We start from the raw sequence: 288,358 nt of genomic DNA on the forward strand, positions 1-288,358 counted from the left end.
CGTCATGGTCCAGGAGGAGGCTGGCACTGCTGTGTGCCTGGGCAGCCACATGACATCGTGGTCAGCCCCCAAGGGGGGGCATGGCTGACTGTCCAAAAATAGTCCTCCTCCAGCCTACCTAAATCTTTGGTTTATCTTTAAATGCCTTCCCTAAGAAGGAGAAGCACATAAATCACTCCCCGTCGCTGGGCTGGATCCTATGAGAAAGTAGGCACCCTATAGGTATTTGTCTGGAGACCGAAAAAATGAAGGAATGCTCCAGATAAACTCCAGGTGAATGTTTAACTGGACTGGGGTGGGGATGGAGTGGGATGAGAAAGGAGAGAAGCATGAGGATGAGTGTTGGGAGGACTCAAAGAGGGGAAGTACCGAATCAGGACTGATTTGGGCTCTTCAGGGATGAGCCTGGAAGGAGTCTGGTTTTGAGTCATCTGTCAATGACCTTTAGAAGAGTGTGGGCAAGCTTACTTAGGAAAGAAGCTGAAAAAGTATAAATACTGAGTGCTTCACTCCCATGTATTCATGGCTTGGATTCTGAGATCTGCTTACCCCAAACAGCCTCACTCTGGCCTGCAGCAGTGAAGACTCTTCGGGACAATTCACTTCAACCATTCTAGAAATTCCACGACTTTGTGGAGCCGAGTCTGCCATTGACTCACTGGGATGGACCCAGCTCCATCTCCTTCTGTCTCTTAAGCAGATGAATGAATGAATGAATGAATGAATGAATGGTGACTGAGATTTATCTTGGCAGGATAAATAACACCTGGCCCCAACGACGAGCATAGCATAAAGAGAACAGATTTGGGAGTCAGGCAGCCCAGTTTGCTGCCACCACTTTCTAGCTGTGACCTTCAGCAAATGACAACCTCTGGGAGCCCCCATTCCCTCAGCAGCCAAATGGTTATTAGCAAGAACTGAAGAGAAATATGTAAAGTTCCTAACACCTAACAGGTACTTAATTCCAGGAGTTTCCTTCCTCATCCCTCCATCCTCTACTTCCCCCCTCCTTTATTCCTTTCTTCTTTTTCTTTTTCGGTATGCGGGCCTCTCACTGTTGTGGCCTCTCCCGTTGCGGAGCACATGCTCCGGACGCGCAGGCCCAGCGGCCGTGGCTCACGGGCCCAGCTGCTCCACGGCATGTGGGATCTTCCTGGACGGGGGCACGAACCTGTGTCCCCTGCATCGGCAGGCGGACTCTCAACCACTGTGCCACCAGGGAAGCCCAATAACTAACATTTAAGGTACACCCACTAACTGCTAGGCCCCGTGTGCTAAGGGCTTTCTTATACGTCATCTCATTTAATCTCATCCTTACAGGTTAACTATCCTCCTGTATTAGTTTGCTAGGGCTGCCACTGTAACAAAGTATTACCAACTGGGTAACTTAAATAACAGAAAATTATTTACTGTTAAATAAATTTTAACAGTATCATAGGGAAATCAAATTCTGGAGGCTAGAAGTCCAAGATCAAGGTATGGGCAGGGTTGGTCCCTTCTGAGGATTGTGAGGGAGAATCTGTCCCAAGCCCCTCTCCTAGCTTCTGGGGGTTTGCTGGCATTCTTTGGTGCTCCTTGGCTTGTAGAAGCATCACCCCATTGCTGCCTTCATCTTTACACAGCATTCTCCCCCTCTGTGTCTGTCTCTGTGTCCAAATTTCCCATTTTTATAAGGACACTAGTCATATTGGATTAAAGCCCACCCTAATGACCTCATCTTAACTTGATCACCAGCATAGACCCTATTTCCAAATAAGGTCACATTCACAACACTGTCCTTCATTCACAGGTACTGGGCATTAGTACTGCAACATCTTTTGAGGAGACGCAATTCAACCTACTCACCTCCCAAGTATGGCCAGCAAGTATAGAACTGGGACTCACACCCCTATCCTCTGTCTCTCTGCCTTTCTCCCAGAAGCTGGCTTTGTTTAACGTTCATGCCAAAGTTCAGGAGAAAGGAAGTGTGAACACTCCAATCACAAAAGGAGATTCTTATGGCATGTTCGATCGGAAAGAGATCCGTTTTATAAATGAGGATGCTGAGGTCCAAAGAGGGGCAATGATTGACCCAAGGTCACACTGCTGGATAGAAGGAGTCCAGGTCCAGAACTCAGATCACAACGCACCTGCAGACCTTCTCCTCTCCTCCACAGACAATCCTCCATCAGCCCTGCAGCAGGGACTTGCTAGCAACCACATAACGCTCTCCGAGAATGTCGATAAAAGATGTCTCTTAAACGTAAATTTGAATAAAAGCTTGATCACTCAGTTGCAGTAAAACACTGCAGCAGGCAAGGTGTCCATCTTAAGCCAGATGAAGGGACTATTATTATTATCATTATTATTATTCTAATATTATATTATATTATATTATTCTAATATTCAAGTCAAAATTACCAGTAAGTCCAAGAAAGCCACTTTCCTCCCATGTCCACTTTCAAGAAAACAACCCACAGAAACTGAATCAGTTTCAGCTAAATACATATTTAATTCCTTATGTATTTTTTATATTTTGTTTTGTACAGAACTGTTTACCTAGTTAATGATGAAGTGAAATCTATTGTCACCAAGTTGCTGGGGTTTTTTCCTTACTCAGTCTTAAAGTGCCCCCTAGTGAAATGTTTTTGTATTTAAGAAGCAGAGAAATAAGCTGAAGAGAAGCTTTTCAGAGAGCTGAAGAGAATTTTAGAAAGACATGGGGGCAACAGTGGGGCTGAGGGGAATTGCTCCCTCGTTTCAAGGGGATTTGAACATGATTCTTTTAAAATCTATTTGGAAGCCTTTTTCTATATGCTCACTCAAGCAGAGTGCCTGACAGTTTCATCCGTGAGACCGCAAGGTTTCACCCACAGAGCATCCACCAGAGAAATCCTGCAAGCCTGCGTGCAGCCAGGCAGAAGGAACAGCCAGCCCAGCCTGCTTCTACGGCCACAGAGAAGCCAGGGATTCACTCAAGCAGCTGCCGTGAAACCTCTGCCAACACTAGGTTTGTGCCCAAGTGATTTTAGGGAGCGTCTTTCCAGGAAAGGAAATCGAGTGCTGTCCTTTGGTTATTTCAAGTCGTGCACTTTTCTATTAAAAACAGCATTTGATGGGGCTGTGCATCTGTGGAGGCAGGGGTATATGGGAACTCTCTGTAGTAAAAAATAAAGTTTATTAGTTAAATTAAAAGAAAAACAATTTTAACCCACAGCACTTGATAAAGCAAAGAAATCACTCAAAGGAACTAAACATCAGAGAGTCAACTAAACGGCTTCATCCAATTGGCACTTTGCAACCCGGCCCCTGCATCAGAGTCACCTATAGGGTTTTTTAAAAATATTCATTCCCTATCGCCACCCTCAGAGGTTTGCATTGATTGGTTTGGGGTGGTGCAGTCATTAGTATTCTTTCAAAAGTCCCCCCAAAGCAGGACAATGTGCAATCAGGGCTGAGGAATACTGACCGAGATGATGGCCGTCGCTCAGACTCTAGATCTCACCAAGGCACCTTCTGGCTGGTGATCTGGGTTCCCTCGGAGTCCTCCTATGGGCAGGTAGGAGAGACTAGTCACGCAGAAGGGATGGGAATGCAGGTTTCATGTGTGCCCTGTCCCCAGGACCCTGTGGCAAATCAGTAAAGTGGCACCTGCTTATAGATTGGCTTCCCAGATGAGCAGCTCACAGGGCAACTCAGATCCCCAGGTCAACTCAAATTATCAGGGTGACTTGATTAACTGCTCCCTGAGTTATTCAGATGTGTTTCTAGGTATGAGAGAGGGGCCCGAGTTTTAATTCAGACAGATCTGAGCTCAAGCCCCAGTTCTGCAATTTACAAGCTGTGTGGCAGAGCATAAGTTGTTCGACCTCTCTGAGCCTCAGTTTCTCTATCTGTCAAAGACATATACATTCCCTCATAGAGTTGGGGTGAGGCTTAAATTTAAGAGTGTTGTGCAGGTGCCTGGCCCTACGTGCAGCGGGGCTCAATCAACAGCAACGTACAGTGTTAAGCTTCAGCCCTGACCAAGCTTCCAGTAATTCAGAATAAGGCTCTAGACCCACTCACTTGGGGAAAGCTACTTAACTTCTCTGAAGCTGTTTTCTCATCATAAAAAGGGGGTAATAATAATAATGATAAACGATATAGTTCTTTTGAGGATTAAATGAGTCAATTTGTGGAGAGCAAAGCTCTTAGTACTCCCCTGGCATATAGTCAGTGCTCAGCAAATGTTGGCTCTTTTTATTATGTCCAGCTTCTGTATCTTTGCTCATTTCATTAACCCAGTTTTTAAGGCCTCATGAACATCCCACCTCCTCTGATCCCAGTCAGCCATCAAATGCAGTGGGATAACCAGAGCCTCTGGAAGCCAGTGGTCCTGGGGGTCACAGGGCTGCCTGGCATCATCCAACAGCCCCATGTGAATACACAAACCCCTTCCAATAGCCCAAGGAAATGTGAACCTAAAGGTTGAGGGGCAGAGCCATCCAGCTGGGAGATGGGGTTGCAGGCAGCTGCCTCGCCTGTTGCAGAGCAAACCTAACGCCTCTCTGAGTGGCCTCTTTTAGGGGTTAGTGACACCCCTCCTTATGTCTGAGACCAGATCTTCTTGCCCCATTGGACAGGGACAAGCAACACTGTCCTCAGACAGCTTGACCCTCGTGTCCCCTTTGCCCAGCCCACAAGAGCTCCACCAGAGCCTGGGCACTGTTTGGAGGAGGTCATGAGCACTCCCAGGAAGGCACTGCTGCTCTGGGAAAAGGCGTTCGCTCCCATTAGACGCTGTTAAAGCCTATAAGACTGTATAGCACGCTGACCCTAATGTAAAATATGGACTTTAGTTGGTAACGATTTATCAATATTGGTTCACCAATTGTAACAAAGGCACCACATCAATGCAAGAAGTTAATAATAGGAGAAACTGGCAGGGGTGGAGTGGGGAGCGGAGTCTGTGAGAACTCACTGTACTTTCCACACAATATTTCTACCAACTTAAAACTGCTCTAAGAAATAAAGTCTATTAATTAAAAAAAAAAAAAAAAAAAAAAGACACTCACCCTGTGAACCTCCCTTGGAATGAGAGTAAGTATGGCCTTTACCCATCACAGTGAGAACAGTTCAAATGTCAGCCTGGCAAGTCTAATCACGCCTGTACCTCCCAGGCCCCAGCATGGTCGTCCCATAACCAGACCACCAGCCCCAAGTACAAAGTCCCCAAGGTGGAGCTGCCAGCACTCCGCTCCTGCCGTCAGAGAGCCTGGGGCCCCTCCTCAATCGCAGTGAGCTTGCTACCCTCCCTAAAAGCTCATATTCAAGTGTAAATGACCCAGGTCAGTGGAGATCCCTGGTGGGGGCTTGGATTTTACATCCTAGCGGCTCCCGGGCTGGGAATTATTTCCTCACAAAGGTGAATTCTTTCTCCTGAGCTGCTTCCACCAGCAACCTTCCCCATGCCTGGTGAATGGTGAATGTGTGCAGAGGACCACAGGCAGAAATTTTGCACGCCCCATTGGGCGAGCTACCAGGAAATCTATCCAGGGCTGATGAGAGCTACATCTGCCCACCGCAACTTAGCCAATTTGTCTACTCAGAAAAAGAAAAAAATTACATTGAAAAGAGTGCCCAATTTTAAGGCAGAGGTTTTTTTTTTTTCATTATTGTGAAACATTTAGTATAAAGGAGTATTTATCACCCTTTGCTGACTGCATTCCATTCTGGTTGCTAAAAATAAGAAGCACAGTGTTCCCATTATCCTGAAGGTGGTTAAACTTGTGTTAGCAAAGCTGCCAGGGGACTGGGTAGCACCCAATAGTGTACCAGGAGCACCACCAGGCGAAATGTTTATACAGTGCCCCCCGCCCCCCCGTGGGCACCTTAACAACAACAACAACAAAAAGAAAAACAACCATAGATCACGGTAATGAAGGAGGAAGGAAGATACTGGTGGTTTTTAAAAAATAAAAGCATCTTAGTGGAAAAATTTCCCTCTGTGCAGGACAACAAAAGGAATATTTCCAGGAAGTTGAACCTCCTCTTTTAACCTTTGGATTTTCCCCTTGCCTGCTCCTTTCCCTCTGCTGCCCACACAATCCTGATGGGCATAGGATTCTCCACTTTCTCTGCTCGATACGTTTCTTGACAAGAGAATTCCAACGACGCACTTACTACCACTTCCTCTCCCCAACCACGTCCGGGAGGAGCATTGCACCCAGCTCAGAGCCTGGCCTGAATGGGTATCACTGGCCCTATTCATGGAGAACAAGGAGAGACCAGAGAAAGAGACAACCACTCCAGACTAGTAGATGGCAGTTTTAATTAGCAAGGGGACTTATATACGGTACTTGTCTTGGGTGCCACAAGATGAATAGATCTTGCGCCCTCCAGTCAGAATCTTAAAAGTTTATCTAGAGGCCTTAACAGGGTTCAGTCACGTGTACCATAAAGGTGGTCTCAACACCACTTTTCTCTCTCAAGGCTGTGTCTTTGCAAAGGGCTTCCACTGTGGGAACGGTGGGCAGAAAGTACCTTCCAAGGACGGGTCCAGCTAATGGGGTCAACCTGCAGTTATGTTCTCCCGATGACCTCCTCCAACACTCCATAAGTGATCCAGCTGTGGTAACAAGACGGGAAAGTGACAAAAGAGATGGATAAACCAAGAACACTGATCTGGCTCTCCATCCCATGATCCCTGCCACAGCATGGCTCTGCTATTTCTGGCAGGTGGCTTCACAGTGCAATAACCCAGCTATTGGCTGATGCATGGAGATGAGCCTAGACTAGCAGACAACCTCTAACCTGTGCTTAAACAGGCCTTCAGTCCTGTTTCAATTCCTTGGATGCATATATCAAAGGAAAGTTTCTCAGTTTTCAAGAAACAGCACAACTGGGAAACAGTGTTGATGCTTACACACTGTGAATGTAAAAGTGCTGCTCATTGTACACTTTAGTTAAAATGCTAAATTTTCTGTTATGTATATTTTGCCACAATTTTTCTTTGTTTAAAAAAAAACATGACAAGTATTAACTTCTAACAGCTTTTGATTCCCTTCCAAGTTCCTTTTTGCCCCGTAATTCTTCCCCAGTCTCCTGCTTTGCCTGAGAAGAGGTATTTCTGAAGAAGCAGTTGGCTTCTTACCCAGATGGCTTCTACACTATTCTAAGAAGTCATCAAGCCTCTAGAAGGAGTGGTGAATGGATAAGTGATCATTACAGGAGCCCCCCAACTTTCTTTTAAAAATATTTGTAGGGCTTCCCTCGTGGGCGCAGTGGTTAAGAATCCACCTGCCAATGCAGGGGACACGGGTTCGAGCCCCAGTCCAGGAAGATCCCACATGCTGCGGAGCAACTAAGTCCATGCACCACAACTACTGAGCCTGCGCTCTAGAGCCCTTGAGCCACAACTACTGAGCCTGCATGCCACAACTACAGAAGCCCATGTGCCTGGAGCCCATGCTCCGCAACAAGAGAAGCCACCACAATGGGAAGCCCGCGCATGGCAACTAAGAGTAGCCCCTGCTCACCGCAACTAGAGAAAGCCCACACGTAGCAATGAACACCCAACACAGCCAAAGATAAAAACAAATAAATAAATTTACCAAAAAAATAAATTAAAATATATGCAACCTGCTTCTTCCTTTAATATACCATGAACATTTTTCCTATCCCTTCAGTATGATCTTCAAAATCTGCATAATATTCCATTTCTGGCTGGTTCACCTTCATAAAAGCACTGCAGTGAACCTCATCATAGGTACACCTCTGTGTCCTCCTCTAAATATTTTCAAGATTTTTTTTCAGAGTTCACAGAGAGAGCCACCTCCTTTGTCCCCACCATTCTGTCCCCAAGCTCTGCCCTCCAAGGCTCCCAGGAGCTCACCTTGGCTCACTCTACCCAGCAGAAGATCCTGAGAGATCTCCCCAGAATTTCCCCTCAACCTGACTGGATCTTCATTGGCAAATATATTCATATCTTTAGAGGGCATTGACGGATCTTCATTTGCAACTTTAAGCATTTGTTCAAAAAGCATTTACAGACATTGTTCTAGGACATGGGCACTGAACCTAGGGCATGAGCAAGGAAGGTAAACCCAAAATTTAATCAAAGAAAAAAGGGGATAGCACCTCAGAAGAAGCTCTCTGAGCACGCTGGACAGTTCTTTCCTTTGCAATAAATGCATCCGAGAATTGTACTTAGCCCGAGCCATTTTTAAAGCTCATTCTCTTTTAAAAAGAAAACAGTAAGGGACGTGTGTTTCATGCCATGAGATAGCTGCAGAAGGTTTGTGTTTCATTTTGCTCAGTATTAATCTCCACATTCAAGTCGACACTGCTTTCGCTGAGTCAGCGCTGTTCCTTTAAGTGACCTGATTCTGTAACTCCATTATTAATATTATGAAAATGGCTGTCCTCTACACTATTTTGTGCTATCGATGGAAAACCACAGTTCCAAAATGCATTAGCCGTTGCCGGCTCCGGCAGGATTATTTGCATCAATATAAACCGAGTTAATCATCTGCCTATTTGAATAATCAGTCACTGGCGCCCGAGCGCCTCGCCCGCCCCGAGCCGCGGAATTTCTTTTGGGTCCCACGTTCTCCTAAGCACTGCAGATTTTTCTGCTCGCTGTCCCGTCAACTTCTTGCCATTTACTTTGCCATTTCTCCTCTCCTTCCCGGACAGTGATGTAAGCCCGTGTCCAGCCCCTTAATTAGCAGGTGAATGGCATGTGTTAAAACCGATAAGTGGAAGGAGAGAAAGAAACTTTCATTAGGAAGAAATAACGAGCCCTGTAATAATAAATGTCAGAACAGAAAAGACGCCTCTTATTTTTCACAATATTAAACTGCCTTTGGTATCTTAAGCCTTGAGGTAATACTTTACTGACTTACAATTTGCAAAACCAAAATTAAGGCAGATGGGGATGGGGGGTGCAAATTTGATTCCGATAAGGGGCTTTTGATGTGTTCCAACCTATGCACTTTCCCTCTCCTAAGCCTACGGGGACTGTCATGGATTTCCCGCCAATGATGTTGTTGGCCATCAGCAGAAAATTAGGGAGTTGGAGGCTGGGGAGAGAAAAGGAAGGAACCAAGAAATCTCTTTAAAATGCAAATCAGATCACTTTCTTCCAGGTCAAACCACAAGGCAGCCCTGGGGCTGTGCCATCAGAACCCTCCAGCCTCTCCAGGCTATTGCCCACTCTCTGCCCATCCGTCCCCCACCGCCCCCTCCCCCGACCCAGTACCTCTCCTTTCTTCCCTGGGAAGCACCTCCTCCCTTAGCTCTCCCTCTTCCTTCCTTTGTAAGGCTCCACCTCTATAACGCTCTTGCTCTCCCTTCCAGTTTCAGATGATGTCAGCTTCCTCTGAAAAGCCTTCCCTGATCCCTCCAAGAAGAAATCATTGCACCATCTTCTTTGTAACATGCTACGTGCTCCCAACATTTCTTCACCATCTGTAGTGGGTTGAATGGTGGCCCCAAAAAAGATATGTTCACGTCCTAACCTCTGGGACCTGTGAATGTGACCTTATTTAGAAGAAGGGTCTTTGCAGGTTTAATTAAGTTAAGGAACTGGAGATAAGGTCATCCTGGATTATCCATACGGGCCCTAAACCCAATGGCAAGTGTCCTTAGAAGAGACACCCAGAAGAGAGACACAGGGAGAAGAAGAGAGGCCATGCGCAGTCAGAGGCAGAGGGATGCGGCCATAATCCAAGGAACGTCTGGAGCCCCAGAAGCTGGAAACAGCCAGGAAGGACCCTCTCTAGGGCCTCTGGAGGGACTGCGGCCCTGACAACCTTTTTTTGAACTTCTAGCCTCTGGAACTGTCAAAGGATAAACTTCTGTCGTTTTAAGTGACCTTGTTTGTAGCAATTTGTTACAACAGCCACAGGGACAGCCGGTGAGCTCCATGAGGTCACAGGTCAGGCACTCTATCTGCACTGCACACCAGTCCCGCCAGAGCGCATACCACAGCGCCCAGCACATGGTAGAGCTCAATATATGCTGATTAGGGACCTCCCTGGTGGTCCAGTAGGTAAGACTCCACGCTCCCAATGCAGGGCGCCCGGGTTGGGTCCCTGGTCAGGGAACTAGATCCCACGTGCATGCCACAGCTAAGAAGTCTGCAGGCCGCAACTAAGAGTCCCCATGCCGCAACTAAAAGATCCCGTATGCTGCAACGAAGATCCTGTGTGCCGCAACGAAGACCCGGCACATCCAAAAATAGATAAATAAAATAAAATTTTTTTAATATGCTTATTAAATGATTGAATGAATGAATCAATGAGTGAATGAATGAATTAATGGACAAGTGATGAAGGACATGATAGTATAGGAAGAAATGTTTTTCTTCAATATGAGCCTCCAGCTTATACCTATCTAAGTACCCTATTGGAAAGGGCTCCTTTGTTAGTGATGGAGACTAACCAAAGCCATGTGGCCGTATCTGAAGGACAGAAATGTGGCCAGGCCCCAGAGGATGCAGGAGGAGGAACCGGGAAATCGTCATCACCATTTCTCACCACAGCCCCATCCACACAGCTGCTTCCTCCTTCTCCCCTGTAGCACAGTTTTCTCTGTTTCTGCCTGGAGAAATCCACCCAGCCCACATCTACCTTAAAGAGTGATCTCTTTCTCCACCCTAACTCTATATTCTCAGGGAAGACTCTCTAATGAGCCAACCTTGAATCAAATGCCCACCTTTGTCAGTCAGAGGCAGGGGGCAAACATGGCTGTAAAGAGTCACCTACTTTTGCAGTTCTTAAAGCAGAGGGCTGAGCAGCTAACCCAGGAGGTAGCCCCTACAGCCACCCTGAGCTTGTCCTACACTGTCTAAAGCACCTGAGTGACCCAGCATCTCCGGAGCCACCACATCCTCACGGGCTGCCAGCCTTGTGAATGGACAGCCAGTCAGTGCACGAGGGTGGACTTTGAAGGTTTGCCCTGCTCAGTCCTAATGCACCCAGATTTATATGTGTTCCCTTGAAAATTCCTAAGAGTGTAGTCAGTCCCATGAGTACATGCCAGAGACTCAGGCTCTCGCTGATATGATTATACCACAGGGAAAAATCACATTTAAAAAAAAAAAATCCCACAATAAGAACAAAACTACTTAGAGGCACTTATCATAATGAAGCTGCATTAAATTACAACAAATAATTGAAGGAACTTCTGCCGATTAAAAGCTCTCATTGGTAGAGGAAGGCCAGGAATGTCAGCACTGAAAGAAGTATCAGTCGTCTAATTTAACCGGCTCACTTGACTGATGGTGAACCAGCCTCCAGGGGAGAAGGGGCTTGCCTCCCTCTCACTACTAGCCAGAGAGAAAGCCCTGGTTAGAATTAGCCCTCCCAAGTCCCTAGCCAATAGCGCCACTATTGTCTCCTCTCTCCTCCTGCAACAGCAAGTAAAGCCAAGAGAGGGGGTAATTAAAGCAGGTCAGGGAAAAGAAAAGACAGAACAAAGGAAAAGGCAAACAAACCCAACCAAGCAAATCAGAATGTTGTAGTGAAGGAATAACACCACTGTTGTCTCTGAAACCAGCCTGGTATATAGTAAGCGCTCAGTGAATCGCCGTTAACCAATTGCTAATTGCGGGTATGCAGCCAAGCTCATCATTTACAAACAGTAAAGTCTCTCTCGAAAGGACAATAGCCAGTTACAAGAATATCTCATAAGGTTATTTTCTCACTGCTTCTTTCACAAAACAGTTGTGTTCTTTTGTGTATGAAGACGAAGATTAACCAACTCTTGATGGGGTGAGAGGTGAGGTTTTTATTCCGAATCCCCATACAGTTCTGGAATCCATAGTGATTTAGGAAAATTACTTGTGGGAAGTTTATGATCTCTTTGCCAAGATCTCCAGTCTTCAACATGCAGGCCCTGAGGGGCCTGGGGAGAGGAGTTCCTGAGTCTTCCTCCCCAGACCCTGAAACTTGAATTTTGGTGACTATGATATGGTGATTTTTTTTTTTAATGAGAAATATGTATTTGGCCTATGTCCTTGTTCCTGGCACAGAGCTCCCAAAACCCTTGGAATTTCCTACGATGAGAGAAATAAAGGTGTCTTATTATTTAAATGAGGTGACTGGAAATCAACGAGACTGGTGGCTGGCTGTCAGAGGGACCAACCACTAATTAGAGGGCTGGAACTTTCAGTCCCACCCAGACCTCTGGGGCGGGCAGAGGGGCTGGCAAATGAGTTCAATCACAAGTGGCCAGTAATTTAAACAGTCATGCCTACGTAATGAATCCTCCATAAAAGCCCAAATGGATGGGGTTCAGAGAGCTCCTGGGTTGGTGAACACGTGACGATCTGGGGAGAGTGGCACACCTGGAAAGGGCATGAAACCTCAGCACCTTCTCCCCATGCCTTGCCCTGGGCATCTATTCCAACTGGCTGTTCTCAAGTTCCTTTTATAATAAAATGGTGATTTAGCAAGTAAGATGTTTCTCTGAGTTCTCTGAGCTGCTCTAGAAAATTAATTAATTAACCCAAGGAGGGGCTCATGAGAACCTCCATCTATATCTGGACGTCAGAAGGACAGGTGACACTGGCATCTGTGGGGGGGGGCATGCAGTCTTGTGGGACTGAGCCCTTAACCTGTGGGATCTGATGCGATCTCTTCATAGTGAGTGTTAGAATTTAGTTGAATTGTAGGACACCCAGCTGGTATCTGAGAATTGCTTGATCAAAAAAAAAAAGAAAGAAAGAAAAAAGCACACACTGGAATTGGGGATAGAACTGTGGTGACCTTCCCAGAGAAGCTTCGGCAGGGTCAGCAGTGCAGAGGGACAGCTGCTCCACTTTAGCTGAATTAAAATAGAGACAAATCCCCAAGCCTGTTCCAGCTGGTTGATGCCACTGGAATCATGGGTTGTTCAGTCAAGGTGAGCTAATTGATGAGCTGAACTGGCCAGAGCTAGACATGAACTAGAAAATATGTCCATGAAATTTAATATAGTCGACCTCTGTATCTGCATGGTCTGATCAGCAGATGGGGAACCTATGGATAAAGGGTGGGGACATGGGGCAACAGTACTACGCCTTTTTATTGAAGGGTCTTGAGTGTCCAAAGATTTTATTATCAGTGGGAGGAGGTCGGGGGCCTGGAATCAATGCCCCCACTGGATACTAAGAGACTGTATATCCTTTTTTTCCAATAAGAAGAAATGTCAACTAAATCCTTTTGGTACACACAAATTCCACTGTCCTCTAACCAACCTTCCTTCGCTTCTCTTCCTATTAACTTCCACTGGGGGAAGCTTGGTGCGGGTAGAATATCAGAAACTCAGTTTCTCTCCAAAACCTAAACAGGATACAGGCTAAGCTCTCATGCCCAATCACCGCATTTTGCATGTCTGGGGACCAAGTCTGCAAGTGCGGCGATGACAAGGAGGATCACACCATTGGGCCCTGTCCTGTCTCATTGTGCAGAGACATTTAGCACAGTTGGGCTTTAAGCGCACAAAAGAGGAAGTTGCAGTCAGCGTTTTGTCAGGCGCCCTGGAAAGAGCCTTCTCACTCTGATATCTTGCCTCTGACTTCCTGGGTCCCATCCCACTGACAACTTCTTTTAATTAAAGCACTGAAGCATAGTAGAAAAGTCCTTAACACTGAAAGACAGAGGACCCCGAGGGAAAACAGCTGTATCTTGATGGGCAAAGAGAAGAAGGGCCAGAGAAAGGAGGCCAGCAGCCACGGGAGGGTGAGCCCACGAAGAGTGGGAGAAGACAGGGCTGAGGGGGTGATGTCATGAGTCCACCCAAGGCAGATGGAAGAGTGTGGGTGCCAGGAGTCCCCTTCTATGCAGTGTTCATCACATCTGGCAACCCTGGAAGGACCACTCCCAGCAGAAGAAATATATACAGTATGAGAATTACTAGAAACCTCTGACTCTCCACAGCCTCGGTGACAGGGAACCATGGCAGAAGCCAACTGTGCTTGGTGATTTCCATACATTCCCTCAGTCTGTTTTTTCCTGCAATCCAGTGAGAGGGCTACTGTCAGCCCCACTTTAGAGACTGAAAATAGTATCAGAAGAGCTTTATAGTTTGCAATCTCATTGATTCCAGGTGCTCAAGGGAGAAGCACTTTCTCTTTCTTGCCATCCGCAATAAGAAGACAGGAGATGCTTCTAAGTTCCATAAAAACTCTAGACCAAGTTCCAGCAGCCACAATCCAGGACCACGATGCCAGCCTCTTTCTTTCTGACCGTGCGCCAGGCCAGCCCAGCTCATTTGTCCCAGATCTCCAGTCTGATGGTAAATCTTTCAAGGACTCTGTTGGCCCTCACCGCCCCAGCCTTGGTTGGAATTGCCCTGTCCTAATGTCAACCTCTGTGCCTCAGGGGGTGAGGCATGGGTTCTTTCATGCCCTGAATGCTCCTGGGCCCCTATTCACACTGGTCCCCTCCCTTTAGAACTCAAAGGGAGAGGCAACATTTGCTGAAGCCATCAAACAAGAGTTATACACTCTTCCCAGGAAAATGGGAAGCTCCTTGTTTTACTGGTTCTGTGATTTCCTGGACAAGTTTTCTAAGTCTCTTTTCTGCAAAATGAAAATAATAATAGTATCAAACTCATATAATTTTTATTAATTTAAATAAGATAATGCATGTAAAGCACTAAGCAGGCACATGCTAGATAAATAAGTATTATGTTAAACGTTGCTATCATTATCATTCACCCACATTTGCAAAAATAACGTTTTTCAAGTGACCCTCTGCAGACTGAAGATCTGCATAAAAAGTCTTTGTCTCAGTCGACTCCTGTTGCAGCTAGAATCTTCTTTCAGCCAAGCCTGCTCTCTTCTACACAGGTACCAATTAATGGTCCCAGCGCCCTGGCTACATAAAGAGCTAATGCCAACCTTTCAGTGCATTGAAGTCTCAAGTTTATTCTGCATATTGATGCTCCTTGTCTTTCATTTCTCTCTGACTCCCCTCCACATTCACACATACACACCAGCTACTTAAAAAAGAAAAAGGCTTTCAGAAGACAGTAAGAAATATTTAATGTAATCCCTGTTCTAGTCTCATGATTACTGATACAGAGAAGTGTACCGGAGCAAATGTTTAAACCCATTAAAATTAAATAATGCATTGCCTGTGTCTCTGTATTGCCTAGCACACAGGAGTCTCTCAAAAAGGTTGCCCACACTTTCGTAGTTCAAGTCCTGGTATAACAATCCCTTCGTAAGTGCCCAGCATCCCCTGTGCATTCATTTATCTCCTAGAAAATAAGTCCCTAGCAATTGTCACTTAAACCTGATTAGGATGGGGAGATGAAAGGAAACCAGGATTTTAATAGGCTGGTGAGCTTAAATGTGATTCTATCGAACACACAAAATCATTAGCAGATGTGAATGTGACTGATGGAATATTGCATCAAGAGCTGTTAAGAAAAGGGCTCGCTGTGTTCATTTCTGGAAAAGCCGTTTAAACTCCTCTTTCCCCACGCCTCTCCTCCTCAGTTACCCAATTCAGTACTTGATTTGTTTTCCCACTAAGATATAGATACAGGCAGAATCATTCATTCTACCCAGCTTCTACTGTGTCCCTATGCTGTACCCGGAACTGTGTCAACCACTGGAGACATAGTGATGAAGATGCCATGGTCCTGCCTTAAAGGGACTCGTGGTGGAATGCACGGCCACACAAGGTAAGGGCTGTAACACAGAGCGAGGGGATGTGGGTGCCGACCGAGAAGGAAGAGTGCTGTTGACTTGGGCTCGCTGGGAAAGCATTACAGACAATGCGTTTCAGAAGAGCTTTTAGAGCTGAGGAGTTCACCAGGACATAAGGGGTCTTGTACATGGAAAAAGAGTAGAGATTTGAAAGACAGAAAGTGCTTAGTGTTTTCATAGAATGGCAAGCCCAACAATAAAGTTAAAAGGAAAATGATTTGTTGGGTTTTGTATCAGGAAGATTTTTCCACAAGTAACAAAGTCAGACCACCAGTAGCTTGAGCCATGAAGACAATTATTGTTTACTTCACAAAAATCTATGGGTTCTGGATGGTTCCAGGGGTCATTCCATGGCTTGGTTACATCATCAGATACTCCGGCTCTGACCATTCTTCTCTTCTCCCATCCTCAGAGCACTGGCCTCCCGCCGTGGTGCTTGTCACCCCACGATGGTGGCTGCCACAGTAGCAAACATAACATCCTCATCTGGTGTCCCAAGAAGGAAAGAAGAGGCAGGAGCCAAAAGGATTCTTTTATCAGAAAATAAAAGCTTTCCAGAACCAAATCCCCCAGCTCACTTCATCTTAGCTCTGAAAATAGGTTATGTGCCCAATCCCATACATAAGGGAGAATCTGAGGATTTAGGAAAAAGTCTCTGGTAAAGGAAAATGGAATGGCCATGCCAGGATTAGATCAATCCTGATTCATCTCTGAGGAAGGACACATGGTCGGGTCAGTAACTAACAGGGCTACACCTTTTTATTATTAATGCTTGAGACACACAAAAAAAACAGCATAAAGAATAACAACTCAGGCTTCCCTGGTGGCGCAGTGGTTGAGAATCTGCCTGCCAATGCAGGGGACACGGGTTCGAGCCCTGGTCTGGGAAGATCCCACATGCTGCGGAGCAACTGGGCCCGTGCGCCACAACTACTGAGCCTGAGCGTCTGGAGTTTGTGCTCCGCAACATGAGAGGCCACGACAGTGAGAGGCCTGCGCACCGCGATGAAGAGTGGCCCCCGCTCGCCGCAACTAGAGAAAGCCCTCGCATAGAAACGAAGACCCAACACAGCCAAAAATAAATAAATAAATAAAATTAAAAAAAAAAAAAAAAAAGAATAACAACTCATCACCCAGCTTTAAAAAATAACTCATTGTCAACATACAGTGTCTTCCAAGGTTCCTTCTCTTTCTTATTTCTATCCAGGATGGAACTGTCCAGATTTTGCAGGTTTTTCATTTATTTGCATTTCTTTTTTCTTTCCATATATATTTCTCCCTGTTCAATTAATAAAACTGTTGTCTGTATTGAACTTTCTTGTAGATATCATACTGCAAAAATTCATTTGCAAATTGCTTTCTTTTGATCAATATTATGTTTGTGGAATTAATCCATATTGATTCATGTAGCTCTAGTTCATTCCTTTTCACTGCTATGTGAATTCCATTAGAGATATGACAATTTATTTCTCCTCTGGATTGATGCTGGGAAGTTGCCAATATTTTACTATTATAAACAATACTTCTATGACTATTATTTTTCATGTCTCCTATCATATATATGTGTGTGCATACATAGGTATACATGTGTATATGTGCATATACATGCCTGCATATGTGTGTACATATGTGTGTACATATGTGTGTATGTGTGTACATGTGTGTGTGTGCATGTATTTGTGTATATATTAATTCATCTAGGATATATATCTAGCGGTATATTTCTGAGCAATAGTGTATACGTTATCTTCAACTTTACTGTTGACAATTTCCAACAGCAGTAGATAAGAGGTCCTATCACTCCACACCCTAACAAAACTCGGTCCTGTCAGACTTTTCATTTTTGCCAATCTGATGGTGTGAAACAGCATCTAATTTTAGTTTAATTTGCATCTCCCTTATTAATAATTAAGTTAAGCATCTTTTCATGTGTTTATTAGCAATTGATGTTTCCACTTTAGTAAATTATATCTTAACTCTTTTGCCTGTTTTTACTAACCTGTTTGTCTTTTTCTCTTTGATGTAGAGAAGTTCTTTATGTATTCTGGCGATTAATTCTTTACTTCTTCCTAACTTTTTTTAAAGTTATCTTTTGATGGACAAAAAAATTTTTTGTTTTAATGCAAATTGAATTTTTCAATTTTTGCTATGGTTTGTGAGTTTGGAACATTATGAAATTCTTTTTTCCATCAAGTTCATAAAGATGTTTTATTTTCTTGTAAAAGCTTTTAGATTTTTATATTTCAGTCTTTCTACAAATAGAGTTTTAACCTATATGATGCTAGGGATGTCATTGTATTTTTCTCAATAGTAATAACCAATTGCCAATAAATAAATAATGTTGATTGAATAGTGTCATTTTTTTCCTTGAGCTGCAGCGCCAGCCAGTTATGCATGTAGTGTGTCTGGGCTCTCCATCCTTTGCCAGTGATCTACTTGCCTGTGCCAATACCACACTGTCCTCACCATAGCTTCGTGATCTGTCTCGAGAGCTGGCAGGGAGAGTCCCCCACCTCGTTCTTCCCTCTCAGAGGTCTGTTAGCAGAGCATGACATGTGGGACGCCCCATTCCCATCCAGCTCCCTCCAGCCCGTCTACGCAACACTGGCTTCTTGCTTGACTCCGTAACCCACTAACAGCCTCTCTTCCCTTTCAGTTTGCACATTCAGCTATGGGTGGGATGTTCTGTACTCCTTCGAATGGAAAGACTCGCTTCCCATTTGAAGCCGCATCTGAAGACAGACACCCCATTAGCAGACTTGCATTTGGAGGACAATTCCAGTGTCGTAACTAAACACTGCCTGACCACGTTAGTGAGCACAGGGAGGAAAAGGAAGGGCTGGTCTGCTCGACTGCTGCACACATCCGCTGGGGAAAGTGTCAGCCACACCAGAGCCAAGGAAAGCCAGTGTGCATGGGCTCCGGGAAAGCTGATGTCAGAGAAACAGCCAGAAGGGCCGGGGCTTGGAATACAGGTGTTTTAACCTGACTTCTGTTTCCTCCTCCTCTCTTCATAGACCACCCCCAAGCCCACTTGCACTCCCTACCCACGCACACCCACCTCCTTCTTTCACCTGACAGGGTGAGAGAGAACTTTTGACTCTACCTCTTCCAGGCCTCCTGGGCTGTCCAAACTCTCAGAATCGAATTTAATATTCAGTTTTTCTCTTTCCAGTTTCCCACCACTGATCTCAAATCTCTTACGGAATTCCTAATTTTTGTTTAGGTATTTCTAAGTGCATTTATATTTGTAAGAACCTTCAAAAATGTTTTAGGGAAAGGTGAAATCTAAATATATGTCCTATTTTACAGAGAAGGAGTTGCACCTCAGGGAGATGAAGCAATGTGCTCAAGAATTTGCGGTATATCTGGGCTAGAAGTCATCGTACTCCTAATGTCCACGCCAACATCCTTCTCTTCTTCAGTCTCCCCCCACTCTCCCGGGGGCCTTCCGGCTCATAGAACAAAATCTCCAGTGGCCAGTCGGGCTGACGAGGACTTACTTGCTAAGGGATTTCCAGGAAACCACAATGAAGCAGAACCTAGCTTCAAGGAACTTGATACCCAGGCTGTGTGTGTGTGTGTGTGTGTGTGTGTGTGTGTGTGCTGTGTATACCCACTTTAATAAAGTGTGTATCTGAAACTCTGCAGGAATGGTGGCCCCGTCGTGCCAATTCCTTTTTAATGCCTAAACCCTCAGCACTCCCCCTAAGGTACAAAGTTTTAAAAGCTGCTCAGGAAAAGGGGGAAAAAATCTTGACACCATCTTAAAAGCTCTATTCGCTCAGCAAGAACCATCATTTTTCTATCAGCACAGAGACTTTGCCTAACAAGCAGGGGCAGAGGCCCTGTCCAGAAGGCAGAAGAAGGAATTTCAGCAAATTGTGAGTTTCTTAGCGCAGGTGAGGACAGGCCAAAGGACCGGCTCAAGGAACTTGGAAGCCGCAGGAAGACTCTGCAGGAGGGCAAGAGGGTCAGGCCTGATTGGGACCAAGGCCTGGGTGGGCCTTTCTCACTCACATGTGCAGATGCCCAGGAGGCCCTACTCACAGGCTCTGCCCTGGCAGCTCTCACACTTGAGCGAGCATCAGAACCACCTGGGGGAATTCCCTGGCAGTCCAGAGGTTAAGGCTCCGCACTTCCAGTGCAACTCGTTAAAGCAGATTGTGGCGCCGACCCCAGAGTCCCTGGTTCAGTGGGCTTGGGGTGGGGCCTGGGAATTTGCATTCCTAATGTGTTCCCAAGAAAGTGATGCTTCTGGAACAGGAACCACACGTGAGAACCATGGCTCCACTCAATTCAGTTACACATGGAAAGACTCTCAAATACATCATAGGCGCCGGACGCTGTGGGGACAGTGAAATAAGGTGGTGTTTCTAAAACCCAGTTATTCAAAAAAAGAAAAAAACAAACAAAAACACCCAGGAAGCTTGAAAACATACAGACTCCTGGGCTCCTCCTAGAAAATACGGAATTAGTACGTCTCTGATGGGATCAAGGAATCTGCATTTTTCAACAAGCTCCCCAGGTATTTCTTATGATCATGAAAGTTTAAGACAGACTTGACTTAAGGCCTGGTTTTCCAAAAAGCCCAGAACTTCTACCACAAAAAAGGTCTCAGAGTAACCCACTAGTGTTCCCACTTCTGTTATCTATTATCCGGCACAAATTATTCTAAAATGAACTGGCTCTTTCCCGTAAAAGATCTCGAATAAAGAGCCCTGGAATAACAAGGGAGAAGATAAAAAAAGGAGTGAGACCAAGGACAGGTGAAGTTTAGCAGGCCTGGATGGAAGGCATGAGATGCTGAGAGGGGTCCGGGGGGAATGGGGTAAATTGCAAAATGGCCACAATACTTTATAGCTCCTTCCACAGAGAGGTAGAAACTATTTCTTCTCCACTTCTTGAATCTGAGCTGGACTGTGACCCGCTTTGATCAACAAAATGAGGCAGACTCATTCTAGAATGCGTCTAGAATGTGGCATGACACGGTCAAAAGCTACTCTAACCCTTCACAAGCCAGCAAGCCCCAGCTGCAGACCACAAATGCCTGAACAAGATGGGCTGGACCAGAACCGTCCCGCCAAGCCCCATCCAAATTCCCTGCAGAATCCTGAGTCGAATGAATGGTGTTATGTTAAGGCACTAAGTTTGGGGTGGTTTGTTACCGAGCAAAAGTTAACTGAGACAGGAAATATCCAGGGAACCCTAAAAATCAATTCCATCATTGGAGCATTTTGCCTTAGGCCAGATCTAAGTATTGTGCCCCTGCTGTATGATAAGGCCACCTTCTGGTTTCCTCACTCCCCAGCCCCTCCGCTCAAAATTCAAAGCTTTTCACTGAGCAGTGAACAGGGAAATTCAGATCCTTCTAACATCTCAGCTTTGCTCACTGTCCCATTGCCCTGAACTCCGTTTAGATGGGAAACAGCTGCCATTTCACCACTTGCCTCCGTTGCCATCTAAGAAGGTAAAGCGAGTCAGTCCCCTCTCCACACACATCTAAGGAGCGTCCTGCCACATCCTGGGGATAACTGAACCCAAGAGAACCCTCTGTGCTCCAGGCATTCACACTGAGCTAACTCTTAGCAAACAGGTAGCTGAGAAGCAGGTAGCCAGGTGATGGATGGAAAACAGTAAACAATGGCCCAGGGGCCTGGCAATGGGCCTCCAGCCCTGCCTGTTCTCATTGGGAATCTTGGGTAAGCACTTACCTCCTTGCATTCCAGGAATTCAGTGGCTGGATATGATCACCAACAAGTTGCTAATGATCTGGAGAACAGGGGATGAAGCTCAGGTAAGAGATCTGGGTCACAGTTCGGAGAGAGCTGGCTTTGTAGAGGTGCAACCTATATGGTCCACAGGGCCCTAGGTTCAAACAGCCCTATGCTTGGTTTAATACTCAACTGTTGCCATCTTTAGATGCTTAATAATTTTCTCTTTGAACCTGGGTTCTGTAAGTGAAGGAGGATGGGACAATGGAACATGCACGTGAGCAGAGGAGATAAGCACACTATGTGTGTCAGCCCCTCTGTCCCCTGTTGCCACATCCCCAGACAGTGTTCATGGCTCCCCATGAGCACAGAAAGCTGGTGGCCCATGATGAGGGGACTTTAGCAAGACTCACATCTATGACTGATTGGGGGGTCGCTGCCAGCCCCAAGAGGTCATGCTTTCTGTTCAAACTAGAACTTGCTCCAAATGAGGCAATGAGCTCTAAGAAACATGAACAACCAAGGAACCTGCTATGGGTTGAACTGTGTACCTGCCCCCCAAATTCATGTGCTGGAGTCCTAACCCCCGGACCTCAGAATGTGACCTTATTGGGAAGTAGGGTCATGGCAGCTGTAATTAGCTACAATAGGGTCATACTGGTGTAGGGTGGGCTCTAATCCAATATGACTGGTATCTTTATATAAAGAGGAAATTTGGACACTGACAGGTACACAGGGAGGACGGCATGTGAAGATTGGAGTTATGCTGCCACAAGCCAAGGGACCACCAGAAGCTGGAGAGGGATCTGGAAAAGCCTTGTCTAGAGCCTTCAGAGGGAGATGGCCCTGCCAACACCTTGATCTCAGACTTCTCCCTCCAGAGCTGTGAGACGATACATTTCCGTTGTTTAAGCCCCTCTGTTTGTGGTACTTCGTTACAGCAGCCCTAGCAAAGTAAATCAGAACCCTGCTATATCCTCTCTTCCTCCTGCTACTTCCCTTTGTTAGTCAACCACAGATGCTGAAAATGATGACACAGAAGGAAAGGGAAAGAGAGGCAACTCATAATCCCTTTTCCTTTCCGTCCTTCCTGACTGATTGTCAGCCAGAGATAGAGAGTGTTGGTGGAATGTGCATGTACCAAGAAGTGAAATTTAAAACAGCTTTAAAACAGCTGGGTTCATTTTGTGCAGCACTTCTACTGTCCCAGTAAGAAAAAATATATATATATGTATGTATTTTATATATATATGCACGTATAAGCTGCAAAATGTTTTTGAGTTATGTAATTTGGGTGATTATATTAGTTAAATACTCTTATGTTTACATTTAAAAGAGGCTTTGCAAAATATAAAGAGGAACAGTAAAAGTGCTATTAATAATTAAATTTTTAATTTTTCTTTACTTGGAACAACACTAAAGAGCAAATGTAAAACACCATCACAAGTTGAAAAAGAGACCATAGAAGAAAGGAAAAAGTTTCATATTGTACCACCTTTAACAGCACTTTTTTCCTGCCTTTTGAAGAAAAGGACCTGCATTTTCATTTTGCACTGGGCCCTGCAAATGACGTAGCTGGCCCAATTCTAGAATTAGCCAGGAACGGCAGGCAATGATATTTCTACTCAGGTGCTCTGAACTTTGGGCTTTTCCCCAACTCCAAAATCTGGATCTCTCTGATATTATTTCTTATAGCGATTTATATGCACATAGCACACACAGATTTTACATAGTCATAGTGCTTGGGTGTGCAAAAACGTCACCTTTTTCATTTCTCCATAACTGATACAAACTTAGTTCTTGAGACTCCATTTACCACTGATGGAGGAAAAAAAAATTGCCAATTCAAGGAAACTCAGTGACTTTGGGGTTTGAGTTCAATCAATTCAGGATACAGTCCCTGTAAACTCACACACACACACACACACACACACACACACACACACACACACACCCCTCCCCAGGGAGGGATTAAAATCTGGGAAGAAATTCCTGGCTCCTTACTAGCAGTCATCCAGCCGACTGAGAGGTACGGTTCGCTTTGATCTTTCCCTTTCGGTCCTCACCCACCTACAGATGTAGTTGAAATGCGGGGCGCTCTCCACCCTCCCGTCCACACAGCTCCTTCTGCATCTCTTCATGCTCGCAGAGAAGCCCTTCCAGGTCCAGGAGGAGGCTGCCTGCTTTCACTCTAAAGGACAGAGTTAAGACTTCATGACAGAGAATGAACAGCCCACAACCAAAAATACTTATTATCTGACTCTTTACAGAAAAAGTTTGCCAAACCCTGGCCTAGACACACTGGCTGTTACTTCTACTTTCTGTTATTTCAATGCAGCAGATATTCTTTTCTCCTGTAGTAAGTTTGCTGCCTCCCCAGGAAGCAAGGCTTAATTCCTCTCTACTTTGCAGAACCCCTCAAACTTACCCAGGGTTTCCATCCACCCCTCTAGGAGGACAGGGCATTTGTCCATGTCCCCAGCTGGAAATCCATCATTGTCTTAACCCTGGTGACAATTCTCTCTGATCACCCTTTCCCACCAACAAGCCATCAGATCTTTATTACCTCTGGAAGAAAAACTGATTTTATACCATCATGCATTGGCCACATATATTAGTTATCTACTGCTGTATAACAAATGATCCCAAAATTTAACAGCTCAGCAGAACAAACATTGATGATCTCATGGTTTCTATGGGTCAGGAAACTGGACGTGATTAAAATGAGTGTCTCTGCCTCAAGGTCTCTCCTAAGATTGCAGTCAATCTGTCATTGGCCTGGCTGCAGTCATCTCAAGGCTGGACTGGGGGAGGATTTGCTTCCAAGCTCCCTCACGTGATGTGGCAGGCCTCAAAAATCCTGCTTCCAGGTCACTTACGTGGGCCTCTCCACAAGGCTGCCTCACGACGTGGCAGCTGGCTTCCCCGAGAGCCAGCATACCGAGAGAGAGTGAGGGACAGCTCCCAAGATGAAAGCCACTGTCCTCGAAGTGACATCTCATCACTTCTGCCATATTCTATTCTATTCAATCTAATGTGCTGTATTCCATTTAAAGATGTGGCCTTAAACCTACCACATCACTCTAAGGCTTACGACAAACTCTGGCTGCAAAATACCTTTGTCAAAAATAAAACCAAAAAACAAAGCTCTTGATAGCCTGGGCTATCAAGACAATTGTGTCCACCACTATCCCTCAAATTCCATTCAGATACTTGTTTGAAAGCCATTCAGAGATGCCTTAATGATCCCCTTCATCCCACTCCTCCCCTGGGGGCAATAAATACTTTGTGACCAAAAAGGAGAGGAAAAAAAAGAAAGAAAGAAAATAGTGAAAACCAGAAAAGGAACCAGGAGGTAAAACCTTGGTTTTTATCTTCCGATTTTGTCCTACCATATTTACTTGACAAGGCATTTTGAGTGTCTGAAATCCATCTGTTCAGGCAAAGAAATCAAGCAAATAAGAGGAACCAAATGAATGGGGATAGGCAGCTCAATGTGCCATAAATACTCCAAGGTCCCGAGCACAGGACTATGTGAATAAACATTTAGATCCACATAAATATAAGCAAGTCTTTCAGGAACAGATCATTGGCAACCACCAGCTGAAGGAAATCAAAGTCGCTCTTCAAATAGAGCCCATTCTTTACCTATGTTGTACTTCCTTCTCTCTGGCTGGTCCAGGCTCCTTAATCCCACATCTGCAAAAGTTTCACAACGTCCACTGTGAGATCTCAGCCTTAATGAAGACTAAAGTTAAGTGATCTTCCAGCAATCAAGAAGATGAGAAAAATTTCTTCATTTTCCTCCTTCTAAGAGTAAGTAACAATTGTATGGAGGTTCCTTAAAAAACGAAAAATAGAGTTACCATATAATCCAGCAATCCCACTCCTGAGCATATATCCAGAAAAGATGAAGCTCTAATTTGAAAAGATACACACACCCCAATGATCACAGTGGCACTATTTACAATAGCCAAGACATGGAAACAACCTAAGTGTCCATCAACAGATAAATGGACAAAGAAGATGTGGCATATATATATATATGATGGAATGTTGCTCAGCCATAAAAAGGAATGAAATAATGCCATTTGCAGCAACATGGATGGACCTAGGGATTATCATACTAAGTGAAGTAAGTCAGACAGAGAAAGACAAATATTATACAATATCACTTATACATGGAATGTAAAAAATAGTACAAATGAACTTATTTACAAAACAGAAACAGACTCACAGACATAGAAAACAAACTTATGGTTACCAAAGGGGAAGTGGAGGGAGGATGAATTGGGAGTATGGGATTAACAGATGCACACTACTATATGTGAAATAGATAAACAACAAGGATTTACTGTAGAGTACAGGGAACTATATTCAATATCTTGTAATAAACTATAATGGAAAAGAAATGAAAAAAATTATATATATATGACCGAATCACTTTGCTGTACACCTGAAACTAACACAATACTGTAATTCTGTTTCCTGTGCACATGTTATCACTTACTTTGTTAGACACTTTACATGCATTATCTCATTTCTTATCCTCACAACAACCCTGCCAAAGAAATATTGTTATCTCTTTTTTTTTGGATGAGATAAATGTTTCAGAAAAATTAACTCATTTTCCACAGGTCACACAGCTATAAAATGGGGAGTCCAGAATTCAAACCCATATCTGTCTGAGTCTGACTGCATTCTCTTTACAGTATTACCATTCAAGGGGTAAACCCAGTACACACATCTTCCTGGAGCATCCGTTATCTACAGAGATTTAGGGGGAATATAACTTTCATATTAAAATAAATTATTACATATAGGAAAAATTAATATGCATTGTAAAGATCAAATAAATGCCATGCTTTTTGGTCTGTGGGTTTGGACCACACGTGGAGATCTCTGGGGAGATGGGTTTCCTCTTAGCTGCACTTGAAGTTTCCTCCATAAGAAAGTTCAAGAAGCCCAGCACTCACCCCTGCCTCCCTACAAGTAAGCAAACAAAAAGCTAAGCACAGCAAGACATCAGATAAAGTTTTTTGGGTTTTTTGTTTTCAATACAGTCTTGATTCCTTGTGGAACTCTCTCAACACAGCAACTACTGTACCAGTGAAAATGGACGGTTGCTTTTCTCATTCCTGTTCCGCCCCACCTTGCCTTTGAGTTCTGATACAATCCTGTTGAGATCCTTACAGGGGAATGAGATGTTTTGATTTGTTTGCTGATTTCAAAGGCAAATCCCTGGGAAATACCACAGCAATTGTGTTCTAATTCACCTGAGTGATTGTTTTGACTTATTAGAAAACAATCTTTGCAACAGGAGCAAGCTGTGCAAAAGACGTAGAGATCAGGGAGCCGAGGGGCCATATAGAGACGCCCGGGAAGTTAGTGATGTACTTCCCTTGAGATGTACTAATGTGTCTTATTTTAAGAGAAAACTGAAGGGAGCAACATGGGGCCATTTGGAAGAGCACAACTCAGTAATTAGGTTCCATTCATTGAAAATCTGGACCTAGCCTGAACTAACAGACAACTGCCATTCAGAGAACGATTATGTGCCACAAATCTATGCATGTGGACCACATCTATTCCTCACAACAACTCTTTGGGGTAAAAACTGTCATTCCCATTTTACACTTGAGTAAAATGAGGCAAAATGTCCAGGAAGGTCCCTCAGTCACTGAGGTAAAAAGGAATAACAGAGCTTCCAGGTTGGTGAACACACCCCGGTGCTGGGAGGGTGGCATGCCCAGGGAGCTCCTGGAGACACCCTCTTCCCATATACACCTCTCCCACCTGGCCATTCCTGAGTGCAATCCTTTATAATACATTAGCAAACATTTAGTTTTAAAAGGTAGCAGAGTAAAGCTTTCAACTGGAGCCTGGCTCTTCATGGCCATCAGTCACAGTCACGTGCTATACCCTAGAAATTCCCTTATAACAGTCATCACATTCTAATTTCTGATGTAATTGGAAATCTCCCCCATCAGAGGTTTCCACACCCTTGGAAGGTCTGGGGAAGCAACTGACTGAGTTCATAAACCCAGAAGTTCCAGGGCCATGGGGGTGATTCCTAGGAGCTCACCCAGAAGCTGTTACAAACTTCACACCAGCATCTGCCCACACTTCTGCCCACAATTACCCAAGGACGATAGCTTCGTCTTCTCTTTCACTTTCCAAATCTCACTCAAGTGACTCTGACTGGCTGAATAGAACCCAGAACAATATGAGGACAGGAACTGTGAGGTAAGTCCCTGCTTCTTCCCCAAAGCACAGACGAAAATGGACAAAGCAGCAGCAAGGATGCTGAGCTGATCACAGCCAATCCAGCCAAATGCTAAATCGTCTATGCATCACCAATTTGTAACTCCAATTTATACTCCTGGGACGATTAAGAGAGTTTTTTAATGCATGCCATTATTGTACTATGAATCTATTGCTGCATACAAACCACCCAAAACTTAGTGGTTTAAAACAACAACCATTTATCTGGCTCACAAGTCTCTGGGTCAACAAGCTGGGCTGTGTGCAGCTGGTCGCTCTCACGTGTCTGTGGTCAGCCTCCTTCCAATAAGTCAGATGGCTCTGGTTGTTGGCTGGTGGTCGTCTGGGGCCACATCTCTCTCATCCTTCAGCAGACTGGCCTGGGCTCATTCCTATGGAGACTGGCAGGGTTCCACCAGTGAGAATAGAAGCTGCAAAACCTCTTGATGCTCAGGCTCAGAACTGATACAACGTCATCCTATTGACCACAACACGTCACTAAGCCTGCCCACGCTCAAAGGTATGGAAACAGCCCCATCCACTGATGAGAGAAACCTCAAAGTCACGTTGAAATCAGGGATGCACACAGAGTGGAATGTGCAATTTCTGCAAACATCTCCAGGACTTTATCCCATAATTTTGGGAGTGAGGTAAATAAAGTTCAACACGTTCTCATAAACCCCTTGCAGGTCACTAATGCACTAAAGTGCATTATGTGTGGTATCCCGACAAAGCCCTTTGGGTTTTGTGTGTCACGTGGGCTTGGTGAGCTGAGAATCGACCTTGGGAAACACCACTCTCCCAGCCAGAATCCAGGAAGGTATCTGTTTTCATAGTTTAGAGGATAAAATGCAATAATAGGGCAGACATTTTTGTGGGGAAGAATGTCTTGTTTTATAGTAGGGTTAATAGGGGAAATAAAGCCCCATATAGTCCCTCAACTTTCGGTTTCTAAACTGGAAAGACCACAGTGTGTGTTCCAGCAGCCTCCCTGAAGTCATTAGTGCTTCAGAGCCAGCTGAATTGTTGGATAATAATGATTCTTTGCACTTACAGAATGCATTTCCTCTGAGGAGTACCAAGTAATTTACAATCACTTATTAATTAATCCTCAGCCCCCACGAGATGAGGATGGGTTATTATGTGTCTCTGACAGATGTGTGAAGTGGCCAGGGGGAGACCAAGTGACACTAAGCTTCTGCCCAAGGTCACTGCGTTGTCAGACTCACTGGACACCGTCACAGCTCCGCCAGCCTCACCATTCATTCTGCAAGCCTCTCCCAGAAGCACTGGAATTCCTCGGGGCTGGTTCCAGCTATTTCAGAAAAGTCTGAGTTTTTCAGATCAAACGTGAGGATTTTGCTGTTCCATTTTGTGTGTTTCGGGGGGAGGGGGAGGGTTCATTTTTTTACTGTTCTGTTTTTGGTTTTGGTGTTGATGGGCACAGTTTTAGGCCTACCACTTAGGTGTCCAGGAAGAGTTGGTTCTAAGTGCATTACTTTTGCATTTTGTTCAGACACGTCACTTACGCAGGGAGAGCGTGCATTCTCCCAACTGAAAGGGGAAGCATAACAGCTCACAGAGTGTGAAAGGAGGCCTGAGAGAGGAGGGGAGAAGCGAGCGTTGCCTCTACCAGAGCCTCGTATTTTCGCAGCAACGTGCAGTTAGGAGATAAAGGCAGATTTGCTTTTCTAAACAGACTGCACTTACACCAACTCTCAGAAAACTAGAGCCCATTTCCATTAGCAGATGAACATATCCACAGAAAAAGCTACGAGCTACAGAAGAGTCTTTGAGTTTACTTTCAGACATCCTTTGCAGTTTATTTTCAAACAGATCTCTTACCTGAATATGTGTTTTTCCACACATACAAACGAAACCAGCCAGAGTGGGTTTGTTTTTGTACAGGGAAGCAAGAACCAGTCACATCTAAAGAAGAGCTACACTGTACGTCAAAAACTCAGAAACTGTGAGCCAAACACCCCAATGTTGAGGCCACGAAAGCCATGGCCAGCCTTCTGAGCCTTCTAAGACCAGCTGTAGTCATTGCTGGCACATGAGAAGAGACAGCTTGGATGACATAAAATCCCAGGGGCCACGAAGGAGTAATTAAGCATGGTGACTTCCAGGGTCAGTTCCATGGAAGAAAACATTGTAATGTCTGGAACTTTGAGGAATACTCTTTGGACAGGATACAGTCAAATTTAGGCCAACTGATGGAACTCCTTCCTTCCTCCCTCCCTCCCTCCCTCCTTCCTTCCTACATCAAATGTTTGTTGAGCATTTCCTTTGTTGAAAGCCCTGTTCTGGGACTCTGGAGGCATGTACCCAAAGCCAGCAGTCTCAGTAGAACATTCAATGACCTAATTTTCTTGAACTCTTTCCCACTCCCCTTCAGGCCTGCGTGCCCTTTTGCTCTGCCTGGGTGTGAGTCCCATTCCTGGAAGATTAGGACGTAAAGCAGAACTCTGTCTGAGGAAACAATTGAATAAGGCTTCCAGAAAGACCCAAATTCTCCAGGTCTCAAAGGAAGGGGACCATGAGGGTAGAGTCCCAGTTAGCAGGGTTGCCCTTTGTGGGAGAGAGAAGTGGTGTTACCCACGCATCCAGGTCGTGGTAGGATCACCTCAGCTGCCCGGGTCGCAAGCAGAGCGGGGCACAGGACGAGGGGACGTGCCATCGCGTCAGGCGCCTGGCCTGCACTTGCAGCTCTGGGCTCCTATCAAGAGGTTCCTGCTGGACAACCCCAGCACACGCTCATACTTGCTCATTTCTCTCTTCTTTTTTGTCCCTGGGTTCTGAGGTTGATCTTGTGTATCTGTGTATGACAGGTGACTATAAGTCCTTACATGTGTTTTCACTCAGTAACTGCTCATTACTGAATGAAATTTATTATCTTCAATCCATCCTTTTCCCTCCCATCTGCCCTCACCTACTAAATTCTCTTGATTATATTCCAAAGCCATGTTTGACTGGTTCTGTTCTCATCTCTACCGCTGCATGGCCCTGGGTTAAAGATTTAGCTTCTGAGTCTGGTGCCTTGCATCTGATACCTGTTTTACAGGGTCACTGTGAGAAAGAAACAAAATAACTTAGGTAAAGCACTTGCCACAGAGTTGACAGCAAGTAAATGTTCATTCTTTTTACTTCGCCTTCCAACCTCTTCCCTTGTCCCAGGCAGTTTGCTCAGACAACTATATTTGACTTAGGGGATGGGCTGCTTTGTATAAAAGTTAGTGACAGGGCTCCCCTGGTGGCACAGTGGTTGAGAGTCTGCCTGCCGATGCAGGGGACACAGGTTCATGCCCCGGTCCAGGAGGATCCCACATGCAGGGGAGCGGCTGGGCCCATGAGCCATGGCCGCTGAGTCTGCGTGTCAGGAGCCTGTGCTCCTCAACGGGAGAGGCCACAGCAGTGAGAGGCTCGCGTACCGCAAAAAAAAGTTAGTGACAACTAGCCCTTTAAACTGATGATGCATAATTTAAAGAAAATGGAAGTAGACTCAACATTGACTAACAAAGGTAATAAAGACAGAAACAAGAGGCACAGCCTTGGGGGGCCGGGGAAGTGGGGATAAGACAGGAATCATAACTGATCTGCATATGCACACCAGGAAGTCAGAAACCGTCATTATTTATTATCAAACTCTATAATTTATAAAATTTGTTTTATAAAAATACTTATAAAACATTGATCAAATCAACACAACCATATTTTAGAAGGTAATCTTCCAGAAATTTACCAAGCAAGAAAGTCACTCTATATTTAAGGAGACAAAAGGAAATGACAGATGATGATAAAACAAGTTGCTACCAAAAGGGGATACAAATGTGATACAAAAGAACCCAAGAGAATAAACATGTGATGTTGGTAAAGGATTTGCTTGCTTTGAGTAGATCCTTGAGTAACTGCCAACATCCATCTATGTGCAAACTAATAAAATATGTACCACATAAAGGGCAAAGTTTGGCAGACATCTGTGAAATAGCAGCTAGTGGATAATGAGTTAACACATGCTCTGGAGAAAACGCCATTTTTTCTGACCTATTTGTAAATGAAGGATACAGAAGAAGATCCTATAAGAAGCAAAGAAAAATTCTAGCTCTTTACCAGAATAGTCTATATCACGACCAGGCACCTAAGCCACCAAAGCCCCAGAGAAGGACTAGCCAGCCCCTAAATTGTCCATCACCCCCTCCCTGGGACCAGCTGGAGTAAAACCAGAAGCAAATCTTCAAATATCCTCCAGCTTTGAGCCCTGCTCAGCACAACAATATTCCCATAATTCCATGCTCTTAGGGAAAGAAATTACATTCACCTGCGTTTTATTTTGAGCCAAATACCCTTTGGGCAAATCAAAAAGAGATGAGTATTCACTGCTCCCCTCGTCCCTCAGCAATGTCTTATGGCTTAATTAAGACAGTAATGACTCTGGGGACAGAAAACATGTTCGAATTCTAAGCCAGCCCCAGCCTAGCACATTCCCTCACCAGACAGGAATCAGGAAAAACTGAGAGCAAGGCCAGCTGAAGGTCACCACACCAGGGGGAAGGTGACTCCTCTCCAATTTTAAAAAGAGGAGGAAAAAGCATGAGGCAGCAGCCGTTGGTCCACAGAGCTGTGTTCGTATTTGACCAAGGAGTCAGGGCCACGCAGATTACAAATGTATGCACACAAGCAATACACTAGGTAGGCAGTGGGAACCAAAATGGGATGTCCTTTTTGGTGTGATGATTGGGACACAAAGACACACACACACACACTCATCAGAAAATATTTTCTTTAAAGCAAAGTCCACAAATGAAAAACTATGATTTTTCTCAGCAAATCCAAACCTTTCTAACCTTCTGCATTAAAGACATCGTGTGACAAATCAGACCAAGCCCACCCCGTCCCACTAAGAGGTGCGCGCCAACTTCTGGTGAGAAGACCTTCAAGCTTCCCAGAATGATAGATGGTGGCGGGGTTACGGCTCTAGTTATCAGGCCCAGTGTCAGGATCCACAGAAGCCCCCAAACGCCCCTCTTCATCGATCATTGACTACAACGTAGTAAGACAAACAGAACAGATTTCATTCAAATCAACTGCACGGCTGGGAGACAGTTTTCAATTTTATTCCATAACGAGGGTGGCTTTATTGTTGTAGCTACTGAAGGAATACAAAGTGGCCAGATTTCTGGTCCATAAAAAGGCCAGTGTTAGAGTCTGGAGGAATGTGAAGTTGAGAAGAGGAACTCTTCTGTAGATTTATGCGTAGGTAAAGTTAAAGCGCAAATCAGGGAGACTGGACGCTTTAATACGGCTCTTCTTTAGCGATATTTATACAAGCCTTTGAACTGAGCCCAACCATTCAGAGCTGATCCCGTGCAGTGTTCTCAAAAACTTACCAAATATTAAAAACCCTATTTTGCAGAAAAACAACACTTCGCATGTGGGAGAGACAAAGTCATAGTTAAGAAAACTTCCCTTTGTTTTCCACCAAGAGAAACTCAAGCTTTTTTTTTTTCACCTTTTACATTGGATGAAAGAAGATCTTTTCCTTTGTTGCAGAATCAGTAAGAAACTGGCAACCTGGAAATGTGTATTGCATTCATCCTGCACTCCCCCTACAGGATGGCAGTGTCTGAGCACTTAGGGAGCACAGTCCTGGGGACTGGGTCAGCTATAGAAAAGGCTGAAACAGGTCTTCCGGTCTCCAGAGGCTGCCAGTCTCCTGAGGCTTCTGGTCTCCAGGGGCTTCCAGTCTCACTCTGTAGGAATGAGACAGGCAACCACAGTGAACGTCTCTGTGGTCTGAGATTATCGGAGAAAGATTTCTGAAGAAGGCAGGAATTTAGCTGAGCCTTGAAGCAAAGGGAGCAGGTAGATAACTGTTTCCTATTTCCACTTCTCTGCATCTACTATTCCCTCTACCTGGAACTCACCCGTCATCTCATCTTCTCTGAAAACACTATTTTTCCTTGAAGAATCCCAAAGTCTAAAGTCAGGGCATCTTCCCACCAGCCCCACCTCTCAGCCCACCTCTTTCCTTCCTGTTCCCTCAAGTCATTTAGTCTTTGCAAATTCCGTCAGTTACGCAGTAAGCATTTTGACAGAGAGCTGGGTTGAACACAGGACTTTCAGACCTGGGGGCAAGATGAGATTGTCCCAAGGTGGAGATGCAGACCTCATGCTTCCTGTAACAAGATCCCATCAGCCAAAGGCTAATGGTGTCGAAAATACATGCTACGTATAAAAAGTAACTTGCCTTGAAATTTTTCTTGAAACTAGAAAGGTTGTCATAAATGCTCCAGAGAAGGTGGATTTTATGTGCTCTAATTCAGATTCCGTTTACCCAGGGGTTAGAGCCACTGAAAACCTTGACAAAAAGATAGTCAGGCCGCATACCTCTCTCTGAGGACTCTTTCAAACTCCCTCTAACAGGGTGGATTAAGGATCTGGAGGTATTCAGAGGGAGGGAAAATTCTATTGTGGAGACAGATGTGTCCAGGAAGGCTTAGTGAAAGACGTACAGTCTTAACTTAGGTCCCAAAGGACAGAAAAGGGAGAGAGAGGCGGACAGGGGTCAGGAAGGGTGTCTGGGAAGGGCAGGAATAGCCTAAGTTAGGATGCATCAGTGGTCAGGCAGGCAAGGAGCTGTACGTGAGGAGGTGGGGCTGCTGCTCAGACTTTGCAGGGTAGGACCCAGCTCATGCTAACAAGGGTGCTTTTCCTGAAAGCAAAGGCTACTGATGACCTTTTTTCTAGGCATCTTAGTCAGGTGCCACCAAGTCTGACCCAAAAGCCAGACTCCAAGCAGGATGTGGGAAGAGGGGTATGCCAAGTAGTAGAACAAAGGTGAAATCCAGCACTTGGATCTAAGGTTCAAGGCATTCAGTTCAGGGGTAAGGAGGAGTCTGGAGCCATAGAAGTAAGGGAGTCTCTCTCATAACAAGAGAGGTCACAGCAGCCTCTGCACACTGCATGTAGAACAAGCCTGGGAAGTCAGACGGGTTCCATCCCATAAGCCACTTCTGATGAAATCATAGTAACTGCCTGGAGGGCTGTGTTGCCAAGGACCCACACTCCTCACTGTGGCCTGCAGAACTCTCCCGGCGGCAGCCCTGTTCACCTGTCCACCTGCATTTCCTTCTTGCCTCTGCCCTCCCCTTGGCTCACTGTGAGGAAAAACGTCCCCAGAGTCACCTCTGTCCCTCAGTGGGACCAGTATTGACACGATGCTGCCTGAGACATTTCCACTCCTGAGGGAGCTCCTGAAGGGACTGGAGGACCTGTCTGTCAGGGAAATTGTAACCCTTGAACACTGGATGAGAGAAGCCCTCATGGAGTTCTTCCAACTCTAACCTTTTAGGATGTAATCAAGGTGATGACCAAACAGGTTGGTCCAAAGTGTAATTGACCAAGCTTTTACAAAAGGGAACTGCCAGGTCCCCGTGTCACACTCAGCTGTCAAGTGGATTAACCAGGACTAAAAAGATGGCACTTTGAAAACCCAAAGCACCAAAACCAAAGAATTAAATCAGTGAAATATTAGTGGGTGGTACTTGAAGATAAAATTAAATACTTAATATTTGTCTGTTGCATACCAAAGCAAATTACACAAAGTAACTCATAATGAAATATTTAATTAGCTGCTCTGAAATGAATTTGTTCTCAAACCATTAATCTAATTAGCACCCACAACTTCCCTTTCGCAGCACTTGCCTCGTTTATGTATGAGGCCGGCACACAGCTCTCGTTTGTCTACTTATGTATATGTATATCTCTAAGAGCCTCCTGCTTGTAGTACAGACTATTTCCTGCTCCCTTGCCTCCCGTATTTGTGGGTAACATTCATTATTCACAAAACAAAGAAATTGCTCCAAATGAGAAACATTTGATGTTTCAAAGTGCACAGAGAAGGGGCTATTTTTTCAACATGCATTGCAGATGTGGCAGCTGAATGCATGTGCACACACAAACTCTAAATGAACAGCCTGCATAATCGTGACAATTATATGTTGCAATATGTTCCGTTTCTGCTAATCAACTCAGGAAGCTCCAAAGAGGGGGCAAAAAAAGATTGTCGTTTTGTTCTTTTAAATATTGCAGCTTGTGGACTCTACCTGCTTACTGATAAATTTGACATTATTGAAAAAATACTGAAATAAATTTAGAGACAAAAATTATTCCCACTGAAAAATTAGATAATTAACATTTTGAAGGCAGCCGGAATGGGGAATAGCTGAGAGAATACCAGTACAATACTGCCATCTAGAGGCAACTATGGGAAGCTACAGCTTAAAAAAATTTTTTTTTTCAGATTGCTTTATTCCACAGATGTAAAATAAGCAAAATAAAAAGGTTTGCTGGTATATCCGATAAGGATAGGAAAAGGAGGCTTGGAATTTTAAAAACTAGATTCTTATTATTCTGACATGGCTTAAAGCGGAGCTCTCCAAACTTTTTTCACTTCTTTGGACCCTGGGGTGTTTGGGAGGCTGAAAAGGAGGGCAGGGTTGCTGATCTGGCAGAGAGGGCCGCGACCAGGCCTGCCAGGAAACTGAATACATGAGTGGGGCCAGGCTTAGTAATGCCTGTTCTTCCTTTTTTGTTTTTGCATTTGTTTAGGGCAATCTGAAAGTTTGTATGTGAAATCTCCGGATGTTTTAATTTGGCAACTTAAAAAAAAATTTAACTGTGCAGTGCGAATGAAACATGTCTGCGGGACAACTTTGGCTCAACGGCAACCGGTTTGTGACACTTGGAATGAAAGAAAAAATATTACTGGTGAATCCTGACCCAAGGAGAAAGGAAGAGAGAACCTAGGAAGTTGTTGCCAGCTTGGAAATGTATAAAGAGGGATTGGGGGCCACACCTAGAAAATCCAGCCCAGTCACATGGGAAGATAAGAGTCTAACATAACAGTAGCCTTAGCTCTCCAACTGTAATTCATGGACTTCTGTGAAAAGGACTTAAGGAAATGTGCACAATCTTCCAAGTGCAAACGCAGTAAGCTCTTTCCCCACCTCATCACACAGGGGAAAATCGTCCGTAACGCTGGTTTCTCCGAACCCTGGTTACAGCTGAGAAAGCTCGCCACAAGAATTGTGACCCAGGAAATGGGAGACACCCTGGCAAAGAAAGGAAGGAGAAGAAAGCTTACCGAAAAAATGCTAAAGGCAGAGAGAAACTGCCAAAGAAGAAAAACATGGGGCTTTCATTTTGATACTGTTTTCAATCATTGCAATGAACAAGTTAAAAGTCATAACTAACTATGGCCACAGTATCAAATAACTCAGAGTAAAACAAAAATGGTATACAAAGTGATGCCAAGCTCTGCATATGTCTCTATGGAGCAAATAAACGTTGGCAGGTAGAGAGTGAAGCATCAGGCAAGCTGGGATGTTGCAATTGATTTGCACTCTTCACTTATCCTGTACTGAGGTGCTCTGTGTGTTCTGTGTTTTCCCTCTGGATAAAATAATCACAGGTTTATACTGTCACAGAACAAAGAGAATCATGATGTATGTTTCATAATTAATATTTAGCTGATTCCACACACTTTTGCTAAACAGAGGAGTGAAGGAAGGACATTTCAGAAGTGTGTTCACAAGAACCCAGGAGGAAGCAGGGAGGCCAGGGGCACAGTGGTCCGTGTGGGTGAAGGTGGTGCATCTCCTCTCCAACTTTCCCTTCTCTCTCTTTACAGATTTTTTTTTTTTTTTTGGTCTTCTTGTTGCATCAATTTATGAAAACAAGGTGTTAAAATCTCCAATTATAACTGTGGATTTGTTCTGTGAGTTTTTCCTTCATGTATTTTAAAGCTGTATCGTGTGCATCCCCTATATATTTACGATTTCTGTGCCTTCCTGGTGAATTAAAATATCATTATGAAATGTCTCTACATGTAACAATAATCTCTGTCTGGAAGTCTGCTTTGTGTGAAATCGATATAAGCACAGCAGCTTTCTTGTGCTTATTATTCCATGGTATAGCATTTCCCCTCCTTTTTTCACATTCTAACTACATGTATACTTATACTTAAATTGCTTCATTTATAGGTAGCATCTTGTAGAGTCTGCATTTTTATGCAGGCAGTCTCTGCCTCTTAAATGAAGAGTTTAGTCAATTCATTTTAAGTAATTAATATGATTGGGTTTAATTCTACTACCTTGCTACGTGCTTTCTATTTTTTCAACCTTTGTTGTTTGTTCTTATTGTTCCTCTATTTCTCCTGGCTTATTCTCTTTTGAATTAATCAGATTTCAGTTGTAGAATTTCCATTTGGTTCTTTTTTAGAGTACCCAGTTCTCCACTGAGGTCTCCCATCTGCTGACTTATTGTGTCCATCTTTTTTTTTTTTAAGTCTTTGAACATTTTTATAATGGCAGGGTTTTTGGTTTATTTTTTTGCGGTACACAGGCCTCTCACTGTTGTGGCCTCTCCCGTTGCGGAGCACAGGCTCCGGATGCGCAGGCTCAGTGGCCATGGCTCACGGGCCTAGTCGCTCCACGGCATGTGGGATCCTCCCGGACCGGGGCACAAACCCGCGTCCCCCACATCGGCAGGCGGACTCCCAACCACTGCGCCACCAGGGAAGCCCTATAATGGCAGTTTTAAAGTCCTAATCTGCTAAGTACAATATTTGGGTCCTATCAAAGTCTATTTTCATTGACTGGTGTTTGTTCCCTTGATCACAGGTAATGAAGTCTAATTGCTCACATGTCTAACAACCTTTTATTGTATGTTGGACATTGTGGGTGATGTTTAAGGAGTCTGGATTATGTTATTTTCTCTAAGGAAGGCTGGTTTTGTTCTGCAAAGGAGCTAATTATTGGCAAATTTCCTTTCTCTGGCTTGATTTTATTCTTGTTAGGGTGGTTCTGTTTCATATTTGTTCTTAGTCCCAGGACATGGCTTTTACGTCTGTTGCAGGGGTTGGCAAATGTTGTCTGTAAAAGCCAGGTAGTAAATATTTTAGCTTTTGTGAGCAGTATATGGTCTCTATCTCCTTTTCCTTCTTCTCCTTCTTTTCCTCCTCCTCTTCTTCCAGCTCCTGCTGCTGCTGCTGCACTGCTGCTTTTGAACAATACTTTTTAAAAATGTAGTAATCATTCTTAGCTCACGGGCCACACAAAAACATGCCACAAGTGAGATTTGGCCATCGTTTCCTGACCCCTGCTCTAGAGCATGGTCCGTAATCCTAGCATGTAGCCTTTATGAGTTCTCAGCTGAACTCCTGCAGTGTTTATTGAAGACATTCCATTCAGGACTGGCCAAACTTCACTGTACACCAGCTAGCTCACTGCAGTCACTCTCTCCTAAGCCTCATGAAGCCTCACCCTGTGGAGGTACAGCCAAGCTCTCGGCTAAAGACCCAGAAGACACCTCTAAGCTCCACAACACACTGAGGTCCAAAAGGTGCTAAATGGAAAGAGCTGTGCAGGGGAAGCAGCAGCTCTGTCTTGCCTGAGTTAATTTTCTCTCTGAGGCTGTACATTTTCCAAATAGCCTGAAGAGCTGTCCATATCCTCACTGTCTGTGATATGTTCTTACCCTCAGGGGAAACACTGATCCAAATCTTATAAAATAGTTAAACAGTTACTCATGACATCATCCTTACAGATGATTTTGCTCTCCTCGTTCTAGTATCGTTGATTACTGTAAAAAAAAAAAGTCACTATCATTCGGACTTGTCATCAACTTCTGGCTTCCTTCTCATGCTTACCTAAAGATTCTGCTATAAGCTTCAGGTTAAAAAGTCAGTGCTTAACCAAGACAGACATCCTCAGAGCCTCAATGAAAAGGACAAGGCACTCTTACCTATTGATACTTTAAGTAATAGACTCATGAGTACAAACTGCCAAGCTGACACCACTTAGACAACTGCAGATTGCAGCAGGAGACTGAGTCAGGATCTCCAGGACTTTTTTTAGTCCAGAAGCAGCCACTTTGTGAAAGCAGATTGCAGACCCAACATCCAGTGCAACAAGTATTAGTTACGTGGAAGTGAATGAACTGATAAGGTGAATACAACTGTGGTTATTTGTATTGGGGTATTATTTATTTTCTTATTGTGTACTGGTATTATTTTTAATGTTCTATTTTCTTATGGACATATGATGAAGTCCTTTCTCTTTCTTCTTGATCAACGCCTAACCTTTATTTTAAACTAGGGATTAGAAAACGATGGTCCATGGGCCAAATCTAGCTCATCACAGGTCAAATCTAATCTATGAGCCCATTGTTTACACGTTGTCTATGGCTTCTTTTATGCTGCATTGGCAGATTTGACCACAAATCTTATAGTAGACCCATGGCCCGCAAAACTGAAAACATTTACTATCTCATCCTTTATAGAAAAAGTCTGCTGATCCTTGTTTTAGACTATGCCTTTGCAAACTGAAATGAACTATTGTTTACAACACTGTCAAATTCAGAGACAAATGTTTTTTGCTAAGTCTTTTGATTTTAAAACCAAGGTAGTGGACTTTCCTGGTGGCACAGTAGTTAAAAATCTGCCTGCCAATGCAGGGGTCATGGGTTCGCTCCATGGTCCGGGAACATCCCACATGCCATGGGGCAACTAAGCCCGTGTGCCACAACTATTGAGCCTGCGCTCTAGAGCCCGCGAGCCACAACTACTGAATCCCGTGCGCCTAAAGCCCGTGCTCCGCAACAAGATAATCCACCGCTTGCTGCAACTAGAGAGAGCCCACGCACAGCAACAAAGACCCAAGGCAGCCAAAAATAAATAAATAAATTTATTTTAAAAAAAACGAGGCAGTTTTTCAAGGGATCAATAAGTTTTGTTTGTTTGTTTAAGCAGGATATAGTTAGAAAAATCAATTGTGTAACCAAAGCTACGCATGAAGTATCAAATGAGAATAAATCTCATTTAATCAGGTATGATATGCCTCCCATTGAGAAACAGGAGTTGTACTTCATATGTGGAACAAAGGCTCACAAAGCCCTCCCAGGAGACCTGTCAAACACCTGTTTTGTGGATTTCTGGATCCTGGAATTTTAGATCATTTCCTGGCAGACCAGGTCCCTTAGTAGATTTGGAGAATTTCACAGTGAGAGAGAAATTCATTCACATTTACAGGTCCTCCAGGAAAAACTGATAGAAATGAATATCTTAGGTTTGGTTTTCTAGCTTCAAATCATGAGTGCAAATAAAAGCAACAAAAACTCTTCTGGCCTATTGAAAAGACACTAGTAGATTCCACGTAATTTCTCCAGACAGAGGTTAATATTTTGGCCTTAGTCATTCCTTAAGTCCACGTGGTGCTGGATTTGCTGACCATACTTCAAAGAAATTTATATTTAACTAACACTTTTTGCTGCACCAGTGTTAATGAATCAGAACAAGATAAAATAAAACTAGCTTTTGTGATCAAAAATAATCTTTAGGGGGCTTCCCTGGTGGCATAGTGGTTGAGAGTCCACCTGCCGATGCAGGGGACACGAGTTCGTGCCCCAGTCCGGGAAGATCCCACATGCTGTGGAGCGGCTGGGCCTGTGAGCCAGGGCCACTGAGCCTGCGCGTCCGGAGCCTGTGCTCCGCAACGGGAGAGACCACAGCAGTGAGAGGCCCGCATACCGCAAAAAAAAAAAAAAAAAAAAAAAATCTTTAGGAATTATGATCACAAGGATGGCTTTTAGAAAAAGTGTCCAAAATCTGGAAAAAAACAAAGGGGTTTCTGCCTGTGTTTCAGTGTTGTGTTGGGTGTAGTCTAACAACCCGCCCAGAGTTATTCTGATTCTCTAGGAGTGTGTGCCTCTGTATGACTTGCTATTTACTATTCAGGATATTTTTCGACTCTGTAAGGGTAGATGTTAACTCACAGAAAACAGAGATGTAAATTATTCTTGTCCAATAGGAATGAAAATGAAATTTATCTCTGGAGAGATGCAAATGGAAATATTATAACCCAAAAGTTATGGCTTATTTTATATATAACTTAGCAATCTGATTCCAGCATCCTTTCAATGACTTTATATACCTAAGTCTCTCATATTATCTTTGAACCAGCTTCACTATTCTGCTGAGTCTTCATTAATGAGTTTAATAAATTCTTGACACAGACTCACTTTTTAAAATTTTAGATATATAATCATTGACTACCTTTCTAGATGCTTGGGTAAAATATGAAAGCTAGAGAGAGTTAAGGATTTTTTTAAGATAATAAATATTTAAGTCTGTTTCCCAATGTAAAAAAAGGAAGCCGTGAAAAGAGGACTATTAAAGATTCAGTCAAGAGGAGACAATTAATGAGTCAAATCCCAGAAAAGGAGCACAAAATTCAAAACGTGAATGGCTGGATGACTCTTGATTAGAAAAATGACCAACTTTTCCTCTGATGGTGAAGAAAGGAAGTATAGTTGTATACATAGATAACTTTGTAAGTTAAGAAGCAAGAAGTTGAAGATGTTCATACCACATAAGCTGTCTGTTGCTGAGACTGAGGGTTTGGTGGTGTGGTAGGTAATGGGAAGGCATGGTAAGGGTTTGAATGGTCACTGGTAGAAATGAGAAAGGGGGCCAATTTGAAACAACCTTGCTGAGGTGAAAAGGGAATGTGTTGGCTGTACTAATCTCAATGTGGGATTTTTGGTGAGAATCAGGGATGTGTTGGAGGAAGTTCCAGACGATTGCAGTGATGTATTGTGGAATTCAGGGAGGAGAACACAAGAGAGAAAGCCAAGATGTGGCTGATGGATGTGGAGGAGGTGGACGGTATGCAGAGACTGGGCCCCATGACAAGGTTGGTGAGGCACAATAGAGCAAAGGAGTCAGCAGCAAAGAGGCACAGGGTGAGGTTGGGGATGGAGGCTGCAGGTGGACGGTTCCAGATGGTGACGAGGTTTCATCTACCTCGTGGCGGCTGATATTCACGTTAAGTATGGGTCTCGGTCAACCTTTCAGAAGACATTGGGGTAGGGTGTAGGGACAGGCTGGTACATATGACTTCACTGAAAAATATATAGGTGACACTAGGCTCTCGCACACTGGTAAAAGAGTAAGAAGTTCTTTTTTCATAGGGCAATGCTTGACCTCTTCCAGATATTCTGTGTGACCCAGAGCCTGAAGACCACAAGGAAGGGGAGAAGAGTAGAGTAGAGATACCCATTGGGTACCCAGCACTGCGGCGGGCCCTTCACACACACCATCTCATTCAATACAGTAATAGTGAAGGAGGCATATTAGCATCCCAACTTCTTAGATGAGCTAATAGGCTCTGGGAGGATAAGCTATTTGCCCAGTATCGCAGGTAGGAAATGTCAGGGCTCATACCCAGAGCTATCAAGAGGCCAAAGTCCATTTTCATAATTACTACAGCACAGTCTCCAGGAAAATAAGGAAATAAGGGAACAGGATTCAGGAAGGGGAGAGAAGTGGGAAAAGCTACTTAATAATTTCTCAAGATGTACATTCAGGCACCTTGTTTTTCCCAAAGGGGGAGGAAGCACTAGGTACCCCTAGAATTGCCCTATACAGCACAACTGTACCTATCACTGTCCATATGAAGCAATTAAGATAAAAAATATTGAGAATCCATAAAGCAAACATATACTGGAAGTACAGAGAAGAACCCAGGGACTTTGCATCTTTGTTCCTGGTTGCTCTGCCTCAGAGGCTCCTTTCAAGGTATTTACATACCAAGGTATTTACGTACCTCGCTTCCTTCATGTCATTACTCATAACCAGCTTCGTAACACTGGTCTTCCTAAGGATCCAGGTGAAAATTACAACCCACACCTCAACCCTCACTACTTGGACACTCTGTTCATCTAAGATATCACATATTTCATTTGTTTATTGTATCCTCCACTAGAACGTAAACACCATGAGAGGGGGACTTTGTCTTTTTTCTTTTTTCTTTTTTTTTTTTTTTTACTATTGCATTCCCAGCATCTAGAATGGTTCCTGGCACATGGTAGAAGCTCAAATATTTTAAAATTTATCTCAAGGTCAGGCAAGTGCCCGATGACCTGTGGCAGACCTTCCTAATTCTTTACTTAAAATCCCCCTTCTTTCTTATCAGTAGAATTGTGTTTGAGGGCAGCAGCAGCATACCAAAAATAAATAAATAAATGCTAAACCATTCTATTTCCCAGCTTCTCTAGTTGATGATGGCTGTGAGCCATCGTCCTGGCTAATGAGCTGGAAAAGGAGGTTCCTGGGCGAGGCTTCCGGAAAAGCTCTTTACAAGGCAGTGGCATCAGCCTGCACACACCATTTTGCTTTTGCCCTTCTTGTCTGGCATGTGATGCCAGAGGCAGCGCAGTTATCCTGGGCCATCAGGCAGCTCAGGATGGATAAAGTGGAAAGAGGGGAGGAGCCACTACCCTACCCTGGACCACCTTCCTCTGGACATCCAGTCCTATGAGAGAAAATAAAGCCCTAATTTTTTGAGCCATTGCTTGGCTGTGTTTTCTGTGACTTGCAGCTGAATGTAATCCTGTGTAAACCCCAGGGTCAGAATTGTGCTTCCCACTTTCCCCTCCTTCAAATCTAGTCCTTGCCATCCATGTGTGGGAAAGCTAGGTGTGACTGGCACCCACTCAGCCAGCTATATGGAGATTATGGCTTGTTTAACAGTCCAGTCCATCGTGGCAGGACAAATAACACTGAGCACAAGAGAGTGAAAGGCTGGCTGCTTTTCCTGTGCAGACCTAGCAAATGTTGGGTTCTCTCAAATTTCTCTAATCAGGAAAAAAAATCTAGAGAAAGTAGAAGAGAGGATGAAATGCTTCCTAAACATGGAGAAGTCCCTTCGTTTACAGGCTAAGAATAAAATGCAGAGATATAGTCAATATTCCCTGATACAATCAGGATCATCCCCGGCAGATATTTTTAAAATGTAGATTGAGTCCCTAGCCTAGAATTAAATGAAATAGAAACACCCAAGACAGGTCTCCTAAACATCAATTTTGAGAGAGCTCCCCTGGTGCTACTGATTTACATGCTGGTTGAGAACCACTGCTTCAGCGGTTTCACACTATCAAACCTGTTATGGATTGAACTGTGTCCCCTTGAAATTCATATGTTGAAGGTCTAACCCCCAATGTGACTGCATTTGGAGACAGAGCCTACAAGGAGGTAATTAAGGTTCAATGAAATCACACAGTGGGTTCCTCATCCGATAGGACCTGAGTGTTCCCCGTCTTCCCCTCCGTCTCTCTGCCATGTGACGACACAGCAAGAAGACGGCTAGCTGTCTGCAAGCCAGGAAGAGGGCTCTCACTAGAATCTGACCATGCTGCCACCTTGATCTTGAACTTCCAGCCTCCAGAACTGTGAGAAAATAAGCTTCTGAGTTGAAGCCCCCCAGTCTACGGTATTCTGCCACAGCAGCCACAGCTAATACAAGCCTGTAACCAAAGGAGGTGACCACCCTACTTCCCCATGTTCTCTCTAGGGTCCTTACTAGTCTCCCAAAGTAGCCTACTCATTCTCACCCTTATACTTGTCTCCCTCCATTTGGAAAACAAGTTGCTAAATATTTACTGAGTCTCTGATTTAGTGGCAGGTGCTAAGAGGGAACGTAAGGTTATATAAACAAACGTGTTTACCCCTCGAGCTATCTGGAAGCAACAGAACTGTAAAATAAATTTAAGAAGAATCATTTTCCCATCTACAAAACAGAAACAGACTCACAGACATAGAGATCAGACTTGTGGTTGCCACGGGGTTGGGGAGCGGAGGGAGAAGGATGGACTGGGAGTTTGGGGTTGGTAGATGCAAACTATTACATTTAGACTGGATGAACAACGAGGTCCTACTGCACAGCACAGGGAACTATGTCCATTCTCCTGGGAAAAACCATAATGGAAAAGAATATTAAAAAAAAAAAGAACATATCTATTTGTGTAACTGAGTAACTTGGCTGTACAGCAGAGATTCACACACATTGTAAATCAACTATACTTCAATAAATTAAAAAAAAGAATAATTTTCCTCACGCTTAACCCTTTCAGTGGTTTCCCACTGATCTCAGGACCGAGACGGCCTGCAAGGCCCTACACCACTGGGCCCCCTTTTCTCACTCCCTCCCTACAATCCAGCCTTCTTTCAGTTTCCTGAACCCACCGGATCCTTTTCCTCCTGGACTCTTTCTACACATGCTGTTACCACTGCCTGGGCCACTCAGAAACCTGCTCTCCTCCTCGTCTGTTTCCTACCAACTCTGCAGGGTTAAGCACAGATGTCACTTCCTCGGCAAGGCCCTTCCTGCCCTTCGAGTTAGATCTCCATTAAGCACTCGCAGAGCCGCCCCGTGACCTTTTTCTTCATAGCACTAATAACAGGCATGGTGATTTAAACAATTATTTACGGACTTGTTCAGCAAGTGAGGTAAGGACAATGTTTATCTTAGTTATAGTTCTGTGCCCAGCACTCAGCATATTATATCATATCCTTATTAAAAGAATAAGATCTAATAAGACAAGAAATCTCATTAATTACCAGATATGTAGAATAGTCATTAAAAGCTCAGGTCAGGAGAGGGTGTAGAGCAGCAGAGTGGATAGGCTAAGCCACTGCACAGAGCAAACACCTCAACAGAGTCTGAAAGGAAAGAATCCAATCAATCTGACGCCATTTCTGTTAGGCCTATTCAGACAGCACTCACCATTCAGAGTCCAGCTCTAAAAATACGTTTCACAAAGAAAACGGACTAGTTACTCCATGCCATCTTGATCTCTTCCTTCCTTGGAATCTATATTATAAGACAACAGAAACACAGCCATACAATGCTCATTTGTATTGGGTAATAGTCTTGAACTGTCTTCTGATCATTAAACTTGTGAATGCCCTTAACAGTCTGAAACTTGAAGGCAGCAATAACATGTTATTCATTTATTCATTCATCAGGCATGTAATGTATTCAGTGCCTGAAGTTCCAGTCCTCGGGACCTCAAACCAAGATAAGGCAGAGTCCCTGCTCTTAAGCAGTTCAGTTTATTGGGCCAACAAGTAAACAGGTCCTTGTAGTATGATGTGACAAGTGCTGTAATAAACACCAAGTTCTGGACATTCACAGAAGTGGTTTCTCACTCAGATCGGTGGCCTATATGGAAGGCTTCCTGGAGATACCTGATCTGAGTTAAAGGTTTAGAGTCTGTGGCCCAAGACTTGAGAAGATATTCCAGGCAAAAGGAGCAGCCTGGCTTCTTCAGAAACCTGTATGAAGTTCTGTGCAACTGGTTAGGTTATGTCCATAATGTGAAGCCATGAGGCTAGAGAAGTAAGCAGGCCCAGAACACCAAGGTCTTTTGCTAGTTTATGTTTATATTTTATCCTACAGGCAATGGAAAGGCATAGAAAGATTTTAATCAGAGAAAATCCATCCTATGGCTTAGAAAGCTCACCTACAAGTAGATGAAAGATGGTAAGGCTGGGTTCAGTTAGCTCTTTAAAGTTAATGAGAAATGGAGAAGGCAAGGCCCAAAGGCAGTAGAGGCATTAGCTGAGATGTTCAGGGATTAAATGGATAAGATTTGGTGATGTGACAACAAATGTGCCTTTTCCCTCCCCTCCCCTTTTCCCTCCATTACACATCAAAGGCAACCTCTGGTTCACTGTTACACCCAGGCTTCATCACCCCCACCACCATCCAGCCCCCCTTTCTTTTAATTTCTTGTCATTGTACTTTTTGACTGCAGATGCACACCTCAAGTGTTAACAGAAAACTTTTTAAAGGAGAAGCACTGAATTTGAATAGCCGGAATTTCAAAAACAAAAGAAAAAAGCCACATTCTTCTTCTAGAAACCTTTTCCAGTTCCTAAGTGGTGTTGCCCTTCAATCTCCCTCTGATCTGACGCCATCATATCCCAGGGACCAGAGGTCTGTGAGAGTATCTCAGAAGTTAACATTCTCACATGTGGGAAATCAGCCCACGTGGATATTTTAGAACTAAGATGCTGCAATTAAAGAGGCAGTACTTAAGGAATAGACACAAGGTATTCTTAACAGAACCACAATACTGGGATGGCTGCTATATTACACAACTATTTGAAACTAAAATGTGGCAGTCTGAAGCAAGAGATGAAGAACAAGTTTGACCCAGGTAAGACTTCTTAGAGGTCTGCCTTACAGGGAACTAGAACCTGCCAGGGCCAACTAGGCAAGATGTGGGAAGGGGAAGCAGCAGCTCTGCCTCTGCTTTAAGGACTGGGGATTTGGAGTGGCTGAGCCACTATGACCCCCACTCCCCCCATTGCCCCCACTCCACACACTGCAGAACCGCTCTCACCCAGTGGAGGCCAACTGCCAGCCTTACCTGGAGCTCCCGCTTGCTCTCTCACTTCTGGAGGCTGATGAAGACACTGAAACATAAGCAGTAAACACTAGATCATCAGGATAATGGAGACCCTGGCAGTCATAACTCTAGCTCATGAAGGGATCCTGGGCACTGCCTCAATCCTTTCTTGCTGATAGGAAATCAAGATCTGGACTGAGGCCTCCCTACAATGTCCTATCTGGGCCTACAACAAACATCGCCATGGAGAGGACCCTTTGAGGCCACTCCAGAGACCTGTAGATAAACCTCAGAAAAGCCCAATCATGGGACTGAGGCAATATCTGAAAATTGGCCTGAAGCCCACTTGACACCACTTGAGAAATGCAAATCAAAACTACAATCACACCAGCCAGAATGGCCATCATCAAAAAGTCTACAAATAACAAATGCTAGAGAGGGTGTGGAGAAAAGGGAACCCTCGTATACTGTTGGTGGGAAGGTAAATTGCTGCAGCTGCTACAGAGAACAGTATGGAGGTTCCTCAAAAACCTAAAAATAGAGTTGCCACAAGATCAGATCAGCCTTACCTGAGTAAATCTGAAGGAGAGTGTCTTTCATCCTTTCATCCTGAAACAGACCATCCTGTTTCAGGGCTGGAGACGTGGGGAGGGAGTCTTTTATCAGTACTATCAGGCCTTTGTGGGGTTGCTCAAACACTGTTTCTCTCTGGTAAACAATTTACCCCCGAATGAGCACCCTCACAGCTGTTACAAAGTGTTTTGCTGGAACTCAGTAACTGCAAGCTCACCTGCTGGAACTAGACTACTAGTTAGGTGCAACTTGCCCTTGGACCTGTATGTTTCACCACACCAAGTGCTCTGCACATCCTCAGGAAATTAGCATCATTAAATTATCCTTGATTTAATAGATACCTTTGAGTTACATAATCTCTCTCTCCAACATTTGGTTTACATTTCTATTACTGCACTTATTTGAAGGGTTTATGACCTGTCTGCCCTATTAGATACCAAGTTCCTTTAGGGCAGGTACCTGTCACATTAGTCTCTATACCTCCAGAGCTTATCGTGATGCTTGGTACGTGGTAAGCTATTTAATATTTGTTGAATGAATTAAGCAGATTCTGATTGTCTCTAACCTGTAATTGGGGGGCGGGGGGGGGGGCGGAAATCTACTCTCTCACTGAAGACCTAAAAACGGGAGAGCAGTAAGACTAAAATTTAAATGTAGGTTTTCTTCGGCTTACTTTTAAAAATAAACATGAAAAATACTATTTGATAAAAAATCAGTTTTAGTTAGTAAATGAAGAATACAAGAATAGCTACATTTGAAAGACTGTATGAAAGACTGAAAAATAACACTAGGACCTTAAGAACTTAACAGGCAAAGGACATGAAAAGACAATTCACAGAAATGAAAAATACATGGCATAAAAAAGAAACTTTCCAACCATACCAGACATTATTTACCAATTAAAAAATACTTACTAAAATAGCAAAGTTTTAACCAAATGGTAATTCAGAAATGATGGTCTGAGGCAGAAAGTCACTTGTACCCTCAGGTATTGAGGGGAATACAAACATAGCTACGTGGAGAAAGAACTTTAAAAACAAGGTATATATGTGAGACTTTGTGTGTATACATACAAACATATGTGCATATACATAAAAATCTTGATGCTTTTCTAAAAATATATATTCTAAGGAATGAGAATGTTCACTAGAATTTATGCAGTATGACTTAAAAGTTAGCATGGTTCTACCACTTATTAGCTATGTGATCTTCAGCAAATTATTAATTTTCTGGGCTCAGTTTCCTCATCAGTAAAATGGTGATTTTAAAAAAAGAAAAAAATACACCTACCTTACAAGGTTCAATGACAATATATAAAAAGTTTAGAACAGTGCCTGGTATATAGGGTGCTCAATAAATGCTAAATGCTATTATTCCTCATATTAGAAATTTGTAAACAGCCTAATGTTTAATAATAAAAGAATGATTAAAAAGATTATGGTTAATCAATACAATGGTATATCATAGAAACATTAAAATGTTGTTCATGAAGAGTTTTTAATAATGTTGGAGAAATGCTTATACTATATTAAGTGAAAAAGCATAATATAAAGCTATATAGTATGATTTCAATTATGTAAAATATATCAGTATATAGAAAATGATCTAGCAGAAAACATACCAAAATATTAAAAGTGATTACTGTGGGCAGTAGAATTTGATTGCTGTTGTTTCTCTTCTTCATACTTTTCTATCATGAATCGTTTTTTACAATAAGGAAGGTATTACTTTTAAAATCAGGAAAATACCATAGTTTTATAAGGTTAAAATAAGGTAAGAAATGGGTAATTTTAAAAATTTATATTAACGTCCAACTCTTCGTGTGTAAACGATGTGATACAGAAATTATTGTGGCTTTCCAAAACTCAATTATTTTCTGTTGAATTTACAAACACAGAGCATTATACTAATGCATGTAAATATTACAAGCAACATAAGGCAGCAAGTATCCCTTGGTTGAATTTGTTTATAACCATGTGAAATTTAGAACAAACAATGCATCCCCTGACTTAAGATGGCCCACATTTTACTCAGGACAGCCTCTCCCACTCCCAGGCACAAGTTCTAGCATCTAGGTGGTTCTGATCCAGGATCCCTTCTTACCCTGAACAAGTGGAAGCCTTGCTGGGCACTCCTAGAGATCCTCCTTCTCCCAGTCCCACTTCATGCTCTGTGGCTTTTACCTTCTCTATTCATCAAACTAAAAGGTTCTCATCCCTTTTGCAATTTTCAAAGGGAAGAACTCCTGCCTGGTTGTAAGAAGGAGAAAGAAGATTAGGTATTCCCTTCACTCTGAAGAAACTTTCCAGGGCGCTTTTCAATTCTTCATGCACAATTTTTCCCCTTCCTAAACAGCTTTAGGGTCTGTGTTCCTCAACTCTTGACCTTTCAGGTTAACTTACCTTATAATTAGTCCAAAACACTATGTTCATTTCAGTCAAACAATTTTTGCCCTCAAAGCACTGTCTATTAAATATATAAATATCTGCGTATATAAATACCATTCAAGACCTTAACAGTTTTTAACGACGGCACTGAAGTACACAAAATTTACAGGAAACTTTGGGAAACTGTTCAGATTCTTAGTAAAGTATTTCTTTGGAGCAAATCTTGAATGATGATTGTTTATCAATCAGCATTTTCATCTAAACAGGACTGAGTTGGACATTATATATTTCAGCCACAAAGCTGAAAAACCATTCTAGCTAATATGTATCAGTTGTTCACCTAAATGTCCATCCACATTGCATTAACCAGATCATTCTGACTGAATTTTTAAAAGAAGCAGTTTAAGCAGAAACTCCCCAGATGTTAATGTACTTTGTTACTCATGTGACAATCTTCACAGTAAAAGTTACCTTTATAATAAGCTATCAGTTTAACAAACCCCAAACTTTATAAATACAATACAATCTAAATGCACCATAAATTTATATTTGTTAATCTTGATATTAGAACATTTAAACATTTCAAACTACATAAAAATATGACAAACAATATAAAATAGAAAGAAATTTGTTGACAACTTACTTCCAAAACATCACTATTTCTTATATTGCAGTTAAGCAAGAAGACAGCTTACACAGCTCTCCAAAAAACATATAGTGTTCTTAGTGGAGTGTTATCAACAAAAATCAGCACAGTCCCACAAAATAATGTCTTCGATTTATTATCTTTTCCACAGTACAAGTTTTTCACAAACCATAAATCTTTGCAGTTATTGAGTCTGTAAACAAGTGCCTGAATCCCCACATCCTCCTAGTTTAGTATATGCTTGTGAATGTTTTAAGTCCTTCAATCAAGTTTTAACTCTTCCACTTTGTGTAAGGAATCAAGAGCCTCTCTCTTTAAATTATTTATATTTTATCATACACAGCCTGCAATGCAGAAAATCACAGTGAAAGCCCTGGGAAAAACAAAACAACATGGTCTTTACAGCAGGACTTGAAACTTTATAATGTTAAATGCATTTAAAGAAGCTTCCCATAATAAAAGCGTGGGTTTTCATTTCCAGAAATCAAGTTAATTAGAAACCCTATGTTCTACTTAAAAACCCATTTTGATCTAAAAGTGAAAACAGTCCCCTGTCCATAGTCATTTTATAAACTCTATACAGTTTCACTTGCAGAGATATTTTTCCAGTCTGAGAAACAGTAGTGCAATTAGTTTTACTCCTTTTAAGTTATTTTAGTCCAGGATGTAAATAGCTCTGTGGAAAGATAAGAAGATGCTCTGGTAAACAAGAAATTTTTGCAAGCCCATGCTGGCTTACTAGTCCATTAAAGCTTGTTAAGTCCATAGTGGCTCTCAACAAAATGTTGTATATATATCACTAATAACAAAGCAGAAATAAATAAGCAAAAATGACTGTAAACTGTCTCATCTCTTAATGATTTTTCAGTAATAACTGGCTTGACAAATTGATTATATAGTCATTTAAATAAGCAGACAGTAGACAGTTGCTCTTAAGGACATTCCACTATGGCATCCACTCTGGAAAGCCCCAATGGAGTTACATTCCTAAAATTAAAACAAAAAAAGAGGAGTGAAGGATGGGAGATAAAAGTTTAAAGATGCCACTTGAATGGAATTCCACCAAGTCAGCCAGTTCACTTAGATTTCTTCTTAAAAAGGCTTTTAATTTTTGATGGCTTTTTGCTTTTCTCTCCATTATGGCAAAGGTCATGTGGGATGCTGCTTATCCTGGCAACACCTGGGGCTTCCTGAACTGGTTTGCTGTCGTTGCCAGCTGAGGAACATGATGTGTGGCGAGGTTTAGGTACCGGGATGCCACTGGAAAGCTGGTTCATGCTACAGGATTTCTCCAAGATGCCATTGTACACTTTGCTTGCAGGACTGAAGATCATGCTCTTAGTTTCTGTCAGACCTACACAATCAGGAGAACCCCGGGAGATATCTGCAGCTATGGGCGAATCTCCTCTGGATGAATCCTCTAGAGAGAGCTCATCTCTTGATATTTTTCGTGGAGACAATGTTTGGTATATCTCAAGGCTTGAAGGAGGAGACTGTTTCCTTCCAATGGAAGAATTTAAGGAGTCACATTCTGAAGCTGTGTCTGGTACTTCCCTGGATGAGATAGAGGCAAAGGTAAAATTTTAAATCAATTTGTTTCTTAAGGGTACTGGCAGACATTCTAACTAATTCTAACCAAAACATCTTCCACTGTTTAAGCTATCAAAATATTAAAGGGAGAGATGTTAAAATTCTATACACATTTCAACAAAATTTAGAAAATTACTACTTTAAATAATATAACTTATCAAAATGTTTAATTTTTAACATAAACTATGATAATGATACCTGCCAATCTAGAAAATATTATAACTTAAAGTTACACCTTCTTCAATTGTCAGAGAAATGAAAATGTTTAAATTTTACAGGTTTTTATCATTTCAGCTACTTCTGTGTTTTGTTTCAACACTGAAAATTTTTCTTTCTAAATCACATAGTTGACATATAGTTGAAAAGATGAATTTTAGTCACCACCTTCTCCCTTTACTGTTTAGTCATTAAATTGATTAAATATAGCTTCCTAAGGAAGGAAGAAAAGAATATACTAAGCTAAAATATAAGCTCTCCCAAGTTTAAAACAGAAGGGAAGAGAGGTGAGATACACTGGGGTGGGGAGTGGATGGCAGGTAAAAGGTAATGATATTGAGCTATTTTTTTAAAGTAGACATTCAATAAATTATCACAAGTTTATTCCTTTGTGATTTTTCCCTCTTTTCCATAGTGGCAAGAGAAATAAAGAGGACTGGAAAAAATAAAGTTTACAACCCCAAAGCCAACGTACAGTAAATGCTATCAGCTATTCCTTCAAAATATACCTCAAACCCACCCTTTTCTTCCTGTCCCACTGCTATCATCCTTCTTCCTGCCCTACCAGTTACCTCAATGATAGCAATAGCTTCCTAATTCGTCTCCCTGCTTCCATTCTTGTTCTTCCCTCTGAGTTACTTCTCTGTACAGCCCTTAAAGTGGTTTTTAAAAACTCAATCAGAGCACAACAATCTCTTGCTCAAAACTTTCCAATGTTTCCTCACACACTTAGGCTAAACTCCAAAGTCCTTGCCAAAGGCCGCAAAGCCCTGCATGGTCAGGTCCATGGCTATCCCTCCAGCTGCACGGTGTACCATCTTCTGCCTCTTCCTTGTTCCTGCCACATGCCAATCTTGCGACTCCCTCAGGGCTGTTGCACTTGCTGTTCCCTCTGCCTCATCTTTTTTCCCCTCCATCTCCACATGACTCAAATGCTCTCTCTCCAGAGATGCTTCTCCTAACTACCCTATCCAAAGCAGCATTCTCTTTCCTTTTACCTGTCTTTGTTTAGCATCCCAGAACTTATCACTACCTAAAATATTTTATATTAACTTATTTATAGTCAGTTTCCCCAGAAGAAAGGAGACAATGAGGGCAGGAAGTCTTATTAACTTTTGTATTCTCTGGAATAGTGACAAGCTCATAGTGGATATTTAGTAAGTATGGAAGGGAGGGAGGGAGGGAGGGAAGGAGGAAGGGAAAGAGGGAGGGAAGGAAGAAAGGAAGGAGGGAGGGAGGGAGGGAAAAGAAAGGAAGGGAGGGAGGAAGGAAAAAGAGAAGAAAAGATAAGAAGAGAAGAAAGAGGGGAAGGAAGGGAGGGAGGGAGGAAAATGCCGAAGAATAGGGATAACAATTTATTCATTTTTGAATGTACCATACCTGAGATGAATAGTGTTCACTCTATGAACAGAATGATTATGAAATGAAAAGTAGAGTCAAGGTAAAAAGTAACTGGCAAAAGAAATAAGGTGAGAGAAGGAAGAGAGCTGAAGACAGAAAGGCAGGAACACATATGATCATCATCTACCAGCTGGAACTAGGCCAGGACCTTGTCTCACCTGTCTTGGCAGCTCAAGTTATTAGCAAGTACACGGCACACAGCAAGGACTAAATTCATATTTATAGAGTAAATGAATTGAATGCTCTCTCACCTTGGATGACCTATGATTACTATCATTATTCATGTTATGATAGGCATGTTTATTGATTTTGACATGTATTTTGTTAATACCACACTTCAGTTATATATTAGACTGCTAAATGTATTTAGTCTTTTCTATGAACTTTACTCACACACGTATGTGAAGACTGTCTTTATTACACTACAAGCTTTCAGAAGGTATAAAATCTCCTGGGCAAATAAAGACTTAAATAATGCTTTCATTTTATACAGTTACATGTACTGCATAATTTTTCAAATGCTCTTACAATTGATAATGGATAGTGCTAACAGAGGGCAAGGGGCAGTTCAGATAGGAAGAAATGACTCAGAAATCAATCACTGGTAGGGAGTTTTCTGCAAGGCTTCTTTTTGGAGTAGATGTCCATTAATCAAACAGCATATATCACTGTTCCCTGGAGCTGTTCACTGTTCCTTCAGCTTCCAGAGCCAGAAGCTGATCTAGTCGAAATTTTATGAATTTACTTTCTATTCTGTTATGTGGTTTGGCTGCTTTGTGTGTGAAATTCTAAACTAGGTTAAAAATATTTTAAAAACTAGCTTCTAAAATCTAAATAATGTGTGAAAAGAATACTGACCTAATTTAGGAGACCTAGATTCCTGTCCTGGTCCTGCCATTAATTAGCTGTACAATCTTGGGCAAATCAATTAATTTAATCAGATCTCAATTTTCTTGTCTAGGTAAGAGTATTTGATCAATCTCTAATACTACTTTTAGTTCTAATATCCTAATTCCAAAACAAATAATAATCTGAAGTGTTGCTTCTTCTGCATAACTAGTCAGACTTGGAATACAGGTCTAGTACACCTTAAAATCTCCCATTTTTCCCAGAGCATATATTCTTCAGAATGTTGAATTTAATTGTATGTACCATTTATGTCATTTTTCTACTTCTACTTTTTTCCCACAGTGACGTGTAGTTGAATTTATGTAAGTTTAATGCACGTATAACAAGACTTAACTCAAGGTAAGGTTTAAATGAGCGTATACGTGCAACAATGCATAGAACATGAAAGACTGGTAAATAGTAAATGTTTGTATTATTATTATTTTGTAAGGATTCTGGTGGTTCAACACTTAAAAGACTAAAATGGAGAGGAGGAAGTTGTCTGAATCCAAATTCTTCTCAAATTTTATGAGCTAGCTGTGAATTTCTGACAGTGCTCTTTGAAATGAGGGCTGAACATTTCCATCAGTGCAAAAAATTCTACTGGACAGCAGAGCTCTAGAGTTTTCCTACTAATTTCCATAAGCCACACAAAATTACTTTGTCAGTAAAGCCATCTTACTGGTGACTACAGTTATACTGCAAAGGTTAGACAACAAAGCTGGTCATAAAGTGCTAACCAAGCAAAGGTGCCTCAGATTCTCCAGTTGCAATGACAACACAAAACTTGTACTATCTCCTTAGGAATATGCTATAATAATCACTTTCTAATCATAAAATTTACTTTCACTAGCAGACGAAACAATTATGTGTGAAGAATCACATGACAGAGAGCCACCAGGGCTTATGGCGAGTGTCCAGCCCATTCCTTCTGGTTTTGTTTTTCTAACAAGAACAGTAAAGACTTCATGGCCACATGGCTACTAAATGGCAAACTCAGAAACCAATACCAGTTTTTCTGTCACTTAATACCATACTGCTCCAAAAGAGGAATACGGTTTAGAGAGATCCCCAACAGCAACCGGTCTCATTGGACTAGAATACACTGCTGCTATATCTACTTTATAGAAAAAAAAAAAAAAAGTGTTATGAATATAATTTCCTCCTTTAAGTTCCTGACATTTTCTTAAATCTTTTGCATCTGATACTGCTTGCTCGCTAGCAAGTACTAGCACATAACAGAACAAATCATTAATTGGCAACAAATATTTTTAAACCTCAGTCAGTCATATTTAATGTTTCCTTGTGCTCAAGTATATTTAAGCTCATGCCTCTATATTTTACATATGAAACTGTTCGTTAGACAAGTTTATATTCTGAGACTTGAGTCAATTGTGTGCAATAGCCTCTAAGCAGTTATATCTCAAAATATCCTATGTGTGTGGTGGTCAGAATTCTAAGATGGTCCCCCAATTCCCAGCTCTGGTGTGCACACATCTTCTCCCAGTTAGTTATTTAATCAAACACTAACATAGGTGCTGCTATGAAGGGATTTTGCAGGTGTAATTAAGGCCCAAACTAGTAGATCTTAATATATAGAGAGATTATTATCCAGGTAAGCCTTTTAAATTTGGGTATAGAGATCAGAGATAAAGGAAAGCAGAGATTCAAAGCAAAGGAGGGATTTGAAAGAAGGGAAATTCTCTGTTGCTGGCTTTGAAGATAGAGGCCACACATGGCAAGGAAGAGCAGGCAGCCTCTAGAATCTGAGAGCAGCCCCCAGCTGAGAGCAAGCACAGAAACCAGGACCATGGTACTGTAACCATGAGGAATTGAATTCTGCCACAACCAAGTGAGCTTTGATGAGGCCCCCTAGCCCCAGATAAGAATAAAGCCCAGCCAACACTTTGATTTTAGATTTGTGAGACCCTGAGCAGAAAACCTAGCCACACCAAGCTTGGACTTTGGCATACAGAACTGAAAGCTAATAAATGGGTGTTGTTAGAAGCCACTAAAGTTTGTTGTAACCTGTTACGCAGCAGTAGAAAATTAACACAACATACCACTCCTACCCACCCAGCCCAACACATACTGTATTTCATTCATTGCCAATACCATTGCTTTTCAGCAGAGAAGTAAATGGCCTCCTCCTCCTCTTCATTTCGATAAAGAGCAGGGCAACTTGACACTGAGAGGATATCTGGATCAGGGGAAGGCAAGGAGTGTTGTGTGTGCTGGGGGTGGTGGGGATGCCTGGGGTGTGCCGGGTGAGCATGTGCAGGAAGCTGAGCTCGCTGAGACTGTGGCGAGGACGGAACAATGCTGCGGCGGGAGCGACACAAGCTGCTGCTTCTGGCCAGTGATCCGGCAGGTTTAGCCATGGTCCCTGAAAGCCAAGTGGAAATAAATGAAAACATTCATAAAATCCAATGCTCCTTTCATGCACACTACAGAGACACACCAAAGAGAACTGATGTGATTAATCTACCTTTGTCACCATTGAATCTACCTTTGTTGAAGTAACTGTACAATTATTACCATCCTCTATCACCTGTAAAGCTGCTTCTCAGGAAAGTTAAGAAGTAAAAACAAATGTAACAAAAATAAAAACAGGTCTAAAAAATAAACAGAAGTAAACATATAAACACATGTGGTTTTAAATACAAAATCTGACATTACTAACCATAAAGGCTTAAACATTTACCCAAGATAACAAATTCTTATATTTAAAAATCAATAAAACATATTTAAAAGGAATCTGTACTTTATTGCAAATATTTTAATGAATTTTAACATTGAAAGACGAGAAAACTATTCAGTAAAACAGGTTGGATTTTTCAACAAATATCTCTTGAGACAGCACAACTTGTTTGAACTTTGAGAAATTTTAAATCAAGGATCATTTAAATACTGTATATATAGTCTCACTATTTTTTAGGCAAAGGTCAGATAAAAACTTGTTTTTTGAACACTGACTATTGTGGAACTAACCAGAAGTCTTAGATTACCTTGTTTCTGCTCCCAGTCTCAGTCTAGACCCACGCAGACAGTAGACAAACTTCCCCTATGTGCTTAAATCTTCATTGAATGGGCACTTCATTTCTTTGCCTTAATGGAAACATAGCTCTCCTAAGAATACTGATCTCAAGCTGAAGCCGTTCATTCTTCATACCTCACATGCTGCAGCATCAGAACAACAGATTGATGGCCTTCTCACTCCGCAATATTGTTGTAAACCCTCACCCCCTTTATAAAAACATGTTCCTTTGACACTCACACTATTAAGCCACGTGAATCTCTCATCTCCACTTCACTAGTCACTTCCTGCTTAGTCTCTCTCTTACCAGTCCATCCAACCTCTCACCAGCTTGAGCCATCTCATCTGTAAGATGAACACCTTAACCAATCATGTTTTTCATCTCTTCTCACAAGACATTCACCTCTACTCTACTCCACCACCCACTCTCATGCCTTGGTCTTGCCATCATTCAGAATTGCTTCATTTTTGAAATAATAAGCTTAAGACATCAGATAATTTAGATTCTAACATTCCTACCTTTCTAGTTCACACATTCTGTTCCTTCCACTATCTGTCCCATTCTCTACCCTAAACTCAAGGACCTTATCTACTGTTTATCCCTTTTGCTGCCTTTATTTTCATCTTCTCCTCTTCTATTTCCCAATGGCACTTAAAAATAAAAGTTAAAAAAACAAGGGGCTTCCCTGGTGGCGCAGTGGTTAAGAATCCGCCTGCCAATGCAGGGGACATGGGTTCGAGCCCTGGTCCGGGAAGATCCCACATGCTGCGGAGCAACTAAGCCTGTGTGCCACAACTACTGAGGCTGCGTGCCGCAACTACTGAAGCCCGTACACCTAGAGCCTGTGCTCTGCAACAAGAGAAGCCACCGCAATGAGAAGCCCACGCACCGCAAGGAAGAGTAGCTCCCGCTTGCCGCAACTAGAGAAAGTCCGTGTGCAGCAACGAAGACCCAACACAGCCAAAAATAAAAATAAAATGAAATAAAATAAATTTATTTTAAAAAAAGTTGAAAAAACCTGAGAAACAAACAGATAAACAACAAGAGCAACAAGAAAACCTCCTCTACCCTCAGACTGTTTTCAGCTGACATCTCTCTTCCCTTTTATGTAAATGATCTATGTTGCTTTTTCTACACTACTTTATCTTCACTCATTCATCAAAGAAATGGTAAAGTGCTTCCATACAATTTCCCTGCAACTATCATTAACAAAGTTATGATAAACTTCCTCATTGCTAAATTCAGTGAGTATCTCCATCCTTCCTTGACATTGGACCAGCACGTGACATTATTAGTTTATCCTTTCCTTGACCTCTTCCTTTACTGTCCCTTAATTGTTTGTCTCCGAAGTTCTGTTCTAGGCCTTGTTATTCTTGTTCCACTTATTCTTCTCAAGAAATTTCATCCACTCCCATTACTCCAATTACCCTTTGCAGTCTATAGACGTCCAAATCTGTGACTCCAGCTTTTAATCTTTTTCCTAAACTTTAGGACTTCACAATCAACTGCCTACTGGACATTTGGGTGTTCCACAGATACCCACACTGAATTCAACATTTTCCTCCCAAACCCACTCCTTCTTCTATGTTCCTTACACCTTGGTGTAAAAAAAAAAAAAAAAAAACACCACCACTCACTTAGTTATCTGAATTGGAAACGCAGACGTTCTTGACTCTTCTTCCTCCATCATAAACCACATCTAGTTAATCATAAAGTGTTTCCAGTTCTACCTCCTGGGTATCTCTCACATCTCTCCACTTCCCCCTCAACAAATCACTGCTGTATTATGCTGGACTACTGCACCAGAATAATAACTGATCTTTCTCCTCCAACTTATTCTCCATACTGCAACCTGCATGATCATTTTAAAATGGAAAAGGAATATGACATTTTATTGGTTAAAACCCTTAAGTTGCTCCCATTACTTCTAGGATTAGGATAAAGTCAAACTCCTTAACATGGCTTACAATGCCCTATTTATCTAGCCTCTAATTTGGAACTAGTGTCCCTCTTCTCTGTTACAGGAATACTAGGAACAATATACCTCACTCAGCTCCCAGAAGTATCAGAGTATCTCCATACCTTCTTTCCTCATCTCATCTCTCCCTTGACCTCCCATTTCACTTAAAGAGCAGTTCCTCCAGGAAGTTTCCCAACCCCTCCAAATTTAAGGTCAGTGTTTGCCCTCTTGTGCTCACATGGCAACACCAAAGTGTACTTCCCCATGACATAACTTAGTGCATTGCTCTTGTCTGTCCTCCATTAGACTGCATGTTTCATGAAGGAAATAACTGTGTACCATGTTCAACACTGAATCACAACTAGCACAATGCCAGACAAAAAGTAGATGTACAGGGACTTCCCTGGTGGCGCAGTGGTTAAGAATCCACCTGCCAATGCAGGGGATACAGGTTCGAGCCCTGGCCCAGGAAGATCCCACAAGCTGCAGAACAACTAAGCCCGTGCGCCACAACTACTGAGCCTGCGCTCTAGAGCCCGCAAGCCACAACTACTGAAGCCTGCGCACCTAGAGCCCGTGCTCCGCAATAAGAGAAGCCACTGCAATGAGAAGCCTATGCACCGCAACAAAGAGTAGCCCCCGCTCACCACAACTAGAGAAATCCCACACGCAGCAACTAAGACCCAACGCAGCCAAAAATAAAATACATAAATTTATTTTTTAAAAAAAGTAGATGTACAGTAAGTAGTTACTGAGTGAATTAACAAACAATTCAAACAGAAACAGCCACTGAAATAACTTGATGGACTGGGAAAAAAAAAAAAAGAAAATGGGTAAAATTAAAGGGAATATTTTCAGAATATTTGACTACCTCCATAAATACCATACAAGGCTTTTTCCAAACACAAATTATATAATATGAAACTATTTATAATTTAGTAGACAAACATTAGAATTTTCCCTTACTTATTTATAATGATTCATAGATTACAGAACTGAAGGAAACCCTGGAAATCTTTAGTCCGATGTTCTCACTTTGTCAAAGAAGAAACAATACCCTACAAATACTAAAAGAATGTGTCCAGACTGACACAGATGATTAAGTTCTACAACTCTTAGCATATAATGCAGCCATTCTCAGCAGTCACTGGTTACTTGGTATACACAGTAAAACATAGCCACATTCAGCCATGACTAGGTGTGATGCGAAGGGCTGAGAAGAATCAGGATTCCCTGCTTGGAAAAATTTTTTTTGTATTACTCACAAAGATGGAAAGATACCGCATGAAGAAGGTTTAAAAACAAAGCAAATAGTTTATATGAGGAAAATTCTAAGTAATCCAATAAAGAATATAACATAAAGATGAGACTCATAAATGGGTCACATCTAGAAAATGTTTACAACTCTACAATCCTTTCAAAAAATTTTCTTCTTACATATTGCCAACACCATAAAACTCAAGTAGGATTAAAAAGCAGTTCACTTTGACCTTGTAACAAGCTCTCCTATACAAAAGGTGAACATGTTTAATAGTACCTCCAGGCTATTATTAATTCTCAATGAAAGCCGACAGCCATCCCTACCTGTGATTTATAAGAGTAGCTAAATGAAACACTGAAGTTCACTGTACAGAAATTTATTTGAGGTGATTTTTCATTCTAATATCAATAATTATATACAGAAGCATAACAATTTAATAAGACACTATTTTGCAAACTGTATTTTCTTACGGCAAAGAAGATAAAATTTGGTTTTGAATAAGGGGGTCCCCCCCACCACCAACAACCAAAAATAATAAGTAATATAGGGACTTCTGGTTCTAGCAATATGGCAGTCAAAGATAACCTGACCACCATTTCCAACCCCCAACCACACACTTTAAATAGCCTCAAGTACTTCAATATGCTGAATAAAATATAACAACAGTTTTAAATGCATAGCTGAGTTTGCAAGGAAGAAGAGAAAATTCTCGGATGCCAAAACACAAAGACTAAAAGTCAGAGCTAGTAGGCCTGTGAGTGATGTTGGAACTGCTGTGGGAGGTTCTCGGTCTCAGTAATTTAAAGGTTTGCGCTTTAATTTGGGGATATAAATGACATCTTAAGCCCACAGAAGGTGAGGAATGGGAATTGTGAGTGTTCTGGATAAAAGACTGGGCCTAGATGGCTGCATTCCTCAGTGGGAGGGTGTACTGAAAAGACATCTGACCAATGAACAAGGGATGAATGTTCTCTGGATACTGGAATTTAAAAAGGTTCTTATGAAAAACTCAATATGCTGGGTGTTCAATACTCAAACTCAATACAAACTAACTCATATTACCCTGGAGTTCAAGTTTATACTACCAGAAGGGTCTGTGAAACCCAAATCCGAAAGGTTAACAAAAAAAAAAAAAAAAGATCGTCCTAAGTAGGTGAAGCCCTTGAAACTACTGCCAGAAGCAAGAGAAATCATATTGAGGAGCACTCCTACTCCTCACAAAGTGTTTCCCTGGAGGGAAGAAAAAAAAGAAGTTCCTTTAAGATAGTTCAGTAAAACACTATAAAACAGGAGAAGGCAATCTGCTCTGCAAACTCAAGAAACAGCTGCAATAATCAATCAAGAACATCAAATAATACAATTATCAAATAAAACTAAAATATAAGATGTTTAAGGGCATTAAATTATAAAATAAAAATGAAAAAAGGACAAGGCATTAAAAAACAAGTAGATTTTATGAAGAATCAAGGAGAACTAATAGAAATGAAAACAGTCGCTGAAATTAAAAATTCAAAGAATGGGTTAAACAAAATTGGAGCTGAAGAAAGAGTAAATAATCTCAAAGATGGATCTAAGGAAATTTTTCTGAATGCAGCACAATTAGATAAAAAGAAAGGTTAAGAGATGTGGAAGATAAAATAAGATCAAACATATAATTATAGGCTAATATTAGTCTTATATTTCTATACAACTAATATTCCAGTAGGAGTGAAGAGAGAAAAGAAAAACAACATTAAAAGAGAAAACAACTAATAATTTTTCTGTAATTGAAAAAAGATAATCATCTTCAGAGTCAAAAGCACACCAAGTATCAGGGAAAAAATTGTACACCTAATTATATTATAGTAAAAACGTGTAACAAAAGAAAATGATAACATTTTCTAAGTGATGAGAGAAACGAGAAATTACCTAAAAGGAAACTGGAACAATCTGCCTTACTAAAACTTCTCAACAGTAACAATAAGAGGCCTGAAAATAACAACAAATGTTTTCAAAATACTATGGGAAAAGTAATTGTTCATCTAGAATCTGATATCCAGTTAAACTATTATTCTCAAGTGAGAGTGAAAATAAAGACATTTTCAGGCAAAGACAGAGAATTTACTACTCCCAGTTGCTAACTGAAAGAATTTTTACCAAAGAACGTATTTTCAAGGAAGCAAAAAAAAAGGAAAGAGTAAAAAACAAAATACAATGATGAAGAGAGAAACACATAAGTCTTTCTGAACAACGACTGAATAAAACAATAAAAAATGACTTTTGCAGGGTATTCAAAACAAAATACTAGACAACATTAATATATAAGATGCAGAGGGTAGTGTCTAAAATTAAAGCATCTGAAGATCCTTTAGGAGAATGACAGAGAAGCTGAAAAGAGGTATAGAAAAGAGAAACCACAAAATAATATGCCAGAGAGAAATCCAAACGGATCAGCAAGCAGATTAAATGTAATTGGATTAAATTGGACTTTGCTGGCAACAGAGATCCTCAAATAGAAAGCAAAATAATAAGTTATTACTATTTCTTATACAGACATATCTAGAGCCTGATGATGGAAAAAATTTTAAGTAAAGAAAAAGTTACGCTGGCAAATATTAATCAAAAGAAAGCTCCTATAGCTATTTTAATATCAGATAATACAAACTTAAAGGCAGAAAGTACGGTTAGCTGTAAAGCAGTCTCCGCATAATCATAGAAGAATAGTTAATCTTTTAAAAAGATACATCTGGACTTATATTCACCGAATAACTTGGTTTAAACTGTATAAAATAGAAATGAGCAGAATTACAAGAAGAAATTGAGAGAGATCTGAACAAACTTCTTTCTGCAACTGACAGAAAAGTAGACCAAAATGTAGGTATATAGAGATTTTTCATAACTAATACATGATTTAACCAACAATATAGTATCCTATAACTAACAATTAAGAAAATGTACTTTTCAGATATGTGTGGAAATTTTTAAATATTCGATCAAATAAATACTAGGTCATGAAGCAAGTCTCAGAAGATACCAAAGAATAAATGTTATATAGATGCTATTCTCTAAGCATAATACAACTAGAAATTGATAAGTAAAGATATTCTTTAAAAACTAATGACCAAATAAACAACAAAACAAACATACTACATTTGGAAACTTAAACATATACTTCCAGATAATTCATATTTCAAGGAAGAGACATATTAAAAGTTGGAAACATTTTAAAACTAGATGATAATCAAACTATACGTATCCAAACTTTACGTAGATTCAGTTAAAGTCGTTCTTAGAGGGAAATTCGCAGCCATAAAAATCATACATTAAGGAAACAGGAGGACTGAAAATTCATGAGCTAGCTGTCTAAACATTAAAAACAAACAAATGAAGCAAATTCCAATAAAGGAAATAAAAGATAAGAGCAGAACTAAATGGAGAATATCAACAAAACCAACAGTTAGCTCTCTGAAGAATGACGGAGTGAAATAAAATAGACAAATCATGCCAGATTAATCAAGGAGGAGAAATGAAAAGAAAATTTAAAGATGTGAGATTTTTAAAATCATATAAAATACTATGGACAACTTTAAGCCACAAATTTTGTAACTCAGATAAAACAAACAATATTTTAGAAATATATAATTTAACAAATCTAGACTTATGGCCATTATAAGAAACTGAATCAATAATTTAAAAATCTGTCTCCTTCCCTTCTGCCAACATACACACAACCAAACTCAAACTGCCTATAGGCAATTTCTTCAAAATCTTCACAGAATCATCTGTATCTTATATTTCAGAATACAGAATAAAATTCAAAACATTTATTGAGGATTATTATGGGCCAGGGTATGTTCTAATTGTTTTACAAATATTATTTAGTTTAAATTACAAAATAATCTCATAGGGTAGGTTACATTTTACAGACAAGGAAGCTTAGAGTCAGAGAGAGTACCTCCCACAAAGTTACACAAATTAAAAATAATGTCTTGGGCTTCTCTGGTGGCGCAGTGGTTGAGAGTCCGCCTGCCGATGCAGGGGACACAGGTTCGTGCCCTGGTCCAGGAAGATCCCACATGCCACGGAGCGGCTGGGCCCGTGAGCCATGGCCACTGAGCCTGCGCCTGTGCTCCGCAACGGGAGAGGCCACAACAGTGAGAGGCCCGCGTACCACAAAAAAAAAAAATAATAATAATAATAATGTTTTGCGGGACATTCAAAACAAAACAAAATACTAGACAACATTACATACATATAAGTTAAATGGAGGAGTAAGGATTCAAACTCTAGCAATCTTGTTCTAGAAACCAAATTCTTAACTACTACTATAAGAGTAAAAAAAAAAATGAAATGAAAGAAAAAGAGGGTATTCTCTGCCTTATTTTATGATGCTAATATAATCTTGATACCAAAATCAGAGTGTCGAGAAGGAAAATTATTGACTAATCTATGATTAAAAATGTAAAAACCCTAAATAAAATAATATAGCAAACCAAATCTAATTATTATCAAAACAGAACATTGTGACTAAAACAGTTTCACTGACATTTAAAGGAATTTATTTAAACAGATTAAAATTCAATGGAATAAAGAAAAATAAAACAAGCAATTACCTCAAATTATGCAGAAAAATAATTTGGTAAAATTTAACATCCATTGATTTAAAAGAAACATCATTCTTAGCAAAATAGAAATAGAGATTAATTTCCTTAATTTAAAAATAATGCATCAGGGACTTCCCTGGCGGCCCAGCGGTTAAGACTCCGTGCTCCCAATGCAGGGGGTCGTGGGTTCAATGCCTGGTCAGAGAACTAAGATCCTACGTGTCTCGTGGCTCGGCCAAAAAAAAAAATGTAACCCATTGAACACAGAGGAAAAAACAAAACAAATAAACAAAAAAACACACTTCATGATGAAATAAGCATTCTCTTTAAAGTTAGAAATGGAGATCACTATTTGTCTGCAATCACTTTCGCACTTTTATTCAACATTTTACTGGAGGTCTTAGACTGCCTTGGGAAAAAAGCACAAGGAATGGAAAGCGGGGGAAAAAGTCATTATTATTGTCCACAAAACAAAATCCAGAACACTCTTATAGAAAAATTCAATGTTTCTATATACAAAATCAGCATACCAAAATCAACAGCTTTTCCCTACATATCAGCAACAAGCAATTTGAAGTATAACTTTTTAAAGAAAGGTAACACATATAACTATAAAAAAAAACAAGCTAAAAATTAATCTTTAAATTCAAAGAAATTCCAATAAAAGCCCCATGGAAGTTTTCATGGCGTTTCGTAAGCTAATCCTAAAATTCATAAGAATAACTTGCCAAGAGTAGCAATTCTGAATTTAATAGAGGAAGATTAAACCCATCAAACATTAATACTTACTATAAAGCTACATATAGCAACTAAAGCAAAATGGGATCAATGGAACAAAAATAAAGAGCCTGGAAGCATTTATGTATCTATGGAGAGAAGTTGTATTACAAACCAGCAAGGATAGAGCAGGAATGAGACTAGGACAACTGTTTATCCATACATCAAGAGATATCTTTAGATTCCACTCACAATAGGAACAAAAATAACTTCCAGGTAGATGAAAAGACTAAAGGATTAAAGTGAAAGTTAAAAACTTTTAGTAGAGCAAACAACAATCTATCGCCTTATGAAAAAGACATAAAAACACAAACCAGATTTGTAAATTTGTCATTAAAAATGTTTTTTGAAAAAAAACCATTTGATTAAAAAAAGAAAATAAGTAACATAGCACAGTAAAAAAGAAAAGCCAAGGCCTAGGAAAAGACATCTGCAACCCTCAAATAACCAGAAAATAATAATAATAATAAAAATTCTTCCAGATAAGTAAGGAATCTCGGAGGGAGATTCCACAGCTGGAACAAGCAACTCAGAGAGGAAAAAATCTGAATGACAAACACCAATAAATATGAAATGGTAGTAGTAGTCTTTTTAGTCTTTAAAGACAACCTCAGTAGTCTTTAAAGAAATTACAATTTTAATAACACTAAGGTATCATATCACACGCATTCAAGTTACAAAACAAACCAGATCATTCCTAGTATGGTGAGGATACAGGCAGACAGGCATTCTTATAAACACTGGGTATGTAAACAGATAGAACCACTTTGAAAGCAACTTGGCAACGACTAATAAGAGGTGCCTTCCCAATGACTTAGCAATCCATTTCTAGGTGTCCACCCAGAGAAACTCTCAAAGTTAGAAATAAGGAGATAGAGATAAGGATACTCATTTTTGCAAGGGCAAAAAAGTAGAAAGAACCTATCTCAGTAGAAAAATGGATAAACTGTGGTTTATTATTACAAAAGATAAATAGATATACTGTGGTTGACTCATATTAAACAGTTTTAGTGAATTTATCTGTATATAAACATGGAAATTTTCTAAAACATACTTTTGACCAAAAAGAGCTGCAAAATGATACCCACAGTTTGATACCATTTATGTACATTTTTAAAAAAACAACAATTGTATCTATTGTTTATAGATATAGCTGCATGTAATACAAGTAAAACAGGCTTTAGAAGATATACAACTTTAGTAGGAAGGGGAGGAGATGTGTTTTCTTTTTCAGAGAAAAAGAAAGATGAATAAAGCAAAATGTTAAAATCTGTTTATCTTTGTAGTAAATGAGCAATTTATTTTCAGTATTTTTAAGCATATCTGAAGAGCTTTATGATAAGAAATTTTAAATAAATTGCTACCACAATCCCACTATGAATATTTAGTAGATACTATAAAGGTACTGGGAAAACCCATACAGAGCTAACCTTTGATAATATTTTCTCTTTTTTATTTACACATAATTAAACATAGACAATATTATTCTGTATATGGTTTTATAATCTTTTACTTCGCTCTTAACATACCACAGGCAGGCTTCCTTGTCATTCCTTCACTCTTAGACAATTTACACATATCCATGGTGCAGATTTAAAACTGCTTAAAAGAGTATATAATGAAGAGCCTTCATCCTACCCTAGACCCTAGTACTACTGCCAAGAGTTTATTTGTCAGGTCCAGAAATTACGCTTTTATAACTAAACAGAGTGGAGTATTACTTTTGTGCCACTGGGTGGAGACAGAGCTCTCAAAGTGTAATCTTTGGCATAAGTTATTTTTCAGAGATAATAAATTTAAGCATTTCTAAAGCATCATACTGAATTTTAAAAAGTTCAAATTTCTCTGTGTATCACAATCACTAAAAAATTATTCACATTTAGTTATAAGTGTTTTAATGCACATGTGGATATCTTGCACCATCAAAAAATACTTTAAAAAAAAAGTAAAGAAAAAACTGGTTAATTTTAGGGAATACATATATGCACACTTCTGATATCGAATAATTATGGTTTCTAAGGAGGAACTGCAACTTTAAAAAGCTATCATTTTCAAACAAAATCATACACTTATGAATCAGTGCTGCATATATGGTAAGCTTAAGGGCACATAATTCAAATAAACTCAAGTTGACAGTATCCAAACAGCAGAGCTAGCCCATATCTAGATAAACCTTTTCAACCATCACTATCTTGCAGCATGGGGCAAGTGAAATGATTGAGGTCACATACTTCCCAGTATTCACTGCATTTACAATCTGTCCTCTCCCCCTTCCTCTTGTAAGAGTTTAGTGTCTCCCCAATCTGCTTGCATTATCTGTCTGCCGTTAAACCAGATAATTAAAATCACAGAAATGAACACAAGCACATAGTCACTAATTAATTATTTGCAAACTTAGGGCTTTATTTCATAAAATTGTTTTAACATTAGAACCCTTTCTAAATCATAACTTTAGGAAAGTTGTAACAATTGGACAGAAACTTTCAAACTGCAAAATGCTCATATATGATGATTTGTGTCTCAAAGACTCAAATTTCTGTGTGAGTTTTCAACTGATTAATGATTAAATTTTGCTCTCTATTCTTTGGAATCTTGTTCTAGCTATACTGTTTCAAAAAGGTTACAAAAATTGGGAAAATGAATCAGGCAAGCAGTAATAAGGATAAACAGTTTTTCAAATGATTTCTAATACAAGAAATACACCACTTTAAATTTACACTCTCTATAACTTTGCAAAAATTCCAAATATTTATTAATAAATTCTACAATTTATTAATAAAATCTAAAATAGTAAAATTTCACCTTCCTACCAAAATGTATTCTTTACACTGTAAACATCTTCAAAGAATACAGCATAACAAAGCAATTATAATGAAAACTGTACATGTTAAAACCAACTTTGGGGGCTTCCCTGGTGGCGCAATGGTTGAGAGTCCGCCTGCCAATGCAGGGGACACAGGTTCGTGCCCCGGTCCAAGAAGATCCCACATGCCGCGGAGCGGCTGGGCCCGTGAGCCATGGCCGCTGAGCCTGCGGGTCCGGAGCCTGTGCTCCGGGAGCACAGTGGGAGAGGCTACAACGGTGAGAGGCCCGGGTACCGCAAAAAAAACAACAACAACAACAACAACAAAAAACCACCTTTGGGAGAAGCTCCACTTTTTAGCAACAAAAAAATGTATGTTTTCTAAATATAAACACAATTTAATTTTGTGTAAAGGTGAGTGGATTTAATGCTTTATGAGTTAAATATTAATTAATACTCTTTCAATAAAAGGATAGAATTGGAAAAGCAAAACAAAATACTATGAAACATGCCTCCTGGGAAGGCAACTCAATTTAAAATAAATCGACTGGCTCAAAGTCACACAGTTGGTTAGTTAGTGGCAGAGCTAGGATTGCAACTCAGGTTTCCAAGGTCTTCCTCTAATTTTTAATTTCTACTATAGATTAAGCTTCCATATGAAAGGATGTTTTCCCTCAAAGCTCAGCACTTCATTCATACAGTGACTTAGCATGTATGTGTTATTATATATGTGTACATATATATATGTGTGTAACACACATAGCTCATATAGTATGTCAAACAGTAAACACAATGATCAAGAAAAAGAAAAAAGAGAAAATGAAGAATTAACACAAATTTTATCATAGATTTCAAAGTAAATGATTCATAAAAGGCATGGCAGAAAGTTACCTTTAAAACTGTACCAACTCTCTTTTTTGAACTCACCACTTACCGGGAAACTGTGACACTATTGGGGGTGTATCTTCATCTAAATCATCAACTCCTCCAGCAATGGGATAGGGTGGAATGGAGACTCTGGGCATCACCACCCAGCTGTGATCAGAATAAAGGGAAGAGGTGAGGCTGGGGAGTCCCGAGTTATGGGCTATCTGAAAGCCACAGATCTTCTCTATCTGTTGCCAGCGAAAAAGTCGTTCTCGTAAACAAGTTGTCAACTCAGAGAGAGCTTTCCTGGAAAAGCCAATATAGGAATTACTTGTTGCATCAAAGAGTCTTTAATACAGCACTGAAAAAAGTCAACTACATGAACAGACCAAGGCAATTAACCAATTTCAAGAAGAAATTACCCCTTTTCAGAATTAGTATAAATGATATAATAGTACATAATTAAATGACAAGTTAAAACATAAATTGCCTATAAATTACACATTTCAACACAATAAAAACAGACAGATAGTGACAGTAACATTCTTACTTTGCTTCCAGAATTTTGTGGTCCACCTCATCTAGGGAGGAGCTATGTGCAACATGCAGAGTCCCAAAGACTGTGCTTCTCTTCTTTTTAATTTTCTCTGCCTAGAAACCCAAAGAGAGAAAAATAAGGCTAGGTTTGGGATAAAATACACATATACGAATAAGGTTTATTTTATTTTGAATATATTAATAATTATAAAATCAATGGGGAGTTATTAGCCAAGATATAGCCCTATTTTCCAAAAAAGAAAACAAATGAGGGAGAAAGCATGCTTTCCTAAGCCAAACTTTGTCCTGGAGAATTTTTTCCCTTATTTCTATGGATCAGAAAGACCTGAATCTTCTATTTAAAACTAGGAGAATAACATAAACTATATATCCTACTGCAGTGGAGGTATAAGTGAGTGCACCGAGTTTTTTGTTGTTGTTGTTTCACTAGAAATCAGATTAAGACTCAGTAATTTCACACAATTATTAGGAGTCAGACATTAATTTCTAGTAACTACTAACCTGAATCAGATATGAAGCAGCAACCCAGAGGAGAAAAGCTCCGTATAAAACATTTATGATAATGATAGTAGGGATGATTTTTAAATGATACTAAGGTCATTCTGAAAGGTATGTACTTCTCTTAAATAAAGTAATTTCACTTTTATGAGAGTCAATCTATGCAATAAGTTCCAATTCATAAAAATAATCTGCAATACTAAAAATTTTATTCAGATCTTTGTATACCAACTGGTTAATCCCTTTAGAAGCGTAGTACGTTTTGCAATATAATAGAGTACCTCATCCTTAGCAATAGCTAACTGCATTTCAGCATTCTGTCTTTTAATATTGTAGTACTGTACTTCTACTTCATGCGTCAGCTGAAGCCATTTTTGAAGTGCATCTGGAACAGACCAGCTGCTTCTGAGTTCAAATTCTTTTTCAGCCTTTTTTAGAGCCATTCGAACCTGGGAGGGAGGTAGGAAAGAAAAGGAGAAGTGGGAGAGAAGGAGAGAGAGGGAGGGAGGGAGGGAGGGAGGGAGAAAGAGGGGTAGAGGAAGGTGGTAGAGGTTAGAGAGAGAAAGAGAAATTTCTCTTTTTAAAAGATATTTAAACTAAGATTTTTTAGTACCAAAATTAAGACAAAAGGCAATTTGAATTATGCTCTTTGTAAACTTCTTTTTAAATCACAGTCTAAAACAATATTTCTAACATTAAAACTAAAGCTGAAGTTTTTAAGTACCTCTTAAACTCACTAAGCAAGTTTGTAAAGCCAGAGGGTGAAAGGGAGCTTGCATATACCTTAGGCTGCAATACTGCATTTTTATATTTTATAATAGCCAGACTCACTGACAGACAAAAACCCAGGGCATGTACAAACTGAAATGGATTACATTTTTTGTATTTCTTTGTTTATGGACAGGATATGAAGAAGTATCCAAAATAGGGTGAATACCTGTTCTGCTACCCCTTCTAGTGTTCCCCAAAGACCCTGCTGTAGCTACCTAACTATACACCCATTTTTTTAAAGTAATTATACCATTTTTAAAAAGTTTTTCAGACATCTTTATGGCTAGTCATTTCTCATTGTTATGAGCATATCTGCCTATTATAGTCTGTTTTATCACCTCTATTTAATTTTTTCCTGCTTCTCACATACCAAAAAGTTGATAAATTAGCATATGCAGACCAAGTGTAAATTTTGAGAAAACAGATTCTGAGTGAGAGTCTTCTTGATTTTTCCATGGGAAACTATGAATAGCTTCAGTGTCAGAATGTGGAAGTTTTTCTTCTAGCCTCCCTTTAGGGGAGCCAGACAATAAACAGAAAACTAAAATGCTTAGTGTATGAGGTGGTATTACATGCTAAGGAAAAAACTCTTAAGGAAAGTCTCACTAAGAAAATGACACAGAATAAAGAGACAATCCATTGTAGGAATGATTCACTTAAAAACTAGCAAGAGCTCAAGCTAAGGATGTATAAAGATACATGATGGGGCTTCCCTGGTGGCGCAGTGGTTGAGAATCTGCCTGCTAATGCAGGGGACACGGGTTCGAGCCCTGGTCTGGGAGGATCCCACATGCCGCGGAGCAACTAGGCCCGTGAGCCACAACTACTGAGCCTGCGTGTCTGGAGCCTGTGCTCCGCAATAAGAGAGGCCGTGATAGTGAGAGGCCCGTGCACCGCAATGAAGAGTGGCCCCCACTTGCCACAACTAGAGAAAGCCCTCGCACAGAAACGAAGATGCAACACAGCAAAAATAAATAAATTAATTAATAAACTCCTACCCCCAACATCTTCTTAAAAAAAAAAGATACATGATGGAATTTATGAAATTACATACACACACTCAAGACCTTCAGACAAAGTGACAAATGAACCATGGGGCATCCTGCTTCTGGAGCACCATAACCACAAATTAATTTTCCCCACAGTTAAGTAAAGTAACTAAAACTTCATTCCTAAACTAATGTGCAGAAGAACGTTGGATCTGATCAAACCCAATTTATTTAAATAAACCTTATCATGTGCCAGAATAAACTAAATTAGAGTACTAGACACAAATTTCTGATAAAGAGAACAGCTGCCAGATACTACAGGAAAAAAATGTAGAAAGGTATTTTTTAAAACTCTAAAACTTCTAAAAAGTTTTCTAAAAACTTTTTTTAAAACTCTAAAACCATCAGACAGGAAGTAAACAATTCAAAATATTAACAGGAAGGGTAAAACAGGACTTACTCACTTGAGACAAATCGTAAGCAACACTTGCCTGACGCGACTCCCTGTGCAATGTGCTTGGGACAATACTGCACTTAATAAGACAGTTGGCAGAGCTGTGTGGCGTCCCTGCTAATCTCTCAAGAGAGAATTTGAACTCAGGTCCTGTGACATGGAGTTGTATATAACACTACAAAGTGTAGGTCACAGGCCCTTCTCACAGGATTTTTTTTTTTTTTTTTTTTTTTTTGCAGTACGCGGGCCTCTCACTGTTGTGGCCTCTCCCATTGTGGAGCACAGGCTCCGGACGCGCAGGCTCAGCGGCCATGGCTCACGGGGCCAGCCACTCCGCGGCACGTGGGATCTTCCAGGACCGGGGCACGAACCCATGTCCGCTGCATCAGCAGGTGGACTCTCAACCACTGCGCCACCAGGGAAGCCCTCACAAGATTTTAAAGCTAAAATTTCTATACAGTTTTCATTGACAAAGATGTATACAGAGAATCTGAACAAATTCACTCGTGTTTTTCTCTTTAACCATAAAGATTTTCCTTAATGTTATATCCATAAATGTGTTTCCCCAAAACAAGCGCAATAAACACATTTAACACAGAATTGATATAGTTCTAGTATAAACTGAGGCTGACCAATGTTTTGATTGACTGTCAAATAATGTCTCAAAATTTTGGAAATTCTGACCTTCCAATAACAGCAACTATTTTCTCTGCCATTATTCTTAAGCTTATCACTTGATCTGAATTCCAACCCTCAGTCTAAATTAGCATTGTTATTTACAGGGAAATAGATGCAGTGAAAATTGAGTAATTAATAGGCTTTACAAACGATGAATTATTAAGTTGTTTAAAAATACAATAATTATTTATGTAATTTTTGTGTCTTAGGAATAAAACAGCAACAAGTAAAAACATGACATCACAGAAGAAAGTCTAAATATCTGAAAACCTGGTTTCTGGACCAACTTTACGATTTATTACCTGTTTCCTTCAGTAAGTTCTTTACTTGCGGAGACTTACTGTTGCATGTACAACAGAGGTACTATGACTTGCCCTAACTTTAGGCTTCTTGAGACTTTAAAAACAAAATAATTTATGTGAAAAGTATTTAAACCACACAAAATACAAAGCAGTACTATTATTCAGCCAAAAGCTTTTGTTTAACAGAAAATAACATTATACAAAATATGTACCAGATCTTCCTGCCTTCTAACTTTGAGAAGTTGATTACCCACTCGACAAGATACAATAATACTTCAAACTATGTGGAACTGTGGATTATGTGACATATGTAAATTAATTTCCCAGTTAAACTTACTTTTATAAACAAAGCTTTTAATAGCAGTATGGGAAAACATGGACTTTGGAATAAAACACACATAATCTTGCCTTTGCCACATAATAGCTGTGTGACCTAAGGCAAGTTATTTAACCTGTACACATCTCATCTGTAAATGAGAATAATGTCTATGTATAGTGAGGATTAAAATTTTGCAATGATGTGCACAGCATAAAGTTCTGGCACAGAGTAAGCACTCATAAAATTGTGTTTCTTATTACTGTAATCATGTTGGACAGAGTTTTTTTAAATACCCAGTTCTCTCCTTTAAACCACCTCTTACTCAGGATCTCATTAGGATTATTATGTTTGTGCTGGGATGTAGTATCATAGTAATCTTAGGGTCTATTAAGGGATGCAAGGTCTCTATGTCCCAAACCCCAGACTAGAATATTTCTGATTTAGGGGTCCTCCTTTATATTGTGTCTTTTTCCCACACTGTGAGGCAGTTTCCTGTAAAATACTGCTACCAGTTTATATCTCTATAGAAGAATCCCCACTATTGCTTTCTGATTTGTTCTTTCTCATCTGCAAAGTTCAGGAAAACAGCTAACAAGCTTTTTAGTTTATTTAGTACTGGGAACAACCAAGAGTTGAAGTCTGGGTGGGAACAGGCACAGAGTTCTCACAGGAGAAAAGGACATAGTATCTAATTCTTGGACACAGTATAATTTGGCTATGCCTTTTTTGGTAATTGGGTACGCCTTTTTTGTTAACTCCCTGGTTCTTTACTACATTCTACATAGACAAGGTCTGTCAGGTAAATAGGACCAGACTGCAAAATAGGTCTAGGAGTCAACTTAAGAGAACAAACCCCTTACAGGGAAAAGACCCAAAAGACAGGTATCTGGGGTATGAGAGAAAGAACAGTTAACTGTTAACAAAAGAGATAGCTGCATTCAGTCAGACAGCTCCTACCAAAATGACAATCTTGAAGGAATTAGTAATGTACCCTGAACATTTCCTCATGAGTTGAAACTGAAACTCATCCATTACATAATTCTTACTTAGCACTTGATTGAGAAGACAACAGTGCATAAAGCAAAGTGGGAGGCAGAATACCTAGGTTCCTGGCCCTGCTTTACAACCGAGTCACTCTCTAAACTTGAACAAGTTTTCTCATCCTCATTTTGTTCCTCAACTTCTTTATCAGTAAAGAAAGGGTAAGAGTCAGAAGAAGGAGATGAGACCATGGAAGCAGAGGCTGGAGTGACATGCTTTGAAGATGAAGGAAGGGGCCATGAGCCAAGAAATGTAGGCAGCCTCTAGAAGTTGGACAAGGCAAGGAAACAGATCCTCCCCTAGAGCCTCCAGAAGGAATGCAGCCCTGCAGACCTATTTTAGACTCGGACTTCAGTAACTCTAAGGTAATAAATGTGTGTTGTTTTAAGCCCCTAAGTTTGTGGTAATTTTTAACAGCAGAATTATAAAACTAATACATCTGCCTATAATTAAATTCTCCCAGGACCTCCTCACCTTTTCTGAAGGACTGTGCAATGCCTGAACTCCATCCTGAGTAAATGCATAGTAGAAGCAGATATTGAAAAGGACACCTTTTGAACAACTTCAGAATTTGTAGCAGATTATGTTCTAAAACCATTTAACAGGATTCAAATGGATGTTTAATAGAGATTCTTAACATTTGCAGAGAACTTTAACAGTAGATATACTTTACTAGGTTACAGTCAGAAACTGAAATATACTACAGTTGTTAAATAAACATCTTAGATTCACTCAAGACAATTAACATGGCATGGGATAGGACTTCATGAATGAGTGAACATGAGGGTAACTTTTTCTTTTAGTTGGTACTTTGTTTTTTGCTAATGAACTTTGACCAATGCTAACAATATAGACAGATGACTCTTTTATTAACTAAGGAAGAGTATATGATGAAACTAAATGTAGGAGATTGAATGAAACCCAAAAAACTCCTCAGGGTAGCAATACAAATATCCTCACAAATACTTTTTTAAAACATAAATACCTGTTCCAATTCCTGCTCTGCATACTGACGTCTACTCAGTTCACATTCAGCTCCCTCCCTTAGCTCTCTCAGCCGACAAGCCTCTTCCTTTGCGTAATTGATTTCATCCATCATTTTGCGCTCTAGATTTTGCTTTTCTACAGCAACATTTCTGTTTTCTTCCTGTGCCTTTTCAAGCCTTACAGAACAATAAAAATGAAAATTCCTCACAAAAGTTTCCAAAATTTCATTATCTTAATGAACAATAAATACGTATCAAGCAATAAGATACATGTTTCAATCAGAATTCACAGCATTTTCTATTAATCTTAAATTTGGACAACAAAAACATCCGGTAACCTACTATATAGCTATTTTAATTTATATTGAGCTAAAAATACAAGATATAGAAGGGAAACACTCTTCAGGAAGAAGCTTTTAAGAAATTCATAATTATTTAAATCATGTTAAAAATAAAATTTAACTTCACTTATAATTCTACCTATATTTGATTTATTTCCACTGGTCTTCTGCCCATTTATTCCCTAGTGCATACCTTTATAATAAATTTGTAATTATGACAATATGATACTTTTCTAAAAACATGAAATGAACTCCTGATGTATGTACCAACCTAAATATAAATGGTAAGCACATGCCCATATTACATATTCACAAACTGTATCTTCCCACAGTTTTATAGTCTTTTTTACCTACTCACCTCTCTTGTAAGTCCATGAGACTTTGCTCTGCGGTTTGTAAACTCTCTAAGTCTTTCATCATTTTTGCAACATGTTCTTTTGATGTCCTATTCTGCGTGTAAGCAAACCAGCACCCGCCAACACCAATTACTATAGAAACTGTGAGGATAAAATCCTTCATCCAGTTATGAGGAGGGCCTACGAAGACAATTACAGATGGTTAAGTTAATCTTTGAGTATCATAGAATCTCAGTACACAGAGCCACTTATTTTAAAAAATAGTAGGTATCTAAAAACAAAACAAAATATGAAGATGTCCCTCCCATATACAAGTTCTCCTCAAATAATCAATGTGCTTATTATAACTACCTGATATACTAGACCTACAGGAGGGCAGTGATAAACCCACGTGGATGTACCATGCCCCCTGCTGCTACAGGAGCTAGTGACAGAATTCCTAGGGAGCTCTGAAGAAGCAACAGTATCTCCAATCACATAGAGAGGATGGTCCTCTGTGGGGTGAAAGGAGTCATGAAGAGTAACACCATTACCAGCTCCCCTCCTTCAGACAAGTTAGGCAGCGGTCATGCTTTGATACACAAACTGAAATCCTAATCATTCACCAAAAAGCAATTTCCCAAGCACACAGCCATGTAACGAGATTAATTAGTGATTCTCAACCAAGAGTGATATTCCCTCCAGCAGACATCTGAAAATTTTTGCTTGTCATAATTTGGAAGGTGGAAGTAAGGGTGTCTGTTATGGGTATCTAGTAGGTGGAGGCCAGGGATGTTCCCAAACATCCAATAATGCGTAACACAGTCTCTTTTCCTGCCCCCAGTCTGGCGGTAACAAAGAATCATCTAGGAATTATCCAGCCCGGAATGTCAATAGTGGCAAGATTGAGAAACCATGGGTTAAATGATCATAACTAGTAACGTTTTAGGTGGTTATCTGCCAGAGAGATCTGGGTTACTAGAGGGAAACATCGGGATCGCCTTCCCCTGTGGCACACCAAGCGTGACAGTAACCCCTGACATTTTTTCTGAAGTGAGGAGCCGGGAGCCAGGCCTACTGTCCTCAGTAATACAAACCACAGCAACCACTAGGCAAATAATTTCCTAGTTGATCTGAGTGTGGAGGCTCAGTGGGGGAAGACATGATAACTAATACAATATAATGTGTTATTTGTTGAAAAGAGATACAGTTTTTCAGTGAAAAACTGCCTAACTGCCCACACCTCCAGAAGTAAGGAGATACTCTGCATGTTTGATGAGATGAAGAGCTCTATAGAAATGAAAAGTTTTCATGCTTACAAGTCTAGCGTTCGTATACATTTACATTGTGTGATAAACAGCATGTTCTATGCCAGAGACTCTCAGTGTTTCATATTTCAAGAGTGCACGCCCTCACCTATAGTGAAAGAGATTCACTATTCACTCTTTGGCAGAAGGCTAAAGTCTCAAAAGGATTTATTTTTATTCTGCCTCAGACTGAGAGGTTCAGCTCAGGCTCTAGTCCAAATATAAGCCTTGTTTAGGCTGAACTATAATCACCAGGAATAACAATAAACAGATGGACAAGTCTCAAACTGTACAGTAAGTACCACAAACTGGAAAAGATTTCAGTGAAAACTCCTTTAAAATGTATTTCTGTTCACTTGACACTGCTAATTTTTTATAAATCTAATGTGGGTGTTCCAACTGTAGGGCTCATTCACTCAAATAATAATTCTAAGACAAACACATTAAAAAGGTAACGCATCATTAACTTCTAAACTGGTTTGTTATTAAAACATTTGTTTTCAACATTCTTTGAGACTAGTTTGGTTTCTTTTCAAATAATAATACTGTTTGGCTTAGAGAGTGGTTTGTTCTTGGATTAATAAAATATAAATATTCCTGACCAGTTTGTATATAGAGACAAATTCTATAGTCTAATTCCTATTTTCACCAATCATTCACATGAAAAAACTAGATCGAATCTCACAGAAGACAACCCCCAATAGATTCAGTTGAAAACTTAGGATAAGGAAAAGGTTAGAAAGGGTATCATCTTTATGGAATGCTTGGCATTTCAACAGTGTTCTATTTCATAGGGTTTGTAATTTCCACCAACTCTCACAAAGGAGAGTTCCAGCTGTTTCACCAGCTGCCCTTTTAGCCTGAGCCAAAAAAGAACCACCCGTAAAGTCATGGAATCCATCCAACCACTCCAGTAACCCTTTACTAGCAGGGGCACCCCCAACATGGTATTATAGAAACCTGCAAGTCTCTTAACTTCAAGAATTGAGGTAAAATTACCATTCGTCTCTTAATTTATAATTTGTGAAAGCCATTTTTCTTGGATTAATTTTGTTATCCCTTTTTAGCTTCTGAAAAATAAAATATAATTCCTCTAAAATGTGTACTCTTCAAACATTTTTCCCCCAAAGCTTTCTGAAATTTGAAATTAAATGAAGTAAACATATTAAACTTCCCTTCTGGGAAGAAAGTATTCCTCTCAAGGTAAAGAAGAACAAGGTTCACTTTCCTTACAAATACGACAAAGCGATTTCTTAAATGTTCTTCTTTAGAACAATCAAATAACATTCTCCACCTTGTACTTCTGCCAGAATAGTCTGTTACTTTGTACAGTTTCAAGCAGGCCTCTAGGGCCTCTGTTTTTGATCTGTATCTTAAAAATCCTTTTCCTGGTAATTAATAAAGTCAGGTTAGGATTTATTACTTCTTGTTATCAAGATGGTTAGATTGCAACTTTTTTTTAAGGACTCTTCAGTGAATATCCAGCTATAATAACATCAACATTAAAACTGCTGTAAAGAGCTTTAAATCTAGAAATTTGATTCTAAATCATCAACTAACATATAGTTTTTACAACTTTCTACATCAGTAACCAGCTTTGAAAATTCCACACTCCGTATTTCAATGACAGAAAATCTCACCCTATAAATCTTTTAAGATAGTATTACATTTCTTTCATAGCTAACAGAGGATTCTTCTTGGCCTACCACATTTCTTACTTTTTCCTTCTTTAAACAACAATGGATGATCTGATTATTCTTTCACACCATATTTTGTGAGAGAGAATACTAACGCGTTAGAGGTCCGAACAAAACCACATCCAGCGCCTTGAGCTGAAGTTTCTGTCTGTGACTCCGATCACTGATTTTCAACTGGGAGATCATAAATGAAGGTTCATGCACTGCTATCCTGTTCATTTAAAAAATACATATATATTAAAAATATTACTAGTATGTAAATTTAAATATTTCAGCAACATACTTAACACTTTACATATTAGTGATGATTAAGAGCTCATCCTGTGCAATTTAACACTTTATTACATGTATCGAAAACCTTTTCAGTGAAAACTCAGCAGTGCAAACACTCCTGTATGTTAATAATTTAGTTGCTATATTGATGTTTTTGTTTTCTATGGTTACTTTATGCTATAACAATATGATTTAGAAATTTATCAAATTCAAAATATTTTATAAGCATTAATTACCTCTGGCATTTTACTATCATTTCATAAACAACAAGAAAATTGTAAGTAATTTACTGAACATAGCAGACTTTCAAAAATCATCCTCAATTTAGATCATATTGCTTTTCTTTATAAATATCTTTTAAAACACCTATACCTTTACATTCTAATATTTAAACTATTTAAATGTTAAAGTCCACTGAAGTTATAAATGGAAAGTAAAAAGTCATCGCTGGCTGGGGGAGTAAACTGAGGGACTGATGCAGTAAGAAGTATTGAACCATTTCATTAGCAATGAAGAAAGTATGCAGGGTGCCGAAAGGCACAGGTGAAATAAGGAAATAAAATCACTCTGTTTTGGACTTCAAATCCAAGTATCCCAGTAGTTAAGATTTCTTATCAACCAACTATGATGCCAAGAAGAATCTTAGGTTACAAAGCGTAATAATAATAATAAAATTGTTAATAACAATGACGATTAAAACAAGCATGTACGGGCTTCCCTGGTGGCGCAGTGGTTAAGAGTCTGCCTGCAGATGCAGGGGACATGGGTTCGTGCCTGGTCTGGGAAGATCCCACATGCCACGGAGCGGCTGGGCCCGTGAGCCATGGCCGCTGAGCCTGCGCGTCCGGAGCTTGTGTTCCGCAATGGGAGAGGCCACAACAGTGAGAGGCCCGATTACAGCAAAAAAAAAAAAAAAAAAAAAAAAACAAGCATGTACTACGCGCTGGGTACTGTGCCAAGGGTTTTTAGAATTCAAAGAACCTATAATATGTGTAAAATTGCCATTTTATAGATGAGGAAACTAAGGTACTGCGAGGCTGAGTAACTTGCCCAAGGTTACTAATTAGTAAGAAGTAAAGCAGGGATTCAAACCCAAATGTGTATGATCCCAATGACTGTACTCTGAACCACTACATTTTATTTAGGAAGATTTCAGGTTACAGAAATCCTATGAGGTTTCTACAAAACTTTAGAGAGTAAAGAACTCTAACTTGCCCTATAGAAAATGCCTTCCCTCATCATCTCTGCAGGTAAACTTTTGTGTATGCTCCTGTTACATCTTCAATATGACACTTATCAAAGTGCTTGAAGGCAAACTATGCCTCATCTCTTTATCCCCAAACCTAGCATGGTGCTTGGCAAAAGTAGATGCTTGATAAATGTTTATATAACAGATGAATGAATGCATGGATGGATGCATGAATGAATAGCAATACTATCGGTAGACTAAATTTAAAACAGACAATGAGATGTAGTAAAAAGGAAACTATAAAACAGAATTTTATGCAAAGTTCTATATGAGCCCAGAGGTGGAAGCAATTCTACCTGAGTGGGTGAGGATGTCAGGAAAGTTCACACAGGTCTGAAAGGAATGAGGAGGCATGTGTCAGGTGAAGAGAGCCTTAATATAAGCTCTGGTAACAAGAATTACAGAATATAGAAAATACAATAAAAGGCTTAAAGATAACCATGACATAAAACTAACATAATTTTACCTACCTACTGCGGATGTAACAATATATTTTAATGCCACAGAAAGGAAACAAAATAATGAATTATTGTAGGTATGTGTACATCTGGAATATGTAATACATTTTCTTATACATTCTTATAAATAGCTCTTATATCTACAGTTACCCTACAAAAAAGTTTAAGTTTAAAAGTTGTGAAGTTAATTTCTATTACCATATAAAAGTTTTAAGCTTTTAAATGGACTCATCTAATTTCTATTACCATATGAAAGGGGCTTGATGAAGGCTATTCCAGTTTTCCTTTCCCCTCCATTCAAACAGCCTCCAGTGGGCTGACCTGAAAGCTGAACTTCCACATTTATAAGCTTTTCTTCTGTAGTAACGTGTTCACTATTTTTAAAAAAACTGATCTTTTGATTAAGTGTGTGATGTTATCTCAACAATTCTACCAGAATTTGAGGTAATCTCTGATAACCTTTACTTAAACAAAAGAAAAAAGTGGCTATAACATTTATGGTCAAAACATCAAGCAGCCTGGACTTCCCTGGTGGCGCAGTGGTTAAGAATCTGCCTGCTAATGCAGGGGGCATGGGTTCTATCCCTGGTCCGGGAAGGTCCCACATGCCACGGAGCAACTAAGCCTGTGCGCCACAACTACTGAGCCTGCACTCTAGAGCTCGCGAGCCACAACTGCTAAAGCCCACGAGCCACAACTGCTAAAGCCCGCGCACCTAGAGCCTGCGCTCCGTAACAAGAGAAGTCACCACAATGAGAAGCCCGCACACCTCAACGAAAAGTAGCCCCCGCTCGTCACAACTAGAGAAAGCCCGTGTGCAGCAACGAAGACCCAATGCAGCTCAAAAAAACAAAATCAAGCAGCCTATTTTATTTCATATTGTTGTTATATAAAGAAACTTCCCAAAAGACAGGATAAGAAAAATTCTATACGTTCCAGGGTAACACAAACAACTTGAAAAACCCTAATCCCATCAATGCTCTACTATCCTGTTTTAACTTAGAAACTTGTCTTATTTAAAAGCAAGAACTTTATTTTATTTTTTTCCCTTCTTTTCAGCATCTAGTTGCACCATGAACATAAAAGACACTCAATATGCACTTGCTGATTTGACTCTTAACTCCATAATTTCATCATTATAGTCATGTGCACAGTAAAATCAGAAATACTGATGTTGATTTTCAGAATACATTTAAGAAGATATGAAAACTTTCAACTTGATCCAAAATACAAACTTCAAAGCAACAAATGCCTCTTATTTAAATAGGATGTATAAGTAAATTGATTAGAAATATGATATGCATATAATAATTAGATAGCACTATGAGAGACTTTTTTGGTACAAGAAACAATCTAGGTTGGAATGGAACATAAGAATCTCGTAAGGGTCAATTTCCAGTGGAATTATGCAAATTTTAACATTTAAATCTTTAACAATTATTAGGTTAGCTAATGGAATTTTTAAAACATAATTTAGAAAAGTAGTGACAATTAATTCCAGACATCTAAGGAATAAATTGGCATCCTATACTTTGGTATCAGATCTATCTGTGTTCAAATGCTACCTTGGGCAAAATATTTAACTTCTCTCTGACTTGGTTTTTTCAATCTGTAAAATGGGGTAATAATACACTGTACTTCATTTTAACCATGAAGCTTATATGAGATAATATACAGTACCTCTATGTAATATACATTCAAAAATCGTTGTTATTACTTACAATTTATTAAACTTCATTTTTTTGAGGTTTAACATATGGTCACTAAAATTAAGAGTTGTTATTAAAAGAATACCAATTAAGACTAAGGATCTGTACATTAATCCATTCAAATAGGTCTTTTCATAAAGGTGGATCCATATCAAATGAATAAGCTTTTGTTACATTTACAACGGGGTCAGAGGTTGGTCCTTTGTTTTTTGGGGTTTTTTTGTTTTTTTTGGCTGCATTGGGTCTTCGTTGCTGTGCACAGGCTTTCTCTAGTTGCAGTGACTGGGGGCTACTCTTCGTTGCAGTGCACGGGCTTCTCATCGCGGTGGCTTCTCTTGTTGTGGAACACGGGCTCTAGATGTGTTGGCTTCAGTAGTTGCAGCACGCTGGCTCAGTAGTTGCAGATCGCAGGCTTAGCTGCTCCACAGAGGCTGGCCCTTTGATGTTATCTAAAAAAGATGTAGTTGACCTACCTTCTAATTTTCAAAATTACTTTCCTTAGGAATAATTTTTTTAGAAGGCCAGATTATTTAGGCAAGAAAAATTGGTTAAAGCTCGCAAATTCACACTGTACAGCTATCAAAGAATGGATATATTTATAATATTTTCTTTGAGCACTTAGCCACAGAAGTAACTTGTAGATTTTGCTTTGAAAAGTAACATTATTCTCCAGGAGTACAAAAAATACATTTGAATAATAAAGACCCACCTGGGAAGCGTTGTTCCTTTGACGTTATTGTCTCTAAAATTCTTCTCATATTGGGGTAGTTCAACAAATTCTATCAACCACTGAAGCGTGTCCTCAAGGGTCCAATTATGAACTGCAAAAGATGAAAAGAGAAGGAATATTTTAAACACATCTGCTTTCAGAATTTATATAAATTATATATATAAACTTATATACATACACATATGTATAACAATACTATAACTTCAGAGGAAATAAAGATGTTAGACTGAATTTTCAATTCAATTCAATCAATAATAAGTACTACAATAATATGTAGCATTCTATGGAAAGCTAAAGACAATGGAGACATACCTCCTACCCTTAAGGGCTTATAATCTAGAACAGAGAAGACACATAAAGGAAAAGATAAAATATTAGCATGGTTAATTCTAAAACAAGCATCTATGCAAAGTTTGAACAGGACGAAATAATCCACTATTTCCCTGGTTGTAAACTTACCAGATATATATTTATTCTTTCATTTAGCCATCCATCCATATAATATTGTAAACCTGAGTATCAGGTTCCATTCTAAGCACTGGGAATATGGCAATAAAGAAGATGGATAAAGTCGTTGCTCTCATAAAACAAATTCTTTTGGGAGTGGGGAGGGGCAATTAACAAAAGGAGGAAGAAAAGAGGAGGAAATTTCAGATAGTGATCAGCTATTAAGAAAGAAAAGATGTCAGGGTAAAGTCTCTCTGAGGAGCTGTTACCTGAATTAAGACCTAAAAATAGCAAGGAGTCAACATTGTGATGATCTAGGAGAAAAAATAATCCAAACACAGGAGAAAGCTGGTGTAAAAACCTTAAGATAAGGAATGAACTAGCTGTGTTTGAGAGAAAGAAAGTAGTCAGAGGGGACAGGTCAAAAAATACTTTCAAAAATTCTGGATATTTTTCTAATTTCAATAAGAAGAAGGAGACGTAAATAATCTATGTTTTTAAAATATCACTATCCAATGTGGAGAATGAATTGTGAGAGACAAGACTGAAAACAGAGAGGAATAAGGAGACCATTCCTTCCATAACTGTCCAAGCAAAAGGGGTTATATTCCCTTGGACTAAGGTGCTAGTAGAGGATATGGTGACAAGTGGTCAGATTCAGGACATATTCTGGGGAAAATGCTTTCAGATGTTCTGATGAAATGGATGGGGTCTGATAGCTAGAGGAAAGTCAAAAAAAGTACGAAGAGTGCTGCCACTAACTGGGATAGGAAAGAATGAGGAGGAACAAACTGGGGAGGCAAGTAGGGGCAGGTGATAGAGGTCGAAAGTTCTATTTTTAGACATGTTATGTTTGAAGTATGTATTAGATATTTAAGTGCAGATATACGTAGCAGTCAGATATACAAATCTTAAGCTTGGGGAAGAGTGAGGTAAGGAACAGAGATATAAATTAGAAGTCATGAGCATACAGATGGTCTTTAGACTAAATGAAATCACCCAGAAGATGTGAAGATAGCTGTTAATGGATTCTAGGAGATTGGTTCTAAATCATGAAGAAAAGAATAGCTAATGTTTCTTCTCCTAGACACTTTTTTTTTTTTAAAGAAGATGTTGGGGGTAGGAGTTTATTAATTGATTTATTTATTTTTGCTGTGTTGGGTCTTCGTTTCTGTGCGAGGGCTTTCTCTAGTTGTGGCAAGCGGGGGCCACTCTTGGTCGCGGTGCACGGGCCTCTCACTATTGAGGCCTCTCTTGTTGCGGACCACAGGCTCCAGACGCGCAGGCTCAGCAGTTGTGGCTCACGGGCCTAGTTGCTCCACGGCATGTGGGATCCTCCCAGACCAGGGCTCGAACCTGTGTCCCCTGCATTAGCAGGCAGATTCTCAACCACTGTGCCACCAGGGAAGCCCTAGACACTTATTTTGAGTTAAGCCCTTTATATGCATTTTTTCCTTTAAACCTTAAAAAAAAAAAAAAACTTATGAGGCACTAACATGATTATCTCCATTTTGGAGATAAGAAATTGAGAAGTTAATGGGACCAAGATAGCAGTAGCTGAACTGGATCTGAACCCAGGCCAACTGACCTCAGGACCTGATTCTACACTACTCTAAGAGCAATAATATTAAATAATAGTAGAGATATAAGCAAGCAGTTAAACACTGGAAGCAACTCAGACATTTCTGTTGATACTTGAAGAGTAGGAAGAACAATGATAAGTTTATCCAAAGGAAAGGATGCAAATGTGCTTAAAAAAAGAGCTCCATATTCGTCTGCATTTCATCTGAGGGTGTGGAGAAACAAAATGCTTATAGATCACAGAATAGGCCAAAGGAGAGTGAAGAAAACAAATGAGCAATAAAAGCAGAGATGGGAATCCATCTGTGATAAATCTGAGATAAGATCTTTCTGATTATGAATTAACTTTTGCAAGCAAAGCTTGGGTGTTAGCAATCTGCCTTTTTCATTAAGTGTTTTTTAGAGGAAAAGCTTAACTAAATCATAAACAAAAAATTAACAAAAATTAATTTTTAAATTACAGATGGTATTTGATAATTTTATACTGAGACAAAGCTTTGACTATATTTTTAATGATCTCTCTTTCATGTGTTCCTGCCATAAGCTTGGGCATGTGCCTGAGGTTGCTGTATCCATTTAGCCAAATAACTTAGAATAAATATCAGCCAAAGGTTCAGGCCCTGGGTGCTTTCCACTGAATTTAATACATGCAAAGTAGCCTTTTTATCTTAAGTTTCTTCCCATCCAAGATGAACTGCAGTGAGAATCGCCTTGCCTTGACTGCCAAGAAACCGACGGTGCAGCTGCACCTCACACACCCACACAAAAACCTCAGCCAAGAAAACAGGGTAAGATTCTCTCTGTCATTTCTATGGCTGTTCAGCTGATCAAAAGCAAAAGTCCCTGATCTAAACACTCCAGTACATCAATTCCCAATGAACCAAGATAGAAAATAAGAAAAATCAAATGAAAAATAATACATGTTTAAAGTACACAAATCCTAGTATTACTCCATCTAATAAACAGAATATTATAGTGGTTCTAAAGTAATTTTCTTTTCAATGAATCTGTAAAACTCCAAAATTCTAACACAGAGCACACATTTTATTTTGGTGGGGGGGGGGAGGTTTATTTCTTCTTCTTGTGCTATTTGGTTTCTTTGGTGATGCCTAGGAAATACCTTCACTTCTCATGAGCAGGAGCTGTATTTTATATTAGCTTTCTATGCTCCAATTACAGTAAATTGTCTTTCAATTCTTAGGACAGATAATATACTATGTCCTTCCTCAGAGCCTTTGCTATTTCCTCTTTCCTTTTCTCTATCCTTCTGACTCATCTTTGCCTACTTACTTTATGAAGCCTTCATATCTCAGTTAAAACTTTAATTCCTCAGGGGAGCCTCCTCAAACATTACTATATGATCATATATCACTCTGTACTTTTAGGCATAGCATTTAACTAATTATAATTATTTATTTGTATGATTATTGTTTCAACATCTGTTTATACCACTAAAGCATAAGTTTCTTGCTCACCATTCTAGCCCTAGCACTTGGTACACAAAAGGCACTAAACAAATTATCTATTGGATCCTCTTGAATAAACAAAGTAGAGCGTGTTTAATTGAGAAGTATTATGAAAATCTATTTTCATATTTTAGAAAGGAGATTCAAACAGAAATAAGAATCTGTATGATAAATTTTTGATGGCAAAGGAATTAATTATTCATTTAAGAATTATCCATAAATCAACTATACTTCAATTTAAAAAAGTAAATTTAAAAAACAGAATTATCCAGCTCCTTATTATCTGCCTCCCACTGCTCTTTCACGTGTGCTGTTGCTAAATACCATTCCCACCAGAGGGCAGGCAGAGAAGGATATGATACTCCTTTAAAAATACAGATTTTTTTAATCTATCTAAAGCTACAGAAATGTCAGTTTCTACATTGTTAACTTATATTGTTTCTGCTAGAAATTGTGGCCAGTGCCATAGGTTGGTGTCTTTGAGTGATTTTTGGCAATTTATTCCAAGACCAATAGAAAGAACTCTGGAATTCAAACAGACCTGATCCTAGTCCCAGATGTGTCACCAACTCATTGTGATATCATAGCCAGATTATTTAACTGTGACTCAGTTTCTCAACACACACACAAAATAATGAAATTGAGCTAGACCATCTTTAAAATTCATTTAAATTCTGTTTTTATGATTTTGTTATAATGAACAAGAGATAACGTTTAAAATATTGCTAAACTGTTAACCTAGAACAGTAGATTATAGAATACTGAGAGGGAAAAAGTAACTCTAAGAACTTTTAGGACAGCAACAAAACCGTTCCTAACATTTACTACATGTTTATTAAACACCAGGAGATTTGCAAAACTTATTTCAAACCACCATTGCAACAACCGTTTTGAAGTAGGTATTTTCATCATCATACTGAACCTATAAGTTCATGAAGGTGAAGTTTCTAATTAGATAAAACAGATTACTAAATGGTCAAACAAGGTTTCAGACCAAGTCCATTTCTAAAATTGTCTACCACTGTACAACATTACCTCTTTAGAGTTAGGTAAGTGGTCCTCATAATCAAATGAGGCACTACAAGTAGACGGTTTATGCTCCATACTTGAAACCATATATGCAGCTTTCTAAATCTGCCATATTCCCCCATGCCACTCCTTCAACCTGGAATGGCTTTCCCTTCTTCCTTCTTTGCCAGGCTTGCTCCTCCTTAGCCTTCAGATCAGGAAGTCACTCCCCCACGAAGCTTTCCCCATCTATCCATTTCCAGATTATAGTTGCTCTTCCTTGCGCCCCTGATCACATGTACCTATATCTGCCAAAGGATTTATCACATACTCTAATGTAACTGTCCGTGCTTGTGTGGGCAGGAACTTGTTCTTTTACCTAACACAGTGATTATTAACACCATAATGCCACATTCCTTTGATACAGGATTTTATATTTTACTACACATTTTCACGTACATTCTCATTTAACACCTCCAAACCACATCTGAGAGACAGCTGTTACCTCTACAGTCTATAGAGAGAACCTTAGCCAAGAGAGGCCATGTAATTACAATGTAGTTACACAGCTAGCATCTGAACTCAAATCTTCTGACTCCAAGTTCACTGCCAATATAGGTGGCTCCTGATTTAAAAGAAGAGCTCACTATTTAACGTTAAAATTCAAAACACATTTTCTCATAGAAAAAAAGCTTCCAGACGTACAGTACTAATAGTAATTCAAGAGTTAAACATTACATATGAGCAATCTGCTGTGGGTAATTGCGTTAATGGATTCAGGATTCCACTAAAGGCATTAAGTAAGCATCATGGCCTACTGAAGGCCTGGAGTAGGAACACAATAGCCCAATGGAGCTACACCAGTTCTTCGTCATGGGACTGACTCCTAGAACTTGAAAAGGGGGCTCTAATAGCCTGAAGGGTAAGATTTCAAAGAGTCAGGGGATTGAGAGCTGGAGCAGGGCTCTGGAGCCAAAGAAGTAGTGTGGGACAGGGGAGAGTGGGGACAGGATGGTGACTAGAACCAAATCTCCAGGAGATGAGGGGGTGTGGGAGAACACATTTATGGATTTTTCACAGGAACAGAGGCACTATGAGGACTCTCCTTTCCATGCTCCCTTTGCTGCTATCTAAAGGGCTCTTTCTGTAATAGGGAATGAGAATCCTGATTCTACACCAAAACAGTTCCTCTTTCTTGCCCTTCCTACTTGCTATTGTCAATGCCACCTCCATATAATTAGTTTGGACCAACACTTTGAAAAGATGAAAAACAGTAACTGGGCCTCAGAGGAGACAGCAGTAGAAGCTATAGTAATGGGGAGAATGAAGAGATAGTAAGGGGGCTTCCCTGATGGCGCAGTGGTTGAGAGTCCGCCTGCCGATGCAGGGGACACAGGTTCGTGCCCCGGTCCGGGAAGATCCCACATGCCGCAGAGCGGCTGGGCCCGTGAGCCATGGCCGCTGAGCCTGCGCATCTGGAGCCTGTGCTCCGCAACGGGAGAGGCCACAACACTGAGAGGCCCACGTACCGCAAAAAAAAAGAGATAGTAAGGGCTAGAAATACCCAGCAACAGAGAGGTAAAGAATCAAGCATTCCTGTGGCCACTCAGCAAAAGCAGCCTTCTAAGAGACTCATGAGTCATGCATAGGTACATGCTCAGTTGTACAAACTAGGTTATAAGTAGAAGAAACACTCCAACTGAAAGTGATCTCTCCCTCCCCTGAATTTCTATAGTACTTACTATTTCTACCAAATGGCATATCATATGTGCTGCCTTATTTTGTAACAGTTTGCTTAATTACATCTTATGTTCCTACCATACTGTAAGCTTCCAGCAGCCCAGCATAAAGTTGCCATTTAAGTATTAGCTGAATATAACTGACTTTTTTCTTCCTTAAAGAACCTGTTTTGTTTTTTGTGTCTACTTGCTATCCCATAGTGGAATGAAAGACAAACAATACTGTTTTCATGATATCCCATTTCAAAGAGAGAATCCCTGACTCCAAAAGAGGATCACAGAGACTTACAATGGAGGTTAAGGTGCTAGTTTTATTGCCATGTGTTTGACAGCTGGATGAGATGAGAATTTGTGTGTTTCCAGTCCATCTCTGCCTTAAACAAATGTGACAGACATGAACAGTGTAAAAGAGAAACTTCAGAAGATTTAAATATATGTATTTACTTGCTCATTTCATCTGCAGAAGGCAATCTTATAAAACCAATGCACCCAGTGCACTTAGTCATATACTTGTATTAAGTTACAGGCCTAAAAATACAAAACAGCTTAGTGAAGTACCACGATGTGAGTTTTCATCTGTTGTATTTAATATTAAGTACATGCTGTCCTAAAAGCCTTCAAAGATGATTTGTGAAATCACCTAAATACTGTGAGGGAGAAAACTAATTTCTAATTATAAAGCATTAGTGTGCATGTACAGACATGTTAATAAAATAGTACCTAACATTTTGTGAGCACTTGGCAAGTTCCAGGAACTGTGCTAAATGCTTTACATGAATTATCTCATGAAATCCTTTCAACAACCCTATGAACTAGGTTTTAGGAGTAATATTATAATCTTGGTTTACAGATCAGGAAGCTGAGTCTCAGAGAGTATGAGTAACTTGTCTAAATTCACACACCAAGTAAGCAGTGGAGATAGGATTCAAAGCTACATCGACTTCAAAGCCCCAACTCTTAACCATTATGCACTTCCTCCTCCCCTCCTCTGCATACTGAGAAAATTTCAAAGCCACCATCAGCTGTGTCACACCTTGCGTATAACAGACACACCATTTACATTTACTCTGCATTTCATTTCTTAATATCTCCTACTACTTTTTAAAAACTGCTATCTTCTAAATTTATGATAAAAACATTTGTAATGTTCTTTTTTTTTTTTTTTTTTGCAGTACACGGGCCTCTCCCTGCTGTGCCCCCCGCCCCCATCATGGAGCACAGGCCCAGCGGCCATGGCTCAGAGGCCCAGCCTCTCCGCGGCATGTGGGATCCTCCCGGACCGGGGCACGAACCCGCGTCCCCCACATCGGCAGGCAGACTCCCAACCACTGCGCCACCAGGGAAGCCCTGTAATGTTCTTAATGTTAGGAAAGCAACTAACATTGCTTTAACAGTTTCTTTTGGGAAACTAATGTATTTCAAAGAAATCAACTTGTGATATTTTAATACAGTACCATATAGCTACATACAGTACAGTTACTACACACTTACTACTTTCTATTAAAGTACGAAAACTTCTTTATAAGTAACAAAAGGTGTGGTAAGGGGGTCAGGAAGGAGAAAGAAGAAACATTGTTAACAAAAGTAACTATACTTAAAGTTGGCCATATGAAATGGTTAGTAAAACAAGTTCTATATTTTGAAGCTACTCTGATACACAAGCTAAAAATTATTTGTTGTTTGAAAAATATCTGAATTACTGGCATGTTTATGTGACGTTATAATTTCTAAAATATAGGTGCAGACCAGTATTCACAGCTTCTCTAAATTCAATTTCAACTAAGAAATTTAAGTTACAAAAGCCTCAGAAGTTCTTACAGTGACAGACAATTTATCTGGGGAAACTGCAACTAACCAAAGGTTCAACATAGCAGGACTTTGATGAAAAGCAATTTTATCTAAATGTAATATAAACATTAAAAAAATAACTTTTTAAAATATAAAAAATGAAAATGTTTAAAGCTTTCCACACTTAATCTCAACTCAGGCGGTTTATAGACTTTGTGGTATCCGTTCTGAGTGAGACTTCAGATGATCAGCTGCTCAGCATAATCAAGAGAGGCTTATCTTTAGAACAGAACCAGCACGTGAGCGCCTCGTCTGCACAGTGGTCAGTGGGGCATGTCTCTGTTAACAGGACTAAATTCCTGCACCATGCTATATCTGGACACCTAAAAGCCACACCCTGAACTTGGGAAGTCTAGATATTAGCAGATATTAGTAGGTGTATCAAAGAGAAATAAGTACACACTTTCTCTCATGAGCTCCTTACCTTTTACCATGCAAGAATTACACGTAAGTTTTAGACACTCTATATAAATATTGGTAAATGTCTGAATGTTCAGAACTCAAAAATTACCAGGTGTTCTCTCTCCAACAGTGGTATAATGGACACTAAGGGAAGGCTTTAATATTTTTCCTGTTGTAAACTGCACTCTTATCATTTAAATGGAGTATACCATCAACACCTAGTTTCGTGAAGATGATGAAAGATAACAAAGACATATCTAAAAAATAGAAACTGGAGAAACATTCAGTCTCAAAGTTGTATGACTGTTCTGAAGATTAACGAACAAAATGTATGTGGAAATAACTCTTAGGAATGGTAAAACTGTTCCACAAATGTCAATTATTATAATATAATAAATATTGTTACTTATAATAAATAAGTAAATTCAAGGAATTTGCTTTCTTTAAAAGTACGTCCACAAAATCAGTGGACTCAACAGCTATAAGGGAATTAAATGTTTAATTAAGTTTTCCTAAACATCTCATTACAATGTCATCGAAGACATTAGGGACTGAGTGGCTGAATCTCTGGTTATGCATCTTCCACTTTACACTCAGCCCTCAACCTTCTTTTTTTTTAAAACACTGAACTGAGACTACAAAGAGTAGTTCACATCAAATGAAAATAAGTTAAGGGCAGACAATATCTCTTATTCATTTGTATATTCCCAACATGTTATATACAATGCCAAAAATACAGCAGGCACTAAACAAATGTGGAATGGCAGTTGTTTCTTAGGAACTCAATTAATACTTGCTAGATGAGTGAATGAATTACAAAATGATTTATTAACCAAGGCTGCCAAGAAAATGTCACCTTTGCATTCACTTTTAAAAAGAGTGGCATTTCTAGATAAAGCAACCAACTTTTTCAAAAGTCCGGCTAAGCTTCATAAAAAAGAAAGGATGCTACTTTTCAAAGAATATGTTGAACAACAATTCTATAATTATAATTATTATATTTACAAATGTCTGCATTAATTTTCTATTAAGATTTCAAAAATGCTCAATTTTTTTTCTCTTGGAATTTGGGAGTTTCTTCAAAAGACTATCTGCACAGGTGACCTGGGATTCTTATATTCAACAAATATTTACTGAGTGCACAGTAATTACTCCCGGGCACTAAATAAAATAAACGTAAAACATCAGAGTCAAGAAATTATTACCAAGACTAACGTAAAGCTCAATGTAAGAAAATGTATTGACTTTAAGAGGAAGTTCAACAAAAATGAACACAAAGCCCAGTTAATAAATACCTTATTTCTAAAGGGTATTAAATCAAAGGCCAGTTAAAAGTGGAGCTTTCACAGCTTCTTGTCACACATCTCCAGGTAAGAAGAGACATCACATGCTAAATGTGTTAATCCTTATTTCTCCCAGAATAGAAAAATTCACCAATTCCAACGGTAAAAGCATTTTCAAGATAATATTACCTAGGAACTTTGATATGACTTTTTCTAGTACATGTAGCATTTAAAATTCTAACAGTTCACAAATGCTATTAGCTGCATTTACTTGGTATATAGCATTTTCCAACTTAGGTTTCAACTACTATATAGAGTAGTGGTTTAACTCATTACTATTAATGCCAAAACAATTTAGGAAAAGTTCACTTGTTTTCTGAGTACTACTGACACAATGATTGAAACATTAAAATACTAAATAGCCTTCCCATTCACAGGGGACCTTTGTCAATAGCTAGAGTTATGTGATGAAGGAAAAATGTGAATAATGTGCTTCAGTGATAAAAATAAATTCATAAAGATGAACTCCTTAATACAATGTCACTGTATAGTGCTCACTCGACTTCTCTCCAAAGTCTTTTTTAATTCTCAAATTGCCTAGCAGTAGCTGGGTTCCATGTGAGGATGGGAAGATAGGTAGTGGTGGGCAGAGTCTGCATAATGAGGACAATGGGAACACTAGGTCCCTACAAGGCAGGCTTCTGAGTGAGGGAGCAGCCCAAAGGTGTCAAGAGACTGAATATGTACAGGGGGACTCAGCAAATTAGAAAATATATTGAAGATAACAGAGCTAGGTGTTTCATAGTCAGTGAAATGAGATACAAATAGGGAAAGAAGTTAACTACAATTAACCAGCTAGAATTAATCCAGTAGTGTTAGACTGGTATCAATGTGAACCGGTATCAGGTATCAGTGAGAACTCGTGACTTTTAATATAGAGAGAGAAGTAAATAGAGATGTGTGTGTGTGTGTTTCTTAACTCTGTCCACTGAGAAGGCCTGGGAATAATACCTCAGTAGCAATGAGAACACCTAGTGTGCAAATCTTGGTTTCTAAATACCACCTCAACTAAAAGTAACCAGAACTCCTTGGAGAAATGGTTGTTTCCAGGGGTAGGGGTGAGAAATAACAAAATAAGCCTGGAACATCTTTTTGTGCCAGAATACAAGGAAAGCTCAAAAAATGATAGAGACATACATGTGAAAGAATAGAAAAGCCAGCCTGAAAGGCTTCCCACTAGCCATAGTTGGGACAATTTAAGCATTAAAATAATGAGAGCAACAAATCCAGGAGTCCATGCTGACATAAATGAATAAATGCAGAAGATCAATCTTCAGAACAGTCATAAGATTTTGAGATTCACTATTTCCCCAATTTCTATTTTCAAGATGTCTGTTATCTCCCACCATTTTCACAGGCCAAGATGTTGACAATACGCTGTTTAAATTTCTTCCTTAGAGTAAAATGCAACTAATAAATAGAAGGAATGATGGAATTTGAAAAATTACAATTTGGCAACCATCAGAGTAGTAAATAATTCAGGCAAGAAACATTCACAGATGCTGAAACTAGTGGGTGAAAGTGCTATGAGGAATGTGATGTTACAAAGTCTCCACACACACACACACACAAAAGGTATTAATTACAAAGGGGGAAAAAGTAACTTTACAGTTACAGAAACGGAGTAGACACTATCTTAATCAAGTGATCAAAGGTAACACTACATAAGACAAACTGACACCATGTGCCACTCAAAAGGATTTAATGAAAAGAATCATTTCTGTGACAGTCCAGCCCAAAATGCCTAACAGGGATCTAATCATATGAAAACATCAAACAAATCCTAATTTAGATACAATCTACAAAATGACACTTTTGACAATTACTGGCCAAAGACACGCAAGGCAAGGAAATACTATGGAATTGTTCCAGATTAAAAAAGACTACAAATTCAGGACAACTGGGTATAATGAACACTCTTGGATCCTTTGGCTATAAAGGTCATTATGAGGATAAAAGGCAAAATTGGAATGAGGGTCTCCGGACAAAGTGTATATGAGTTCTTTGTTCTGGTCCTGCAACTTTTCACTAAATTTGAAATTGCTTTCAATTAAAAAAACTGTATTAATAATCTTTCTTTTTCAATTATGCAGGCAGAAAGTTCTAATAATTGCTAACTTCTTCATTACTTTTGTATTTTATGGTTTTCTTCAAGAAAGTGTGGTAATCTTTTAACACTAACAATGATAATAGCAAATATTAGGCCCTTATTAGCTGTCAAGTATTGTTCTAAGCTCTATATATTGATTAACTCATTTAATCCTCAACACAATCCTCTAAGGTGGGTACTATTACTACCTACATTTTACAGATGGGGAAAGTTAAAGACAAAGATTAAGGTACTTGCACAAGGGGGAAAAAAAATATACTAAGTGTTACACAAATAATTGAATCTAAGAAGTCAAGCTCCACACTTTCTGTGGAATACTGTCTCTCTAGGAAAGGACAGCTGTACCTTGGAGTTTCTCAAGATACCAGTAACTAAAAGATGAGAGACCTCAGTGATTATAAAGCCTCAGAATCCATAAAACGTTTACTTGTTGTTCAACATTCATTTAGTAGCAGGTTGAAAAGATGTAAGATCCTAAGTTCATAATATTGGAAATTTCTAGTACAGATTTATGATGTTTATTTAGCAAAAAACTAATAATAAACTACTACAAAAATATTTATGATACTTATGGGCTTCCCTGGTGGCGCAGTAGTTGAGAGTCCGCCTGCCGATGCAGGGGACACGGGTTCGTGCCCCGGTCTGGGAAGATCCCACATGCTGCGGAGCGGCTGGGCCCGTGAGCCATGGCCGCTGGGCCTGCGCATCTGGAGCCTCTGCTCCGCAACGAGAGAGGCCACAACAGTGAGAGGCCCGCATATAGCAAAAAAAACTAAAAATTTAAAAAAATTAAAAAGTATATATTTATGACACTTTTGAAAACTAGACTTTAAAGAAGACCAATTCTTCTCTTAACTTTGGTTGCATTCAGGAATAACCTGAAATTTAAGTAGTTTTTTTTTTTTAGGAACATTGTGACTACATTGGTTTAAAACACTAAAACATTTAAACTTTACTATTTCGCTACTGTAAAAGTAGAGCTGGAGTTGAAATAACCTTTTTTTTTTTTTGCCTTTTCTAATTGTCTATTCAATAATTCCCAGTTATATTTCTTTGTTCTCTTGAATTGACTTATTTCCCAGATCCAGAAGCGCTTTCCTGCTTTAACTTTTTTCTTTTTTTTTCAGGCCCCAGCTGTGTCAATGGGGAAGAAAGTAATTCTGCTTACTTTGGTGAAACAGTGTTGGAGACAAAACAAGAAGTTATTTCCAAATAATTAAATTCAGAGTTGTTCTTAAATTATAAATTGCCCTCTTATTTCTAGTGAGTAATGATTATCTACTTTATTGTTTTTTTGTTTTTTGGGTTTTTTTGCGGTACGCAGGCCTCTCACTGTTGTGGCCTCTCCCGTTGCGGAGCACAGGCTCCGGACGCGCAGGCTCAGCGGCCATGGCTCACGGGCCCAGCCGCTCCACGGCATGTGGGATCTTCCCAGACCAGGGCACAAACCCGTGTCCTCTGCATCAGCAGGCGGACTCTCAACCACTGCACCACCAGGGAAGCCCCGATTATCTCTTTTAATGGAAGTGTTGACAAACCAAAAACCATAGAAGTGACCTCTAAGTCCTGCCTAGCCAATTTACTTGCAAAATAAACAAATTCTTACATTCCAGAAGACAAATACCATATCTATTCGTAATTTATCCATGTCTTCAGTCTACACAAATGCTACTAATAAAAATATTACACCAATTTGGTATTTCAGAAAATTCTGCTCCTTACTTCCTATTAAGAAAAATGAAAGACAATCACAATATCAAATTAATTTCTGAAAAAATATTATCCAAATTTTTCATTAAAAAATATAGAAGGTACTTCCCTGATGGTCCAGTGGTTAAGACTCCGCGCTCCCAGTGCGGGGGGCCCCGGGTTCGATCCCTGGTCAGGGAACTGGATCCCGCATGCATGCTGCAACTAAAAGGTCCTATGAGCCGCAACTAAGACCCAGGGTAGCCAAATAAATAAATAAATATTTTAAAATATATATATATATAGAAAATGAAGACAGCACCGTAAACTAAATAAAACTTCCATTTCTTATAGTAGTCTAAATCTCATAAAAGTATTGCTTTTCCTAGAACTGATAACAGCAAAGTACTGCCTATAGCTACTTATAATTTAATAACTCTTTTTATAATTTCATAAAAGCATATCTTCCTAGACAATTCTCTGGACGCCTTTAGAAACTTTATATTCATTGACTCTCTAATGTTATATTTGTTCTTTTCCCTACTGAGAAGACCTCACTTGGCAAAAATTCATGAGTAACTCAAAAGATAAGAACTCTAGGACATCATGAACACACAGCACTGCAAAAACCTTCTACATTCTTAGGCTCTTTATAGTAAAGTTACCGGTAGTTGCGGACAGTAGTTGGTATTCTTAGATATTACTTAAGTGTGATGAATACTATTTGCCTTTTGGGGGTGTTTAGGTCATGTGCCAAGAATCATATATTTCCTAAACTTAACATGTATATCTGGAGGGCATCACTTTCTCAAGATTTCCAAACTAACTCAGAATGACAGCACCTAGTTTTTGCCTCCTCGAATTCACTTCTTTGATCCTCCAATGATCCTTTTAAAAACACCTATGTTTCCTCTTGCACAGTACAGACATGTCTGGTGATCTAGGTGAACAAAGTCAGGGTTTCACCTTGTCAAAGTAAAAAGAGCTGTGCAGAGGTGAAAATTTGTAACAGCGAGGAAGATTTTTTTTTTTTTTTCGGTACGCGGGCCTCTCAGTGTTGTGGTCTCTCCCGTTGCAGAGCACAGGCTCCAGACACGCAGGCCCAGCGGCCATGGCTCACGGGCCCAGCCGCTCCGCAGCATGTGCGACCCTCCCGGACCGGGGCACGAACCCGTGTCCCCTGCATCGGCAGGTGGACTCCCAAGCACTGTGCCACCAGGGAAGCCAGCCCACAAGGAAGATTTTGGAAAGGGTAGAAGTAGAGCAAAATTTACTGATATAGTGTCCAGTGATGAGTTATATTAGCTCATTTAATTAAAATACCAAAATGGGATTTAATAAAGCATGTATATTTGGGAAATAATATACTCATCATAAAATTCAGAGTGGGGAAAAAAAGAGGTATATGAGAAAATCCATTTATAATCCAAAAATTTTGGCCTGAAAATGTCAAGAACATATCAGATTTTCTGAAGGAGTGGCTATATTTTACATCTTGGGACCCATGCTGCCAGACCCCACACACCTACTTCTGGATCCAGAATAACCTTCTAAGCTTTTCTTCTACCTACTCTTGTCAAAGTCTAGTTTCTCTTGCTCATCAATCTGTTATAGCTGTTTGTCAACTAGGTACTCCTTTTCTCTCTGTCGTCTTCTGAGACAAGACTCATGATCACCAGGGAAAGGGGGTCAGAAAAGGAAGTAATCAGAGAATATTGCCACATTACCTAAGTCAGTTACTTCCTTAACTTTTTCGAACTAGAGCAGGCAGGAAAGACTCCTTTCTCTTTGGTCAAGATCCTGGAAAAAGGTAAGTTTACAACTGCCCACAGCCACAGAGTTTAGCCCCTAGGAAATGCAGTAGGAGAAAATAAAAGCAAAATCCAGAAAGAAACAGAGAAATGCAGATAACCAGGGTGGATTAAGCCCCTGACTACATACCTACACTTTCCTTAAGTTAAATATAGTTTTTAATTAATATAGATTGATTTTCTCCTACATCAATTTTTTCTCAACTGGGTCATTCCATTAAAAAACACACTTTTATATATTTCCACCTTTTAAAAAATAAAAAAAACTGCCTTCATGTCATATTTATCTTCAGGTTATCACAGCCCCACTTCTCTTCTCCTTTTGAAAAGTCAACAGTATTTACTGTCTGCACTTCCTCTTTTATCCACTCCGATCCGACGTTCACTTCCACCACTACAGTGCAACTGCTTTGTCCAGATCACCAGCAACCTCAGCCTCTACTTTCCCGATCCAATGGTGGGTCTCTGTCGCGAGCTTACTCAAACTTCTGGAGCATCTGATACTGACTATGCCTTCTTTCTTAAAATATTTCCTTCATATACTTCAGCACTCTAGATTCTCCCGGTTCCCCTCATACCTCACTGGTCACGTCTTCTCTCTCTTCTTTCCAGGATCCTTCTCCTCTCAGCATTCAGTCCTTCACTTCTTTGCATCGTGATCTCCATGTTTCTCAACGTTTTTTTTTTTCTTCCCATTATTGATCAGGCCCAACTGAGCCTGTTTCAACTTCTTTTTCCCCTAATTACCTCCATCTCCAAGAAATTTTAATACCACAGATAATACATAAAACCTAGGCACCGTCCTTATTTCCTGTCCCCACCCCGATCAACTTCCTAAATCTAATCCAACAGCAAATCCTACCAGCTATTCCTTCAAACTATATCTCAAATCAGACCTCTCTGCTACCTCCCTCTACCAGTTCACCGCAAGACCCTCAACAGGCCTTTTACTTCTACTCCTGCCTCTTTTCTGCAGTCTAATATCCACGCAGTAACTACATAATCTTTTCAAAATATAGACCACACATCCTTACTTAGCTCGAAACTCCTAAATGGAGCTAGACTTTCAGTAAGTATACTGACATTATACTTAAAATAAATCCCACATTCTTTATTAGGCCCTTCAAGGCCTTATGAGATCTGGCCCCTGTTTATCCCAGTGACCTTGCTTGTCTCCTACCACTCTCCCCATTCCTAATGACCATCTAGCTACACCAGCCTTCTATAGTCCCCTAAATACTTTGAGGTCATTTCAGCCTCAGAGCCTTAGCCTGGTTGATCTCTAAACCTGGAATATACTTCATCCAGACCTTCCCGTGACTCACTCTCTCTCATCACTCAGGTCTATAATCAAATATCACTTCTTTGGGAAGTTCCTCATTGACTACGTTACTTAAATAGCCCCCACCCTACCTAGTCACAGACCATGTATTACCCTGCTTTACTTGTATCATATCACTAATCTGTTCCAGCAGTCCTGTGAGTGTGTATATATCTACACACACACACACACACACACACACACACGCAGATTTGTTCATTATCTGTCTTCCTAAAAGAGTTCTAACTTCATGAAGGTAGGATATCTATTTTGCTCAAGGCTCTAACCCCAAAACCCAGAATAATGCCAGTGAGTCACTTGCAATTAATAAAATCATTGATGACAGAGTATCCTTGCAACAAATTTCCCATTACTTGAAGTAATTTGAGTCTCTCTCTTTATCTTCTGCCACTAAAAAAAGACTTATTAAGACATACAAACTGCTCAGACTTTAAAATAAAGCTCTGTGGTAAAAAAAAAAAAAAAAGAAGACATAGTATACTGTAATTTCAAGCCAATCAACAAAGCATGTTGAACAATCAGTTATGCACAGTAACTTATTAAGTGTTTAGTTTTGTGATAAATTCAGCCTCCAGTACTTAATATAGTGCAGGTTCCATTAGAAACTAGAGTGATTACTTTTGGGGCATTACTGAAAAACACTCAAAGAATCTAGACACAGTCCTAAAACATATATCCACTAACTTAAAACTTAAGCTTCCCTTTTTTTTCAAAAGCTTCCAATAACACATCTAAAAGAGAATGCAGTGTAAAGTCACGGTCAGATTCATGCAATTGAGCATGCTCATTAAAAACAGATGAGAGAAATTTAAACAACTACCAAAGCAGATCAATCTTCAACTATCTCACACTGCAATCTGGGATATGCTTACCTTTGCTAAGGTCACAGGCTCTGGATCAGTGGGTATGCAGCTAGCACACAGAAACCTATTATTATTCATTGTAGTAGAGCTGTAGCACTATCGTTAAAATTCTGCCACAAAATATTTGGTACTGGTCAAAACATGGAAAATAAGGATGTTAGAATTCTATATTCTTACAATATATAATTCAGAAACCAAATAAGCATATGTAAAGGGTAAAGAATTTCTTGGGCCTCCCCTTTCTAATTACTCACCCTCCCATTTCCCCTTTTCCTAGGCCACCTCTATCCCCTTCCAAAAAGTTCAAGGCAAAGAACTGTCACTCAAGTTCTTCACGAGAAGTAAATTCTGCGAAGGATTTGAAAATGGCTAGTGATAGTGCCATCTAGCAATGAAGAATTATTCTGTCAACTAGTTTCTTGCCTGTCTTAGCTTAAATTCATTTTTTATTAACCTAACAATATCTTTTCAATCCATAACCAACATAATTATCCATAAAGAAAATAAATACTGACATTTATTACATTAAGATGTAATCCCAACTTCCAACTCTTATACATAGTGGTAGTACTTTTTGAACAAAATCCTTGCTGAAATGAAAATTTTTTTAAATGTTCAACTTTTTAAAATGTCAGTAGAGTACTTCCCTTTTTCTTTAAGCATAATCAGATCTACCAGTTCTTAAGAAAACCCTTTACTTGATCATACTACCTATTTGTAACTACCATTCAATTTCCTCCATTTTCTTGCCTACCCCTTAAATAGGGGGTTACCCATATATCTACTTCCTATCTACTCATTCTCTTAAATCATTTTTTATTGTGGCAAAATACGCATAACATAAAATTTACCATCTTAACCATTTTTAAGTGTATAGTTCAATGGTATTAAGTATTCATATTGTTGTGTAACCATCACCACCATCCAACTCTACAACTCTCTTCATCTTGCAAAATGGACACTCTGTACCAATTAACCAATAATTCCCCATTCCTCTCCCCCTAGCCCCCGGCAACCACTACTCTACTGTCTCTATGATTTTGACTATTCTAGGTATCTCATATAAGCAGAATCATACTGTATTTGCCTTTTTATGACTGACTTATTTCACTTAGCATAATGTCTTCAAGGTTCATCCATGTCGTAACATATGGCAGAACTTCCTTACTTTTTAAGACTGAATAATACTCCATTGTATACCACGTTTTGTTTATCCATTTATCTGTTGATGGACATGTGGGTTGCTTCCACTTAAATCTTTTTAAAGATTTATTCCGTGTGTATATGTGAGTCAATTCCCCATACCAATGTTTAAAGTGATATCCTGTAGGTCAATGATTTTCTTCTTGTCATATCTAATGGCTTTTTTCCAATACATTGTATTTCTCTATTTAGCACTACTGGCCACTTTTCATCTCTCCTCTCTCTATCCCCCAGTGAGAGAGACAGAGAGAGAGAAGAAATGACTTACAAAGATTCATATAATATAAAGAGAATTAAACATGAAGGATGTCAATGGACCAGAGAAATAAAATCAAACTAAAAGCATGCACAAAATATAAATGAGGTCCTTAATAAAAGCTACAAAAAGTAGACAAAGAAGGAAATAAAATCAGTCACAAATCATCCCCTCGGGAATACAACTATTCTTATTACAGAGAACTAAAAAAAGATTCTTCATGAGGGCTCTCAGCAGATACTTTGCAATATGGTGGACTACGCCCTCAACTATACAACCATCCGTCACTTCCTGAAAACTCTCCTCTACAGACTTTCAAGAAAGTGCACCTCCCTGATTCACCTCCCATGTCTCTGATGGCCATTATTTATTTCATTAGCTAATCCTTTGCTTTTGTCTTATTAGCAGTATTCCCAAGGGGCTATTCTCTTTCCTTTTCCTTCTCTTAGTGAACTCTTAATTCATATAACTCTAACTATGTTACCTTTATATGAGGGAATCACAACTCTATATTGTTATTTCTGTTTTAGAACATAGCCTTTAAGCAGCCATAAGTTCCTAGTGATAAACACCTGTTTTATACTTTTTTTTTTTTTAGCTATTACCTGGTAAGGAAAGAAAATTGATGATGGAAATAGAAACTTAATTTCCTTCAATGCAACTGACATTTGCTGTTTCATTTTGTTAGACTGATCTAGACTCTTAGTTTTAAACTAATAACTTAAGTAAGCAGCTGATTTTAAACACTTTGAATCAAAACTATCTAAATGTCCACCATTTTCAACACCTCGGAAGAACTCACACTGATGCAAAGCGAAAGAGAAACAGAAGACTGGCCAAATGTTAGAGGAATGCTTATTAAGGACCTCTTATTTAAGAGCACCTTAACCAGATGAGAAAGTTAGACAATAAACATTATTTGTACTTTGTACCCTATCTGAATACATAATCATCCACAGAGTGAAAAGATTTTTAAGACATAATATAAACACTATGTGATTTATCCTATGTTTTAATCATACATTCCCTCTGAGACATATTTATATACGTAATATAACAGATTATGTGTATACATATGTTTCAGAATTATAGAAATGAATTTTTAGAAATATGTCATATTCAAATCAAAATGGTTATCTAGTATCTGTGAAATCTTTATTTTCATTGTAATTTGCATTATTTCTATTACAGTTGCTTCTAAATTGCTAAGTAATATTCAGTGGAACTGAAAAAAAGACCCAAGTAAGTATAAAATTTGTTTGAAAAAAGATTTTTGTAAAACTGACCATCTTTGAAGAGGAAAATATTATTACCAACGAACAAGTTCTTCATCCAAAAGAGCAGGAACAAAATATTTGTTCCACCTAAAGCAGAATTTGATATAGTGAATCTCCCGCAATAACATATATTTTAACAACCAGAACTTGAACCAGAGTTCTCCTACCCACCCCCTTGCCAAACCAAGGATTGTAAAGCAAAATTTAACACACATCCATGTGGAACTGGTTCCCAGTTGGTGGGGTAAGGGAGGAAAGAACAATAAGATGTTCAAGAAAGCCTATTGTTTTCTAGATAGTCCATCACAGTGAAAAGTGGACAGCCCTCATTTTTACCTTCTGCAGAAGGTTCTGTTACTGTACTCCAAACTTGAGGTATCCCTTGAGTCTGTGAACACAGCAGAGGAGAAATGTAGAATAATTCAGGTATACAGAAAACCATAAGGCAAATTCACAATTTTAGAATAGTACTTCCTTAAATTATAAGAAAAGTGTCATCATATGATGAATATATAAAAATTGGGTTTTTGTTATTTGAGAAAAAATGAAGGCTCACAATGCATCTAATTCATGTGTCCACACAGAATAGAAATTGTCAAGTTTTCTAAAGCCCAAAGTACAGAGAGAGGTAATAGGCAATCGGTCGCTGCATCCTATTCTGAGAGGTGGTCTCTATTTCAGAACAAAACCAAGAAAGAACTATAAAGGAAGACAGAGCTATCTCAAAGTCAAGTATCTTCTATAGATTAAAAAGTCATAATTAACCCCAGAAAATCAGTACATGCAATGACCCTAAGTCTCCAAAAGTCAAGTATCCTGAAGTAAAACAGGAAGAGTGCCAACAATAAAAGAGAAGGAGAAAGAGAGAGAAAAGAAGACAACTAAACTAGTAAAAACCAAAACAGTCCTGACGAAGAGATCTGAAATTAAGGGTACAGAAAGACTGAAATACTAACATAGAATAAGATTAAGAAAGATTAGCAATTTATTGCGAGTGCTCTGAATTCATTTGGATAATTATATAATACAAAGAAAGCTATCTGATTAAAAGGAATAAAAACATACTTTATACAAAGTACAAAAATCAATCCTGATTAATATAAAGCAGTGTTTGCAAAATGATCAATTTACCAACTGATCAAGTAATATTTATGCTACTGTTATAGAAAAAAACCCATGTTAATACACTTAAATGTTGGTTGATAGAATAAATGAACAATACGTTCATGTCGACTACTCTCTACATAAAAGAAACTTTGACAACAAAAGACTTTTGTTAGTGGTGCAAATAATGACATCTGTCATTCTGAAACCAGACTCTACCTCAAGGACAGGCCTTCCCTTGTATAAACCACTTTCTGTGGACAATGAAAACCCAGCACCTCTATAGATGGCTAACAACTGCTTCTCCTAGAACTAAAAGTATTGTATAAAAGTTGAAAAGTGTTAAACATCTGGGCTAATAAAACAGCATAAGCATTTGAAGCATATTAAGTGCCTTGTGTTTTTAAAATGTGCTATATTAATTACAAATATCCTGAAAGCTATTAATCCAGTAGAGTCCTTCCCAGGGAAGGGTGACAAAAGGTGAAAGTAAATGTCCCTTTATACACAACTAACTCCTCTGGCCTTACCTGACTTCTGCAGGCAGACTAACATACTTCTTTTTCTATTAACCCACAGTGCCTACTACCTATCTTGATTACAGATAGTATCACATCCTTTAATTACTTGTCAACAGAACTTTCTCCAATGATAGACTACAGTCAGGTGGAGGACAGAAAACATATTCTTCAGCTGTGTATCTTCAGTATCTGTGTATTTTCATTCTTCCCACTCAAATCCACATTACATTAAACTCACAGCTGATTTTCCTGCCTATAGTGAATTCATCATCCTATAACTCTTCCATATTATATGACTTTCTAAAACAAGAAGCTGTAATAGCTCCTAATATTTAGTGCAAGGATGATAAAAATGTTAAAATACACTACACCACCTCTCACATACGTAGTAAATATTGCCAACCAGTCATTTCTACAGTAATATCCTTCTTTGCTACTGAGACCAGGCACAGATCAAGCATCCTTAATACAGTCCTCCAGGCAATCACTATCATTTGGTAAGCACTGGTGTATCAGTGGAATCTTACTTGTCATTCTTAAAGCAGTTCATCAGACTTAAACATCAAGGCTCACTAGTCTGGACTCCCTGTCTAACTAACCCTATTTTCTACTATTCCCCAACTCAGAAATATTAGTCTCCAACATCCCCACCATGTGCCACCTTCACACCTGCCTTACAAAAATAGTAACAACGGACAGTCATTGAGCACTTGCTATGTAGCAGGCACTAGTCTAAGCACTTTACATGTACAAATTCATGTCATCCTCAACACTTTGATGTAATAGATAACCTTTATACCTAACAGATGACAAAACCAAGACACAGAAAGGTTAAGCACTACATGTTAATAGCAAAAGACAAATATTAAAACAATGATTTATTCTTGTGTCGTACACTAAAAAATTACATTTCTGGGCTTCCCTGGTGGCACAGTGGTTGAGAGTCCGCCTGCCGATGCAGGGCACACGGGTTCGTGCCCCGGTTCGGGAAGATCCCACATGCCACGGAGCGGCTGGGCCCGTGAGCCATGGCCGCTGAGCCTGCGCGTCCGGAGCCTGCGCTCCGCAACAGGAGAGGCCACAACAGTGAGAGGCCCGCGTATGGCCAAAAAAAAAAACAAAAAAACAAAAAAAATTACATTTCTGACTTATAAACTGTGCTTATTTGAGGGATTTAGGACTAAAGTCTGGAATTACACCTATTCATTTACTCATTTTAATGTGCTAACCTGTATGTATATCCCTCTCTCTTTCTCACTTCTAAGAAAATTTTCTCTCTTTCAAAATCTTGCTGAAGATTCACCTCCCTAATGAAGACTTCCTCATAATAAATCTATTCATTCTCTTAAATTCCCACAATAGAACCACTGACCTAGTATTTAATCAAACCTTCCTGTACTGTTATTTAACATTTCATCTGTGCACATGTAACAATATCGTAAACTCCTGGAAAAACAAGGCCTTATCTTATACTTACTTGTATAAGTGAATATCAGTCACCATAGTGACTGCTATGCCTACTACTGTAAACATACAATATTGTGTTGATGGACGCCACAAAGATAATGGCTACCATATCTATAATGGTCTACATTTTGAGTTACTCTGCTGATAATGTCAAGCAATGTGCACTGATCCTTTTACATTTTTTTCATTCCAGTCTCATTGTAACCAACAACATACACATGAAAAAGCAGATAGATTTTATCAACATTTAGAGATCCATTTATACTTTCACACCCAGAAGAAAATCCTTATGAATATCAAGGATCTATACAAAGGAGATAGTTATAATCTTCCTTACTTTTAGAAATTTAACACCCATAGTCAGGAATTCTTTTCGTTTGTATTTCCTTTATGTAACATTTACATTTTTGCTTTCCTAAACAGAAAGAAAACACTCTTAGTCATTTATCTCTAGCTAGGCTTTATATACACTTCAAAACATCCATCATTAAAGGCCAACATCTTTCATTCTCTCAGACAATTTCAGTTCCTTTAAATTTCTAATCAATAAACAATAATAATAATAATAAAAAACCTTCAGCAAATTTTCCAGATGTCTATTCAATCTGTAAAGCCCAAAATTACACAATGACCTTAGGTAAGATAAGACCTGTGCTGAACAGGATGGAAAGATTACCTCATGAGTGTCACATGTTAAAATAACTATTTAACCTAATGAGTTATCATTTTTAAAAACAGTACATTACTTAATCAGTTTTTTAATCTACTATGGTCCCTAGATCTTATACATAACCAATAATTTTCTATCTATATTTTCCTTCATGAGGTAGCTGGCTACTATTTAACTGCTCATTCATTAATTTTAACAACTGATCCAGTTTATCAAAATCTGTCTGAAATCTAATACTAGTTTTCTAAATAGCTTTCATTTGTATTGGACTGTTGCCATGTGCAAATTAACCAAGCATTCTCTACACACACACACAAAAAGTACATTCAGGTCATGCTGAAATTTTTCTATATGAGATCAGTATCAATTTTTAAGGAACACAACTTTACTTTTTCCCCACTGACAATATTCCATAAAGATCTCAGGTACATTTTACCAACCAGAGAATTGCACACTACAATGGTGAGTATGTAGTCTAATATATCTATTCATTTTATTGATGAATATTAAGAGACTGAATCAAAAACCTTACAAAACTTTAAATAGAGCTGAACATTTTCGTTCGTTCAGCATTATTACAAAGGTAAGTAAGTCAACACTTACTTAGTGCCTATCGAGTGTTGCCAGGAATTATGCCAGGCACTTTTACTACACTACTCATTTAAATCACACAAGAATTGCATTTTACAAGTGAATTTTTAAATATGCCAAATGTCTTAATGTTCATAAACAGAAGGGCCAGGATTTAAATTTGTACAGCTTGAAAGTCCACACGTCTCCTTTAGTATGCTACCTACACTTCCATTTCTAGCAAATTTTCAGGTAACTGAAGGAGGAGCTATATGGGGGCTACCATTTATGGTCTACCTCATTATCCCCTTCCAGAACTCCTGGTCAACCCTCACAGCCTACCACAAACACCACCTTCTGTGTATAATCCTATCAGAGAGTTCATTAGTCCTTCCATACCAGAACGACAAAGCTATGAACATGATGTCTGCTCACCATTCCTTCTTCCTTTTAGCTCAATCTGGCCACAGGCTCTTAGAAATGCTTGTTGCTCAGTTCTCATCTTTGTGCACATTGCCCTTGTCTCCATAATTTAGCAACTTCAACCCTACCTAATACCTCCTTTTAATAAGTTATCTTTAATTATTTTTTAAGGTAAAGTCCTATATCTACTACAGTATTTACTGATTAGGGATTTAACACGCCTTTTTTACCTGTAGTTTTATTAGTACTGTTAGTGCTCTGATTACAACATTGCACAGGTTTTCAGTAGTCTGCTCCAACCCCGATTTTTCCCATAACTTCTAATTTTTAAGTTCATAATTTTGCAAAGCATAAGTTTTCCAGGAGTGCATATATTTCATTATGGCAGAAATGCCTGTACTCAAAGTATGAACTGAATTACTGAGAATGCAATGCTCATGGGGCACTATAAACTCATTCATTCAATTCATTAGACAAATCTTTACTGAAAATCAAAGTAAATAAGGCATTGCTCCAGGCACTGAAGACACAACAATGACGGGCAAAGTATGACTGTATGTTTGTGTGTGTATGCATGTGAGTACATATATGTGTGTATGTACCTATATTCATATTCAACTAAACAACCTTAAATTACATATAATTGCATTCTAATCTCTTTATCAACAATTTCCAAACCTTTTCAGAAGAATTACTTTTTGTTTCTCAAGAGAAATCTTAAACAGAAACAGAATATACCAGATAAAAGCAGAACTCTACCCATTTATCCCTGTCCCTGAGATACCTCCAGGAAACCCGGGGCTTGTCAGGCTATGATTTAAAAACCACTGATCTAACAACAATGCTCTGCCTTTTTACATGAAGCCTGTAATAAATTAAAAGACTATGACATGGTAAAATCAATTGAGAAAAATGACACTGAGAAAATCAATCAGGTCACCATAAAGCTTCTAGTAGAGGTTTATTTCACTCAACTCCTCTCTCTTCCCTCCCATGCAGCTGTTTTAGTAGGAGCCCTAAAATACTTCCTCCCAAGCCCTAATCCCCTAAGAAGGTTATGTGAGAGACTGGGGTTTGGAGAAAGGGAAGCATAAAGCAGATAATTTAGGCCAACTCTGAAGGCTTAGGGGGAAATCGTCTCATCACCATAATGGTAAAATCTTAGGGGGTGGAAATTAAGGTGAAAGCCTAGGAAAAAAGAGACTTAAGAAGCTATTTAACTTGAAAAGACCTTAAGCTGAAAACAAACATACATTTTCATAAATCACAAAAGATCCCACAAAACTCACCAGGGTGGGAAATCAAAATGGGGTTTAAGTACAGAATCCCCTTGAAATTTGGGACACAGTAATAAACAAAATAGACAAAGACCTCCCCCCACCCTGCTTTCTGAGGCTAACATTTTCAGGGGTAGGGGACAGAAGGGAGACAAACATAACAAATAAGTCAATTATATTATAACTTAGAAGCTGATTCCTGACATGGGGTAAAGAAAGTGTGAAGCTAAGTAAGAGGGATCAACAAGGGTGCCAAATGACCAAGAGGGGGGCAGGGGGACATGGTTTACAATTTGCAATTTTAAATAGAGTGGTCAGGGTAGGCCTCAAGGAGAGAAGAGCCCGAAAAAGAGATAACGAATTAGCCAGGAGGACATCTGCATTCCTGCAGCAAGGATTCCATCTGGGCAGAGCACATTGAGTGAGAGAAATGGAAAAGACAGAAAACGGAAGAGAGGAGGGTGCAGGAGAGGACAGATCATGTAGAGCCTTACAGATCTTTGTAAAGATTTTAACTTTTACTCTGAGCCATTACAGGGTATTGAGCAAATTTGATTTATATCTTAAATAGATTACTCCGCTAAGTGAAGAACAAATTTCAAAAGAGCACAAGTATACAGAAGGAGACCCTCAGGCAGCTACCACAATTATCCAGGAAAGGGATGAGGGCTGAACCAGGGTGGTAGCACAACAGGTGGTGAGAAGTGGTCAAATCTTTTTTTTTCCTTCATTCAAACGTAGTTAGTTTTGTGGGCTCCATTCAGCTTACCACAAACTCCAAATCTAGAATATACTAGTGGCAACAGACTCCATTGGATCTCCAAGTCCTTTACTAATATCTACATATTGCTGAGATATCTCATATAAATAGTCTTACTGAGTTTTTGACCATTCTAGCACTTTCCCCCATGAAACTTATACTCATTTATTTATTAAATAATTAAGTATATTATACTTATTAAATAAATAAGTATACTCATTATTTATTTCTATTCCTACCCAAGTTCATATTACTTTAAAATAATATGGGGAAAGGAAATGGAGACGGTTTTTTTAAGTCTATGTATCTTTCATTAAAGTCAGTGGTATTTTTTTCCTTCTTTCTTTTTCTTCTTCCCGGAGTATTTCATCAGATGCCTCTTTTAGAAAGTGAAAACAAAACCATAAGAACACCTTTTTTTAAAAAAATGTTTATTGAAGTATAGTTGATTTACAATGTTGCGTTAGTTTCACGTGTAGAGCAAAGTGAATCAGTTTTCATATACATATATCCACTCTTTTTTTGGATTCTTCTCCCATATAGGTCATTACAGAGTACTGAGTAGAGTTCCCTGTGCTATACAGTAGGTCCTTATTAGTTATCTATTTTATACATAGTAGTGTGTATATGTCAATCCCAATTTCCCAGTTTATCCCTCCCCTCCCATGCAAACCTTCTTCTATATTAATAATAATACTGAGTTGATGGAATAGTTTCCTGTATTTTCTCATTTCCAAATGTTACCACTGACAGTCTAGTAAACTTTGTTATTTTTTCATAACTCCTACTTGGTAATCTGTCCCACATTCTTTTTAATTTCATTTCGCTACTCAAACTGGCAGAGAAAAATATATGCTACAATATAATTGCTTGACTTTGACAAAAGAATAGAAACATTAGGAAAAAGACATTTTGTTTGACACTGTCACTAAAAAAAGAAAAAGAAAAAAAAAACAGACTTTTTTTTTTATGTAGCTTTCTACAATTGGGGATCAAGTTGAGGTTTTAGGCCATACACTTTTCCTGCCCTAAAAAATTACTATCCGTAAGACAGCTTGAGGACTTAAGGGTAGAAAAAGGAATAAAATATAAATTACACAACTGTATCATGCAGTCTTTATCATCAGCAGACTTTGCCTTCTAAAGACTTTAGGAACTGTTCTCCGTAATTAAAAAAAAACTTTGGTGGGGCCTCCTTGGTGGCACAATGGTTAAGAATCCGCCTGCCAATGCAGAGGACACGGGTTTGAGCCCTGGTCTGGGAAGATCCCACATGCCACAGAGCAACTAAGCCGTGCACCACAACTACTGAGCCCACGTGCCACAACTACTGAAGCCCGTGCGCCTAGAGCCCGTGCTCCACAACAAGAGAAACCACCGCAGTGAGAAGCCCGCACAGCACAACGAAGAGTAGCCCCTGCTTGCCGCAACTAGAAAAAGCCCACGCACAGCAACGAAGACCCAACACAGCCAAAAATAAATTAATTAAATAAATTTAAAAAAAAATTAAACTTTGGGATCCACATGTTTATTTGACAAACCTTTTCTAATAATGCCATTTAACAGATGAAACAATGCTCTACAACTTTAAGCTCTCAGACGTGCGTTACCTTATTTATTCTAGTATAAGGTATCAAATTATCTGAAAACAGGCTGACCTTTAATAAATCCGAAGAAAAATTAAAATCATATTTCAAAATAAAAAATGGAACAATTATTTACTAAAATATAAATATCCTCACAGAAATGTTATTTTGATTTGTTTGTAAATCATATGCAATTAGCTGAGAAAAGCAGCTCAGGGATTCAGATCACTAAAACAGTCTTACCTTCTGATGTTTTCCATCGTTTCCATAAATCCTCAACAGTTATATGCTTGTCTTCTCTGTGCAGATGGCTGTGTTTATTAGTAGCATCTTTATATTTCATATCTTCTCTGATAAACTATAAAAGAGAAAACACTAAGTTAAGTATACTTAAATTCATTATTTTATTCTCTACAAACAGAAGAAAGTAAAATGTGAAATACAGCAGCTGGTAATTTTCTGATCATAACTGGTGCATGTTTGGTATTTTATACGCACATTCTTAAATGTTTATAAAATTTATTTAATGAGATGTCTTCTAATCATAACAACAACAGCAGCAGTAAAAGTACTTATTTAACTCATTATTTATCAGGTCCTATTGCACATTATATAATAAATATGTCATATCTACACACACACACAGTCATTTAACTTCATGGCAGTTCTATAAGGAAAGTATTATGTATTGCCATTTTATAGATAAGAAAACCAAGGCCCAAAGAGGTTAAGTAATTTGCCTAAGGTTGAAAAAATAATGAATGTCAGAGCTGAGATTCCAACCCAAGCAGTTTGGTTACACTCAACAGCATAATGTACTGCCTCAATTATTATACATTTTTACCAAATACTTAATGACAGGGGTATTTCAGAACACACTAAATACTAACCTCAATTACTGCATCGTATTTCTGTTCTTCTACCTTTTAAGTCATTACTTATAGTTGAAAGACATGATTACAGTGTTTAGAACTAAAGAATTTTACAAAACTGAAGTAGATCCTCTATTAATCTTACTTTAAAGTATATACAGAGAGAAAACACTAAAAATTTTCTTTGCTAAAAACCAACCTACTCTGTATTGCTTCATTATATAAAATTCTCCAACTGCCCTTCACTGTCTAGCAAATAAAAAGCTAACTTTTTAAGAATTACATACCATTTCCCAATCTTGTCCCTGACAATCTTTTAGGCTTTAACTCTTGACACTTTCCCCAAATCAACCCAATACTCTAATTATATAAAACTAATAGTTTTTATAAATTATTATGCTTTTTCTACCTCAATATTTCTGATCTTTCTTGCTTTGGTATTGTTTTATTTGGTATCTTTATTAATTTTTTTTTTCTGATTCCAAAATTATAAGATCATACAAAAGCTTATTTCAGAAATCCATAATGCAGAAAGTAGAAATCTCTTAGAGCTCCAAACCCTAGAGGCATATTTTTCTGACTTTTATATACTGACAATGAACATCACCCTCAAACAAAAGACCAAATTTTACTTTTGAGTAGAGCTGTTCTCTACTGAAACTAAAAAAGAAAACTTTAATAGCTGTAGAGAAATATAGAGAAAATCATTTCACTTTTCTAAGCTAAATAACCTTGGGTACAAATGAAGAAACAAAGTTTTAGGAAAAACCACTACTCTGCATGTGGTCAGCAGACTAGTGTCAGTCAGCAAACTGACACTGGTGTAGAATATACACAGAAATGAAGAAATTTCAGAATTTAGAAACCTTTATAGCAATTAGACAATGCTTTCAAGGAATTTGACCCCAAGCATGAGGTAAATTTACTTGCCATGTAGGTCCTATCCATAATGAACTGGTAACAAAATATCTGGTTCTTCACCATAGAGGTAATCTGGAAAGCACTAATCTAGAAGGCCCACTTTAGCACTTGTATATTATATTGTTCTAAACAATGCCTTACTCTTTTTTTTCCTAAATGCCCCCCCTTTTTTTTAAATTTATTTATTTTTGGCTGTGTTGGGTCTTCGCTGCTGTGCACTGACTTTCTCTAGTTGCGGCGAGCGGGGGTTACTCTTCGCTGTGGTGCACAGGCTTCTCATTTCGGTGGCTTCTCTTGTTGTGAAGCACTGGCTCTAGGCGCACAGGCTTCAGTAGTTGTTGCTCGTGGGCTCTAGAGCGCAGGCTCAGCAGTTGTGGCGCACGGGCTTCGTTGCTCCGCAGCATGTGGGATCTCCCTGGACCAGTGCTCGAACCCGTGTCCCCTGCACTGGCAGGCAGATTCTCAACCACTGCGCCACCAGGGAAGCCCCTAAATGTCCTTTTTTAAAGTTATTTTTGAAGGGACCTGCCTCACTGCCTCCACTCCTCCTGTCTATTTCTATTTCCCATTTTCTATTTCCCTATTTCTGCCCATCCCTCTTCCTCTTCTGACTGACATTTTTTGAAACCTGTAGATATACCTGGAAAATATCTGCCACTGAGATGCTCAGAAATTGCCCCTATCTTGGAAGAGATCCAAGAGTTAGAGAGAAATTCTAGAATGAAAAACATGATGATTGACAGAGCAGAGAGGAAGCCTGTCTTGGAAATGGTCCAGTCAGTTGGAACAAATGGCAACTGTTTCATTTATGTGACACATTAAAAAAACAATGTCCTAGGAAATTCTTTTTACCACGTGAACACAAAGAGCCCAGAAGTAGAGTTCTGTGGCTTTAGGATCAACATATTTCAGAAAATAAAGCTAATTACCATATATAAACTAGGTGTGGCTTTCTAGCTACTGAATTACTCTAGAAAGCCTAGAATGAGTGTATAGATATCTATCAAAATATGTGCTTAACAAAATAATTAAAATATAAAAAAGACAATTTAAAAAGCTTATAAAGATATCTATAGTACATCTGCTATAAAAGAACTGACTCCTAAGAAAGTTGAGCGTAAACTGAATAAATACACTGAATTATGTTTTCTCTGGAATTATCATTCAAAAATTAATACATACTTCTGTTTTAAAATATGACCCTCGAGGGCTTCCCTGGTGGCGCAGTGGTTGAGAGTCCGCCTGCCGATGCAGGGGACACGGGTTTGTGCCCCAGTCTGGGAAGATCCCACATGCCGCAGAGTGGCTAGGCCCATGAGCCATGGCCGCTGAGCCTGCGCGTCCAGAGCCTGTGCTCCGCAACGGGAGAGGCCCCAACAGTGAGAGGCCCGCATAGCACAAAAAAAATAAATAAATAAAATAAAATAAAATATAACCCTCAAAATAAAACAAAAGTATATTCATATAACAAAAGTATACTCTATATCTAATATATCTTCAACATTTTGATCATAAAATATGACTAGAAAGCACCATAATTAGAATTACTTTATGTTGACACTGAGTTGGAAAATACTTAAACCAAATACAATACAAACCATTAGCTTCCATTAAACCATTTTCCCAATATCCTACAAAGGAGCAGACAATTCTGACTGCTCACAGTTTATAGCTTCACAGGAAATTGTAGATTTTAGAAATGGGGGAGGCTAGTAGAGAAATTTTAAAAAGAGTCACCAATAACTGAAAATGCATGAGCAAATTATAAATACTTCTTATTCATTAAAATCTGTGAATTAAGAAATCTGAAAATAGAATCTGAAATCCCATGAAGTAAATCTTCAAATAACGTACAGCAAACAATGTAGAGTTCCTTAGTAAACATATCCAATTATGCAAACCTACTGCAGGAAAGTCTGCACTGACAATACAAATAAAGGAATGCTCAATAAATGAATGACTATTGAATATTCTTTTCAAAAACATTTACCCAGAGGATTCTTTTATATAAATTCTTCTGGTACCATTAAAGAAATTACATATCCAGTTTAAAGAAGTTAGTTTTTTTTCTTTTTTACTTTTTATTTTGAAATATTTTCAAAGGTTGCAGAATAAACAAAAAGCTTTTTCCCCCCAGCTGAATCACTTGGGAATAAGTTGCAGGCATGTTGTCCCATTATCACTGAATAATTCAGCATGTTTTCCTATAAACATGATGTCATCCTATATAGTGATGGTATGACCACAAAAATTAGGAAATTAACACTGATACTCTATATTCCCTACTATTTAATCCACAGAACACATTCCGTATGTGCAGTTGCCCCAATGATATTCTTTGTAGCAAAAGGATTCAATCTAGGACCATGTGTTAAATTTAGTCCACATGTCCCTTTAGTCTCCTTCAATTGAGAACAGTTCATCAGTCTTTCCTTGACTGTCACAACCTTACAGGAAGTCACCTTTTGAAAGATTGATTTCAGTTCCTTGTACCTGTAACATATATATTATTTTGCATTTTATATTTGTATTTATATTTTGTATTTGTGCATTATTTTGTTGTGTTTACTTTTATTGTTTTATTTTTATGCTATTTATTGCATTTGTATTGATATTTGTATTGTGTATTTTTATGATACTGCTTAATAAAATCTGATACATATTAATATAGACATATTTTGGGACTCTATTCAGCCTCTACCTCTTTCCCTGAGAACTACCTACCAACATTAGTGTAGATCCCTGAATGTGTCCCCTCCCTCAACCTATCACCCCCGCCACAGCTATGTGACCAAAGGACAGACACTCGACCCAGAAGAAAATAATCCAGAGCCTGACCAGGATGACAAAATTCTATCTCAGAGGAAACTACAAATCAGATCATGAAAAGCTGCGTCACTTGGCCAAGGTTCTGGATTTTCAAGGTAGTAAAGACACTTGTGTTGAAGGTACCATTTTATGAGCAGTCAAGGTGGGCCAGGTGGTGAGGAGAATGGAGGAAGCCAATATGCAGAAAGAGAAAATAATAAAAGAGATAGGAGTGAGCACACAGAAAGATACAGCAACAGAACTGCCTCGGTTCCCAATGACTTTCCAGTCTCAGTTACTCCGGAGGCCTGGGCTATACAATTCTTGTCCTGATTGCCATGATGTAACAATGATAAATCTGTCTTTCCTCTTTTATTTTTAAATACACAATTTTAAGACCTCAAAACCCAGGAGAGGTGATTTATCATCACAGTTAAGCACTCAGACTCTGGAAGTGACAGACTGTATTCAAAATCTGACTTCACTACTTACGTTCTCTCTAGCCTCATATTTCTCCTCTGTACAGTGAGGAAAATAAAATTGCCCATTACATATGGTTATGAAAAAGTTTAAATTAAAAATGCGTTCATAGTGCACAGAAGTATTAGACAATAAAAATGTTTCGAACCAAAATAATTGGTTTTTATATATCAATGTTATTACTGCTGAAGTTTAAAACCTAAATAAATGAGTTTCACCCCAACTATATTGGTAGGTTTAATACACATTTTGGGGAACTTAGACATTTATGAAGAAAAGATTGCCCAATACTCTTAAAGTACCATTTCACACATTCTGAAACAAAATACGTAACACAGAGATGGAGAGGAAAACCACAGTCTTTTCACTGACAATGTAAGCAGAGACTTTCCCAAAGGACACCTGTCATCAAAACAACACCTATCATCCAAGGTCTGATATGTGAGTCAGTCAAAGCAGATGCGTTCCTTGAAAACAATTCCAGGGTCTTCCTGTCTTGAAAATAATACTAAAATAGCTTAGCATAATGCTTCAGAGGGGAAAGAATGCCTCACAAGAAAGGTAACTACTGTTAATCTCAACTTTTAAAAATGAAAAAGCTAACGCAATGAGAGGGTTAACAATTTATTCTATTTTGTATATAGCTATTTAGAAGACCTAATAGTGAAAGTAAATTCTAAATAATTCTAAAACGTAAGTTCTTCACCATCATCCTAACCTGGATATTCTGTAAAAATTGATTCCCAAACTCTCAGAAATGATAACATTAACAATTAAGCATGAGCTGCCTATGTTTCTCTCGTCATTCCAAAATTGTTAAAACAAACAGCACAGTGACTGAGAACACAGATCCAGTCTCCAGACCACACAGATATCCCAAATCTACTATTTGTCAAATGACCTTAAGTAAATTACTTTATGCTCTGTGCTCCTGTTTTCTCATCAGCAAAATGGTAATAAAAGTCAAACGTCAAAGGGTTGTGAAAATTAATTTATTTCATATGATGTGTAAAGAACAGTGCCCGGTATATAGTAAACACTCAAAAGTGTGAGCTACTTCTAGTATACTAACACATTCCTTGTTTTAATAACTTTGATCTTACCATCTAAGATGGATGATGACAAAAACACAAGAGAACACAGGCAAACTGGTATATGTTTTCACGAAAGTTAAGAATGAAAAAAAACAGTATAATTATTTAACATCTGAAAAAATTTTCTTCAGATCCTAAATTCAAACATCTAAATTATACGCTTAATGAAAAATTCAGGCTGATTTGGATAGTTTCTCCATTTTAATACAAGCATAACTTTACATTTCTGCTCCACCTCCCACCAGGGTAACTCCTTGCAGTGTTGCCATAGTACCATTTCAGCCCTTAATCCCATTCCCTGAGCTTCCAACATCAAAAAACCACCAGTCAATCCCCAGTTTACCTGCAATAATAAATCCAATGATGACCTCCTTAGGATCCTGTTCTCTGAACAGCTCAGGGTTCAACTGGTTCCACAATTACTGTCAACACCATTTAAGCTAGACCATAGCCTTTTTTAAGATAATTGTAGAACTTAACCATTATTTATGACACTGGTGCAATTGATGGATCAGTTAATAGACAGAGAGATGACCCATGGTCAGAGTCAAACAACTAATTTACAAAGAAACTTGTAAAACACAATGTTTTTATCAACTGAAGTCGGCCTGCCACTTGTTTTACAGAAACCAATGCATGACCTATATCATGGTTATTCTTCAAGATTATTATTGATCATAATCCAAAAATCTCTAACAAAATTACCCATGATTCCATCAGTCTGCCCACTAGTTTAAAAAAGAAAAATAGCACTGTACTGTCATTAAAAAGAACACAAAAGAGTCAAAATGACTTACCTTCTGTGTTCTCATTTGGAAAATAAAAGGTAAAAGATATCTCACAAAGTTATAATGATAAAAAAGAGAGCACAGCTTTACAAATATATGGTGAAAATACATACTTGAGTTAAAACAGGTAGGTACCGTGCCAACTAGAGATAGACCAAAGTCAAGTTTTGGCCTTAGTTTCCTCTGCCAAAACCTACCATTAGGATTTGGTCTCAGATTCCAGAACTCTGAACACCCAAATACCTACATACATGTCTTTCTGCTATCCATGAATTTGTGTGTGATCAATACTCGTAAGATCACATAAATTAAACTTATATCCAATCAGCATAACATCAGTAATATATATAAAGTAAGTCACTCAAATTTAACACAAATATGTGAATTTCACTTTAAGTAGTGATAAGCATTCAAGACATAACAAACAAAAAATCTCCTTCTGTTTTTTTTGGCGAAAATTTAGTAAGTCAGAACTTACATTTCCAGCCACAGATGAAATTATAGAGACCAGATGTACCATCCTCCCCCAAAACAACTGAAAACCCATACAAATGTAAGGAACACCAGCTTTCAAGACATTGAACACTAGGCAACAAATTACAGTGATCTCTGAGAGACAGGAAACAAACAAAGTATGCCCTATGGCTGCCCTAAATTAGTTCCTGGAGAGAACTTCCAGAACAAGGTGCAGGAAGAGAGAACCCAGGCAGAGACTGGCAGTCCTGAGTTGAAGAGATGGAACTGAAAGGCTGAGGAGACTAAGGGAGGGTAGAGAGTACAGGACTAAGTACCAGAGAAGAGTAAGCTGCACAGAGGGAGAAGCCTGGATATCTAGAAAGAGTGCCTTGAGTCTTTAGCTGACTACCGATCAGCTCATGCATGCAAGGAAGCTACAGCAAGCCAAAGAAAAAAGACATGCAAAAGAATTAGTGAAAATAATCCCTGAACATTTCACAGGACAGGGAATGGTGCTTATTCCTTCAAGACAGAGTAGAAAACCATAATTTGTGTGTCACCCGGTAGAACACTAAAAAGGGTTTTGCCTCAGTACTAGGGAATATTAACCTTAGACTAAGCTCCACATTGGTCTTGTCTAAAAAGCTTATAAGTACCAGCCAAAGGGATTAAACTGTTCCCAAGTAACTTAAACCTGTCCTAGAACAAAGCTTAAGAACATTTATAGGAATAACTAGGAATACCCACACCCAACAAGGTAAAATCTACGATGTCTGGCACCCGCTGAAAAATTACCAGACATGCAAAGATACAGAAAAATACAACCTCAAATTAGGATAAAAATCAATTAAAACCAGTCCAAAAATGGCACAGATGAGAGAATTAGTAAATAAACATATTAAAATAACTATTGCAATTATATTCTAGATATTTAAGTTAGGGTAAATATTAAGCATGTTAATTGAGACATGTTTAAAGTTCTTTTCTAAAGACCCAAATCAAAATTCTAAACATGAAAACTACAATGAATGAGATGAAAAATACACTAAATGAGATTAATGACAGATTAAACATGGCAGACTAATATTAGCAAACTTAAATACAATAAGCATTAGAAACTATCCAGGGACTTTCCTGGTGGCACAGTGGTTAAGAATCAGCCTGCCAATGCAGGGGACACTGGTTCAAACCCTGGTCCAGGAAGATCCCACACACCACAGAGCAACAAAGCCCGTGTGCCACAACTACTGAGCCTGCGCTCTAGAGCCAGTGAGACACAACTACTGAGCCCACATGTCACAACTACTGAAGCCCGCATGTCTAGAGCCTGTCCTCTGCAACAAGAGAAGCCACCACGATGAGAAGCCCACACACCATAACAAAGAGTAGCCCCTGCTCGCCACAATGAGAGAAAGCCTGCACACAGCAACGAAGACCCAACGCAGCCAAAAAACTCTATTTTAAAAAAAAAAAAACTATCCAAATTGGATAATGAGCCGTGGGTCTACTTCAAGCAGCCTAACACAGTTGTAATTGGAGTCCCTGAGGAACCAAGAAAGAGTGACAAAAAATCTTATTGGAAGAAATGATGGCTATAATTTTTCCAAATTTTATTAAAACTATGAACCCTATAGATTCCATAAGATCAATAAACCTCAAGACAAGAGACACAAACTACACCAATCTACATGACAGTCAAACAGCTTTAAATGAGGGATAAACAGAGTATCTTAAAAGCATCTAGAAGAGGGGAAAAAAGGCACATTAAGTATAGGGGAAAGAAAAGGAGGACAGCAGACTTTTCATCATATACAATACAACCCAAGGAATACTTCAGCAGCATATTTAAAGTATGGAAAAAAAAAAAAACAACTTGTTAACCTACAATTCTTACCTAGCAAAAGCACCTTTCAAAAATGAAGGCAAAATAAAAACTTTTTCATATATACAAACACCAGAAGAGTTTGTTCAGACAAGAAGTCCTGTACCACTAGAAATGTTTTTAAAGCCCTATAAGCAGGGCTTCCCTGGTGGCTCAGTGGTTGAGAGTCCGCCTGCCGACGCAGGGGACGTGGGTTCGTGCCCTGGTCCGGGAGGATCCCACATGCCGCGGAGCGGCTGGGCCCGTGGGCCATGACCACTGGGCCTGCGCATCCGGAGCCTGTGCTCCGCGACGGGAGAGCTCACAACAGTGAGAGGTCCGTGTACCGCAAAAAAAAAAACAAGCCCTATAAGCAGAAGAAAGATTGCTGGAAATGTAACTACATGGGAAAAATATATGCAATTTATTGTAAGTCAATTATACCTCAAGCTGGTGGAAAAAAACACAAAGCCTGTACAGGATGTGTAGGAAATGGCACATTCATACCTCTGTGGGAGTACAAACTAGCACAACACTTTTGGAGGATAATTTTAGCAAATCAATTAAAATGTTAAATGCTCATTGCTTTTACCTCAGAATTTCCACTTTTCAGAATTTATCCTACAGCAACACTCCCAAAACTATAAAAAAGGTCAAGAACTTTCATTGCAATATCGTTTAACCAACAATAAAAATTTGAGAACACCCAAACTGCCAATAATTAGGAGAATTATTAAACAAATTATGGGACTACCATGGTAAAATTTAAAATAAGGTCTATTTATCCTTAAAAAAAGAGCTTGCATTTAATAAATCTGATACTTAATAAAATTATGTTCACTGAGTATGATTACCTTGTATATTTTTTCATGCTGACTAGAAGTTCCGTTACATGCCTAATACATTAAAAAACAAAATTATAACAAATCAATCAGAGCTTCTGATGCACATTTTCATACTATCTGTTAACTCCTATCCTAATGCAGGAAGGTGTTAGCTAGATTCATCAAGGCACTGTCTGATAATTTCCAGGAACAACACAGAATTAAATCAGGCATTCCCAGAGCCTTAATGAGATTAAAATTCTCATATATGTTTACTAACCATCTGTATTTCTTTTATGAAATATTACATACTTAATTTACATCTGGGAATATGTGTTGGACTCCTCTCTGATAAAACAAAGAAAGAGAGACTGACATAAAGGCAAAACAACAGCCCTCCAATCTCCTCACTCTTGATGTTATCATGCGAGGATATACAAAACTTGGAGCTTTGTAGCATGAGCAGAAAGCCAAGAAAATGAAAAAAAGCTAACACAGAGTCTACACATCACTGAGCTTCTGAACTAACCTTGAAACCATTTGGTCACAGACTTACGGTAATTTCTTTTCAAATGCTAAACTCCTACTTGTAAAGCTACTTTAATTCAGATATTATATAACTTGCAGCCAAAATCATCCTAAAATATACAATCCTCAAGTAACAAAACTTCTGTAGCTTGCCAGTCCCCATCCGGCACTCATTACCCAAAGTCTACACTCATTTAATGACCAGTAATAAGCAAAGATGACTTTTGACATAGGGAAATAAAGCAAGAGAAAAATAGGGAATTAGAAATATAAGGAACCACAGAATCAAACTGGTAAATTGACTTTATAAACTAATTATCCAACTGCATATTATTGTCTATATATTCTTTTCATCAAAACTAAAGGATATGAAGCCATCCAAAATTTGTTTCAGCTTTGGGGGAACTCAAGGAAAGGCATACTTCCATATTAGAGTTAGATAAAGGAAAAAGAAGAGTACAGAGAAGTGCAAATACACAGAAGTGTGCGCGCGCACACACACACACACACACACACACACACACACACACGTTTGCCAGGCAATCACAGCAGTAAACAGTGAGAGACCTTCCTAAGGAGAGAAAAAATATCTAGAGATAAAAGCCAGAGCTATAATTGAACAGTTCCTTCCATCTGATATTCTTTTTGCCTTGCCAATATTAAGAACCAAGTTTTAATCAGACTAATTAAGGGAACTGACAGGTTCTTAGTCATAAGTTCTAGTAATTTTTAATAAGTATTCACCTATATTTTCTTTTAACTCCTGAATGGTTTCACTTTTATTAAATTTTTTAATCCGATTTATTTTTGATGTAAGGTGAAAGGTTAGAATCTAATTTTATTTTTCTCCAAATCTTAGTTATCCAAGTATTATTTATTGAAATAACTTTAAAATCTCCAATGATCTACAATACACCTTTATATAATTAAACATGGTCAAATATCAGTATTTTTACACTGTTCAACCTAATCATACACATAGACAGTTCAATTTACGGGATACTTGTTCTATTAAATGCATTTACTTGTTTCACTTTAATACTAATATTAGAAAAATGATTTTTGCATGTGCAACTTAAAATAATGACATCACAGACAAATACAACAATTTTATACATGGCTCCTGGCACAAAACTAAATGATATCACTGTAACTTTGTAAATCTGCCATGGATTCCAATTCAGATAGTATTAGTAGTACTAATAGTACTAAAATAGTACATGATTTTTTTTAGACTTTATTTTTTGGAACAGTTTTAGGTTCACAGGCAAATTTAGCAGAAAAGTAGAGTTCCCATATATCCTCTGCCCCCACAGTACATGCTTTTTTTCATTTAAACATTCTCCATACACTGTTAGATTTAAAATCTATACTGAGCCATATTCACAAACCAGTTCATATGTACACATATGCACAGACTTAACAGACACAGAGTTTGGGGAAATATTATTTGGGTAATCAATGAGAAAAACACATTCAGTGATTGTTAACTTACAAAGAATGTTCTGTTACTTTCATTAAGAAACTGTTTTCACTAGTTACTGGGAAAGATTATTACACAACAGTAAAAATAAACTTTAGAATACTAATTTGAGCTCTTCAGCATATTATCACTCTTAAATGAAGTATAAAGCAATGCATTCTATTTTTTTAACATCTTTATTGGAGTATAATTGCTTTACAATGTTGTGTTAGTTTCTGCTGTATAACAAAGTGAATCAGCTATATGTATATATATATATATCCCCATATTCCCTCCCTCTCACATCTCCCTCCAACCCTCCCTATCCCGCCCCTCTAGGTGGTCACAAAGCACTGAGCTCATCTCCCTGTGTGATGCAGCTGCTTCCCACTAGCTATCTATTTTACATTGGGTAGTGTATATATGTAAATGCTACTCTCTCACTTCATCCCAGATTACCCTTCCCCGTCCCCGTGTCCTCAAGTCCATTCTCTACATCTGCGTCTTTATTCCTGTCCTGCCCATAGGTTCGTCAGAACCTTTTTTTTTTTTTTTTAGATTCCATATATATGTGTTAGCATACAGTATTTGTTTCTCTCTTTCTGACTTACTTCACTCTGTATGACAGACTCTAGGTCCATCCACCTCACTACAAATAATTCAATTTCGTTTCTTTTTATGGCTGATTAATATTCCATTTGTATATACGTGCCACATCTTCTTTATCCATTCATCTGTCAATGGACACTTAGGTTGCTTCAATGTCCTGGCTATTGTAAAGTGGTGTAATGGACAGTGTGGTACATGACTCTTTTTGAATTATGGTTTTCTCGGGGTATATGCCCAGTAGTGGGATTGCTGGATCATGCAGTAGTTCTATTTTTAGTTTTTGAAGGAACCTCCATACTGTTCTCCATAGTGGCTGTATCACTTTACATTCCCACCAACAGTGCAAGAGGGTTCCCTTTTCTCCACACCCTCTCCAGCATTTACTGTTTGTAGATTTTTTGATGATGGCCATTCTGACCGGTGTGAGATGATACCTCATTGTAGTTTTGATTTGCATTTCTCTAATGATTAGTGATGTTGACCATCCCTTCATGTGTTTGTTGGCAATCTGTATATCTTCTTTGGAGAAATGTCTATTTAGGTCTTCTGCCCATTTTTGGATTGGGCCGTTTGCTTTTTAGATATTGAGCTGCATGACTTTCTTGTGTACTTTGGAGACTAACCCTGTGTCGGTTGCTTTGTTTGCAAATATTTTCTCCCATTCTGAGGGTTGTCTTTTCGTCTTATTTATGGTTTCCTTTGCTGTGCAAAAGCTTTTAAGTATCATTAGGTCCCATTTGTTTATTTTTGTTTTTATTTCCATTTCTCTAGGAAGTGGATCAAAAAGGATCTTGCGGGGCTTCCCTGGTGGCGCAGTGGTTGAGAGTCCGCCTGCCGATGAAGGGGACACGGGTTTGTGCCCCGGTCTAGGAAGATCCCACATGCCGCGGAGCGGCTAGGCCCGTGAGCCATGGCCTCTGAGCCTGCGCGTCCGGAGCCTGTGCTCCACAACGGGAGAGGTCACAACAGTGAGAGGCCCGCGTACCGCAAAAAAAAATTTTAAATAAATTTTAAAAATTTCAAAAAGGGGCTTCCCTGGTGGCGCAGTGGTTGAGAGTCCACCTGCCGATGCAGGGGACACGGGCTCGTGCCCTGGTCCGGGAAGATCCCACATGCTGCACAGCAGCTAGGCCCGTGAGCCATGGCCGCTGAGCCTGCGCATCCGGAGCCTGTGCTCCGCTGCGGGAGAGGCCACAGCAGTGAGAGGTCTGCGTACCGCAAAAAAAAAAAATTAAAAGAAAAATAAAAAGGATATTGCTGTGATTTATGTCATAGAATGTTCTGCCCATGTTTTCCTCTAAGAGTTTGATAGTGTCTGGTCTTACATTTAGGTCTTTAATCCATTTTGACTTTATTTTTGTATATGGTGTTAGGAAGTGTTCTAATTTCATTCTTTTACATGGAGCTATCTAGTTTTCCCAGCACCACTTATTGAAGAGGCTGTCTTTTCTCTGTTGTATATTCTTGCCTTCTTTCTCAAAGATAAGGTGACCATATGTGCATGGGTTTATCTCTGGGCTTTCTATCCTGTTCCATTGATCTATATTTCTGTTTTTGTGCCAGTACCATACTGGCTTGATTACTGTAGCTTTGTAAAATAGTCTGAAGTCAGGGGTCCTGATTCCTCCAGCTCCGTTTTTCTTTCTCAAGATTGCTTTGGCTATTCACGGTCTTTTGTGTTTCCACACAAATTGTGAACTTTTTTGTTCTAGTTCAGTGAAAAATGCCATTGGTAGTTTGACCGGGATTGCACTGAATCTGTAGATTGCTTTGGGTAGTATAGTCATTTTCACAATGTTGATTCTTCCAATCTAAGAACATGGTACATCTCTCCATCTGTTTGTATAATCTTTAATTTCTTTCATCAGTGTCTTATAGTTTTCTGCATACAGGTCTTCTGTCTCCTTAGGTAGGTTTATTCCTAGGTATTTTATTCTTTTTGTTGCAATGGTAAATGGGACTGTTTCCTTAATTTCTCTGTCAGATGTTTCATCATTAGTCTATAGGAATGCAAGAGATTTCTGTGCATTCATTTTGTATCCTGCTACTTTACCAAATTCATTGATTGGCTCTAGTAGTTTACTGGTAGCATCTTTAGGATTCTCTATGTATAGTATCACGTCATCTGCAAACAGTGACAGTTTTACTTCTTCTTTTCCAACTTGGATTCCTTTATTTCTTTTTCTTCTCTGATTGCCATGGCTAAACTTCCAAAACTATGCTGAATAATAGTGGTGAGAGTGGACATCCTTGTCTTGTTCCTGATCTTAGAGGAAATGGTTTCAATTTTTCACCACTGAGAATGATGTTGGCTGTGGGTTTGTCATATATGGCCTTAAGATATTATGTTGAGGTAAGTTCCTTGTATCCCTACTTTCTGGAGAGTTTTTATCATAAATGGGTGTTGAATTTTGTCGAAAGCTTTTTCTGCATCTATTGAGATTATCGTATGGTTTTTATCCTTCAATTTGTTAATATGGTGTATCACATTGATTGATTTGCATATACTGAAGAATCCTAATGCATTATATTTTAATAAACACAGAAATTTTAAATTGCATTAAGATAAAACACGATGAAAGCACAATGCACCAATTATTCATATAAATATTTAATGAGTATCTATTATGAACTAGACTTTGTTCTGAGTTGTGAGAATATACAGTATGAAACAAACAAGGGACTTCCCTGGTGGCGCAGTGGTTAAGAATCCACCTGCCAATGCACGGGACACGAGTTCGAGCCCTGGTCCGGGAAGATCCCACATGCCGCGGAGCAGCTAAGCCTGTGCGCCACAACTACTGAGCCCACATGCCACAACTACTGAAGCCCACGCCTAGAGCCTGTGCTCTGCAAAAAGAGAAGCCACCGCAATGAGAAGCCAATGCACTGCAACAAACATAGCCCCCACTCGCCGAAACTAGAGAAAGCTCGCATGCAGCAACGAACACCCAACGCAGCCAAACATAAATAAAGAAATTTATTTATTTAAAAAAAAAAAATTCCTACCCTCAAAGAATATACTTCCTAGCATGGGGAACCCAGAAATGAATAAGTAAAATTAAAAGTATATTGTTACTTGAAACAAGGTTATTTTTTAAGAAGATAATAGAAATATGTAAATAGTTGCTTATTATTTTAAAAAAATTAAAGGACAGGTAAACCATAAAGTTGGCGGGGGGGGGGGGCGCAGGGGGGGAGGTTTCCTTTAAAGGAAATGGAAGAAATATGATCTATGACACAGAGACAGAAGCTATACTTATTGCATATACTTTGTTTTACAGATAGAATTGTGGAATCATATAAATGTCTTTTATAATTATTGAAAAAATGAATTTTTAAATGTAACCCCTAAGAATCACAAGTAAAATAAAACAAATGAACCTAACTGTATATCCAGTTAGTAGTATAACAACATAATTAGGAACCATCTTCCAATGATTTTAATCATATATCCCTAGTAGGATACACCCTGTGAACAAAAACAAGAACTAAAAGAAAAAAGGCTTAAACTATTTTTAGTGACCATACCTTGGACTTAATATTAGTATTGTTATCCTGAGACTGTTGGGTACATACTGTGGGATAATTCTAATGAGTAATTATGCTGGTATTGTTAAGCACCAAGAGTATCCTGTGACTGTAGGGGTGAGATCAATAAAGTTAAAAACCCTGTAGTACTAAATTTGAATCTTAAGTATCAATCTGAATTCATAGTGGGTATCATCTTTAGGAAAAAAAAAAACAACAGTAACAATAAAATGTTTCTTGGCTCTGTCCACTGAAAAGACATAGAAACAATGACTAACTCAGCACTGCTAGCATCTTGATTATAGTCTGTCAGATACTGTTTTCCAATAAAAGCAATCAAGTCTTCTAAAAGAAATGGCTAAAGAAAATGGAACTCTGGGGCCAGCCATGTACAAACAGAGCCTGGTACATCTTATTAGAGTAGAAAGCAAGAAACCTATCAAACACTACTCAAGTTGGGTCAAAAGGATCCAATGAAAGCTTAAATAAGCTTCCACTGGCCAAATATGGGACAATTTAAACAACAAAATAGATTAAAAACAACAATAATAGCCTGAAATTCATTTAGATCCATAAGTTCCTGATACTACACACACACAGACACACACACACACACACACATACATATATTCTTCTATCTCCTTTGGTAAATCCTTGGAAACCACCTAGTTATTTTGAAAACCTATAAATAAGGGGAAAGAATCAAGGATTTATCCGCCTTTCCCATAGAAACAGGAAACCCAATAACAGATATACTGAAATTTTTCACTAAAGAAGTATTCCAGCTAGTAAGAAAGAAGAATGGCATTAAAATATCGACATTTTGCAGCTCTAACAGATTAATGGGTCTCGGATATGATTAGCAACAGTGGATAAAATCACAAAACATTAGAGATGATGCAAATTTTGGGGGGGGGGCCACTCAAGGTTTGTTATATATACTGTTTAAACAGTAATTTCATTGCTAGAAATGAAGATAACTGAGAAGAGATTTGAGTCAAGCAGCAAATTAGGGCTAAATTTTGAACAACTTAAATCTAAGTTTACTATTAAACATCCAAATAAAGATGCTGATGCAGTTGGATATATGAAACCAGAGCTCAGGACTCCAATCAGAAAAAGATATTTGAAAGCCTTGAGATTAGATGAGATCACTAAGGCAGTATAAATAGGCAAAAGGTGTAAAGACTAAGTTCAGGAGCACTTCAACATTAGGAGGGCAGGGAGATGAAGAGGAAATCAGCAAAGAAAGTGAAAAGAAGCAACTAATACAGAAGGAAATAAAGTGTGGGGAGAAAAAAAAGAAAGAAAGAAAGTGTGGTTTCCTGGAAGCAACTGAAAAACATCATGTTTAAAAATAAAGCATGTTTAGGGCTTCCCTGGTGGCGCAGTGGTTGAGAGTCCGCCTGCTGATGCAGGGGACGCGGGTTCGTGCCCCGGTCCGGGAGGATCCCGCGTGCCGCGGAGCGGCTGGGCCCGTGAGCCATGGCTGCTGGGCCTGCGCGTCCGGAGCCTGTGCTCCGCAGCGGGAGAGGCCACAACAGTGAGAGGCCCGCGTACCGCAAAAAAAAAAAAAAAAAAAAAAATCCAGTAGAAAAGTGGAAAATATGGTTGTTGAAGAAGAGAGGAAAATTGCTAAAGAGTGGCCAAGAGGAGATGAGATTGAGTGCACAGGTGGAGGAATTCAATTTCTGCAAAGAGTACAGTCAACTCACAGTAATAGGAAAGATATAGAGCTTATGGACACGAATACAGGTGGATAAGCCCCCAGATGTTATGTGGCTCTGACAATGAGAGAGGAAAAAACTTCCCTTCCCCAATCCTAATATCTTTGGTTAGTTATTCAATCACTGGAATAAGATTTTAAACATACCACAAAGTATGGGAAATAAACTAGCAATGGGAAGTTAAAGGAAAATTACTGACCAATTACACTTAGTAGATTTAAAGCAGCACAAAGATTTCTCTTCATTGTCTTCTACAAAAGAAAGTGGGAGTTTCAAAATCTGAGAAGCAAAATGTTCTGTATCTCAAATGGGGTGGTAAATACATGGGTGTACACATTTGTCAAAATCCATCAAACTGATAGCTAAAATCTCTGCAATTAAAATGAATGTAAAACACACCTCAAATATTTAAACCAACAAGAATGTTAGAAAACTCATTGTCTTTTATAGGCACAATTTTATTCACTAAAAATATACTTACTTTAAACGTACTCCTCATATCTCAGGATCATTAAGAAAGCCAACCTTTAAGAGATTCCATTAATTTGTCATATACTGTAATTTTTAAATGTCCTTTTCTATCATTTGTTGATTTTTAATTGTTGAAAAGAGAATAGAAGAGGAGCTTAAAATACTTCCATCAGTGAGACTCAGGGTAGTAACTGTAATCCATTTCTTTGAATAAGATAATCCTATACTGGTACTCAAGGAATATTGGCTTGTTAAGCCTCCTTGTTATAGCCTATAGAAGGAGCTTAATTTCCTTCAATCAACACACATATGCTAATGTGGGATAGGGAAAACATAAAGAGTTGGTTGAAAGAAGGAAATAAAATGAAATAAGGGTCAAGCTAAACTATAAGCCAACAAATACCAGAAGGGAAAAACACAGTGCAATGTAAGGAATTACTCTGGCTTAAAAGGATAGAAAAAAATACCAACAAAACCAGGGAAGACTTATATGGACGAAATTATATACACATATTTATTTTTTTTATTTTATTTTTTAATTTTTTTATTTTTTTTAATTTATTTATTTATTTATCTATTTTTTTTTTTATTGATCAATTGATTGATTGATGGCTGTGTTGGGTCTTTGTTGCTGCACGCGGGCTCTTCTCTAGTTGTGCCCAGCGGGAGCTACTCTTCGTTGCGGTACACGAGCTTCTCACTGAGGTGGCTTCTCTTGTTGCGGAGAATGGGCTCTAGGTGCGCCACCTTCAGTAGTTGTGGCTCGTGGGCTCTAGAGTACAGGCTCAGTAGTTGTGGCACACGGGCTTAGTTGTTCCGCAGCACGTGCCGACGCAGGGGACACGGGTTCGTGCCCCGGTCCGGGAAGATCCCACATGCCGCAGAGCGGCTGGGCCCGTGAGCCATGGCCGCTGAGCCTGCACGTCCAGAGCCTGTGCTCCGCAACGGGAGAGACCACAACAGTGAGAGGCCCGCATATCGCACAAAAAAAAAAAAAAAGAAGGAGAATGGCATAACCCCGAGTGTGACACTTGAGATCCTCAATCTTCAACTTGGTCTTCTCCCTTAGGGAACAGGAAAAGCTCACAAAATAGCAACCGATCTTTTCAAAGCTATTCCTAGTCTTCCCTGCCTGCACTGAATGGTCATTTACAAAAGAAAGATGAATCTGTGGCAGACTTAAAGCCCATCTGGAACCTCTCTTCTTACAGCATTCTAGGTTCCATACAAAAAATGATGTCACCTGACCTGCTCTAGCTGCGCTATTTGTAAATGGATTATCTCCTGAGATTAGTGGATTAAAAGGCAGAAAATAGGATGGGAAGCCACAGGTCTGATCTGACTGAACTCATGACCACAGCTGAGCACTTGAAAAGAACTTTGGGATAAGACTGTAAACAAAAGTCCACCAAGCTATGAGCCTTACAGCTACAACAGTTCCGAGGCCAGAAACCAGAAACAATACCTGGGCCTCCCCCACTGTACCCTCCTAGGGGTTCATCATCAAAATGCAGGCCCAGGAATCAGTGTTTCATTTGTAACCAACCGGTACACCAGAAAAAAGATTGTCCTCAAAGGTTTTATGCAAATTCTTCATCACCAGCTTCAATGCCCCCATGCGTACTCCAGAAGGAAGGCCCCCCTATGGACCCCTCCTAGAACTGACAAGACTCTGGAATTCTCCAGTAAACTGCTACCAGTAATTCCTGTAGACAGCTGAGAAAAAACTAAAATTAAAATAGATGGAAAACCTTGCCAAATTCTGGTAGATACTGGAGCTACACTCTCTACTTTAAACCCTAGTCTCATAGAACAACAAATAACTCAGAGTGAAAAAGAAGTTTCTACAGTGGGTGTATCTAATAAAACCCAAAGAGAGTTACTATCTCAATCAGTACAGATGCCTCTGGGACCTTTCCCTGAAAAACATTCCTTTTTTGCTATGTGATACAGCTCCAATTAATCTATTCAGTAAAAACTCCCTTTCTAAATTAAAAGGGCTAATACGTTTTGCCTCCAATGGAGACCTCACCTTAGAATTTCCTGACCAATCTGCACCTGATCTTTTATGTTCCTTACTATCTGTCCTTGATACGGAAGAGAAAGAATTCCAGCAAAAAGCCCTAAGTTAATCAAGGTTAACAAAAAAATCTGTGGGCTACCTCCAATACTGACACTAGAAGAATAAAAGTGTAGAACCTATAAAAATTCAGATACACATATATCTAAATCTCTTTCCAAATTGCCTCAATATCCATTAAAGCCCAAGGCCATACAAGGCCTCACACCAATAATAGAAGACCCAATCACTCCAGGGCTAATCATTCCCTGAACCAGCCCCTGTAACACACAGATCTTGCCAGTCTGTAAAACTAACAGGCAGGGATGGTTATAAGCCCACGACTTGACAGCTATTAATAAGAAAGCTATTCCCCATTTCCCAGTTGTTCCAAACTCAAACACCTTTTTGTCACAAGTTCCACCTGACTCAAAATGGTTGACTGTTGAGAACCTACGTTCACCCTTCTTCAGCACCCCTGTAGACTCCACTCTAACAGTCAATAACTATTTGCCTTCACTTGGAACAATCAATAATATACCTGGACAGTCATACCTCAAGGATTCACTAAGGTCCCTTCTCATTTCTCCCAAGTGCCCCACCAAAATTTAAGTACCCTCCAGTTCACCAGGAAATCAACCCTTCTACAGTATGTAGATGACCTCTTTTTATGTTCAGTCACCAAAGAGGCATCCATAAAGGATTCCATGAATTTGCTGCAACAGCTGAAAACAGAAAGTCTCTGAGGAAAAATTACAATTATCTTTAGACACTGTTCATCACCTAGGTCACAATCTAAGCACTAAAGGAATCTAGCTATCTCCAAAAAGAATTAAATTAATCCAAGAATTTCCTAGGCCCACAGCTAAGCGACAGCTTCATGGATTCCAAGGTCTGCCCGGCTAATGTAGACTATGGGTTCCTAATTCTTCTCCATCAGCTTCCCCACTCTATGAACTTACTAAAAATTCAGCCCCTGAACCCCTTCTTTGGGAAGATAACAAGAGCAGGCCTTCCTAAGACTTAAACAAGGGCTGCAAGAGCTACCTGCCCGAAGGCTATCAGACTGTTCAAAGCCTTTCACCTTATTTCTGCATGAACAATATAACCAAGCCCTGGGATGCTCATGGGAGACCACAGCAATAAACACAGGCCTATTGCCTATTATAGCATAGAACTCGATTCAGCTGTTTGTGCCTATCCCAACTGCCTTAAGGCTACAGGCTACAGCTGTAGCTGCAAAGTTAGTAGAAGCCTCAGAAGCCGAGGAAATGATATTTACTTACAAACTCCACATGCTGTCCAAAGTCTTCTTAATTCTGAATTGACTAAGCATTTCTCTGCAAGCAGTCTAACCTCTTATGAGAGCCTTCTGCTTTCATCACCTAATGTGTTTCTTAAACGTTGCAATGTTCCTTAATTCTGCTTCATTACTACCCCGCCTGATCAGAGTGAATCCCATGACTGTGAGATAATAACATCCCATCTCATGACACCAATTTATGAGATGCCCCTTTGACTAATCCTCATCTAATTTTGTTTGTTGATAGGTCATACTGTAGAAATGAAAATGGGAATTTCCCAGCTGGCTCTGCTGTTACTACTTGACATGAGCTACTTGAGAGGTGAAACCTCCCACAAGCTAAATCAGCCCAACAAGCAGAGCTCCATGCCCTTACCAGAGAATGCCAATTATCAGAAGGACAAATTGTTAATATTTATACTGACAGCTGATGTGCCTTGGGGTCATCTATGATTTGGGGATGTCATGGAAATAAAGGGGCTTTCTTACATCCACTGAGACTCCAATCAAAAATGGACAACACATGGACTTCCCTGGTGGCGCAGTGGTTAAGAATCCGCCTGCCAATGCAGGGGACACGGGTTCGAGCCCTGCTCCGGGAAGATCCCACCTGCCGCGGAGCAACTAAGCCCCTGTGCCACAACTACTGAAGCCCGTGCGCCTAGAGCCCGTGCTCCGCAACAAGAGAAGCCACCGACCGCAATGAGAAGCCCGCGCACCACAACGAAGTGTAACCCCCCGCTCACGGCAACTAGAGAAAGCCCGCGCGCAGCAGTGAAAACCCAACTCAGCCAAAAATAAATAAATAAATAAATTTATTTTTTTTAAAAAAGGACAACACGTAAATGTCCTTCTTACTACCATTCTCTTACTTTCTGAAACTGTATCAGAACTGAGGCTCACACCAAAACGACTGAACCTGGCTATCAGGGAAATGCTCTGGCTCACCTTCCTGCACAGACAGCAGCAACGGAATCTATAGACTGCAGCACATGTGGATAAAGTCCATTCTGCTTCTGCAAAAGCTGACCCCTTGCTGCCATACTTCTGCCATCCTGATGTCATTGCAACATGGCAACAATCTGCTCCTGAATCAGAGAAACCACAATGGGCAAATAATGGTTGCAAATTAAATGACTAGTTGGGGCTATGGAAACCCAAGATGGCCGCTTGGTTCTTTCGGCTCCCTGGCAAACCGCATCTTTCAGTTTTTACATTCCTTTACCCACCACGGTGCAATTAAGATGACTCAAATTATGAATAAACATGAGTGAGGACAATTCTGTAAAACTATGAAAACAGTTTACCACAAAGGTCTGACCTGTCAGATCTGCATCCTGGGAAAACTATTTTTGTTTCCAGAGGCTTCAAACCTCATCCCTCTGGACCCTTGGAGCACCTGCAACTGGACTTCATTCAACTGCACCTCGAATGAGTTATCAATATGTTCTTGTTATTTTATGTATGTTTTCTGGCTGGCTTGAAGTCTTCCTTTGCCACAAGGCTAATGTCCTCACAGTGGCAAAGAAACTGTTAGAAAACGTGTCTCGCATTTGGGTATACCTTCCACAACCTCCAGTAATTAGGGAACCCACTTCACTGGGCAAATCATACAAGCCTTAATAAAAACATTGCAAAACTTGCTGAAACTACTGGTTTCCCTTGGCTTAAGGTACTGCCTCTTGGTCTTGCTGACTGTTTGCAGTACTCCTTTTAGGAAACAACCTCACTCCACATGAGCTACTGGTATACAACTTTTTGATCCCTTGTTATCACATGCTAATATGACTACCTAATGTAAGTCTTTAATGTCTTATGCTAAAGCCTATTATCAACAGGTTAAAAAAGCTTTCCCAGATCCCAATTCAAAGGATCCTGTTGGTCACAGTCTGAAGCCTGGTGATCGGGTATTCTGGAAATGTCATCAACCCTTGAGCCCCATTGGAATGGATCTTACCAAGTGCTTCTGACCACTAACATTACTATGAAACTAGAAGGCATTAAAACTTGGGTACACATTTCACAGCTGAAGAAGGCTCCACCTGACATCTGGTCCTGTACAAACACTAGAAACCTCCAAATCAAACTGACTAGGAAGAGAAGTAGCCAACATCGAAGTAGACTGCTTCCACCAAGATGCTGGGTCAAGACTTCATGCTTTAGCTAAACATGAAACACTTTCTTCTTCTCTTTCTTTCCTTTACTCTGGCATTGGCCTGGGAAGATAATGTCTCATCTGTATCTCCCAAGCCACTGCTAAGAGAGGTAACCTTTCAAACTGCTAGATTTCTTATCAAATACTCCAATTTATCCATGATGCTAGAGACCCCCTGGTCCTCCCTGTGACCAATTTTTCTTCTATTCCCAATGTAACCATAAACTATAAAAAAGGAAGGGAGGGAGGGAGGGAAGAACGAACGAACAAATGAACTACAGTCAAACTCCGTTGGAAGTCACTTACAGAGTCCTGACTTTTATAGCCAGAACATCCATTGCCTTGTTTTAACCTTTCTCCAATTATAACTGTACTTTCCCAATTAGACACAAATGCCTACATATATCATGGTACATTTGTACCTCACATTTTTATGATTATATCTAAATTGGATCTGCCCCCAATCACGAAAAGATCTCACCATCAGCACCCATCTTTGCAAGGAATTTATAACTTTTTTTTTTTTTTAATTTCAGGCTAGGAGATTTACTTTCCAAATGCACTGAAAACCTAACTGACCCATGGCTTGGAAGAGGCAAATCCAACCATCCCTGTGAATGAACCCACTAACAGTACCAGCTTAGCGGGAATAGTTTGTGCCCTGACAGGATTTATCTTTGTCTATGGTGGTTTTCATTCTCCTTGAACCTATTTATGCCTAGATGGCTGGCACATAACTGAGCAATGCCTCTTAGGTGATCTAACTGTATTCCTAACTGTCCACAAAGTGAGACACCTCATTGGTCAACTCCCCTGAATTTATATCAGCAAGTTAGAAGGGACCTAACAGGAGGCATTCATGATTCAGGATTTGCTTCCTTTGGCAGGTCCCTACTTCCCTGGTTAGGAGTAGAGCCCATAAGCCCAGGTACTCAAGTAAACAAATGAGGTTATGATCAGGAACCCCTCCTTAATTCTTGAAGATATTACAGAATCTGCTGCAAAAGCAAGAGTTGTCCAACAAAAATCCTCAACTCTCTGGCCAAAGTTGTTCTTGGTAATGGGATAGCCCTTGATTATCTTTTAGCTGAGCAAGAAGGTGCCTGTGCTGTGGCCAACACCACCTGCTGCACCTGGATTAACACTTCTGAGGAAGCTGAAACTCAGTTATGTAAGATCACTGAACAAGCCACTTGGCTTAAGAAAGTGACTCCTTCAACAGGGTCTTTCTTTGACTTTGAGTGGTTTTGGTCTTGGGGACCATGGCTCCAAAATGCACTCCAGGTATTAAGAATTTTCCTGCTTATAATAACCACAATAGTCTCCCTGGTATGCTGTATTCTCTCAAAAGCTTTAAGTGCATGTTTGCAGCCCCTAACCACCAAACAAATGATCTCCCTAAGACTGGAATATCAGAAAGGAATGAAGAGAATGACCAGCTTAAAAAACGTGAACCTGAAGTCATGACCTGTGAATACCACACAGAGGATCAGTAAAAACTGCAAGAACTTCAGAGCAGTAGCTGGCAGTGGCACTAATGCCTTAAATTTTGATCATACCTCTCAGGCTGAGAGTCATGATCAAAAGCGGGGAACTGTTAAAAACAGGACAACAGGCCCATAATGGAGTCACTTACGGTAAGCCCCACGTCACCAAACCAAGACAATACTTAATTTAATTACAGTTTTGGCCTCTCCCAAGAATGGAACCTTAAACCAGTCAATCAGAAATCACTTGGTCAGCACTACTGAGGTAAGCTGCCCGACAGACCCACAACTGTCCCCTAAAGGAAGGTTACCTTGACACAACCAATCCGCTTCTTTCTTCTGCTCCCTTCTGCCTAGCAGGCTGAACACTGAACAGGTCCATAGGAAAAGTCAGACTAAATTCTTCAGATATGAAAATTAGGGAAAGCCAGAAAACTTACTTCTAAAAAAAAGTAATTGTACAGATCAATGAAAGGGTCAATGAGTATTATTTTAACTTAATAAAGAAATACTGTTAAGTTATAGTATTTCTAAAGAAAAGAGAGACAGGACAAAATCACTTAACTCTAAGAAAAAGGAAGAGAAAAATGCCCGAATCTCTGTCATGTTACTAGAAAACAAACTATACCATGTAAAAAGACTAAGACGATAAACTAAACTGAAATAGATCCAGCCAAGCTTTACTAACAGAACAAACCTTGGCATAAACTTAGATCAATTTAATAACAACTTAGTAAAGGAGCAAAACAAAGATAAAGATAAGCAGTACAATAGAAAGCAGACTGAGATAAGACACATAGTAAGGTAATTATACAGCCCCATTTGCCAGGGTTACTCCTCATTTACACCTGTTGTCCTGGTATAATTACTAATAGCACCCTCTTTCACTCTCAAAAGTATTCCTGTTTGGATGATGAATTATATGGTCATCCTATCTATAATAACAATATAAGGCAGATGGAGTTAATGTTATAGTGAAGGTACAATTTTATTTTCATTTGTGAAATGGGAATAAATACGTTCTGTACCCAACCAAACTCAGAGACCTTTTACAATATGAAACAATATGTTAAGTGTGCTAAACTCTCAAAAAAAAAAAAGAATTACATAAATGCAATGCCATGCTGTGATCCTAAAAATGCCCAGGAAAGGAGGGGGAGGAAAGGGCAGGACTGGCAGTCCGGTCGGGCTGGAACCGAAGGAGTACACATGCAGGTCCTGATGCACACTCCCATGCTTCTGCTCCCTTCCAGCCTATAACGGTATTTAATACGAAACTCTTTGTAAGCTAAATTAAAAATTAATGGAACAGGAATGGGAAATGGTATTTTTTAATGATTATTATTTGGTATGACTAAGAAAAGCAGATATAATTTGGAGGAAGGGGCTAAAATATGTACCAGTTGAAGCAGGGGTTGTGGTAATTCCCAGAAAGAGGCAAAAGGTCCTGGGTTGAATGTTTCATGGCCATAAAATAACTCAGAAGTTTTTGGCTCTTTATAGACAGAACTCATAACCATAGACTATTCATTCCCAGTTAAGCCAGTTGCGTTTAAGAGCATTATTTGCTATTTGAAACACATCTTTCTACAGAAACTGTTGTATTTAAGTTCCTATAACAAAAGCCTAATATTTAATCTATATATAACTGAACTATATAGTACCAACGGTGCTCTCGAATGACCTGTGACTAAGGAATCATCAAGAAGAGATTGAAGAGGTAGAGGTGAGACAGTCTGGATGGTAAGAAAAGAGAAAGTCTTCTGGTTTCTACAGTGGTTGCTTTGAAGGAGACAGAGGTATATGAATTGAAATACTCTAGAATTAGTTCTTATCAAATATCTATAAAGAGAAAGATAACAACAGCAGGTGGTAAATGAATTGGAAAAGAAAGAGATAGAGGAGGAAGTCTAGTAAATAGGTACTATAATTGTCAAGGGAAGACATAAGAGCCCAGGTACTCAAGTAAATAAATGCTGAGGCAGGATAGAAAATCTAGAACTTAAGAAATATTCTAGTTATGCTTATATAACTATAAAATGAGATATTTTCTTAAGATACATCCCATTAATTCATACAGTAGTTCTTAACCATTCTAGGCTACAGAACCATCTTTCTTTAACAAAAGCAAAGAATCTTCTATCCAGAAAAATACACATATAGCCCTGCTTTATAGTAACTGCAAGTCCATGACCTCTTTAAGGTGGAACTTGGCCACTGTGAAATCACAAAGTACAGGGGCAGAAAAAAATGTCTTTTGCAAGACCATCACAATAGCCAAATATAATGCCTGAGATTATAAAAACTGTTACAAAAGTATAGCGCAAAAACAGCTGTTAAAATTTATTAAAGTACAAAGCAGGCATCAGAATCATGGAAGGACTTGTTAAAACAGATTTCTGGGCCCCACCCCCAAGTTTCTGATTTAGTAGGGCTGAGAGGGGGCCTAACGATTCTAACAAGTTGCTGCTTGTCCCAGAAGCACACTTTGATTTATTCCTTAGAGCAATCTTTCAAAACTATACCAACTTCTTTTTCTTCCACTTCTCTCCCTTGAGGCCCAAAGATTTGGCTGCAGTAATCCACTTTGTCTTACGGGTTCACTGCCTTTCTTTTCTCATTCTGTAGGCTAAATGCGAACAAAGTATTGAATGGAAGAGTGCCCCAACCTTATTTCTGCCTTACTTCCAAAGTATACAGCCTCCACGTTATTTTGAATAGCTCCAGCCATAGTTAAGAACATGCAAACAGAGAAGAGGTAATAAGCAAAGTGACAAACAGATATAAGCAAAGTGACAAACAGATATTAACAGATTTTGATCAAAATACTGTACACAAACCCCAGGAGATGACTTCCTCCTAGGTAAAAGAAGGATGTTTCTTTTCTTTTCTTTTTTTTTCTTTTTTTTAATTTTGGCTGCGTTGGGTCTTCGTTGCTGCACGCGGGCTTTCTCTAGCTGCGGCGAGCGGGGGCTACTCTTCGTGCGCAGGTTTCTCATTGCAGTGGCTTCTCTTGTTACAGAGCATGGGCTCTAGGCATGCACGTTTCAGTAGTTGTGGCTCATGGGCTCTAGAGCGCAGGCTCAGTAGTTGTGGCGCACGGGCTTAGTTGCTCCACGGCGTGCGGGATCTTCCCGGACCAGGGCTCGAACCCGTGTCCCCTGCGCATTGGCAGGCAGATTTTTAACCACTGTGCCACCAGGGAAGCCCGAGAAGGATATTTCTTGCACAGACTCCTATTTAAAGGTGTTCAAAATCATTACTTCTTTTATGAGCTCTACAGATCAATAATTAGACACATTCCAAATAAAAATTAAATTTAAAAATTAAATTTTTTAATTTAGAATTTGCAGCTAAAATAAAAAATCATAGGCAAATGTACAGAAAAAGGTATTTTTCAAACAAAGGAAATAAAGTGTAGATTTTAATCATTTCTTCTCTCATCAAAATGATATCTAAATTTTCTGCCTCAGTCATTCCCTACCTTTTTTTCTAAATTAGTATAAATGAGTGTGACTTTTCCTCTATTCTTACAATATCATTTCTTCTAGATATCACAGTATCAGAGCTAATGTCAGTCATGAAAGGCAGAGTGGTCATCATAAGAATATCAGTAACTGATGTGCCGTATAGTAGAGACCTGTATACAATAAATGTGGAAATTAGAGAAGAATATTAACATTATCAGTGTTTCTGGAAATTGCTTTTTTGAAAAATTCTCACAGTTGCCTGTTCTTATAAAAATGGAATGAAGCCTATGTGTCTAATAACAGACCTTGCTTTACAATTCATTACAGCAGTGGTCTCCAAATTCGGTTGCCCAGACCCCATAGGGATGTACAGTCTAATCCACTTTAGAGGGAGAAAACATTAGAACTTCCATTTATATTTAATTTTATCTCATTTTTAATTTATATTTTCATGAACATTTTAAAAAGACATAACACTGGTATATATTTTTATATACACATACTACTTATATACAACTATTTATTTATAAATTGTATCGGGGAGGGCATAGTGATGGAGATTAATGATATATATTAACATAGAAAAGCAACACAGACTAGAAATCAAGACCATGGGTTCAGTCTGTTCTATCATTTATAAGCTGGTGACCCTGGGCATTTGCCTCATCTCTCTAAGCCTATTCCTTATCTGCAAATAGATAATTATGGTATATTCTTAGTTCACAGGGTTGCTATGAGGAGTCCATTCCATAGTGTATGCAAAGTGCTTACAGTGTGGAACAAACAGTAAATGCTAAATAAATGTTTTCTGTTATTTTAGTATATAAATCCATAAATACAAGTTTGAGAAGTCCTCCAGTAACAAAACTAAATTAATTCATCATTTCCCAGTTTTGGCCACTAACCCTTTTTTCTATGGAATAACTATCAACATTCTCTGCTATTCTAGTTGTATGCTTATTGCTATTATTTTCCAGAAAGAATTAAAGCCTGCTTTTACGGCATCAAGTTTTTAACTAATTAAACTACGAAAATTTCAGTATACAGGAAAATACCTCAATAATTATAATTTAACAGCAAGAATTCTTTAGCACCTACTCTCTTCACCTTACCTTTGCCCTGCCTGTCCTTTCAGGTGAACGCCAAGTGATCCTTCAGTCAAATAAGTTGTACCGGTACATTTGTGCATGTAAAGTACTACTCAGTAGATAACTTTAATCAAATTTAACATGCTTTAAAATGTTAGACATATCCTAATACAAAGATAAACATGAAAAGTCTTATTGTGGGTCACTTCCAAAGCAAAGCCTTTTGAAGGAAGTCATATAACTTTACTGCTTTTATACTTTATAATTCCATGACTTGAGAATTTCCCATCAAATCTCTCTAGCAGAGTACAAAAACAAACCACGATAAGCAGCCTCTAAAATGGCTCATAGGAAGAGTTCTAAAAGGTAAATAAAATAAGATAACAAGACAAAAATAAACAAATAAAATAAAATGGCTCATAATGATCCCCACATCCTCTTATTTGTGCTCCTGTGTTAACTGCCTCCCCTTGAGTATCAGCTGGACCTAGCAACTCACTTCCAACGAACAGAATATGGCAAAAAGTGATGAAACAGGACTCCCAAGATGAGGTTACAAAAAGACTTTGACTTCCATGTTGTCCTTTCCCTCTCTCTCTCTCTCTCTCTCTCTCTCTCTCTCTCTCTCTCTCTCCCCCCCTCCCTCCCTCCCTCCCCCGACTTTCTCTCTCCCACCCCCGTGCTCCCCCCACCCCCTTCAGCCCCTCTCATTCAGGGAAGACCACTGCCCTATGGACAGGGGCATGTGGCAGGGGACCGACATCTGCAACCAGCAACCAGTGAGGACCTGTGGAGCCAACAGCCACATGAGTAGGCCTTGAAGTGAATCCTCCCCAAATCAGGCCTTGAGATGACTGCAATACCAGTTGACATCTTAACCGCAGCTAGTGAGAGGCCCAGAGCCGCAAGAGTCAGCTAAGCTGCTCCTGGATTTCGAACCCACGGAAACCATGAGATGATAAAACCGTGAGTGGCTTAGTAAACCACTAAGTTGGGAAGAATTTGTTACACAATAATTGATAACTAATATCTAAGTTGAAATTTTAACTTAGAAAACTTCAGTAAAGAACAGACGCAGTTATTCCTTTAGAAACAATACTCCACGTAATTCAAAACTCAGCGATCCTTTTTTAAAATGTATTTTCTCCTATTTTTTTCTAACCCTACTTTTGCCTATTTTCTTAAGTGACTCTCCTTGTTTCAGACAGATTCACCTGTGTGGTTAAAACTAAGTTTTCTGAGAAGTGTACCGAGAAATGATGACAAAGGTGTTTTTCAGGCAGAATAGCTAATATAAGAAAAACAAATACCAGGTACAACCAGATTTTTCACATAAGTTGGCCTTAAAGTTGGTTTTATATACATATGTATACAAAACCAACTGATAACAAACACTCTAAAACTATTTGGAATCACATAAATGAACGGGAAGAATGGATAAAAAGGGGGAAAAAGTAGAAAAAGGGGAAGAAACCTTTTAAAATATAAAAGAAAAAGGGGGAAAAATAAAAACAGAAAACAAGGTTCGTACACACTAGGAACTATAATAAAACTTCCAGTCATGAAGTAGGCAATAACAATGTCAGTTCTCACTGCCTCCTACTGCTGTGCTCAGGGCCACAAAACCATTCAATACTCTCATTTAAATTATTGGCTAATCAAGTACCTACACTGTCCAAAATATCTTCAATATTGACAGAACAGGCAAACTTAACTGTAATCAATAACTCAATCTAAGCAGGTCACAAATTCAGCATACACTGACATCTAATCTTCTAGATCTTGCGTCAGAAGACAATGACCTAGAGAGCAAAAGCTGCATATCCTGTTCCTAATCTGAAACACCCCTAGGCCTCCAATTTCAATTGTAGAATAGCTCTGGAAAATTGCCAGATATTTATTCTCTTACTTGTCCAAGCACTGCAAACAGTACACACTTTGTTACCTTCTTAATGAGGCCTGACATGACCATCCTATTTAAAATTACAGCCATCCATTATCTACATGTCCTGATCCCCCTTCCCCTGCTTATTTAGTTTTTTGTTTAGTCTTGCTTTGTTTAGTCTTGTTTTGTTTAGTCTTGTTTAGTTTTGTTTTGTTTAGTCACAAGCCCCATCAGAATGTTAGCCTAAGGGCTTCAAGATTTATATGCGATTTTGTCTGTTTTTTTCCTGATATATTTCAAGATCTATTTGAGTATCTGGCATGGAATAGATCCTCAAATATTAGCTCAATATCAAATGAATGAATAAACTAGAAAAGTAAATGCTTTCTCATATGACCAAAAACAATAGGTACTAAAGAGAAAAAAATTAAGCTTCCAACCAGCATTTTCAAATGCTAAATATTTTGCTAAAATTTTTAAAAAGCAATATTTCCATTCAAAAATCACAAGAAATTAAGTATTTTTAAATTTCTAAGGTTTCCTATTAAATTCATGAAGTTTCCTAATGATGGCTACTAGAGACCTATAACAGTATTAATATTCACTTCTTTAAAAAAAAAAGACACTTTAACAAGAAATACAAATCAAGATGTAGCAATAATGAACTGAAGGCACCAAACTGGTCCAAAAACTACAGAATTAAAAACCCATTCTCTTGGGCTTCCCTGGTGGCGCAGTGGTTGGGAGTCTGCCTGCCGATGCAGGGGACGCAGGTTCGTGCCCCGGTCCAGGAAGATCCCACATGCCGCGGAGCGGCTGGGCCCGTGAGCCATGGCCAATGAGCCTGCGCGTCCGGAGCCTGTGCTCCGCAACGGGAGAGGCCACAACAGTGAGAGGCCCGCATACCACAAAAAAAAAAAAAAAAGAAAAAACCCATTCTCTTAAAGCCTGCAACACACTATAGTCTCTAAGATCAGTCCTGTCCAATATAAATAGTGATCTACATATGTGATTAAAAATTTCCTAGGAGTCACATTAAAAAGTAAAAACAAGTGAAATTAATTTTATATTATATTTCATGTAACCCAGTATGCCCATAATATAATCATTTCCAACATGTAATCAATATTTCAATATTTATGTAAATCTTCAAAATTTGAAGTGCATTTTACACATATAACACACCTCAATTTTAAGTGCTCAATAGACAAATATAGCTAGTAGCTACCATACTGTACAATGGATTTCTAGATTTTTGGGGGTACTAATAAAACACAGAAGCATACTATATTTGCTTTTAAATATTCATATTAAAAGAAATACAGAGAGAAAGATATCTTCTGTTTTTCAACATTCAAGTTCACCTATTATACTGATAGAATTCTAAGTTCTTTTAACATAAGTTTTACTTTTTAACAAAGTTATTATTTTTTTATTACAAAATATTTGGAATTCCACTAAAATTTAAGACTCAATAAGAATTCCATTGAAGTATAAATTATACAGCCATGCGTGATTACTTTGTTTGGCACAGTGATAATGATAATATTTCACACATCTGAGCATTTACTATCTGATGATGAGATAAAAAGATTAAAATAACTTGTAATTCTAGGAATTATTATGCAATCAAATACATTCAAATCGGCTGTCAAATATCTGCATAAGCTTACTTAATACCTCTCTGTCTATATATTATACACAATTGCAACAGATCCTTCTCTTGAAGGTATTTTTAATAATTAAAAAATATGAATTTTTGCTATTTTTCCATATTTAAATATTTTTTAAATTGTGATATAATAAGAAATATATTTGGTCTTTATCCCTGGTTCCTAGAACAGAGCTCTTAAAAGTCTTAGAATTTCCTCAGTGATAGTGTCCTTTCCTCCTTTAATCACCCCTGAGTTCATGCTAATGAGATGACTAAGGGAGGGGCCCCTAAATAGCCTCAGGATGGGGCTGATCATGAGAAAGACCAAGTGATCAGAGAACCGGAAATTTCAGTCCCAGCTACCTGACCTCTGGGAAAACTGAGCTCTGTAAAAACTCTTGAACTTAGAGATTCAGAAAGCTTCCAGGTTGGTGAATATATCAAGGTGTGGGAGGTGCTGGGAGGGCGGCATGCCCAGAGAGGGCATGGAAGCTCCATGCGCCTTCTACCATACCTTGTCCTATAGATATACAGCACTTGGCTGTTCCAGAGTTATATCCTTTTTAATAAACCAGTAAACATAAGTAAAGTGTTCTCCTGAGTTCTGTGAGCCATTCCAGCAAATTTTCCTTTTTTTTAACTGAAGTACAGTTGATGTACAATATTATATAAGTTACAGGTGTACAATATGGTGATTTGTAAAGGTTATACTCTATAATTAGTATGAAATATTGGCTATATTCCCTGTGTTGTACAGTAGCTTATTTATTTTATATATAATAGCTTGTACCTCTTAATCTCCTACCCCTATATTGCCCCTCCCCTCTTCCCTCTCCCCACTGGTAACCACTAGTTTGTTCTCTATATCTGTGAGTCTGCTTCTTTTTTGTATTATTCACTAGTTTATTTTTTAGATTCCACATATAAGTGCTATCAAACAGTATTTTTCTTTCTCTGTCTGGCTTATTTCACTTAGCCTAACACCCCTCCAAGTCTATCCATGTTGCTACAAATGGCAAAATTTCATTCTTTTTATGGCTGAGTAGTATTCCACTGTATTTATGTACCACATCTTCTTTACCCACTCATCTGCTGATGGATGCTTAGGTTGCTTCCATATCTTGGCAATTGTAAACAATGCTGCTATGAACACTGGGGTGCATGTATCTTTTTGAATTCGTGTTTTTTTGTTTTTTTCAGATACATACCCAGCAAATGTTCAAACCTGAGGAAGGAGCCATGGGAACCCCAGATTTATCGCCAGTCAGTCAGAAGTTCAAAAACATAACCAGAGACTTGTGACTGGGATCTGAGGTAAGGGCAGTATTATGAGACTGAGCCCTTTAACTTGTGGGATCAGGGAGAGAGCGTCAGAATTGAATTGAATTGTTGGAAATGCAGTTGGTGTTGGAAAACTGAAGAACTGGTTGGTGTCAGAAAACACCCCAGAGTAGTAATATTTATAACTTGATATATCAATTAATAACAAAAGTAATTTTATTAAGTAGATTTTTAATATAAAGAATCTAGCCTTATTCTAGGCTCAGAATTAACCAATCTTAATAAGTTAATTTGTAACTTCTGAAATGTGGCTACCTAAAACTATTCCAGCTTTAAAAAGTGAAAGTGCACACCACTCTTTTCAAACATTTTATAATACTAAAACTCTTCAAATTAACCATATTCGCCTGCCAATGCAGGGGACACGCGTTCGAGCCCTGGTCCAGGAAGATCCCACATGCCGCGGAGCAACTAAACCCGTGCACCACAACTACTGAGCCTGCGCTCTAGAGCCCACAAGCTACAACTGCTGAAGCCCGTGTGCCTAGAGCCCGTGCTCCACAACAAGAGAAGTCACAGCAATGAGAAGCCCCTGCGCTGCAACAAAGAGTAGCTCCCACTCGCCGCAACTAGAGAAAGCCTGCGTGCAGCAACAAAGACCCACCACAGCCAAAAAAAATAAATTATAAAAAAAAAATAATAATCCCTCTGAATTAATATATTTCTTAACCTAAAACAATCTAAGCAATGATTAGTTCCTCAGAAATACCAAAATCAAAGGAAACCTTAGCACCATCAGTGTAATAACTTAAAATTATAACCTTTCAACACAGTACAAGAATTAGTGTTGTAAATTATCTCCAATCTAATTGATGGACAGAATTATGAAACTGCACAGAGTACTCATCTACTAAAGACTGCACTCTCTCTGAGTTGACATGGAATTTGATCAAACTAATACTGTAAATGACTAAGAAAATGTACAACAATAATTTCAGGAAATCTGTTTAGTCTAGAGAATAATTTCCTCTACAAAGAGCATCAAATATATGAACATAAAATTCTATTGACTCCATAATTCATATAGATAGTAATAATTTATGGAATAAATGGAATTTATGTTAGAATATTTGATAATCAAAATCTTAAGCAACTATATTAGCAACTAAGTAAACAATTTAGACAATCTTGGGAGGATTAGAAAGAACAATTCATCACTAATAATTCAGAGTATTACTTCTAAAAAGTAGTTTTATAGCTTGATTTTATTGTGTGTATGTGTGTGTTTGTACTGGAAGAAAGAGAAGGAATGGTGATGATTTTGAGAGAATGAATTACTCAGTATAATAAAGTGACCCTCAATAAATGACAACTACTTTGTTATATTCCAGCAAGTAAAATTCCTAATAATCATCAACTTCATTTCATTTACTCTACTTTACGACCAACAGAATATATTTACATACTTCAAATACTTTTTAAGTTGGAAACAATGTAAAATAGGACTATCCTGTCATCTGTAGTTCCAAAAATGAAAGAAATAAATTTGACTACTTTGAACTGAAAGCCATGATTTTGGTATTAATAGAACTGAACTCTAATTAAAATGATTTAACCACAATGAGAAGAGATTATCTCTCAGTAAGCATGAATCAGCTGATGCAGAGATAGTAAAAAAAAAAAAAAAAGACTAAAGAGTTAATATCTGATCTAATAAGTACTAAGAAATCACTGTTAAATTTCTTAGCTAGAGAAAGACACTCTCAAAAGTGATATGCATGATGATTAGAGAGGAAAAAATTAGAGGTAATAATCTAGGCATAAGATAATAAATACCTAGATTAAAATGGAATAAGTAAATAACTAAAACAGGTAAATGAAAAAGGACTAAATTCTAAGAACACAAAATTTTATTTATAGCAGGGGTTGGCACACTACAGACTGATGGCTGTCTTTGCAAACAAAGTTTTATTGGAACACAGCCATGACCATTAGTTCATATACTGTCTATGGCTGCTGGGCACTACAATGGGAGAGTTAAGTAGATCCAACAGAGATCATGCAGCTCACACAAATCTAAACTATTTGCTAGCTGGCCTATATTCGTTTCCTATGGCTGCTGTAACAAAGTACCGTAAACTGAGTGGCTTAAAATAACAGAAATTTATTCTTTCACGGTCTGGAGGCTATAAATCTAAATAAAGTGTCAGCAGGGCCATGCTCTCTGAAAGGCTCTAAGGGAGAATCTGTTTCATGCCTTTCTCTTGGCTTTTGGTGTCACCAGCAATCCTTGTCATTCCTTGACTTGTAGCTGCATAACTCCAATCTCTGCATCCACTGTCACATGATCATCTTCTCCCCTGTGTCTGTCTGTCCACATGGTGTTCTCCTCTCTTACAAGGACACCAGTCATATTGGATTAAGAGCCCATGTTACTCCAATATACACTCCTCTTAAATAACTACATCTGAAATGAACCTATTTCCAAATAAGGTCACATTATGAGGTACTGGGGGTTAGGACTTCAAAATATTTTTTTGGAGGGGGGACATATTTCAACGCATAATTTGGCCCTTTACAGAAAAAGTCTGCCAACTCCTAATTTAAAAGAGTAAAAACTGGTACTTCCTTAGTGGCACAGCAGTTAAGAATCCACCTGCCAACGCAAGGGACACAGTTCAAGCCCTGGTCCAGGAAGATACCACATGCCACAGAGCAACGAAGTCCATGCACCACAACCACTAAGCCTGCGCTCTAGAGCCCGTGAGCCGCGAGCCACAACTACTGAGCCCATGTGCCATAACTACTGAAGCCCGCGCACCTAGAGCCCGTGCTCTGCAACAACAGAAGCCACCGCAATGAGAAGCCCGTGCACTGCAATGAAGAGTAGCCCCCACTCGCCACAACTAGAGAAAGCCTGCACATAGCAACAAAGACCCAAAGCAGCCAAAAATTTAAAATAAATAAAATAAACTTTAAAAAAATTAAATAAAAGAGTAAAAACTGAGGAGAAGTAGGTCCACAATTGCCATTGAACAGTGAGGGATTTCAAAGAGAGATCTGGGATTTTGCTTTAGATAAACTAAGCTGAAAACAAGAGCCCTCAAAAGATGTCAGGCAGAAAGCAATATATATACGTCAGAATCTGGACTGGCTTAGAGATGGAGGCATCAGGAGTAACCTAAAAGTGGATGAGCATTCTCAAGGTAAATGTTTTATACAGCAGGTCAAAAATCGATCTCTAGAGAATGTTTCTGTTACATAACAATGTGATTAGACAAAAATGTGATGAGAGGATGTCACTGTTATACAACATTAGATAATAATGTAGAAAATAGTGTAATTTAGTATTACGTAAACTAAAAGAGAAGCATCTCAACAGTGACAAATACAACAAAAAGAGTGAAAAGAACTAAAAAATGACTGGGGAATTTGGTTAGAATGAGACCAGAGTCAAATAAAGAAAACAACCTCTAAGAAGAAAACTAAAAGGGACAATAGACAGGGGTAAGATGAGAATGCTTAAGAAATAAAGTACTATTTATTTGTACGGTGAGTACAGTAGATTAGGACATTGGTGACCCCCAGTAAACCACATCTCCTGGTATTCATATCCTTGTATAATCCTTTCCAACACAGACTCTGAGTTCAGCCAAATAACTTGCTTTAAGACAATTTGATATTAACAGGCATTGGCAAGCAGGGGCATGATAAGCACTTTCACATGGGAACTTGTTCTCTTGCAACACTGCCACCTGGAAGCTGGCTGCCATGCTGTAAGGAAGCTTGAGCTAGACTCCTGAATGATGAGAGACTGGATGGAGAGAGACTCTGATGGAAAAGAGGTCATCTGAGATATTCCAGCCCAGCAGAGCTGGCAACTGAATGCAACTGCCACAGTGACCTCAGGCCATAACTACGGGAACAGAAAAAGTGCTCAGCAAAGCCCAGTCAACCCAGAGAATCAGGAGAAATAACAAAATGTTGTTTTAGGCCACTAAATTTTGTGGTGGTTTGTAAAGCAGCAATAGATAACTGACATAGTCAGAATAGGATATATGTTTGAGAAACCCAAGTACACAGAGTGGGAATTCTTATAAAACTGAGAAGACCTGTATAGATGTGAAAAAAAAGAAAAACCATGTAAATACAAAGGGTAAAATTAAAATGTAAAGAGAAAAACTAAAGATGATGAAGATGAAGGAGTTGAGTCATACAAGGAATAATGGGAAAATTTAAGACTAAAAACTTGGTCATTCTGTTTTAAGAGAATACCAGGGAAAAAGGGTTTCCACCTACTTCATCACTTTCATCTACTTCAATTCCACCATCTTTGTCATCATCCATTTGTTTATGTATTGTTTGAAGAGCTTCCAGACTAAATCTATCTTCTTCTGTGAAGCATGGTGGACTCAGTGACATGCAGGGATCTGAAATAGAACAAAGGGCAATTACTAACTTGCAATCCCCAAACACAAGCTATAGTCAAGAGAATGTAATTTAAAACAAAACCAACAAATTAAATTTCAGACTAAGTCAAACTAAGAGGCTTTAAGAAGTCTAGTAGGGTATTCTTCACATCAAAAGTATAATATATGAACACACTGACTAAAAATAAATAATTCAATTTAATTGATATTAGTCAACTAAAACCAGTACTAAATTCAGGTTGTCTACATTCTTCTTATCCAGATCATTATATTTATAAATTATTCCTCCCCCAAAACAGATAAACTCTCTCCTTTAAAAAAAGGAAAAAAAAACTAAACATCACAGAGTACAAGGTGCTATTTTTATATAGTCCAGTTTAAAATGTAAGTCCTAGGGAAACATCACAAAGAATACAAGAAAAAGAAATGAAGACTATTCACATGATCCTTAGACATTTTTTAATCATTTTTCTATCTAACAGAATCCAAGAGTCCACCATATGACTTTTTAAAATAAAATGTATAACTTCTTAGATTCAACAAGGAAAAACTGAATTTTTAAAAATCTTGTTCTTCATGTTTTTCTTAACATATGTTTATTGGCTAAACCTTTTCCTATGGAAAATGAGTGAATCCTCACATCTAGGTTGTCAAAACTAACAATTTAAAGAGAATGTGGGGCTTTTCATGGCTTAAAATGAGATTAGTAAAAATTACCTCCTGTTGACTCAATTAGTAAACAGTCTACATACCAAAATGGAAAAGTACTGCCAAAACTTCACTCACACCCAATCTGGCTGACTGCTGGATTGACAAATTCCAGGAACTGACTTCTACCAGGTCACTAAAATAATATCCTTTTAAAACATCATCAGATCCACATGTATTTCTAGGAACAGTATGGTCTTAAAGTTTAAAGTGGTTATTAGCATAACAGAAGGGTTAGCCACAGTATGGCCATCTCCTCAACAATAGTTAAAAATCTAGTTTATCATCTGGTCCTGTTATGAATTAACTGACTGTGGACAAATCACTTGTCCTTGTATCTTAGTTACCTCTCTAAAATAAAGCAAGTAGACTAGATGTTTACTAAGCTCTATTGCAGCCATAACGGCCTAAGAATATCTAATTCTGCATTTAGGAAAAAAAATTACAAGAAAAGAAGCCAGTCCTGGAGACAAACTAATAATTTTCTAAAAAAAAAACAATTTAAGCCTATATTACCTGCATGTTCTACTTATAGAACATTTTGGCAATTTAACATTTAATAGTTTTAAGTTTTTAATCTGAAACTTAATTTTGATTCCTTTAATCTTAGAAGGGAAGGAAACAGAAAAGGAAACTCTCTAAAAATGAAATTATAAGTTATGTGACATAAATATGTGTATAAATATTCAAAACTCTGATTAAGATTTGCTAAAATCTAAGAACTTACAGGCATAATGGTCAATTACGATCCCTAATTCACAAGACATCCAGAACCCTCATATGCCCACAAGTTATTCTGAATGGATGCAAAATAAAATATAAGCTCTCAGGTATCACAACAATACATGGTGTGAAGAAGATGTGTATATAACATGCTACTGCCTCCAGACATATTTTTAACACGTATTTATTTTGCTAACAAACATATGAAGTGAAAGTTATTACAACTAGTACAATAAGGAAAGTCTCAGCATCACTCACTCTGATTAAATAGGCTTTGTTGTCAAACTCTCTAAGCGAAGTCAACAGTGAGGACGGCAGAAACATTAAAAAGCTTAAGCTTTTTATACAATATGATTTTATACAATTTTATACATTTATACATTTATGCATTTTATACAATATGATATAAAAGAACTGTACATATAATGAATCAGGTATAATGGTTTCAAAGACAACTGCTAAAATACCAAAATCAGTCTCCTTTGCCAACATCTTACAGACATCTACCTTAGCTACCCAAAATGCACTATGTACTCCATAGCCAGAACAGGTTTCTCATCTAAACAGAATCACTTGTTCATTTAAACATGATATGGAGTGCCTGTCATGTGCCAGGCCCTGTACTTGGTGCTGGACACCCAACTAAGGCAAATTTCCTCCCGTTGGTGCCCTCACCTTGTGTTAAATGCAATGTGGTGTGATATATCTTTCTAGCATTATTATGCTGAGCATTCCTTTCTTTCCTCTGGATCAAGACCAGCACATTCCACTGAGAAAAAAAGGAATCAGCTGAAACAGAGTAAGACTTAACCAAAGTCAGCAATCAACACCATTGTTAAATTCCACCTTGTTTTCCTCTACCCAAAGCCAAACAAACGCTCAATCTGATTCTGCAGAAACAGAGTTACTGAATTAAAATGATTTCACCTAATAAGAAACATCTGATATATTCTAGAAGCCAATGCTCTTTCATGTACATAATGTAATCCCTACAACCCTGTGTGAGGAACATATTATCTCCATTTTTCAGATGAGGAAATGAGACTAATGAGTTACTTTCTTAAGATCACACCCCTAGAAATGACAGACCTGGGATTCACACCAGTCTTCAAGACTCCAATTCATGTTCGAGTGTCAGTATAATGAACATAAATGCGTCAGTGTCACCAGTGTCAGAGAAGAATAAAGGATTGCTATCATAGATACTGCCAGAACCTGGCTGAGAAGCAGAGAGAACCAAGAAGCATAAATGTGTCCCAAGGAAGGGGATCACTAGATACCTCATAAATGACAGACATAATCTGAAATACAGACCTATACTTCTTAGATTACTTCTCCTTTTGAGAATAACGTACCTTTAATTCACACTCCCCTTGAAAAAACCTTTACAATAAGTATACTACCACAGTAACAGACATATGTTGAAAGTTTAAACAAATATAAATATTAGAAGCCAACTAAATAAACTTCTTAATTTGTTACTTATCTAGCAAAATACATAAATGCCAGACTTCAGGTTAGAAGCCAGGTATACAAAGGGTAAAAGCAAAGTTAAATATGGCAAGTACAATGACAGACATGTAATAAATATATAATGGCAGTAAAACTAAGGGAGTAGTCCTGTATAGCAAGAAGATTTGAGGAGAAAGTGATATTTACACATTGATTCTTAAAACATGAGCAAGTGTTCTCTAGGAAGACATGAATGGGCAAGAACATAAGCTGCTAATAGTTATACTAACAAAATAATGATGACAATATCAATTACAGAGTGTCTATAACGTATTACATAAATTTATATATAAATTATATATTTCACTTTGTTTATAAAATAGGCATTATTATTACCATTTGACTAGGTAATTAAGAGAAAAGACTGACAATATCATTGAGGGTCAGACTATAGAGGGATCTACAGATTATTCTAAAGTGACAATAAAAGGGAAAAAGTGTTAATAAATTACTCACTGAAACCCTCTACTTGCAGTTTCCTTGGCCTGCAAAGCTCTTTCTCCCAAGTACACCCACTGTTGGTTCATTCCAGCACAAATGTTTCTCCTCAGAGGTCATCTTATTTCCCTATCTAAAATAGCCTTCTCCTTTTCTATTTGTTATATTTTTCTTCACAGCACTTAATCACAGTGCATATATTATGTATTTACTTTCTTACTGTCCAATCCTCCACTATAATGCAATCATGAGATGAAAGGCTTTGTTCTGATTGTTGCTATTTTCTGAGTGCCTAGAAGTGTCTGGCACATAGTAAGCGCTCAAAAAATATGTTTACTGCATTACTTACCTAACTGGTTTCCAATATAAATGTTTGGAAGAGAAAAACTTTTCACAAAATTACTTGGCTGATTAGAAAATTAAGATGTAGAAAGTGACAGTAAAACCCCTCACCTCTTTATAGTACTAAAGTTAACTCTAAGTGTTAGTAGAAATCTACTAATATTACTCCTGCTCCAATTAAAAGTATTCAGTGGCCCTCAAGAGCCTAAAGTATAAAGTCTATTTTTCCACTGTCAAATACTGCTGTTTAAATACTTAATGAACAAAATATACAACACATTATAAAAAAATAATGGAGGGGAACTTTAAAATATTTAAGATTCAAGGCCCTTATACTTTAGCAGCAAAGATAAAATTTCATGAAGGCAAGGACTAAGCTTGTTTTATTCATGACTATATATTATTACTATTATTATATATGTTATAATATATGTACATTATTATTATACAGTACTACTCCTAATAAATAATTATGGCTGACTGGCTTTTACATGCAAGCAATTGCATTTTTGGTGGTATTAGGAAAGAGAAATTGGATTTTAATAAGTGGGGTTAGAAAAAGAGAAAACAAGAACAAACCCAAAGAGGAAATAAGACGATATCTGGGACCCACAAAGAGCAGTCTGGCTAGCAGACTGGCTCTCTACTGAGAGTGCTACTCAGGGCTCCTCGCTGCTCACCTCTCCTCCATCTGCTGCTGTAGGCCTTCAGCGGAGGGCTGGGGAGGCCAGTCCCACATAACAAGGAACTGTCCTCTGCCAGCTAACAGTACTGCCCAGAGGGAGGAAGAAAACACTAGCAAGCATGGGTGGAGGAGCAGTAGGATGTGAATCTGGAAAGATGGCTTGGGGTTATCCGTCAGTGAACAGCAATGAACCAAGAAAGAAGAGACTAAAAGAAGCCACTGATCATTTTTAAGTGAACTGTGACTTGATGGCAAATATAACAGAAATCACAACTTATATTTTGTGTAGTGCTTTCAAGTTCAAAAAATGTTTTCCCATATAGTCAGTTTTATTTTAATCTAGAGAAAAAACTATAGTCTCAGTTTACATGCTTGTTACCAGTGAATGCCTATTCCAACAGTACAGGCAGGAAGTCACAACATAAACTACAACCACAGCAGTGAGGATAGATGGAAGAGGTCAGACTGAAGTGACAACTGAGTGTACTGAGAGAAAGGAGACAAATATGACTGACATTTTTAGAATGAACTAATAAAAGTCTAGGTAAAACAAAGGTAACTTCTATTTGGATGAGTGAAACCAAACAACACAGAGTTACAAACTGCGCCAAATGTGATTCCATTAAGCCTTTACTAGAGGCACAAATATTTATGCCATATTCTATATTTTGTTGTCCCAGTCAATTGATATAGGCAAGGAATATAGTTCAGAAATGTAAGAAAATAAGAGCTTAAGAAATAAATGAAACTGAAAAAGTAAATCCAGTCTTTAAAGCTAGTTTCCCTCCTATAATACCTTTGAGGTCAGCAAATTTCATGCAGAAGACAACTAAGAAGGAGAGCCAGCCGACTTTTCATCACAAACCAATGACTGTAGCCCATTAACAATGTGCAACATCATATACTGCCAAGAACATGGCTTACCACGCTGGCAACTTTTATGAGTCTCATGATTAGGATTTTCTTAATTACTACCACTGAGAGAAAAATTTTAAATAAATATTGTTCATACTTGGTGCTTCCACTAATAGTTCAAGCATTTATCAAATCAAACACTTCAATCTGAATATTTTGAGAGCAAATCTTCTCTAAAATCTTCAGAGATAACCGTTTGGTGTCATTTTTCAATAAACCAACAATCTGATTCAAACTCAAAAAGAAAGTGAATAATGTCTTCTTTCTTTTTTGATATCCTCTTTAAGGCAGAGTCTGCCTTATTTCTCTTACTATCCCAATGTCTAGCATATCACCAACACCTGGCATACAGGAGGATTAATGGATGTTTCTCAAAAAGTCTAATAAATAAATAATAAAGGCTGCCACATACTTTTTTAAAGAGAAGTTTCAACCCATAATCTATTATATTTCCTGGTATATGGTACCAGGAAATATAATTTCATAGATATTCAAACTATGCTAATATTTACTGAAAGTATATTACATGCCAGAACAACAAATGAGAAAAGGAAAATTGTAACTCGTATACACAACGCTATACCAGGAGGCTATAAAAATGCAGGTGGATTCTGAATCTCACATGTTTAACTCAGATTTTTGAAAAGTTCAACAAAGGAGACAGACCTCACCAACAACAGGGCTGAGAAACCACTGCTGATATATCAAATTATGGCTTAAGTATTATACTGAAAAGAAAATAAAGAGCCTTTATTTTGAAACCCTTTCTGATTAATGACTGCCTCTTGGAGCTCTGAATCACTGACTTCGTTTACAAAGTCCTCATTAATTAGTCTGACTCTTGTAAAAAGAAAGAACTTTCCCCTCATCTGTTAGCTAAAAATTTCCCTTAAAAATTGCTAAGTTCAATTATACCTTCCAAATGTTTTAAACAGACTATCTGAAACAAACTCAGTTACTTAGGTCCTTTCCCATTTTCCAGGGATATTTTTCAACTTACCATCTTCTGATTATTTCACTCCCACTTATTCCCCCACCCTCACAAAGCATCTTGTCCTTGCCACCTCAAAAAGTTCCCACTAATCTTCTCAAAGAGCCTCTCTAAAGGTAGGAGACAAGGTGATGCCTCTGCCTCAAAACTATCTTAATATGCAATTCATTTACCAACACATTCCTCAACCCCAAAATATCTACACTTACATTTGTGGTTAACCAATATGTTCATTTAATGTATGTAAATAAATGAGAAATATTTATGCAGCTGTATTTATCTCTAGATTCATTGACAGCTGCCTAATTTTTCCCACTGTGTTTTATACTATAACTTCCTAGAAAGCAATACTATATCTGAGTATAACTTTGCTGTATCTGTCATATGCAGGAAAATATTGTTGACTAGGTGCAAAAAACAAAAGTAAACAGATGCATGCATACACTTATTTACTGACTCCTAATTTCCCAGGATGCTATAAACACTAACTATTTATTTATCTATTTATTTATTTATGGCTGCATTGGGTCTTCATTGCTGTGAACGGGCTTTCTCTAGTAGCAGCGAGTGGGGGCTACTCTTTGTTGCGGTACGTGGGCTTCTCATTGCGGTGGTTTCTCTTGTTGCAGAGCACAGGCTCTAGGCACGTGGGCTTCAGTAATTGTGGCACGTGGGCTCAGTAGTTGTGTCTTGCAAGCTCTAGAGCACAGGCTCAGTAGTTGTGGCATGCAGCCTTAGTTGCTCCATGGCATGTGGGATCTTCCCAGCCCAGGGCTCGAACCCATGTCCCCTCATTGGCAGGCGGATTCTTAACCACTGCGCCACCAGGGAAGCCCTAAACTCTAACATTTTGATTAGCAACATTATGTGCACAGAGTAGTGAAATAGCTTTGCTTATTTTTATTTGTTTTGGAGGGAAGAAAATGATAATTCAAAGTTACAACCAGAACACTGTGCATGTACTTAATGGCACTGAATTATATACTTAAAATGGTTTAAATGGTAAATTTTATGTTATATATATTTTACCACAATTTTTTAAAAAGCTATAAGCAAAACATAAGCTATGGAGAACAAAGGCCATTAAAACCATTCTACCTATATCAACACCTCAGGAAATAAAGAGAACGTTGCTGTTACTGACAGGCATTGATCCAACTGTTTCACTTCTCTGTTTCACTTCTCTCTCAGTGCGAGAACTTAACAACAGTCAAAAATAAAATCACTATCCCAATTTTTCAGATGAGAAATGTTGAGCACTCTGTAGGAGGAAAAAGAACTTTTAATTCATTCTCATTCTGCCTCTTATTATATAACCTCAGGAAAGTTATTTAACTTATTTGCCTTAACTTCTTCATCTGTAAAATGGGAATAATAGTAAATTTGCGGGCTTCCCTGGTGGCGCAGTGGTTGAGAGTCTGCCTGCTGATGCAGGGGACATGGGTTCGTGCCCCGATCCAGGAAGATCCCACGTGCCGCAGAGCAGCTAGGCCCATGAGCCATGGCCGCTGAGCCTGCGCGTCCGGAGCTTGTGCTCCGCAACGGAAGAGGCCACAACAGTGAGGCCCGTGTACCACAAAAAAAAAAAAAAAAAGAATCTACCTGCCAATGCAGGGACACAGGTTCGATCCCTACTCCAGGAAGATCCCACATGCCGCGGAGTAAGTAAGCCCGTGCGCCACAACTACTGAGCCTGTGCTCTAGAGCCTGCAAGCCACAACTACTGAGCCCACGTGCCACAACTACTGAAGCCCACGTGCCTAGAGCCCGTGCTCCGCAGCAAGAGAAGCCACTGCAATGAGAAGCCCGCGCACCAAAACAAAGAGTAGCCCCCGCTCGCTGCAACTGGAGAAAGCCCGTGCACAGCAACGAAGACCCAACGCAGCCAAAAATAAATAAATAAAAAATAAATTAATTTAAAAAAAAATACACTCCAGCCAAAACAATCTTGAGAAAGAACAGAGCTGGAGGAATCACGCTTCCTGACTTCAGACTATACTACAAAGCTACAGTAATCAAAACAATGGGGTAATGGAACAAAAACAGACAAAGATCAATGGAACATAATAGAGATCCCAGAAATAAACCCACACACTTATGGTCAATTGATCTATAAGAAACAAAGTAAGAATATACAATGCAGAAGACAGTCTCTCCAATAAGTGGTTCTGGGAAAACTGGACAGCTACATGTAAAGGAATGAAATTAGAACATTCTCTAAGCCATATACAAAAATAAACTCAAAATGGACTAAACACCCAAATGTAAGACCAGATACTATAAAACTCCTAGAGGAAAACATAGGTGGAACACTCTTTTACATATATCACAGCAATATTTTTTTGGCTCTGCCTCCTAAAGTAAAGGAAATAAAAGCAAAAATAATCAAATGGGACCTACCTAAACTTAAAAGCTTTTGCACAACAAGGGAAACCATCAACAAAAAGACAACCTGATGAATGGGAGAAAATATTTGCAAATGATATGACCGATAAGGGATTAATATCCAACATATATAAATAGCTCATATAACTCAACATCAAAAAACAAACCACTTGGGCTTCCCTGGTGGCGCAGTGATTAAGAATCCACCTGCCAATGCAGGGGATACGGGTTCGAGCCCTGGTCAAGGAATACCCCACATGCCATGAAGCAACTAAGCCCATGTGCCACAACTGCTGAGCCTGCGCTCTAGAGCCCGTGAGCCACAACTACTGAGTGTGCGTGCCACAATTACTGAAGCCTGCCACCTAGAGCCCATGCTCCACAACAAAAGAAGCCACTGCAATGGGAAGCCCACATACCACAACGAAGAGCAGCCCTCGCTCACTGCAACTAGAGAAAGCCCGCACGCAGCAACGAAAACCCAAAGCAGCCAAAAATCAATAAAATTTTTTTAAAAAGGTGATTTTTAAAAAAAACTCAATTAAAAAATGTGCAGAATGACTGAATAGACATTTTTCCAAAGAGGAAATGCAGATAGCCAAAGGGCACATGAAAAAAATTCTCACCATCAGTAATCATCAGAGAAATGCAAATCAAATCCACGAGATTATCATCTCACACTTGTGAGAATGGCTATCATCAAAAAGAACACAAATAAAAAATGTTGGCGAGGATATGGAGAAAAGGGAACCCTTGTACACTGTTGGTGGGAATGTAAATTGGTGCAGCCACTGTGGAAAACAGTACAGAGGTTTCTCAAAACACTAAAAACAGAACTATCATTTGGCCCAGCAATTCCACTCCTGGGTATATATCCAAAAAAAAAAAATCAGAACACTAATTCAAAAAGATGCATGCACTCCAATGTTCATAGCAGTATTATTTACAATCATCAAGATATGGAAGCAACCAAAGTGTCCACCAACAGATGAATGGATAAAGAAAATGTGGTATATAAATAAAAAGGAATACTACTCAGCTATAAAAAAAAGAATGAAATTTTGCCATTTGCAGCAACATGAATAGATTTGGAAGGTATTATGCTGAGTGAAATCAGTGAGACAGAGAATGACAAATACTGTATGCTATCACTTATTTGCGGAATCTAAAAAATAAAACAAGCTAGTGAATATAACAAGACAGACAGACTCAGATATAAAGTCTGCTCTATAGTGCCTGGGCGGGGTGGGGGCAATATATGGGTGGGGAAGTGAGAACTACAAACTACTGGGTGTAAGATAGGTTCAAGGATGTACTGTGCAACACAGGAAACACAGCTAATATTTTATAATAATAGTAAATGGAAAGTAACCTTTAAAAATTGTATAAAAGGGACTTCCCTGGTGGCACTGTGGTTAAGAATCCGCCTGCCAATGCAGGGGACACGGGTTCAATCCCTGGTCCAGGAAGATCCCACATGCCGTGGAGCAACTAAGGCCATGCACCACAACTACTGAGCCTGCACTCTAGAGCCCGCGAGCCACAACTACTGAAGCCCACGTACTACAACTACTGAAGCCTGTGCATCTAGAGCCCATGCTCTGCAACAAGAGAAGCCACCGCAATGAGAAGCCCATGCACCGCAATGAAGAGTATCCCCTGCTCGCCACAACTAGAGAAAGCCCACAAGCAGCAATGAAGACCCAATGCAGCCAAAAATAAAATAATTTTTTTTAAAAAAGGAATTATGAAGATGGTTGACAGAGATCTGTGCCGCTTTCTTATTTACTATCAGTTATGTGTCCTATTTTCTATCTTTTCATAATTTTATACCCATCTCAATTAACATCAATCTATATCAGGTATTTTAATAAATACTATCAACAAGTTATTAAGTAAATAAGTAAACAGTACTTAAAGCATAAAAAGAAATGAATGCATTGAAATATTTTACAGAAGTCAAGTATGTGTGTGGGTGTGTGGGTGTCAAATTGTCGGAGCTAGCAAGACTTCATGGAAATTAAATATTCAAGGAGCCACTCTGGTTATGCCACAAATTCAAGCATTTAGCAGAACTCACTAGCAACAACAGACTCATGGATACATGGGTGGGATGGTGTGAGATTTGTGTTTCCTATAGAATATTCAGGTAGCTGCAGAGTGTGGATTCGAGGACAACAGACTGAAGGCAGAGAGACAAGTTATTTTATTATGCCAAGCCACAAGGTCCGAACTAAGATTGTGCTAATAAGGTGATATAGAATGGGGCAGATTACAAAAATATTTACAAGGTAAGTTTTACTAATTTCTAGAACTCTCATTCATTCCACTATAGTATGCAGTCTCCATCAAATAGATATGCTATCAATCAGAAAAAGACCTCATTGATTATCAAGCATAAATATAACTATGCATCATTTTCCTTTGTGTTTCATAATTTTAGAGAAAGATATATAAACTAAATCTCTGAATGATTAGATACTAAAAACTAAATTCATATTATTATGAGTTTGGCCCAATTAGCAATAGGAAGACTGTTCTTACAGACAATCCAAGAAAACTCCACCTACCACATGACGGATGGGAACATTGCAACAGGTCTCTTCCGTTTCAGGATATGAGGAAAGGACAAGATACAGGGTGGCATCAAATAGGTAGAATCTGGCCTAGAAGGACATGATATCAAAGAGACTGACAATTACAGCATTCTTCCTGCCTACAGAACTCAATCAGAAATTTCTAAGAAATGATTTATAATGATCTAAAATGGAATGAAAGAAGTCATTCATAAAATAGTACTGATCATTTTAAGTAATGTTAGCTTTGCTTCCTGAAATGATGTGACTAGTCTTATTTACACTATTACCATAATCCAGGCATAAATTTAGCTTCCATCCAAAGAAAGAGCTTTGTCACTAAAAGACATGATTTCTATCCTAAATGTAGCTATACCCTTAACAATTAAGAGCAAAGCTCTTTGCAGATCAGCAACCTGAAGATGATCAGAACTGGGTCAGTTTTCTAAATGCAAACTTTTAGCTCTCTTTCTGATGGGGTGGGGTGGGTGGGGGGTGGAAGAAGTGAGAACAACATTTGTATGTTGTCTGACTATTAAAAGCTCAAATCCAGTTCCCTCCTCTCCTCCTCTCCACCGCTGCCATCAGAGATAACCTCATCACTTCCCCCACAGCTTTCCTGTAATGGTCTCCCCATCTCTAGTACTACCATGCTACAAATGTATCCCCTTTTACGGCCACCATATCTTTAGAATATGAAGATGGTCACATCACCCCTCCTGCTGAAGTCCTTCAGTACTTCCCAATCCCCCAAAGAATAAAGCCCATTCAACCCAGCATGAAATACAAAGCACATTCTGATCCCTGAAGAATCACTTCACTAGTGATTAACCCCCTCTATAAAGCCTTCCTGACTGCTTAACAGATATTTCCTATTCTCCACTTTCACAGCATTTTATGCATAACTATTATAATCACATGTAACTGTCTACCTATCAGCTCATATATTCCCTAAATAATCATAATACCATCAACTCTGGCAACAGACATGAGCTCTAATCTCAATTTCACTGCAGTAACCATGTAACCTTCAGCAAACCTCTTAACATCTTTGGTTCTTAACGTCCTCACCTGCAAAATTAGCATAAAATATTCACCCTCATAACTTCTTATGAGTAGCATTGAAAAATATAAGTAAAAAATAATACATGGTTTTGGTAAACCTGGAGAACTATAGTGCAGCTAACAACACCCATAAAACCTAAAAAGAAACTAACATGTATTATACAAAGGAACTAAACCTTCTCTATGGAAGGTATATGCCCTACTTTTGTGATGAGGATATATGTAATGAGTTTTATTTAAGTAAAATGTCCTGCTTTTCAGAGCAAAGAAGTAACAAGCCATGTTAAATGTGACCTTCAACTTTAAATCAACAAAATTACAATTAATTTTATATAAATGCTTATTAAATCTTCAGAGAAATTAGTATTCAAACAAAAACAACACAGCCTCAGTTCCTAGAAACTTTATTTAAAATAACTACTGACAAATCTAGCATGTAACAGCATTACCTTTAAAAATATGCAAGCGTGATGAAAATGACTTAAGTAAAATTTTTAAAAATTCATTTAAAATATGGGACACATATTTTCTACAAAGACATTTGGTATTTTAAAGTTGCCTCAGCAAACCTGGCCTCCTCCCTTTTAATATGTCCTTTTAATATGTCCCTGTGTGTCTCATCATTTCATAAGGAATAAACTTCCTGGGAAAGGAAGGGTAAGAAAGGAAGGAAAGAGGAAATTCTTAAATGAGAGCAGACAACAGGAACTGGAGATAGGGATTAGCAACTGAAATATGTGCTGTTCTAACGAAGAAGAAGGGGGAGAGAAGGCTAAGCTGGAGCGAAGGAGAGCAGCAGTCTGGGGTCTCCAGTTACAGCAGCAGTGAGAGAGAGGGAGGTAAAAGCCCGTCCCGGGGATAAGACACCACAAATACAAGACAATATATTTAAACCTATTACAGTACAGTACAGTACTATATAGCCGATTGTGTTAGTTGGGTACCTAGGTTAACTTTGTTGGACTTCCGAACAGAACTCTTGGACAGAACTCATTCGTATGTAGGGGACTTACTGTATACTGAATCTTCAAAGCTCAAATAAAAACAACCCTTCCCACTATGAGTATGAACTTAAATCTGAAGGAAACAATTTTCTTCAAGACTATATTTAGTGACAATAAGGAATTAAGCAGACAAATTAGATTTCAAGGAACTAACTCTTACAAATACAATTGGTTTGAAAGTTTTCATGTTAAATATAAGGTAAAATTTTACTAAAATTATACTGAAGTAATTTTTTTTAAGTAAAATTTCAACTGAATTTCAAGTACAAAGTTATGCAGCAACTACACAGAGCCTTACTTCTTACTGCATTACATGAATTTTAATCCCTGAAAAGTATAACAAGGTTCTCTTTGTTTAAACTCTGGTGGAAAAAAAAAAAAACCAATAACTACTTTGACAGCACTTTTAATTACTGGTAACTTAAGAAACTAAAGTCTTAAAATTCCTTTTTCTCCCTAATATCACATGTACTTTTCTACCTAACCTCTTGGGAATGACACACTCAACTATGTGCCTAAAGAAGTCAAAGTTTCTCTCAAGCATCCAGTGTTTAATTTGAAGGAAGACAAACTAGGAAAAACAAACGATTTGGAAAACAGGAAGCCTAGGTTGTGCAGACAGCTCTATACATACACTAGTAGCTTCTATTTCCTATAAACCAGAGGGACTCAAACAGATCTCAAAGGTTACTTCTAAGCAAAATCACACAAAGATACCACAAAAAAAGAAAATTACAGGCCAATATCACTGATGAACATAGATGCAAAAACCCTCAACAAAATACTAGCAAACCAAACCCAACAATACATTAAAAGGATCATACACTGTTATCAAGTGGGATTTATCCCAGAGATGCAAGGATTTTTCAATATCTGCAAATAATCAATGTGATACACCACATTAACAAACTGAATAAAAACCACATGATCATCTCAATAGACACAGAAAAGGCTTTTGACAAAATTCAACATTCATTTACACAGAAACTGTCCAGGAAGTAGGCACAGAAGGAACATACCTCACCATAATCAAAGCCATATATGACAAACTCACAGCTAACATCATATTCAATGGTGAAAAGCTGAAAACATTTCCTCTAAGACTGGGAACAAGACAAGGATGCCCACTCTCATCACTTTTATTCAACATAATACTGGAAGTCCCAGCCACAGCAGTCAGACAAGAAAAAGAAATAAAAGGAATCCAAATTAGAAAGAAGTAAAATTGCCTCTGTGTGCAGATGACACGATACTACAAAGAGAAAATCCTAAAGATGCCACCAGAAACTACCAGAGCTCTTCAATGAATTTAGTAAAGTGGCAGGGTACAAAATTAATACACAGAAATCTGTTACATTTCAAAACCCTCACAGAACAGTATAAGAGAAATTAAGGAAACAATTCCATTTACCATCACATCAAAAAAAATAAAATATCTACGAATAAACCTACCTAAGGAATTTGTAAAAGACTTGTACTCAGAAAACTGTAAGACACTGATGAAAGAAATTGAAAACAACACAAACAGAAGGAAAAACATATCGTGTTCATGGACTGAAAGAATTAATGTTGTTGAAATGACAATACTATCCAAGGTAATCTACAGATTCAGTGTAATCCCTATCAAAATAACAAGGGCGGACTTCCCTGGTGGCGCAGTGGTTAAGAATCTGCCTGCCAATGCAGGGGACACAGGTTCAAGTCCTGGTACGGGAAGATCCCACAGGCCACGGAGTCACTAAGACTGTGTGCCAGCACTACTGAGCCTGCACTCTAGAGACCGCGAGCCATAACTACTGAAGCCCACACGCCTAGAGCCTGTGCTCCACAACAAGAGAAGCCACCACAATGAGAAGCCCGTGCACCACAACAAAGAGGAGCCCCTGCTCGCCTCAACTAGAGAAAGCCCACGTGCAGCAACAAAGACCCAACACAGCCAAAAGTAAATTAATTAAATTTTTAAAATAAATAAAAATTTAAAAATAACAAGGGCATTTTTCACAGAACTAGAACAAATAACTTTAAAATCTATGTGGACACACAAAAGACCCCAAATAGCCAAAACAATCTTGAGAAAGAAGAAGAGACCTGGAGAAATCATGCTCCCTTACTCAGACTATACTACAAAGCTACAATAATCAAAACAGTATGGTAATGGCAGAAAAACAGACACATAGCCTATCAGTGGAACAGAATAGAGAGCCCAGAACCCACACACTTATGGTCAATTAATCTACAACAAAGGAGGCAAGAATATACAATGGAGAAAAGACAGTTTCTCCAGTAAATGGTGCTAGGAAAACTAGACAGCTACATGTAAAATAATGAAATTAGAACATTCTCTAACACCATATACAAAAATAAGTTCAAAATGGATTAAAGACCTACGTGTAAGACCAGAAACCATAAAACTCCTAGAAGAAAACACAGGAGGAACACTCTTGACATAAATCAAAGCAATAATTTTTGGCTCTGTCACCTAAAGCAAAAGAAATAGAACCAAAAATAATCAAATGGGACCTAATTAAACTTAAAAGCTTTTGCCCAGCAAGGGAAAGCATTGACAAAACAAAAAGACAACCTACTGAACTGGAGAAAATATTTGCAAATTATATTACCAATAAGTGGTTAATAGTCAAAATGTATGAACAGCTCGTACAACTCAACATCAAAAAAACAAACAACCCAATTGAAAAATGGCAGAAGAACTGAATAGACATTCTTCCAAAGAGGAAATGAAGATGGCCAACAAGCACATGAAAAGATGTTCACCATCATTAATCATCAGAGAAATACAAATTAAAACCATAATGAGTTACCATCTCGCACCTGTCAGAATAGCTATCATTAAAAAGAACAAACAAAATAACAAACATTGATGAGGATGTGAAGAAAAGGGAACCCTCCTACGTTGTTGGTGGGAAAGTAAATTGGAGCAGCCACTGTGGAAAACAGTATGGAGGTTTCTCAAAAAACTAAAAATAGAACTACCATTTGACCCAGCAATTCCACTCCTGTGTAGACATCCAGAAACAAACAAAAAAATGAGAACACTAATTCAAAAAGATACATGCACCCCAATGTTCGTAGCAGCATTATTTACAATTGCCAAGATATGGAAGTAACCTAAGTGTCCATCAACGGATGAAGATTATGGTATATATATTCAATGGAATACTACTCAGCTATATTTTTAAAAGAATGAAATTTTGCCATTTGCAACAACATGGGTGGACTTGGAGAGTATTAAGCTGAGTGAACTTAAGTTGGACAGAGAAAGACAAATACTGTATGTTATCACTTATATGTGGAATCTAAAAAAGACAACAAACTAGTAAATACAACAAAAAAGAAACAAACTCACAGATATAAACAACAAACTAGTGGTTACCAGTGGGGAGAGGAAGGGGGTAAGGGCACAATAGGGGTAGGGGATTAAGAAGTACAAACTATTATGTATAAAATAAATAAGCTATAAGGATATACTGTACAACACAGGGAATATAGATAATATTTTATAATAACTATAAATGGACTATAACCTTTAAAAATTGTGAATCACTATGTTACATACCTATAACTTATGTAATATTGTTTCCTTCCAACCTCTTTCTTTCTTGGAACATTTTATCTATATTCACTACCTTTAAAACCTTTCATTTATATATAGTTTATGGTTATAAAGCACTTCACAGTTTATCCTCATGAAAACTATGTGAAGTAGATATGTGTTTTACAAATGAGGAATTTGAAGCCCAAAAAGTAAGAGATATACTCATGATAGTAACTGGCAGAGCAAGAAGCTGAACTTAGGTATCTAGATCAAAGTCCTCTAAAGATTCCTTAAAGATTCGTTATTTAGAAACCTTACAAACTTAAGAAGCTTAAAACACAAATCTAAACTATAGTAAAGCAATATAGTAGATAACCTATATTTTAATGTAACTGTATTTAATATAAGAGTTACTTACAGACAAAAAGCATGTAGGCAATACCTCAACAAACGGAGACAAAATTGCTCAACTCAAACCATTCAGTAAAAAATATTAATCAAAGAATATGGAATCTAAAAAAAAAAAATCTTAAAAAAAAAGAAACAAATGAACTTATTTACAAAACAAATAGACCCACATATATAGAAAACAAACTTATGGGTATCAAAGGGGAAAGCAGGGAGGAATAAATTAGGAGTCTGAGATTAACATATACACATTACTATACATAAAATAGATAACCATCAAGGACCTACTGTATAGCACAGGGAACTATAATCAGTATTTTGTAATAACCTATAAGGGCAAAGAATCTGGAAAAGTACATATATATATAACATATATATATATATATATATATATATATAAAACAATCACTTTGCTCTACACCTGAAACTAACAAACACTGTAAATCAACCATACTTCAATTTAAATAAATACATACATACATAAATTGAAAACTAAGGACTCCTGTGAACTTTTTTAATTTTTTTAAAGGTTTACAGGATCCTAAAAAAATTAAAAAATGAATTTTTCACTTATAACTCCTAGTTTGTCACCACAGGAAGATACTACTTTTACCTTATATTCTTCAAAGAACTAAAAACTAAACCACCTGGAAATTTTTCCCACAAAGAAAATTCTAAGCCCAGATGTTTTCATTTGTGAGCTCTAACAATAATCAAGGAAAAGGGAATTCTACCTTTAACACAAAGAGAATAGAAACTTCCTTAACTCATTTTAGGAGGATAGCTTAACAGTAGTACCAAACCAAGAAAGAAGTACTAAAAATGAAAATTACAAATCCAGCCTCACTTGTGAACATAAATGTAAAAATCTGAAAATATTAGCAAATTAAATTTAACAAACTACAAAAAGGATAATAATACGTCATGATAAAGCTGAGTTTATCCCAGGGATGAAAGATTGGTTTAACATTAGAAAATCAATTAACATAATTCACATTAACAGATTAAAGGCAGAGAACTCATATAATCATAGAAACAGATACAGGAAAGCATTTCATAAAATTAGACATCCATACATGATAAAATGTATAGGTATATAAGGGAACATCCTTAATCAGATAAAGAACCTAGAGTAAAACACATTATTAATAATGAAATATTGACAGTGTTGCCCCTGAGGTAAGGAATAAGAAAAGGATTGCATTATCCATTTCTATTCGAATAATACTCGAGTACTGTACTACCACAGTAAGGAACAAAGAAAGAATGAAAGGTATAAAGACTTGAAAAGCAGAATAAAAAACTGCCATCTGCAATGATAAAAATCTAAAAATAAATTTAAATGAACAAGAATTTAACGGTTGATGGATTAAAAAGATCAATGTACAAATCAATTGTAATTCTAAACACCTATGGTTAGAAAGTGAAATTTTAAAAGCATCCAATACCTTTTTTAAAAATTTTGTCATTGAAAGGCATCAAATACCTTTTTAAAAAATCTACAAATTCAAAATAATACACAGAGAAAATGGTGCGGGAAAAACACCTCATTGGTGTCTTCTGTAGATGACCTGGGCAGCAAGTCATTACTCTGAGAACTGATAATTAAAGGGGAGTGGGGGGAATTGAGCATTTTTTCCTACCTTTCCTGTATGAGCGTATTTAATGAAAACCAAAAAGTTGATGAAAGTTCTCAACAGTCCAGCAAATAAATGCAGAAATAACTAAATTGGAAAATCATCATTCTGCAACCCCAAATGAAATACTGGACCTAGGCAACAATCATCAATAGAAGCCATAACCATTAGGTGAAAGATGAATGAAAAACGCTTAAATGTAGAGATGGGGCTGACAATACCTGAACCAACTGATTGAACTTAGTAGTCCAAAAAGCAGAACAAATCAAACATCATGTGCCTCACGATGTGATGCAACAGGGAGTATAGAGTACCCCTGTGAAGTACTCTTGTCTAAAAATTTGAACCCATATCTAACTGAGCCACTAAATCTTTCTATTAGTTTAGAGGAAAGAGGGCATAGAACAAGTTAACTGACACAAAGAGAAAGGAATCAGCCAAATCCAAATTTGTCTAGAAGACCAAAGACCCAACTTCTCCAATGAAATCAACTGCCTGAGCGGAAAAATAAAGGAGGGAGCACTATGAAAAAAGAATACATAAGTAAGTGGTCTTATTTGAATTCTGATTCAGACCAACCGCTTTTAAAAATACATGTTTAAAACAGAAAAATATAAACATGGACCAAGTATTAGCTATTAGATGTCTATTATCTATTAGTGACATATCCTAAGGATATACTAGCTACTAATATATACTAGTACTAATATATACTAAGTATATACTAATACCATTAGGTATTAGTATTAGATATTAAGGAATTATCATTAAATTAAGTACTTACAAGTGAAATGTCATGAAGTCTATGTATCTGATTTGCTTTGAAATATTCAAAACAAACAAAAGGGTAAAATGTAACTGCTGAAACTTGATAATAGGGGTTCATTATACCACAGTCTCAACTTTAATATTTATTTGAAAATGGCCACAGTAAAAACTAATCAAAATCCAATTAGAAAATGGGCAAAGGCATGAACAGAAGATATAGAGATGGCAGATAAACACATAAAAAGATGCTGAATACTGCTAGCAGTTAGAAAAATTCAAATTAAAATCATAATGAGATACTACCACACCATCTATTAGGATGGTCAAAATAAAAAGTACCAATAGAACCAAATTCTGGCAAGGATGCTGAGAAACTGTATCACTCATCCTTTGCTGATGAGAATGTAAAATTGTACACCCACTCTGGAAATCAGTCTGGCTGTTTCTTAAAAAGTTAAACACACACTTGCCATATGGCCCGTCAATTGCATTCCTGGACACTTTCTCTAGAAAAAGAGAAACACATTCACACAAAATCCTGAACAGAAATACTTGCAGGAACTTTGTTAACAGGCCCAAACTGGAGACAACCCAAATTTCCATCAGTGGGTGAATGGCTAAACAAACTGTGGTACATCCATACAATGGAATACTACTCAGCAATAAAAAGAAACCAACTACTGACACATTCAGTAATTTGAATGAATTTTAAGGACATTATGCTGAGTGAAAAAGGTCAATCTCAGAACGTTACATAATCTAAAATTCCATTTATATAACATTCTTGTAATGACAAAAGTATAGAAGTGGAGAATAGAACAGTGGTTGCCAGGGATTCAGAAGTAGGGTGTTACTATATGGGGGGAGCACAAGGAAATTTCTTTGTGATGACAGAGCAGTTCTGTGTCTTGAATGTGGAGGTTATATGAATCTATACATAGAATTATACACAGAGACATACCAAAATTTAAAAACTAATGATACAAAACTGGTGAAACTGGAGTAAAGTGTGTAGTCTACTTAATCATGGTATGCTGATACCAATTTCCTGGTTTTGATAATGTACTATATTTATGTACGATGTCACCATTAGGGAAAACTTCCAATTTTTAGATTGGAAATTCAGTATCAGGGTGGATATATAGAATCTCTCTGTAAAAGTTCTGCAACTTCTTGAGTCTACAATTAGTTCAAAATAAAAGCAATCCAGGTGTGAAGAAGAATCAAGGTATCATTTGATATGAGAAACTGGAATTTTCGCATATGGATCAGAGTGTGATAGGCAGAATTCTAAGATGTCTCCCAAGATTCCTGCTCCCTGGTGTATACATCCTGTACAATCCACTTCTCTTGAATGTGAGGAGTTGTGAATATAATAGGATATCACTATTGTGATTATGTTATATTACATGGCAGAAAAGACTTTGTAGATGTCATTAAGGTTACGTCGATCAGTTGACTCTGACTTCACTTCAAAAGAGAATTTATCCTGGGTGGGAATACCTCATCCATTAAAAAGGCCAATAAAAAAGGTCAAAGAGACACAACATGTAAGAGAGATTCACCTGCTGGCCTAGAAGTAGCAAACCATCATGCTGTGAAGAAAGCAACTGGCCAAAAGACTTCAAGAGATCAAGGTCCTTGGTACTATAACCACAAGGAACTGAATTCTGCCAACACTCTGAACGAGCTTGGAAGAGGACTCTACGCTCCAGATGAGAATGTGGCCCAACCAACACCTTGACTTCAGCCTTGAGAGACTTCGAGCAGAGACCCCAGTTAAGCCACGCCAAGACGCCTGATCAACAGAAACTCCAAGATAAAATACATTCACGTTGTTTTAAGCAGCTGAGTTTGTGGTAATGTATTATGCAGCAATACAGATAATACACTGAGTCTGACAATTATTCCTCAAACATGCAAAGACTATGACTTTGAGGACTGGATAAAGCCAAAAATAGATTCATTTACTTTTTCAAACTAATTCAAAATTTGTCTGAACCTTAGGCCCTCAAGTTCTGGCTGAAAGTTTCATATGAACAAACTATCCAAAGAGTTCCATGGTTGTGATTACAACTCATAAACAACGGAGCAAGACGGAGACTTAAAACTGATGAAATTTGGTTAGACCCAAATTCCTGTTTTTCACATTTCTCATCCATAGAGGGTTTCCAAAACCCAACTTAAGCCCCAACTCCTGCCTTTCCCTACCCATGCTAAAAAATTTCAGGAAAAGAGAATATTTACAAGTTCATGTTTCTTGAAGTACAAAGACAAGACAATCATGAATCTATAATACTTGTTATCCTAAAGCATAAGAACTGATAATCCCATTTTTAAAATAAAGATACTATTTTTTCAGACAGAAGGGGAGATCGAAACATAAAGTACCTAGGAATAAACACAACAATGTGTAAGACCTCTAAGGAAAGAAATTATAAAACTTTATGAGAGTCATTAAAATAAATTTAAACCGGGCTTCCCTGGTGGCGCAGTGGTTGAGAGTCTGCCTGCTGATGCTGGGGACACGGGTTGTGCCCCGGTCCAGGAAGATCCCACATGCAGCGGAGCGGCTAGGCCCATGAGCCATGGCCGCTGAGCCTGCGCGTCCGGAGCCTGTGTTCCGCAATGGGAGAGGCCACAACAGTGAGAGGCCCGCGTACCGCAAAAAAGAAAAAATAAATAAATAAATTTAAACCAATAGAGATATACACCAAATTTTTAGACTGAAAGATTCAATGTTATAAAGATGTCAACTGTCTCCAAATCAATTTGAAAGAATCAATGCAATTTCAGTCAAAACCCAATAGGTTTCTTTTCCCCTAGAGCTGGACAAACTGATTATAAAATGTACATGAATATGCAAAGGGCAAAGAACAGCCAGACAGTTTTGAAAAAAACGAGAAATCCTTCTATACCAAATATTAAGTCTTATAAGACAACAGTAACTTTAAAAATTCTGAGTATTGTCAAAGTAACAGACAAATCAGTGGAAGAAATAAAGAACTCAAAAACAGATCCACACATATACAGACACTTGATATATGACAGAATGAGCAATGCAAATCGGTGAGGAAAATTCACTTATAAAATTAAAAACTTAAATTTGAAATACAAATTTCACCGCTTTAAGATAATGTACGACAATATCATCAGGGTATGAAAGAATTTCTTAACTAAGACACCAAAAGCATTTAACGATAAAAAGCCCAGTTAATTTGATAATACTAACATTAACACACCATAAAGTAAATAAAGAGACAAGCCATAAATTGAAAAAAGATATGGCAACTGTAACCAAAGGATAGAAATATAAAGAATTCCAAAAATACTTTGTAACGAAGAATAGAAATATAAAGAATTCCAAAAACACTATAAGGAAAAAAAAAAACAACTAACCCAATAGAAAAATGGACAGAAGACCTGAAAGACAATCTCCAAAAGAAGAAACCCAGATAACCAATAATATGAAATAATGCTCAATTTCAATAGTAAAGAGCAAATTAAACGCACAAAAAAATACCATTTTCACATCCACCACAGAAATTTTTTTTAATGTATAATACCAATATTGGTGATACTGGAAAATAAACTGATACACCTCTTTTGGCAAATAATTAGGCATTACTAAGTAAAGATGATATCATCTGACCCAGCAACCTCCTTGATTACATCCCCTTGATAAACTCACATAAATGTACAATAAGAGGATATTCACAGAAGCATTATTCACAAAAGGCCAAAACTAGAAACAATTTTAAAAAATGTATTAAACTGTGGAGTATTCAAAACTGGAATATAATACAGCAATAAAATGAAGTTACATACAATAAAATGAACAAAACTCATACTTTTCTTGAGCATAAGTGAGAGAGAAAAGTACATACAAGGATTCTATTAATATACACTTCAAGACAAAACTAAGCAATATTGTTTAGGTATACATATACAAATGGTAAAAGTAAAAACAAAAGGAAGAAAATTATTACCACAGAAGTAATGTGTACATCTGTGTGCACATATATACTTGTTCTGTTTCTCTGAAGAACCCTGACTGATATTGACTTGGATATTAAGAGTAGTTCTAGAGGAAAAGAAACGTATGGATGAGTTTTCTGAATTGGTTCTGGGGTTTATGAAATTGGTTCTCTACTGTGAGTACATTTAAAGGCACTGGTGACTCCATTTCCACTAAAGAGGCAAAGTAGGCACTGGTGATCCATGGCATGATACAGCAAAAGAGATATACAAACTATAACCACTGGATACTCCTAATCAAATACTTACAAAAACCAAGGCTCTAGGTGAACGTGTAATTGACACCTTAGATGTTTGACATCTGTCAAACATCTGTCAAATTATTAATTACAATAAGATTAGCTGGTGACTCCTAACTGTGCTGGGTAAAGTGGGGAAGTAAAAGTATAAGCTCAGCACCTTCATACGCCTAGCTCAAATGCTATGCAAATGACCTGAAAGCTTTTGTCTTGCCTGAGAGAAACCCTTATCTCCTGAAGCCTCAGAGCTGAGATTTCTGAAAACCAAACCCAGAGTGTCATCCTGTGAGTGGCTGAATTCCAACACACACTGAATTCCCGACCTCACAAGATACTGTCTGTTAAAGTAAGGGTACTGATTAGGAAGAAATGGGATCCTGCAAACTGGAATGGGCACATGTGGGCAGATCTCAATGAAGCTGGGGACACTGAAGCCTTACATTTTGCTGGGTCTTCTTTGCTAGGAGAAGCAGACCTTCTACCCTTGACAGAGGAAACTATGCTATGCATGAAGAATCTATAATGACCTCCCATTAGGTAGTTGCCTTGCCAGACACAGCTGATTATCCTCAGGACCCACACCGACCCTTTGCTTCTAGAGCTACAACTAGACTCAAGTCCCACTGGCCCCGAAAGGTGCGATACAAAGTGTGACCTCTAGGAGATGTACTACAACTCAAAAGAGCAGCACGATTTTTCCAATTTATATAGATACAAACCTGAGGAATATGTGTGGGATTTAATATTATGGATGTGGGATAATATGGACAAAACATAAAGTTGGATGAGGCCGAATTTATTTTTATGAGACTAATTAAACAGATATTCTAGAGTCAATGTTGCAGCTCAAGGGGTTAGAAAAGGCTCTAGCAGTTTGGTGAGTTGCATAAAACATGCCCCAAAAGGTGGCCTACATTAAATGAACTTGAAATACCAGGACTGCCTTGGTATAATGTAGAAGGTGGTATCCAAATGCTTTGAGAAAATGAAATGTCAAAAACGGTTTTATCATGTAAAACCTGCTCACCCACACCAGAATGGTCCAGAAGACCTACCTGTCACCACAACTGCCAGAAATAAACGTGTGAGGTGAGTCAGCATCGCTGAAGAACTCCATGGTTGCTCTTCTCTGCAGATCAGAAATTACAGTGGGAATACCAGTGATACCAGTGAACTGGGATACTTAAATGCAATGGGGAAAACTGCATCCTGGGAGGTAAGGGCCAAGTGCCAGTATTTAATCACCAAATACAAAGTGGACTTTGTTACCACAATGGACAGCAGGGTAAAAATGGATATCAGAAAAGTCTGACTCAGAGACCTGTGTGTGGCTTTCTATAGTTGATCATGGTACCTCTAAAAGAAACAGATCGGCTGTCTACTAAATTCTTATTTGATCTATATGGGCAAAAGAGTTCTAGGTCAAGTGAACACAAGACTAACTTGAAAAACCAAAACACAGTCAAGGTCCTCCCAAACTTAAGCCAGTTTACAGACTCAGAACTCCTTGGGTGAAGGGGGGAATAGGCCCCCTTGAGGAAAGACCCTCCTACACAGCAAAAATTTCATTTTGTTAATCTTTGTCCCAGCCTTTCCCAAGAGGATCTACAGCCTTTTACCAAGGTGACTATGCACTGGGAAAAATAAATAATTAGACTTTTCAGGGACAATTGGACACTAGATATGAACTGACACTAATTCCAAGAGACCCAAAATGTCACTGTGTCCATGTGTCACAGTAGGCGACTATGGAGGCCAGGTAATTGATGGAGTTTTAGCTCAGGTCCATATTACAATAGATCCATTAGGTCCCCTGAATCCTCCTGTGGTTATTTCCCCAGTTCCAAAATTCATAACTAGAAAAGACATACTCAGCAACTAGCAGAATCCCCACACTGGTTCCCAGACTTGCGGAGTAAGGGCTATTAGGATAGGAAAGGGCATGTGGAAGCCACTAGAACTGCCTCTATCTAGGAAAATATTAAGCCAAAAGCAATACAGCATTCATGGAGGGACTACACAGATTTGTGCCACCACCAAGGACTTAAAGGCAGGGCTGGTGATTCTCAACACATCACCATTCAACTCACCTATTTGGCCTATGCAGAAAACAGATGGAGAATGACAGTGGATTATCATAAACTTAACCAGGTGGTGACTCCAACAGTAGCTACTATTCCAGATGTGGTTTCACTGTGAGAGGAAATTAACATATCTCTTGGTACCTAGTATACAGATATAGATCGGCAAATGCTTTCTTTGCAATACTTATTAATAAAGACTACCAGATACTGGCACAAAAACAGAAATACAGATCATCTGTTTATGTCTTCTTCAGTTTCTTTTATCACTATTGGTGGGAATGTAAATTGATACAGCCACTATGGAGAACAGTATGGAGGTTTCTTAAAAAACTAAAATTAGAACTACCATATGACCCAGCAATCCCACTACTGGGCACATACCCTGAGAAAACCATAACTCAACAAGAATAATGTACCACAATATTCATTGCAGCACTATTTACAATAGCCAGGACATGGAAGCAACCTAAGTGTCCATCAGCGGATGAATGGATAAAGATGTGGCACATATATACAATGGAGTATTACTCAGCCATAAAAAGAAATGAAACTGAGTTATCTGTAGTGAGGCAGATGGACCTAGAGTCTATCATACAGAGTGAAGTAAGTCAGAAAGAGAAAAACAAATACTGTATGCTAACACATATATATGGAATCTAAAAAAAAAAAATGGTTCTGAAGAACCTAGGGGCAGGACAGGAATAAAGACACAGACATAAAGAATGGACTTGAGGACATGGGAAGGGGGAAGGGTAAGCTGAGATGAAGTGAGAGAGTGGCATTGACATATACACACTACCAAATGTAAAATCGATAGCTAGTGGAAAGCAGCCGCATAGCACAGGGAGATCAGCTCGGTGCTTTGGGACCACCTAGAGGGGTGGGATAGGAGGGTGGGAGGGAGATGCAAGATGGAGGGGATATGGGGGTATAAGTATATGTATAGCTGATTCACTTTGTTATACAGTAGAAACTAACACAACAATGTAAAGCAATTATACTCCAATAAAGATGTTAAAAAATAAAATAAGATAAAAACTAAAATAAAATATAGAAATGCAAAAAAAATAAAAAAGACTACCAGAAGCAGTTTGTTTTCAGCTGGCAAGTCCAACACTACATCTTCACTCAGGGGTATATTGACTCTCCAGCCCTTTGATGGGGGTCATCACTTAGTTCTCAGGGATCTTGACGGCCTTTCTCTTAGACAAGATATCACATCTATTACATTCATGATAGTCTACAAATTGGACCTAGTGAGCAAGAAGTTGCAACTACTCTAGACTTATTGGTAAAGACAACTGCATGTCAGAGGGTGGGAAATAAATTGGACAAATATTCAGGGGCCTTCCACCTAAGTAAAATTTCTAGAAGTCCAGTGGTATGGGGCATGTCAAGATATCCCTTCTAAGGTAAAGGATAAGTTGCATCTGGTCCCGCCTACAAACACAAAAAAAAAGAACACCTAGTGGGCCTCTTTGGATTTGAGAGGCAACATACTCCTCATTTGGGTGTATTACTCCAGCCCATTAACCAAGTGCATCAGTCAGGGTTTTCCAAATATACAGAAGCAATGGGAGATATAAACATGTATATACTCATGCACGCACACACACACACACACACACGCACACACACACAGAGCGAGAAAGAGAGAGAATACACACTGAGAAGACACACTTATTTTAAGGAACGGGCTCAAACGATTGTGGGGTCTGGCAAACTTGAAGTCTGTAGTATGGACCATTCGGCAAGAAACTCAGACAGGAGTCGATGTTACAGTCTTGAGTCCAAACTCTGTAGAGCAGGCCAGCAGACCAGAAGCTCAGGCAAGATTTCTAGATACAATCTAGAGGTGCAATTTCTTCTTTTCTGGGAAATCTCAGTTTTTGCTCTTAAGGCCTTCAGCTGATTGAATGAGGCCCACCCGCATTATCAAAGAATCTCCTTTACTTAGGGAGTCAACTGATTGTAAATGTTAATCACATCTACACATTACCTTCACAGCAACATCTACAGCAGTGTTTGATGAAACAACTGGGCACCACAGCCTAGCCAAGCTGACACATAAAACTTATCCAAGTAACCTAAAAAGCTACTAGTTTTGAGTACTGCCCAGAAGAAAAGGCGGCTCTGGGACAATTCAGCCTGCCCTGCAAGCTTCTGGACGATGTGATCTAACACATCTAATGATGCCTGAAGTGTCAGAGCAGACAGAGATGCTGTTTAGAGCCTCTAACAGGCCTATATAGGTTAAACACAGTACAGACCCTTAGGGTTTTGGAGCAAAGCCCTGCCACCCTCTGCAAATAACTACTCTCCTTATAATAAACAGATTCTGGCATGCTACTAGGCCTTCAGCAGAGACTGATGCTTAACAATGGGCCACCAAGTTACCATGCGAACTGAGCTGCCCATCATGAACTGGGTATTATCTGACCCATCAAGCCATAAGATTAGGCATGCACATCGGTACTCCAGCATCAAATGGAAGTAAACAGTAGATACAAGATGGAGATTACACATACACAAGTAAGATATGAAGAGGTGACCCAAATGCCCATGGTCTCCATTCCTGCTACATTATTTTCTCTCTCCCAACCTACATTGATGACCTCATGCGACATTTCCTACCATCAGTTGAATGAAGAAGAGAAAACTTGGGCCTCATTTACAAATGATTCTGTAAAATATGCAGGCACCACCCAAAAGCGGATGGCTGCAGCACTGCAGCCCCTTTCCAGGACATCCCTAAAGGATAGTGGTAAAGGAAATCCTCCCAGTGGACAGAACTTAGAGCAATGCATGTGGTTGATCATTTTGCTTAGCAGAAATGGCCAGAGGTGCCACTGCATACCAGTTCATAGGATGTAGCAAATGATTTATCTAGATGATCAGGGACCTGGAAGGACATGATTGGGAAACTGGTGACAAGGTGGTCTGGAGAGGAGACATAAGGATAAACCTCTCTGAATGGACAAAAAACATGAAAACGTCTGTGTCCATGTGAATATTCACCAAAAGGGTCACTTCAGCAGAGGATGATTTTAATAATCAAGTGGATAAGATGACCTGTTCTGTATATACAAGTCAGCCTCTCTTCCCAGCCACTATTATCATTGCCCAACGGACTCATGAACCAAGTAGTCATGGGAGGAAGGAAGGTTACGCGTGGGCTCAGCAACATGAGCTTCAACCCATGATGACTGACCTGGCTAGAGTCACTGCTGAATGCCCAATATGCCAACAGCAGAGATCAACACTGAGTCCCCAATATGGCACCATGCCCCAGGGTGATCAGCCAGCTAGCTGGTGGCAGGTTGATTACACTGGACTGCTTCCATCACAGAAGGGGAAGTTTTGTCCTTACTGAACCAGACATTCTGGATACGGATTTGCCTTCACTGCATCTAATGTTTCTGCTAAACCTACCATCCATGGACTTACAGAAGGCTTATCCACCATCACGATATTAGACACAAAATTACCTCTGATCAAGGAACTCACTTCACAGCAGAAGAAGTGCAGCAACGGGCTCATGCTCATGGAATTCACTTGGTAAGAGCACTTGTCTTACCATGTTCCCCATCATCCTAAGCAGCTGGCTGATAGAACAACAGAATGGCCTTTTGAAGACTCAGTTACGGTGCTACTTAGGCAGCAATATCTTGCAGGATTGGGGCAATGTCCTCCACAAGGTTGTATATGTTCTAAATCAGCATCCAATATAGTGCCCTTTCTCCCAAGGCTAGGATTCACAGATCCTAGAATCTAAGAGCAGAAATGAGAGTGGCACCACTCACTGCTGCCCCTAGAGATCCACTAGCAAAATTTTTGCTTCCTGTCCCCATAACTTTATGTTCTGATTGTCTAGAGGTCTTAGTTCCAAAGGGAAGAGGCTGCCACTGGGAGACACAATGATTACATTGAACTGGAAGTTAAAACTGCCACCGGCCACTTTAGGTGCTTCCTCCCTGTACATCAACAGGCAAAGAAGAGAGCTGCTTTACTGACTGGTGTGAGGAATCCTGATTACCAAGAGGAGACTGGATTGGTATAAAACAAGGATGGTAAAAAAGAATAAGTCTGAAATATAGGCAATCCCTTAAGGTAACTCATAGTACTACCATGCCCTGTGATTAAAGTCAATAGAAAACTACAACAACCCAATCCAGGCAGGACTACTAATGGCCCAGATCCTTCAGGAATAAAGTTTTGGGTCACCTCACCAAGCAAAGAACCACAACCAGCTAAGGTGCTGAGAACAAACAATATGGAATGGGTAGTAGAAGAAGGTAGCAGAAATACCAACTACGACCACGTGACCAGTTACAGAAAAACTGGAATTGTTACAAGTAGTTCCCTGAAATTAATCTATTTCAATATGTATATAGTTTTGTGTTTTTTTTTTTTTTTTTCTTTTGCAGTACACGGGCCTCTCACTGTTGTGGCCTCTCCCGTTGCGAAGCACAGGCTCCGGACGCACAGGCTCAGCGGCCATGGCTCACGGGCCCAGCCGCTCCGTGGCACGTGGGATCTTCCCAGACCGGGGCATGAACCAGTGTCCCCTGCATCGGCAGGCGGACTCTCAACCACTGCGCCACCAGGGGAGCCCCTATAGTTATTTTTTAATATTTAAATTTAAAATAATTAAAATGCAAGCAACACTGAACCTCACATTTTGAGTTTCTCTGCTCCTAAACTCCTTAGTCTGATAATCAGAGTTAAACTCAGATAAACTTCATTTATCTGAAAGCTCCTTCTGACTTCACCTAGGCAGAACACAGATAAACCTGAAAAACCACAAATACGTCCTCAGAAATGGAAAAGATATCACAAATATCACACATAAAGACTCTACATGCTTTACTCAAAGGAGGACCCCTTACACTACCAATAGGTACGACAACTCAAGCCTTGACACCCATCTTCCAGCCTTAGCAGATACCAAAAAATTTTTTTAAAATACAGCTGTCTGATGAATAAACTGTGATGTAATCATATGTTGATGATTCTACATTTATATTACATTCAAAAACAGGAAAGCGATCCTACAGTATTTGAAGTATGGACGGTAGCGGTTAACCCTGCGCAGACGCAGGCAGTGATTATAAGGGGGCATGAGGGACATCAGGGGTGAGGGCAATATTATGTTTCTTGAGCTGGGTGCTGGTAATATGGGAGCATTCACTTTGTGAAAAACAGCTGAGCTGTCTAAAGATTTCATGCCATTTTCTGTACTGTTCTACTTAAGTAAAAAGTTTATGAAGAAATAAATACTACAGCTGTTCAAGGCCATGAGAGATAAGGTTGAACAACTCTACATGAATCAACAGTCCTGAAAAATACCTGTGCTTTTGCATGAGCACCAGCAGTAACAATGTGCCTGTTAACTTGCACTCAGTACCAGGCAAGGAAGTAAGTAACAAATTTTAGAAATAATTTGATTCCAAAATGTTTAAAATAAAAGAAGTTTATAATTCAAAAGAGTTAAGCTGCAATTATTCAAGAATCAAAAGAGTACTGGTTAAGGATACGAGAGCTGTTGGTAGAATCCCGCCTCTACCACTTGCCAGCTCTGTTAATGTATTCTTAACTTCTCTGGGCCACCATTACCTCACCTGTGAAATGGAGATCTACCTCATAAGCCTGTGGTGAGGACCAAATGAATTACTCTGTGTACAGCATTTAGAACTGCATCTGACACAAAGTAAGTATTCAGGTAAGTGCTGGCTTTTCACTCACGTGACAAACTTTATCTCCCAATGATGCTAAATAAACAGGGTGGGGTGTTTCCACCATAGCCAACTGACAGATGGGCACCAGAATGCAACAAAAAGCCCCTTCTTAAAATAACATGTACCACACTCTTTCTATAAAACAGGATCATTAACTATTAGCTTTCCTCATATTTGAATTACCCAAAGAAGTTGGGATAGTAGCAACAAATCATACTGCAGTCCCATTCTGGGTCTTTTTTAATCCTTTACTCCAAGTAGCTTTAAGAATTAAATAACCGCTTAGAGCACTGCATCATCACAGAAAGAAACTGTAAGAATTTAAAGTAATACTAGTACTTAACACTTTGTTAAGAGTTACTATGTGGCAAATATTGTGCCAAACATTTTTCCTATACTGATCTTATTTATTCACAACAACCCTATTAAATAGGTATTATATAGTGTTCACCCTAACTAAAATGGCATAAGTCCATTTTACTTCAGAGCCCACTTTCTTACATTTATCTCCTTCACCTTATTCTCTCACAACTTTTTTCTCAGTCTTTATGTACACCTCAGTTATCAACAGTGTTCTGTAGTTATACCTGCTCTTCCTCCCTAGGTTATAAATACCTCAACTCCTCTTTCCCAGAACTGGCAGAGAGTACAGCACAAAGAAGGGACTCAGGAATGTTCTCCAGGAACTGGCTCATTAAAAGTTGTAACTCTTGGGACTTCCCTGGCGGTCCAGTGGTTAAGACTCTGCGCTCCCAATGCAGGGGGCCTGAGTTCCACCCCTGGTCAGGGAACTAGATCCCACATGCCGCAACTAAAAGATCCTGCACGCTGCCGCAACGAAGATCCTGCGTGCTGCAACTAAAACCCAGCACAGCCAAATAAATAAATATTAGGAAAAAAAAAAAGTTGTAACTCTTAAGCCCAGCTGCGTTTGAGTGAATTCTAGAGCAAGCATCTTCTAACTTCCAGAAGAGGAATGTAAAGAACTCAAGCATCTAATCCCATTACTGCAGTCCCATTTGAGGTAACTTGCTTGGTTTGCTGAGACGGTTATCCATTTGCCAGGTGTTAATCCAGGGGATATTTTGATAATCATATTTCATCAGTACTTTTCAGAGAATAAGATAAATGCTGAGGATCCACTGGATGGGCATCTAATATGAAATTAAGTTATCAACATCCTATCAAAAGACACAATCTTGCAGATTTACATGCCTCACAGTACAGCAACAGTACTCCAGTATCCTACATGCTGCTTTTTTTCCTTCAATTACCAAAGAAGCATTATTTGATACAGCATTAAGTCTCCTTCCAAAAAATTAATAAATGTAGCAGGAAGTTTTCATTTTTAATTAAACTCCAAAGAGTTTTTTCATACTTTAATTATACAATTCTATTTCTACTACAGCTTGGTTACAGAGAACGAATCTGTTGAAGTGTTTTGCTCACCACAACGTAACTTACTGTATATGTTCGGCATCTCAGACAATGTCCTAACATATGCTCGTACAACTCACACCTGTGTTTATACAATATGGTCCTCCCAGACATCGTGACAATCCCTCTATTTCTAAAGGGAAAAAACAGCTGTTTACTGAACACCATATAATATATTACACAGCACAGGTATATACATACTATGTGTGTGTATAATTTGATCCTTACTGTGACCTTGAAAGATAGGAATTATCATCTCCTTTTTTCCCCAGGAAAGAAACTGAGGCACAGAAACTTTAAGTTAGTAAATGATACACAATTAAAGCAGGTTTACATTACTCTAAATCCTAGTTTTTCAACTCTAAAGCCTAGTTTTTCCTTTATTCCAAGCCTATCTTTACTCCCTACCCTTCTTTTTTCTCACTCTGCAGTTTTCTCTGATCACCAGTCCCCATGGTGGAAGAGACACACAGTTAGTTCCTAGGCTTACATATTATAGTTCAAGTCATAAAAAGAGATGAATAACACAAACTTCAGACTAACTATGCAATTAGGTATCACGGACATCACCATTTAGAAAGTAGTGAATAGTCAAGAGGAACTTACAACAGAAAATAAAGGCAACCAACATTTGTAATATTCATGGTAACTTACTGGTCAGAAATTTGAGTTGCTAAATTCAAGAAATTCAAGAAACTAGGTTCCGGATTAAATCAGAATTAAAAGGAGGTGGGGAAACTATCAATAGCTAAAACTTTAACAAAATTGGAAAAAATGGAAGCATAAATAATCTATCAGAAAGTGCAACCCTTTTAATATCACACTTCTACAAGAGTCACAATAATGGAATGTCAGGAAAGAATCAGGCTTCATCCTCTCATTAGTTTAAGAGATCTGTTGTCAGGACCACTGATCACACGGGATGATGTATTTAACAATACACAAAGGGGAAAACATTCCAACTATAATAATTAAAGAAATTAAACATGATATTTCACCCAAAATAGCAAAGATTCTTTTTCAATGAAAACACCAATGGGCACTCAAAAACACAATCCTTCCAGAAAGCAATTTGGCAGTAATATATGAATTAGGCAAAAATATACATATACTGCCAGTAATACATATTTTTTAAATCTTAAAATATTCATACCCTTGGGGCTTCCCTGGTGGCGCAGTGGCTGAGAGTCCGCCTGCTCATGCAGGGAACACAGGTTCATGCCCCGGTCCAGGAGGATCCCACATGCCGCGGAGCGGCTGGTCCCGTGAGCCGTGGCCGCTGAGCCTGCGCGTCCGGAGCCTGTGCTCCGCAACGGGAGAGGCCACAGCAGTGAGAGGCCCGCGTACCGCAAAAAAAAACAAAACTAAACAAAACAAAAAACAAACAAACAAACAAAAATATTCATACCCTTTAATCTAATAGTATGTTTTTGGGAACGTACCCTTAAAATCCAAAATGCCGAAAAGGTTTCTGTGCATAAATGTTTACAACAATATTTTTAGTGGAAAAACTGAAGACGATCTATTTAACAGTGGGAATCTATCCAACAATAAGAACAAGTAAATATGTCTTTTATTCCATTTAACAGTTAGGAGAAAGCTCAGAATGTTAGATTTTTAAAAGCAAGATGCAAAACTGCATCTAAGAGGACTGCAACTATATACATACAGTAATACTGTATATAAAAAAGAACAATACCAAAGTGGTTCTGAGGGTGAAGTTTGTTTTATTCTCTTTGCTACAATTGTCTGTATTTTCCAAGTTCATAATAAAAGAAGAATGAAAATTGAGATGGCCCAGCACTCATTTTAAATATCATAAGATCTAAATAAAAAGAGAAGAAATCATTTCTGAAATGTTTAAATTACCACATATGGTTAAAAATACAGTAAACATTTCCCTTAGCTTAATTCTACTTTGGCTTTCTAGCTTCAGGGGAGAAAAGATCAAAATACAGAAAAAGGCTTATGCACAAAAGGCATGAATCAAGACATTCATCATCCAAAAAGTTTCACGGATTACCTATGACATATTAGACACTATTTAGGTAATATACAAACAAGACAGACAGGGGTCCAATTTTCAGGAGCTTACATTTCTATGGGCAAGTACAGATAGCAAGTTAATAAATATATCAAAATATAATTTCTAGTTATAAGTGTATCTAAGTATTAAAAGTGACTTATGAATTTATTGAAGATAGGAAGGAGACTGCCCCTATAGGTGATCACCAAAAAACATCTTTCTGAAAAAGATGCAAAACCAAACACTAAAGTCAGTCATGCAAAAAAGTTGATGAGGAACAGAGGAACAGTAAACAAAGAAAACCTCAAGTGCTAAGACTTAGAAACAGGGAAAGAGTTTGGCATATTCTAGCAGCAGAAAGGAACTCAGTGTGGGATAAAACGGCAAAAGGAGATGTGGAGAGGTAGGTAGGGGCCAGAACAAGCAGGGATTTGCAGACCAGGGTAAAAAGTTGCTATTTTATTATACTTACAAAGTAAAGCCACTGAATGGGGAAGAAAATGATCTTATGTGCATTTTTAGAGGCTTCTGAGAGGACAGACTGTCAAATGTCAAGAGCAATAACAAGAAGTTAGGAAGCTACTGCAGGAATCTCAGTTGGGGGTAATGGTGGCCTGGACTAGAGTGATGGCAATGGGAATAGAGAAAAGTAGAGAAACTCAAAACATATGTGGGTAGTTAGAACCCATAGTATTTACTGACAGATGGTCAGAATGTGGGAAATGAGAACTCAGAACAATCAAGTACAGCTCCTAGGAGTCTGGCTGAATCATTACTTACAAAACTTAAAGTGTGTTTCTAACAGAGGAGGAGTTAAGTATATTATGAACTATCCATCAGATAAACATTACTAATGTTTGTGGAAGGTTTGCTTCTCTTACTATCTAGAGGCAGCGGACATGATTCTTAACTATTCAGGCCTTCAGTTTCCTAAAATAATTACTCAATATTTCCTCATATAATTACTACAAAACAAAACAAAAACAAAAACACCTACTGCTCTTACAGAGCTGTTGGAAGAATTAAATGTGAACCTATGAAAAACACTTATTTAACATAATGACTGTGCTCAATAAATTAAATCTGCCAGAAGTCATAGTAATGACTCTGCAACCAGAATAGAAAAGTTAGTCAATAAATATTTTATGGATAAATAGGCAGATAAAAGAAATGGTGAAACAGGAGTTTAAACCCAGGTCATCTGACTCAATCTCTACAAAACCATACATTCTACACCACAGGTGAACAATGAAGAATAAAAACTGTAACAACTGTTAGACTGTGAAATCAACCAAGGAGAAGACGGAATCCTCATTAGAAACTTTTTGGTACAAATTACACAACAATCCAAAGTCCAGAGGGTTAAGTATAATACACAGTCAAGTAGATTAACTAGAATAATTGGCAATTTCTGAATCACAGAATTAACTGAAAACCTTATTTTCTTTTCAGTAAGTACCCTACTTCAGTAATGTTGAGGACTCAACCTGAACAGAATGCAGAGGCAGCACAAGACTAGAATTTAGTTAGACCATGGGGGTCTGGGCAGCAGAGAATTATCAACAGGAAGTCAAGACCTAGACAGGGAATACAAGTGAGCACCAGGATAAGAGAACAGAATCCAAAACCTGGAAGGAAAGCATTAGCAAAGAGACGTATACCAAAAACCAGTATTAGAGTCTGAGAGAGAAGCACAGACCAGGAGAAGCAGGTATTTACCTCTGGGATAGAGTTAAGAAATTCTCCTATCCCCAGGGCCCAGGCAAAGATCCACTGCTCCTAAAGGAGAGGCAGAAGTAAAATCCCACTGCCTCAGGAGAAAGACAAGAAACCCACTTGGCCCAGGATCCCATACCACAGCTAAGCAGTTAGCTACCCCTGGGCAAAAGACTGGAAACTCTCTCAAGTCTAAGTCCTCCATCAGATACAAGGCAGAGTCTAGCTGCCCAACTGCCAAGGTCCAAGCTCAAAAGCTCTACCTAAAGCTGAAGGCAAATCAGGACAACCAAGAACTCCTCCACTCCCACAGTAGCACACACAAAGAGGGCCCCTCTGTAGCACAGCCATGCTGTGGATAGCTGCCAGTGGAGCAGGAACAATACTCAGGCCACACAAAACACCAAGTAAAAGCAATACTCCACTGGGGAAATTTCAGGTCTGTGGTGCACTGAACCACAGTACTATGACAATAGTAACAACAGAGCCATACCCAGCTCAACTAAGTGACAAAACTAACTCAAACTACCATACTAATTGTCTAATAGAAGAAACATACCCCTTTCTGGACATATGCAACATTTATGTCCTCAGTCTCAACTGTTCTGTCATCCAATCAAAAATTATGAGACACATAAAAAAGGAAAAACAAATTCATTGTCAAGAGATAAAGCAAACAACAGAACCAAACACAGAGATGACCCTGATGTTAGAACTGTCAGACAGGGATGCCAGAATAACTATGATTAACATGTTAAAAGACCTAGAGGAAAAGATTAGTATGTAAAAGGATCTGGATAATATGTATGAACAGATGGGGGATTTCAACAGAGACATGGAAACTATAGGTGAAACAAAGAGAGAAAACAAGGGTGTTTAAAAAAATAAAAAGAAACCAGAAGGAAGCACCCAATGATTGTGGGACAATATCAAATGGTCTAACATACACTTAATTGCAGTTCCAATGAAGAAAAACAGAACAGAATTATCTCAAAAGAAAGCAGTTGACATTTTCCAAAATTAAATAAAGACAACAAATCACAGACCCAAGGAGGTCAGTAAACTCTTAAAATCGTGAAGTTATCATTATTTTATATCAAGCAAGTTTAAAATAAAAGGTTTCAATAAAGATATAGCTTGAAAAAATTAGCTACTGAGGAGTATGTATTTAGCAGATATTGTAAAATTATTTTCTATTACCCATAAAAATACGACATATTATTTACTATCTCCACATAAAAATGAACTAGAGGACTTCCCTGGTGGCACAGTGGTTAAGAATCCTCCTGCCAATGCAGGGGACACAGGTTCAAGCTCTGGCCAGGGAAGATCCCACATGCCGTGGAGCAACTAAGCCCGTGCACCACAACTACTGAGCCTGCTCTCTACAGCCTGTGAGCCACAACTACTAAGCCCACGTGCCACAACTACTGAAGCCCGTGTGCCTAAAACCCGTGCTCCGCAACAAGAGAAGCCACCGCAATGAGAAGCCCGTGCACCGCAACAAAGAGCAGCCCCCACTCTCCGCAACTAGAGAAAGCCCACGCGCAGCCGCAAAGACCCAATGCAGCCATAAATAAATAAATAAATTTATTTTTAAAAAATAGACTTTCATGTGTCTGTTGATCCTCACTTCAAAGCCCATTTTTCCCACAGGATCTTAGTTCTTCAATTCCAAATTGTGGTAGGGTTAAGTTTTTCAGGAACATCTTCAGCATGATTAGAAAGGAATTATCTATAAACATACCATGTCTTGCTTTGGAATTTGTATTTAACAAGTACAGCTGCTGTTTATCTAGAAATGTGGAAAAAATGACTGAATACAAAAAGACTTATTATCGTTTATTTCCTAAGCAGAGTCTATTCCATGTTGTTTCATTATAAATTAGAGATCCTAGAATATCATAGCAATTTTTTACTCCTTTACTAACCTAGAATATGAAAAACAACAGTCCTAATTATTAACAGTTCAGTATTCAAGGCTTATAATGAATATGTCATGACTATCACCATGTACCTGAAAACAAATTTTTAAAAACTTCAGAATGTAAACCTAAATTTTCAGTACACCATAAAAACTAGTTGATAATTTTATAAACAAGTTTAAACAATTTATCAGATATTTTCATATGTGTTTTGACTAAATTCAGAGGGCTAACATATCTGCATGTTTCTATGACATTTTAAAATAAACCCCCAAAAAGTCAAAAGGTAAAAACAGTAAAATTTTTTAAATATATGTTAAGACACAAAATATGAACTTTGGTTTCTTTTTAAGATTCTACAAATGGTAACAAACATATGACTATAGAAAAATTTTTTGAATAAAGGCTAAAAAAAGATACATAAGTAAACTCCAAGAGCTGCAAATAAAAGTATAAAAATTGACAAAGATACAGGCTCAGAAAAATGGATACCCTAATGCTTGCACACACCCGCACTACCCAGAAAGAGGCTTCCAAGGAGACATCAAACGTGAAGCTAACCACACACCTTTAACAAGGCAGAAGCATGAGCTGAGGGCAGAAGCACACATTAGGAGGAGAGCAGATGGGGGCATGTCAGGCAGAGGCAGCTGCATCAAGCTATGGGTGGACTGTGGGAGGAGGAAGCAGTGGGGGGCAGGGGAGGGATGGAGGGATGGGGGGAGGGACAGTGAGAAAAAAATAGGTCCCATAAAGAAATATTATATAGCATATGGCAAAAACAACACAGGACCAGGAGTTAATAGATTCTGGATTCTAGTTCGAGGTCTACCATATTGTACTAAAGTTGGGTTCAGAAAACATGTATTTGTATGTGCTTTGTATAAAACTCAGAGATTTATCGTGACTTGTATAAATCTTTTTACTCATTTATATATTATAAATGAGTAAAAACATTGATAAATAAAATCAATGTGCCACTTAGCTTCAACTACAAAGGAGTCTGGGAACTAGTGAACACTGGGATCAGTAGCAACCATAAAACGAGGAAGTTGTCAATTTGTTCAAAGATCAGATACTGGGATCATTAGCAACCATAAAATGAGGAAGTTGTCAATTTGTTCAAAGATCAGATACTGTATATAGCAAAAGTACAACTGCATGACAAGTAACCAGAGCATTAAAAGTGAAATGAGAGCAGAGACTTCATTTGTTTAGTTCTCTATATTTCTCCAGCACCTAAAAAGTGTCTAGTAGTTTGAAGTAGGCATTCAAACATCTGTTGAATATACTCCCCAACTAAATAACACACTGTAATCTCACAGTCCCTGCCTAATACTTACTGATTCTACTACTCTTAATTTCACATTAATCAGCACTTTTTAAATGTTTTTAAAGTCTGTAGGATTACAGGTTGAATAAAATTCCATCCTTTTTAATAATCACATCATTTTAAATTTCCCTAAACTCTTTCAAAAAGATGTGAAAAAGATGTGAAATTATCAATTAGAGTTCATGACTTAAGCCAACTGAGTAATATATTAATTATAACTGCTCAGTCTATAAAAGTGAAAAACAAAGTTAATCCTGTAACATTTTTCCATTAGAAGTTAGCAGTCACAGATGAAGATGTGCTACAGTTCTTCCCAAAAATACCTAATACACAAAATTTTTCAATACCAACAAAGACATATTAGATCAGAACAGATGCCAATGATTAAATCATGCAATATTCCAGAGTAACTTACTTTAAAGTGCTGGACACACTGTATCAAAGTGATATTTGTAAATGATTAATCACTATATAAATGTAAGGTATCATCAACTATAAAAGATTACAATCAAAGACAAAGTTTCAAGTCAAAAAGTATCTACAAGACTATGGTACAACTTTTAAGAGAAAGATACCCCAATTGAGTAAAAAATAAAGAAGAACCACTATAATACAACATAAGTAGACAGATATTGCCTGCCAGAATTGCAGTAAGAAGGGTATAAAAAGTCCATTAAGAAAGTTCCAAGGTGGAAGAAGTCATGCCCTCAAATTAAAGATGACTCTGGAAAGACTTTATGACAACAGAAACACGGAAGAGCAGGAGCCATCTCAATTTTTGCCAACTATGACATCTCCAACTCTTACAACAGTGCACTGAACACAGAATATTATCAATATTTACTGACTGAATAAACAAACATTTAGAATGGACCCTGAGAGATTGAGAGGACACTCTAGCATGAGGGAAACACATAAGGAAAAGAATGAAGGAGGAAATAAGGTGTGTTCAAAGAACACGGAGTAGCCTAATTTTGCTGGAGTATATTTATAACATGCAGAAGATCAGCAGGAGTTTGTGTCCACTATGAACTTCATAACACGTTTAAATTTAATTTGGTATAAGTGGAAAATAATAAAAGCTTTATTAATGAAACTAGAATAGAATGCAAGATGAGTTATAAGATTATTGCCTCCTCTAACACAAATTTAGTTATTTGTGATTTAGTTCAGAACAAATATGGCAGCAATAAGAATGAAAAGAGTGGGGAAAAGGTCAAACACAATTCCAAGACTGTGAGTTTGGTTGATCAGAAAACAGTGGCATAATTAAAAGAAATACAAAGTCAAAAAAAGATGGGGTGGAGGGAGAATGACGTAAAGAAAATGACATTTGTTGAGCGTTTATTCCTTCCTAAGCATTTCAAATACACTATTTTATTTAGTCTTCACAACAACTCTGTGAGATAGTTATACTCCCATTTTACAAATGAAGCAAAGAAGTCAAGATGCTTCCCCAAAGCTCACAAAGTTAATTAGTTATGTGTCACTCTCTCTATTCTTCCTTCCTAAGGGAACCTCCATTTTGTTCAAATATGGGCCAGCAATGTGCTCAGGAAGGTGGGCCACTCCCCTAGGCCTGGGACAATGAAACTTGATTGTTCTAAACAAGGGGAATCCTATTTCCATTATCCAATAACCCAGGCCTGACCTATGAGACATGAGAAGAAATATGTTGAGGGCTCCAGGAAACTTTCTTACCTGCATTAGCATCATGGATGTCATTAGGAACCCTGAAAGCACCAATCTAAGAATTACCCTTGATTCCTCCCTTTCCTTCACTCTTGTTTCCCAATCCATCAGCAAGTCAAATTGATTCTATTAAATAATTCCAAAACACCTTGTTAACCCTTCCTCTTCTCATATCATCCTAATCGAAGCCATTATTAACTCTCAACTGGACTCTTAACAATTACTCTCCTAGGCAATCTCCCTGTGGTCACTCTTGCTCCCAACAATTCATTCCCCAAACAGCAGCCAAAGAAATCTTTAAAATATATATCATGGAGCAATTAGAACCCTTGTGTTCTGTTGGTGGGACTGTAAAATGGTATGACCACCACGGAAAACAGTACAGAGTTTTCTTAAAAAATTAAAAAAAAAAAAAAAAGGCTACCATATGCTCCAGCAACCCCACCACTGAGTATATATATATACCAGAAAATTGAAAGCAGAGTCTCAAAGAGATATTTGCACACTCACGTTCACAGCAGCACTATTCGCTATAGCCTAGAGGTAAAAAAAGCAACTCAAGTGTCCTTCTACAGATGGATATAAAAAAATGCGGTATAAACATAAAATGGAATATTATTCAGTCTTAAGATAGAAGGAAATCCTGTCATATACAAGGATGAACTTTGAGGACCTTATGCTAAGTGACATAAGCTAGTCACAGTAAGACAAATACTGAATAATTCCACTTATATGAAGTATCTAAAATAGTCAAATTCATAGAAACAGAAAGTAGATAGTAGTGAATATACTTAACACTACTGAACTGTACACTTAAAAATGGTTAAGATGGTAAATTTTATGTTATTTTTTTTCATAACATACATACACAGCAGGCCAAAGGAAAAAAAAAAAAAAGTAAATCATATCACTTCATTCCCCTCCTTAAGATGCTTCAGCTGCTTCCTATCACCCACTGATAAACTCCAAACAAGGTCCATGAGGCTCTGAACCATCTGGTCCTTCCTGCCTGTACAGCCAGATGACATGCTACTCTCCTCCTTCAAGATGCTCAGTCAAAATGATACTCTCTCACTTCCTCAAACAATTCAAATTACTTCTTGCCTCAAGGTCTTTGTCCATTCTATCACCCCTGTGTGGAATGCTCATCCCTCATTCTTCACAGACTTGGCTCTTTATTATCCTTCAGATGTCACCTTAAATGTGACCTTCTCAGAAGTCTTCCCTAACCAGGCTACCTAAACTAATAGGTGTCCCCACACCATCCACATTCTTTTCTATCTTATGTCTCTTCTGTTCCTTGGTAGCATTTCTCACAAATTAAAATACTATTCTTTTCCCCTATCTTCCCAAACAAAATGCAAGCTCCACAGGGACAAGGACCTCACCAATCCTGTTCATCATTGTGTCCCGAATACTTATCATATGCTTGTTATATACTTAACATTCAAATATTTATTGAGTAATTTCACATTAAGAAAAAATCATTCTATAAGCCTGTTATTAAATATATATAAATATACATACAGATCTTTAAAAGACTAACTGATGTGACAACTATTATTTCTAGTTATCGAGGTAGACATGTTGACTTTATACTTTTCGATATGCTCTAACTTTCCTATAATAAATCTTTATACTCAGAAATTAAAGATTTTTAAGACTGATATTTCAACTTCTAAATGCTTCAGATCTTTTAATTATATAAAATAATAAAGGTACAAAACAAGATAGTGATACAACCAACTTTTTAAAAACACCACAGTACTCCTCAATCTCTGCCTATACTTAACTTTTGTATTTCTACAAAGTTTTAACTAATATCAGACCATTAATGGTTGTTTAGATCACAGAAGTGACTCAAACTATGCCTACTTACTTTTCTAAATGCATATAAAACATTTTAATAATACTCAATATATCACAGCACATTTCTACAACTTTCCTACATCTATATCTACAGATTTAAAAAAAAGTCAACGGTAATTGAACACTTACACTTGCCATACTCTAAGCACTTTACATAGATTAACTCATTTTTACTTTAAACCCATTTTAGAGAGAAGGAAATTTAGGTACTAATAGGTTAAATTACCAACCCTAAATTACAAAAGCACTGCCAGACTGGGCCTCAAGCCCAGGAAATCGTGCTCTAGTTGAGAGGCTATGCTCTTAACCACACTAGTTGGAACAGACTTATGGCCCAAATAAAAATTCAAGATATAAAATGCTATGTTTCTTAAAAATTATATTCCAGGGCTTCCCTGGTGGCACAGTGGTTGAGAGTCCACCTGCCGATGCAGGGTACACGGGTTCGTGCCCTGGTCCAGGAAGATCCCACATGCTGCGGAGCAGCTAGGCCCGTGAGCCATGGCCGCTGAGCCTGCGCGTCCGGAGACTGTGCTCCGCAACAGGAGAGGCCACAACAGTGAGAGGCCCGTGTACCGCAAAAAAAAAAAAAAATTACATTCCATCCTTAAGGAATATTCATGAAAACAAAGCACAAGTAGGAATTACCCACTTATTGAGAATACCAATTTTTATTAAAAAATCCTTTGTCTTAAGCCCCAGAAATCATACATTTTAAATGTGTATTTTTTAAGAGTTCAGAATATTTAATAGCAAAATTTTAAAAAATGAAAAACTGGTTATTTACCAAAGATAAATGAAGAAAGAACTCATAAAGTTCCTTGGACAATAAAGATCTAGAATTTAACATTAATCAAAAGGTTAATTCTGCTACTTCTCCAGCCTCATTTCCTAATTCACTTCTAATCACACCCTGGGCTTTGTCGTAACACTCCTTGGCACTGGAGGATTTTTAAGGCATAAACTGTTTGAAAGCAATCCTAAATCTCCATTATACGGAATAATTTATCACGGAGATGACAATTTCACAAGGCTTCTATAAGGATTAAATGAGATAAAACATACAAATTCCAGGCATAAATTTGAATCCCACACACAAATGTTCGTAAACTACAAGCAGGCTGACCACTGACTCTGCCATCCTGGGTATTTGGTAATTCACAATCACCATCCAGCATTCTCAAATGCCAATGTGTATGATCAATGTCATTCCTCACTCAGCTTACTTCTCTGATACCATTATAATTTCCCCTATCTGACAAACTCTTATATAGTCTCAGTGAATACCCCTACTGTGAGGAAGGGGGGACATCTTCATTAATAACCCACCCCCTCACATCAAAGTTAGGGACTTCCAACTTTGTATTCAATTGTACTAAATACAGCACATGCCCTAATGTCCATATACCCTCATCACAATGTATCATCATCTTTTAAGTGGTTATATCTCCTCCTGGAAAACAAAGCACAGTCAATAGCTTATTAATCCTGGAATCCCAAACATCTGATTCGGTGACTGGCATATAAAAGTCACTGAAGATTTTTGTTTGTTTGCTTGTAGTTTTTGGTTTCTTTGTAAATGAAGAATAAAAGTAATACAAAGGGGTGAACAAAAAAGAATGTTTACATTATACCTTTTTCCAAAGAAAAGGAGAAGACTTATTTTCAATACTGCAAACGTATAACAAGCACTTGTAATAAAAATCCTAAAAGATATTTTTAGTAAATGCAGGAACACTCCTAGATAAGTTACCATAGTCATTTCCTTTTAAAAAACAAATACACAGAAATTTGTTGCATTTCTATAGACTAACAACAAACTATCAGAAAGAGAAATTAAGGAAGCATTCCCATTTATAATTGCATCAAAAAGAATAAAATACCTAGGAATAAATCTACCTAAGAAGGTAAAAGACTTGTACTCGAAAAACTGTAAGACACTGATGAAAGAAACTGAAGACAATAGAAACAGATGGAAAGGTATACTGTGTTCATGGACTGGAAGAATTAATATTGTTAAAATGACCATACTACCCAAGGCAATCTACAGATTCATTGCAATCTCTATCAAAACCAACGGCATTTTTCACAGAATTAAAACAAATAGTTTTAATATGTGTATGGAGGGACTTCCCTGGTGGTCCAGTGGTTGGAAATCCGCCCTCCAAGGCAGGGGACACAGGTTTGATGCCTGGTGAGGGAACTATGATCCCACGTGCCACGAGGCAACTAAGCCCATGCACCACAACTACTGAGCCCACGCGCTCTAGAGCCTGCACGCCACAACTAGAGAGCCCGTGCACCACAACTAAGAGCCCATGCGCCACAACAAAAGATCCCATGTGCCACAACTAAGACCCAACGCAGCAAAATAAATTTTAAAAATATATATATCTTTTAAAATGTGTATGGAAACACACAAAGCCAAAACAATCTTGAGAAAGAACAGAGCTGGAGGAATCATGCTCCCTGACTTCAGACTCTACTACAAAGCTACAGTAATTAAAACAGTATGGTACTGGCATAAGAACAGACACATAGATCAATGGAACAGAACAGAGAGCCTGGAAATAAATCCACGCACTTATGGTCAATTAATCTACAACAAAGGAGGCAAGAACATGCAATGGAGAAAAGACAGTCTCTCCAATAAGTGGTGCTGGTTAAACTAGACAGCTACATGTAAAAGAATGAAATTAGAACATTCTCTAACACCACATACAAAAATAAGTTCAAAATGGATTAAAGACCTAAGTGTAAGACCAGAAACCACAAAAATTCTAGAAGAAAACATAGGTAGGAAACTCTTTGACATAAATCATAGCAATAATTTTTGGCTCTGTCTCCTAAAGCAAAGGAAATAAAACCAAAAATAATCAAATGGGACCAAATCAAACTTAAAAGCTTTTGCCCAGCAAAGGAAAGCACTGACAAAACAAAAAGATAACCTACTGAATGGGAGAAAATATTTGCAAATGGTATGACCAATAAGCGGTTAATACCCAACATATATTAACAGCTCATACAATTCAACATCAAAAAAGCAAACAGCCCAATTAAAAAATGGGCAGAAGACCTGAACAGACATTTTTCCAGAGAAGACATGCAAATGGGCAACAGGCATATGAAAAGATGCTCAACATCATGAACCATCAGAGAAATGCAAATTAAAACTATAATGAGCTGCAGGACCCGAGGCTCAGGATCACTCGGTGAAGCTGAGCTTAGAGAAACTGGAAAGAGCCCGAGGGGCGCCATCCACACTGCCCAGGAGTGAGCGGGTTGCGGAACCCACTTCCAGAATTTTCAGCCTAGGTCTCCACCATTATCCTGCACATCTCCTGGCACCACCGTGCCCACAGTGTCCTATGTCAACCAACATGGTGCAGGAGCCGGCCCTGAGTCCATGGCTTTTCATTGGCTGAGTCCTTTCCAGGAAAGGAGTCTTCATCCTTTTGCATTCCGTTATTGTTTCAGGTTCCCATGGTAGCAGCAGCATTTATGGTTCCTGAACAGGGCCATGTGATCTTTGAGGATGTGGCTGTGTCCTTCTCCCAGGAGGAGTGGGGTCTCCTTAACGATGCTCAGAGACTCCTGTACTGTGATGTGATGCTGGAGAACCTGTCACTTATAGCCTCCCTGGGCTGTTGGCATGGAGTAGAAGCTGAGGCGGCCGTTTCTGAACAATGTGTTTCTGTAGAACAAGTGACAGAAGACTGGAATCCAAAGCTGGAGCCATGTATCCTGAAGCCTCTGACTTCCAATACGAGTGTCCTGGCGGAGAAAGATGTTTTGTACTTGGCTGACAATATGTTCACGTGCGAAGACGTTGAGAAGGCTTTCCTAGGCAGCTTGGGCTTTCCCCAGCACCAGCCCTCCCACGATGGAGAGCATCCACGTAGAAGCAGGCAGAGCAGGGAGGTCTCTCATCCTGGGCAAGGGCATCACAAGTGCAGCAAATGTGGCAAAGCCTTCCGTAAAAAGTTTAAATTCACAGAGCACCTGAGAGTTCACACTGGAAAAAAACCTTATGAGTGCAGTGACTGCGGGAAGTTCTTTAGACACATCTCCAGTCTTATTCATCATCAGAAAGTTCACACAAGAGAAAGGCCTTATGAGTGCTGTAACTGTGGGAAAGTCTTTGCCCACAAATATAAACTTTTGGAGCACCAGAGAATCCACACTGGAAAAAGACCATATGAGTGTAATGAATGTGGGAAGGCCTTCCTTCCCAAGGATTCACTTGTTCAGCACCAAAAAATCCACACTGGAGAAAATCCTCATAAGTGCGGTGAATGCGGAAAGTGCTTCCTGTACAAAAATAACCTTCTTGTACACCAGAGGATCCACAGTGGAGAAAGGCCTTATGGGTGTAGCAAATGTGGAAAGTCCTTTGTCTTCAAAAAAAGGCTTCTTTATCACCAGCGAATCCACACTGGAGAAAGGCCTTACATGTGCCGTGAATGTGGGAAAGCCCGTGTCTACAAAGGAAGTCTTACTGTGCATAAGAGAATTCACACTTTAGAAAAGGCTTATGGGTGTAACAAATGTGGGAAATTCTTTACAAGCAGTTTTGCCCTCAATAGACATGAGAATGTTCACACTGCACGAAGGCGTTATGAGTTCAGCGAATGTGGGGAAGCTCTCAACGGCAAAGTTAAACTTGCTGAGCACCAGAGAATCCATACTGGAGAAAGACCCTATAAGCATAATGAATGTGAGAAAGCCTTCATGCGCAAGTATACACTTGTTCAGCACCAAAAAGTCCACACTGGAGTAAAGCCTTTTAAATGCAGCAAATGTGGGAAGCCCTTCACTTACAAAACAAGTCTTGCTGTCCACCAGAGAATCCACACTGGAGAAAGGCCTTATATGTGCGGTGAATGTGGGGAAGTCTTTGTCTACAGAAGTCGTTTCTTTGTCCATCAGAGAATCCACACTAGAGAAAAGCCTTAAGAATGTAGTTCTTTGTAGGCAGCTCCAAGCTCATAAAAAACAAAGTTCACACTGGGGCAATGCCTTCTGCACTTATGCTTTCCTTCACTTAATATCTAGCAGCACAATTCCTATGTAGTAGAGCAGGTGAATGTATACCTTATATGTGGCCAGTCAAACTTTTCTAAAATGGTAGTATCTTTTTATAGTCTCACGAGAAGCAGCAGAACATGAATTCCTGTTTTTTACATTTTTGCCAACACTTGGTTTGTTCAGGCTTTCTAATTTGTGATGTCATAGGTGTATCTAGTGATTTTAACTAACATTTCCCTGTTGACACAATGTGAGTGGTTTTCCATGTGTTAATTTCCAACCATATTTCTTTTTTTTTTAATTTTTATTGGAGTATAGTCAATTTACAATGTTGTGTTTCAGGTGTACAGCAAAGTGAATCAGACAGCCATATTTCTTTTTTGAAATTTCTGTTCATATAATTTTGTCATCTTAATTACTGAGTTTTGATGTTTCTTCATGGATTACTGATTAAGGTCCTCTAATGGAAATATTTACCAATATTCTTCCAGCCTTGTTCTGCTCATTTTAGTCACTTTTCCAGAGAAAGACTTTATTTATTTTTTGTGGTGGGTTTTTTTGGCCATGCTGTGGCATGCAGGATCTTACTTCCCCGACCAGGGATTGAACCCGTGCCCCCTGCAGTGGAAGCACAGAGTCCTAACCACTGGATCTCCAGGGAATTCCTCAATATGAAGCTGAGAATCCACTTTTCAATTTGTGCATCACAAAAACATCCTACTAGAATTCTGACTGGGATTGCACTTAATCTTCAATTTAGAAAGAAATACTGAGTGTCCCAATCTATAAACTCGACAGACCTCCTTTTATTTAGATCTTGCTTAATTTTTGTTAGCAGTCTTTTTTAGTTTTCTGTTTGTAGGTCTTAAACATCTCCAGGTAACTTAAACATCTCCAGGTATTTTCTACATCTTATGATATTGTGAAAGGGAATTTAAAAAATTCTTCAATTTATGAACTGTTCATACCTATTACACTTAGAGAGATATAAGATTAAGGACAGAAACAAAAAAACTATAATGAGATATCACCTCATTATAAATGAGTATCTATTAAGAATGGCTATCATCCGCGGCAAACAGAGCGGACTACAGAGACGCTAAGGCTGCTGCTGCTGCCACCAAGAAGCCTGTGCGAGCACAGGTCACTATCTACACCGCCCCTCCCGGGAGCCTGTGCAGCCTGCCACTGCCAGGGTCCCGGGATCCAGGGACAACTTCCCCGGGAGAACGCAGGGCACGCCTCAGGCTGGAGCAACACCACGCCGGCCTCTGCCGCTGCAGGCTCATCCCGCACTCCGTACCCCTCCCTCCCACCGGCCTGAGTGAGCCAGAGCCCCCGAATCAGCGGCTCCTTTAAGCCCGTCCTGTCTGAGCGAAGAACAGACGCCCTCCGGCAACCTACACGCAGAGGCAGGGCCAAAGCTGAGCCCCCGGAGCTGTGTGAACAAAGAAGAGAAAGGGAAATCTCTCCCAGAAGCCTCAGGAGCATCTGATTAAATCTCCACAATCAACGTGATGTACCTGCATCTGTGGAATTACCTGAATAGAGAACGAATCATCCCAAATTCAGGAGATGGACTTAGAGAGCAAGATTTATTATTTTTTCCCCTTTTCCTCTTTTTGTGAGTGTGTATGTGTATGCTTCTGTGTGAGATTTTGTCTGTATAGCTTTGCTTTCACCATCTGTCCTAGGGTTCTATCCGTCCGTTTTTGGTTTTGTTTTTTACATTTTAAAAAAATTTTTTTCTTAATAATTATTTTTTATTTTAATAACGTTATTTTATTTTATCTTTATTTTCTTTTCTTTTATCCTCTTTCTTTCTACTTTTTCTCACTTTTATTCTGAGACATCTGAATGAAAGGATCTTGGTGCTGCAGCCAGGAGTCAGTGCTGTGCCTCTGAGGTGGGAGAGCCAACTTCAGGACACTGGTCCACAAGAGACCTCCCAGCTCCATGTAATACCAAATGGCGAAAATCTCTCAGAGATCTCCATCTCAACACCAACACCCAGCTTCACTCAACGACCAACAAGCTACAGTGCTGGACACTCTATGACAAACAACTAGCAAGAGAGGAACACAACCCCACCCATTAGCAGAGAGGCTGCCCAAAATCATAATAAGTCCACAGACACCCCAAAACACACCACCAGACGTAGACCTGCCTACCAGAAAGATCCAGCCTCATCCACCAGAACACAGGCACTAGTCCCCTCCACCAGGAAGCCTACACAACCCACTGAACCAACTTTAGCCACTGGGGACAGACACCAAAAACAACGGGAACTACGAACCTAGAGCCTGCAAAAAGGAGACCCCAAACACGGTAAGATAAGTAAAATGAGAAGACAGAAAAACACACAGCAGATGAAGGAGCAAGATAAAAACCCACCAGACCTAACAAATGAAGAGGAAATAGGCAATCTACCTGAAAAAGAATTCAGAATAATGATAGTAAAGATGATCCAAAAATCTTGGAAATAGAATAGACAAAATGAGAGAAACATTTAACAAGGACCTAGAAGAACTAAAGATGAAACAAGCAACAATGAACAACACAATAAATTAAATTAAAAAAACTCTACAAGGGATCAACAGCAGAATAACTGATGCATAAGAATGGATAAGTGACCTGGAAGATAAAATAGTGGAAGTAACTACTGCAGAGCAGAATAAAGAAAAAAGAAAGAAAAGAACTGAGGACAGTCTCAGAGACCCCTGGGACAATATTAAACGCACCAACATTTGAATTATAGGGATTCCAGAAGAAGAAGAGAAAAAGAAAGGGACTGAGAAAATATTTGAAGAGATTATAGTTGAAAACTTCCCTAAAATGGAAAAGGAAATAGTTCATCAAGTCCAGGAAGCACAGAGAGTCCCATACAGGATAAATCCAAGGAGAAACACGCCAAGACACATATTAATCAAACTATCAAAAATTAAATACAAAGAAAACATATTAAAAGCAGCAAGGGAAAAACACCAAATAACATACAAGGAATACCCATAAGGTTAACAGCTTATCTTTCAGCAGAAACTCTGCAAGCCAGAAGGGACGGGCAGGACATATTTAAAGTGATGAAGGAGAGAAACCTACAACCAAGATTACTCTATCCAGCAAGGATCTCATTCAGATTTGATGGAGACATTAAAACCTTTACAGACAAGCAAAAGCTGAGAGAGTTCAGCACCACCAAACCAGCTTTACAACAAATGCTAAAGGAACTTCTCTAGGAAAGAAACACAAGAGAAGGAAAAGACCAACAATAACGAACACAAAACAATTAAGAAAATGGGAATAGGAACATACATATCGATAATTACCTTAAATGTAAATGGACTAAATGCTCCGACCAAAAGACACAGATTGGCTGAACGGATACAAAAACAAGACCCATATATATGCTGTCTACAAGAGACCTACATCAGACCTAGAGACACGTACAGACTGAAAGTGAGGGGATGGAAAAAGGTATTTCATGCAAACGAACCCAAAAGAAAGCTGGAGTAGCAATTCTCATATAAGACAAAATAGACTTTAAACTAAACACTATTAGAAGAGACAAAGGAGAACACTACATGATGATCAAGGGATCCATCCAGGAAGAAGATATAACAATTGTAAGTATTTATGCACCCAACATAGGAGCACCTCAATACATAAGGCAAATACTAACAGCCATAAAAGGGAAATCGACAGTAACACATTCATAGTAGGGGACTTTAACACCCCACTTTCACCAATGGACAGATCATCCAAAATGAAAATAAATAAGGAAACACAAACTTTAAATGATACATTAAACAAGATGGACTTAATTGATATTTATAGGACATTCCATCCAAAAACAACAGAATACACATTCTTCTCAAGTGCTCATGGAACATTCTCTGGGATAGATCATATCTTGGGTTACAAATCAAGCCCTGGTAAATTTAAGAAAATTGAAATTGTAGCAAGTATCTTTTCCAACCACAACGCTATGAGACTAGATATCAATTACAGGAAAATATCTGTAAAAAATACAAACACATGGAGGCTAAACAATACACTACTTAATAACGAAGTAATCAGTGAAGAAATCAAAGAGGAAATCAAAACATACCTAGAAACAAATGACAATGGAGACACGACGACCCAAAACGTATAGGATGCAGCAAAAGCAGTTCTAAGAGGTAATTTTATAACAATACAATCCTACCTTAAGAAACAGGAAACATCTCGAATAAACAACCTAACTTGCACCTAAACCAATTAGAGAAAGAAGAACAAAAAAAACCCAAAGTTAGCAGAAGGAAAGAAATCATAAAGATCAGATCAAAAATAAATGAAAAAGAAATGAAGAAAAGGATAACAAAGATCAATAAAACTAAAACCTGGTTCTTTGAGAAGATAAACAAAAGTGATAAACCATTAGCCAGACTCAACAAGAAAAAAGGGAGAAGACTCAAATCAACAGAATTAGAAATGAAAAAGGAGAAGTAACAACTGACACTGCAGAAATACAAAAGATCATGAGAGATTACTACAAGCAACTCTATGCCAATAAAATGGACAACCTGGAAGAAATGGACAAATTCTTAGAAATGCACAACCTGCCAAGACTGAATCAGGAAGAAAGAGAAAATATGAAGAGACCAATCACAAGCACTGAAATTGAAACTGTGATTAAAAATCTTCCAACAAACAAAAGCCCAGGACCAGATGGCTTCACAGGCGAATTCACAAGCAAACATTTAGAGAAGAGCTAACACCTATCCTTCTCAAACTCTTCCAAAATATAGCAGAGGGAGGAACACTCCCAAACTAATTCTACGAGGCCACCATCACCCTGACACCAAAACCAGACAAGGATGTCATAAAGAAAGAAAACTACAGGCCAATATCACTGATAAACATAGATGCAAAAATCCTCAACAAAATACTAGCAAGCAGAATCCAACAGCATATTAAAAGGATCATAAACCATGATCAAGTGGGGTTTATTCCAGGACTGCAAGGATTCTTCAATATACACAAATCAATCAATGTGATAAACCATATTAACAAATTGAAGGAGAAAAACCATATGGTCATCTCAATAGATTCAGAGAAAGCTTTCGACAAAATTCAGCACCCATTTATGATAAAAACCCTCCAGAAAGTAGGCACAGAGGGAACTTTCCTCAACATAATAAAGGCCACATACGACAAACCCACAGCCAACATCGTCCTCAGTGGTGAAAAACTGAAAGCATTTCCACTAAGATCAGGAACAAGACAAGGTTGCCCACTCTCACCATTCTTATTCAACACAGTTTTGGAAGTTTTAGCCACAGCAATCAGAGAAGAAAAGGAAATAAAAGGAATCCAAATCGGAAAAGAAGAAGTAAAGCTGTCACTGTTTCCAGATGACATGATACTATACACAGAGAATCCTAAAGATGCTACCAGAAAACTACTAGAGCTAATCAATGAATTTGGTAAAGTAGCAGGATACAAAATTAATGCACAGAAATCTCTAGCATTCCTATACGCTAATGATGAAAAATCTGAAAGTGAAATCAAGAAAACACTCCCATTTACCACTGCAACAAAAAGAATAAAATATCTAGGAATAAACCTACCTAAGGAGACAAAAGACCTGTATGCAGAATTTTATAAGACACTGATGAAAGAAATTAGAGATGATACAAATAGGGCTTCCCTGGTGGCGCAGTGGTTAAGAGTCCGCCTGCCGATGCAGGGGACACAGGTTCGTGCCCCGGTCCGGGAATATCCCACATGCCACGGAGCAGCTGGGCCAGTGAGCCATGGCCGCTCGGCCTGTGCGTCCGGAGCCTGTGCTCCGCAACGGGAGAAGCCACAACAGTGAGAGATCCGCGTACTGCAAAAAAAAAAAAGTTGATACAAATAGATGGAGAGATATACCATGTTCTTGGATTGCAAGAATCAACATTGTGAAAATGACTCTACTAACCAAAGCAATCTACAGATTCAATGCAATCCCTATCAAACTACCACTGGCATTTTTCACAGAACTAGAACAAAAAATTTCACAATTTGTATGGAAACACAAAAGACCCCGAATAGCAAAAGCAATCTTGAGAACGAAAAACGGAGCTGGAGGAATCAGGCTCCCGGACTTGAGACTATACTACAAAGCTACAGTAATCAAGACAGTATGGTACTGGCACAAAAACAGAAATATAAATCAATGGAACAGGATAGAAAGCCCAGAGATAAACCCACGCACATATGGTCACCTTATGTTTGATAAAGGAGGCAGGAACGTACAGTGGAGAAAGGACAGCCTCTTCAATAAGTGGTGCTGAGAAAACTGGACAGGTACATGTAAAAGTATGAAATTAGAACACTCCCTAACACCATACACAAAAATAAGCTCAAAATGGATTAAAGACCTAAATGTAAGGCCAGAAACTATCAAACTCTTAGAGGAAAACATAGGCAGAACACTCCATGACATAAATCACAGCAAGATCCTTTTTGTCCCACCTACAGAAATGGAAATAAAAACAAAAATAAACAAATGGGACCTAATGAAACTTCAAAGCTTTGGCACAGCAAAGGAAACCATAAAGAAGACCAAAAGACAACCCTCAGAATGGGAGAAAATATTTGCAAATGATGCAACTGACAAAGGATTGATCTCCAAAATTTACAAGCAGCTCATGCAGCTCAATAACAAAAAAACAAACAACCCAATCCAAAAATGGGCAGAAGACCTAAATAGACATTTCTCCAAAGAAGATATACAGACTGCCAGCAAACACAAGAAAGAATGCTCAACGTCATTAATCATTAGAGAAATGCAAATCAAAACTACAATGAGATATCATCTCACACCAGTCAGAATGGCCATCATTAAAAAGTCTAGAAATATGGGTCTTCCCTGGTGGCGCAGTGGTTGACAGTCCGCCTGCCGATGCAGGGGACACGGGTTCGTGCCCCGGTCTGGGAAGATCCCACAGGCCGCGGAGCGGCTAGGCCGGTGAGCCATGGCCGCTGAGCCTGCACGTTCGGAGGCTGTGCTCCACAACGGGAGAGGCCACAACAGTGAGAAGCCCGCGTACCGCAAAAAAAAAAAAAAAAAAAAAAAATCTAGAAACAATAAATGCTGGAGAGGGTGTGGAGAAAAGGGAACACTCTTGCACTGCTGGTGGGAATGTGAATTGGTACAGCCACTATGGAGAACAGTATGGAGGTTCCTTAAAAAACTACAAATAGAACTACCATATGACCCAGCAATCCCACTACTGGGCATATACCCTGAGAAAACCAGAATTCAAAAAGAGTCATGTACCAAAATGTTCATTGCAGCTCTATTTACAATAGCAGGAGATGGGGACAACCTAAGTGTCCATCATCGGATGAATGGATAAAGAAGATGTGGCACATATATGCAATGGAATATTACTCAGCCATAAAAAGAAACGAAATTGAGTTATTTGTAGTGAGGTGGATGGACCTAGAGTCTGTCATATAGAGTGAAGTAAGTCAGAAAGAGAAAAACAAATATCGTATGCTAACACATATATCTGGAATCTAAGAAAAAAAATGTCATGACGAACCTAGGGGTAAGACAGGAATAAAGACACAGACCTACTAGAGAATGGACTTGAGGATATGGAGAGGGGAAAGGGTAAGGTGGGACAAAGTGAGAGAGTGGCATCAACATATATACACTACCAAACGTAAAATAGATAGCTAGTGGGAAGCAGCCGCATAGCACAGGGAGATCAGCTCAGTGCTTTGTGAACACCTAGAGGGGTGGGATAGGGAGGGTGGGAGGGAGGGAGACGCAAGAGGGAAGAGATATGGGAACATATGTATATGTATAACTGATTCACTGTGTTATAATGCAGAAACTAACACACCATTGTAAAGCAATTATACTCCAATAAAGATAAAAAAAAAAGAATGGCTATCATCAAAAAGAACACAAATAACAAATGTTGGTGAGGACATAGAGAAAAGGGAACACTCGCACAGTGTTGGTAGGAATGCAAACTGATGCAGCCACTGTGGACAACAGTATGGAGATTTCTCAAAGAACTAAAAACAGAACTACCGTATGACCCAGAAATTCCACTCCTGGGTATATATCCAAAAAAAAGAACACTAGTTTGAAAAGGTACATGCGCCCCAATGTTCACAGCAGCATTATTTACAATTGCCAAGATATGGAAGGAATCTAAGTGTCCATCAACAGATGAATGGATAAAGAAGATGTGGTGTGTATGTATGCGTGTGTACACATACACACACACAAACACACACACAATGGAATACCACTCAGCCATAAAAAAAGAATGAAATTTTCCCATTTGTAACAACATGAATGGACTTGGAAGGTATTATGCTAAGTGAGATAAGTCAGAGAAAGACAAATACTGTATGATATCACTTATATGTGGAATTATAAAAAACAAAATTAGTGAATATAACAAAACAAGAAAGACTCACAGATATATAGCACTAGTGGTTACCAGTGGGGAGACGGAACGGGGAAGGGGCAAGATAGGGGTGGGGAATTAAGAGGTACAAACTATTATGTATAAAATAAGCTACAAGGATACACAGGGAATACAGCCACTATTTTATAACAACTATAAATGGAGTATAACCTTTGAAAATTGTGAATCACTGTTGTACACCTGAAACATATATAATATTGTATATCATCTATACCTCAATTTTTTAAATGATATTTATACATTTTTAAAATTATATAATCCACTCTATAGCAATTTTCAAGTTTATATTGTTCTTGCAACAATAAAAATGTTCAATTTTTATATTCCCAGTTCTTTGCATCATTCTGACACAAAACAGTCACTAAAAAATGTTCAAAACTATATGCGTACACACACATTCACTGAAGTCTGACTTTCTCACTTTTAGCCTCTGGGTTTTTTAGGATCCATTTCGACCGACCTAGAACCAAATACTGGATGCACACTGCAAGGTATATTTAAAAAAGCAAATTCAAGAAACAGCAAAGGATACCTGTACCACAGCTGGACAAAGATCTGGAGAAGCTTTTTTTTTAATTTGGTACACAGCAATACAGAAGAAAGAAATATCAAGGATTAACACAGTCTGAATGTTTGTGACAAAGTAGAAAGAACAGATGAAGATGACAGAGCAGGAAAAGAGGAAAAATTACATACTTGTCATTAATGGAAAAATTAAAAGATTTATTGCTGGAGGCTAGGAGTAAAGAAGAAGGGGAACTAAGATTATCTATTACTCAACATCACATATTTTTGAAAGGAAAGAAAAACAATAGTGCAAAGAAAACATGAGTGCAATAACATCGACCCGTACACTGTGCTGAATAGCAGGAAAAAATTTCAAGTAAGGATTTTAAAACCTTTTTCACTTATTGAGACTCACTTAAGAAACAATTATGAATCACTTTCATTACTCTGGGGGTTTGTGATGAGGCTTCTTACTATTTTTTAATTACCTAAATAAGATACTTCAAATATTTTCAAAATTTAAAAACCAGTTTTTACTTAATTCACTAAAATCTTCTTTGACATTTTCAGTTCCATATAATGTCAAGTTTAGGAAAATCAAAGAGAGAGGTAGAGAAAGTGAAAATGACTAGAGGAAAAAGAGTAAGTTACAGATGCCAAGATGCAGGCACACAAAAAGATAAATCCATTTGCAAGAACACTGGGACAGATACAGGCACTTGAGTTCTGAAATGAACTAGTCCAAGTAAACTGTGTTTGTCATACTCTGGTTTCCTGGTCCTGGGGTGGGGGGGGGGCGGTTACCACTATCTTAAGAAAACACTGAAAAGTCACTATTAAACATTCTAAAACTAATCTTAGCCTTAATCCTAAAGTTGTTTCACTTTAGACGAGATGGCTGATAAAGCCTAACAGAAAGGAAATTACTCTCAGGACTGCAGCCATGATGGTTGTGCAGTATCACCTCAAGGGCCAAATGAAATAAAGCCAAAAGTCAAATCAATCATTGGCTTGGGGTTCCCCACCCCCAATTTAGAACTTTCCTAGTAATGAAGTTCTCTGAGGAGGAAATGTTCAGGTAGACTAGAGGAACACAGACTGAGGACACAGGCTTAGGGGAGAACCAACCTCAAATCTGCAACAATGAAACCAGTCAAGGAGAATCGTTACTGAAGGTAGGATTAGAAAGTGTCAAGACGGATTGAATATCTAATACCTACTAATATAAAGATCTAGAATGATAAGGAAAGGAACAAATCATGTAGATTTGGCATTTGAAATCATCTACAGATCAAGTGTGAAATTCACACAATGAAATTCAAAAGTTAATTTTGAAACAAATAATATATCAGTACTCTGAGACACTGTTATTCAAATGGCAGCTGGGGGGGAGTTCAATCCTGACGCATTGTAATGTTAGTTCAATCTGGAAACAGTTATCCTTTGTTAAGGAATAAACATGCATTTTTAAATATGGAATACTAAAAAGTTTCATATAAACAGTTTGTAAATCATCACATAAGTCCAATCATATAAAAACACAGTAATTTTTTAATTAAATAGGCACATTTGAAATAAAGATGCTCTACAACAAAGTGTTCCTTCTTGCCTATTTTCAAGGACTTGCACCAATTTAAGTCATTTTACAAGCTCTAGGAGTTTAAAAGTTTAAAGGCAATTTTTATTTCTTAGACTTTAAATAAATAGATTCCTTTCTAATCTAACCATAAAGGAAATTTTATAAAATTTCCTCTAAACATTTTCATAGCCACTGTATCTTTTAAACTTTCAAGACCTCCACTTCTATATAGCTTACTAATTGGCCTCTTTATTTATCTCTCTTATCTCCTCACTTCCATCCACCTAGACTTAGCTTTTCAAACACTGAAGTCATGTCACTCCCATGTTTAAAAACCACAGGGCTTCTCAACCCCTGACAGGATAATAGATTTAGAACTCTAACTTCGTGAAAAAAACATTCTGAAAGGTCAAAATACCTTTTTAAGCCTTTCATTTGACCTTAAAATTTAAAGTAAACTTACATTTTCCATAACTTGTGCATGTTTAGTATTGTTAAATGTTTTAAATTACTATCTATTAAATATTTAATGTTTGCTTTCAAAATAATCTAGTAAAATGAATATGCCAAGAAAATGTATCACAACTTTCCTGTGGCTTTCCATACTCCCCAGCACATGGCTGAGTACCCCAGTTTTAGATGTGCTGACATTTTGATACACAGGGAATAAACTAAGGAATATTAAAGCTCTTGATAATTTGGCCAAACCTTTCTCCTTGCATTTCTGCCACTCTACATACAACCTATGCTTAACTCTAAAGAAAGCTATTAACTTATTCCTTATTCTTGCATACGCTTCCTCCTTGAAAGCCTTTTCACTCATCTCCACAACAAGTCCTATCTATACATCAAGGTCCAGCTCAAAACCAACCCTCCTCCAAGTAATAGTCTCTAGTAGCCTTTCTTTCTCCAACATTTTTAGGTCTGTTATTGTTAATCACAGTCTATCTCATTATTATGTCTAGTTGTGTGTATAAGGAAGCATACAACATACCAGCTAAGAATCAAAGCTTTGGAATCAGAGAAACAGAGGTCAACATCTGACTCTGCTACTTACTAAATGTAACCTTGGACAAGTTACTTAAGATCATCCTGCATCAGTTTCCTCGTCTCTTACATGAAAAAAGCAACTATCTAACAATTAATCTCACAATCAAAAACAGTGATGTATATAAAGCACTTAGCACAATACTGACTGCCAGTAATAGTTTAATAAATATACCTATTATTCCCAATAGGCAGACCCATGTCTTAGTCTCTTTTGTATTTTTTCCCATTCGTACTACATGGTATTAGGCATAGACATATGCTTAATAATTGCTTGGTTGATGAAATCTGATAAATTCAGAAGTAATCTCCTAGGTAGGTCTTAATAAGGTAAGGTCCAAATTCTGGTGAATATCAAAAATGGCTTGCTAATCATATTATTAGGTGTTAATTTTAACATTAGCTTAATGAGTTCAAACTTTAGCTACCCTATACACAAATATAGATCTCCATGCATCATTCCGAAAATGTTCCACACTGCATTATTATCAATGAGTAGGGCAATATCCAAAATACTTGATACAGTTACTCAAAAGTCTAAATTAATCTAAAAACATTAGCATGTATCCAATCACAAAGCAAGCCTTTAGCAAATTAAAGAATTCCTGTGTGGATCCTATTGTTAAAATTAAACTAAATCCTGAACCCACTTTTCCAGCTGGCCCTCTGAGTTTTTCCTGTGTCAGGGGATTCCCAACAGAGACCACTCAGTTCTGCCATAGCATTCTCAAAAAGAGTACCAAGGGATGCAATGTTTCCAGACCAATAAGATTACTACCAATTCTTAAATGGTCAGAATAGACTAGATCAAAAGGGATACGAGTATGTTCTTTAATTCTGTAGTCAGCAACAGGAAAAAGAAAAAAACAACCTAGAGCAATGACCAAAGACTAGTAAAAAAAGGGACTGGTATGGGACTTCCCAGTCGGTCCAGTGGTTAAGACCTTGCTTTCCAATACAGGGGGTACAGATTCGATCCCTGGTCAGGGAGCTGAAATCCCACATGCTTCGTGGCCAAAAACCAAAACATAAAACAGAAGCAAGGGCTTCCCTGGTGGTGCAGTGGTTGGGAGTCCGCCTGCCGATGAAGGGGACATGGGTTCGTGCCCTGGTCTGGGAGGATCCCACATGCCGCGGAGCGGCTGGGCCCGTGAGCCATGGCCGCTGAGCCTGCGCGTCCGGAGCCTGTGCTCCGCGGCGGGAGAGGCCACAGCAGTGAGAGGCCCGCGTACCGCAAAAAAAAAAAAAAACAGAAGCAATGTTGTAACAAATTCAATAAAGACTTTCAAAATGGTCCACATCAAAAAAAAAAAATTTTTTTTTTTTTAAAAAATGAAAGGGACTGGTAAATGATAACTGTGGGAAAGGGAAAAAAAAGGATACAGCAGAAGACCTAGCCATCAAAAGGCAGCTTCAGGAAATCCTAAGCTAAATTCAAAAAGAGTAACTTCACAAAAGGAGGAAAAACATTTTCTAACACTATGTGAAGTACACTATGAATTTAACTATTGTCACAATGAAAACATTAACACGTGCAAATTCACAAAATATTACTCAAAGTAACATGTATATGTATATATATAACATATATATGACAAAATATACATATTTTGTCAGAATAAATGTGTTCTATAAACATGCGATATATTTATGTATGTGTGTATGTATATTGTATACATGTGTGCCCTTTCATAAGCTATTTCTCAGGGACCATATCTGGATGAGATCAATCACTGCCTACTGGGATCAATTCATTGACTCTGAATCTGTTAGGCAAAAAAGAAAAAAAAAAGTGATGTTTTGAATTATTCAAACACTGCTTTAGATTATAATCAACAAGCACTCAATCACCAATCCCTAACTTGCTTTAAATTTCAATCACTTTGAAAGTAAGAACCCTAAATATAAATGTATTGTTATTATTAAATTATTATTAAAATTTTATATATCAATATATACACACACATATATATATATAACTTAAGCCCTTACTACACAGCACTGTAAATAGTTAATGGTTTCACCTTATCAAAACATTTGCACACACTGAATCCTGAAAAGGTAATATAAAAAAAGAAAAGGAAATATAAACCAATATTCTTATGACAACAGGCCTGTTTATTTTGATGTGACATAGTCTCTCTCTTTAAAAGAACACCTGCTTGCTCAAAACTAAGCATGCAGTAGATGATTTAAAGGCAATTTATTCTTAAAATACACTAACCCTCTAAAGTAAAACCCTTGAGAGGCAAACTTCAGTGGAAAAGACTGTTTTCTAGATTTTATTAGTAAGAGGCAAACTCTTATGAAGTTCCTCAAGGTAAGTATTTAAAATACTAATCTGAAGAGAAAAAGAGAAGATAAAGTGACTTTGGTTGTCATTTTCAGAGCTATTAAGAATTCACAGTTAAATGACATCTTTAATATAGAGCCAGAGATAGCAATTCTCTCAAAATTCTTACAAGAATTTTCAACATTTACATGAAGCTCAGTTTCATTACTAAAACTCTCTATTCCATTTCTATCCATTAACACTGCCTAGATTATGATAACACAGTATTTTTTAAGTTCAGTCTATGGTTCTACTTCCTGAAGTGTACAACAGCAATAATTAATTATGTTCTGGGTTTAGCACAACATTTACAAATGGAAACCACAAAAGAAAGCACTATTCATACAATCAGAATAGGAAGGAGCCCCATACTGACCATATAATTCAAAGAAATTTTCAGTATGCTCTAACTTTGTGAACTGTATTTACATAAACTTATTAAAATGACCCAATTTAATTTGTATACTGTGTAATTTGATTATCTTAAATTTCAAGTGATTTACATGATTCAAAAAATCAATATTCAGGCTGCCCTGGTGGCGCAGTGGTTAAGAATCCACCTGCCAATGCAAGGGACACGGGTTCGAGCCCTGGTCCAGGAAGATCCCACATGCCACGGAGCAACTAAGCCCGTGCGCCACAACTACTGAGCCTGTGCTCTAGAGCCCACGAGCCACAACTACTGAAGCCCGTGCACCTAGAGCCCGTGCTCCACAACAAGTGAAGCCACCACAATGAGAAGCCCACACACCGCAACTCACCGCAACTAGAGAAAGGCCCGTGAGCACGAAGAAGACCCAACGCAGCCAAAAATAAAAATAAATAAATTTATTTTTAAAAATCAATATTCTAACAAAGGGAAAGAATATTAAGAATATTAAAAATAAATTCCAGGGTCAATATTATTTTAATAAACTTATTTTAAAGCACTACAGCACAAACTAATTTTGTGTGATATATCAGACTTTTCATCCAATAAGAATCACCTTTCCTTTTTCACAATACCATAAATAACTCAGAGGAATTTAAATCTTCAAAAGGAAGGATTATAAACAGCTTATTAAAATAAAATTCGATCTTAAGTAATTTTCTTGACCTAATCTACACGATATACAACATACTGTTAGTGGTTAATACTACATTTTCCGAATCATGTGCCCTTTTAGCAACTACATATTGATAAAACACTAGCCAATTATTTATTAACCAAACTTTTCTGCTCAAGAAACCAAGAGCCACACTCCTATAGCTTCTAGAAACCCAAGTAATTCTGCTTCCCTTCGTGCATGAGGCATTAAACCTTCACATTATAGTTTTATCTTGCTACTTTCCCAATAATCACTATAAGACTACTGAAGCATAAAACTATCCAATCTAACCTCTCACTCAAACTCTATTACACTCCTAATACTGATCATTCTGTAATCGTTTCATCAAAATTACCCAGCTATAAATCTGATGTTTCAATTTCCACTTAAAGGGCTTAATATACTTCAGGGTAAAGCAAGCTAAATATTCCTATCATTATGTTCCATACACTACAACTTCCAAAGAGCTTGGAAAGTTTACCAACACCCTCCTCTCTAGAATAGTAAACATCCTGTCATTGAACCCAGTGAATAGCTGCTTTGCTCTAAAGAATAGACCTCCTGAGCTCCACTCACAGCAGCTGTTAGTAACTTTCAAACGCCTGTTGGACTATCACTTTGGTTAAATTAATGATGGGTCATCCTGTTCTACTTTACTTTTTCCTTTTTAGTCTTGCAATTATGCAGAAAACCTACAAAGTACTTTTAAAAATAAAGTACAAAAAAAAAGCTTACTTTAAACTCCACTACTTTTCCAAAAGAAATCATTTCAAGATCCTTACATCATTACTTAAACCACAACCTATCAGTAGTACATGACAATGGAAAGCTTTAAAAGGATTCAATTTTCTACCTCACCTTACCACATATGTTCGCCAGTTTTCAATAATTTCAAGAACGTTCCATATTTTTAAAAAGTGCTGTTGCAGTCTATCAGAACTGTGCTGCTCAAATACGAGCACCGAATATCCTGCACTTGGTAAATTTTCGGTATATTCCTGGTAACCTGCTCAGCTTTCTGCACCTTTGCACACAGTGATGCTCCCACCAGCAAATACTATCTATCCATCCTTTATAACGGTCTTCTCCCCACTCCTCAGAAAGTCCATATTAGACTTAGAGGTTTCCGCAAACTAATAAGGAACCACTAAATACCACTAGGTATTATGACTCTCAAAGAATCCTCTCCAGCAGCCTCCCCTGGGACATTGTGCTCAGCGGGTCTCTGAACCTGTGAGACTCGGGGCCAGCTGCGTTTGCAACAGCAGCACCAAAGGCGGACTCAATACCGCATTGCTGCTGCTGACTTCTTCTAGCAGCTTCAAAAAAAAAAAAAACATCAGTCCAGTACCCTGCAGACCCTGCTGTCTCTTCTGCAGCACGGAAGAGAAACCACCGCATTGCTCAGCGTGGAACACCGGAGAGCAGACTTAAGGGCGGGGAAGCGACTGCCGTCGAGAAGCTTTGACGAGGGCGGGGTATCAAGGGGGAGAAGGAAGGCGTCCGGAGTGCAGCGCCCAAGCAGCTGCCAGGGCGCTGGCGTCTGGGCACCCGGCTGGGCATCGCGCACTGACGAGGGCCGTCGAATAGCAGGCGCCGGGAAGGGGGCGCGGACCCCTCCCAGGGATGGGGGTCCCGCAGTGCCCGGCCGAGCCCCGCCCGCCGCCCTCCCGGCCCTCACCTGTCATGAGCGCCGGGCTGTCGCCCCCCGCCGCGGCGGGAGAAGAGGCGGCAGAGCCCGCCGTCCGCCGTCCGCGGAGGTGCCTGGGCACCAGCTCGCATCCGTCCGCCGCGCCTGCCACCAGCAGCCCGAGGACCAGCAGCGCAGCCCAGCGCCGCCGCCGCAGCCAGCCCAAGGCCGGGCCGGGCGTCGTGGCGGGATGAGGACGCGGAGGAGGAGCGGGGTGAAAGCGCGGCGGCGCCCCGGCCGCCAGCCACTCGCCCGCTTCGCGAGGCGCCGCCGCCTCCTGCGACTCCTCGGGCCGCCCCCGCCGCCTCAGACGCGAGCTCCTGTCCGGCTCCAGCCTGGTCTTGTCGGCACCAGCGGCCTCTGGAGCTCGGGTCCCGGCTGCGTTCATTGGTTTCGGTTATTTTAAAAAAAGGTGAGGAGCAAAAAGGTACGTCGTCTTCAGGCCCCGCGCAACACTCGCACTGCTGCGGCAGCAAGACTGGGATCCGCTGCTCTGGCGCCTCCAAACACCAGTCCCAGCGTCCGCGCCGCCGCCGCCGCTGCCGCCGCCGCCGCCGCGGCGCATCCCCCCGCCCCCTCCGGCCCGCGCCCGTCGTAGTACCACGCTCGGCCCGGACGCCTCCTCCCCTCACACATTCGCTCGCATACCAATCCCCCGCCTCCTTCAGCCCCTCCACTGCGCAGGCGCGACGGGGCTGCATTGGGCCTGCGCGGCACCCGAGCCCCGCCCCCGGGGGCGTTCCGGGTAGGACGAGAGCTGTGGGGTGGTTTCCAAGGCTTTCGCTGAGCGGCGAAGATAGGGGGTGGGGAGGAAGGCGGACATGACCCCTTCCCCCATTCACGTCCCCCTCCCCCATTCACGCCCCCACCGCTATGGAGGCGGCGGGGGCGGGGGAGCGGGAAGCGGAACCAAGGGGACGGGGAGAAGAGTACGGACATCCGAAATCGTTTGGGCGACTTTTAACCGTGCAGATGGCAGCCAAAATAATTGCATGGGTCAGAAAACCTTGTAATCGGAAACAGCGGCGTCTCCAGAATTTCGGTATAGGTGGGGCTTACAAGAGGCTAGCAGTATGGAAGTGGAGGTCATAGCGTTTTACTTACTTACCAAAGACTTAAAGCTCTTGCTAAGTGCTAGTGTGCCAGGCAATGTCCTAAGTGCTTTACAGATTTACACATTGTAACTCTAAAAGTTAGGTGGTGATATCGTTTTCATCCCCATTTTACAAAAGAGGAAACTAAGGCTGAGAAACGTTGTTATTTGCCCCCAGTTTCCACAGCTAAAAAATGGGAGACTGTGCCAGATTTAGCGCCACTGAATGTAAATATTGAAAAGGATTTGGTCTAGCCTTTACTCTCCTATGTTCAGACATTACCTGAACTCATCACCTCCCTAACCGCACCCCACCCTAAGGAGTCTTTGCCGTCAGCTGAATAGGTTGACAGAAAAACGGTGTTTCAGATTTCATTTGGCTTCACGTACCTCAAAAGAAGCACGCCACACACACACACACACACACACACACACACACACACATTCTCTCTCCAGAGGCACAAAGTTGTTTTGCAGATAGAGTTCTTAAGCACAAAGGTCCTGTTTGTTATTGGGTTTCTGTTGTTGGGTTAGGGTTTTGATTTGGTTTTTTATTGGTTTGTCTTCTCAAGTCAAGAAGATACTCAAATTACACAATCTCCCAAATAATTTCTTAGGCAGTCTGACCAACATAACCATGAATGTCACTGACTGTGGAGAGACAGATGCACACTTCAGAAAAGAACTAAGAATTTCTTTGAGGCTAATCAATCTATCAACAATGAATTCTTGACAGACTTCTTGGGGACACGGTGTTTAGGTGGCAATTCTTTATAAGGCATCAGGGAGATTATATTTCCCCTGCTGAAAGGCACAGCAATCAAGTCACATATTTGCTGAATGTCCTCCAAAAGGAGATAATTGTACTAGAGGGCCAGAAAAATATAAAGAAACAGCAGGCTTGTTTTCTGCTCTCCAGAAGGCAACATTTCATTCAACATTAACTGAGTGCCTAGCATGTGCCAGGCAGAGTACTTAGTAGTGGGGATTCAAGGGGGTATAAGAGAGACACTTGGAAAAGTCAAGTCAGTTCAGAGATATAAGACGGAGAACACCGTCCCTGCGTGGGGAATCTTACAATCTTGCTTAGCAGATAAAATTTACACCCATTAAACAATTAGAGGCTAATACAAGGTAGTAGTTAATCAGTTGTTAAATTGGGCAGAGCAAGCTGTTACTGCTGTTTCAATAGCAGTATGAAACCACGAAATTAACAAATCACTGGGTCCAAGCTTCTTTAAACAAAGATGATATGGGCTTTTTTTCTTTCTTTCTTTTAAAGATAGATGTTGGCACTGAGATGGTACTGGATTGGGGCTTATGATTGTTTATTCTTCTCACTACTGGAGCCACAAAGGAGTTAACACAGGTAGAAGAACCTGCAAGCACTAAAGAGACCTCTCTCAGGCAGGCCAGGGTTCAGCAAAACATCCTCCATCTCGTATCATCTTTGTCACGGGTACCAAAGTTTCCGGCTGTTAAACGGGTGGCCAGAATGCATCTTCTTGCTGAACAGAGGAATAGTTATCACTGTGCATCGAGCAGAAACCTAGGTGCAGAAAAGAGAAAGTCCATTGCTTTGGAAGACAAGCCTATCTCTAGAATTACAGATGCTACAATTTGCAAGCCAAACGTAAAGACAAGGCTCCAGTTGAAGCAATCGCTTCCTTTTCTTCTCAGGTTTCCTGTTCCACCTCCAAGCCTTTCCTTTCCCTTTTCTTACCTCCAGCCAAATCCTATTCAAAATCCACTTTGACCCCTTTTCCCTGACACCTACCTACTCCTATAGCCTTATTTATACCTTTTAACGTCCAAACCTCACGATTTACCATTTATTTACAGAATGTCTGTGTCTAATTTTCACCCATTCATGACTTCAAGCTTCTGACAGGCAGCAGTGAGCTTTGGAATCAGACAAACCTGGTGGCAAGAGCAACTCCACGGTATTTCAGCTGCGCGACCTGTAGACAAGATAATCTGTCTTGGGTTTCCAAAGGGGAAACTGGGGACCACGTAATAAACCCGCCTCACAGGGTTGTTGGTGGCGGCGGGAGACTGAAATAACAGGTCAGCCATTGCTTGGTGCCCGGCACACAGATACGTAGTCATCCCAGGGGAGAACTGGCCCCAGGCTCTGGGCGTGTATTCTAAGCGTGTTCCTGGCTTAGGAAAATTGCATCGCACTTTGCGCGGTGGATTAACTTCATCTTCCGACAAATCCCTAACTCTGTGGGGCGCCCAGCACAGACGCACACTAGGATCCGTCCACCCGGGCCCTCTCCATCCCAGAAGCAAATCCGCCCTTCTGAAGAGTCTGCCTCCTTCTGCATCACCTTTTTCCCCTCTTCTCCCAGGCAGCCAGGACAACCCACAACATCCCACCCGCTCCAACCCGGAGAACCGGATCTGGTCCCTCGACTGAGGCCAGCAGCGCGCCTGCGCCGCCCGGCAGCCTCGCGCATGCCCGCTATCTCCTGCCGCTTTTCCCCAGGTGCGCGAGCTCTCAGACTCCCGCGGTTCCGGGACGCCGAGCGCGGTTGCCCTCCCGGCTTCCGGCTCCCCCTCCGTGGGCGGTGCGTTCTTGCACCCGGCAGCCAGGCGATGACGTTGTGACGCGGGCGGGCCGTGGGTGGGCGTGGAGCGAGAGCAGGGATGGGGGTGGAGAAGTGGGGAGCTCCAGCCTGTGGTTAACCGAGAGGGGCTTTGTCTTGCTACTCGCACCGCCCACGGAATTTCTCCGGTCCGCCTGTGACCTGGAGGGCGGTTGCAAGTAGGATTTCTCACCTTTGACTTCGTGTTCCTGGAATGTCGGGGGCTGACTGAACATCCGAGAGCCCGCTTCATTTGCTCATCCTGGTTAAGCCCCTTGGAGAAATGCAAAGAGCTCCCTTTGGTGGAAGCACCGTTGCGTACCAACCCTTATGTGTGTTCCCACTGACTCCCCACACTAGTTTGCAAGGGAATCAAGGCCCCGAGAACTTTGGAAACACGTCCAAAGTGATACTGCTTATATGATGGTTCCAGTATCTGATCAGTGAAGCCTCCGCATATAAATATGGCCCTCAAATTGTTGAATAAATTAAAGCACTAAAAAAAAAAAGAGACACAGTGGGAGTAACTCATTAGCAAGATTCCTTCTCCCTAAAGCCAATAAGGCATGGAATATTACCTAATCCAGGGAAGGTGGTAAACCTCAAACCATCTTTCTGCTTGAGTGGAGAAAGGAAGTCTCCTAAAAGGTGTCGTGCATCCAGAGTAGGAAATAAAAAAACTAAGAATTTTTAATGTATTAACATAACTTTTTTTAAAAGCCACCCATCAGAGCAAAAGCAAGTCAACTCTGCCCACCAAAGCTATGGGAGTCAGCAGGCTCTGGGGTCATTTCTATTATTAAAGATGTTGGCTCTGGTACTGCTTAATCTGAGGTGTTACATGAATAATAATGATCATGTAGTATCTGATAAGTGCAAAAGCAGTAGGAGTTGACAGTTCCTGTAAAAAAGAGTGGAATTGTGATGGAGATAAAAGAAGAGATATTCATAATTGAAAATGATGAGAGAATGAGAATTGCTTCATTTGTACACAGATGACTTCCTTGGATAGTACTGACGATTCTGAAGATAAAAAGGCAAATTATGCAACAGGTAAAACATGATACACCTATGCTCTTGACAGCAAGAGACTGGAAAAGTGATTGATAGAATGGAAAAACCTTGGAGTATGATGCAAGAGATAAGCTTCTAAGTCAGATGCCTACTAACCTAATCTGAAGTCAGTTAAGACCAAGTATTTGTTCTAGAACTAAAGCTTAGGATGGTAAATTTTTTGTTTTCCGGCAAAGTGTGGTTCCATGGGCTCAAAGCACTAATCAAATGTTCATAACACCTGTGAGTTACAGGGCACAAAGCTGCTAAAGTGTTCCTTTCAATACTTGAAGAGATTATCTAGGAGGAAATTACCTACACTCAATTTCAAAGTACAGTAAGTCCCCTACATACGAGCCTTCAAGTTGCGAACTTTCGATGATGCGAACGCACGTTCCATCAACGTCAGGCGTGAGTGAAATTGCAGCTTGCCCTCCATCTCCTATTGCTGATGATCTTTCAGCTCTACCATCTCCCACTTCCTCACCTTCCGCCAGTCAGTAACTCTTCTTTCCTGTTCACTCAGTGCCAGCCCCTGTATGCCATTGGTTGTACTGTACTACCATACTTTTCAAGGTACTGTAGGATTTTAAATGTTTTCTTTATTTTTGTGTTTGTTTATGTATTATTTGTGTGAAAAGTATTATAAACCTATTACAGTACAGTACTATATAGTTGATTGTGTTAATTGGGTACCTAGGCTAATTCTGTTGGACTTAACAAATAAATTGGGCTTATGAACGCGCTCTCAGAATGGAACTCGTTCATATGAAGGGGACTTACTATATACAAAACATACCTATTTTAGGAAAAGATGCCATACAACATATATGAGCAAGGACATTTCAAAGGGTTTTAAAGTTTTAAAGTTTCAAAGGGTTTCCCATCTCCCTTTCCTGTTGCGGAAAATTCATCTGGAGACTGCAAATTTAAACCCCTTCTCATTAAGTTTGAATGAATAAAAACATGGCCATAAGTACAGCCATTTGGAATCTAAACGCTTTGTAAGGAGAGACACTCCTGTATCTTGGTTCCAGGAAAGCCAGGTCCTTGCTGGAGGCTTATTTGAGCTATGATGTCTTTAAGAATATGGATTCTGGGGCTTCCCTGGTGGCACAGTGGTTGAGAATCTGCCTGCCAGTGCAGGGGACATGGGTTTGCACCCTGGTCTGGGAAGATCCCACATGCCGCAGAGCAACTAAGCACGTGCGCCACACTACTGAGCCTGCTCTCTAGAGCCCACGAGCCACAGCTACTGAGCCTGCCTGCCACAACTACTGAAACCCACCCGTCTAGAGTCTATGCTCTGCAACAAGAGAAGCCACTGCAATAAGAAGCCTGTGCACTGCAATAAAGAGTAGCCTACGCTCGCCGCAACTAGGAAAGCCCGCACACAGCAACGAAGACCCAACGCAGCCAAAAATAAATAAATAAATAAATTTATTTTTTAAAAAAAGGCTTCCCTGGTAGCACAGTGGTTAAGAATCCGTCTGCCAGCGCAGGGAACACGGATTCGAGCCCTGGTCCGGGAAGATCCCACATGCCACGGAGCAACTAATCCCGTGCGCCCCAACTGCTGAGCCTGCGCTCTAGAGCCCACGAGCCACAACTACTGAAGGCGGCGCACCTAGAGCCCGTGCTCCGCAGCAAGAGAAGCCACCTCAGTGAGAAGCCCGCGCACCGCAACGAAGAGTAGCCCCCGCTCACCGCAACTAGAGAAAGCCCGCGGGTAGCAACGAAGACCCAACGCAGCCCAAAATAAATAAAAATAAAATAAATAAATTTTAAAAAAGAGAAGAATATGGATTCTGGAGTTCACATAGCCATTTACTAACTGTGTGACTTTGGCCAAGTCACTAAACATTTTAACTTCAGTTTCTTCTGTAAAAAGTTCATAATAATAGTACCTAGACAGGGTTGTTGTGAGGTAAAAGTGGTTGTAAAGGTACCTGGTGCATAAATAGCTGTTAGTATCTAAGCTCATAAGGGTGTTAAGGACAAGAGCTTGTTTTCACTTAAATTGTGCAAAAGAGGAACATGGAAAGAAAGAACACAAGAAAAAGATAAGAGCACATACCACAAAAGTAAGCGCATAAAAATCTTTACAGGGCCTATGCCTGAGGGGATGATCAATGATGGTATTTGAATCCCAGTTCTCTAGAAAACAGAATCTGAGGTAAAGGCTTATATAACAACAATTCCTTGGGGAGTGCAATGCCAGGGAAGCAAGAGTGAGGGGAAAGGAGAAATGAGGCAGGGAAGGAAGTAGAAAAAAATCAAGGGGATGAACTCCTGAACTGGCTGCTGGGTCTTGTGTGATTTCTCCGTAGCAGACTTGGGAGACCACAATGTTTTGGAACAGAGGAAGGTAGAACAATGGAGCTCCAGGCTCCCTTCAGGCAAAGGTTCCTGCAGGAGCTGTGAGCCCCCCGTACTTCTGAATCAAGGCTCCTGCCTCCTCAGGCAGCTGCCAGGGAAGCCACACTCTCAGCAGCAGTGGCATTATCCATGCATGAGCTGAGGCGGCAAGTGAATGGGAGCCAACAGCACTCCCCAACTGTCCACCCGCAGCCTGCAGCTTCCAGCAGTGCCTACCACCTCTGCAGCAACAGAAGCCTCCAGGAAAAAAAGGCTGGGGATTCAAGGCATTAAGCGAAACATTACTAAGTCATGCCCCAAAGCAGCATGAGGGACCTGAGCAAGCAGAGCATCAGAATGTCTTGGCCACTATCACCAAGACAGCCACAGATTTCAACAAGCCTCCTTCCAAGGAAGATTGAAGCATCCTTTTTGCAACCTAGAAGGGTGCTGTTGCAGTGCAGTAATGCTCCAGGATGGCAAATGTAGCATCAAACAGAAGACTATGACCAAGCAAACTCAGGGAGATACATAACTTGGATTCAACATAAGAGTAATGGCACAGACATAGGAGGACCAAGGCATAAAGGGCATTATGAACTAAGAGAAGCCCTTCATGATTCATGCATCAAACGTTGAATTTAAGTGTCAGGTAATATATTAGGTGCTAGGATCAAAGATGAAAAAAACAATCCTTACGTTCAGGACCTAAGGAGCTCACAGTCACATAACAGCAATAAAAAAAATAGATATTTCATTCATTTATTCGTGCTTTGTTTAATAATATCTGCCATCATTAAATGATTGTTTTACAATCTCTGGTGTGGATAAAACTTCCAAGAAAACAGTTCATTTTTCAAGTTCTTCCCTCAAAAAATTAATATCAAGTGAGTTTATGAATGATCTCATACTTCACATAATGCAGCTGCCAGGAACTGGAAAATTAGGCATTTGTCTGAATGTTTTAATATTTACACAAAGGTGTTCCAGAATATGTTTGGAGGAGTGGAATGATTAAAGGCTTGTTTGGGAACAAGCTTTCTGACATGGAAAAGAAGGAAAACAGCCTGGAGACATGGAGGTTCAGATTATGGAGGAGCACATTCTTGTAGCATTACTGCAAATCCAGAAGGAAGAAGATGACAGTTCAGTGTTCTCTCTCTAAGCAGGACAAATTAGTGCTATTTGTCCAAAATTTATTGGGCCCTTGACTATGGGGAAACATAAAAAGAAAAGAAAAACACACCTCATGGGAATTACGTTCTAGCTGGGGAAGCTGACAATATGTAAGATAAATATGTGTCAAGTGTCAGATGCTGATAAGTAATAAAGGAGGAAAAGAAGCAAGGTGAAGGAAGGTAATTTTTGAGTAAAGACTTGAACAGGGTGAGATGATCACGCAGCTATCTGGGGAGAGAGGATCCCAGAAGCAGGAAGATTTGGGGGAAACAAAAGTATGGCCTGTTCCAGGAATAACAAGGAGGTAAGTATGGCTAGAGTCGACATAGGGAGAGAATAGTAGATGTAATAGGAGCCTAGAAATAGGAGCCAGAAAGTGCAGGGTCTCCCAGGTCATAGTAAGAATTTTAGCTTTTTCTTCTAAATGAGGTCAGAAACTAGTGGAAGGGGACTTCCCTGGAAGTCCAGTGGTTACACCTTTGCCTTCCGATGCAGCAGGTGCAGGTTCGATCCCTGGTCAGGGAGCTAAGATCCCACATGCCTCGCGGCCAAAAAACCAAAACATAGAACAGGATCAGTGTTGTAACAAATTCAATAAAGACTTTAAAAATGGGCCACATAAAAAAAAATCTTAAAAAAAAGCAGTGGAAGGTTTTGAATAGCACGATGAGATCTGACGTACGTTTTTATAGGATCACTCCAGTTGCTTCAGGGCAGGAGCAGGGACACTAGTTTTGAGTCTCCTGTAACAACCAAGACAAGAGGTGATGGCAGTTTGGACCAGAATAGAGGCAGAAGTGATGGTAAAAATAGTAAAATTCTTGGTGAATTTTGAAAGTAGAATCAACTGGCTTTATTGAGCCAACTGAAAACAATGTGTGAGAACAAAGTCAAGGATAGCACTGACATTTTTGCCTTAAGCAACTGTAAGAGTGAAGTTGTCATCAACTAAGACAGCAAAGACTATGAGAAGAGCAGGGCAGGGGTAGGGGTGGGTGGTGGAGAAGATTAAAAGCCTGTTTTGGGGGCGCAGTGGTTGAGAGTCCACCTGCTGATGCAGGGGATACGGGTTCGTGTCCCGGTCCGGGAAGATCCCACATGCCGCGGAGCGGCTGGGCCCGTGAGCCATGGCCTCTGAGACTGTGCGTCCGGAGGCTGTGCTCCGCAACAGGAGAGGCCACAACAGTGAGAGGCCCGCGTACTGCAAAAAAAAAAAAAAGCCTGTTTTGGATAGGTTCAATCTGAGATACTATTAGCCATCTGAGTGGAAACATCAATGAGCAGTTGGATATACAGGTCTAGAGTTCAGAGGAAAAGCCCAGGCTGGAGGTATACATGTAGAAGTCATCAGCATATAGATTGACTATAAAACCATGAGATTATCCACACTTTACCAAAATGTACCCATCCTATCTTGCCCTTTGTGCACTAAACAGGTGCAAATAAAAGAAAAAGTACTTATTACAGCAAGGAACTCATTTATAGACTGTACTAACCTTAGAAGTAGTAAAAAATAAGTATTTAAATAACTGCAAAGCCTTTGTTAAATTAATGGCCAAATGATCCAAAGTGAGTTTATTAAAGAAAATTCAGTAGCTTAGGTTTATATTCTTGTACCCCTCACCCAAAGTTTGAAATGTCAAGGAGTGTATTTCACAATACAACAAAAAAGTCTGTGACACCAATCAACCCTGGGATCAGCCTACTCTGTTTGTCATTGAGAAAATTAATACATGTCTGTATTCATTTGCTTGGGCTACCATGACAAAGTACCACAAACCGGCTTAAACAACAGAAATGTATTTTCTCACAGTTCTGGATACTAGAAGTCCAAAACCAAGGTGTCAGCAGGGCTGGTTCATTCTGAGGGCTGTGAGAGAAAGATCTGACTAGGCTTCTCTCCTTGGCTTGTAGATGGCCATCTTCTCCCTGTGTCTCTTCACATTCCCGTCTGTCTACACACGTCTGTCTCTAAATTTTCTCATTTTATGAGGACTAATCATATTGTATTAGAGCCCACCCTAATGACCTCACTTTAACTTGATGACCTCTGCAAAGACTTTATCTCCAAATTAGGTCACATTCTCAGGTACTAGGACTTCACCATATGAATTAGGAAGAGGACACAATTCAACCCAATGCAGTGCCTATGAAAATAATAAACCTAGGTTTCAAGACTATCCTGAAGCTTAAATAAGTCCAGTATCTAATACAGTACCTGGCATATAGTAGGCAATCAGATTTTCTAGGGTAACAGAAAATACGGTTTGGCAAACAATAGGGATCTAAGTATAATCCCTTAAAAAAACCTTCTATTAACATGGTACCAGACATGAGCTGGCTGTAAAAATAATGAAAATGTCACTCTCCCTCAGAGCCAACCAAAAGTTGCCTATAATAGTGTATTGGGTTATTCTAAAACTTGGAAAATAATTTAGAAATTAAAGTTAATGTGATGTGGATTAGAAGCTCACCCAACAACAAGAGAACCTTGATTTTCTGTGTTCATTAAAGCTCTTTCATTTGCAAAGGGCATTAATTTTTTCACCATATATGTATCAATTGATTACTAATGCCAGTCACTGTGCTACTTACTGAGCATCAGAAGTTAAAAAGATAGATTGCCTGCTCCCAAGAAACTCTACCTAGTGATGGAGACATATGAATGAGGATTTACAGTAAAAATGTCATAATGGGGTAAAAATACAGTAATAAGGGTAAAAAGAGAATGCTGTATAACCACAGTCCTACTGGGGCGCTAGGGAGGACGATAGAAGAGACAATTGTCTTAGAGAAGACAACAATTAAGATGGCTTTGAAGGTTAGGAAGCTGTTACCAGTTAAATGGTAACAAGACAAAAAGAAAGGGGAAGATAGTCTAGTCGGAAGTACTAGCAGCTGAAAAAAGAAAGTAGAAACTGTCTTATAGGGCTTCCCTGGTGGCACAGTGGTTAAGAATCCACCTGCCAATGCAGGGGACACAGATTCAAGCCCTGGTCCGGGAAGATTGCACATGTTGTGGAGCAACTAAGCCCGTGCTCCACAACTGCTGAGCACGTGTGCCACAACTACTGAAGCCCATGCGCCTAGAGCCCGTGCTCCATTACAAGAGAAGCCACTGCAATGAGAAGCCCGCACACCACAACGAAAGTAGCCCCCTCTTGCTGCAACTAGAGAAAGCCCGCGCACACCAACGAAGAACCAAAGAAGCCAAAAGTAAATAAATAAATATATTTTTTTTAAAACCAACTTTCTTATAAAAATGTAAATATGCACTCTTTGGAGAACCATATTTCACTAAACATTAGCATGTAGATAATTGAATAATAGATCTTGATATCATGAGGCCTCAAATTCATGATGGTGTGTGTGTGTTTGTGTGTGTGTGTGCATGCACATTTCAACATTGAACTATTTGGGAAGTTCTTAGAATACTACATTATGAGTTGAAAGATCTAAACCTAAAAGCTTATTTCTACCTAATAAACAATATGGTGGGACAGATGGAAGAAAACCACAGTCATGTACACCCACTGGAGCAGAAATGGGTGGGAGAAGATCTTTAGAAAAGCTAGTGGTTTATCATTGCAAAGTAAAAGAAAGATGTAATAATGGTAATAAGCCTTCTGAGAATTTGATGAGCAATATTCATTCTTTAGCTTCCAGAAAGCTCAAAGCTAAATTTGCTCTGAGATTTCAATAATCATATAAGAGCTTAAACCTATATAAGAGCTTACTCTTTCCTCTCAGTTTTTATTCCTCTGTTCTATCAAAATGGTGGTTTTATACATATACAGAGTGCCCAGAACTCAGTGTGTAGAACTCTTCTCTAGCTACACTCATTCTCTGATAATTTCAGCCAATCTCATAGCTTTAAATGCCATCATAGTTTAATGACCCCCAAATTAACTTCTCCAGCTCTGAGCTGTCTTGTGAACTCCAGACTCACACTGACATCTCCACTTGGATATCTAATTAGCATCTCCAGTTCACATGTTCAAAACCCATATTCCTGATATTCTCCCCAAACCTGCTTCTCTCTACTCCCCAACTCAGTCAGTGACTGAGATCCTTCCTCACACTCCCGCATGTAATCGCTCAGCAAATCCTGCTGACTCTACCCATTTCTCATAGCCTCTACAGCTAGCACTTTGGTCCAAGCAACAATCACCTCTTGCCTGGATTATTGCAAGCACCTCTTAACTGGTTTCCCTGTTTTGCCCATGCTCTCCCAAAGGCTATTCTCGGCACATCTGCCAGAGATCATTTTATTTCCCTCCTTAAAACTCTCGAACAGCCCATTTTGCTTGAGGTAAAAGCAATAAATGGCTGATCTGGCCCCAGTTGCATCTCTGACCACATTTCCTATTGCTCTCCTCCTGATTCAATCTGCATAAGCCTTTCAGTTCCCTCACTCCTTCTGGAAGAAACTGGGTACAACATTGCCTCAGGCTTTTGCTTTTGGTTTTCCTTCTCCTGGTATGTTCTTCTAACAGATGTCCACAATGGTTGTTCCCTCATCTGTCTATCTCCTTCAGCTCTTTGCATAAATGTCCCCTTCTCAGCAGGCCTTCCTGGACCACTCAATTTAAAATTGCACCCTCTTATCCATCCATAGATACTTTTTAACTTCCTTGCCTGCATTACTTCTCTATAGCCCTTAAATACTATATATTGTATGTACTTAGAATATTGTCAGTCTCCCTCATGTAAGTTCCATGAGAGTAGGCATTTTATCTCCTGAGCCTAAAAAAGTGCCTGGTAGAGTAAATGTTCAAGTAATATTTGGTGAATATTAAATGAATTAATGACTGAACATATAGATCCAGGTAGGATTTTCTGCCAAAGATTAAAAGAAGGGGGGAGGGTGTCAGTCACATATAGGTCCAAGGGGCTGATTAGTCAGAGAGTATGTACAACATGAGAAGAATAAATGATTGAAATCAATTTTAGGAACAAGTAGAAAAATAGGGGCAAGAAAAGAGACTGAAAACCAATAGCAAGAACATGGAAGAACCAGGAAAGAGTGAGCAACAAAATTGTAGACATACTTCCAGAAAGAGTGGTTAGGAGCCAATGCAGCAGAAAGATTAAGACTGGCAATAAAAAGTGTCCCTAAAAATTGCTTAGATCATCTTGCACCAACATATCCAATTCCAGATGGATAAAGTGTTGAGTGAAAAGAATCAGTGAAGAAATATGCTCTTGATGGGAAAGACTTTTCTAAGCTTAAAATAAATTATATAATTTACAAATGCACTAAATGATAAATTTGACTCCATTAAAATGAAAAATATTCTCTGCATCGAAAAGAAGCCTAATCAAAACTAAAGGCTAAAATAAACTGGGAATACATGTGCAGTAAATTTGACAATGGGGAAATATTTTTAAATTGAAAAAACTCTTACAATAAGAAAAATCTTAAGACTAATATATATAGGGATGAGAAACATGAACAGACATTTCACAAAAGTGGAAATATAAACAGTTAAAAATGATCTACTTGACTAAAAAGTGGAGAAATATCAATTAAAACAATGCTAAGATTTTTTTCTCCTATTAATTAACAAAGTTTAAAAATTTTATGGGAAATAAACTATGAAAAAAAGTACTTATATACTGTCAGGAGACCTAAGCGGGTACAATTTATTTCAGAAAGAAATTTAAAAATAGAATGAGATATTCACAATAGCCAAAAGGTGGAAACAATCCAAATGTCCATCAACAGATGGAGGAATAAACAAAATATGGTATATACACACAATAAAATATTATTTAGCCTTAGAAAGGAATGAAATTGGATACATGCTACATTGTGAATGAACTTTGAAAACATTATGCGAAGTGAAATAAGCTAGACACGAAAGGGTAAATATTGTGTGATTCCACTTGTATGAGGTACCTAGAATAGTCAGATCCATAGAAAAAGAAAGCAGAATGGAGGTTACCAGGGTCTGGAGAGGGAGGAGTGGAAGGTTATCGTTTCATGGGTGGAGTTTCAATTTGGGATGTTGAGCTCTGGAGATGGTTATTGATGATGGTTGTACAACATTGTGAGTATATCTAATGCCACTGAATTGCACATATAAAAATAGTTAAAATGGGGGCTTCCCTGGTGGCACAGTGGTTAAGAATCCGCCTGTCAATGCAGGGAACATGGGTTCGAGCCCTGGTCCAGGAAGATGCCACATGCCACGGAGCAGCTGAGCCCGTGAGCCACAACTACTAAAGCCTGCGTACCTAGAGCCCGGGCTCCGCAATGAGAGAAGCCACCACAATGAGAAGCCTGCGCACCGCAGCAAAGAGTAGCCCCCGTTGGGCTTCCCTGGTGGCGCAGTGATTGAGAGTCCGCCTGCCGATGCGGGGGACACGGGTTCGTGCCCCGGTCCGGGAAGATCCCACATGCCGCGGAGCGGCTGGGCCCGTGAGCCATGGCTGCTGAGCCTGCGCGTCCGGAGCCTGTGCTCCGCAACGGGAGAGGCCACAACAGTGAGAGGCCCACATAACGCAAAAAAAAAAAAAAAGAGTAACCCCCGCTTGCCACAACTTGAGAAAGCCCGTGCACAGCAATGAAGACCCAACTCAGGCAAAATTAAATAAATAAATTTATTTATTTAAAAAAATAGTTAAAATGGTAAGTTTTACTTATATGTATTTTACCACAAACTTAAAAAATATATATATATTTATATGTATATATATGTGTATATATGTTAAGAGCCTTAAAATGACCCAGTGATTTCACTTTTAGAAATTATTCATGTGGAAATAAACTCAAATTTAAGCAAAATGTTTATCAGAATGTTATTTATAATTGTAAAACAATTCTTTGGAAACAAAATAATGGTAAAGTAAATAATGGCACATTCCTAGTAAAGTGGAAGTGCAGAACAGTGGGAACCATGTCTGTTATTGATCTTCATCTCCACCCTCCTTCCTGTGCTTGGCACCTAGAAGCTACCCAACACAGTTCCACTGAATTAATTAGTATGATGAAATGTTACGTATAAGAATATTTATTAAGGATTTTAATGAAATAGGAAATGGTTTGATATAATAAGTGAAAAAAGCAGAATAAAACTTGTATATACAATTTGATTTCGACTACTATGCAAAAACAAGGATTCTTGTTATGTGAGATAATGAAATCCTTTATTATTTAAGCCAGTCTGACTTGGGGCTCTTTATGACACCTGAAAGCATTCCAACAGATCCTTACACCCACACAAGAACTTTCTCATCTAGAATTCCTCATGCTTTCCCAGAGCTTATTAAAGAGAAATGTGGAAAGTACAAAAAGTAATGGTGCCATTAATAAAAGTTACCTACCAGCAAGGGAGAAAGGAAAATAATCTAAACAAAACACAAAAAAGCAGCTATAGTACCATAAAAACACAGCTGGCAGTAGAATTTAGGGTAGCATCAGACAGTTTTATAGACTTCATAACTTTTTAAGCTGTTCCTATAATAATGGATATTTGTAATAATGATCCTGAGTCACCCATAACGATGCCCAATGAGTGTAATATATTCTGTTTGAGAAGGTGGTGCATTATATAACACACTTTAGAAGGATTTTCATTAAAATGTTTAAAACACTAAGAAGTTCCAGGACTTCCAGGGGTAAACTGAAATTAAATTCTTCTGGGAAACTCACTTAGCTGGAACTCCTCATTTTCCCAATATTGTTAAAGAGAAATTAAAAGTTATTTTATTTGACAATCTAAAATTCTTGTGTTTATATTGGAAATTGGGTTTTCCTAAAATCTGGAGTGCCTAATGATCACTTGGGATGGGGTGGAGGGCTTATTAAAAATGCAGTGTCGGGCTTCCCTGGTGGCGCAGTGGTTGAGAGTCCGCCTGCCGATTCAAGGGGCACGGGTTCGTGCCCCGGTCCGGGAAGATCCCACATGCCATGGAGCGGCTGGGCCCGTGAGCCATGGCCGCTGAGCCTGTGCCTCCGGAGCCTGTGCTCCGCAACGGGGGAGGCCACAACAGTGAGAGGCCCGCGTACCGCAAAAAAAAAAAAAAAAAATGCAGTGTCCTCAGTCCTTCCTCAAAAGATCCTAATTTAGTAGGTCTGGGATGGCGCTTAAGTACTGGCATTTTTAACAAACACCCCAGATGATGTGTTCTGGACATTCTGAAACAGTGGGAGCAAGCTATGAAGACGTAATTTAGGAATTATATTCCCTGTGTTGTACAAAATATTCTTGTAGCTTATTTTATACATGATAGTTTGTACTTCTTAATCCCCTACTCTATATTGCCCTACTCCTATATTGCCCTTCCCCCCTCCCCTCTCCCCACTGGGAACTACTAATTTGTTCTCTATATCTGTGAGTCTTCTTTTTTTGTTTTATTCTCTAGTTTGTTGTATTTTTTAGATTCTACATATAAGTGATGTCATACAGTATTTGTCTTTCTCTGACTTATTTCACTTAGGATAACACCTTCCAAGTTCATGCATGTTGCTGCAAATGGCAAAATTTCCTTCTTTTTTATGGCTAAGTAGTATTCCATTTTATATATATATATATATATATATATATATATATACCACATCTTCTTTAGCCATTCATCAATTGATGGACACTAAGGTTGCTTCCTATCTTGACCATTGTAAATAATGCTGCTGTGAACATTAATGTACATGTATCTTTTTGAATTAGTGTTGTTTTTTTTTTTCAAATATATACCCAGGAATGGAATTCCTGGGTCAAACGGTAGTTCTATTTTTGTTTTTTTGAGAAACCTCCATACTGCTTTCCATGGTGGCTGCACCAATTTACATTCCCACCAACAGTGTGAGAGGGTTCCCTTTTCTCCACACCCTCGCCAAAATGTGTTATTTGTGTTCTTTTTGGTGATAGCCATTCTGACAGGTGTGAGGTAATATCTCATTGTGGTTTTGATTTGCATTTCCCTGATGATTAGGGATGTTGAGCATATGATTTTCTTTTTAACTTTATTTATTTATTTTTAAAATAAATTTATTTATTTTATTTATTTATTTTTGGCATCATTGGGTCTTTGTTGCCATGCGCGGGCTTTCTCTAGTTGCAGCGAGCAGGGGCTACTCTTCGTTGCAGTGTGCAGGCTTCTCATTGCGGTGGCTTCTCTCGTGGAGCACGGGCTATAGGTGCACAGGCTTCAGTGGTTGTGGCACACGGGCTCAGTAGTTGGGGCTCACGGGCTCTAGAGTGCAGGCTCAGCGGTTGTGGTGCACGGGCTTAGTTGCTCCGCGGCATGTGGGATCTTCCCAGACCAGGGCTCGAACCCGTGTCCCCTGCATTAGCAGGCGATTCTTAACCACTGCGCCACGAGGGAAGCCCTCTTTTTAACTTTAAAGAACTCTCTCTCTCTGCTATTACTAAAGTTTAAAGTTTGGGTTACAATAGACCTTGTCCTGAAGTTCTTAGTTAATGTTGATAAAAACGTAATATATGTTATTAATGGTCTTTGGGGTCAGTAGAACATTTTATCATAGTGTTTTCACCAGAGTGCTTTGGCACCATATCAACTTTCTCTGATTCCTTAAGATGTTTAATCCTAACATCTGGTATCTGGATTTGTAAGACACTGGGGGAAAACATGTAATGAACATAGAGAATTCTTGATCAAATGTACGTTATGACTAAAAAGTCTGGGGAGACATGAATTTACTTGGACATGGCCTTGATAGTTTTTCCTTGGGTGGACTTTAAATAAGTGTGAAGCTTTAAGTGTCATGACACCAGTTACAAGATGATTATAAAATAGTCAGACTCTTGGAAAGAAAGAGTAGAATGAAGGTTGCCAGAGAAACAGGGAGGTATTAGCCAAAGGGTATAAAGTTTAGTCATACAAGATGAATAAGTCCTAGAGATCTGCTGTACAGCACAGTGCCTGTGGTTAACAGTACTATATTGAACACTTAAAACTTTGCTGAGGAGATAGATCTTATGTGAAGTGTTCTTATCACATAATAGTAGCAATAATAACAACAACAATAATAATAAATACGAGGTTGGGAGAAAACTTTCGGAGGTAATGGACAAGTTTATGGCACAGGTCACAGTGATGGTTTCACAGATATATACTTATCTACAAATCCATCAAGTTGTATACATTAATTATGTATAGCTTTTTGTATGTCAAAACATTTCTTTAAATAAAAAGTGTCATGTTAATAGCTTTCCAAAAAAATAATAGAGGAATTATTTCATTACTCATTAATTTCCATTATATAATGTTTTTGCAAGTGGCAAAAAATTTTTTTTCCTGCTTCTCTTTCTATGTTTCTTCTTCATGATATGTCTGTGCTTGAAATGAACCTTTAGCTACACAGATGTGGGGTCTGCCTCCATTTTCGGTCCCCCTGGGCCCAGGTATTCCTAGAAAATAGGTTTATTCTGTATAAGATTCTGCTTTTTCTGGTGCCTGTAAATTCTGTCTTATTTTCCCTGCACCATCTAATCATTTACTGAGAGTCTCCAGTATACTATGCCAGACATAAAAAATATAGAGATAAATAAATATACCCTGCCTTTGATTTGCTCCCAGGCTAGTAAGGGAGACAGACATATAAACGAATAATCACAGTAAAGCATAATAAATGTAAAAGCAGGCTATAGGATCACAGGAAAAGGAATGACTAATTCTTCCTGGGCAATTATGAAAAGGCTTCTTAGACAAGGTAGTATGTGATCTGGGGTTTTTTTGTTGTTTTTTTTTCCTGTGGTACGCAGGCCTCTCACTGCCGTGGCCTCTCCCGCTGCGGAGCACAGGCTCCGGACGCGCAGGCCCAGTGGCCACGCCCCATGGGCCCAGCCGCTCCGAGGCATGTGGGATCCTCCCGGACCGGGGCACGAACCCGCGTCCCCCACATCAGCAGGTGGACTCCCAACCACTGCGCCACCAGGGAAGCCCTGATCTGGGTTTTGAGTGGGCATTAAAGGGGTATTGTAGACAGCATGCATCATATATAGGCATAGAGATAGGAGAGGGTATGAAATATTTGGTAGAACTGACAGAACCTGATGACCAATTGGATGTTGGAAATTGAGAGAAAGGAGAGAATTGAAAACGCTTCTAAGATTTTACTCATTCATTTAACAATTTTATTACCTACTCTGCTACAAGAGAGTGAGTGGATGACATTCCAATGACAGAAAAAGGAAATATAAGGGCAGAAGCAGTTTAGGGGGGTGAGATCAGATGTTGAATTTGAGCTGCCTGCAAAGCCTCCAGGTGCACTGGTCCAGTGTGCCCGCAGAAATGTGGGTCTGAGAGGAGGAGGGAGGTCCCGACTGAAGAAAAAGGGTGGGGGCCATCAGCAAATGATGGCCTGGACAGGACCAGACACACAATTTGTGGGGCCTGACGAAAAAGAAAATGTGGTCCCCCTTGTTCACAAAGCAGGAAGAGGGTGCCATTAAAGTTATTAAATAAACTTGTACTAAAATACAAAGCATTTTCCTTCCTTCCACAGTCTCTCAGCGTGTCATGGTGGTTTTTATTTGCTATTTAATGTTCTTCTAAGTAAATAAAAATATTAAATTATTGGCATGAATTTTACCATTCATCTTTATACTGTGCAATGCCAGTTCTAAATGTAGATATCAGAACGTTCAACTCTTCTGTGTACATGGAATCACTCAAATTATGCAATTCATATTTCTGGATGGACTCTGGAAGGTGCCTCAAAGCTGCTCAGACGAAAAGAATACTAGCCAGATTCAGAGAAGTTAGGAGGAAGAAAAGGTTTCCCCAGGCATGGTATGGGCCCAAAGGATCTGGGGATACTTGCAGGGTAAGTTCAGAGCCTTGAAGGTGCTGGGGATTCCGCCTTGGGACTGGCAAGATCTGCATGCACTTGGACCTGATAGATGCTGTGTTCCCCTCCCACCAGCCCCCAGACCAATGTGCCGTGCCTCAAGAGGGAGCTGGGAAGTCAAGTCAGGCATCTCCCATTTCCATCTGTCCCAACCTACAGCAGATAGGCGACCCCAAGGGTACCACAACCTCTGTGCCAGGATGTGCCGGGTATTTGGATAAAGGAGAGGCTGGCCCCAGCCAATCGCCCACTGAAGGAGCTGCAGTGTTGCCAGCCTGGGGTGGGGACAGCCACCACTGCCAGGCCTTGCCCTTGAGATGCCACTGGTTGTGACCCCAAACCTCCTCACACCGCACTCAGATCCTTGCCAGGGCAGAGGGTGGCAGCAGTTTGGGGAGAGGGGGAGTAAGGGAGAGCAGGCAGGACCCAGGGCGCAAGGGTCAGAGAGCTGGTGGCCAAGAACACTTCCCAGGGAGGCACAGGAGGAAAGATAGCACGTACACTGAGATGCCAAGCCCTCAGCACATGCTCCCGCTGGCCATCAAGCTTCACTCCCGAACACAAATTCAAGGACAGCATAAGAATCTCAGGACAGCAGCATGAAACCCCAAGCGTGGGACTCTTTGCGACTGTACTAATCGCAAACACATGCAACCAGCCCTAGGCCTGTGACATTGCCCAAGAGGATAAGAAAATAGATGAGGGCCAAGAAGGAAGACTGGGGAGCTCCAACATGAGAGAGGTAGATGGAAGAAAAAGCAAGAACAAAAATAAGGCAGACTTGGGACTTCCCTGGTGGCGCAGTGGTTAAGAATCTGCCTGCCAATGCAGGGGACACGGGTTCAAGCCCTGGTCCAGGAAGATCCCACATGCCATGGAGCAACAAAGCCCGTGCGCCGCAACTACTGAGCCTGTGCTCTAGAGCCCTCGAGCCACAACTACTGAGCCCACGTGTCGCAACTACTGAAGCCCGTGCGCCTAGAGCCCGTGCTCCACAACAAAGAGTAGCCCCCAGCTCACTGCAACTAGAGAAAGCCCGCGAGCAGCAATGAAGACCCAGTGCAGCCAAAAATAACTATAATAAATTAATAAATTTAAAAAAAATAATAAGGCAGATTTGAGGACACAGGGAGGGGGAAGTGTAAGCTGGGACAAAGTCAGAGAGTGGCATGGACTTATATATACTACCAAATATAAAATAGATAGCTAGTGGGAAGCAGCCGCATAGCGCCGGGAGATCAGCTTGGTGCTTTGTGACCACCTAGAGGGGTGGGATAGGGAGGGTGGGAGGGAGGGAGACGCAAGAGGGAGGAGAAATGGGAACATATGTATACATATAGCTGATTCACTTTGTTATACAGCAGAAACTAACACACCATTGTAAAGCAATTATACTCCAATAAAGATATTTAAAAATAAATAAGGCAGAGATGAACAGGGAGAGAGAGGTAAGTGCAGAAGCCAAGAGAAGGGGAGGACCACCTCCAGCCGAGGCTTCTCCTGGGAGCTCTACAGATATGGTTACTTGTTCCACAAGCATTTTAAAAATTTGAGCCAATATTTAGAAATGAGAAGGATTCTCATAAAAAAAAAGCTTTTCTTTAAAAAATTAAGAGATTTAACAACACCGTGTCTACACTCTGCCATGGCGAAAATCAACCAAAGTTGAGCAGCCGCTGCTCCCCTGCAAGGGCTGCATCGCTGCTGCTGGACCAGCCTCCCAGGACTCACTGGGCTCTGCCTGTGCAGCCACCCGGGCCCCGCTTCCCCCAAGCCGATTACCGTGGGCGCCGAGATCAGAAACTTGGGTCCCACAGCCTGTCCAAGGCTGCAGGAAGGTCAAGTAGAAGGGGGCCTAAAAATAGGTCATTGGATTTGGCAAGTAGGAAAACACTGTTGACATCTTCGTTAGAACAGTCTGAATGGAGCAAATGGGATGGGAGCCAGATGGCAGTGGGCTGTGAAGTGAATGGGAGGTGATGAAGTTGAGGCAGCAAAGGTAAAGACTCATTTTTCACGCATTTTTCTTTTTTTTGTCATAGAGGAGGGTGATGGAAAAGTAGTTTGAACCCACCCAGCTATCCCTATTCCTCCCTCTTTCTCCTTCCCACACACTCTCTATAACTAAATAAAGAAAGAAAGCAAGATGACATAAAGCAACATCTCTGCTTGAAATTTTTACACTTTGGGAAAAAAAAAATTAGTTCAAGACCAGAAGTGGAAATTAACTGAGATTTTCCTGCTCCGTGTTAAAGTGTCATCCTCAAAGATACCAATCATGAGTATTTATTGCTTCTTATTGGCAGTTAGAAAAAATAAAATTAGAGACTAATTCATTTGAGACTAATTCAGAGTTGTTGTTTTTTCCAGCTACTTTAAAATATTTAACCTGTTTATTTTTTGTTTTTTTCTTTTCATATAGCAGCACAACACAGAGTTAAACATTTAGGCTCTGCTTTGAAAATCTCAAAAACTATCTGATAGCCCTGTATTTTTAAAAAATAACAGGTAAACTACTCAGATCCGAAGCGGTTGTGTAGACTAAGCAACATTCTCCCTTTCAATTGTTGAATAAACTAATCTGAAAATAAACGGTGACATCTGTTTCCACCTACTGCACCATTGTTTGGATGTTTCGCAGGCTTGTTTTTCCGCACAGAATGTGATTTAGAGGCTGGTAGTTGATCATGAACTAGTTAGCTCTGGATTTAGTAGGTTCTACATTTTCTGAAAGGTCTGACTTGGGCAAGTATACCCTACCCCCAAAGTGGAACTTACCAGAATTGTGAGGATTGAATGCCTCTTGCTCGGTGCTACTGGAGATGCTCTGATTTATTAACAGACTTCTGCGAGGTGATTTAGGTCAAGTTTTGGAATCCTTGCAAAGTAATCAGATTTTAACCTTGGCTTCCGCTAGTCTATCAAAATACAGGAAGCCTGCTCACTCCCTCTGTGGCCTCCCCTCACCAACGGTTTAGAATGTGGTCTGCAGAGTTCACCAGGGTCTTGTAAGATATGCAGCTTTCAACACAATGATGTGTGTTGATGAGATTTTGTGACTTTGAGTGGATGTCAAGTACATGAGACAAGCTACACTTTATTTAAAAAAAGGAGGGGAGGGGAGAACTGTATAATTTTTATATGTTTGTTTTTAATGAAGTCGTAGATAGCAACCAGCCTTTATTTAATAAATTGCTAGACATCTTTAAGGAAAACTGAAAGCATAATGTTAAGGGCATTTAGTCTGCAACTTTGAGCACCATTCTTTGATGCTATTGAATAGCTTTGGCCTCTACAATAAGCTGATACTCTCTACCTGAAGTCCAAAGCTGCAAGTCAGCGAGCTGGCTTTGTATACATAATTCCAACAGTTGGCCCATCCTAGACTTGGATGAAGGCGGTGTGGGGAGCTGTGGGTAAGGGGCTAAGGGTGTGGGGAGGGAAGGGCTTTGTGGTAGGCAGAGAAAATGGGTGCAGAAGGGGCCAAGAGGCCATTCTCACTGTCTTACTTCCTCATTATCCAACCACTCTAGCCATTAGAAATCTCAATTCTGTGCCTGCTACATCACTAAGACTGACATGTGCAAACCCCATGGATTTTTCTTCAACTTTTATTCTTTTTAACGCTTTGCAGGAAGTGACAGTCTTGGAATGTCCCATTTTTCATCAAGTCTTCTTCCTTGACTTCTGTGGCACAGAACTGTCTTGGTCCTCCTGCCACCTACATTCCCACTACTTCTCCATGTCCTTTCTCTCACCTCCAACACTTCATCCTCCCACCCACCTCCCACATGCATCCTTGTGGGACTGGCTTCTCTACTCTCACCCTTAGTGATGTCATCCAGCATTATGTTTTTGATTCTCACTTCTGTGCCGATGACTACCAAATCATGTCACATAAACCCAACATCTTTGTCAAGTTGTAGACCAAGGTCCACAAGCAGTATAGTGGGAAAGCTAGCCTATTATGCCTCTGTGGCTTTTCTTTCTGCCACTCTCCTATTCAATCACTACATCCCAGCCAAACTGGACTGTTTTCTGCTCTCCAAAATTCCCTCCAAACTCTTCCAACTCTGGACTTTTGCTCATGGCGATGTCTCCCTTTCTCTCTTTACCCCCATCCTGATTTCAAGGCAGTATTGGTCTGGGTCCAGGCAGGAGAATGGAAACCACTCTACGCGTTTCAAACACAGGGAATTTAATACAGGGAATTGGTTGCAAAGATGCTGGAAGTGTTGGAATAGCAAAAGGTGAGGCGGGGGGAGCTGAAGGAGTAAAAGAGAAGGCACAGCTAAGCACCCTTGGTCTGAAGCCTCTCAGTCCACACCTACTACTGTACTGCTTGTCAGTTCTGGATGTGCCAAAGGGGTGCTGCCTGGACCAGGCTGGAACTGCTGAAATGATGCTGCCATGGCCTGGGCTGCTAAAGTCTGGATCCCCACCCCTGCTGCAGCTCCAGCAGCCACCTCACTCTCAGAGCCAGAGCAAGACTCCTCTCTCTGCTGCCTTTGGATTCCCTTCTGGGCCCAGCACATAAGAGGGTCTAGTAATGTAGTTTTCAGACACTCAGCCTTACCTCTTCGAGACATAGCACAGAATGGCAGGTGGGGCTGTGAGACAACAGGCATTAACTGGACAAGAGCCCCATTCAAATAGCATGCATTTCCTAAAGGAGTTCTTGATTCCTTACCTCCCGGCCCCTCCACCACCCCTAGCTAAAAGAAACGCTCCCTCTTCTGAATTTTGTCTAAATTTTGTTTGTCCGTTTGACTCAATTTAAAATATATTTATTGAGAATCCACTTGGTACCAGGCACCATGCTAGGTGCTGAAAATACAACTATGAGTACGACAGGCTAGGCTTCTGTTCCCCTGGAGCTTCATGGAATTCAAGGTCTCATTGGGGAAACACACCGTTAAACCTGCAATTACAATGTAGCTTGACGAGCACTAAGATAGGGGAAGTACGTGTGTGGGAGCCCACACAAGAATGGTGTTTAAAGCAAACTGGGAGGGTCAGGAAGTGCTTCTAGAGGAAGCCAAAGTCTGAAACCAAAGAGGTAGGGGTCATGGGAAAATGCACTTGATAGAAAGAAACCCACGTACAAAGGCCCAGAGGTGAAAGAGAATGCACTTCAGGAAGATAAACCAGGTGTGGGCGGAGTGGCAGGCACAGAAATTCTGAAGTAGAGAATGGAGAAGAGGAGAATGAGGAGAGATGGGGCTGGAGGAGGCAAAAGACATCATATCAAGAAAGGCCTGGTCTTCCCTGGTGGTGCAGCGGTTGGGAGTCTGCCTGCTAAGGCACGGGACACGGGTTCGAGCCCTGGTCTGGGAGGATCCTACATGCCGCGGAGCGACTGGGCCCGTGAGCCACAACTACTGAGCCTGCTCGTCTGGAGCTTGTGCTCCGCAACAAGAGAGGCCGCGATAGTGAGAGGCCCGCGCACCACGATGAAGAGTGGCCCCCGCTCGCCACAACTAGAGAAAGCCCTCACACAGAAATGAAGACCCAACACAGCCAAAAATAAATTACTAAATTAATAAACTCCTACCCCCGACATCTTCTTTAAAAACAAAAAAGAAAGGCCTGGCGAGCCAACATGAAACAGTTTGGCTTTTATCCTAAAGACAATGGGAACCCATTGAAGGTTTCCAGTAGGGATGTGGCATGCTCAGGTATTCATTTTAGGAAGTTTGTGTGGAAATAACATACCTGCAGAAGTTCCACTATCCATGGCAGTTTTTATAGCACAGGCCACCTTTACCAACTGCCTCATCTGTCTTAAGATGCTCTAGAGACATTTGATCTCTAAAACACTCCTCTTTGCTTGAGATTAAAATCCCACTTTTTCCGCTACCCACTGTATAATTTCATTTATCTGATATTCTGGAAAAGGCAAAGACAGAAATATACATGTGGGGACACAAATCAAATCAGTGGTTGGGAGGGGCTGGGATTTGCCAGAGGGGTTGACTACAAAGGGGGACAAGGGAATTTTTTTGTGGTGATGGAAATATTTTTTCGTGATTGTATGTGTTTGTCAAAACTCATAGAACTATACACTCAAGAGGGTGATTTAACTGCTTGTAAATTATGCTTCAATAAGCTTAACTTAAAAAAAAAAAAATCTTTCCTTCCTACTGACTCTTGCACCTGCATTGCACCCCTGATTTCTCTCTTGTACCACCTCCTACCTTGGCATGTATGAAGTCTGGCTACTCGTGTCGACTTAAATCTGTTTCCGGCAGTGTAAAATCTTTCCTGGTTTGTCTCTCCGTGTTTTTGCAACTGCTGTTTGCTCCTGTGGACAGTGGGCAGAGCTTACATACATTTTGATTGTTTTTCCTGTAGGTAAGTCAGCACTCAGCACTCACTCATTCTGAGGGTGTCTATTTTCCAGAGGAGTGATTTCAATTTTGATGGGCTCTTTGATCATCTTTTGACTGACTTGCCTCTGGTTCATAGGGTGCCGATTCCAGCCCTTTCCCTTTTCCTCTTAGTTCATTTGTTCAAACCTCGCGATCTGATACTATGCGGATATGAAGGTTCTAACCAGACAGCATGCAAAACTAAATATTAAACAGGAAGATAAAATGACTCTTATTTTGAATGCAGAAAGTAAAAAGAAGACCAGAGTTTCTCTATTCTTCCTTGGAAATGAAGGAAACTGCAGACTTTGGAAGCATCACAAAGATGACTTTTCCTCCCCAGTTGGACAAGAAGCAGCCTGAAGCCTGGCAGGTACTGCCTGCTTGTGTTTGCACTAACAAAAGCCTGTGATTCTAAAGCATATCAGGTTTCTAGAAAAAACAGAAGTCTACCTGTGGAGGATTGGGAGGGATTTCCCACCCGGAGTGAGGCCTGAGGGTAAAAGGATTATTTTATCATTGTCATTTGCCAAAAATATGATTTCCTTGAGTTGCATGGAGACAAATCGGTTTAAAGAATCTGGTTTTGTTTTTGTCTTATGCCCTGGAAAAATCTGACATGTGGAGTTCTTTTTTAAAGCTATGTCTTTTATTTATTTCATTTAATTTTTTTACTGAAGTATAGTTGAGGTACAATATTATATTAGTTTCAGGTGTCCAACATGGTAATTCAATAGTTTTATAGATTCTACTCCATTTAAAGTTTTTTTTTAATATAAATTTATTTATTTATTTTTGGCTGCTTTGGATCTTCGTTGCGGTGTGCGGGCCTTGTCAAGGCATTTTGGTGCCTTGTCTTTGTTGTGGAGCACGGGCTCTAGGCGCGTGGGCTCAGTAGTTGTGGCACGTGGGCTCTAGAGTGCAGGCTCAGTAGCTGTGGCACACGGGCTTAGTTGCTCCATGGCACGTGGGATCTTCCCAGACCAGAGCTTGAACTCGTGTGCCCTGTGCTGGCAGGTGGATTCTTAACCACTGCGTCACCAGGGAAGTCCCATTTAAAGTTTTAATAAAATATTGGCTCTATTCCCTGTACCACACATATATCCTTGTAGCTTATTTATTTTACACACAGTAGTTTGTACCTTTTAATCCCCTACTCCTATCTTGCCCCTTCCCCCTTCCCACTACCCACTCACTGGTAACCATTAGTTTGTTTTCTATATCTGGAAGTCTGTTTCTGTTTTGTTATATTCATTCATTTCTTTTATTTGTTAGATTCCACACATAGGTGATGTCATACAGTATTTGTCTTTCTCTGTCTGACTTATTTCACTTAGCATAGTACCCTCCAGGTCCATCTGTGTTGTTGCAAATGGCAAAATTTCATTCTTTTTTCTGTCTGAGTAATATTCCATTGTGTGTGTATGTATGTATATCCTCTTTATCCCTTCATCTGTTGATGGACACTTAGGTTGCTTCCATATCTTGGCAATTGTAAATAATGCTATGAACATTGGGGTGCATGTATCTTTTTGAATTAGTGTTTTTGTTTTCTTTGGATATATACCTAGGAGTGGGATTGTTGGGTCATATTCTAGTTCTATTTTTAGTTTTTTGAGGAACTTCCATACTGTTTTCCACAGTGGCTGCACCAGTTTACATTCCCACCAACAGTGTATGAGGGTTCTCTTTTCTCTACATCCTCACCAACATTTGTTATTCGTGGTTTTTTTGATGATAGCCATTCTGGCAGGTGTGAGGTGATATCTCACTGTGGTTTTGATTTGCATTTCTCTGATGATTAATGATGTTGAGTAACTTTTCATGTGCCTGTGCCATCTGCATTTCTTCTTTGGAAAAATGTCTATTCAGGTCTTTTGATCTTTTTTTAAAAAAATTTATTGATTTTTTAATTTAAATTTTTGGCTGTGTTGGGTCTTCATTGCTGCGTGCGGGCTTTCTCTAGTTGCGGCAAGCAGAGACTACTCTTGGTTGTGGTGCAATGGCTTCTCCTGTTGCGGAGCATGGGCTCTAGGCACATGGGTTTCAGTAGTTGTGGCACATGGGCTCAGTAGTTGTGGCTCGCAGGGTCAGTGGTTGTGGCACACAGGCTTAGTTGCTCCATGGCACGTGGGATCTTCCTGGACCAGGGCTCGAAACCGTGTCCCCTGCACTGGCAAGTGGATTCTTAACCACTGTGCTACCAGGGAAGCCCATTTTGCCCATTTTTTAATCGTTTTTTTTTATATTGAGCTGTATGAATTGTTTATATATTTTGGATATTAACCCATTATTGGTCATATCATTTGCAAATATTTTCTCCCATTCAGTAGGTTTTCTTTTCGTTTTGATGATGGTGGCACGTGGAGTTATTGATTTTAATTGTCAGGTGTTTAATGTCACCCATGGCTTGCCCAGCCTGTAGAATAACTTGCTGAAATTATTAAATGCTTTCATTCCAACACAACAATCAATAGAATAATATAATCCGGCATTTCGTATTTTGCAAGGTAGATTGAAGTTGGTATGCATCATAAACCTGGCAAATATGTGAGCCTTGTTATTTTCATTCAATAGCATCTTTAAACCTTTAAGATGGGTGCAAACTGCTGTTATGGGACAATCTGGCCTGCCACTTGTTTTTGTAAATAAAGTTTTATTGAAACATCACCACTTCCATTTGTTTACATATTGTCTATGGCTGCTTTCCACACAACAGCAGAACTGTGAAGTTGCAGCAGAGACCACATGGCCCAAAAAGCTGAAAATATTTACTACCGACTGTTTACAGAAGTTTGACCATCTCTCCTCTAAGAGGTAACATCTTCCATAGTCAGTTTCAGAATCCCCATTAGTCCTGCACTCGGGCCTTACTTTTGAAGTGAAGAATGAAAAGGTAGCATCTGTGTTGTGAATATCTCTCTCAAGAGTACAGATATTTAAAAAAAAAAAAAAAGAAAAAAGAAAACAAAGTACAGATATTTTGTTTTGAATAAAGAATAGGAAGAAAGCTAATAAAATTATTGTTTGTTTTCCTAGAAAATATCTTAGGCAAAGTTTCCAGCTGGCCCTCTTTGTGACATAAAATTTATGGTCATGTGTTTATGTGTTTTCAGGCACATTCAATAGTAAATAACTTAAAACATCTTATGAGAAAAAGCAATCATTCTTAAACTTTTGGTGGTTACCGACTCTTTTGGTTACCAGCAAAGGCCTAAAGAGCCTCCCTTAGGGCTAAAAATGGGCAAATGCACTCAAACTCTGTGCATAACCTCAAGCGTTCACAGAGGTCTGAAGCCTACCTGTACAGTCCAGGTAAATTACTCTTTTACTGACTGATGAGTCTCTACAGGCAGGACTCCAGGCACGAGCTGATCCGAGGAGGGGGATGCGGAGGGTCCCAGCATGCACAGAAAATCACACCTCAGAAGCAGCCTCTTTGTTTTATAAAAGTAAAGCCTTAAACGGTATTTAGGCTACAGACACTAGTGTTTGGATGCTGGCTCTACATGATCTGAGGTACAAACAAAAACCTTTGTGAGGGCTTCCCTGGTGGCGCAGTGGTTGAGAGTCTGCCTGCCGATGCAGGGGACGCGGGTTCGTGCCCCGGTCCGGGAAGATCCCACATGCCGCAGAGCGGCTGGGCCCGTGAGCCATGGCCGCAGAGCCTGCGCGTCCGGAGCCTGTGCTCCGCAACGGGAGAGGCCGCGACAGGGAGAGGCCCGCGTACCAAAAAAAAAACCTTTGTGAGCCTCTGAATTGCAGAAGCTGCAATCTGGTGTTTAGGGAATCTCCAGTAATAGAAGGCAACTGCAGAGGTCAGGTGATAAACGTCCCAGAAATATGCAAACACTGCACAGCTCTGAGAGTTCCGTATGGGCCCCACGCTTAATTGCAAGGACTTATCTCTTAAGTCTTTCAGTTTTTTCTACCCATTAGTGTGCAGTGCAAGTCAGGTTTGCAGAAATATCTCTGCAGAGGTAGGATGTCACATACATTTAAAGCAACTGAAATAGGGGCTTCCCTGGTGGTGCACTGGTTAAGAATCCGCCTGCCAATTCAGGGGACACAGGTTCGAGCCCTGGTCAGGAAGATCCCACATGCCGCGGAGCAACTACGCCCGTGCACCACAACTATGGAGCCTGTGCTCTAGAGCCCTCGAGCCACGACTACTGAGCCCTCGTGCCGCAACTACTGAAGCCCACGCGCCTAGAGCCCATGCTCCACAACGAGAGAAGCCACCGCGATGAGAAGCCCGCGCACCACAACCAAGAGTAGCCCCCGCTCGCCGCAACTAAAGAAAGCCCACGCACAGCAACAAAGATACAACACGGCCAAAAATAAAAAAGTTAAAATTTTTTAAAAAAGTAACTGGAATAACTAAATGATAACCCACCAAGTTAAAGATGGGAGACAGGAACCCTCTGATGAAGTCTCCACTGGCATGCCAACCCACACTGCTCAGGAGTCCTCGCCAACACTGGTGTTCATCATTTGCATATAAGCTTTGTTTATTCACCAACGGAAGAGAGCGGGTGATTTGCAAGTACCTTCTAAGTTGAGTAAACAGTTATGTGTTCTTCCCTCCAAATTCAATATGTGCGATTGGGTGCTCCTCTGGTAGGGTCCACTTCTTACAGAAATCTATTTTGTGGACGGTGGGCACCCTAGACTGGGGAGCCATAACTTCCTTGGGATGGAGTGGCCCACATCACAGAGTACCTGTTCCCCAAGCCCAGCTCCTGGATGGTTCCTGTATGGTTTTATGGGTGTGGAAGGGGTGCAGAAGGAATTGCCAAAGATAAACTATAACCACCCGGAGAGCCCTGTCACACCCGTGTCAGGTTACAATGTTTGCTAGAATATTCCGGGAGAGCAAAGCCTCACCACCTGGGTAGTTAGCCACGCTGTTTGTCTGCAGGCATCACAAAATGCTGCCCAGATCCAACATAGCAACAGGTTTTAGTCCCGATGAAGTAAAAATAAACAAGAAAGGTAATAAACTTTCGCCTTGAATGTTTGGTGATTCATTGCTTAGCCTTGATATTTTCTCTGCTAAATTATAATTGTTTCTACAGGTATGTGATCAGTTTATTCTTTTTTCAGTGTGAAAGGGAAAAAACTGGGGCACTCCCCATCTGCAAGTAGCAGGGTCCTTTCCCCTCTGGCCCTCCCTCTTTCCTTCCCTCTCCCTCTCTCTCTAAGATTGGGGACAGGTCAGTAGCAAGGGGCTGGACTAAGAGTTAAAGAAACTGGGGGTCGACTTTAGCTTCAAGGTTGCTGAGTTGCCTTAGGCAAATCCTTTAACCCTATTGGGTTTGTTTCTTCAGCTGTAAAAAGAAAGCTTAGGAGGAGATGGTTTCTAAATCCCCTTCTAGCTCTGAAATGTGATTTTGTGATTGCTTTGGAATACCTTGGGACATTCAAAGAATCTTTGACTCCCACAGAGGGAACAGAGTTCCAGGAGGGACATGGCCTGTATATTATTTAAACAATGGAATTTCAATAAGGCTTCTCCCATTAAGGCATTTGGTGCAGGCAAGCATTTTATAATAAACTTCCCATGAGCTCATTTAAAGCGCCATTAAAAAACAAACATATTTTGGGACTTCCCTCATGGCCCAGTGGTTGAGAATCCACCTGCCAATGCAGGGGACATGGGTTCGAGCCCTGGTCCAGGAAGATCCCACATGCCACGGAGCAACTAAGCCCATGCACCACAACTACTGAGCCTGTGTTCTAGAGCCCACGAGTCACAACTACTGAGCCTGTGTGCCACAACTACTGAAGCCTGCGAGCCACAATTACTGAGCCTGCGTGCCACAACTACTGAGCCTGCGAGCCACAACTACTGAAGCCTGCGTGCCTAGAGCCCGTGCTCCGCAAGGAACCACCGCAATGAGAAGCCCCCGCACCGCAAGGAAGGGTAGCCCTCCACTCACCGCAACTAGAGAAAGCCTGCGTGAAGCAAGGAAGACCCAACACAGCCATAAATAAATACATAAATACAAAAATAAATAAATACATAAATAAATTTATTAAAAAACAAACATTTTTTAGAGTGAGCTCCTTCTAATTACCCACTATTAGAGCTTCATGTTTCCTTCCAATCTTGAGTTCTGGGCATCTGCAGATGCCCAGGAAATTGTAGCTCTCAAGAAAGATAACTGGTTTGATAAACACTGTAGATACAATGACTAAAGCATATAAACCAAATGGATTTGTCCTAATCTCCCTTCCTGAGTTCTTCCCACTCTCCTGCATTACAGCCTCTATCATTTAAAACAGTAATGTAAAAGGTAACATTTACCCAGTGCCTAATTGCCAAACACTGTTCTAAGGGCTAACACTAAGCATAGCACTCACAATATTCCAAGTCTTACATTTGTTAATTTAGCAAGTTCTCCCTGCAGTCCTATAAGGTAGGTACTTTTATTATCTTTATTTAACAACGAGGAAACTAAAGCACAGACAGCTTAAGTAACTTGTCCAAGGTCACACAGCTAAAAAGTGGCAAAAGCAAAATTTGAAGGTGGTAGGGCTCCAGAGCTCAGACTCGCAACCATTTTACCATAGGGCATTATACTCGGCATGCATGAATTCAGGAAGCAATGTTTTATAACAGAAGTTTTTAAAATGTCATTTCATCTAGTATTTTATCATCCAAGCAAAGGCTAATCTAGAGATGATTTGGAATGACAAAATGATTTCCCTCTAATAATCTTTCCATTTAGTAATCTTTTTATTTATTTAGTTATTTATTTTTTTGCGGTATGCGGGCCTCTCACTGTTGTGGCCTCTCCCGTTGCGGAGCACAGGCTCCGGACGCGCAGGCCCAGCAGCCATGGCTCACGGGCCCAGCCGCTCCGCGGCATCTGGGATCTTCCCAGACCGGGGCACAAACCCGTGTCCCCTGCATTGGCAGGCGGACTCTCAACCACTGCGACACCAGGGAAGCCCCTAGTAATCTTTTATGCTGATAATAATCAGCATAAAAGCAACAGCTCCAAGATTTTATGGACCAGCCAGAGATGTTTCAGTACTTTCTTTTTATCTCTGCTCCCATAGTGAATTTCTGAAAAAACTGCCAGAAGGAGTCTATTTTAAACCAAGTTAGGGAGCCTCAGCCTTAGCCTCTCAGGCTCCGCCCGGGACCTGCAGCCCGAAGCTGCGGAGCTGCGGCCCCAGGCGCTGCGGTCTCAGGTTTCTTTACCTCCAGAAAGAAAACAACTGACACCTTGCATCCTGGAAGTTCATTTAAGAGACTGAAATTAGAGACTTCTTTCAAATTTGGACATGGCTAATCGAGGAGCAACAAGACCTAACAGGCCAAATACTGGAAATAAAACATGCCAGTTCAAACTAGTACTTCTGGGAGAGTCTGCTTTTGTCAAATCCAGCCTAGTGCTTTGTTTTGTGAAGGGCCACTTTCATGAATTTCAAGAGAGTACCATGGGGGCTGCTTTTCTAGCCCAAACTGTGTGTCTTGATGACACAACAGTAAAGTTTGAAATGTGGGATACAGCTGGTGAAGAACAATACCCTAGCCTAGCACCCATGTACTACGGACGAGCGCAAGCAGCCATAGTTGTATATGATGACACCAACGAGGAGTCCTTTGTCAGAGCCAAAAACTGGGTTACAGAACTTCAGAGGCAAGCCAGTCCTAACATTGTAATAGCTTTATCAGGAAACAAGGCTGACCTCGCCAATAAAACAGCTGTCAATTTCCAGGAAGCACAGTCCTATGCAGATGACAACAGTTTATTATTTCTGGAGAAATCAGCTAAAACATCAATGACTGTAAATGAAATATTCATGGCAATAGCTAAAAAGTTGCCAAAGAATGAACCACAGAATCCAGGAGCACATTCTGCCAGAGGAAGAGGAGTAGACCTTACTGAACCCACGCAGCCAACCAGGAGTCAGTGCCGTAGTAACTAAACCTCCAGTTTAAACTAACTGGAATGTTCTTCTGCTTCCTAATTGTTAATAACAGTGGAATTGGAGCATTTAACCAGCCCAGTATGACTTCCAAAAAGAAGAGACTTACAATAGGCAAGTTTCTAATACAGAATTATTTTAAGTGTTTTGAACTTAATTTTTAATAACATACATGTGACCCTCTGACTAATGTTTTAGCAGTGGAAGGGGGAAATGAGAGCTGGGTGTACCCTTGTTTCCTTGGAAGGTTAGCGGGACTCATTTCTCTTCACCAGTGATATAAACAAATGATTCTGAACCCACAGTTAACCAGCCAGTTCTGTGAAAAAGATTTGGAACTTACTCATTTGGACTTTTCCAAAAAAATTCTTTCTTTGGAAGGAGGTTCTAAAGATATTTATGCTTAGCTACCATATTCAGGCAACCTGTAATTTCTCTTAGTATCCTTATTTAAAGTATACATTCCACATTTTAACAAATTAGCCACAAGGAAACAGTCCCACATCCTCAAGGGGAAAAAAATGAACATTAGTGGCATGTAAATTATAGCTAGTCCTGTTATTTTTTAAATGGGGTAAAAAAAAAATCAAATGTAACCCCGTCTTATTTTAGGAGCATGAAAACTAATAAAATGCATCTTAAAGGATAGTGTTCCCTTCAAACATGTAAGTTCTTCAACAAAAGTGAAACAAACCAGGTGTCTGTGATTTCTGTTTAATCACTGCTGGCCATTACATAGCTTTTGTTGTTTGGGAGTAGGGAGGGGGCTTTTGTGCCCTTTGGACATAAACATAGTCAACGCACTAACAATTATGTACATTCAAACTTGATTATTTTAAATTCGATCTTCAGCTGTACTGTAAATAGGGTACTGCATTGCAGTCTCCATATATGTTTATTACTTTTCTATAATATTTAAGAGTTGCTTAAAAGTATACCAAATGTACAGTTACTAAAACAGCTACTTTTTTCCTTCTCTCCTCCTTTGAAAGGAAGGGACTTCAATTGTTCCTACCTGGCTAGAACCATAATAAACAATGTACCAGTAATTTGTAACATAAGTATTGGATATGTTAGTAACAATCTTGCAGCCTTGTTTTCCAAAGTTCATTTTATTTTGATCAGGTCAGTATATTTGCACTAATTGTTTTAGGTATTTTCATTATATGAAATCTACCATGTGTCAGAGATGATTTAATCTATTTAAGTGTTGAACTGCTAGCAGAACTTGTACATTCACAGAAATTCAAAATTAGTAAGGAAAACATTTCACCAGGGTTTAGTTTTATATTGAGGTACTCAGGTTGGGATACAGTGGTATAAAAAACAAAAAAAATTTTTTAATTAGAAGAAATAAACCAAGTTAGGGTTCACAGGTCAGGTCCTTCCATTTAAGGCAGTTGAAGCTACAGCCTTGGAGGCTGCCGTTAATTTCCCCAGGTGACGTACATTAGGTCTACCCAGAAGTAATAATCATAACGGGCATCCCTTATGTTCACACATGTAGCCCATGGATCCTCTGACAAGCTTATTTTAGAGAAGAGGAGACTGAGGCTCAGAGTACTTGACATTTCTCCTGGGACAGCACACAATGAGAGCCAGAGCTGAGGTATTCGGACTTGCAGCGCTGGGCAATTTCCATCCCACCCTTTAAACATATAGGAATCAAAACAACTGCCAAACTCGTTCTTGGATGAACCATTTCAAAGTTCTTTGTTTTAAGAATCTTCGATATGGATTTGTTGAATGGCCTCTAACCATCTCAAAGCCCAGTGAAATGGTCCCTTCCTCGAAAACATTTGCTTGGATTTAGGGCTGGGTAGGTGGGTGCCAGCCTAATGTTTTTGATCCAAATGATGGATTTGGTGACTAAGATGAGAGATCATTTAAATAGCAATACATTTAAAGCTGAGTATTTCAATCAAGTGAAAGGGAAAACAAAGCGTTTTCAATCTTTGTATTTATCATTTATTGTGATGGAATTTGTGATGAGTCAAAGAAAGGTTATGGAACAGCAGCCTGCATTTGTTCACCAGACTTAGCATGGGAAGGTCAAGCCATTCCTGGTTAAAGTTAAAAATTAGTTACCTTTCCCCATGATACGATTGAATAAGCACATTAACAGTTTATAAAAAGAGGTTGTGAAACCTCCTAAGGGGAAAAAGAAATATTATGTAACCAGTTTAGGGGAGAGACTTGCCTGATTCCACCTCGCAGTAGGGGGTTGAACTGCCTGACTGGGAGGTTCATTCCTATTTCAAAAGTATTATTATTTCTCCGGAAGTGTTTATCTTTTATTGCTAATAACACTTTACTCTCCACTTTCTTTGCTCTGTCCTCTCAATCTACGTCACCACCCACACCCTGAACCAATATAAACATCTACCCAACATCGGAGCACTAATCTTTATTAAGGAAAAGCAGCACCGTCTTTTCTGCCTACCAACAGGGTTATAATCCTTGAACTGTCATTGGGCCAAGCTTTATTGGACTTGTGGTTAGGGTGCTTGAATATCTATTTAAATCCAAACTAACAAAATACATGTGGACATCAATTAAAACAATGACACCCAAAGGTATATTGAAGAGCCACAAGAAGTGTTTAGGATTGTAACAGCCCTGCTACCTTAATAAGGAGAGTCTGTTAAGCATTTATACATGGTTAGTAGTAATGTCATTCATATATTTTTTTCTAAAAAATGTTCATCTACTATAACCAGACAGTAAGGGAACTGATATATATATCAACTTTAAATTGTTTAAAAATATCCTGCCTTGAGGGCTTCCCTGGTGGCGCAGTGGTTTAGAGTCCGCCTGCCGATGCAGGGGACACGGGTTCGTGCCCCAGTCCGGGAGGATCCCACATGCCGCGGAGAGGCTGGGCCCGTGAGCCATGGCCGCTGAGCCTGCGCATCCGGAGCCTGTGCTCCGCAACGGGAGAGGCCACAACAGTGAGAGGCCCCCGTACCGAAAAAATATATATACATATCCTGCCTTTTGTGATACTTGTCATCATTAAATATGTATTAGGTTGCTGGGTAAAAATGCTCTAATGCTAGATTTGTGGTAGGAGACAGAATGTGAAGTTCTACCTACAGTGGGAATTCAATTAAACATTTTAAACAAAATTATGGCCTTCAAATACATGAAAAGATGCTCAACATCACTAATCACTAGAGAAATGCAAATCAAAACCACAATGAGGTATCACCTCACGCTGGTCAGAATGGCCATCATCAAAAGATCTACAAACAATAAATGCTGGAGAGGGTGTGGAGAAAAGGGAACCCTCTTGCACTGTTGGTGGGAATATAAATTAATATAGCCACTATGGAGAACAGTATGGAGGTTCCTTAAAAAACTAAAAATAGAACTACCATATGACCCAGCAATCCCACTACTGGGCATATACCCAGAGAAAACTATAATTCAAAAAGAGTCATGTACCACAATGTTCATTACAGCTCTATTTACAATAGCCAGGAGATGGAAGCAACCTAAGTGTCCATCGACAGATGAATGGATAAAGAAGATGTGGCACATATGTACAATGGAATATTACTCAGCCATAAAAAGAAACGAAACTGAGTTATTTGTAGTGAGGTGGATGGACCTAGAGTCTGTCATGCAGAGTAAAGTAAGTTAGAAAGAGAAAACAAATACCGTATGCTAACACATATATATGGATTCTAAAACAAAAATGGTTCTCATGAACCTAGAGGCAGGACAGGAATAAAGACACAGACGTAGAGAATGGACTTGAGGACATGGGAAGGGGGAAAGGTAAGCTGGGACAAAGTGAGAGCGTAGCACTGACATATATACACTAACAAATGTAAAATAGATAGCTAGTGGGAAGCAGCTGCATAGCACAGGGAGATCAGCTCAGTGCTTTGTGACCACCTAGAGGGGTGGGATAGGGAGGGTGGGAGGGAGATGCAAGAGGGAGAGGATATTTGTTATACAGCAGAAACTAATACAACATAAAGCAGTTATAGTCCAAAAAAGATGTTAAAATAAAAAAAAACAATTTTTAAATGTGAACAATCTCTCCTCTATATTCTTCCAGAGGCAATATAGATGGACTTTAGTCCCAGTTCCACGTATTAACAAGGAGATTTTGGCTAAGTTAGTTAACACTTCTGTATCTTAGTTCATTTATAAAATGAACATAACAAAAGAAGTTGATTCAGAGAGTTGATGAAGATCAAGTGGGATGTTTTTGTCTTTTGTATCTCAGTGAACATTCAATATGGTTTAGCTATTTTATATTCCATTACTAATAGTTAATGCTATTGATGGCTGAACTTGTACCAGGAAGCTTTGTTACAAGTACTTTACTCATCTTACCTTAATGATATAACAATCTTATGAAGTAGGTAGTTTTATCCTGGTTTTATAGATAAGGAAAATGTGGCACAAAGATTTTGAGCAATGTTTCCAATGTCACAAAATCACTAAGTAAGAGGGCTAGGATTTGAACCCAGAAAGTCTGGCTCTAAATCTCTTCTACATAAGTAGTGTGACTAGACAATAGTAATTCTCAAGTCATTGTACTTAACTCATGGCAGGTCAATGATACTGAAAATTGTCAGCAAAAATTTGAAGCCATGGGCAATGGGTGTTTCTAACCAAAATACATCCATTAGAGCCTAAAGGGTTTTTTGTTTTTGTTTCTCTCACCTACAGAAAATGTCATTGGAAAAATAACTAAAATAACTGAAAATGAGGTGTTGCCTTATCTACCCATCACTCCTGAAAGAAAAGTAAAAGAATTCCAAATTTTGGGTTTTGAAGAGGCAAGTAAATACATGAACATCAATACATGAACTTATTTACAAAACAAACAGACTCACAGACTTAGAGAGTGAACTTATAATTACCAGGGTGGGAAGGGTCGGTGGGGAGAAATAGATTGGGAGTTTGGGACTGACATGTACACACTGCTATATTTAAAATGGATAACCAACAAGGACCTACTGTATAGCACAGGAAACTCTGCTCAGTTACACATGAATCACATTGCTGTACACCCAAAACTAACACAACATTGTTAATCAACTATACTCCAATATAAAATAAAAAGTTAAAAAAAATCAATACAAATAGCCAAACGACGTATGAAGAAAATGTTCATCTTGATAGTAATGTGGTAATAGTAACACGCAGTGTGTGTGATCATGGGGAGGAGCAGCAGAGGTTCAGGGTCAAATGACCTTCCACAGGGCAGTTTGACAGAGTATCAAAAACCTTCAACAAGGTGACTTCCCTGGTGGTGCAGTGGTTAAGAATCTGCCTGCCAATGCAGGGAACACGGGTTCGATCCCTGGTCCAGGAAGATCCCACCTGCTGCAGAGCAACTAAGCCCATGCACCACAACTACTGAGCCCGCATGCCACAACTACTGAAGCCCACGCTCCTATAGCCCATGCTCTGCAGAAAGAGAAGCCACTGCAATGAGAAGCACACACACTGCAACGAAGATTAGCCCCGGCTCTCCACAACTAGAGAAAGCCCGCACAGTAACAAACACCCAACATAGCCAAAAAGAAATAAATAAAATAAATTTTAAAAAATTTTAAAAAACCTTCAACAAGCATGCCCTCTACCTGGCCATTCCACTTTTAGGAATTAATTCTATACAAAAGAATGCATAAATGTGTTTATTTAAACATTATTTATAATAAAAACTTGGGAGCAACCTCATGAGAAATTTATTATGCATATGGCAATTTTTTTCTAAGGAAATGGACATGGATGTGAGCAAAGATTTACCAAAACAGATTTTCATGCTAGTAAATAGTAAATAATAGGAAAAAGAAAGAAAAAGAAAAGAAAGAAGGAAAGAAAATGACTTCATTTGTTAAAAAGGAGAAATTAAAGAAATTACAATGCACCTGCATAATTTGGAAATTATATTGTAGACGTCCATAAATATGCACATGAAAAAGACTCAAAGAACATACACTAAGAGGTTAGCAGTCATAACATCAGAGTTGTAGTACTAAAAGTAAATTTTGCTATATTTTCTTTGTGTTTTCCAGATTTTCTTCATTAATCATGTATTACTTTTGTACTAGGGGAAAATAAGCATATTATAATAAATAAAAATATTTATTTTAATGTGGAAAAAATTTCAGGTCTATATTAATCAAGATGCTAAACTTTGAGTGACAGAAAACCCAGTTCAAATTGTCTTAACAAGAAGGAAGTTATTCCTGAACATGCCCCAGGCATGGTTGGACCAGGTCTCAGACCTCTCATCATCTCTTTATCTCTTGTCTTTCTTTTCTTTCTATTGCTTCGTTTTTAGGAATGTTCTCTCCATGTGGTGGTACACGTGTTCACAAATCTATTTATATCCTCCTCTCTCAGCAAATCCACCAATTGCCTTTTCAATAAGACTTAAAAGTCCTGAATCTTATTTTCATTGGCCATCTGAGGATAGTGTACCCATCTGTGATCCTATCAGCTCTGTGAATGGAATGCCGTGATTGGTTATGCCTGGGTCACATGTCCAGTGCTGGAGCCAGAAGGCGTGGTTAGCTAGGATGGCTGGAGTGAGAGTTGGGGAAGGTGTTTTCCCTAAGAGACAGTGGGGTTGGTTCCATGTGAAAAAAGAAGAGTGGAATACGTGGTGAGGTAAAAGCCACAAAAACAAAGACACCTTCACCACAAGATTGCAGTTTCTTTAGAGGCTGGCTAGACATGGCTAGGAGTAGCATTAGCAGCCTTGAATCATTTAGATTTCTTGTGGTTGCAAGTGGCAGAGAATTCACTTAGATTTGGATTAAACAACAAAGAGAATTTATTGGTTTACATAACTGAAAAATCTGGGCTGGCTTCAGTAAGGCTAAGCTACCCAAGGATATGGCTCTTTCAGTGTCTCCAGTGGTGACAGTTTCAGCTCCAGATTCTACACAAAGGCTCCTGGCAACTCTGGGCTCTCTCTCCAGGGTAGCGAATTGCTCATCCTCACCACCCACCAGGTGTGATCTAGGGACAGAGAATCTCTTTTAGTATTTTTCAGGCAAGTCCTGTGATTGTCACCTCTCTCACTGGCCCAAATGGAAAGAGTTTGAGAAGGATTAGTATTCATTCTTCTCTAAATGTTTGGTAGAATTCACCAATGAAGTCATTTGGTCCTGGACTTTTTTTGTTGTGGAGTTTTTGATTACTGATTCAAGCTCCTTACTAGTAATCAGTCTGTTCAGATTTTCTATTACTTCATGATTCACCTTTGGTGGGTTTTATGCTTAAGGAATTTATCCATTTCTTCTAGGTTGTCCAATTTGTTGGCATATGATTATTCACAGTAGTCTGTTATAATCCTTTGTATTTCTGTGGTATTACTTGTAATGTTTCCTCTTTCACATTTTTTCTTAATTTAAAAATTTTTAATTTTTATTGGAATCCTCTTTCACGTCGAATTTTATTTGAGTCCTCCCTCTTTTCTTCTTGGTAAGTCTAGTTAAAGGTTTGTCTATTTTGTTTATCTTTTCAAAAAAACAGCTCTTAGTTTCATTGATGTTTTCTATTGTCTTTTTTTTCTATTGCCTTTTTAGTCTCTATTTCATTGAAAATTTCTGCTCTGATCTTTGTTATTTCCCTTTTCCTACTAACTTGGGCTTAGTTTGTTCTCCTTTTTCTGGTACCTTGAGTTGTAAAGTTTGGTTGTTTATTTGCGCTCTTTCTTTTTTCTTAATGTAGGTGTTTATCGCTATGAATCATTGGCCTAAATTGAATCATGAACTCATCCCCGACCAATCCATATGGCCTGAGGAATGGGATACATTGATTGGCTTGAGCCAATTATAGTTCATTCCTGAAGCTGGGGCCAAGGTCAATCCCATCTGGACCACCAGTGAGGGTGGAAGAGTTGTGTATTCCCAAGGAATGTCAACATGGGAAAGGGAAGAATTCATGCTGGAGGGGTGACTAGCAAATGTCTATAACAACTCTTTAGAAGTCTGATGTGTTTAAACACTGTCTAGATGTCCATTTCTAAACAGGAAGTATTTATTAAAACTATATCTTGCCTGCGGCTTAGTTGCAGAATATTGCTAACTTACATGGCTAAATGAAGAAGCATACACATATCACAGGTCTTCAACCATATCTCCATTTTAAGCCTTTCCAACATGCCTCCTGTTTGCCAAGAGAGGTGGAGGCCATCAGAGCACCCTGTAAACTGCCCTACACAGCCACAGGCAGGCAGTGTCACTCCTCTTGGGTTGTAATAACCTAAAAAACATTGTATTATTATTGAATACATATTTTCATGAAACTTTGTTTAGGGAAACATATGGGGCTTTGAAATGTCAGCACACTGGGAGGAAAGCAGGAAGTGTAAGGAGTTTTGTGCTCCTGTCTCTTTTATTTACAGAGTGGGTTCAAAGTCGTGCAGGGTTAGCAAGAAAAACAAACAAAATGATCCATGCCTGCTTTGGATGACATCTGTCCCCTAGGACAGTCACTAGCTTTGGGTTTGGAAAGGTTTTCAGTGGATGGCACAGGCTAGGAATGAGATGTTTTCTTTTCAGCTCCAGAAGGAAGCTTGCATGGGTCCTTTCAGAGCGAGGCTCTTCTGTGATAAATATATGTGCCTCTGCCAGAGAGAGCAGCAAGAAAAGCTCAGCCACTGACAGCTTAAGTTGGGGAAGAAATTCACCCAGGCTAATGTCATTGTAGCTGAGGGACAGCTTTGAAAGTTACATGATTAAAAATGCTCTGCATAGACAGCAGCGGGACTTGGCGTATGATATGACTAACGGATCTGTTTTCCCAGGTGGCAACTGCTGCAGGAAAATCCCCCATCTTGTCTCGCATGAATCAATGGAATTCTGCAAAAGTGTCATAAAATGTCAGTGAAAACATTTCCTTCACTAGGGCCTACGAGATGATGAAGGTCACGAAGGGGAGTGGTATGCCTGACCACCAGAGGTCTACCACACATCAAGAATGGGTACCCAGCTCATTCATGCCGGCAGCCTAGGACAGAGACTCATAGCCCAACCACAGCGAGTCCCACCACAGTTCCGGGCTCCGCACCACACTCATGGAACATCTCTCATTGCCAAGGACCTACATTATCAGGCAGTAAAGGGACACTTCCATTTTCTAATCTCTGACTTCTGCCATGACTATTTTATCCATTGGATTTTCTAGGTCCAAGACCTGGTGCAATGAGATTCCAGGGGCCCATAAACATGGCTGAGTCCCTGAGTAAGAAAACAATGATCGGTTCTCATACACACAAGGAGCATTGCAAAAACCGAATTCACAGGTGCTTACATAAATGCCCACAAAGCACAGCATTATCCCCATTTTATTAACTGTTGAATTGATTATTCAGAAAAATTTCATTACATTTGGAGACTATTTGAAAGTTAGATTTGGTTTCACTTCAAAAGAAATCCCAAGAGCATGACTGCTGAAAGTCAGAGCCGGTTGTAAATTAACTTTGTCACTCATTGCCAAATGATTTCAAAAGCAAAATTATAACAGTCCTTTAAAAAAAGTTAAGCTAAAATTATGTTTAATGTGAAAGGTAGGTGTGTTTAAATAGATTTTCTAAGATGTAAGGATTTTCCAAGATGTGGGATCTTCAAGAGTAAGGGTGGCTAGGACTTGAAGACCTTTCGGACAGTCTGAAGCTGCTGAGTATTTAGTCACATGCATGCTTAAGTCCAAAGGTCCTCTTTCCATGCATCACATTAGGACCCATGCATCCCTACACCAAATTCAGCACGAGGGTCAGGGCATACGAAAGCCTGAGTAGAGTGATTCCTGTCCGTTTAGTAACCAGTCAACAGACGTTTATGTGCTATATTCTACTATATTCCAGGAGATGTTCTGGGCTCTCAGAATACAGCCATGAAAACAAGTCCCTGTACGGATGGAACTTTCAGTCTAATGGGACCAAAGACTATCACCACATAAGTTAAAGGTATAATATGTTCGGTGGCAGTAAGTGCTCAGGAGAAAGTAAAGCAGAGGAAGTGCACTAAAGGTTGCAGTTCTAGATAGACATAGTGGCAAGAGAAGACCTCATTGGGAAGGGGTTATCTGAGCAAAGAGCTGAAATGGGTGAAGAAGAAAGTCAGGCAAGAAGGAAAAGCATTCCAGGCTGAGGGAGGGGCAAGCACAGGTGCCCAGAGGCATGAAATGTTTGGGTAGCTTGAGGAAGAGCAGAAGGTCAGCACAGTTACAGAGAAGTAATTAAGGCAGGGACTAGTAGTTGATAGGGTCAGAGAGGCATCTGAGTACCAGACTGGGAAGGGCCTCATGAGTCATCGTAAGGAGTTTAGACTTTATTCTGAGTGAGATGGGAAGCCACTGGAGGCAACAGTGTGCCACAATCTGATTTACATAGTATTGACAAGATGACCATGGCTGCAGTGTTGAGCACAGACTGAAAGTGACTAAAGCAGAAGCAGGGCGATCATGAGTTTTGCTGTTGCTATGGCCAAGTCTATGGCTCTCACAGTCATCTAGATGAGAGACGTGGGCGGCTTGGACCAGTGTGTGTGTGATGGAAATTATGAGAAATGATAAGACGTTGGATCCATTTAGACTTTATATTTGTCCTTTTTCTCTGTGTGGGTGCTTCCCTCCTCTCTCCAGTATTCCCTACTCTGTTCAGGGTAAATAGAAGCAAAACAGAGCAGGAATAGGTGACCCAGAAGACCCAACACCTCTTCCATCCCAGTCATTCTCAGTGACAGAGATTCCATCCCAGGCACCTCGATCTCCATGCACCATCTCTGGTTCCTAGAACCTCGCGGGCGGCTACACTGGGAGAGAATACAGATGCCCAAGTTTAGAACAAGTTGCTCACAAACACTAAAGAAAAAAAATCTAGTTACTCTTTTCTTCTAGGAACCAGTTAGTCGCTGGGAATTTCTTTTATCCTTGTTCCCAGCAGCTGCCCTGGGAGGTCATAGCCTGCCTTTGTTGGGCGTTGGCCTCCCTGGCATCCATTTCTTCGGAGATGCCACAGCTGCTGTTTCCAGAAGCTCAGATGAGTTTTCTACATATGAGCTAGCCTCTGGGCTTACCTTAAGCGTGGCATCTGGAAAGACTCACTTTTACAGGATGGCCTCACAGCTCTCTGCTTCTCCTGGGGCCTGGGTCTCAGCTGCCAGTAACGGGCTGGTCTTGAGTCCAGTAGCTGTCAGGTGGCCGTGGGGTTTGATAAGAGGACTGGCATCCCGGCAGGGGTGAAAAATAAATTTTAAAAGTATAAAAGTGGTATACAATATTTTTAAAAGTAAACAATAAAAATTCTTACTCTCTAGGTGAAACCATTGGAAACTGCTAGATTGGAGGCCTTCCAGATTCTAGGAGCTTGTTGGAAATGCAGATTCGTGGGTCCCCACCTCTTTAGTAGAAGCAGAGCGTGCTGCTACATACATTTTAACAAGTTCATCAGGCGGTTCTTACCGACTCTAAAATTTGAGAAGTCGATTGTCCTTGACCTTTCTATTAACACAAAATGTGCGTGTGTACATATAGTTTTACACAAACACACACACATGCAGATTAAACACATACCTGCCTGCACAAAGGGATTCATGTAACACAAAGTGAATGTGGCCGGGCTAGTTTGACTCAATAACACTGTATCAGTATATGCAGCAATAACCCATATTTTTAAACAGCCACTTCCTATTCCCCAGTAGGGATCAGCATACAGTGTTTAACTGCCACCCCCCTTCTCCCACCCCCACTGTTAGGCATTTGTGTTGTCTTCCATTATTTGGACCTGATTTTGGATCCCTCCTTGGCCACTTGTAGCTGTGTTCCATTAATCAAGTTCCCTTCGTCTGTAGAACGAGGTTTCTAACAGTCTCCCCCAAGGCTGTTCTGCGGACTGAGAGAGTGTACCTGAAAGAAAGTCCGTAACATTGTGCTCAGCATAGAATCGATGATGAAACAATAACTGACTTTCAGTTATTTTCCGACTCACCTCTAACGCTTGGGTCTAAAATCATGGTATCTAACACGGGCTTCCAGTGATCCAGCTGGGATGCTGCAGGGCTTCCCCTCCCCTGAAGTCAAGGGGGCCACTCTTTGAGTAACACCCCACAACCCAGAGACTCAGATCACTGTGGTTCCTACGTTGGGCCACTGTACTTATTACTATGACACGAAAGACACATTTGAATCTACCGAGGAGGACATTTCTTCAAACTGAGTTGGACTTTATTTCCTTTCAACTTTTTTATTTTGCTATAATTTCAGACATAGAAAAGTGGCAAGAATAGTACAAAGGTTCTTCACTCACATCCCCCAAATGTTAACATTTACCACATTTGTCTTACATATGTACATACACACAAACACATACACATAGACACAACCAGACACCAAGACACACACACATACACATTTTTGTTCTGAACCTTCTGAGGGTCAATTGCAGCTGGGGTGACCAAATCCTCCCAGCTTGCCTGGGCCTTTGCTGATTTTAATATTAAAAGTCCTACATCTGAGAGCTCCTTCAGTACCAGGCAAACTGGGACAACTGGTCACTCTAGATGCAGCTGTGATGCCCTTTTACCTGTAAATACTTCAGTGTGTATTTACAAAAATCAAAGACATAACCACTGTACAATTATCAAAATCTGGAAATCAATTTTGATGCAAAGTACTATTCAATCTGCAGACCTTTTTCAGATTTTGTCAATCTTCCCAATAATGCCCGATTTTTCTTTATAAAAAGAAAATCCTGGATCATATGTTGCCTTCACTTGTCATGTTTCTTTTCGAGTCTTCAATCTGGACCAGTCCTCAGTCTTTGTCTTTCGTGGCACTGATATTTAGAAGAGTATAGTCCAAATATTGTACAGAATGTCCCTCAGTATGGGTTTCTTTGATGTTTTCTCACAACTGGACTTGGATTATTTATTTTTGGCAGGAATCCCACAGAAGTGAGACGTATGGTGTTGATTTACCCCATGACAAGGTATCTTAACTTTGATCACTTGATTGAGGGGGTTTTTGCTCAGTTTCTCTGCTGTAAAACTACTATTTTCTCCTTTGTAATTAATAATTATGTTGTGGAGAGATACTTAGAGACTATGTAAATATCTTGTTTCTCATTAAACTCTCTCACTCGTTTTAGTATCCACTGATGACTCTTGCCTGAATCAATTACTTTTATGATGGGTTGCCCAATAATTGGTCTTTATTTTTGAAAATGTTTAACAGGGGAGAATCTGCATTAGAAGTGCATGGGTTTATGGAGGAGACAGACAAGTTTCAGGAAATTACAGTACAATATAGCAAATGCTCTGAGGTAAAGTAAAGCGGGGGATGGCAAGCTACAAGCCCCTGGGTCAAATCTAGCCAAACATTTATTTTTGTAAATAAAGTTTTATTGGAAAACAGCTATACCCATTTGCTTGCCTATTATTTCTGACTATTTTCACACTATAACGGCAGAATTGAGAAGATGCAGCAGAGACCGCATAGCCCTCAAAGCCTGCCATATTTACTACCTGGCCCTCATAGAAAAAGTTTGCCGACCCTTGATAAAAAAGGCCCGTGGGGAGAGCTCTGCTGAACTGGACTTCTGTTTAAGTCATACATAGGCAACATTCATCTACTCTGTAGGCCCTGAGGGGTACAGCAGGTATGGGGGGATCAGGGTACAGCAAGTCACATGCATTCCTGCCCCAGAACCTAGGAATGTGTAGGGCTTCCCCACTTGGGCTACCACACACACTACAGAGGTGTCATGCAATGTCTTACCTAAAAGAGAGTAATTCTGTTTTTTTGTTTGTTTTTTGAGTATAATTATAAATTATCAAGAAGGAAAATTATACCAAGTCACAGCAATTAAATACAATTATCATAATTAGCATGATCAAAATCTTTGCATCTCAAAGTATTGCCAAGTCCTGTAAGAACGTCCTCTTTATTTCTAGCAAATATTTGGTACAACAAAACTCCAGGGATCAAACGAATTTGAACAATTCTCAAAGCTGTTTTGGCAGTAGACTTGGTAAAGATAAATAATAAGGGTTATTGGGAGGTTAAAAGTATTAACTGGTCATTTACATGTGAAGTCTCTTTTATTTCCAGAACGCATCTTGTTTGCTAAAGCTCCAGGCAGAATTAGGCAAAATTTAATGTGCTGCTCAGGCTACAGTTCGTGATAGGAAGAGGAAGTTCTGGCAAACCAATTAAGAACTCAGAGTAACTTAATCTTGTTGATTGTTCCCTTTTATGGGGAACACCCATGTAGTGTTGGAATGACCAGCTACTGGAAAAGATCAAATTTTTAGGCCACGTCTATATGAGTAAAGTAAAATAGAGAGTAGAATAACTTTCTGTTGAATTTTGGCCACACAAGAAAACTGATCTAGATTTTTCTAAAGCCAAAGCAACAATTTCTTATTGATAAAAACCATCCACAGGAGATTCTTGTCTGAGATAGTGTTGGCTTGAGGCAGTGAAGAGAATTTCAGTGAATGATAGAGTCCTTACTAAAAATTATTACTTTACACTCTACGGAAATATGTGACTTTAAAGCAGATAGAGAAGCCCTCAAACAGGACAGAATATTGAAGATCATAAAAATGGAGCCCAAACGATTACAAAATGGCAGAAGATGGAAAAGAAAATGTAGATTGAGCCCTGTCAGGTTAAAACACACAAGCTTCTGGCTAAGACACTCGCTGAAGTTGGATGACAAAAATTAAGTTCAGGCAGCAAAGAAGGTGGACACCTAGGAAAGAGAGAGGGAGGGCTGGGGGCTTTCCTTTTTCTAGTCACCTCTGGTCTCAGCATAGGTATACTTTGCTTTAACAAAGTGTCATGAACTAAATGTTTGAGTCCTCCCAAAATTTATATTTTGAAGCCCTAACCCCAATGGGGTGATAGTAGGTGGTGGGGCCTTGGAGGATAGTTGGAGTAAGATGAGATCATGAGGGAGGGGCCCTCATGATGGGATTAATGCCTTTATGGAAAGAGGAGGAGACATGGGATCTCTCTTCCACCAGGTGGGGATACAAGGAGAAGACGGCTATCTCCATCTGCAAACCAGGAAGGGCCTCCTCACCAGACACTAAGTCTGCCTGAGACTTGATATTGGACGTCCCAAGATGTTTGCTGGTTAAGCCACCCATGTCGTTTTTGTTATAGCAGCCTGAACTGACTAAGACACAAAGCAAACATTCTTCTCCAGAAGATTTGGGAGAATAGGCTATTCGGAATAATTGAATATTCTAGTTTTCTAAGCGTTCTCGAATTCTTAGTATTTCTGCAGTTTCCTGGACATTTCTACATACATTGATTTGTTTTATTATCAAGGCACACTCTGAAATAGGTATATCAGCCCCCTTTTAAGGTAGGAAAACTAAGGAGGAGAAGAGTGAAGTGACTTGCCCCAAATCAGCCAATCCTGAAACTCAAGCCTCTTGATTCAAGCTCAGTGCATTTTACAGGGCATTACAGGGACTCTCTGATTTGTCAGCGTATTGGTTGGGGTACAGCAGGAAACAGCGTTCACTCCAGATGGTTCAAATGGAGAAACTCTAACAAATGAGCCGCTTACGAGGTGTGGGCAGGATACAGAGAACAAACACGGAGGTGGGTACATCCACCTCCTGCAAGATTGGGGAGCAGATACAACTTAAGAGTTGAAGGAGGGAGGGATTTAGTGGTTGGAGCTGTGAATGGGAATTGGGCTGCCTGGCAGGAGCTGACATGGGGAGGGAGGCAGGTAGTGCCAGCAACAGGCACTGAAGCGGGGTGCAGTGGGGAGGAGACACCCCAACTTCCCTCTCATCTGGTTCTCCAGCCAGCGCCTGACACTGGCCACCCAGAGGGTCAGCCAGAATGAGGCCGTCCATGTGGGTGACCACCTGGGACAGAGAGCCGGGCGTGAAGTATGGATCCAGGAGGCGACAGGAGGGCGGCAGGCAATGAAAAGGGAATAGCAAGCACTTCAACGTCACAACGTTGAAATACCCTAAAAAATGTCTAATGTCAACTAAAAACATATTCACAACCTAACAGTTGAGAATTATGTTTTATTTGTCAGGAGTTTTTAGGACTTCAAGCCCGGGAGGCAGCATCTCAAGTAACCCTAGGACATCTGCTAGAAGGAGGTGAGGGAGGAAGCCAGGTTATATAGAAGTTTTGCAACAAAGGGCAGGTATTCTGAATGTCAAAGGAGTATTGTTAATTAAAGAAAACCAGATATCCCAAGTTAAGGAATTTAGTGCTTTTCTATGTATGGGAAGATGAAAGAGTCTGGGCTCACTGAAATCGGTCCTTTGATATGCACCTCACCTATCTGGGGCCAGTATCCTGTGTTTTCACATCCTGAGTTTCCTCAGGGCTCACTGTAGGGAGTGGCTGCAATCTGATGGCTGCTAGATGGCAGGTATTCTTTCCTTCCTGAGTTCCCTCAGGGCTCACCAGCTCACCACCGGCTGCAATTGCTGATGACTGTGACATCCTTTGTTTACTGATATGGCAGGAAATATTCCATTTCTCACTAACACTAAAATAAAGATGAATACAATTTACATGAGCTCAGGCTCATAATCCCTTATCTGGAACCCTTTGGGCCAGAGGTGTTCCGGAATTGAGAATATTTTTACTCTCATGAACTATATATTATATAATGCCCCCAGCGGGGTCTAGGGCAGCACCTGTAATAAAATATATTCGTGTATCTGAAGCAAAAGGCATGAATATTTACTTTAAGTGAGATAAATGAATATAAATAACTTCTCATTAGTTCGGGTCAATTTTTGCTATCCAATGATTTTTGGAACTGTCGGTAAGAAATTATTAACCAGTAGTTAAATTTTCAGAAGTCATCCTAGGAGCTGGTAGCATTTTGTCATGATTATGAATGCTGATTGACTGTCCTTTATAGTCTTTCTGTTACTGTGTAGTTATTTATATATACATATATCGTCTGGACTCTAGAAAAATGGAAATTTACCTGATATAGGTTTTTCAAATTATTAATTAAAAAATAGAAGAGAATGGTGATCCACTTCACAAGAGAGTCTCTGTCCTGGAAATGATTCACAGCAGGATTCCTTTAAATAGCAAGAATCCTGGTCATTACAAATTGGCTTTGTGGCAAGAAGCGGAGTGGTGCAGGACTCTTCCTGAGTGCCCTTGAATACTCTGTCAAGGAGGGGACCCCACAGCGAGGAGAACAGCTTATCCCCCTCGATGGCTGGCACTCCCTGAAGTGCCCAGGTTAGCACGGTGAGGCATCATTTCTTGGAATTCAGTGGGGATCTTCAGTGGTAATGTTGCTGGCAGGCATTCCTGGTCTCTGAAGCTCTGAAAACCACAGTTCTCAGAACAACTTAACAGGAAGCCTCACCCACTAACAGAGGAAGCTAAGGAAGGAAGGAAAGATGGCAGTGCCGGGGGAGGGTCAGTATGTGAAACAATAAGTAAAATCACACGTTTTGCGATGGTGTCTACATGGTCAGAGGAAGCACCGCCATCGGCCCCTTCCTCACCGCCTCCCCCGAAAAGCTCTCCTGGGTGCTCTGCACTCTGCTGGCCTGGATCATTCCTCAGGACATTTGTGCTCACCGTTCTCTCTCTCTAGAACACCTCCTCTTCAATTCCAGCGCCCAACTATCACCATCCTTGATGACTTTCGAAGCCAAAGTGCATCTCTTTTACAAGGAAGTCATGGCTGCCTTGTCTCTACACTGGCTGCCCACAAAGTGGTTTAGACTTTCCTCATGACTCTCACCATATCCCACCTTGTATTGGAAGAATTGTCTTATTCCCTTTTCAAAATTAAAAGCTTTGTTCATTTAGTACTTTTCCCCCCCCATTAAGTCATCAAGCAGTTTTTCAAAACCTATTCTGCCTAGGTATGGTGCTAGGCTTGAGAAGTTGGAGATACATAAGATAGAGTTCCTGCGTGCTGGAGCTTACAGTCTAGTGAAAGAAAACAGGCAATATGAGGACGGAGTGGTCTGGGAGCACAGAAGAGGGACAGGTCACCCAGCTTGGGTGCTTGCTTGTCGGGGTGGCCAAGGAAGCCGGCAACCTCGCAGCCAAGTGGGAGGGAGACAAATGAACGGTAGCGAAGGACGTGCCTGGCAGAGAGACCAGCATGGCACCGGGCCAGAGGCTTGAGGATTGGAATATATTCCAAGAGCCCCACATAACTGACAGGTAGCTGGTATGTGGGAGTCACGCAGGAGGGTGGGGTGGAGAAAGGATTGGGGAAAGGTGAAGCTGGGGTCTGATCGAGAGGATCTTAGCAACCTCGCTATGGAATTTAGACAGTTCCGTCCATAGTGGCTGGTAAGTGACCTGGGTAGAGAAGCCTCTCGAGGATGCCAGAGGTCAGGATTAATCAGGACCCCTGATTACCTGGGGTCCTAGGTTGAGTTCTCACAGAAGCAGACTCTGAGGCAAAGGTTCAAGTGCCAGCAGCTTCGCTGGGCGACGATCCCAAGAAAGACTGTTAAAGGTTGGGAAAGTGGGCCGGGAAAGGGAAGGCGGCCCCGATGAGCAGTTACTGCCCTGATCAGCCCGGCTCAGACCCCTGGAAAACTGCAGAGCGTGCTTCGGAGTTATTCCACTCGAGGGGCGAGGACGCCGGGGCGGGGGTGGGGGGTGGGCACTGTCCATCGGCTCCCGCGTCGTTGCTGGAGGGCAGCTCCCAGGGGCTTTGGCTCCCGACACTGTGGCTCCCGGTGCGAGCGCCAGCGGAGCCTGCAGCCCGAGAAGCCCGCAGGCAGAGCCGCAGGCGTGCGAAGAAGCTGTCCTCGGAACCTGAGGGATAGGTTAGGGGCGGGACCCGAGCATCCGCGCCCTCTGGTTATGCAGATAGAACGAGTTGGAAAAACATGGCGAGTTTTGGAGTCAGGCAGGGAAGAGAAGGCACGCCCAGGGGGTGAGCGAAGAGAACTGCGTGGAAGGACGATGGGGGCGGAGGTGTGGGCAGGCGAGGCCGGCGTCCGTGCGCAGCCACTTAGCGCTCCGGGACCGGAAGGGGGACCCTGCCTCCCCACCCTTCAGGCGGGACAACGTGGAGGTGCCTAGACACTGTTTCGCCGAGGTCTGAGCCGAGCAGCTCAGCAGTGCTCCCTGTATCGCTGCCTTCCCTTTCCTGGTGCATCTCCCTACTCCCCTAAACAGTCCTTCTTAACCCAAGAATCTTCTTGGTGGGAGATATGGAGAGCTAGAGCCCAGGGAAGGTGGTTGTCCAAGGGAAGTGTGGTCTTCTGTAGAGAATTGCAGCCCTGACCTGCTTGCTAGGCAGGGAGCTGAAGACCGAAGCTCCGTGTCCCCTCTCTCGCCCAGTCCCCCAGCCAGAGGACAAGGAAGCCCCAGTGATGTGGTAGGTCCCAGAGGAAGGGTCTCCAGGGGCACAGAGCAAGGAGAAGAGTGGAGAGCACAGTCCGCGTGCGGGGCAAATAGAGAACATCCGGCACACCTGTATCCCACCAGGATGTAGCACGTAACCTGCACTGTTCAGAATAGCGTCCATGCTGCTGGAAAACTCACCATTTCATGACAAACACAGCTTTACCCAACAATGCCTTATATTTGTGGGCTCTTTATAGTTACAGTTACTTTACATTGACCCCAGATTCCTTTTGCCTCAAAATAACTGGGTCAGCGAGGCAGAGCATTCCCTATTGAGCCAGGAATCTAAATCTTCTCTTTTGCTTCAAAGTCCAGCATTCACCCCAGTACACTATGTCCTCCCAGAAAATAAGGTTATTGGTGCTCAGCAATGGCCATATTCTGAGTGTTTACTAAACACTTCTATAATTGTTTAGTTGGTGCTTAGAATCAGTAACCAAACTTCTTGATTCCTGGAGGTCCCTTTTAGCTTCAAATATCTTAGTTTAATAATGATCTCGCTTAGATTAGATGTGACCTAAGGTAGTTCTATAGATGGGATGTTTGCATCCCCCCACAAAATTCATGTGCTGAAATTCTAACCCTTAAGGAGATGGTGTTAGGAGGTGGGGCTTCTGGGAGGTGATTAGGTCATGAGGGCAGAGCCCTCAAGAATGGGAATAGTGCCCTTATAAGGGTCTGAAGAGACTGGGGTTCTCCCTTCTGCCGTGTGAGGATACAGGGCCAGGAAGCAGCCTCACACTAGACACCCAGTCTGCCGGCACCTTGATCATGAACTTCCCAGCCTCCTGTGAGAAATATCTTTCTGCTGTTATTAAGCCACTCAGTCTATGGTATTCTGTTATAGAGGCTGGAAAGGACTAAGACAGTGGGTATATCGTACCTCCTTAACTGTGGAATTTCATGTAAAATCTATTTAGGCAGAGGGAGCTGACAGAACTAAAATGCTGAATACCTACCATGTGCCAGGCAACTTGTAAATGCCATCACTTTACAGGTGGAGAAACCAGGATCCAGAGAGACTGAGTAACTTGCTCAAGGTTACATATCTAGTGAGGCCAGAGGCAGGAATGAAGTCTATGTCTCACTGACTCCAAATTCGATATTCTTCTATGCTTCAATAAAGGTTTCTAGTGGATTATTGCTAAGAAAGTCGATACTGGTTATTTTTAGAAACACAAACAAGATAAGTCCTCGAGAAATCATTTTTGGGTCCTCAATGATAGCATAATATGCTTCTTGCAAAAATGGGTCCTTCAGCTCTGCTATCAGCAGTGGCTGGGAGCCTGGGCTCTGGGGCCAGACCACCATCATCACACTCTGGCTTGTCACTTGTCCCTTATTCACTGTGTAACTCTGGATAAGTTATTCAACCTCCTCATGCCTCAATTTCCCCATCACCAAAGCAGGGTTAATAGTAGTCCTTACCCCTGTGGGGTGTGATGAACATTAAATAGAGTTCACGGTGCCTGGTACAGAGTAAGCCCTCAGTAGGACCAGCTGTCATTATTTTAATTAGTCTCCATTGTCCTATCAGCCTGATATAGTCTGTAATTATGTCTCAACCTATGACCTGGCCTAGAGAATATAGGGATTGACCTTAAAAGGCCAAAGATCCAGAGAGAGAGAAACCGACCGGGGCTACGTGCTGTGTCCTGGGCAAACTGATAATGTCCCCCGTGGATGGGAGAGAATGAACTCAACCCGCAAGTGGCACATTGATGGGTGGGCGGTTCTCATCAGAAACGTATTTTGGTCTGTGGTTTTGCCGAGCCATTTTTATCTTTGCCAAATGACCCCCTTGGGAAAATGAGGCAGCTCAGTGTATATAAATAGTCAAGATTCAGAGAGGAAGTGAGAGGTTTCCCAAGAGAGGGCAGAGCAGTGGTTGTGGGAGCCCACAGTCAGGCTCAGTACCTGGCACGCGTCGGTGGGTGGGTACTCACTCGGTGTCACCGAACCAATGGATGGGTTTTAGCCGCTTTTGCTGTGGAAGACCTTCCTCCCACCTTGAACAGAGGCCATTGTCTTGATGACAGATGGCGGCTTGGTTTATGTTGGGCTGACCTTGGCTGATGCAAGCCCGTTACTGGTCTCCCCACCTCCAAATCGAAGGTGGGAAGGACTCTGGGTCCCCAACTGTATATCCCGAGGGGACCCTGTCTGCCAGCACCCCGAAGAGCTCCCTGGTAATGTTAGCGGGAAAAGGAGAAGAGTAGTGTTTGCCTTCTCTTGGGAGTCAGTGTGCTGGGAGAATCTGAACAGTGTGTCTTTGAATTATTCTCTCTCTCTGACAGCAGCTACTGGCTGTTGTATTCATTTGTACTTTGCCATAACAAAGTACAAATTGGGTGGCTTAAAACAACAGAAATTTCTCTCACAATTCCGGAAGATAGAAGTCCGAAATCCAGGTGTCAGCAGGGCCACGCTCTCTCCAACGGCTCTGGGGGACGATCCTTCCTTGCCTCTTCCTGGTTTCCGGAACTTGCTGGCAATCTCTGGTGTTCCTTGGCTTCAAGTTGCATCAGTCCAACCTCTCACTCTGTCATCACATGGCTTTCTTCCCTCTGTGTCTGTGTCTGTGCCTGTATGTATCTTCACATGGCCTCTTACAAGGACCATGTGAACTTATACGTCATTGGCTTTAGGGCCTGCCCTAATCCAGTATGACCTCACCTAATTGCACCTGCAAAGACTGTTTCCAAATAAGGTCATGTTCTGAGGTTCTGTGTGGACATGAATTTTGGGGTCTATTATTCAACCCAGTAGAGATGTCTTCTTTATGCCAGGCACCCTGCCAGTTGGCCTGAATATTAAGATGAGTAAGATCCCCCATATTCTCACAATCTGCAGATGAAATAGGCACATAAGTAAATTATTGTAATTCAATGAGACAAATATGATCTAACACCTTGAGCACTAAGTGCCTGGCACTGTTTTAAACAATGTACATTTTCCATAGATGGATGAATAGATAAAGAAAATGTAAGATATATAATATTTATTTATTTATATAACATATTTCTATAAAATATTATATATTATTTTATTTATTTCTATAAAATATTATGTTATTATATATAATATTATTGAGCCATAAAAAAGAGGAGAATCCTGTCATTTGTGACAACATGGATGGAACTTGAAGGCATTATGCTGAATGAAATGTCAGACAGAGACAGACAAATACTGTATGATCTCACCTATATGCGGAATCTAAAAAATAGTACAAATGAACTTATTTACAAGACAGAAAGAGGTTCACAGACATAGAAAATAATTATGGTTACCAAAAGGGAAGCAGGGGAGGGGTAGGGGAGGGATAAATTGGGAGTATGGGATTAACAGATGCACACCACTATATATAAAATAAATATAAAATAAACAAGGATTTCTCTACTATGTATAGCACAGGGAACTGTATTCAATATCTTGTAATAAAGTATAATGGAAAAGAATTTTTTAAAAGAATATAGATATGTACAGTATAGATATGTACATGTATATGTATAACTGGATCATTCCGCTGTACACCTGAAACTAACACAATATTGTAAATCAACTATACATCAATATAAATAAATAAATAAATAACTACAGAGAACAGATTGGTGGTTGCCAGCAGTGGGGTGTGCGGGAGTGGAGGGAATGGGTAAAGGTGGTCAAAATTCCAGTTATAAGATAAATAAGTTCTGGGGATGGAATATACAGCAAGGTGACTATAGTTAACACACTGTATTGTACATTTGAAAGTTGCTGAGAGAGTAAAAGTTCTTATCACAAGAAAAAAATTGTAACAATGTGAGGTGACGGATGTGAACTAAACTTACTGTGGTAAATGCTTTGTAATAGATACATATATCAAATCATTATGTTGTACACCTTAAACCAATACCATGTTATATGTCAACTATATCTTAATAAAACAGGAAAAAAATTAATTAATTTTACATTTAAATTCATAGAATCTTCATAGCAACCCTAAGGGGCAGGTGCTAATATTATCCCCATTTTACAGATGAGGAAACTGAGTTCCAGAAAAGCTGAGTGACCTGCCAAACCTCACAGAGTTAGTCCCTTTGGCTGTGACGGTCAGAGCAAACCTCTCTGAAGAGATGGCCTGCAAGCAGAGACTTGGATGAGGAGAAAGCAGCTGCGGGAAGGCCGGGGGGTGAGTGGCGGGGAGCACAGGTTCCAGGCACAGGCAAGAGCCAGTGCCAAGGCCGGGAGTGAGGCACAAGTTTAGCATGTGCACAGGAGAGAGGGGTGGCTGTGGCTGAAGTCTAGAGCAGGGCAGCAAGGAGAGAGGAGAGAGGCAGGCCTTGGGAGCAGGGGGCCCGGGGGCCTGATTTAATCTTTATAGAGCTCTCTCTGCCTGTGCATGGGCGTCAGCAGTGGAGCACGAGGGAAAGACGGGAGACAGATCAGGTAAGGGGGAGGTCAGGAGGAGAGGCTGTGATGGGACTTGTTGGGGTAGGAGGCGGGGAAGGGGAGAGAGAGCACAAGCTCGAGGCCTGAGCGACTGTGTGGCTAAGGCTGCGATCTGGGAGGTGTGGGCGAGGTAGGAGCAGTTCGAGGGGAAGTACGCAGCTCTGTACTTCTGTTAGGCATCCATTGGTCTGTTAGGCATCTCATCCGATTCCTAATGAGGACCTCTGGGTTGAGAATATTACTGGCGTCCACTGTAGGGGCTGGGGACACTTCTGCATGAGGTCGTGAGACCCTGGTCTCCAAACCTGGTTGCCCAGTAGAAACCCTTGGAGAGCATATTCAAAATACAGATCCCTGGGCCTTTCCTCAGACCCATGAGTCTTCATATAAGAGGGTCCAGGAAACTGTAGTTTCCTAGGCCTAACGTAGAGTTAGGGAATAATAGCTCACTTTTATTAAGCACTTCCTATATGCCAGCACTTTACATTCCCTTTTTTTTTCATCTCATAAGAGCTCTATGAGCTAGGTATTTTCCCCTCCAACTATAACAGACGCAAACACCAGGGCTGAGAGCAGCTAAGTAATTCGCCCAGAGTCTCATGGCAAGTCCAATGAAGCATCTGTGCGATGAGGGGCTGGGCCACGTGACCTCAAACTGTAAACTGATTTCCTGACTCTCCTGAATCTTCACACCCTCTTTCTTTCAACCAGGGGGTTTCTCTGTGGCCGGTGGCTGACTGCAGAAAGGCAATCTTCAGCTTCTCCTCCTGAGGCTAGGTTAGAATGTTTCAGCTGTCCGCCTCCCTGAGTAAATATATAAATCAGGTTTAAATTTTTCCTCTTCAACGTTTCTAAATAAAAATAAACCTTGCCCTCTGGACTGTGTCTGCTGCTTCCCGTTTAAGAGCTCCATTTATTGCACATGGCGCAAGTGCTAGTGAAGTGGATGGCTGCGCGCACGGAAAGGGAGAGGGGCCCTCAAGCCTGGGCTGGCCTCTCCTGCAGCTGCTCAGGCAAAGCCGGTTCAGTCCTGCGGCCGTGCCTGGTCGTCTTGGCCCATCAGAGCCAGCTCCCCTTTTACTGGGATGAGGTTGCTTCCCTGCTCTTTCAGGGTGCTCTTGTTTAGCTGAGGTCCGCCAACTGCCCCCCGCCCCAGGTGAAAGGCTGGGGAGGGAGTCACGTCCCAGGTACACTTTCAGATGCCAGGGTAAATGCCCATGATCTGCTGGCAGAGATAACCAGTTGTCAACTTTTTAATAACCCAGAAAAAGGCAGCTAGCTACTTGTTTTTGTTTTGTTTTTTTGTAGGAGTTAGATCCCTGGGCCCTCTGAGACAAGTCCACTGAAAGAGAAATTGAGGCTGCCCATTGAATTCCATCTGAATTCATTTGAATCCATTGAATTCTGGAAAATTCACCCTTCCTAAATCAATTCCCCTCTTCCCCTTTATTTATAATGTAGCTGCAGTTTATTGAGGGCATGCAAGCAGTAAAAATTCTTGTTCAGAGGGCCCTGCAAAATCAAAAATGAAAGAAACATTTCCATCTCCTCCTTTCCCCAGCCTCTCTCACTCCCCGCTGTTCTGCCAGAACCCCCTCCAGCTTGCCAAGAGCCACCCAGGAACAGATTTCCTCTCTGATCTGTTGCATCTGTTCACCCACTCCTACTCCCTGTTAATCCCTCCAGATGCACCGTTTGCCACAAATGGGCTGGAGACAACTGGCAGCGGGGCCACAGAGCTGACTCGTGCGGCTCCAGCCACAACCGCATTTGTTCTGTTTCTTTCGGAAATACACAGAGGCAAGCCACTTTCACCTCCACCCCGCGAAGCGACACTGGATACTCTCTGAAGTCGCGGGGCCAATTCCAAACTCCCAGGCTGTGAAGCCAAGCCTTTGTCATTTATATGCTTGTGTTCATCGATTTCATGCTAATGACTTGGTTATATTTATCTGGGAATAGTTCCGATTCAAGCCATGGGAAAGTCAGGAGGCTTGGGTGGTATTTATGGTTCAGTAATTGCCTTGCTGTGAGGCCCTGGCTCAGGAAATAATCCTCTCTGAGCCAGCCTTTCTCCATGTTGAAAACAGGGAGAAACCTTACGGGCTGCAACTATTAGTCAGGTGCCCTGAAATCTGTTGGAACAAGATAAATCTTTATTTTAACAGATAAACCTTGTGATTTATTTTCTTCTTTTTCCATTCTTCTCTTTTTTAGTTGTACTGTAGCACCCCCAGTGCATTGTTGGTACCCCAGGCAACCTGTATAGACCACTTAGGACATATCTGTTATGGACTGGATGTGTCTGTCCTTCCAAATCCATATGTTGAAGTCCTAACTCCAAATGCGATGGTATTACGAGGTGGAGTCTTTGGGAGGTAATTAGGGTGAGATGAGGGCACTTACCAAGGACTGAATTTCTTGATACCTTGATCTTGGACTTTAGCCTTTAGGACTGTAAGAAGTAAATGTCTGATAATTAAGCTATGGTATTTTGTTACAGCAGCCCTAGCTGAATAAGACCTTATCCTTCCATTATTTTTTCTCCATGTTCATATAATCATTGCTTTTTTAAAAAAAACTCTAACACCTCATGGAATCTCTCTTAATTCACTCAGTTTAGCTCCAACTTCTTCTCTTTTTTTTTTTTTGCGGTAATTGGGCCTCTCACTGCTATGGCCTCTCCTGTCACAGAGCACAGGCTCTGGACGCTCAAGCCCAGCAGCCACGGCCCACGGGCCCAGCCACTCCACAGCATGCGGGATCTTCCCGGACCGGGGCACGAACCCGCGTCCCCTTCATCAGCAGGCAGACTCTCAACCACTGCGCCACCAGGGAAGCCCCAACTTATTCTTTTTAATGACCACATATAACTTTATGGGGTGACAGAACTATAATTTATTCAACCATTCCCATATGGACGATACTCACTTTGTTTCCAGTTTTCGGTTTTTGTTTGTTTGTTTTTATCATATGCAGTCCAGTTCCATGTAAATATGTCCTTCAGTTTGGAAGCTTTCATTCCTAAGAGACAGATTCCCGGGAGTGGGATTTCTGGTCAAAGATGAATGTATTTTTAATCATAACAGATGTTGCCATATTGCTTTCCAAAAAGACTGCATTAATACATATTTCCAACCAGAAATGTACTACGAAAGTCCCCATATCCCCTTTGGCAATAAGGATTGTTGCTGTCTAATTTTTCCATCTGACCCATGCAAACTGATGTCTCATTGTGGCTTTATTCACATCTCCTTGAGTGCATGTGAGTTTGAGCCTCTTTTCACGTATTTGTTGGCTACCTGGAATTGCTTTTTTGTGAATTGCCTATTCATATTCTTGGCTCAATTTTCTGTTGTGATGTTTATCCCTGTCTTATTTATTTGTTTTGTAAGAGTTCTTTGTATATTATAGCCATTTACCCTCTGTCTGATCTCTGGGTTGCCAGTCCTCCCCTGCTCCCCAATCTAGTGTTTATCTGTTGACTTAGTTCATGGTATTTTTTCCAAATATTTCTGATTTTCATTTTATCAAATATGCATATATGTCCTTTGATAGCTTCCGAGTTTCCAGTCTTGATTAAAAAGCTTTCACCCATCCTTGATTTTATGTGTGATGTTCTAGTATTATTTATCCTATTTAATTTTTTACATTTAGGGCTTTAATCCACCCAGAATTTATTTTTGCATATGGGATAAAAGAGCAGTTCATTTTTATTTTCTTCTGGCTGGAGAGTCAGTTGTTTTAGCAACCTTATTTAATATCTAATCCTTCCCTACTGGATTGAAAAATGACTTTTAAAAACAGCTTTACTGAGGTATAATTTACACACCATATAAAACAAACCCGTCATTAAGTGATTTTTAGTAAGTTTAGAGAGTTTGGCAACCATCATCACAATCTAGTTTCAGAATATTTCCATCACCCCAACAAGTTCTCTTAATGCCTGTTTACCCTCCAGCCTAGGCAACCACAGATCTGCTTTCCGTGTTTATAAATTTGCCTTTCCTATAGGTGAAAACTCACTTTGGTCCTACCAGAAACTATAAGTATGTGGTTAGATCCATTCAGGACACTGCTTTTTTCCACTGATTTATTTGTCTCTCATTCAACCCAGTAGAAATATGAGCAAAGGATACGAAGAGTTTTTGTAAAGAAAATACAAATATCTTTTAAAAGTTGCTCAATCTCACTCCTAATGTACTGTGCCAAGATACCATTTTTACCCCTTAAATTGGCAATAATCCAAAAGTTTGCTGTGTTGGTGAGGCTATGGGCAAACATATTCTTATTCATTTCTGATAAGAGCATAACCCCTAGGTAAGGCAATCGGGCGATATGTCAAATGCATCTTCCCGGCAACTGTGCTTTTGGGAAATTATTCTACAGATACATTTTCATTAAGGAGAAAAGGTGTGACACACACAGTTGCAACATTGTTTGTAGTAACAAAATATTAGAAACAACATCAACTTTCAATAGCAGAGGATAGTTACATAATTAAGGTATATTTATGCAACAGAACATGAAGAGCTATATAGTAAAGGACAGAAAAGCTCTTTTTATACTACAAATACCTTGGAGACTTAGTAAACAGAAAAACAAGATTCAGAATGAATAATATGCAATGCTTTATGTAAAAAGTGTGGAAAAAACAAGATTCTGTATTTGTATCTGCTTTTACCTATACAAAGAAATTCTGGAAGGATATGGGGGGGTGGGGGGGACCTGGGCAGATGTGGGACAAGGATGGGAAAAAAATTTTCACTGTATAATTTTTCCCTTAACTTTAATTAATATTTTTGCCTATTCAAAATTTTCTGTTAGCTATTCTCAGCCACTTATCCTTCCGTACAAATTTTAAGATAATTTTAGCCATTCCTCACCTTCCTAACACTGCTGGCATTCCAACTGTAATCACATTAGACTTATATCTTAATTTTGGGAGACTGGATTTTTATGTTTAATACAGTGTTTCACCAGACATATAATTCCTTCCTCCAAATTTATCAGTCCTTTAGAAGAAAAGGAGGGCTGATTTTTCTATTTTTACTAATAGAAATTTAGGGCGATAAAAATGTGTGCTCTTAGATTAAGGCTGATTCCTGCATTGCTGATTGATGGCTGTGGGCCTGGCTGGGCTGGGTTTATATAGATGTTTCTTTCTTCTTTTTTTTTTTTTTTAAGAATTTTATTTATTTATTTTACATCTTTATTGGAGTATAATTGCATTACAATGGTGTGTTAGTTTCTGCTGTATAACAAAGTGAATCAGCTATACATATACATATATTCCCATATCTCTTCCGTCTTACGTCTCCCTCCCATCCTCCCTATCCCACTCCTCTAGGTGGTCACAAAGCGCCAAGCTGATTTCCCTGTGCTATGCAGCTGCTTCCCACTAGCTATCTGTTTTACATTTGGTAGTGTGTATATGTCCATGCCACTCTCTCACTTCATCCCAGCTTATCCTTCCCCCTCCCCGTGTCCTCAAGTCCACTCTCTACGTCTGCATCTTTATTCCTGTGGGAGAGTGAATTTTTAAGTTACATTGTCCTCTCAACTAAGACTATGAAATATTTTTCTATTTGTTAAGGTTTTGGCTTAGATACTTTGATTTACGGTTGTGTCCTTGTTATTAAATTTATTTCTAGAAAAGTTTTGACTTTATTGTGAATGAAACAGTTTTCCCCATTTTGTTTTTCAAGTGCTTATTGCCCAAAGAAAGAACACATTAGTTTTTTTTTAATGTTTAAATTTAATTTTATTTGTTTTTTTATACAGCAGGTTCCTGTTAGTCATCAATTTTTTTTTGTTGTTTGTTTTGTTTTGTTTTGTTTTTTCAGTACACGGGCCTCTCACTGCTGTGGCCTCTCCCGCTGCGGAGCACAGGCTCCGGACGCGCAGGCTCATCGGCCATGGCTCACGGGCCCAGCCACTCCGTGGCATGTGGGATCTTCCTGGACTGGGGCACGAACCCACATCCCCTGCATCGGCAGGCGGACTCTCAACCACTGCGCCACCAGGGAAGCCCAGTCATCAATTTTATACACATCTGTGTATACATGTCAATCCCAATCTCCCAATTCATCACACACCCACACACCCCCACCATGGCTTTCCCCTGTTGGTGTCCATACGTTTGTTCTCTACATCTGTGTCTCAATTTCTGCCCTGCAAACCAGTTCATCTGTACCATTTTTCTAGGTTCCACATATATGCGTTAATATATGATATTTGTTTTTCTCTTTCTGACTTACTTCTTACTTCTCTTACTGAGAGTCTCTAGATCCATCCACGTCTCAACAAATGACCCAATTTCGTTCCTTTTTATGGCTCAGTAATATTCCATTGAATATATGTACCACATCTTCTTTTTTTTTTTCGGTACGTGGGCCTCTCACTGTTGTGGCCTCTCTCGTTGCAGAGCACAGGCTCCAGATGCGCAGGCTCAGCAGCCATGGCTCACAGGCCCAGCCACTCTGCGACATGTGGGATCTTCCCAGACCGGGGCACGAACCCGCGTCCCCTGCATCAGCAGGTGGAGTCTCAACCGCTGCGCCACCAGGGAAGCCCTGTACCACATCTTCTTTATCCATTCGTCTGTCGATGGGCATTTAGGTTGCTTCCATGACCTGGCTATTGCAAATAGTGCTGCAATGAACATTGGGGTGCATGTGTCTTTTTGAATTATGGTTTTCTCTGGGTACATGCCTAGTAGTGGGATTGCTGGATCATATGGTAATTCTATTTTTAGTTTTTTAAGGAACCTCCACACTGTTCTCCATAGTGGATGTATCAATTTACATTCCCACCAGCAGTGCAAGAGGGTTCCCTTTTCTCCACACCCTCTGCAGCATTTGTTGTTTGTAGATTTTCTGATGATGCCCATTCTAACTGGTGTGAGGTGATACCTCATTGTAGTTTTCTTTTTTATTAATTCTTGTAGCATTTTATAAGATCATCTTGGGTTTTCTAGATATATAACCATATCATCAGCAAGCAGAGATCTTTTAGACTCTTTCAACATTTATACCAGTTATTTCATATTCTTGTCTGAATGCATTGTTTAGAACCCAAGACATTGTTAAATAATGATGATTATAGTTTTCCTTCCAAGTTCCTTTTTTTAATGGAAATAGTTTCAGCACTTTGCATTTAGGTCAATATTAGGTTGAACCATATGCGATTGTTTTATAGGTCTGAAAGAGATGAACATTGGTGATTTCACATGATTCAATAGAAATGTTTGTTCTTGGTTTCCATACCTCTTTTACCTAGTTTTTTATTAGAAATGGCTGCTAACTTTATCAAATTTGTTTTGGTACTCGTTGGTAGGGTCCTATGATTTTTCTCTTTTAATATTGTGGTCGACTGTTACATTGGTGACCCCGATGAATACCCTTCCCAGTATTCCCACCCCTGTGTGACTTCAGCCAATTGCTGCAATCAGAGCTTGATAAGCACTTGCACAATGGAAGTGGTCCTCTTGGAACACTCCCCCTTAGAAGCCAGGCGCTATGCTGTAACAAAGCTTAGGCTAAACTACTGAGTGATGAGAGTCCATCTTGGATGCTCCGGGCCCAGCTGAACTCCCAGTCAAAGACAATCACATGAGGGACCCAACAACATCATGTGGAACACAGCTGCCCTGCTGAGCCCAGCCAAACTACAGAATCACAGGCAATACTACATGGTCATTTATTGAAGCCACAGGTTTTGAGGTCATTTGTTAAGTATTAATAGATAATTGGGAAAATGTTGTAGTAATGAATTATGTTGACAGATTTTCTGAAACTAAACTAACCTTGAATTATTGGAATAAAAACTCAATCATGAAGCTATTATTCTTCTGATTCATTGCTGGATTGTATTAACTGATTTGTTTTCAAGTTTTACATTTATGTTTAATTGATTAGTTTATTTTATCTTTTAAATGAATTACAGAACTTTTTACAGTTTTCTATGGCTTAGAATTATTTAAGTAACATTTAATTATCCATTTTTCAAAGTTGAAATTCAACTGTGATGCCATCTGATACTAATGTCTGTTTCAATGGTGGTTTTAAAGTCACATTTTCCATCTCCTCTGTGGTAATTAATATTTGACTTTTCTAGTTCTTTTATGATTAATTTTGATACTTTGTATTTTGTTTTAAAAATCGTACATTTCCTTGATGTTTTCCATTGTACATCCATTTGTGACTTTTAATCTCTTCTGTATATGTGGTTGTGTTTCCTTTTTACTTATAAATGTACATTTTTCTCTCTTTTATCCTTAATAAAGCTCATAAAATCTGTTTATTAGTCTTTGCAAGTAATTCAGCTTTGGATTTATTTATCCTTTAATTATTTTGTTGATTTCTGTTTCAATAATGTTAGATTTTTGTCTCATTAATTTCATCTTCCTAGTTCATTTGGCTTATTTTCTTATTTAGAAAAATTTTTAAGCTCCAAGGCATTAACAAAGTAGGCTGGAAAATGTGAATAGTTAAGTGACAATAATTCTTGACTAAATTAGGATTTTTTTCCTTCAAAAATAAATTGAAATTAGTAGTGTAGAATTAACATCAATATTTCTTTTTGCTCCTGTAATATGCTTCCCCCTTCTTTTTGGCAACAGAACATCAATTTTCCTTTAGGGACAATGTCTCCCTTATCCTTAGGCAATGAGATCTCACTGCCAAGCTCGAGGATGGAGGCAAATGACTCAGACCTAGCTATTCAGAGCTCTGCATCTACCTGGCCACATGATTGGTCCAGGAATGTGCTCAGGACCCAAGATGAGCCAATCAGATCTCTTCCCAGGGCTTGCTAGAACTGTTGGGAAAGAGAGAGACTGTCCTTCTGAGATTTCAGATGCTATGAAGCAACAGTCTGGAGCTGCTGGTGGCTGTCTTTGTTGCCACTAGCAAGAGCCTGAGACTGAAGTCAACACAGAAACAAAGCAATGGATTCTTAATGACATCATGTCATGCCTGAGCTGATTCACCTCCTTTGAACGTTCTAGTAATATAAGCAAGTAAATTATCACTTTTGTCTAGTGAGTTTGAATTGGACTTCTGACACACACCATACAAGGAATCCTAATAGACACAGATTGAGTGGTCACTGTACATCTCTTGGTAGAGAGGGGTCAAGTCACCACTGGCAGAGTCACCCCCTATACTTTAGGCTTTCTTCATCACATCCCTCTTGGCCCACTTCGTAGGTCTCTTCAGCGTGCAACTTCTACATTATTTGGTTCCCCAAGTCTTATGGTTGTCTGTTAAATGTTGGTGTTTTTTTAAGGGTAACAGGAAAGAAAAACCCTTTATTTCAAAGCTGGCTAGGAGTTTGAATGTTTTGACTTGGGAGAAAGGCAGAATTGTTTAACTTTTTGGTCACAGAACTACCTCCTTAAGGGACCCATTTGCCTGGAAAGGCAGGAAGGCTGCAGACAGGGGGTGTGTGTTGGTGCAGAGAGATAGGGAGGCCAGGAAAGGAGTTGTGTTCAGGGTATAGAGGGCGTGGAAAGCCAGGCTAAACAGACAGACCTTGATCTGAACTCAGCTTCTCAGAATGGGGCATGTATATATTTTAAGTACTTGCAGGGAAAGAGGACAAATATAGCTTTTTTTTTTTTTTTTGGGAGGGTCAATTTTATTCAAAGATTTTGGGAGGATAAGTTGCTTGTAAATTAATACATATTCTTCAGAATAAAAGGGAAAATTTATCTGAATCTTTAAGACGTCAAAGAAGTTTTATGCTTATGACAGGCTGCTTCAGCCAATGAACCCCCAATTTTCTGGTGACATACAATTATGATGCAATTTCTCCCAGCTTCAGGAAAGCCCTCTCCTGACCCCATATTCTCCTCCAGCTCTAGCCCCTTTAATTGGTTTCCTTAATAGCAAAACTCATTCAAAGGGCTATGTCTAAATTTACTGTCTGTCCTTCTCCTCATCTTGGTCTCTCTTGAACCTACCCTACCAGTGCTTTGCTCCCACTTTGATATTTCAAGTCCCTAGTAGCTTCCATGTTGCTAAATCCAGTGGTCAATTATCTGCCCTCAGCTTCTGTGACCCCTGCAGAATCTGATGTAGTTTACCAGCCTCTCTTCCCGGAAGCACTCTCTGCAGTTGGCTCCCAGGACCCCACATTCCCCTAGGGTCTCTTTTCTCACAGTGGCTACTCCTTTTCCATCTCCTTTGCTGGCTCTTACTTCCCAGACCACTTTGCATGGAGGTGGGGGGAGGCAAGGGGGTGGAGCATTCTGGGTCTCAGCCCTTTGTTGCCTGTTCTATTCACATGTCTGGTGTGGCGATCTCGGCCAGTCTCACAGCTTTAAATACCGTCTACATGCTGACAGCTTCCAAACTGCTGTCTCCAGCCTGGACCTTTCCCCTGAATTCCAACTGCATAGTTGACATCCCTACTTGTGTCTAATATACATCTCATACTTAACACACCCAAAAAGGAAACTTTTGGTCTTCCCACAGTAAACCTGTTCTTCTCACATCTCATTAAATGACAACTCCATCTTTGATACTTTTAGGCTTCAAACAATAGAGTCATGATTGATTCCTCTCTTATACCCCACTTCCAATCAATCAGAAAATTGTCTTGGCTCTATGTTCAAACTATATCCAGAAGTTCTACCGGTGCCACCCTGGTCTAAGCTGCAATGATCACTCGTCTCTTGCTCATGTTCTCTTCAGCTCCTTACTCATCTCCTGGCTTCCGCCTTTGCCCACGTTAGGGTATTTTTCACCTAGCAACCAGAGCTATCATTTTAGTACAGAAGTCAGACCATGCCATTCATTCCTGTTGAACCCTCCGATGGCTTCCCAGTTCACTCAGGGGAAAAGCCAAACTCCTGATGGTTTTCAAGTCTTCACTTGATCTAGCCCCTTTTCTCCTGACTCATTCCATGCCAGTCCTGCTGGATTCCTTGCTGCTCCTCAAACACACCAGGACTGCTCTTGGCTCAAATTTCTTTCTTCTGGA

General features: G+C 39.7%; 2 protein-coding genes and 1 non-coding gene across 3 annotated transcripts; 2 read left to right on the forward strand and 1 right to left on the reverse strand.

Moving 5' to 3' along the window:
* Positions 1-51,389: 51,389 nt before the first annotated feature.
* STIM2 (stromal interaction molecule 2) lies at positions 51,390-219,810 on the reverse strand. The gene is made up of 12 exons (XM_004266218.2): positions 219,140-219,810; positions 153,460-153,590; positions 114,590-114,704; positions 85,563-85,674; positions 81,260-81,375; positions 78,184-78,361; positions 77,484-77,661; positions 72,226-72,393; positions 71,439-71,539; positions 70,956-71,194; positions 57,715-57,985; positions 51,390-53,058 (listed from the first exon to the last, which is right to left on the reverse strand). The coding sequence occupies exons 1-12, from the start codon at positions 219,534-219,536 to the stop codon at positions 52,581-52,583; spliced, it is 2,484 nt and encodes an 827-aa protein (XP_004266266.1). The 5' UTR covers positions 219,537-219,810; the 3' UTR covers positions 51,390-52,580.
* Positions 99,344-99,417, forward strand: TRNAW-CCA (transfer RNA tryptophan (anticodon CCA)). The gene has a single exon. It is a non-coding gene; the product is annotated as a tRNA-Trp (tRNA).
* A 32,989-nt stretch (positions 219,811-252,799) lies between the features above and the next one.
* Positions 252,800-254,033, forward strand: LOC101275059 (ras-related protein Rab-5A-like). Its single transcript, XM_033421576.2, has one exon. The coding sequence runs from the start codon at positions 252,908-252,910 to the stop codon at positions 253,553-253,555; it is 648 nt and encodes a 215-aa protein (XP_033277467.1). The 5' UTR covers positions 252,800-252,907; the 3' UTR covers positions 253,556-254,033.
* Positions 254,034-288,358: the final 34,325 nt, after the last annotated feature.

Source organism: Orcinus orca, chromosome 4, assembly GCF_937001465.1.
Source record: "Orcinus orca chromosome 4, mOrcOrc1.1, whole genome shotgun sequence".
Lineage (NCBI taxonomy): Eukaryota > Metazoa > Chordata > Mammalia > Artiodactyla > Delphinidae > Orcinus > Orcinus orca.

Bases quoted from the DNA above. Each gene is read 5' to 3' on its own strand.
- STIM2 (XM_004266218.2), bottom strand. From the start codon at position 219,536: ATGAACGCAGCCGGGACCCGAGCTCCAGAGGCCGCTGGTGCCGACAAG. The intron at 114,705-153,459 runs GTAGGTGGAAAC...TCTCTTTTATAG, and splicing joins AAGTAGATGAAAGTGATGAA to TTTATCAGAGAAGATATGAA. The intron at 78,362-81,259 runs GTTAGTATTCTC...TTGTCTTCGTAG, and splicing joins TTTGTTCGGACCTCTAACGC to GCCCTCCTCATAACTGGATG.
- LOC101275059 (XM_033421576.2), top strand. From the start codon at position 252,908: ATGGCTAATCGAGGAGCAACAAGACCTAACAGGCCAAATACTGGAAAT.